We start from the raw sequence: 288,358 nt of genomic DNA on the forward strand, positions 1-288,358 counted from the left end.
CAAATTGGAGAACTATTTTGGTTCAAAAAAAAGCTTCCATACAATCCAAAGAATATTTCTATTTTGACAGCTAAAGTATTTTTTTCCCCTTGGAGTGATCCTTTCAATTTTTAGCGGTGCTATTTTTTGAAAATGTAACTTTTTCTAAGATAGTTATTAAAAACTTCAGGGGAAAACAAATTATTTTGGGTCAGAAAGCTTCCCACTACCCTTCAGAAATGCTTGTGATTTTTCATTCTGGCTACTGAACAAAAAATGCCAGCATTTGCAAATATATAGGAAGAAAAGACGGTAGCAAACTCATTAGCTCTGGGAATAGTTTAATGCATCTCTCCATCTTTCACCCCTGCCCACCAGCCCTCTCATCCTTATATCAACACCAAAACAAAGAAAAAACAAGCAAACTTTAATAACATGACCGTTATATGTGTTAACTTTAATAACAGTGAAAGAGGTTAATATTTCTTACTTAAAATTTGTGCCATGCTAAAGGTATGCGTCTGTTATATGTCTAAATTCAAATCTAGTGATTTTTTTTTTATTATTATTAACCATTTAGATTTGGGACTGAACCATCAGCTAGGCTGTGAATTGCAGGGTATTAAAATGTATTGGAGCCTTTTGGGAGTAAACAGATTATTTGAAAATTCCGTGAGGATGTATTAAAAGAACACAATGTTCAGCCATTTTAAAAGTTAGTCTGCACGCATAGGACTGGATTAGTAAACTTTGTTTAAGTGTCTGCAAACAAAGAGATAGCACAAAGCAGACATAAAATACCCAAGCACCTGATATCCTTTAGGAGTTAGCTTGATAGATGATTTTGAAACACTTAAGCAGCAACCTCTCTGAATCTCTCAAGGGCTAAATATCACTAAAAATCGGCCAGAAGTGCAGAGTTTGCTTTGAAATATAGACTTATTTTCTTTAGATATTTCTATCCCTTTCTATCGTTACTTAAAAGCAGGATGATTTTCAATAAGTATTGCCAATTAGGAAATATTTCACTGCTCTAAGCATTAAGAACTGTCTTGGACATATATCAAAGAACCCTCACAAGCATTGCTTTTTTCCTTTCACTTCACACTACTACAGTTGCAAGTCTCATATTAAGCTCATAAACCATAATCATATATTACTTCTCCATAGTTGCCAGTGTTCAAGGCCAAAAGAAGCAGGGAAGATACTTCTTTGTTTTTCTGTTTTATTTATGGGAGTTTTTGTTTTGTTTTGTTGTTTTTTTTTTTTTATCCTGTCTTTTCTGTTTGCTTTTTTCCCAGTCCAAATCTCTTGACTGGGTTGAATACATGATCCAAATAAGAGCTTATTTATCATGCTGTTTGGTGATGGATGCTTGGTGATTGCTTGCCATTCTTTTCCGACTGTAAAACTGAATTAGATTCTACACCGTGCAAATGTACACAATGCACATTGTAATGACAGCTGGTGGAGAGCTGCTGCAGCCAATTCTGGGTCTTCTTCCAGTCACAACTTCTGTTTCTTGTCTTCTGTCTGCATTCTCTGCCACCCCTCCTCCCAACCAGTGCCTTAAAGTAAATGTAAAAAGTACCAGGCAAGGGCACCAGCTGGTGCTATTTTCTGTCCACGGATATTCAGTCTCTGATTGGAGTCATGGCCCCCTAAGAGCCACGCTTACACAGGAGAAGGAAAAAAACTCACTGCACTTTTTCCACCACAAAATTTTAAACAGTTTAGAAAATAGGCTCAGGTAGCTCCTGTTCTAGAGGTGGTCCTTCTTAAAATAATTAAATGTCAGATTCTTCAAAACGTTAATGCATACATGTGCAAATACACTATAAGCTATGACTTCTGGAACTTTTCCACTTAATTGTCTTTTCTTGGAAGGAATGACCCGCTGTATGTTTGTAACAGGTTTAAACTTAGAAGTACTGTTATTATAGGCTTTAAAACACAAAGGTGTTCTTAATAGCTATGGGACTTTTTTGTACAATAAGAAAATAAAAGACTAGCAGTCCAATGAAATTTCTGCATGGAACATAAAGGAATACAAAAAACATAACTTCAATCCATGCTCTTTTTGTTTTGTTTTGTTTTTTTAGCTTTGTCTCTGCTTTCTTCATGGTGGGTTTTGTAAGGTTCATCATTACTTTTAGGGTTCCTTTTTCTCTAAGCAAAGGGACACCGGGTTTTAGTTTTAGACCTTGGATTGTTTCTCTAATTTGTATTAAGAGGAAGTGATCTGGGAGGATCCATGTAGGTTCTGGTTTTGGATTTCCCGGTGTAATAGCCCCCCACGTTGGTCAGTATATGGCAGTCCATGCCCTGAGGTGGCTCCATAAGTCATGGGCCAAAGGCATTTTCCAAACTGCTGCAAGGTGACTGACCACGACGGATTCACTGTTCCATGGCGTTAAATGGATTCTCTCTTTTTAGCTGCCAGTTTCTTAAAGTGATTGAGACAGCAGCTGAAGTGCTCTTCCCCATTCTCCTTGGTGAATTAGCACTTCATTTAAACTGCAAAAATGGTATGTGTTTCTGAAATTCTGTGACGTGTCTGCTTCACTGCAGGTCTAAGGAGAGATCTTACTTACTCCCCACATTCATCATTAGTGCAAAGAAGTGCTTCAAGAACACATTTTAGTGCCTCAGGTTTTTAACCCTAGGTTCATTTGTGTTTCCCTCTGTAGCAGCTTATTTTCTGCTTATGCACTTTCTCATATGCTATAGAATATTGAATTTTTACTTGTTCTATCTGTTTTATCTGTTCATTCTGACTAACATCTCTTGGTGGCCTTTTTAATTTTCAGAGATGCATATTTACAATTTGCAGCTGTGATTAACTATGTGTTTTTAATGTACAAAATATATATTTTTTCAATGACTTTGAACATTAAAAAAGTTTCATCTTAAAATAAATCCTTCAAAATAGGCAATAATATTCTTTATGGAGAGATAATTTTTGCCTTTATCATTGCCATTCAATAATAAGGAAAAGAAAGGAAGTATGGATTTGAATCTGTAACTCTTGGTTTTCTGAGGCCATCTCTTGTTGTACAGCCTTGGATCTTCCATGCCGTACCATGCCTCTCAGTGTTTTTTGGTTTTTTTCCTTTTGTGATTTCTTTTCATCCCTGAGATACAAGAGCTTCTGAGGTTCACCTTTACCAGCTCTGTGATCATTCCCCCACCCACTGGGAACTTTGCAGGGCTGCACTCCACTGCTTTGGCTCCATGTTACAGAAAATTGTGCGTGAAATGAATTTGCTAAACTTGAGAATCCAGCCCACATATCCTATTTTCTACAGTTCCCAATACCTCAATTTTCTGATAAAATAACCTTTTATTTTATTAGCCGTGTTTGTGACTTTCATAAGGAAAATAGACTGTTGGATTAACCATCACATTTCAGGAAAGAAAATGTTTAGTAAAAACTGGTCCAAGATGCAGAGGTAGGTTTAGATTCAAATGTAATGATCACACTGATTTTCTTGTGTTATCACAACAGCCCTGTTTTTCAGTGTCATACTGAACATGGTACCAATTGGAGTACCAAAGGTTTTAATTCCTGCCCCCTGTCACTCACTGGTTGTTTGTTGGTGGTCGCTTTTCATCACATTTATTGTTTGGTAACTTCACCCAGTACCAAGTTTCCTAATATTATATATCTTGGTTTCTGTGTAAGCTTTATAATGCCCAGACTTCTTTATTTTATGTGAAATAGATGGTGACTACACCAAGAACAAATCACACACTGAAAATTTACTGGTCTTATTTGTCTGGAACATTTCTCTCCCTGATCTCTTTATGATCTTCTCAAATATTTGCAAAGGTAAGGCATGAAATCCAATGAAAGGGTTGGAGAGGATATGAAAGGAGAAAATTTGTCAGTTTAAAGCCTCACATCCAACAATATGCTGTAAGCCGTCTGCACCATGTTTAAATTGAAAGCAAGGGAGCAAAACATTGAAAACACAGAGATGATAAAGAACAAAACAGGCTATAAACGGGAGACAGCTGGAGACAGCAATTCTGAAACTATAATCTTCCTTTAGTATATCTAAAACAGAGCAATCATTTCACTTCCTTGACATTAGCAAAGCAGAACTCTGATTCACTGAAAACTCAGACTTTGTTCTGATCCTCTGTACCTAGGTTTAAGTCCTTGGTGACACTGTAACTACTGAGTGCATTAAAAATCAAACAGAGAGTTATTCTGCATGCATTGTCACAGCGTACTGAAGATAAACATCTCTGACCTATAAAAACTGAAAGGAACAAGGAATGTTATCTGCATTATAACAGGAATAATTAGTTAGAAAGTAGAGCATCCTTGTCAAACATAGGGGGAAAAAATCCTCCCAACTTGGCATTGCCTCATGTATTCTGATCATCTTTGCAGGAATCTAAACTTCTCTGAGTTGAGCAGAGTCATCCTGGTGTATTCTGTCATAAATACATTTAAATGGATCTATGTGAACCCAAAAAATCCAGTGAGAAAAGAGTTGGAAAGAAGATACTGAAACCATTTCAGCCATTTTAGGGAGGATTGTGCCAGAATCTCCAGGCTGCAAAAAACAATCTTGATGGTTCAGCATCATTGCAAAAGACATGGTAATGCAGGCCTAAATCTAAGGCAGCAGAGGCAGCAGCAGGAGGCATATTTGCTGAATATGAACAACAGATTCCATTCCCATAGATATGAAAATAGAAAGGAAACGTGAAGGAGAAATCTGTGGGGTATGCAGGTGGCATAAGGCAATTTACTCACTAAAATGAGAGATTGATCTTTCAATATGTGTGAGAAATAATCTTATCAGGACATAATTTTACTGAGGTATAAAGCATTAGGCTTTCAATCTTCAGTTAAAAACAGCATTACAATTTTATTCTACCAGAAAACCTTATTTAATAAAATTCCAAAGGAGCGCACTTTTATTTTTCTTTACTGTATGCATTCTAAAGTATGGACATTTATGTCTCTGCCTTGCCTTGCTATAATTCCTCTATAAGCATAAAAACAAAAAGCACTTAAACCCAACAGTTCTATGCTCAATTGCTAAAAAATAAATAGACATTCTTGCTATAATTTTATAGCTACAAAAATGACAGGATACCCCCCAGTGCTTACGGGAATCTGGGGGAATCTTTAAACTTGGGGCTACATACAGCATTTCTCCAGCTGAAGAACAACCCACAGTTCCAATTACAAGGCCACTTGAGGATTCTGCAAGTGTGATTGCTTTGAAAGCTTCACTCCACTGACTGCTGGGGAGAGGAGTTGCATAAGCAAAAAAAGCTCACTGATTTGCTATGAGAACTCACCTTGTCTGCCTGAAAATTAAAGCCAAGCACCACCCAAGACTTGTGCGTGGAACTGACAGAAGAAATACAGGGAATAGCTGCAGCCAGGTCAGCCCCTTCTCCCAGGTAACCAGTGACAGGACAAAAGGATTGAGCCTTAAGCTGCACCAGGAAAGGCTCAGGCTGGACATGAGGAATTTCTGTATGGAAAGGGTTGCTGAGATCAGAATGGACTGCACAGGGAGATGGTGGGGTCACATCCCTGAAGGTGTTCAGGAAATGACTGGGCCATGGTCTAATTGACACAGTGATCACTCAAAGGTGGACCAAATGACACAATTTAAATGATTCTGTAATTGTGTAATTTAAATATATTTGTGTGACAGTGTTCACAGGGGTCTCGGGTTGAGGGAAGAGACGAGGATCTGACTCCATGTTTCAGAAGACTTGATTTATTATTTTATGATATATATTACATTAAAACTATACTAAAAGAATAGAAGAAAGGATTTCCTCAGAAGGCTGGCTAAGAATAGAATAGCAAAGAATGATAACAAAGGTTTGTGGCTCGGCTCTCTGTCCGAGCCAGCTGGGCTGTGATTGGCGATTAATTACAAACATCCAACATGGGCCAATCACAGATGCACCTGTTGCATTGCACAGCAGCAGATAATCAATGTTTGCATTCTGTTCCTGAGGCCTCTCAGCTTGTCAGGAGGAAAAATCCTAAGTAAAGTATTTTCTATAAAAGATGTCTGTGACATATTTGAAACCATTCTCCAATGGTTTTCACCAATGGAGCAAGTATAAGGTACATATAGGTCTGTGATATTGATTTTACTTCTAATACATTCATTTTTTTGCAAAATACTTCAAATGTTTAGCATCATTTGGAATACAGTCTCCTGGTCATAATATCCTTAATTACCTTCAATGTTTGAAGAAATTCCATTAATTTCTGGTGTTATTATATCTATATCTATATCTATATCTATATCTATATCTATATCTATATCTATATCTATATCTATATCTATATCTATATCTATATCTATATCTATATCTATATCTACATCTACATCTATATCTATATCTATATCATCTATATTATATATATATTCCATCAACTTATATCTATATATATCATATATATAGATAAAAATTGATGAAATATTATATCTGTATATTTCATATATATATTTCATAAAAATATTAATATTAATGTAAATTAAAAATAAGAGAACACCTACTTGTTTTAGGATCAGATTTACTTTAAATGTCTGAAAAACAACAAGAGACAAAGCCTGTTTGCAAACCAATAGAAATTTTAAAAATTGGGCAATATCCCAGATAGGTAGATATTTTTTTCTACTTTAGTATTAGAACATCATTGATTAAGTTTTTTAAAATTTGGCCCAAAGTACAATAAGCATAAGCAAATTATAAATTAAGTAATTAAAAAAAAAAAAACTAGATAGTGATGAAGTTCCAGACTTTGCTTCTTGAACTAATAGTTCTTTAGTTTTGCATATTTTGTCTTTTGAGGCATTTCAGGTACTTGAGGTTATGTCTGAGGCAAGGTTTTAGAGCTGACACATTGCAATCTGGGCCCTTTCACACCTCTGTGATGCAACCAGCATTATCAAGAAGTTTAATTTTCCTCTCCTTAGTTGCAGATGAGCAGGTAAAAATTCATTATTACTATTATGTTAGGTACTTTTATTTAATTGCTGTGTGGCATAGCTATTGTATTTTGAAGAAATTTTGGAATTAAGTGATGAGGAAATAAAATCAATTAAGACTAAGGCAACAAAACCCCCCCGAAAAATTAAAAATACCCCCAACATACAAACATTTTCTTAGCTCTTTAAATGCAGAAACAATGTAAGTTGTCTCTAAATAATTCACATGAAGTACCAGGCCAGCTTCTCAGAAGGCAACATTTCCATTTTCATTTACAAGTTTCCCCAAATGTTTCATTAAAATTCAAAGGCTGTGCTAGAAGATAAACTAAAGTACTTTCAGGTACAGGGGTTTTGTGGCTGGGTTTTTTTTTTTCCTGCGTTTTAGACAGGTTACCTTCTTCCTTTATCTTTTTCAGCAGCTGGCACTTATAAATGACACAAATTTTTTAAACTGCTGAATTTCCGAATTCAGATCACTGAATAAAGGCTGGTGAGATGTGACAGTGGCACATTCTGCTCTCCCATGGCCTTTCCTGCACTCTTTTGCCTGCTCTCCTGCTCAGTCTGTGGCCCTTCGTTGCAGAGCCTGATTTTCCTGGTGATGAAGAGATAATGGACCCTCTGAGAAATATGACACAAGGTAATAATGGTCCTCCCTACACAAGTAGTCCATTTTAATTTCATGGTTGTTGCATTATCCCACATGTTTTCTCACAAGGCATTACAGCAGGATCACAATAACTCCACCACTGCTGCGGACATAAAGCAAAATTAGGTTTAAAAGTGCCATTCTTTGAAGTACTTTCTTTCCCTAGGTTGTATAAAGCATGAATTTATAATGATTGGATCTCCCATTTTGCTCCCTTTTTCAGGTACAAAAGCACTTTTATTCTACAGATGCATGTATGATCAGAGCTAAATCTAAAGGCTTTTGTTTCAGCATAAGGGAGGGACCTGAGACCAAACACAGAGTATACAGAGGCTAATATTCAATGGCAAATTATTTTGAACCAGTAACATTGAAAAGAGAGGGATATTCATGAAAGAAAGAAAAAAGAAATATTTTTTTAGTAAGATTTTTCTTAAGATGTAATAAATGTATTTTATTTCTTTGGTTTTTTTCAGGAATCCTATCGCTAATGGTTGATAAGGCCTTTTGTTTAAGCAATGTAGCTGAAATTTTGATTATCCTTAACAAAAAATCTGAAACTTTTAAAATCATTCTTGCATCTTTTAAATTAGGTGCAAGAAATTATATCCCTCCTTAAAAACACACATATTCCTACTACTGATGTCGGCCTAGGAAACCCATTCATGACATTTTTTGAAGATAATTTTTGACATTTGCAGCATCTTGGTGGACGTTTTGTATTTCAACAGAGCTTTCTAATGAGAAGATCTTTTGACAGTGAATGTGATCCCCCCCCCCATGCATAAAATGCCTTTATCTGCACATTTTGCTGTGGTAGAAAAATTTTGAATGGGCTGGTGCATTTCACTTTAGCTACTGATGAGGTACTGACCTCATAGTATCATGGATTATTAAAGTTTCAGGAAAAGAAAAAAAAATAAAACAGTCAAAAATAAAGCACCACCACAACACCACCACAAATATTTAAAGTAACTCCTCAGAATTATAAATTACCTAAAGCTCAATTTGCACAAGCATTTGTTTGATCAGTGCCATGTCTGTGGCAGTGGTCAGCAGCAGATACTCATCAAAAATAGAACAATGTTCCCCGAAGATATGACCCATATTTCAAACGATTTAAAGACTGTAGACTTCCTAAATTTGAGTTGTAGACATTTCCTAACAATTATTGATAGACTTTCATGAATTTCTTCCTAAACACTTTAATCTAGGGGATTTGATTTTCAAAGCTTTGAGCACCTACATGGCTGCATTGCGTATTTGCTGTTCTAATCTACAACACCACCGGCAATATTTTTAGCAATACCACTTTTGAGGAAAATGTGCAACCACAGGTATGTGGCATGATCTCAAAGAGACATTCTGGGAGCAAAAGAAAAGGATAGAACAATAATTCCACACTTACAAGTCACTAGCATGAAGGCAAAAATTTCATAATCAGGGTTTACAAATAAATGGTGTAAGGACATTATTCCTGTTGGAGATTCCTTATGCAAGCCACTGGTTCAGCCTGGGTGACTTTTCCTAGTTAATGGCAAGGTGGAGAGACAAAAAAAAAAAAATGGCATGGAACCTACTGATTGTAAGCAATAAATTGTTGCTATTTTGAGTGATAAAGTCTTTTGGCCCGTTTTAAGATAGGAAGTTAATTGTTTTTGTCATGTGACTTTTTCATTTATTAATTGTAATAAAAACCTCTACATTTTTTCAAGTATTGATTCTTTTTATCCCACCATATCTATCTCCCACTCATTTTCAACAGTCTTCACTCTAGGGCATTTACAGATCATAAAATATGCTAATTATTATTTTTTCTTTTTAAATTTCTCCTACTGCTTTACGATTTAATATCTTCCAGAGGTTCAGCTAGTACAGGATGGACCCTCAACCTCTTTTTATTTCAATTTTCCAGGTCTGTTCAGTGTCAAAATTCTCAAAAGATTAAGGCAACGAGCCTTTTAAAGTAGGCTTCAGTTATGACCACAAATCCTTCAGTCAGCAAAGGAGAAAAGAGGGATAAACTTGGAGCTAAGTCAGAAACCTGCCTTGGATGGTTGGGTTTTTTCCTGGTTAATCTTTTGATGTAACAGTTGCATCAGAAGCAAAGGTGAAATTGTATTCCTTCCTGTACACATCCCATCCTCTCACTGTAGGAGTGTAAGAGGAGAAGATCAGCAAAGTTTCATCTTCTGTTCAAGGCAAGGAAAAGAAATTATTCAAAGTGCAAAAGACACACTTTCACCTGCCTTGTAATATGCATTTGAACAGATATGTTTCTTTACAGCTGGCCTTTCATAACACTCTTGAACTTCACATTTTTCTAAGGTTTTTTTAGGAACTTTACAGTAGTCTGCAACATGGAATCTCTACAAATTCTGCTAGAATGCGGGGAGCTTTGGTGTGTTGAGAGCCATTTATTTAAGTGACACTGAGACCGTTTTGTCCCCTTGTTAGGTACACAGCAATAGATTTACTGTTAGCATCCAGCAAAAACAGGGGAGTGGCTAAACACAAGCAAATAATGTCTGGTGAAAAATAACCCTGTGATCCACTTGATCTCCACTTCCAAAGTACTTTTTGTGGTGGCTTAGAAAAAAACAGACAAACCAGAAGTGAAAAAAGAAGATGAGAGTTGCTCAGTGAGAAAATAAACTCACATGTAAAGGGGTACAATGGGTACATTAGCCATTAAAAATAGAATGATAAATAAAAGCAGAAGTCTCTACCCAGGACGTTACTGGTATAATCTATAATCACCCAATCCATGCTATATTTGCCTACTGCAGGATCTAGCCAAAGTTTATTGATCCAATCCTCATTTAGACTCATTCCCTCTCCACACACACATACTTTTCTCCCTTTCTGTGTACACTAGGGAGAGATTTACAATAAACCAGACAACAATTCCTGGATCCATTTTTCTACATCCCATTCAGATGTAATAGGATTTCAAATTAATGCATACTGCCAAACATTCATAATCAAAAATTAAAAGCTTTTCTTAGATCTTACTTTGTTAATATCTTCTGAAATGCTTCAGTTTCTTTTCTTTTTTTATGAAACCTAAATGGTTCTATAGAATCTGTACATTTTACCTGTTCAGAGTATATCTGTACTCAGAGCTCCAGTTTTACAAGAGAACATCTTGAATTTGCACGTCAGATTTTCAACTCACTGAAATAGGTATAAAAAATTATGACACTTCAACAAGATACAAAGGTACACAAGAGCAGTTGCAATGTTATGTTTCTTTATGTAGACAGTAGCATAAATGTTTATCAGCAACATAATCTATAGTTTGAATTTTTTTTGTGATGGTATTTCAGTAAAATGATAAACCAACTCCAAAGTTACTGAGATTAAGTGAAATAAAAAGGTCTAGATGACAGAAAACTTACATGGTCTGATATGTCACTAGAAGGGCAATGCCCATTATTCTTTGTTTTGTATCACTCTTGAAAATGACAGGAGCTTGTTTCTTTGAAATATTTTTGGTTTTTATCATTTGCTAAATCATTCCAGAGCCTTGTATATAATTTTCTCTTCACCCTGCAGAACTCAAGCCCATACCTCCAAGGAATATCCATAATTGCATGTTTCTCCTGTTGTGGTTGTCTCACTTTGCTTAAAAGAAACAGTTAACTGGAGCATGAATGTCTGGGAAACTGAGAACAGCTCATGCATTCTCCTCTCTCCTCAGTGCAGGTTTTGTGTTTCTTCCAGCAGTTAATGTAAAAAACATTCAGCCAGAAGAGTCTGGTATTAAAAGGTCCTTACTTTCTCCCTCTTTCTTGGGTCTGGAGTGCTTTAAGCAGATAGTCAGGATCAAGCTAAGTTTGCTTGCCAGTCCAAGCAGTTAACTGTATGTTCCCAATAGAAAAGTTTTGACTACTCATCAATTTGCTCAGCATAAAATTAATTTGTGAGAATTTTCTTCCACGGAGGGACTATGAGCTTTAAATTTCTCCCCCAAAAACTGGATGTTTGATTTTAGTCTTCAGATGGGCACAATGTCTTCACCCTGAGATGCATTTTGAGAACTGATATTTGGAATTAACCATGCAAGCAGCACCTACATATACTACAAAGGATCATTTTCATACCAGAGACATGCAGGTAGGATTTGGTGTTGTCCAGTCTTTCTCTAAAATTACTGGTGGGACTGGTGCTTTCATGCTCCTTCTTTTTAACTGTAAGGGTTTTTTACTGTGATCTTAAACAGAAGATGAAACCAATGACATGAGCTTTATGTTCTGTTTTGAAAAGAGTGAAATGTGTAGCCACACTTGTCATACATTTAGAAGGGAATTCTCTAATCTGGGGGAAGCTGCTCAAAATATTATCTCCTAGTGCCTTGTGCTTTACCCATTAAGCTGGCAGCTTCATTGTTTCTGAAGAAAACTAACACAAAAGAAAGTTTTAACAAAATCAAAAGCAGTTGTTTAGGGCTGGGGCCATGCCCAGTCTTTCCATACAGAATATTATAAGCATATGTTCATCCTTGTTCACACTGTCTCCTCTTTCAGTCCTGCCCCCTCAGCCATAAGGAACATCAAATGAAACTTTGAATGGATGAGGACTATAAACAAAATCATTTATAAACTTTGTTTATTGATGATGCACAAAAGCTTGTATTAGTAGATTATTTTTATGACTAATGTTTGCCATAGAGTTTGTTCTTTCATTCATGAACAACCTCTGATTGTATCTGAGTTGCTTTCAGATCAGTTACAAAAGCTGAATACTTATCGTGCATAATTATCAAGCTATGGATTATTCCTGATAGTCACAATATGTCCTTTGTTCTACCAAATGCCAAAAGCATTATTCAATAAGAATGTGATGCATAGGCCAGTTCCTGTCTGAAACTTGGAAGTTTGGAATAAAATCCATCTCCATGAGAAAATATTCATGAGAACTTTGCAGCTGACAGAGTGTGTGTGAATTATGAATAACACAGCTTCAAGGCAATCAAATCTGAATCCAGGGCTGGTCAATTCTACAGTGTAAACATTGTAGTAAAGAATCAGTGTAATAAAATCAGAACCAGGTAATAAAATCTTAGAGATTCTGTGATGGGTCATTGCCTTAGCCAAAACCAAAAGGCTGTCTGTCCCTCACACAGTTCTTAGGCATCAGTAAGACCCATACCCATTACCTAATAAGCATCAGTAAGGTAAAGTGGGAGCCTTCCTGAGAGACCTGTTCACCTAAGCACAGCATAAAAGGTAAAGACAAGGCTTGCACCTGCTCAGGGACTCCAGGACCCCTCACCAGCCAACATATCCAGGAACTGACTCACTCAGACACAGCATCTGCCACCTTCTCCACTACATCCTGACATTATTGGCCTTCCAGCCATAGGAATTCTGTCAGCTGGAAGTGCCCAGGGTCTTGGACAGGTATTCCAGTGGGAGAGGGGAACAGAGACTGGTAAAGAGTGCAGTATTCAGCTGCAAGGCAGATGCTTGCCTGTGTCTGCTTTCCTGTCGTGGTCAAGGCTGAGTACTTTATACATTCAGGAAAGGAGGAACGGAAAACCTCCATTTTCCAAGAGGAGACTAGAAAAACTAGCACTTTCAGCACAGCTATGCAGAGAGAGCAATTAAAGCTCATTCTTGCAAGTAACCTTAAATGTCTAATTTTTGCAGAAATATAGCATGTTCAACTGCCAATACATGTCACAGGCCCTGTTTCCTTCAAAGGTCTGTGGTTATACATTTGTGAATGGAACAAATTGAACAGTGTATTCTTTTCATCAGGAATATATTCATACACACACACACACACACACACACACAAAAATATATTCACCCAAGATGCAGCACATATCAGACATCCAGAAGAACAGAACTCAGTACAGAAGTAAACTATTGCATCAAAAGGAACCTTCCAAACAGCTGTACCAAAACATTGTTCCAAATATGAGTGAACTAACTGTAGAGCCTGTGCATCTAATCCTTGATTAAGCAAGGTTCTTGATCACTTACCTGGTCTTAAGATTACTGAAAGCAAAGGAGCAAACTTAATTCCATAAATTTAAATTGATACTGTCTAACTTCTTGAACAGGATCTTGTGAGCAAACCTCCAAAAATAAAGACAATTTTTTCTGACATAATGGAAATTTTTAAAGCCACCTCTTTATTGACATCCACTTTAAAATATCAAGGAGAATGAGGAAGAAAATTCATTAATATTAGATTAATCTATGTAATTTTTCAAGTTTTTAATTTTGTAAAACCTATTTTGGAAAACCCAATTTGCTTATATCCAGTCTGACCTGTGCTTTTTTATATGAGGAGGGAATATAAACCTAGTGGAGTAAGCAAGAATATCAAGTTCAGCTAATACACAGCACATGCTGCACTGCATTTCCCTTAAACATTTTATTTGGTGTTCCATAAAGGAAGGACCCCACAGAAAACTAACCAAAGCATTGAAATATGAAGCTTCTCTCTCTCCGAGACATTTTTGGTTTGTTTCTAAAGCAATTATACAAAGTGCTCTAATTGTTACTTACTTTAGGAAGGGTTTACTACCACAAGATGCAGACTAGACCAAAGATATTTTGAGAGTTTTCAGAAAAATACACAGTGATGCCAGACTATTACACCTTTGGAGCATTTGGGTTTACATTAATTTTACCTCTTGCAGGAAGTGGGGAAGAAAAGAAGCCTGCAACTTTGGCAGTTTACTTTAGATGGTGCATTCCATTTCATAGAAATTCGTTACAGTAGTTAAGCAAAACAATGGTGCTTCTATTTTCAAGCCATGTTATTTTTTAACATGTACCAGAGCTGCCATGCAGGCAGCCTGCCTGCCTGCTCTGAGAGAAAGTTTCATATTCCAAAAGGCTTCCATCCCCCTACTCCCTAATGGTGAAAATAAATCAATTTCATCTGCTGGTAGTTTCATTTCTTCTTCCCCCTCCTCCTCCTTTTTTTTTTTTTTTTTTTTTTTTTTTCCATTTCCCTCTCCTTCCTTTGTGGGCTCCCTTCCACAATGCCATATGGCAGCTGAAGGAAGGGCAGAGCAAAGATCTGCATTTTCAGCTCTAACAAAAGATGCAATAGTGTCAAAGAGGCTCATGAATGCATGAGACATACAAGCACAGAGAAGTGCCTCCAGTCCTGTCAGGAAGGACTAAAGGGAAGCCTAATAAACCTGACGTGGCTTTAGTGCAGAGAAAGGCAGCAGTGCTTCTCTCTGTAGTTCATCTCGCTCCCATCCATCTCCCCCCAGCCCCCTCTCCCCTCCCACCCCTTTGGTTCCATGCCAAAATCCCATTAGCTCTATTAATGACATGTGGTTCAAAGTAAAAGCATGTGGCAGAACAAGAAAGGCACAAAATCAACCATCCTATCCATTCGTTTTTGATACATGTATCACGAGATAGAAGTATTTCAGTAAGGGGCCATGTCAGCTTGCCTATGTGAACAGCAAAGTGAAAAAATGCAGCATGAGGCTGTAATCAGTTTCTCAGCTGTCCTAATTCATCTCCCTAAAGCCTTAACATATGAATGGTAGAAACTTAATTTTAAAACGCTGACAAAGTTTTCAGCATTTGTATTCAAAGCGCAGCTTGGGCTTTGTCTGGCCCTCGCCCTCCCCGAGACTTTGAGCTGCCTAAAATGCACTCCTGAGTGGCTTTGTGTGGCACAATGAATCCACGCTGCACTGCTGCAACTGCCTCAGTTAAACAAAAAAAAGGCACGACTGAATTCTGCTGTAAGGGTCAGGGAGACACAGCACTTCCACACTGGACTATGGGTAAGGGCTGCCCATGATAAGGCTTGCTGTATTTATGAATTATTTAGAGCAAGCATGTTTGTAACTTGATTTGCCTTCTCTTAAAAGCAGGCTACATTTTTTTCTACAGGAAAAAATGGAATCTGTTTTCAAGCTGAAGTAAATCCTAATTTTGGCAAGTAAGCAAAGCAGTGTCTGTTATATTTATAAAGCAGCACTACATTTTATTACTCCAAAGTTGTAGAAAAGTACAGCATTATTGATTTACTAAATAATAAATATCCTGTTTTTTTCCTTGTGCCTCAGAAGTCAGCAAGATTTGCCAAAGTCCCATTTTAAATAGTAGTAATAGTAATAGTAATTAATAGTAATAGTAATAGTAATAGTAATAGTAATAGTAATAGTAATAGTAATAGTAATAGTAATAGTAATAGTAATAGTAATAGTAATAGTAATAATAATAATAATAATAATTTTTTTAAACACCTGAATCAGTTCCAGATATATAAATTCAATCTTTCAATATTTGCACATGCTTTTCTGATTATCCCCAAATAACTCAGAAAATAACTATTGACCTGCAGCTGTCTAGAGGGCAAAAGAGTAAAGGTGAGAGTTTCTGTTGGATTTAGCTGCACTTCAAGCCTGGCTGGATTTGCTGGTCATGGCAACACCCTTTAAACCCCTAACTGTCAGGCAGAGCAGAACTGCAACAAAATAAGTCAGCTATTCAACACTTCCTTGTCTCTTTAAGAACATCTGTTTACATAGCTCATGTCCACTCAGCAGGGTGTGGATATTTTATCAGCAGAACAGCAGTTGGGGCTGCTAAGGGATCCAGAAATCCCTCATCTGGTTTTTTGACTTTTTTTTTTTTTTTTTTAACACTTTAACATTTGTATTGCATTTAACTATGGGTCTTGCACAATTTCCGTTTTTTTTTTTTTTTTTTAATCATGTTATGGCAAATCTAAGCATCATTTCAAATCAAGATAAAGGAAATATCCTTGTCCAAAGCCAGAATCTTGGATATGAAGATATTTAATATTTTGATTGGAAGTACCATTAATGCCTGCACTTTTAAAGATGAAACTAGCTTCAGGCTCTAGATCCACCAGTGGTCTTGTACATATCAGCCACAGATTACTGAATTCCTCTTGAATTCCACCAAAAGTTAAGCATCTCTTTGAAAACTAGCCTCCATTTCCTTCTATATCTATCTATATCTATATCTATATCTATATCTATATCTATATCTATATCTATATCTATATCTAATCTATATCTATATCTATATCTATATCTATATCTATATCTATATCTATCTATATAATCTATCTATTTATATCTATATCTAAATCATCTATATTTATCATCTACATATATATTTACATCTATATCTATCTATTTTGGGAAAATGTCAATGTACATTTTTCAAGAGCACAAGGGATAACTGTTAGCTCCATTTTCTTTTACCAAATCTACATAATTGTGTTGCTTTTCGTGTTTAAGTATTATATGCAGAAAAATGTAATCTTTGGGGAGGGAAGGCTTAACACCAGTAGTTAAAACTGAAAATATTTAGCTGGAGAAAGAGACAATCTCTTGACCTACCAAAGGCATGCTAGATTACCTATCACCACCACAGCAACATGTCTTTTGGATTAGAAATATTGTTTTTACACCTTGAATGCCAGGGCTAGTTGTGCAAACCCAAGGACATTAATGACAAGAGAAAAGAGATTCAACATTTCCTTGATGTTCTGGATAGTGACAAACTCAACTGCTTCATTCATGTGACATTCAAGCACCCTCTTTTTTCTTTTTTAGCTTTTCTCAATGCCTCAGTTCTTCAGGTTTGGTCTGGATGGGTAAAATGCTTTCTGCCAAGCTGTAGCAGGGAAGTATGAAATCTCCTATCTCATTTCATGGATTAGCTAAGATACACTGAGGCTTGACCACAAAGTGACTTGAAAGAGAGGTTCATCCCCTGGTCTAACAGCCCCATGATGGGAACTATCAGCAAAAGCATAAGATGGGGAAAATCATGAGGAGATAAGCTTTGAATTAGAAGAATTTTCTTTCAATATATTTTCCCTCCTCTTAGTCATAATTTTACCTACCATGCTTGAAATTTTAAGTATGACACCACAGGTCTCCCTGGCTGTAGCAATTTTTTTCCTAGCTGTGAACAGATTCATTTCTAATAAGATTCTATTACTCCCAGCTATTTCTCTCAGGAGCTGTAAAAATTCTTCTGAAAACAGACCAGCAGCTTTGGCACAATCTGACTCCATGTAACTGGAACAAGGTGTGTTGCTAGTAAATCCTGCAACTAGATGCGACAAGAATAAAAAAAAAAACAACTTTTATTTTCATTTCCTCCCTGCCACCCAGACAGGTAGTAGTGAGCGACATTTTGAAGTTTTCTGATTCCAGATGCAGCGTTAATTGCCAGACATCAGTGAGAGAATGCAGCTGATGTTATAAACATTATTCCCCACAGCTTTGACATTAAGCAGAGACAGCACAGGAGGGGTCATTTCTCATGTGTGAGATTGACAAATAAAGGAAGTTAATGTGGAGTAAACATGTAGATTCCAACAGATTAATTAAAAAGGTATTTTCATTATCTTTGATGTTTATGAAACAGACCTTGTGTTTAGATAAATTAAAAACAGGGTATATACTATAAATTATACAGAGAGACTTGAAATGTTATGCACACAGAACTGAAAGAAAATTTTACATGGGCTCCATAATTTTGTCTCAAAAGCCCTAGTGCTGCATTTTTTTTATATTTAAGTGGATTCAGTCTTGCTCAATCTGGTTATGCATAAAATTAAAACCAAATGCTTCATTCTGTTTGTGGAATGTTTTAAAATATTTTTTAAGTTACTTGAATTTGGCGTAGCCTTTTATGTGTTTTTTTTTATCTTTGGACTGAAAACAAGCATTTGCTGTAAGCATCTGACATTCAAATGTTTAATATTTCAGCTCCCTTTTTTAAATGTGACTGTTCACGTTTCATATTTTTGTATTTCATATTGAAATGTGACTGTTCATAGCGGTTCATTTAGGCTATGTGAAATGTTGTTTTCCTTTGATTACAGGAGTAAGAATTAGAATAAGAAGAAAAAGTAATTTGGGGTCTCAACCTGTGTTGACAGGCAGCAGCTCCAGAGCAGTAATGCATCTTAAGGAACATGAAGAATTTAAATTCTGAGCTGTAAGGGACTTGTTATCTGGCAAAAATTCATGGGTACAAGTTCTGAACCTGTATTATGTGCAGAATTTTAATTTTCCCTGATGGCAAACAACTGCCTATGGATGCACTGTCCTGACTATAATGGGTATTTTCAGATCCTTGCCCAGATCATATTTTTCTTTTTCTTCTGCTCATGGTTCTGAGGAAGAGCTGTTGTAAAGAATATTGCATTTCATGTAACAATGTAGTGGGAACGTTTTATCTGATAAGCCTAGTATTCACTGAGCAGAATTGCCTTTAAGACCTTCTCTGGACATTCAAATGTTCAGATAGTGGACACAATGATGAAAAGAAGCAGAAGCAGGTCAAGAATAAATTAATCGTGAAATTATTGCAGTCAAAGCTGAAATCAGAGACTGTTTCTTTGAGCCATTATTGCAAATTCACATTCTTTTCTGGACATCTCAATTTAAAAAATGCCATCCATGCACACACCACCACCACTGACACATATCCTGAAGTCCTGAGAACTTCTCTTATTTTCATATTTTCTCAAGCCAGAGTTACAAAGTGATCTCTGCCATACTGGCCCAATTATTCACAAATAGTATGTATTTAGCTAGAAAGAAAGCACTTTTTCTGAAGTGTCATAGCTCTACCTCCTTTTTTCAGGAAATACCTCTGAAATAAAAAACTAATAGGTTCCAGAGAATGTAGCAGAGAAAAAGTATTAGAAGTAACATGAATTAACATTCTAATTTTATCCTGATGAATAAACAAATTTCGAACAGTTTGATTTGGAGCACATGATAGTTACTATATTGGTGTAAAGGTATGCACACCAAGGAAAAAAGCACATTATTGGCAAAATTTCATAGCTACATTGAAGAGTAGGTCATTAGGAGAGTTTTATAAAGATAAAAGATATTTTGCTGCTCTTTCAAAGCTATGTCATGGGAAAAGTACATACATTTTGGAGAAAAGCAGGAAATGTTTGGACTTGCATATTTAGCAGAATTGATAAAGAAAAATTATGTTCTGCATTTTTCCCCAATTTTCCTGAGCTATGAGGCTCCCTGCTGCAGCAGTGCTGATGCAGGTATCACTAATCACCCAGAAATATACACATGACATTTTCAAACGTGGTGCACTCATCATCTCTTTAGAAGGCAAGATGCCACTAGCACAGCAACAGGATTTAATTTCCTTCTCTTCTCATAGATCTGAATATTGCATGGGGAGGCTTGTTCTCTCCTGATATTTGGGCAGCAGATAATGGAATGGGTGGCAATTTTGTCCTAACAGAACTGAAAACAGGTTTTATCCGATGTATGATAGAATCTAAAGGATATCTCAAGTTAGTCTTTCTCATCTTACAGACAGTCCTGTGAAGGGACAATTAATGTCACCTCTTTATTAACAATCATTAAGGTTTCATTCATTATGTTTAATGAGCCCTCTGATCTGCTGTGGAAGATCAGACAGGCACAGAAGCTGAGCTGGGCAGTGCCACAGACCTCCTGGCCCTGGCACAGTGCAGTCCATGGCAGAGGTAAACTCACGGCAAGAGCAAAAGTGGGGACATCACGTCTGGTCACTCTGACCCTGCTGATGAGAGAAGACGTAACAAGGACATTGCTGGCAAAAAAGAATGGAACAGAGGCTTGATAACCAAAAAGATTGTGTTGCTAAGGGAACAGAGGCAAAGGGGTCCCAGTGGAAAATTCTGCAAGGACGTTAGAGAACTGTAAATACTGGTGATTAGTGTCATAAACTGGCTTTGCTTGCAGACCACGGTCGACGTCCCTCAATGGCTGCAATCTTCAGGAAACAATTCCTTCCAAAAGCAAGTGGGAACTCAAAGGTAACACAGAGGTAAGTGCAAAGCAGAACTCCAAATACCAGTGTATTTGGCTTTGGCAATTTGGATAAAATACCACACTCCAGTTGTTTTGTTTTTCATTATTCCCAAATGAGATTGTTATGAGAATGATTTTGGAAGAAACCAGAAAACCATTCAGGAGATGAAAATTCAGATCTGGGGCTATGTTATATCTCTAGACCTTACTGCCTTCTTGTTTTGACAGAGGACCAAACTGTGGTGAGAGATGATGGTCTGAAGAATTTAAATTAATTATAAGAGCAACAGCATTTTCTTTTCACTTGGAAGAGCCACAGATGATCTCTTTTTTCAGTTTGCCCCTGCAAATTTGGAGACTATCTTTAGCTAAGCTCACAGGAGGTCAACGTCGCTTATGTTTTTTATAGGGAGGTTAGTAGACTGACCACAGACTTTGATGTGCAATAAGCTATCTATCTATCTATCTATCTATCTATCTATCTATCTATCTATCTATCTATCTATCTATCTATCCATCTATCTATCAATCATCTATCTGTCCATCCATCCATCCATCCATCCATCCATCCATCCATCCATCCATCCATCCATCCATCCATCCATTAAAAAGGAGGGTATCAATATGCATAGGAGCAACTTATCTCCTTAAATATAGGTGTTTTGTGCTGTTTGAGATGTTCTAGCTTCTTCTAGACCTCAGCATAGAGGAAAACATGGCAGAGAACCAAGAACATTATATCTAGAACAACTTCTGGCAGCCAGGTGGAATACCCTGGAAATCTAAAATGGTGCTAGAAACCTGCATCTAAAAACTTCAATATTTATGACAGCAGTGTCAGGAGGTATTGCTCCTTCTGCATTGTTTTACACTCATTTTTTTTCAGGGGTCCTGTCAAAAATACCTCCTGCATAATACAATTAATTTAAAATGTAGAAATGACTATGGCTTTTTAAGCAATACCACAATAGTAGCAGAAACTGTTTCTCTATAACCCAGTGTTGCATAGATGTAGAGATATTATAAAAGAAAGGCCTTATCAGGCCCTGCTCTGCTAAATTACCTGCTGGCCTGTTACTTCTTCTAAATGCAGCTAGATAACTTCCCATGTGAGAAATCGTAAGAATGAAGGCAGTTAACACAACAAACTATTCTGGTAGGAGAACCATTTGCCCCTTCAATAAACAACAGATCTGTCACATGAGAATCCATGAAGAAAATATGTAAACTAATCAAATATAGAGAGATTTGACAGATGTACAACCTGGCCATTTACCCACCAATAAACTGAATGCCAGCGTATTGTTAGCCAATTAAGTCTAGCACAGTGCCTTCTAATATTTCCTATAAACATGAGCCTTGTGAAAAAGAATTGGCTTTTCTGCATGAAGAAACTGAGTCCTGTTAGTTGTCTATTAATGCAACAACCCAGGCCAATTCAGTCAATCTCTGAATGACCATTTAGTACCTGGAACAATGGAGGGAAAGGTGCCAGTAAACGTACAACTGAGGTGTTGCATCTTAAATAAGCTACACTCAAACCACAGTGACTATTTCGCGAATGCTTTGTATTAATTTATTTCAGAGAGGAAATGGCCTCAAGCTGTGCCAGGGGAGGTTCAGGTTTGACATCAGGAGTGATTCCATCACAAAGAAAGCGTGGTTAAACACTGGAATGCGCTGCCCAAGGGAAATGGTGCAGTCACCATCCCTGGAGGTGTCCAACAGAAGACTGGATATGGCACTGAGTGCCACTGTCTGGTGGACAAGGTGGTGACTTGAAATAGGTTGATCTCGCAATGATCACAGAGGTCTTTCCCAAATAAAAATGTTTGTCTGGTTCTGTCTTATTAAGAAACAAACAGAAAGCACCTTTAAAGGTCCAGAAGAAATATAGAGAAATAATTTTGGAAGTAATAAGAACAAGGTAGCAGAAATTAAGGATCCTAGCAAGCATCAATATTGACAGTATTTCCAAGGCTGCAAACCATGGATTTCATAAGTATCTGAAGCTAACAGCAGAATAGCAAATTAATGTTCTTTTTATAAGCTGAGGTAACCAAGAAAGATACCTGAACAGTTATTTTTATAAGCAAGGGAAGTAACCTGTACTAGAGAATACTGAAAGAAGCATCACTGAAAGGCCAGCAGTACAGAATTCAAACCATTGTAAACCACCTGTAAATGTGAAATCATATCAGGAGATGCATCCATTACACACTGTACATATAGGGCAAAGCCATTTTTCCTGGTCTCTAGCTTTTCTGATTTGAATGAAAATCTTAAGTGCTTTTATTTCAGATTTGAGTCTACCAAAAAGAAAATCAATATTTTTCATGCTTGATTTGAGATCAGTAGAAACATGCCACTATTTTGAATCACATGCATGGGGTTTTTTGTCAATTATTAATTGAATATCACTGCAGACATTGCAAGAACTTAGGCTGTTACACATGGAGACACAATATAAATTGGGGTGCTTCTATTGAGAATTGAACCTAACCTGTGTTTTAAATTTTGGATTTTTAAAAATATTTCACTTCATTTAGAAGCTTAATTCTGAATAGACTAAAGTAAAAGTAAAAAAAAAAAAGTAAATTCTTAAGCTAATTTTTGGGATCTTCTTTTTTAAAAAAGGGCCACAAAACAGGACAAACTTTAGCTTTTTGAAGTCACTGAGTAAGTTAAATTCTATAATTTGCCCTGTGAAATATTGGTAGCCAGATCTAATAAAACTGAAGGTGGCTCAGCAATTATTTCCCTAAATCCTGTGCAGCATAATTCAGTCTTACTTTGCCATTAAATTTGCCATTGACTTTTCACAAATGCAATTTGAGACTTTCTGAAAGATGTTTTGTTTGCTTTCAACAGAATAAGCATCTTCCACTAAAAACTTACAAATTATTACTTTGAATTACTAAATTCCATAAGAATTCCCTATAGTAGGAAAGAAAGTATTCAGTTTTTAACTTATGACTTTTTTTGATAATTTTATGTGATATATATTTATGTGTGCAGCTCCATACAATCCATAACTTTAAAAATCACCATTAACTGCCCTCCATTGAAAATTTTCCTGTAATTACAAATATTTTGTAACTATGGCTAATAACTACAAATTATTAGCAAGTCCTTAAAATTCAGGTAACTTTCTTTTCCACTAACATCCTTGTAGCCTGATTTGAATTCTTCCCAAGGAATTGCCAACATAGGATTGAATTATAGCAATAACAACTGAATTTCAACATCTTATCTGGGTAATCATGGTTAGATGTTCTTGTGTTGATGTCTGGATGATATGCTGTTTCATCATTTTTAATTTACAGTTGGGTCTATTTAATATGCATTTAAGCAAGAGCTAGTAAAACTGAAAGAGGGCACTGTATTTAAGTCAATTTTATGTTTATGCTAAAGACACAAGAAATATGCTTTTGCATCTTAGTCAAATAAAAATGTAGATTATCTGAACACATCTGATCACACTGTGGTCAATAAGTCCTGCTTTGAATTCAGTGAAAAGTGGGCCAATTAACATTGAGTAAAAATTAACTTTTCCACCACAATAAGTCCACATGTTCAAAATAACTTTTTGTCTTGTTCAAAAGAAAACAGTTGCTGGAACCATGTGTTTACCTTGAAAAAAAAAAAACAAACAAAAAAGTTGTTCCTAATAAAATTCTTCATATCGTGTAGCTCTAATTCATTATTTTAATTCCTCTAGAAATATCTCTGTTATGTGACATTTCCATATGAGTTTTTCTTTTGTCCTAAAAGGAATATAGGGCCTCACCAATAAAATTCTTTAGATTGCATTTTATATCTTGTTCCTAAGGCCAGTTAGTCTGAAATGATATCATTTTATGTCCGTTTTATAAGTCTTGAATTTCTTTCAATATTTACACAGAAATGGAGGGTCAATAGAGCAACAGTTTGAATATTAGTTTCAGGGCTCTGATAAATCTCATTTATAAGGATATTACTATAAGTCACTTATTTTCTATATGAATCTTTGCTGACAACATTATTACAATGGAAAGGAGAGAATTTGCGAACAGTTTGTGAGCTTCCTGTGCCATGAGCATCAGGCCTCCCAGACTGTGGTGTGATGTGCTACATGACGTTGATAGATTAATCACAGAATGTTTTAGGTCAGAGGGACTTTAAAGATCATCTGGTTCCAGCCCCCTGCCATGGGCAGGTGCTATGGTCCAGTTTTTAAAATTATTAGAAATGCCTCTGTTTGAATTAAGATGCAAATGAGACCATATGCCAAAGTCAATACTGTGGGGTTTATCTGATAGTAAATATGAAAGGGAGAAAGAGAGAAAAAATTTTCTCTCATTTTCTGCTACTTCTTTTAACAATCCTTGCCCACTGCCAAGCTTGCTGCAAGGGCTCTCAAATCACTTAAAAATACAGGTTTATACAATTAAAAAACTTCATGTAAAGCATAAGTTAGGACTCATAAGCAGTACAACTCACAGATTAATCATAAAATATTTTAGGTCAGAAGGACTTTAAAGATCATCTGGTTCCAACCCCCTGTCATGGGCAGGTGCTCTGGTCCAGGTTTTAAATTATTAGAAATGCCTCTGCCTGAATTAAGATTCAAATGAGACCATACAGCAAAGTCAAAGCAGTGGGGTTTATCTGATAGTAAATATGAGAGGGAGAGAGAGGGAAAAATAAAGAGAGAAAAAGGAAGAGAAAGAAACAGAAAAGAGGTGAGGGGCAGATAGTGACAGAGATGTATTGAAGAAAATATCACCATCTATGAATCCCAGTGATGTTCTGTTGATCCTTTCCAGCTGGTCCTTGAGGTGGTGAGAGTCTCCCCAAAAAACAAAGGATCTTAAGGATCAATATTTTTATACAGATAATTTTGCTATAATGGGCAAAACTCCTCCATAACAATGTTTAAGGCATGAAACATTTCAGTCTCTGACAGCAGGGACACCTTCCAGACCACTTTACCCATAGCCCCAGTCCAGCCTGGCCTTGAATACCTCCATAATCTATAGTTAATTCGAGGTAAGTATTAACTATATAATCTATAGTTAGCTCGAGATAAGTAAGTATTTGTTTTCCACTGAGCACTAGAGAAAGTTGAAAGGAATCTAAAATTATCTGCACCTTTTGTAAGCATTTGGAAGACTGGAAATAAAGAAAAAATTTTGTCCTAATTCTATCATGGGAATAATTGATCATTTTTACTGCTGGATAAGTACTTATTACTATTATTAATAGTAGTAGGAGTAGTATTACTACGAGTAGTAGTATTGTGGCATATTCAGTTAGACTATAGTTATGTATTTTCTTTAGAGAAAAAAATTGTCACTGACGAAATAATTTTCTTCCTTGTTACAACCAGTTCTCAGCTGGTTTTGGATTGTGATGTGGTCTATTATTCAGTTTGCCATTGACTTTTCTGGGCTTCCAGCTCATAGTTTACACCAAATGTGTCTTTCGTGCTGCACAACATCTTTAGTGTCTCTTCATTTTAGAGATAAAATGAAGAGACATTAAATTCAAGCTTCATCATTCAAATGACATTTTGTGAACTTGAACACAAGAACTACATGCCATGAAGCCATGATATCATTTAATCAACCTACTTCAATCTTTTATCAGCAAATTCCTTGGGTTCAAGTGAATTTTGATAATCTTTCAAGATTTTGATAATCTTTCAAGATTTTGATAATCTTGAAAGTCCTATATCAGTAAGTGGTGTCAAACCAGCCTAGTCCAGTAAAAGTCTTGTTCAGCCCCCTCATGACTCTCAGTTTCCCTGCTCTGTTTTTCTCACTTTATGGTACTGGGGGAACAGGAACCCACCCAGAGTCCCAGGCTGCAGAAGACACTGAGTAAGTACACATAAACACCCCTCCCCACCCCACTCTCAATTCCCTCGAGGCTTTTTGTAGACAGAGAATCACTGGAGCCTTCCTGAATGAGTGTTTTCATTGCAATACAATGCAAAAGGAATGTGAATTGGCTGCTTCCTTTGATACCACTGTGACATGTAAAAAATATCCTTATTTCAAAACAGTTTTTCTCCCTCACTCTCCCCAAGCTGCATCCTTCAATTCCTCCTCCTCCCTACCAGTCATCAGGAATTCATAATCTTGCACTGTGAATGAACAGGTTTTGGTTGCTTGGTAACTATAACCTCCTGGTGATTTATTATAAGCAAAGTGTTGAGAGAAAACAGGCGAATATTCTAATCTTCAATATATTTGGGACCATTCCTTTGCAGGTTTATGTTGTGTGCTCGTAGCACGCGCACCTTCTCTCATTTGCGCAGACACTGATGCTTCCTAATGCCACTGTGAGAGCTGTGCATCATTCCACACCCCCTGCATGAGCAAGCTCCTATCTGTGCTCACACAGGTACATTTTTCTGCAGCTCTCTAGAAGCCTCTGAAAATATATCCCATGAAGGAAATAAACGTATATAAGAGGAAGTAGAATGCGTGTCTTTCAAATGTTAATTTTTTATTTAAAATTTCTAAGACAAGAAAAAGATTATCAAAATTCTGCACCCCTACCTGTATTAAGTGATAGCTCTTGTTAGTAAAAAACTTATCAAGTAACAGATTTTCAGCTTGTAGGCCTTTTGAGGTAAATAACAACAACTGTATGGCATGTGTTGCAATGTATTTTGCTCTCTCATCTACATAACTTACAATAGCAGCCAGTGATTGCAACAGGACTGTATGAACTCAGCCACGACGAGGAGATTAAACAGAAGCAAGCAGCTAAACACAACACTAGGACTCCTGTCAAATTATTAAATAACTAATTCATTAAACCAGAGAGCCAAATTAGAAAACTGGCCATTTGTGCTTGTAGACACACTGTAGTTAGGGTAATTGGGACCAGCTGCTGCACTGTTCTGCTCCTGGAAGGGATCCAACATCATTTGAGAGCAACGTCAGAACATGGAGGCAGGCTGCAAACATACACACTCTTGTATATGTTACTGCATCAGGATTAAGGAAAACCTTTACCTAGATAATAAAGGAAAAAGTAAAAAGTGTGGCTTTCAACTAATTAGTGAAAACTAATAACTGAAATTACTCTCAGTAATTCATTATGGAGAGAGCTTTACCATCCCAAAACATACACACACTTGTATATGCTATTGCATCAGGATTAAGAAAAACCTTTACCTAGATAATAAAAGAAAAAAATAAAAAGTATGGGTTTTAATTACATTTTGTCCAAATTTCTAGTGCCACCTTTTTTTTTTTTTTTTTTTTTTTTTTTTTTTCCAGAGGGAAGAACAAACTATTGCAAAATCTCATTTTTAGCTTGGAAATTCCAATGTTATTACACAGCACAGTATAAGAACTTACATAAGTGAAAGCTATAAAGGTTGCAGCAATAGTGTCTGAAAAAGATACACATTAAGTAATCTTTTATTCCATGACACATATCTGGGTCAAAACAAAAAAAGGATTTAAGGAAAATATTTCAAATCCAGTATTATGTATATGTTTGTGAATTCAATACTCATTGCCAAACAAGCAAATCTAATTAGTAATGGTGAAAGTGTTATGTTGTTTACATGCTCTATATAAATTTACAATATACTCTTTTCTATCCTTTACAAAAATATTCTTATTTGAGATTAAAAAAATCCAATTTGATAGAATTAGATATCTGTGCCATTTTAACCCAGATACATGTAAGGAACTTCAAGTATCTTCATCCTACAATTTTTTGTTAATATGTTGCAGAGAGTGCAGTAAGTCCCTGGCTCTACTTTTTCATCTGCCTCAAGCAACAGATTATGATGCTTAAATTGTTGACATTTTTCTACTTTTTGTAGGACTGGAATGGAATGGAAGATTCCAGAAGAGAGGCATATCTTGGAAAGAAATGGAGGAGTAAATAAATACAAATGCACTGAGCCCTAAAAAATTTCAAATTAAAAAGCCCCCCAAAATTGGGGTTTAAAAAAAAAACCCCAAACCAAAATTATATTATTATTATATTACAATAAAAAATACTATTATAATAGTGGGGTTTTTTAAACCCAAAAAATGTATTTGTGCATTTAAATTATTTCTCCCCCCCCCCCCCCCCCCTTGATGGAAAAGGGTTGTTTTTTTATTTTTCAACTTATCATGAAACTTTTTAGGCTGCATCCCTGTCCTGTCGATTGCTTTTCATCTCAGGGATTAGTTTGCAGCAGATGATCAGAGAAGATGGACACACCAGCTCTAGGCCGTTGCACATGGTGTTATGTTCTAAAAAGACTGATGCTCTATCCCTCCAGCCAGAATCTGGGCACACTCACACCGAGATGTACAGTGCCCAAGCTGTTTATTGCTATTCGAAATTGGTAATTGCCACTTCAGGTTTTGCACAGCTTTGAGAAATCAGGCTCGTATCTTCTTGGCATAGCACTGTGTCCCCTGGATGTGCCAGCTCAGTTTAGTCCTAGCTGGGGGATCACTACTGACAAGGTGCTGTACAACTGTACACATTCATATATTTATGGAAAACTTATTGCCACAGAAAGAAGAAATCTGCTGCATAAATATTTTACAGCTTATCTAGGGAGGCATAAAATAATCTTGACTACAAATTACGACTCTGTTACTCCTTTTGTCTTCTAAAGTAAATTTCTAAGGACAGCTAAAACAGATTTTTCCTTCATTAGGGACTCCAAATCCTCCAGAACATAAGGCACTCTCCTCTGAGTGGATCAAAACTCACACAACAAAAAAAAGAGGCAGCATTATTACCTCTGTGGCTGTTGGCCACAGCCTGTTGCCAGTGTTGTGCTCAGTCATGTATGAGGGTCACTGGAATGAAAAACCTGAGGAATAAACACACTTTAAAAAAAAACGAATATAAAAAATTAAAATTTATTTTCAACCATATAACCAAATGCCCAGTCACTGCCTAATCTGTTTTTCCTCAGCAAAAGTAATCTCAGGATTATAATCTTAAACACACACCAAGGATCAACACTAAATACATTACTACAGGTGTGTAACTCGCTGATTCAGAGCAAACATCTCACTGACATTAAAATCAAACTTCCAACTTCCTTGGTTCTTTCATCATACAATATAAGCAGGAAAATAACACAACTGAATATGTAACACTCAAACGTTTCCCTTGTGGTAAATATAAATAAAACTCAAGAGCAATCAAACTTTAAAAGACAACATAAAAATGTCTTAGGCCATATAAATCACCAGACAATATAAGTAGATATATTTATCTCTTCATAACAAGCTGAGTTACACATGACAAGTCACAGAACTATTGTGCCAGTGTCACCTGCCCAATTTTAAAGAGAAGCATCACAATGCTCCAAAAGCAAGTCAAGAAACAAACTTTAAGTCTGTGATCACCAAAGAAACCCTGACACTTTCTCTCCAGCAAGAATAAAATTACCAATCCTTTATTAAGCTCCAAATACACTGTTTTCTGGAATGAATTGGCCACATCATACTTTTCCAAAAAAACAGCTCTGTGCTTCTCACCCTCTCTTACCCATCTTTCAGAGAAGAGCCACCCCTCACTTGCAGCCTGTTGTGAAATATCTCCCATCTGAGGCACGTGGCTGTGCAAGATTCTCATGGAAATTCTTGAAAACTTGAGCAATAACAAAAAAGTACTTAAACCCTTTAATGTAGTAATGTACTACAGTAATTTCATTGCTTCCAGTTGTTTTCAAATCATTAGACAATGTTTTAGTGAGCTCTTTTTCATGTGGGGAAAAACATTTTTGAGGAACGTTTGAGAAACCTTTTTGTAGTCCTGGCCCTGTTGGCTGAGCCTCGCTCTGCGCTGTAAGGCAAAATTACCTCTGCAGCAGTAACTGCAATCTGCTTCTTGAAACTCTTCAATGTTCTGCATTTTCAAAAGCTGGCTTTTAGAAATAAAACTTTAGAGGGTTTTGGAGGGTGGTTTTGGTGGTTTTTTTTTCAGTTTCAGTAAACACTATGCCACTACTACAGAGTTTAGATAAATTATAGACAGATGAGTTATGTACTTTGAGCGTGAAGATGGCTTTGTCCTGTTGAATTAATTTGTCTTCTGGGAAGCAGAAGAATGTAAGGAGGTCCTGTATTAATTTCTTCTGTACACTGACAGTGGAAGGCATGGAACTCCTCTTGAAAAAGCTCAAACATACATATCTGGGTTACAGAACAGGAGGTCTCTTACATGTAAACTAATATCCTGATCCCTCAAGTGAGAGCATCTGCTTCAAATTTTTATCTACTCTTTAAAGTAAAAAAAATCCTGACACAGCGTCTATCTTTACATCCAGATTTTGATTAACAAGGATCTCAAACTATTGTTGATTTTAGACCTAAACACTAGCTATTTTTTGCAAACTGAAGACAACCAGTTCTGATAAACAAATGACATTTGTTTCACTCTGGAAATGAGACAAACAATTTGAGCATATGTTGCAGAATAGTGAAGCCAGTGGTACTTTCCTTCCTCAGTCAGAAAAAAAAATAAAATAGCAGAGTCAAAACTGTTTTGCCTGTTTCTGGAGGAAGATTTCTGAAATATCTCTTTACAAGAATCTCTGTGTGGTTTTCAAGATTTAGAAACTGACAATTCAGAAAGATTACCATATTCAAACCTTAAAATATTGTATAAGTTTGTACTTCACTCCAATCTCCCACCACACCTTTTTTAATAAATCCATAAGTCAATTCTATTACCTGGGCCCATGTTTCTTAGCCTAATGTCTATTCAAGTAGATGGTGAGATGTCCAGCAAAGCAAGCAGATATTTTCCTTGGGTTTGTGAAAGATTTTTCTTTCCATAAGGATAGATTGGAGCTCCTGTAACTTTGGGAATCACATTGGCATGCAGCCCCTCAGCTGCTCTAGGTGCTGACACACCAGACACTCGTGCCTCACGATCTCTCCCTATGTTTTCCCTTGCATCCCATTCACAGCCCTTTTAAGGCAGCATCCCAAAGTGGTGTGGGAAAGCCTTTCCTTTGAGCCATGGGGATGGGCCTTGCCCCCAGGCTGTGGGCCAGCCACCCTCCTGGCACAGCCTCTGGAAGAGGCAGATCAAGGTGCTCATCCATCTGTGTCCTGGTTCAGAGCAAATTTTGGAGAGAATCCCCAAAGAGGCTCCTCTAGGAAAGCAGATTCAATCAGCACCTCCCCTCAGCCGGTCTGGGAGAAAATACTTCTTTGGAGAAAGGTGGAAAAAACCTGTTTATTAAACAATAAAACTAAAACAATATCAAACAATAAAACCCCTTGCTGCTCCAAAAGCTATGACAAACTGAGAAAGTCCCTCCCCGGGTTGCAGCTGAGCTCACTCAGTCTCTGGTCAGTCCCTCAGTGCTGGCAATGTCGCAGGCCAGGCCCGGCCCGGTGGGCCTCAGGTGCAGCTGCCGGTGCTCCCCTGGGTGTTCAGGCCAGAGCAGGTTAAACAGCCCCAAAGAAAAGGGAAAAAACCACAGTCCAGGGAACTTCTTTGCCTCAGCTAGCTAACACTAACTAAAAGCAAAGGAGAGCTCTGTCCCGCTGTCTATCCATCCGCAGACAGCACAGCCCAGGAGCAGGAATGTGGAGGAGTGAGTGCAGTGTCTGAAAACAAACTGCTGCTTCTTCTCTGCCCCCCTCACTCTCTAGAACAAGGCTTAAAGGTGCAAAACTTATTATTCAGCATAAACAGAACAAGATGATTGGGGATAAAAGCCCCATATAGTCAACCCAGGACAATCTGCTAAGAATAGGGGAGCTCCCCCCACCCACCTTTGTTCCTCTATTCTTTGCCTGCATGGATGAGAGCCTTCTGTCACATAACTTAATTATTTTGTGAAGAAGGGAAGAGTTTGTGAGAGAAATCCAATTACCAGGATATGATTAGGTTTTTCAGATAGATTCATTAGTGGACTGAACAACCATAAAGTTATTCCACATGAAAGTCAAATAATGTATCAGAACAGATTCTACTCAAGCTGAATCTAAACATACCAAAATAAAGTGAATTTCTACAATACTGCATACCCTCTGAGCCATGAAAGTAATCTCATTGCAAAGTATTTGTAATCATTTCTGGACACTGTTAAATTTTGTAGAAAGCAAATCAGTTACAGTTGTAGAAAAAAAATTTGAAATGTCAACAATGGAATCTTTTTGTTGATTGCAAAAGACATTTTCCATCTGGTCCCAAGCATGAAAATATCCTGAAGTGACCTGCTAGAGCTCAGCTGAACAAAATGGTAATGTAATCCTGCAAAAGTCTCCAAACAGGGGAAAGCCTTTCAATTTAGGACTAGTTCCTTCTTCCATTGAAGACAAAGCAGAACTTTGATTGACTCAGCAGGACAGGCCCCAAAAACATCCAGTAAAATTGCTTATGATATGCAGCCAGACACGCAGAGAAACTCTAGGCAGAAATTATACTTAGGGCAAACACTTGGCAGAGATAAAGGAATCTAGAATAGCATTCCATCCCATTGATATCTGGAGTTTACAGTCAGAATTCAGCCAAGTTTATATAGTGCACTGAAACAGTATGAGCTACAGTTAATAAAAAGGATTATTTCCCATTTGCAGGGACAAGGAGTAAGAGTTATAAAGTGGCTACAATCTTAATGATACATATTTTTCCTCTCTTTATAGCTTAAATTATGTGAAATCACAATACACTGCCCCCTACAACATGCAACAGTAAAACCCACTTTAGGTAAGTCTTACAAAAATGGTCAGAAGCACAACTATGGGTGTCCAAATGGATCTTTTAAAGGACACCAAAAATGGATATAACTATCTCCCTGTCAGCTGCTGCACAAGTGGACTGAGACAGGGGTTAAATTAGCCTTAATGATACAACAGATTATAATTTTAGATATTAAAGTGAGAAAATAAACTACCATAAATAGTAAGGCCACAAATCTCACCGTAATAGAGATTAAGTGAGCTTCAGTAATTTCTTTATTTTTTTTCATTTTAGGTCGCATTTTGAAAAAGATTTTACATTTTTCAGCTCCAGCTGAAAATCTTACTGATTTCTGTCCATGTACAATTTTTCCAGTATTTTCATTTTCCAAGAGTTTCATAGATCTGCATAGAGGACACAGCAGATGGTATAGAACACAGTGCTTCTAAGTGGGAAGAGACAGTAAATTTCTTCCCATCATCAGCAACGAATTATTATTTTTAAACTACAATAAAACACAGATGTGCTTTTGATAAAGATTTTTTTGAGGTATTTTCTTCAGAACTATTTTCTGCTGAATTTGAAGTACTGGGTTCCGTATTTCAAAACTTAGTTCTTTTCCAAAGTTGTATTAGAAAGTGTGCGTTCAGAAGCTGCAGCACCTGTGCCTTCATAGACTAACTCCACACTGCTGAAGGCTGTATCACACCAAAACTACATTAATTGTTTGCATATACTTAAGAAACAAGAGCCAATCAGACTTTCTGATCACTCAGATGAGAAACGAAGCTGAAAAATGTAAAATGAAGTGACTATGAAAATATTCATCTCAGCTATTATGATATTACTTAAATGAATTGCTGATTGCAGGGTAATAAACCATCCCTCCAGGCATAGCCTTTGGAAGAATATGGGATATGTGCACAGTGTCCTGGGGGAAAAAGAGACACAGCAGCCAAAAGCTTAATGAACCAGGCACATACCCCTGAGACCCCCATCATGCTTAGGAAGGAGCAGCAGGAGAAAATCAGAAATGTTTTTTGGGGTACTGCTCTTTGGAATCCACACACTTATTTCCATGTACATGGGCTGACACATGGAAAGGCAGAACAAACTCCACTTCTCCAGCATTTTGTTTTGAGAACAATCCAAGTATTTGACATTGCCAACACTCATGTCAAGTTCCAGTGCTAAAGGTCCTGGTAATTCTTCCATAGCTGTGTGAAGTGAGAGTTTTTCCTCCCTTTAGAGTCAGTCACAGTTAAGTTCTAAATTCATAACTGGAACATAATTCACACAGCAATTTACATGCACCAAGAGATTATGTGGCCTCACTCTGGAATGCTGCACCACAAAGGAAGTTTCTATAGTTATTTAAAGCAAGCAAGCCTTTCCCCAGCTATTAAAGAAATTTAATCTTCTTATCCTTATATAGAAGAAGTCTTTGTTTATATATATTAAAAAATTCCCTTGCAATGTCCTATCCCTTCACTATTAAGTTTTCTGCTCTTTTCTGCTTTGGCAAAGAAATTGTGAAAGAATGTGAAAAACTTTTATTAGGTGTTTATTATCAATTACCAGATAATGAAAACCAGCAAAGTTAATGGAAAAAAGTTATCCGTGGATTTTGGGCTAGATTTTCCTTTTCCCATGGGAAACCCTGTGAGAGAAGGACAAAGGGGAAGCAATCTGCAAGGTTTCTCAGATGGTTCCAGTGAGGCTGACAGCTGGACAGAGTTATTTTCAACTCCCTTCCCTCACTGAACAATTGGGGAATCTGATCCCTGTATCTTGTAAGCTGTCACAGAGAATCAGGTGAATTCTTCAGCAGAATTAGCTCAAGCTTACCAGGTTTCCTCCACTGGCTCTCAGAAGACCAAAGCACAAGGCAAGGCCACAGAAGAGCTTGCTGGTTGCTGTTAAATTCCCTCTTTGGCAAGTGGGCAAGGAGAGTGTTAGCAGGGGAAAAGACATGCATAAATTAATAACTCTGTCCCAAAAAATGCTTCCTTGTAATACTTTTTATCTTGATTTCTCAGTGAGTTTGAGAGATAGATTGCAAGTTATGAAATCTGAATCTCTCTTGGATGTTTTGCTAGGAGTTGTCCCAAATGCTGTGTTTGTGTACAGAAAGTGTCCTTAAACCAGCGTTCCCATTCCTATAAAGACAGACACAGCAAAAAGAATTTGTCATCTCTTCCACAAGAACTAATCATACCCTTCAAATACACCCCTTTTTCCATGTAGCTCATCCTGGAGATTCCTGGGATATTCCAGCACAATTCCAAGGAGAAATACACCTTCTGTGCAGAAGAAAATATATCCTATTTATAATAAAATTTCCAATTTTATTATATAATAAAATTTTCCAATAACAAAATACCCAAAAATAGTGCCACAATAATTAGAATCCAAAGTGCTTGGGAATGGCCATATGGCTATGGGTGCATAATCAAGATGTGTCCAATACTAAAGCTGATACAAAAAAATAATCTTTTTTATCAGAAAGATTCACTTTCAGTCCATTGGGTTTTTAACAATAAATATTTATAATTCAATGATCCTGCTTAAGAGATGAATGTGTTTTGGAGTTTTATATAAAGTGGAACAAGAAGCAGTACTTGAAAAAGATCAAGTTCAGTTTACATCAACACCTTTATAGACACAAAATGTTAAATCAGACACTAATTGTTAGGCATGCCAAGGGGGAAAATAGCAATGTGGAATTATTACTACATTGTGTGGATATTTTATTTCACATATCAAAAATTGAGCAAAGCTGAGATCCCTGATGTGAAAATATCTGGAAGGCATGTTTTACTTCTCAAATATTTTAATATAGCCAATAAAATTTTTATCTTTATATTTATCTTGGTATTTTTTTCTTATAAAGGCCAAGAGGTCCATATGCATTTCTTATCATATCCATATCCAATATTTTTTCCCTAGGGGCGAAGGGTCACAGACCATCACCAAAAATAAAATATCATCCCAAATATCTAGGATCTACAAGTCATTCAGAAGTGACCACCATGGGTTTCCCAGCTGTAAAAACATAAGCTATGTTGATGGGGTTTTATCTTTTATTCCAGTCTCTGCAGATCAGAAAATTTAATTCTCTGCTGTGCTTCATGGGCTGATCAACTATTTATCAACACCAGCAGAAATAAACTATTTCTAGGCTTTTTGCAAACTGACATGATGCCTGTTTGATATAGAAGACTGTTCTCGTTAGTCCAAGGTTTTCTTCAGCCAGCCCACTTAGGAAGGATATCCCTTTGCCAGTTTCTGTGAGCTGTGGCTGGCTACTGTTTCCCTGGACATTTGGACTGCAAGAAAGATAATTTAATTATCATCTAATAAGAGCTGAAGGATAATATGAAAGAACAGAAAACCGGTAAAGTAATTATCGGATTGCAGGTGGATGCTGCGCTGCCATGAAAGGCTTAAAGTATCGGGTTTGTGAGGAAGTGGGAACTACCCCAGCCCTGGTGGGTGGTGTAGGAAAGGAGGGAATACAGAGAAGCAGAGCTGGTGGGAGGCCAGCACATGGGTTGGTGGGATCAAAGGCACTTGGTTCCCACTGCCAGCATCCGACAGGAAGCAGCTGGGACTGGGAACGCCACTGGAGGAAGGCTGCTCACAGCAACGAGGAACAAAGGGCTTGGTCCATGGCTCTGGTTCTTGTCTAGGAAAGGAAGTGTAGTGGTTATGGTTACTCTCCACCAGCCCTGGTTGTTCATTGCTTCTACCAGTGGGTTTAATTTCACTTCTACAGGTATGGTTTTCTCCAGATATATATCCTTAATTTTCAAATTAATAAGGGTGCTTATTTTTGCATATCTTGGAGAACTTTCTTCAGGAAAGAAAATGGTTTGTTACCAAAAATACATCTGTTAAGATTTAGAGCTGTAATTGCAAACTCAATAAAGAATGTACAATTAAATTCAAACTGTGCATCCCGTAGCCCAAACTTATTGATGGATGTTGCTTAGGTATGTATGACTAACACTTTATCTCAGCTATACCTGGGAGACAATATCCTTAATAGATTTAATCCAGACTATTTCCAACCCAAGAGATCTTTCCAAAGAAAAAGAGTCCCTCCCAAAATCCCAACCTTCCTGGGGGAACATGGCTGTTGCTGCAGGCAAGCCACAGGCCTGTTTCTGGTGTTAGCCCACTAGATGTATTCAAAAGTCAAAGCTACAGTCACTATTTAAAACTCTTGGGATCTCTAACAGCAGGATGATGTCAGAGCAGTTCCAGCAATCCCATATCTGGGAAATAAAATTATCACACTTTCTGGTATAAATATAATGGGTCAAATGCACAATGCATAAAAATACATTGCAATAAATTTAATGAGGATGTTTCCCAGGGTTGTAGTGCCACATGTGTTTATGTTTTCTGGATGTCAGCCCACTTTAAAGCCTTACATTATTTATTCTTTCCATTCCTTCCATTTCCCCCAGTTAGAAACAAAGGCAAGTAATGTCATGCAATCAATTAGCTCCTTGAGAATCATGAGAGAACGTCCCACAGACGGTTTGCAGACCAGTCACTGTAGGTTGTTTCTTCCCCTCCACAGCTCAGAGCTGCAGCATTCCTCGGCACACACAGATCTCCCAGGGAGCCTCCAGGGGTGTTGTTTCAATGTGGCATGTTCACTGTGCCACAAACACAACAATGAACACAACGTGTTTGCCCTGACACTTGCAGCTCCATCCCTTCTTGGAATGCAAGAGATGGAAAATGCAGTGGATGCAGGGAGAGAACCCCCCTGCAACCAGAGCATAAACAGACATAACCCTCGTGTGAGCCCCCTGTACTTGTTCCCTGCACCCTTGTCATGTGCTTCCATTTTATTTCACTTATGGGGGCATCAATTGGCACAGAAGCTGACTTGGCACATTTCCTGTGAGGATACACTGCCAAGAATACCATGTCACGTTTTCATCTCCCAGCTGGCTTGCGCCCTTACACCATCAGCTACATTAAAGAATACAGAGTGATGTTGTTACTGATGCCTTGTGAAGGCTAGCCTAGAACAGAGACTAGATGGAGTTAAAGAATAAAGTATAGATTTATTAAAAGACCTCAATGGATCCACCCTGGGCAGCACAAGAGCCCAGCCAGGGCTGCACCTAAGATGAACCCACAATGGTCACAAAATGGACGACTAATCACAGGGTCTCTCACTTTTATAAGTTCTGGTCCATTAGCATATTGGAGTTAATTGTCCAGTTATAGCTTTAGGTTATAAAGTCCCATCCTTCTTGTTTTTCTCTCTTCATTCCACCATTGTTTGTGCTCATGGACCTGAGATTGGGATAATTTGTCCTTGGTCCCCAGCTGGAGAAGGAATTGTTTTGTCTCCCTGCTCTGTGCAGAGAGTTCACCATCCCCTGATATGAAGCCCAGACCCACACACTAAAGCAGCACAGAATCTGGAAAATATAAAAGCTAAAACCTGAGGTATCATTAGTGCTTGCCTTGATTTCAATTCAGTGTGACTTTGCGGTGGTTTGTAGTGGGGGTAAGGTTTCTGCAACAAATCAAACAAATATATGAAAAGTGAGAAAAATCTTGTGTCATTGAGTCAACTTACAGAACTGGAGCAAGATAAAGTAGTTTCTGGTCATTTTGGAAGACAAGAAACCTTCAAATTTGAGGGCAGAGTGCCTTGTACATCACTCTTCAGTAGAAGACGGATGGCTGAACAGGATCAAATATTTGCTCAGTTGTTGCTCAGCACTGCCAGAGGAGGACTGTCCTCTCTCTCTGTAGGTTCCGCTGTACCCAGAGAGAAAGCCTGTGTTTCAAAAACATCACATTTTCTCATTTATTCATTTCGGAATTTGTCTTTATAAAATCAAAATTGCAGTTTGTTTCTATACCTGATTTAGCTGTTGGTTTTCTTGGGTTTTTATTTAATAGTATTATCCCATCAATCCCTCTCACAAGTAAAAATAATCTGAAAAATATCTGCAGCCCTACTGCTTTTGTTTTAACTCTCAGACACCTCATCAGTATTCCTAAAAGTGCAGAGACATTGTGAAGAGATGTGTTATAAAATGAATCAAGCTTTCAAGGGAAAGACGTCAGGATCTGGCATGTACAAACATGGGAACTTTCAAAGTTGTGTGTTGGGGTTTTATCTTTTTTCTTTAAGCTGGCTTCTGTCACCAATTCATCCCACTTGCGGTTCTAGGGTAAGCCACCTTTTTGTTGTTCTCTTTTGTTCCTTGAAAAAAAAAAAAACCTGTACCTATCAATCTATGCACAGTATCTATTTAATCTATGGCAAGGATCCAACTTTTTTGTACACAGCTCTCAGTTATTCACAGCTTGCTGTCAAGACTAATGCATGCCTATCAGTTTCTATCAATGCACAGTGGATGAATATGACATTGCATTTTTCCCAAATGCCACCAGGTTCAGCAAGTAAAAAGAGCTTAGAAATTAGGATAAATTATAGAACCCTGGGCTCAGATTTGCATAAAGTTGCTTGGAGGGAGGATGTGGGAACTCTTTGATGGCACTGCCATAGCAGTCTGCTTGTGTTTTATTCCTTGGACAAACAGGAAAGTTTTGGTGTGTTGATTTGGGGCACAGAGAACGCAGGTAAATTGCCTTGGTGAAAAGGTGACAGCTCTGCTTTCTCTCTCCCTACACTGTCAAGGACAGACGGGCAAGTGCCACATGCTGGAGATGCTTTGTCCTTGTTTTGTCACAGGAATTTGGTTAAAACTGATGCCTTATTTTTCATCTAGATTACAGATATTTCCTACAGGTTAGTTCATATTTTACATCTCTCCTGTAATCTCATTCTGTTGACATGCAGTAAGTGATGACTTCCTGGTCAATTCCAGAGATCCTAGTTAAAATTAAATTCCTGTTTTGGGAATTCCTTCAGATCAGTCTTATTATATTGGGTCAGGATACTTGAGGATATTCACAGAGATGCAACTTCAAATGACAACCTATGAATACATCAACTTCCCTTCATTATTTGTTGCAATATTTCTGCATTCAGTAAAACAACATGGAGTCCAGAGATTACCCTGGTGACTACACCGATAATTTATTCACAAAAAGAAGTAAAATTCAATAAATTTTAATATTTTTAATGAATTAATTATTAAAAAATAATTTTAAAATTATTCCTATTTTTGACATGCATCAAGAAAAGGTTACATCTCAGACTAGTCTTATTTATTTATTTGTTCTTTTGCTTAGGTTCTTTATTCTTTAGTTTTGCTCTCCAGAAAGTCAGTAAAGTCATCACACTAACTGGGGAGAATAATTTGAAGAAATACTGCAGGGAATTCTGATAGAACATTTAATTGCACATAATTAAAATAAAGATAGTAAAACTCATTTGGTTGAAGCTCATGTAGTATTTAAGATGTGGGAAGCATAAACCATAAAGAGTAACCCTTCCTTTTACTGTACAAAGTCCTTGGCACTCAGGGTGAGAAACAAGGTAAAGCACTAAAGCCTATGACTACCTCAAATTTGGAAAGAGAATGCATGAATCACCTCTTGATGCAATACAGAAAGGCTGAATTTCAGCTGGACATGAAAAAATTCAGGCTGCTTTGGCTCTAATTATACAAGATGGGGGATGCCATTTAAAATAGCTTAAAGGATAATATGTAGGGAAAAGCTGATGGCAGATTTTCCTGCTTCCTGACATCCTTGTTTAGTCTGTAGTAAACTTCATGACTTGCTCGCACTGGCAGATGTATGTGAAGGTGTTCATAGCCAGGGCAGCTCTGGAGCGTACAATTCCTGAACAGTTACATCAAGGCACTATTCAGTGTCACTGTCATATTTTCTGAAAAATCCCTTTGCCAGAATTTCATCTCCTGGGAAGCTGAGAAGCCTCAGAGAAAAATGAAAACAGTAATTATCTCATTTTTGCTTCTCCTGTGTTTTGCTGCTTTGGAATGTGGTCTGGAGATTGTTTATCCAACAGGTGGTTGTTTGATTGGTTTCATGTGAATTGTTTTGACTTAAAGACCAATCACTGTCCAGCTGTGTTGGGACTCTGAAAGCAGCCATGAGTTTTTCATTATGATTCTTGTTAAGCCTTCTGTAAGCATCCTTTAGTATAGTTTTAGTATAGTATTTTTAATATAAGTACATAATAAATTAGCCTTCTAAGAACATGGAGTCAGATTCATCATTTCCTTCCTGCCACAGGGGACCCCAAAAATACCACAATTCAGTACAACAGAAAAATTAAAGCAGAAATTTATCCATTGCCAAGAATGTTGAGCCTTAATATAATTCTTATTGTGTTCATCATTCTCCTGTAATATTTGGCTTATCATTCTCTGTGCTCAGCACCATGGAAGAGCAGGTGGGGAACGTGGTGATGAAAGAAAAAATACTTTTTATATGTATCACGACATGGCATGGTTTCATTCAAGGTTTGACACAGAGCCCCTCAAAACTTAGTCTTCATGAGTATGGCCACTGTGAATGCACTGTGCTTTATAGTAGTGGAGTATAAATGTATGGTATAAATTGGAAAACTTATTTTGAACTTGAGTTTCCACAGTCTGAGGCAGGTTATTACAAAAGCTGTGATGGGAACATGAGCAAAAAGGGGGGAAATAGGGTCTCAACATACAATGTCTGCTCAGTCGATGATTACTCAAGATTCTGTTTTTAAAATGAATCTTTGCTAATTTGGGTTCATGAGGTTTTTCTTTAATTGTGCTTCTCTTACATAGAGAATTTCTTCCTTTGCATTTCCAGCTGGTTTTTCAATGCAGATATCTTCACAATATGAACTTCCCCACTCAAGGGTTCATGACTCATTTCTGTAACTCTACACCTGTTTTGCACACATCCCATAAAGGAGCTGTTCCCAAGGTACTTAAACTAGCTACAATATTCAAAACTTTCCTCAGGCTAAATCTGTTCTAACAAAAATTTCATGGAAAAACTACTAACATTTTCCAGAGGCTATGAAACTATCATGACTATTGGAGTTTCAAAATCAGAATAACAAACAAGCAGAAATTCTAATTTCCTCATCTCCAGACCAAAAAAAAAAAAAAAAAGGAAGACAGAGTCTAACAAAAAAAACCACCAAAGCACCAAAACAACCCAAAAAAGGAAAACCATGGGTAATTCATTATGTTTGTAGCTTTGAAAATTTAAAGTTAAAAAGACAGATGATAAACCATTTCATAACACATTTCATAACAAAATTTTCCTTTAGATAAGCAAACTATTTTTTTGTTTGCTGATGTGATACACCCTTGGGAAGAAGGAAAACAAAAGGTTTTAACCAACAGGGTGTTCAGATTTAGGGCAAATTTGGGAAGAAACTCAAATTTGGGGGCCCTCTAGAAACCATGACAAAGCATCATAAAGTCCCCCTAGAACACAGAGACATCAGCCTAGGCAATGTTTACCATATTGGTTTTACAAATGAAAATGAGTTTGCAAATTGTGAAACTGAGAAATTTTTTTTTCCGTGCTCTGTACAACAATTACAACTATGACACAATCAAGTATTCAAATCAAAATGCTGCTATATGCATTAGTAGCTGGGTAAATGTTCATGTGTGCTTTAAATGCCAAAAGTTGGAACACTGTCGATCCTCTCCTTTAATTCAAAGCCAAAATATTCTAATGAAATTCTGTACTATTTTCCAGTAACAGTCTTAATACAGTATCTTTTTTTAACATGAAAGCACAGTTGTTGTAATTAATTTTTCACTATATAATTATATTTTCCATGAAACTGTCTGTAAAATTAGTAGGCGTAGAATACTTTCTCCAGTGTCTGAGTGTCTTGGAAGAATATGTTTAATTTTCAGAAGAGACAGAAGAAACAGAAGTCAAATCATACTGACTTTCTGGAGGACAGTGACTTTTAAGTCACCTAGGAATTGCTGTCAACAGAAGCTGATTCAGCATACAAAACATCATGAAATGTCAAAATCTGTCTGTAGCACAGCCTTGTTCCTGTTTCTGAAGAAGTTACTTTATGCCATTTAGGATTAGATTAGGCTCATCCATGTGTTTAAACAACACATTTATAAGTGCTCTGACCACTCTTGTTGACACTTAATGTTTAGCATTAATAAATACACTTAATAAATAGCATATATTACTGCTAAAAATTACATTACAGGATATCTAAATGTTTACATAGTCATGAAAAGCTCAAGAGAAGATCTGAGATCAAACTGAATGTGGACATATGTAAGCAGTACCATGACGGTAAGGAGGGAGTTCCAGCAATGCAACTGAGGCCACTCAAAGGACAAATAGGTCAAGTCTATTCAGAGAAATATTGCCACAGTTGCCTCTTTCAGCCACTTCTGAGCTTATCATGACCCAAAACAATTTGGCTGTTAACATTCTGACATAGCTATTTTAGCAATAATTTTATTCTTGTATCCTACCAAGACAGAAAAAAATAAGAAGCTCATTGCTTCAGATCTTGAGGAAATATTGCTCTTACCTTCTTTGCCTGAAGTGATTTAAATTGGCTTAAACCTACTTTTCTTCAGATCAGACAGGTCTCAGTCCTGTTTTAAGTTTTCATGTCCTAGTTTTATGCACTGATGATTCTCTCTTGCTATTGGCCCAATAAACTCAGACTAATAGAAGAAGTAGAGATTTGGAATAGCTGTAAAAATGAAAAAAAGTCCCAAAAAGCAAAAGCAACAAAAAACAGGACTGTTTGAAAGGTTGAAAGACTTGTTAGCAAATGATTTGTGAATTGGTAATATCACTGCAGATGGACAACATCTTTGTATGCAGCAAAATTACTCATTTTGACATGAAGACTGAGTTACTTATTATAGGGGAGATTGTGATAATCTTGACATGACTTAAGGACTGTTTTTAAAGTTTAGGTAGCAACTAAATCTACTATGGCTTTAATTTTTCCTCTTTCTGGCATGTTGACATAGTCCCAGTTCAAATGACTGAGTTTCTAACATGTGATAATACAATTTCTATATTACATGTTCATAAAATGGATATTTATTTTGTGAAAAAAGAATTACTACATATTAATACAAATGATGGATTTATAACAGAGTTATACGTATTCACTCTAACCTAGACCATGCAAAGATATCTGATTTCATGTAGCTCTCTATGGAAACAGAGTGAGTTCAGCTGCTGATCCCAGAACTCTGAAAGGTTTACAGTTTCATGGATTAGTTATGAATCTAATAGTTTAATCTTTATAGTGACATATTTCCTAATTTCTTTACCATTAAAAATATATTTTTGGAAAAAAAATGTTTTGCACAGAAAGTGTTTGCTTTCCTTAGAAACTTGGAGTTTGCACTGAAAAATATGATACATGGGTACATGTGCACACACACACCCCCACAAGAGTATTTTTCTCATCACAAAGGATGTCAGGATGTCCATTACTTTTTTATATGCTTGACTTGAAGTATAGACAGTGCATCAATCAAATTTAATTTTCATGGTAGATGCAAGCATGTAGAATCAATGTAACTGTGATACAACCTTCCCTGTAGATATGAATTATTGGTGAAAATGCTGGCACATCATTAATGATAATATTGCCTCTCATCCCATTCCCAAGATCACAAAAATGTGCATCTCTCTTACTCCCATGTGGGCAACTCAACAAATTTCAAGAGACCCAAGCTGGAGAAATTCACTAAACAGATTCCAGGCTTGTTTTCTTCAAGCCCCATATCAAAGTTCCTGAATAGTTTGACTATGGTCTTGAATAATTCATACCCAAACCTTTGTTGTTTCATCAGATAGTAGATTTCCAAAGAAGTCTGTCTCTGTTCCTCAGCTGGCTAAAATTATCTCTTGTGCATTCCCATCCCAGAAATATGTTTCTGATTAGGCCACATAATAAGAGTTTCCTGAGCAGGGGAAGAGAAATAGTTTTTGAAAGCTGAAGTTTTATTCTCTTTAGGCCGGTTAAAATCAAGCCTCATTCTGTTTAAAATAATGAATACAGAGAGAGAAAAAAAAAACAACAACTGAACATATATTTGTTGTTCAAGATGATCTGTAGACTTAGCTGTGCCAAGGAACAAAATTCCCTTTCCTGAAATAAAACAGAAGGGCTTCCACCGGTGAAATTTATTTTCCATCACTAGTGGACAGAAAAAAAGACCAGAAACATCACTCAAAGTGGGCATATGAAACTCACCTGCTGGCTATGAAAACTCATATTGGAGGATTTAGTTTGGTATTCCATCCTTAGAGCAGCATTAAAGAGTGGAAACAGAGGGAGTCTGAGGGGTATGAATGCCCATCCTTGGGACTCTAATTCAGCTTTCTACCATCCTCTGGTTTTGCTACCTTCTGTCACCTACTCACCATTCCCATTTTTTACTTTCCTCATCCTTTGAAACACATCTCTTGAGCAATTCAGCAAATGCCAGCCCTACTAAATGGAAAAGGGAAAAAAGGAATTACATGGTCCCAATGCCTCAGGATTTTCTTGCAAAACATGCAGCACGAGCTCTTCTCTCTTTCTTTTGTTCATTTCCTCAGTAATGTTTGCTCACTAAACATGTTTAAGTCATGTCAGATTTGGTTTAGGATTTACTACAGACAGAAAACTCATTCAAATCTCTGGTTAATCTAACAATGTTTGGAACACAAAGTTAAAGAAGAATGTAAGTTGCTGAATTTGTTTTCTCAATCAAACAGAGAGATAATAAAACTTGCTCATCTGTTCATGAATAACTTATTCAGAACACTGTGTTACCAGAAAAATATCCTCTGGGCTGACACATATCCACAAGTCATTGTACAGACAGAAGTTGACAATGTCAAATAAAAATACTGCTCTTTAAAAAAAAAAAAAAAAAAAAAGAAATTAATACTTTATTTTCATAAGTATGTTATGATTCTAATAACACCAGCAAAAAAAGCACACAGAAAGTGAATTTTTTATTTTTTATCTCTGTTCCTTGAATCAAGTGCTATTATTTTTTTTCCAGGAAAAAATTATATTAAATAAGTATTTCAAAGTGTCCCAAAATTATTCAAGAAATTTGTGCAGGATAGCACAGGGCCCTGCCAAATTAATGTCACCTATCTCATATTCATGGTAAGGTCTAGATGTCTCTTATGGGCATCTTATCAAAGTGTTCTGACATCCAAGAATTTGTGCCAGTGAATTCTATGCCTTGCCACTCAATAATTTTGTTGTAAAACACTGATTATATTACCCGTTTGCAAGATGCAGCCAAGTATACACAAAAAGAAATTTAATGTTAGGCCTTAAAAATTTGGACAGAAGTTGCAATAAAGATTGTCATGAGAAATTCTTACAATGGGGAGAGTGAACTTCTTGTTGGTAAGTGCAACTTTAGTGTTATGGAGTACATATCTATTTTTGGCCAACTGAGAAACTTAGAGCAAAAGAGACGCTCTCAAACACATCAGATTTTTTCACATAAGAAGCAGTAGTAGTTGTTATTCAAAGCTAAGTACAAATGCTGAAAAATTGCTTGATTTTGACTTGATAACATTAAAGAGAGTGTCACTGAAAAGCATTCATCTCTCCAGAGAGTCTTAGATTTCTAAGTAAATGTTTGTTATAAGAAATGTTTTCTTTTGTAGCTTTTTTTTTAAATCTAATTATCTTTAAGGAATAGGGGAAAGTATCTCGAACATTTTTATCCTCTATTACATGGCCAGAATAAACATTCTTAAACAAGTTCTACCTTATAAAGTAACCCCCTGAGATACACTACAGTTTTCCATTGACTTCAACAATCCTGTTTTAAATTTAAGGTACAGAAATTCTGGTTTGTTTGGGGTATAATTGGCAAAATAACATTTGGACATGCAAAAAGAAGTTAATTGGTATTTCAGTCTTTTGCTATGTGATGCCAAAACTTCTGTTCTTACACTTGTAATATTACCATTTTTCTATGGTATCTGATGAGCTAACTTAAACATCTGTGATGGTGTTCACAGGGGTTTTTGGTTGAGGGAAGAGACGAGGATCTGACTCCATGTTTCAGAAGGCTTGATTTATTATTTTATTATATATATTACATTAAAACTATACTAAAAGAATAGAAGAAAGGCTTTCATCAGAAGGCTGGCTAAGAATAGAATAGCAAAGAATGATAACAAAGGTTTGTGGCTCGGCTCTCTGTCCAAGCCAGCTGGGCTGTGATTGGCCATTAATTACAAACATCCAACATGGGCCAATCACAGATGCACCTGTTGCATTCCACAGCAGCAGATAATCAATGTTTGCATTTTGTTCCTGAGGCCTCTCAGCCTCTCAGGAGGAAAAATCCTAAGGAAAGGATTTTCCATAAAAGATGTTTACGACAAACATTTACCTCTAATGTTACCCCAAACCAGCTGTGTACAGAAAAATATCAAACTGAGCTGTGGTTCTCCCAGGAAGCTGTACTGCTAGGTGTTCCCACAGACACCCTTCCCTCCTTAACACTAGAGTGCTGTCAGGTTATTTATGGTCCCTAACCCTTGAGAGGAACAGAGGGATGCCCAATATCCAAATACAGCTGCAGGAGAATGCTGTGATTGGATATAAGAGCAAACCAGCTGTCCATTAAACACTACATACAGCTGTCACATTCCTGCATAAGATCAACAGCACATCCCCTAGATCTGTATTCTATTTTGTATTTTGGGAGGGACAAGGAATTACTTCCCCTTTAATCCAACCTTCACAAGAGGCAGACAATTCCCTCCCATGTAATCAACAGTGTAATTAATTATAAGCACTCATTAAACATCACCTATCTAAAAGATGAACAAGCCTGATGTTGCTTATGAGTCTTGATTGGTCTTCAGCAAAATGTAAAATGACTGCAGGCAATGAGATAGAATAGGATAAATGAACTACCCTGAAGCATTGATAGGTGGCTTATTTATACATATTTAAAAGCGATTTATGCAGTAAGGAAGATAAAGCGTCAAAATATAAGTATTGCGAACATAAAGGCACTTGGTTTTCAAAACATCTTTTGACTTAAGTTGCATTTCTGTTCTTAGTAGAGGAAGATGAGCTATTTGTAGGCAGAGGGAACACACAGTACCTGTTTCCTTGATATATGCAGCTTACTGAGGATCTATGAATATAAAGTCAGATTTTGGTGGCAAGACTCTTAAGAGAGACTCAACAAAACCATCAAAGGAATTGATAAACCTGTACTGAATTCATTGGCATATCCTGAACCAACTGGGAAAACAAACACAATTTCTTTGTTGTCAATGTGTTGTTACAGCAAACATTAAGGAGACATTTTCATTTAAAATAAAATTCTAGGCAGAATCATCAGTGTTTAATTAGAGAGCAGGAAGTATTGATGTCCTGCTGTTCCCTTCAAGCTTTAAAACACCAGATCATGGTGTGACAGGTCATGTTGTTCTGAAACATTTTTATAATGTTCTTTTTCTGCTTTTGGCCTCAACTTTCTAAAAGCAAAAATATTAAATGTGAATCTCCTTATGTATATGCAGGGAAATAATTTCAAACTAACCAAAGCTAAACAGTTAACCCTTATAAATTCAAGCCTTGTTACAGTTACTTTAAATTTCACCAGTTCTTTTGCTTGCAGTTACAGGCTCCATCTGATCCTAGAGAATTTACGATTTTTGAGCAACCTGGTCTATGTAGGCTGCCCCTACCCACACCAAGGGGTTGGAAATAAATGATCTTTAAGGTCCCTTCCAGCTTAATGATTCTATGGTTCATCATTCTTTGATTCTGTAATTTTAATGTAAGGGCCCACTAGTCAGTAGAAGGAGACTTCCATACCCACAATTTGAATACATTTTTGTCTGTCTGTCCTAGGAAAGGTTTTGTCAAGTGGGAACTCACTGAGCCCAGCCAAGCATTGCCTGAGGTAACTGACTGGCAGCTATCAGAATCCCTAGAAAGAAAGTAGTCTGCTCTGACCATATATACGAACCTTTTTATAACACATCTCTGGGTTATTGTTGCACAGATTATGTGGTACAGTTGTGAAACATGAGAGTATTTCAAATAAGAAAAGAGAAAATTATCTTACCAGGCTGTTAAGCTTTCTGTTTATACTGAAGACAGTCCTCTCTAGGTTTTTTAGCTATTTCTTCCTTAAGAAAAAAAAAAAAATCTATTTCATTTAGACGAGGAGATACACCTCTAGTGCTGTATAACACTAGTCTCTTTTTCCCTTTGTTTCTAGACCACCCCATGCTTGATAAGCAATCATTTCTCTGGCATGTTGGACTCCCAGGGCTGGCTTTCTGAACATCCCTAAATACCTACATTAGGCCTGGATTCTATTCCCAGAAGATGTTGCTCCTCGTGAGTGCTTCATGAGAATCTCACTGACTCCCCTAGGTCTCACTGCAGAGCTGGAGTTGTGCACACTATCCCAGCATGAACAAACCAAGCCAATTGTTTTGAGGTAAAGCCTTGAGCAACACAACCCCAGGGTGGTACCCACAGTTTGGTGCTGCAGCACAATATTTGTATACAAAGTTTTTTATCCTGGCCCAGCTCAAGCAGCTGGAGAATGATCCCATCTCTGCGAGGTCAAGTTAATGTTTTTTTTACTGCAAGTTACTCTTGTCCTTCTACATATGAGGCTAGATTGCATATAGTAATAAATAAAACCATTCTGTAATAAGGCTAAAATTAAAATTTTACAATATGAATAATACATGATATGGAAAATACAGTGAAATTGTATAAAATATAATGAGTAGGCCCTCAGTTAACAAACAGGGATCACATCTGAACTAAACTACCCTTGGCAAAACCAATTACAAAAGTATCTGCAAGGAAATATGCACTCTATTAATTTTGCATTTTAATGAACATGTTTTATGCATTTATTAAAATATCTTTTTGGCTAAGTAACATTTTAAAGACAAAAAAGAGAAGTAAATTTTTTATTCAAACCAGTTGTGAACATCCAACATTTGCTATATGTGCAATGGGTGATTTAAAATTCATAAAGCTGCTCTGGTTTGTAGAAGAAAGCAATTTTGTTTCATAACAAGGAACTTACTCCAAAAAGTAAAACTAATAATTTTTCCAGAAAAATACCTTAAAACTGATCTATAATATCATAAAATCTGTATTTACATATCTGTAACAACAGGTAAGGGTTTCTTTTCTATTTTCTTTTGTATTTTTTTTTTCAATCACTGCTAAGTTGTGAATATTTGCCAGAATTTCATCAAGGACCGTTTCCTGTGCTTGCCTCAGTTTAAAGACATTTGGCTGCAAATCTTTTTCAGGGTTGCCAATCTCTCTGCTTGGAGATTTACCTCTGAAAATTTTCCTTCATTTTGTTTTACAGAGCTTACTAAGACCTACTTCTATTATTTACTGTATAGTTAATAACGATCATTACTATGTCTTTATAAAGAACACATTGTGAGAACCTTCATGGTATAACATGAGTAACGAAAGCAGTCTTTAAAAGATTCTGAAAGAAGGCTTGATAAAGCATAGCAAGGAAAAGCTACAGAACCATTGGTCCTGTACCTCCAAAATATTTCTTTCTGCTGACACACTAGAATTCAGATAAGTATTTTGCCTAGTTTTCCAACATCCCTCAGGAGGCAGTCAAGTAATTGAGGACCTGTTATGTTACACAGTGTTTAAATGTTGTGCAGTTAAACTACAGTCAGGTGCTGGTTGTTTCCTTCTAACTTTTAGGTACAGCAGGGAGCAATGTTCATGCCCTGGCTGGAGAAACTGTACACAAGATAAGGATTAAGTTGAGGCTGGATCCATTTGGGAAATGGTAATTAGGGCCAGGCAGAATAAAGATATCTAAATCCAAGGCTGACATTTTTAAAAGTTATTTTGGGTTATGAGTAGGGTGAAGGGAGTAGGTTATGAGAGGATATGTGCATCAACAAACACATGTAGAGGACAGTAACATTACCAAAAGGCCATCCATGCCTTCTCTTTAGAAGATATTTAAAGCTGCTCAGCTGTTGCACCTCTAATGCTGAAAATTCAAAAGTTAGACATAATTTTGGCTGTGGATAAAGTTGCTTTAAATAATCTCTCTACTTTCTTTACTGGGACTATGGAGTAAGAATTTCTGCCTGAGCTGTTTCCCAGTGTGTTTTCTCTGTCTCACAACATCCACTGCTCCATCTCAATTGCTCCCTCAAGACTCCATCAGGACATGTCATTATGTGTCAACACCAGTGCAGAGCAACACAGGGGTGGTGGACTCAGGCCTTAATTTGTATAATTAATCTTTATCTCCATTAGGAATACTTTAAGATACAATGTTATTTTTTCTGGTGCAGCTCTGAATTTGATATATATGATGAACAAAAGAGGAACTGGCATTCTCACAGGGATGGTATTGCAATATCTTAAACATCTCTGAATTTCTTAAGACAGATTTGTTCCTATGTGTATTGGAGTTTTACAGGCTTTGTGAGACATGTTTTCAGTCTAATCTTAATTGTATTACACAATAAAATGTATATGTATATACATTTATATGGTGTATGTATATATAGCTTATACACTCAATACAAGAGAGAAAATACATGGAAATGAAAGTTTAGGAGAAAAGCACTTAATTCTTATTTACAAAAATAAAATATGCTGAAGAGAGCAAAGAACGGTCAGTGTGAAGGGTTGTATGGATGAGGGAGACATGAAAAAATTCTTATATGATCTGTATAAATGAAAAAAACTCAGCATTTCACAATATGTGTGTCATTTCTTCAAACCTGCATTAGCTAGTCATAGCTGACTGAAATTTTTCCCTCCAGCAGGAACTAAAACCAATGTCAAGACTGATAAGCTTACATGCACTAGGCAAAAATCAGGACTGACCATTTTCATGCAAAATGTCTCCTCCATTGTACAAACAAAGCAAAATTAGTTTGGCTGTCACTATTTCTGACCTTTGCCTCTTTTTTTTTCTACCAACAAAAAAGCAGTATTTATGCCAGCAAAATTATTCAGGAATTTTATTTTTGTCATGAATTGTTTCAGATTTTCTCAAGGAGGTTTTGCTCTATTTAAAAGAATATCAGATGCAAGAGATTTTCTGTCCTTAAAATTAAGAATTACATTTATTGTTTGTAGGGTTGTAAAACACATGGTAGCCTAAACAGGGAAATAGTGTGGGGTGAGTAAGTGAAGACTGAGAAAGGCAGTGATAGGCAAAGAATAAACAGATGTTTTAGTGCCTTTCCTTCCCACTGCCACCAAATGAAGTTTCTTTAACATTTAAAGGTGAAATTGTTTTGATCCTAACGAAACATCAAATTGCACAGGTATCATGTTAGATTATGTGTTGACTCAATCAACATTTCAAAATAGAGTCTTGTTTCAGAACAAAGTTGGAATGTAAATCATGCTGTTTAAATTATAAATAATAATACACAGATATTTTTTCCTCCAAAAGTTTTCATTTCAGTGAAAAAGTGCATCTCAAATAAAAGAAATCACACTTTGGAAAATTTCTGTGCATTGATCCACATGGGATGATTTGCTCAGCCTTCTTTTATACCATGCTCTGTGTCTATAACAGCTTAGTGGTTTAAAATGGATCAATGATGGTGCATAAGTCAAATATACTCACAAGACAATTTTGTCTTAAGTATTTTAAAGGCTGAAGTTTGTTTTTTTGTTTGCTTTTATTTTGGGCAGGGGGGGCAGGGAGGGATTAATATACAGGTTACAAGCTAGCTTTTAAAAAAAACTCTGACCCAATTTAACCTTGCAGTGGTTTTAAGAAATACCTATTTTCACACTTACAGTGATAAAGCTTTTTAATTTTCTCACCCAATTGCCCCACAAGAGCTTGAAAGGCTCACTCCCACATGCTGCGCTGTTTTTCAGCCTGGGGAGTTCACTGTGCACAGCCCTGCCACTGCAGTCCCTGAAATGAAGGTTTAAGATCACAGAACAAAACTTGACTATAAAGATGGGGCTCCCACATGACCTAAAACTTCCACGTCAAATGTCAATCTTTTTAGTGATGGGAAAGCATGAAGTGGGAGTACCCGACACCATTCCTATCCATCTGGAATAGCTGCTCCCCAGAGCCCGCAGTGGGAGTGGGGCTGCCTCCTCAGAGCCACACAGTCCTGTGTTGGGGGGCCTCTCCAATTAGTCCTGTAATTTACTGTCACTGAATAAAACGGACCCAGCAGCGATGGAAAAATCCCAGCCTCCAGCTGGGATGGGTGTTCTCGGAGTTGGCCCAGCTCTCAAGCAGGTACAAAAGGCGCCCACAGCTGAAGCTGGGGAGACAGAAAGGAGACCTTCAGCCCCCGATGAATTACACACCAGTGCCAGGCCCCAGGAACAGCAGATCAGCTCACACTTTGAAGGATAAATCAAAGCTTTAATCGGGGCTGTCAGTAAAGCAGGTGTTTTGACTGCCTTTATGGTTCATTTTTATGCAAAAAGGGTTGTTGGCAATACAGAAATCATGGGGGATTGAAAATAAATGGCAGTGACAGCACTGATCCCACCAGGCGAGGGGGCCAAAATTGGTCTGTCTTTTCACATTATGAAATATACCTAACGGCAGACTCTTGAAACGCTGCAAGCACAATGCACCGTCTGTGTGCTGGACACTTGCCTTTCTCTGTCCTCCTTTCCTCCCCCACTTTTTTTTTTTTTTTTTTTTTTTTTTATTTGATATGCCAGGGGCCCTTTTCTATTCTTTGGTGATGAACTGCCCCAGCAGCCACAGCAGGTTCAGAATGTTAAAGAGCCGCCAGTCACCCGAGCCAACAAAGGGATCCCGCTTCAAAGGGCTGAAAGGACACTGCAGACACTACCCACAGCCCTGGCTTAGGGTAATGTCTTTTTCATCTTGGTTTTCATCATTCAAAGACATTAACAAATGAAACATCATAAAAACATGTCCATGAAAATCTTCTGTCACGGGAGGGGCCAAGGGGGGTTGCTGTCAGGAGGGAGGTCTAGGCAAGAATGCAACAGGGATGCACCACTCCAGCTCCTCTCTCCCGCCTTGCTTTGGGGGCTGGTGGGGCCACCCACCACCATCCAGTGTCACACTGTAAAACTGACATTCAACTTCACTTAATTCCTAAGTCTCAATTTTAATAGTGGGCATAATTTTAAAGTTATTTAAAGTAAATAAAATATTCCAGCTCATGGAAGTTGATGCATTGTGGCATCCCGTAACATTGAAACTGGGTGACGAATGTTCTAATACAGCACACTTTTCCAGAAAAGAAAAAATCAGGACCTTCTTCTTTGGTTCTGCTATAACTCAATACTTTTCACAGTGTATTCTGTAACATAATTTGAAATATTACTGCAGGGTAATGCCAGTAAATTTCATTTATCATTTACAAACCATAAAGCAGGCAAGAGAGAAAAAAAAAAAGGCAAATGCTTCCCTCCTGTAGTTCCACACAGTTATTCACACCTCACCACTCATAGATGACAGTATTTCAACAGTTTTACTAAAAAATTGATTCCTTTATCCTTCCATAGAAATTAAAAAATGTATTTATAAAAGTAACATCAATCTTGGGATGTACTTCCTTAGAACTGATAACTGAGAGCAACTTTTGAAAAACGTTATATTGATTACGTGTAAATTAAGAAATTCACTACGCTTGATCCATACTGCTGCTTCTAGCCAGAAAACTTTGCAACTTTGTTTAAATGAAAACATAATGGATGCATCTTATGGCTTAGTTGCATAGGAAATGAGATCACATTGCCATTTTAAAGGTATGCTGAAGCCCTCAGGCTCCATAAAACTTTATGCACCTTTGGGTTTTGACCCTCTAAACTACTCCATGAATTCCAGAGGAATTTTAACTATTGCATTAAAGTTAACCTACTTTCATCAAGAAATAGCATTTGTGGGCTTCTTGCAAGTAATTTAGACTTTGATTTTCCAAACATACATTATATTTATTCCAATAATAATTTCATCTAAAATAGTAAGATTTTTTTACTTATAAAATATATACTTTCTACTTAAATTGTAGGTATTGCACATTAGGACTGACATTCATGTTGCCTTCCTACCAAACTTAATTTCAGTATAATTTCTCATGCCAATTAAGTTATTCCATGCCAATAAAATTCCATCTATGCTTGCGGTATTGAGCCGTGAAATCCTAATTTTCTCAAATATTTCAGTGCCACAGTTAATGCAAGCTTTGAAAACAGCTTCCAATAGTTTGCTTGGAGAAGGATGATACCAGTCACTAATCATGGCAAATATTTAGGTTCTTGGTGATGTTGTCTGAAAATTCATTAACTTTTCTCTCTGGAAGGGTTGTTACATTCAATAATATTCTGGATGTTTAGATCATAAGGTGATTACAGCATTTTGATTAAGAGCCTCTTCAGAAAAGCTCAAGTAAATTTAATTAGAGTTAAAAGTCTAATTCAAATTTGCCAAGTCCCTGTTCATGATCACCTGTTGTGTGATCATTCTTGCGAGTCCACTGGCCGTTAGTCTAAGCATAATATAATAAAGAGTAATTAATAATTAATACAACAATATTTATTTTGATTCATCTTCCACAGCATTGCAGTGATTTTCCTAATGAGGTGCATTATCAGGATCCAGTTTGCAGAGAAACCTACAACGTCTGCATTGTCCTGAGTAGAGAAGATTCTTTTGGCATAAGAAAAAGTTTAAACCACTAAACATTTTGAAATGCACTGTTAGCAAATGCTTTAGCTCCGAACACCGCTTATAATAGTAGAATCAAACATTCTTCTTTTAAATTTCAGATCAATTTTTTTTCTTATTAGCCTGCCTCAGATTTCTGCTTTCTGTCAAAATTTCATCTTACTCACAGGTAATTCTGGTATTGATAGATTCTTATCTACCTTGTATCAAAATGGCAAATCTTTCCATCATTTATCTCCAATAAATTCAAGTATGACTTAGAATGCAGAGATAAAACCTGACTCATATAAGCTAAAATACTGAAAATATGGGCACTACTGGGGTGCAGTGAAGGTCAATATATTGCAAAATTGTAAATAAACTATGGAATACATCAGTATAAATCTGCATAACTCAGTCTTGAAGACTGTCATCGATATGCAAAGACAGGTTATAACCTTCCTCATCAGATAGAGCTGTCTTTTGCCCACACCACCCTTGCTCCAAAGATTTCCCGTTTCTACCTATTTCCCTCCCAGCAACATGATGTGGCAAGAGCTTGTTTTGATTATGTGTTTGTATTGCCTATTTCACACTGGGACATCTAGACACTGCTGAAACACAAAAAACTACTAACAATAGTGCTAAAGATTTAGTCCCCACATATTCTCAGAATTACTAAAAATTGAAAATAGGAGGAGAGAGCTCAAGAAACATTTGGACAATACTCTGGGGCACATGGTGTGACTCCTGGGGATGGTGCTGTGCACAGCATATTCTGTGATTCTGTGATAGTATGTGCTGGTTGTTTCAGATTTTTGAAAATCTATTTAAGCCTCACAGACCAATTCAAATGTTCATTGGTTTCTGAAAGGATTGTAAATGCTAGGTTTGATTTAAACATATTTAAGTGGACGGGCAACCTACTTTTAAGAGTCTCTGCCTCAGCTGATAATTAGCACATAATATAGTTGTCATGACCATGATCATCTCCCTGCTTTTAATGCAAACCAGTACCTGCATTAGTCTGATTTTTACTGCCTTGTGGAATCAGGAAGCCACATGCATAGGTATACAAGGCCAGAAGCTCTGGTCTTGATTTTCACTTTAATATTCACATGGAACTTGCTGCATCGAGCACAAATTTGTGAAGATCTAGAATGAAAACAGTGATGAGCAGCATCTCCCTCAGGTTTTCCAGAACTTTTGGGTTTTTGGATTTTTTCTTCCCCCATTGGGGCCCTCGTAGCTGTTGAATGTCTAGATATGTTGCAAGGCCAGCTTTTCCTTCCCTGTCTGAAAACAGAGGGAGGATTAGCAACAATAATTTTATAAATGGACTTTGTGAAGACAGATTAATTATAGTTCACATTCCTTTACCATCATTTCATGGGTTTACAGGCTGATGAATATGCAAGGGATAGCAGAGAGTTTGCAGATGTTCTTGGGTTGTGTTTAGGCTTTAGTTTGAACAGGATTAAGCTTGCAAGAGCATGTAAGACTTATGGACAATGTCAATAGCCCATTGACACCCTCAAATGGACAGAACTTTACCTCCTCCTCTCATCAGGTAGCAACAACAGTTTCCTTAAACAGAAGCTAAAAGCAATAATTTCCCATAATTCAATTAGTAGTGCATAATGATTTGTACATGAATTTTCTTTCATTTATATTCACACTTGGCAGAGAATGCTGACCTTCCAATTAAAATAAAAAACTTGAAAGAGATAATGCAAATCAAGCGGTTTGTTTTCCTTCAAATGCTATTATGCCTCTCGAAAAACTAATAAAATTATTTCTCTTAATACAGTTAAGCAGTTGGACTTACTGTCACAAACATGCGGCCATTATGTCAGAATGTACAGTGACTTTTCTAGAAATATTTGTCTAGCTTGGAAAAGAGCTCAAAGATCTTTGAGTTCAGCCATTAATGTGAAAAGTAAGAAGATATCAGACAGCCACCACAATAATTTTATTTTTAAAAATATTATATATTGAAGCCTCATTTAGATTATAATGGAAGAGGGTGTAATATAATGATTTTAATTATAAAAAATAAGGTATTTTTGGCTATATATTAGAAGGCATCAAATAAAAATCTTTGGCTATTCTGCTATTCTATTTTGTTTCAAAATATGAAAATAATATGCACATTTCCATTTTTTCTCAGAAAATATGTCAATAATACAATTTGTTACTTATAAAAATAATGAAAATATAATACAATTTCAACAGGTTTTGTAATTCAAAGTGGTTTGACATAGTGAATATTAGTTTTTTCACTGGAAAAATACTTCAGTATGTCACTGAATTTTATTACATACTTAGATGCTTTGGAACACAAACACTAAATGACAAAAAATGAATATGTGGACCACTTATCTCTCTCTCACATTCTATTTTCACTTCTATCAGGACACATTCTCACTAAGAGAAACTGGTATGTTGTGTAACTGCCTATGAAAATAAGCATAAAATTTTTTTACCATGTATATTATTCCCCAACTTGTTTGCCAGTTTCTGCTAACATTGCATTTACTTAAAATATTATCCAATTTGTATGATGGTGAGTATCAGTCTTTCTAGCAGTATAAGTCCAACACCATTCTTATTAGTCTGATTCATATCTATGCATTCTCTGCCATACAGTCCATCTCATTTTTATTTTGCTTGACCTTTATCTACCTCTTTGTAATAAACCAATTGGTAATCTTTTGGGAGAGAAATGAATAGCTATAAAAACCTGTCATAATCTGCTAGTAAATAACTAAATAAAATTTGGTGCCTTGGAGCTGAATATCTACAGAGAGCTTAACTAGATTGAAAGCACAATACTTACTTGGTTTCATTTCTAATTTAATAGTTAAATTAGAAATTTACTACTCATCTCCTGAGGTCAAGAAGGGAACTGTAGGAGCATCGAGGGGTAGGGCAGTCATGATGGATGGAGACGAGAGATCTCTGCAGCCAGGCCATGGAATTTGGGGTTAATTATTGCAAATGGCCTGGGTGCAGGGACCTTTTGGGATTTGGGGTTTATTATTGCAAAGGGCCTGGGTGCAGGGACTTTTTGGGATTTGGGGTTTATTATTGCAAAGGGCCTGGGTGCAGGGACCTTTTGGGATTTGGGGTTTATTATTGCAAAGGGCCTGGGTGTAGGGGCCTGCTGGGATTTGGGGTTTATTGCAAAGGGCTTGGGTGCAGAGCCCTGCTGGGATTTGGGGTTTATTATTGCAAAGGGCTTGGGTGCAGGGCCTGCTGGGATTTGGGGTTTATTGCAAAGGGTCTGGGTGCAGGGCCCTGCTGGGATTTGGGGGTTATTATTGCAAAGGGCCTGGGTGCAGGGCCCTGCTGGGATTTGGGGTTTATTGCAAAGGGTCTGGGTGCAGGGCCTGCTGGGATTTGGGGTTAATTATTGCAAAGGGTCTGGGTGCAGGGCCTGCTGGGATTTGGGGTTTATTGCAAAGGGCCTGGGTATAGAGGCCTGCTGGGATTTGGGGTTAATTATTGCAAAGGGCCTGGGTGCAGGGCCCTGCTGGGATTTGGGGTTTATTATTGCAAAGGGCCTGGGTGCAGGGACCTTTTGGGATTTGGGGTTTATTATTGCAAAGGGCCTGGGTGCAGGGACCTTTTGGGATTTGGGGTTTATTATTGCAAAGGGCCTGGGTGCAGGGTCTGCTGGGATTTGGGGTTTATTGCAAAGGGCCTGGGTGCAGGGCCCTGCTGGGATTTGGGGTTTATTGCAAAGGGTCTGGGTGCAGGGTCTGCTGGGATGGGAGGGTAAGAGAGTAAGAGAGGCATGAGAGCAAAAGCATAAAATACTAAAAGGGGTCGAGTATTGTAACGAGTGAGGTTCTCGTTACAATACAATAAATCTTCATCTGTGTTGAATATTCTGATTCTCACTAACCAATCTAGTACAAGATACAAATCCTATAGCATTTATATACAGCCTATAAGAATCACTAGATTACCATACTGTGTTATATTTTAAACCCTAAAAACTACTCTTTGGACCCTTTCTGCTGAGCTAGTAGGGTCTTCTCTGATCCTTGGGCCTTTCTGCAAGCAGAGAGAATTGTTTCATCAAAAGGGGATTGCCTTCAGCCAGCCATACCATTGTTTTCCAGTTGTTCAGTAACTGAGGGATCTCAAAGCTTGCTTTCATTTCAATCTCACTTATAGTTTCTATATTCTCAAAATCTTTTGCCAGGCAATCATATTTATGAGGCTTTACTGTTTCATCTTCCCCAACAGGGAACCAAGAATATCCCCATCAGACTGTGGGCAGCAAGCTGCTTCAGGCACCAGTACAAATCTCCTCTGAGACCACAGAATGGCTTGGCTTGGAAGGGACCTTAAAGATCCTCTCATTCCAGCTCGCCTCACGTTACACAGGAAAGCCCTGGTAGAGTATAGAACTCTGAGTAACACACTGAGCTGTCCTTTCATTCAAAAGTACCTGAGATCAAAGGCCAGCCTTCTCCAAAACACAGCAATAACTAGTTCATCAGTTTGGCAAGATATTGCAGCTGATATAAATCTGCTCAGGGATCATGACTTCAAAGGACCCAGGCATTTTGACACCACAAAGATCACACCCACACTTCCTCATAAACTGGCGACTCTCAGATCTCGCAGACATCATATGGTAACAATTAAAAAACATTTACTGACTGGAGTCTTGGAGAAGAAGAGTAGAACATTTTTGCCATTAAAAGAAGACTCCAGCACAGTTTGGCTTCCTTAACCCCCACTACTTCACATTTCAAGATGTCAGAGTATTTCTTAAAAAAAAAAACTTATCTAAAAATATTTCCTTAATCTTCTAAGCTGGTAATTAGTTCACTTCATACCTTTCACATCCTAGTATGAATAATTTACATTTTAAAATATTTTTTATGTCTGTTTCTTTGTCCTACTCAAATATGCATACCCCATGTCATTTTCAGTAACTGTTTGACTCTGGCTGCTTGGGACTGCATTTTAAATTGTCACATCAGGAACCACCTTCAGCAAACAGAGGGGGAGTGCAAGTATAACTGTGCTTGCAAAAAATTAAACAAATCTGGTGGTTTCAGAGTAATCTGCAAAAATACTTAAAAACATGCATTTTAAAGAAAAAATTAATTGAACAAAATTCAACAGGGAAACAAAACAAACAAAAAAAAAAAAAAAAAGAAAGAAAACACTTCTTTTCTGGAAGCCGTAGTTATGCCTGTAGTTGAGTGATTGAAAAAGGCTCCCAAAATTACTCAGTCTTGAATTGCTACACATGTGACCTGGCTTTGGTGGTAGTGGTTACTGGAATTGAACTTCAAAACCAGAATAATAAAAGAGCACAGAGCTGAACAGCAAATAAAGTGGGACAGAGAGAGGCAGACCTCATTTAGTTTAAAATTCTATTATTTTTAGCTGTCAGCTGCTTGAGGTGAGTCAAATGGACTTTTCCCCTCTTCAATGAAACTTTCATATCTCTTTCACAATGTTTTGACTACTAGGTCAGAAGAGCTCAAGTCTCATGATTTTTTGTCTGTTTGTTTGGTTTTTTTATGCTTTGTTGTTGTTGTTATGTTTTTTTTTGTTTTAATTTATTTGCAAAACTTCCAGATTGCTGACAAGTGTCCTGCTGGGCTATATTGTGGCCATCAGAAATTATCCAGGGCCTCGCAGGCACACCTCCAGCATGGGAGAAGCACAGCCCCAGGGAGGAAGGCAGAAGGGAAGGGTTTGGTGCATGAGCACAAAGAGAGAGCAGCTCTTGCAGCCAGCCAGATTATCATCACAGCATTTGGTCACTTCCTATGCCAATGGATTCAACAGAAGCACTCCAAGTGACAATGTAAAGGGGTTTGCCATCTGTGTGAGCATCCCCCCGATTTCCCCTCCCAGTTCCCAGCATTCAGGCACTGTTAAACTGCCCCTGGCCAGAAGTGCCTGGGTGCGGCACCCTCCAGAATTTATTCCTGCCGTTTCCGAATATAGCCAGAGGGGACATGAGAGTGACACGGGATGTACTTTCCACTTCTTTCCTTCTCTGCTAGCTCTGGAAAATGGCCTGCATAACGTAATAAGTATTTTCTGCCTATAATTTCCATCTTGTTATGCTTTGCAGAAACTGGATGAGCTGCTTATGCAGAGCTCCTTGCCAATTTCTGGACTAAAACCAGTGTTCTGCTCTTTCATTTCTGCTATTTTATTTTTTTTTTCTTATTTTTTAATGACTGCCATTTATTTTACTGCTTTTTTGCAGTCTTGCAATTCCTCCAACCTCCTAATTCTTACAGAACTTTCTTGCAAGTCCTGGAATCCTAATTTAAACCGAAGCCTTCATTTAAATTTAAACATGCATCTCTGTTACTCATCACTTCAGTTCCCAACTGCCTCCAGCTAAACAAACACATACAGAGAACACAAAATTGCCTTCACTCTGAGTAGTACAGGACATACCATGAGGATAGTACATTTTTCCTAATGTAGCCTCTGTCTCCTAACAAGTTCTCATAATCCATGGTTGCTAAGGCTCTTAGCTGTCCCATGAGGCTGTCCCATCATGCTGGTCCCCTGTTGTTCTCTGCTCTCTAGCTGATCAAAGTGGTCCTGAGGACCTCTCTTGGACAGCCAGCTGCTGACAGTCCAATATTCCCCTTAATCATGCTCCACATCAAGGAACATACTTGTTTAAAAACAAATTCAGATGTGGAAGCAAGATGAAGATGTGGATTTTCCATTTGTAGTATTTCGGAGATCAAGTTTCATGTTTGGTAAACCAGGTACCATTTTCCTTGTTAAAGTTGTTCTTGAATTTGACCAAGGACACATCCCCCTCATTGTCTCTCAACCTTTGCTTTTACTATTGTAAAGGGGAGACAAGACATTTGAGGGTTTTGGGTTAGGGAACCACAAAGCTTTTTATAAACTGCATTTCATTAGAGAAAAGAGAAAAGGAGGGAACTAAAACCCAGATAAGTGAAGAGTTATGTTAAGCATATGTTCATTGTTCAAAATTATTAAGCACTTTCAATATCCAACAGAAAAAAAAAATATTCTACCATCAAACCAGCCAAGACAGTCTTACAGCCCTAAACCCTCACAGATATCAATGTGTGGCTTTCTTTAAGCTATAGCAGACTCTGCCCTATTTCACAAAATACTTTTAAAAGGAGACATTTGTCCACCCCGGAGTTTAAAGTGCTGAGATATATTGCATTTGGCAAGCTTTTGCTGGTAAATTCCAGTCCAAAAATATCAAATGACTTCATTAATAACACAAGTCTGAGTGAAAATTGTGTTTTTCCCAAAAAGATGTAAGAAATAATACACTGCAGTTTCCACTACCAGTGACGCTGCTTAGCCTAAACTGTCTTAAATTTTGTTGTGTCTTTGCCATTAATATTGCATGGTTTGGAGTAGAAAGTAATCTGTTCATACATTAATGGTTTCCAGTTATTTGAACTTCCCTATGTACCAGCTCTTACCTGCAAAAACTGGATTACTTCTTAAAAATCTCTCTAGAAATATGGGAATTTTATTAGCTTTTCTGTTAAATTAATTATATTAAAAATATTCTAATTTTATGTCCAGTTGGGATGTTATTTTCTCACCTGCCACTTGAAGTGATTGAACGATACATATATATATTTATATTATACATGCATATATATATATACCCACATAATACCTATGTATATATATACACACACATAAATATATACCATTCTGAAAGGGTAAGAAAGAAATCTGCTTGTCTTCTGGTGTTAGCATCATCATAAACAATTAACCCATGCTATTTTCTGATGTAATTGGCTGTAGCTTTCTTTGCAAAGCAGTTTTTGTCAGGGACTGAGTTTGTTGTACTATTTTAAATCAGAGTAACTCATATGTTTAAATAACCAGTGTATTCCCTCACTGAATCTCTCAAAGTAAGCACATTTGAAAAAAAATCATTTTTGTAAAATTAAAAAAACATCCAGAGTAGCCCACAGTATTGATGTTCCCTTTATGAAAACCACTCTAAACATTTTTGTATTCAGACATAATTTGTTTGTCCTGCAGCCAATTCAATTTGCCTGGAACATAAGTTCTTCTGATTTTATTTTTGGTCGTTAACATACTCTGCATCAATCTTCTTAAAACACCACGAAAACAAACAAAACCCCCCAGTTCCCAATCAGAAAAGCAGATCAAAAATAATCTAGAGAGAATACTCTTCTTACCTAAACAGATTGAACATTTTCTTGAATTTCATGTTGTGTTATAAAATAAATTTGAGTTCTAGCTATATATATATATATATATATATATATTCTAGATTATTTGCCCAGTAGATTAAACAGCCATGAATATTGAGTGATTCAACTAGCAGCACTCCAGTGCTGGCTAGGAGTGACTTCCATGTCAACTGATCCTGGAGCTTTAGGACACCCCAGAAAATTGTGTGTAACTAAGCTTGCTAAAATAACCTAATAAATGCAATTTTTCTAGATACTTAAATTACTGAGACTTTTTCAAAGTGATTGAAACTCCTCATGGGTCACAGATGAATTTACTAAAGCTCTGGAGAGAAACACTGGGACGTGCACAGAGCCCTTCCAGAGAGCCATGACTAGACCACCATCCCCAAGAAGGTTGGAATAAGACTGGAGAAAAAAAATTATAACTGTATTGCAAATGGAATCTCTATCTCATCAATAATCTCTTCTGAAACAAGTATTTTAAAGCCTGAGGTAAAACAGAAAGGATAGCTATGCTGTCTCCAAACTCCCTCACATTTACAAATTCCTGGAGAGATATTTCTGTCTCCTCTCTATTTCTGCTTTTAGGTATCATTCTTTCAAATTATGCTTCATGAGAAGATATCACTGAACTGTGTAGTGCTATTAAATATATAATGTTACTTCTAAAAAAACAATAGCAGCAATCTATCATATCTTAGCTAATTTCACTCATCTTGTACAATGAGTCCCAGGCTCAATATTGAACTAAATTGCCCAAAAACATGTATATAAGTAACTCTTCTGTAAATTGTCTGGAAGCATACTGCAGAACAACTCTCAAGACAAGAACCAGAGCTGAAATATTTTCCCATGCACCCTCTTAGCCAGGTGACATTCCTCCCTCTTGTTCAGGGTTTACCCCCAGCACAACCAAACAGACACAATCCTTTGAACCCATGTTTGTTTGTGCTTCCCCTCCTGTTGATACTTATGAGAGCTGTTTCTGACACCCTTGTAGCATCATCCCAATTCTGGCAGCAGTTTCTGTGTGTTCAGGTTCCAAGAGGAATGGAACGAACATAAGCTGTCTCCAAATTGAAGGAATCAATTTTCATTTCTAAAGTCAGATGGGCTTTCATTTATTTCCTATTGACTCCATGGAGGGATAATAATAGTGTTGCTGCTTTCAGTGAAAAAGCCCATTACTGAGGACAATGCACTCAGTCAAAAAAGATGCCAGATCTCACCCTTCACTCCCCAGTTTACAAGCTGAGCTTTTTCCAGAATCTGTTATCTACCTGGCCAGCTCAGTAAGAGCCCCAGGGTGTAAGGAGGATGTGAACATTTTTGGACATCAAGCAGAGAGGAAATGAGAGACTGAGCACAAGCCTCCAGCGGCAGCTCCCCACAGGAGCCAGCCCAAAGCATCACCATATGTTTGGCTGCCACCCATGCAGCCAACAGCCTTGGCTGGAGGCACCAAATCCATTTGGATCCCTCCTGCTAGTGGTGATGGACACCCAGCCCTTTCAGGCCTCAGCCAAGCTGTAAACAGACTGAGCTGGCACCACTGGGCTCACTGAACCAGCTCTGCAGTGACAGAATCCACCCTTGTTCCCATCAGCCTCAGACAAATCGTACCCTGGAGACAACAGACCCCAGAAAAGATTCACCAGTCTCCATTCCCAACTCCAGCACAGCACCTGGTTTCAGGGAATTTAGCCAGAAAACCATGTTCCATATCCAAACAGGCTCAGTACCTTCAGTGAGGTATTTAAACTGCAGAGCACAGTTGGCCAGGTCTTTTCCCTGCTCTTCATTTTTCTTTGGAAATCTAGGATAACCAGCAGAATAGGAATTAAAGAAGACTATGTTTTGTATCACTCAGTTTTAAAATAAGCTGTTTGAAAACCAACAGTGCCTTTTGGGAGGTTCTTGTAGAGTTTCAGGGAAATGGTGTCTATTCTAATTCTTCTACCACATGCTAATTAAAGTAGGTACTGATGATACATGGTTTGCCATTCTACTTCAGCTTCGTTTTCAAAGATGCACTACCACTAAAACCTTATTCTTTGTTTTCAATGATGCACTACCACTAAAACCTTACTCTTTACACCAGTCTTTAAAAAGTTTTTAGTCATGGCAATGATGCCAAAGATGGGTCGTAAGTAGATGAAATAACCACACTCAAAAACCTACATTTTTTTTAGCATAATTTCTAACTTTTAGTCTTTTAATAAAGCAGGGACTTATGAGGAATGACTGAGGGAGCTGGGGTTGCTTAGCCTGGAGGAAAGGAAACTCAGGGGTGACCTTATCACTCTCTACAACTCCCTGAAACGTGGCTGTAGTCAGGTGGGGTTGGTCTCTTTCATCAGGCAGCAACTGACAGAACCAGAGGACACGGTCTCAAGCTGTCTCAAGGGAGATATAGATTGGATATTAGGGAAACGTTTTCATGGAAAGAGTCATACATTTCTGGAATGCTCTGCCCAGGGAGGTGGTGGAGTCACCATCCCTGGATGTGTTTAAAAAAGACTGGATGGGGCACTGGGTGCCATGGTTGAGTTGAGGTGTTAGGACTGTGTTGGGCTTGATGATCTTTAAGGTCTCTTCCAACTTAGTCATTCTGTGAATTCTGTGAATATTTTCTCTTTCAGTATCTATGCTTCAATCTAAAAAACCTACTATATTTACTTGCAAAACAGTAGTGTGTTCCACATACAGATTCTTATTTTACATTTGAATTTATATACTTCTCAGAAATTATGCCATTAAGAACTCTGTAGCATGCAGGCCTTCACAAGAACATGATTTTTTTTTCTGATTTTCAATTCAGTAAAATTTTTATGGATACCAGTGATTATGCTTCATATTTAAACACTTGAAGTTCCATTTTAGTGTAATTGTGAAATAATCCTGTTGGCTATTTGCTGACACATTATATACATGCTTCTTTGTGTCTAAAACTTGCATTTTAAGACTGCAGTTAATGACACGTGCACACCTTTTCCAGAAAGCAGTTTCACTGTGATATGAAGGAATGAGGTAACATGCAAAAGTGCAGAACTACATAATCTAGAAATTGTGTCTCTGCACAGTTAACTTGAATGGCTGCATACTCCCTGAGAGTGTTTTGTTGTAGACTTTCACAAACAGTGTTGGAAAAATCTGCATTGAGTAATACAGGGCATCAGAATGTGCTACTTCTGTCCACCCACGATGGAAGGAAGCCACTGAGTTATAGATGTTTTCAGTGATAAATCTCTGCTATTTCCCATATGAAGCTATGTACTCCAACATGTGCTGCTCTAAGTGCTACAGTAGCTGAGACAAGAACCATCAGACATACCTGAATTTTGGTTGCCCTTCAACAAACACTTCTATATTTGGGGTTTTGTTACACAGGTTTTCAGGATCATAAAGCATAGTTGTAATAGCATGACTTGGTTCCTTAAACCAGTGCAAAGCCCATTCACCTATTGCACCACTGGAACTTCAGATTCCTTTCCTTCCCAAATTATATCCTCTTCCTAACAGTATTTAAAAGTTTAAATTATAGGACTTTCCACAGTCAGATCAGACACAACCACAAAAAAAAATTCAAACATGAGGATTATAATATCAGTCTCTGATATTTTGAAAAGATTATAAATAAATCATTTCACCACAAACATTTTTCTAGCCTGGATACAAATCAGCATGTCCTTTCTAGTTAGGTGACCTAATATTGCAAGAATTTAGGAAAAACAGATGGGTCAAAACAAGCTCAAGTGGTCTCAAGCCTGCCAAATTACAAATTTTGCTTCCGTTATATTTGAATAGAAAAATGTCCCTAATTTTTTGCTGCTGTGGTTGCTTGTCACCATTTTTATACAAGCCACCCACATTACCTCCCAGTTTGCAAATATTATAGATAATGGGCATTACTTGAAGCAACACAGGCCTGATTAACAAGAAAATTCAATTTTTTTTAACCTATTCCTCTCTTTTTCTTCTTGCACAGTACTATATAATTTGATTATGGATTTTTTTCCACATATCTCTCACACACAGGCAGCACCTTCAGCTCTTACAATTAGCCTTTTTCCAGCGCAAAAGCTTCTCTTACTACCCCACCCAGGAATAACTGGAAAGAGTCCTTGCAGGTAAAATTATTACCAGCCTCATACATGCCTCCATTTCACCTGTGTTTTATGGCAATGCACCTTTAAACGTGTCACAAATGTGTTTTATGTGTAGACAGAGAAACTATTTTATTTCAAGATCAGCTGAAGACTGTGAAAATGAGACACAAACACAATTGTCTCTCATCTAAACTTTGCTTATTTTTCTTGTCTTAGCTTTTTAGCTGTACATAATAATAACTGGAAAGCCTGAATTCTCCTGAGATCTAAATATAATCACTACTGAAATTTTACCTTATAAAAGGTAAGACAAGTTATTATAACCCATGTACCATGTACGAGACCCTTTCATTTTCCATATACTGCAGAAAGAATACTTCCTTTTTAAGCATAATTGCCGATGCTAATCACTCTCCTGGAAAAACTGGCAGCCCATGGCCTGGACAGCAGCACTTTTTCTGGGTTCAGAACTGGCTGGATGGCCTGGCCAGAGAGTGTTGGTGAACTGTGATGGTGTTCACAGGGGTCTCAGGTTGAGGGAAGAGATGAGGATCTGACTCCATGTTTCAGAAAGCTTGATTTATTATTTCATGATATATATTACTTTAAAACTATACTAAAAGAATAGAAGAAAGGATTTCATCAGAAGGCTGGCTAAGAATAGAATAATAAGGAATGATAACAAAGGCTTGTGGCTCAGAATCTCTGTCTGAGCTAGCTGGGCTGCGATTGGCCATTAATTACAAACATCCAACATGGGCCAATCACAGATGCACCTGTTGCATTCCACAGCAGCAGATAATCAATGTTTACATGTTGTTTCTGAGGCCTCCCAGCTTTTCAGGAGGAAAAATCCTAAGGAAAGGATTTTCCATAAACGATGTCTGCGACAGTGAATGGTGCTGCATCCAGCTGGGGCCAGTCACCAGTGGTGTCCCTCAGGGCTCTGTGCTGGGACCTTGGGGAACAGTGCTGTTTAATATCTTCATTGATGGTATGGATGAGGGGATTGAGTCCACCATGAGTAGATTTGCTGACGGCACCAAGCTGGGAGTGAGTGTTGATCTGCTGGAGAGTAAGAGGGCTCTGCATAGGAGGGCTCTGGACTGGCTGGATGGATGAGCTCAATCAAACAACATGAAGTTTAACAAGTCCAAGTGCTGGGTCCTGCAGCTTAGCCACAACAAGCCCCTGCAGTGCTCCAGGCTGGGACAGAGTGGCTGAACAGTGCCCAGGCAGAAAGGGACCTGGGGGTGCTGGATGGCTGCTGGCTGAATGCAGCACATGGGGAAATAATTACTAGAGTGATTAAGGGTTACACTCCCCAGAAGGCCGTACAGAATGGCACAGCTGAAGGCTGCATGACTGGAAGTCATTTGAGACATGAGAGAGGCAGTTATGAGTGAGGAGAGAATCAGAAGTGAGATTGTGCTTGGCTGAAGGAATGCGTGGACAGCGTATGAGCAGGAAGCTGATTGGCTGAAGGAACATGTGTTATAAACGGCGTTCAATTTGCGTTGGCTTGGGGCTGGGTTGGGAGTTGTTGTTTTGGGGTGAGTTGTTGGGTGTTTGTGGTGGGTCCTGGGGAGGGCAGGTCCAGGGTTTGGTGGGGGCAATGGTTGAAGGGGGACAGGAGGTGATTGGACAGGGGACTTGACCAATCATTCGACGCCTCGAGAAAATGTTTGGTGCAGAATAAATATCAATAAGGGCCAATGAGAACGCCGGAAACCAACCAATCAATGTGCGGATCCAAAACACACCAATCCTGGACCTGAGGGGGTTATAAAATGAGGGTTTCAGGCGTATTGGGGTTTCTCTTCTTCTGAAGGGCCTACTTTTTGTGGGAGAATCCAGCGTGTTTGGGACGCATTGTTATCTTTGGGTTGTTGCGTGGGAGTTTGGGCTTATCTCAAACTCCCCGTCCTCTGTAGTTTGTTTTAATAAACGAGAGCCTCTTTCCTTCCCAAAATGTGGCCTCGTTTGAATTCATAACACATGGGTGTGTGCAAGGAGCTGATTGGATGGTAGGACGCGTGGACAGTAGCATGGCGGCTGAGCCAGCCAATGAGTGCCTTTTTTCTGTTAAATTCAGCTTCAATTATTACCCAGTTTCTCCAGAGTCTTCATTGAGTTTTAATTAAACAAAGTACTATTTACCAATTTCTCCTGTAAAATAGTTTTTACAGTATGGTTTAAACTGTTCCTGTGTGTCTCTTCAGAGAGGCTTTTTTCAGTAGCAGGTTACTTGATCCCAGAATATTACTTTTTACAAGTGCTCAGTCATTTATGATTTACAGCTCTGAGGATGCACAACACAGCACAGTTGTTAATTATTAATATTTTTACTGATTGAAGTACTTATAACTCTTTTTTATTATTATTATTATTTATTTATATTAACTCATTGTGGAAAATGTTGCAAGCCGAGTTTTGTGTTCAGGCAGAGTTTGACCCTGGGATACAGAAAGGAGAGAAATTGTGCCTAAAAATGTTAACAGCCTGAATTATTGAAAAATACCCACAGGTATACTGTAGTCTGCTAGGTTAGATGCTGTGTTAATCTAATGCTAAAAATGGAGGTTTCCAAGTCCTAATCCTGAGAAACTGAAATCCTCTACAGGTTGCAAAGAAAGAAATTAAACTTCTTGGCATTTTCTATGAATTCTAATATTGCATTTAAAAAAAGGTAAGGAAACTGTATGGGCTAAATGTTTTGTGGTAGCTTTTGTTTGATTTGCTGTTCTATTGCAGGGTAAACAATGCAGCCAAGACATTATTGGCAGCCACATTCTCTCAAGGTGTTTATCCTAATGGGCACTTAATAGGAAAGTGTGATGCAGCAGGGACACAAATGCTTAAACACAATTGAAATAAGTGGTCCAAAAACTCTGATCATTATTTCAGTACATTTTTTAACGTAACCATTTCAGAAGTGAATATAAAAAACTTACATGAGCATGGAGAAAAGTACTTGTTGAACATCTATTAACTTTGTATTTGCTCAAAAGTATCAGTAATTCCATATATAGAAGGAATGCCAGAATCACTACCCCATGGAATTGTTTGGGTTTGGCTTTAAAGATCATCTTGTTCCAAACCCTTGCCCTGTTCAAGGACACCTTCCACTAGACCACTCAACCCAAAGCCCCACCATACCAGGCCTTGAACACCTACATAGATAACCAGTATTTTGGTGATTACCATTTGCCAGTTTTCATAACCTCTTCTGTCATTATACCACCGAGAATGAAAAAACTAGTAAGCATTTAAAGAAGTGCTAGGAACTTGTGTTCTGGGCAGAGCAATCATTGTCATGTTTAGTGCTTAACCCACACCAGCAACCCCTAACTCTCTGTTAGTTGTCAAAATGCAGCAAATCCAGATTTATTACATATTTTGTTTAATCTGCACACTATCAGTTTTCCCTGTTCTTTACACAGAAAAGATTTGGTGCTAGGGTTTTTATATAACTGCACATACACCTATATGAATATTATATAATTTATCTCATTTATAAAGGAAAAAAGAGGAACTCTAAACCAAGCAGGAATAAGACAGATCTTTCTCTTATTTACTGCTATCCACTGATCTTTTAATAAGCTTCCTATCAGTAATAAATATGACTCAAACTCCAATGCATTTCAGATACAATCTAAGTAAACTTTCTTGCTCCTGGAGACTGCTCTCTTTATATGAGAAAATTCTTGCAGCAGTGCACATACCAAATACTATTACTGTGTGTTGGTACAGAAATCCCCTCTAGGAAAACCTTACGTGTTTTATGATATTTCGATTCCTAGTGCTACCAGAGAAATTCAGTGCAATCTACTTTTTTCTAGAAAGTCCTCTCTACAAACAATGGCTCTTTAAATCATTGAGATTATCCACGTGACATAGGCCAGTAGGCATAAACTGATTTAGGGGTTTTAAATTTAAAACAGTTTGGTAATCCCTAGTGGATGATATGACTGTGAAAATGAAGCTTATCAGGCTGTCCTGCAAGCTTGTAGACAGAAAGCAGTCTGAGCCTGAGTGTCTAATATTTCCTCTTCTGGAAATGAGGAGAAACAGCTATCTGCATTTATTTATGGAGGGGAGTTTCATATTCTGCTGCTGATTTTGTAGCAGACAGCAATGTTTTATCAAGTCAACAGAAAAATAATCTACAAGTTTAAGAACTGTTTTCAAACTACCACCTTGTACATTTTAACATAACCACCAGTCACCCTGTACACCTCACACACTCTGTATGCCCAGGGTGGAATCTAATAACCAGGCAGGCATGAGTTTTGTCTTCAGAATTGCTTTCCTGACCCTCCCACTTCTGCAAAAAGTCAGCAGTGGAGAGGCTCAGCCATGCAAGTCAGCCCTTTCCATGTTGTACAGGCACCCAAAAAAGGCATTGGGTGTGGTGGAATTCAGGAACTCAGAGGAGCTCACAATTACATTGTAATTAAAATTACACATCAAAAAGTTGTAGGGAGGGAGGATTTGAGAGATGTGCTAGCTAGGTCCAGCTAAAGAGATAGAAATTGGGAAATTGTCATGAGTAGGGTTATAGGGACACTGTAAATACATCTATGGACTGTGCAGGATTAGTTTCTGGGTCAGATTTTAAGGGAAACGGAGTGAGAGAGCCAGGAGGAGTTAACATGGGGTAAGGGTGAGGGAACTTGGAGAACAGGGCTAAAACTGGACACTGAAGAAGAGAGAAACTGCAAGGGGAGGGTTGAGATGAGACAGAAAACCTAGTTAGGGAGGAGGAGGTTATGCCTTTGTAAACTTTAGGACTGCTACAGCATCCTGGCTTCAGGCAGCCTGATTCTGCTGCTTTGAGGCATCAAGAAGAGCAGGACCCACACTGTGCAACCCCACAGAAACTGGATGCAGCAGCTTTAGGGAGGTGCTGGCAAAGGGATCCATTGTCAAGGTGACAAACCAGGATGAGGATCCAAGGACTCCTGACAGCAGCAGCTGGATATGGGCTGGAGACACAGCTATGAAGTCAGTCCTGAGTGGGCCCTGAGAGCCAAAGAGGACAAACACTCCTAGAACAACTGCCTGCTCCAGTCTGAGCCCCTGGAGTGAGGGGGAGTGGGAGAATGGGACCCAGGTGAGGCTTGTGGGGCCAATAATCCCTATTAGTAGGAATGAAGGGTAAAAACAGGGAGGAACTGTCAATTATTTAGTGAGGTGTTACAGCTTCTTCCTCTGAAAAAGAGATGGCAACTCGATGAGGCTCAAGTCCTGTTTGCATTCAGAGGTGCTGTAAGAAACTTCCCAATGTTAGGTCCTGGTGTTTCTAACCACTAAAGCATAGACTGAGCTCCTGGTGTGTAAACAAGGTGAGAACCTCTCCATTGTTCAGGTGTCAACAAATGTCTACGCATCTTCAAATGTCCCATCTACAGCACTGTGGAACCAATAATTAGATTAAAGTTTCCTTGCACACAAAGAAAGCAAATGAAGCTTATGCATACAACAAAATTTTTGCTTTTTGGGGATAACATTAAGCAGGAATTTTTGTATCTAGCACAAAATAAAATTATTTTATAAGATACTTTACCAGGACCATTCTCCAGAACAAATATATCAGTTTTGTGCCCAGGTTGACTTGGATTATTCCAACAGTTTTCCACAGTTCTGGCAAAATATAAATATATATATATCACATAAAATATCCATTTGCATAAATGCCAAAAAATACAGTTTTTTACGGCTGTCTCTTAACACTCCTGAAATGAGCACAGGGGGTTCAAAACCCATCCATGTTTCTCAACAGTAAAATCCATTTGTTTGCTACTAAAAAGATCTCCTTGTGTGTGATAGGCTAACAAAAACCAGTTTTGAAGCAGTAACTAAAAGGATGACATTGACTTTTACCTGAGCAATATTAGTTACATCACCCCCACTACAGCAATGGCACCATAATATAAATGACTTTTCACCAAGCTTCAGGACAGAGAAAAGCCCCACCATGGAAAGATGGGATGCAGCTAGAGCAAATGTACCTGCTGGCTTGCCCTTTGCTAGGAAGTTCAAACATTTTTCTACTGCTTTGCAAACAAAAGACAGGCACACTTACAACAGAGAATATAGCTAATATAAAATGTAGCTGCTGTGCAGAGGCAAAATATAGCTGTTTTTCTGGAAGATGCAACATTGCTTTTATTTTGGTGTCATTTACAAAGATAAAGCAGTTCATTGCAATTTTTGTATTTACATAAATTCAGAATTCAGCTTGAGGTCGGAAAAGCTGATTTTATTGCTGTCTTTCAAGTATACACTGCTGACTTCAACTGGCTTTGCAGTGTAACAACAGCACAACAAATTTACATTTTTTTTGCAGAGATCACAGTGGAAGACCCATCACAGAATTCCATTATTTGTTCACTGGGGAAAACACTTATGTGCCAAAGACAGGAAAACTTCAGCCTGCAATAATCCATGACTTAAATTAGAAAATTATTCTATAGACCAAAAGCATCAAAATAAAAAAGGACATTTTAGGTTTCATGGGAGTTACAATTATTTATTATAAGAATAAAACATTGCAAAAAAGGTGTTGGATCATTTACTGAAACTAACATTGCATAACTTTTTCAGTGTTTTGAATTTGTATTTGAAACCTTTGAAAGAACTGATAATGGAAAACAAATCCTTTTTCTTGTTTTTTCTTTCTTTTTTTTTAAAACATGCCTGTGTGGCAAGAATGCTCTAAGTTTGACAAGGGTGGTACCATCTATATACATTTAGGAAAACATGCTTGCTGTGGGTGTACAAAAATAAAATTTATTTGTTAAATTACACATAAATATAAGGTACAAATGTATTTTTAAAATACAGATAAAGATAATCACACTTGCATTGTGTACATATGAAAATACAGTATTTTAATATTCAACATACACAGACACATTTATGATAAATGCAACTAGTTGGCAATGCCAGTTCTCCTCAGTCTATTTTTTGTTCTTTTTTTTTCCCCCTTCCAGTTTTCCATAAATATGGAAAAATAGGCTTTTGAAACAACTAGTTCTGCCGGACATCTTGCAGCAGCTTGTTAATTTCTGCCACCAGCTCACTGGCATCCATGAGTTCATGTTTGCCATCGCTGAGGTGGTTGAGCACATTGTCAAAATCATCCTCTTCATAATTCTCCGGGATCTCCTCCATGGCTGGCAGCCATTTGGACGAAGGCTGCGCACCCGAGTGAGTCCCCAGAGCGGGCCCGTTGCTGGCAGGGTTTTGGAAATGCGTGCTGGCTGCCCAGGCTGCCACCCCCGGTGGATAATTCACATTCTTGGCTGGCACATGTCCCTTCCTGCGCTCCAGTGAGTTGGAGCGATCCGTCTCATTGCACTCCGTGTAGGCGTCCAGCGAGGGCGGCAGCAGGCGCTGGAAGACGCTGCTCATTTCCGAGAGGAGCGAGGAGGTGCAGGAGTCCCCTGATTCCTCCTCGCTCTGGCAGTCCTTCCCAAATGTTGAAAAGCTCTTCTTCTTCTCACTGGCGTCAGCTGCCTGGGCCTCCTCCTCGAGGCCCTGGTGGTGCTGCTGCTGCAGGTGCTGCTGCTGCTGGGGTGCCTGGAACTCTTCACCAGGGATGAACATGTTGCTTCTGTAGTCGGAAGAAGGAGAGGGCAGCGGTGGCATCCAGCACTGGTCCGAGTGGCCCAGGACCCTGCACTCCTCCGTGCACAGGCGCATGGCTGCAAGAGAGACACGGGAGAGTGAGCACCCCTCCTGCTGCACTCGGCACCTGCACTCACGGGGTGCCTGCCACCAGCACTGCAATCCCCCAAAGGTGTTTGACGCCGGCAGGAGGCTATTTACAAATCACAAACTGGCTGGGACTGCTGTGGAACTGCCTTGAGCTGTTTCATTTTCCAGCATCACTCTCATTCCATGGTTATGACAATGGGAAGATGCCAGCAGCTCACATCCCAGGCAGCAGACAAAGAACTTAATGTTACAACTCACTTTATAAATTTTTTGACCAATCACACAAAGCAAAAGCACATTGACAGTAGTTCCATCCAACCACTATAAGCACATGTACCTGTGGTTAAAACAATGCTTGCTTATTTCAAATACAATACCTGCTTGTAAGCCTTAAAAGACAATGCAAAGAGCTCCATTATTAAGCTTCAACTTCCCTAATATCTTGCTAGATAAATTTTTCTGTAGCTTAGAGAGTTATTCTAGACAAGCATTAATACACAATTCATTGTTCTATTTGCCCTTGCTTTTCTACTTGTTAAATAATTTTTCTGCTGACCTATCTCATGGCTGCTGCTTAGCTCTAATCACAGTTCTGCTGTCTCTAGGGCCTGCCTTTTGCAGCTTTCCCAAAACCCTCAAATTTTATGGATTCCCACAATTCCTCTTCTCTGTTCTGTGCAGGAACATGGCAAATACAAACAGTCTGGTACCTCCATTGCCAAGAACGAGAACAACCAGTGCGGTTCATGTAAGAGAGTAATGCAATCTCTTAGCTAAGATGAAGATAACATGTGAATTGCAGGTGGAAAAACAAGCACTTGTGGCTTGAAGCCACATGAACCCTTTGTACAGTTCTAGCTCATTAAAAAATATAAAATGAAAGGAAGAAATTTCCACCTCCAAGCACTCACTTGAGTTTTAGAGAAGTCTTCCACATGCAACAACTGAGGCATATCAGAGCAATCAAGTGGGAATAAATGGACAGGGAAAATGAAGAGCAAAGAATAATAACATGCAGAGGGATCTCCTTTTCCATTAAACAACTCCTTTGTTCTCACAATGTAGAACTCAAGGTGATCCACTGCCATATTACCTTTTAAACTAAATCAGTTAAATTTTAATCCACTATGAGAACTCGAGGGTCTAATTCCCAGCCTGTGTGACTCTGGTGTTCATACTGGATTTATACTCTCAGGAGCACTTGCAGCTCTGTAGCTCAGGTTACTGGCCCATCCTGGCTCAGGCCTTGGCGTAAGGATGGTTCCAACCCCCTGGATGGGAACCCAGTTCAGCCATGAGGGCTGAAGAGCAGAAGATGGAAGAGCCGCTCTCTCAAACTCTCTCCCTGTTTCTCTCAGGTGGAAACAATAACGTGGGGCAAACGACTGAACTCTGAGTGCTCCACTGCTCCAGACTGGCCCACAAAGGGGCACTGCGAGGGTCCTTTGAAAATATTCCAAGAGGCCTGGGAATGACTCCTGGAAGCAGAGACAGGCAAAGCCCAATCTGACAGACCTGCAGGGAGGGATGTGCCAGCAAAGATGCTTAATTTTCCAGCCCAAAGGGAGCTGATGGTAGGACACAAAGCCTCGCCTCAGGCCGTGTGTCTGTGTGCCTGCCAGATATGCTGGAGAAGATCTGGGTGCTGCTGGGGCACTAATGGGTCCGAGCCACCAACTTCAAGACAGCTTTCAGAAATGACAGACTCTTTGCATTGTGCATATTTCGACCATAAGAAACTCCTGCCCATATCACTTAATGGTTAGATTATCCCACACAGAATAGAGTTTCTTGTTCTTTCTCAGCATATACTGACTGCAAAAGAAATGTTTGCAGTCATGCCCTGGAAGTTTTCCTTGCTCCCTCAACACATTTCCCATCTGGCTCTGGATCCACTCCATTTATCAAAAAATCTTTTTGTAGTGGTGTAAGCAGAATGGAACAGATATTTCAGTTTTGGATGTACTAGTGATTTATAAAGCCCTACTCTCATACTGTCAGCACTATATTTTTGCACTATACACAGCCTATCATATTGTTTGCTTTTCTAATGGCCTTTCCATTCCTATGAGTATAAACTTTCTCCATGTCATGCCTGCAACAGTATGAATTTCTTCAAGATTACAAGCTCAGACTGCAGCCTGGATATTGCTCAATGTATTGCAAAATAACTGCTGATACTGGAAGTTTCAAACAAAAAAAGCAAACTAGAATATATCAGTGGCTGAAGTTTTGATACAAGTGACTGAAATGCCTGCAAGTATTTGTTCCCATATATGACATTTTCCTGAAAATGCCCAAGAGTTAGAACCGTCAAAAGACATATAAGTGATCCATGACCAGTTCTCAAGTCATCCCAGAAGGTGAGGATTATACTCCTAATTAAGAAGATTCCTTTAAGACTCCTTTAAATTCATTAGATACTTTCAGTGCTCTGGCATTTCATTAGTAGTGAAGTTTGTCTTAATGACAGTTTTGCAGCCATTGTTATCAGGAATGGTTTTAGTTTAAAATAATAAATTCTGACATTCCTGAACATAAGATCAAAAGATACTCTGAAGTAACTGAATGGTGACACAATCTGTCCTTAAATCAGCAATAAATTTAAAAATGGCCAGATCAACAACAGCTTTTTTTTTTCCTCTTTTTTTTTTTTTTTTTTTTTTTTCCAGAACTTAAACTTGCTGGTTAAGATTTAAAAAGAAAAAGAAACAAGTCTTTCACGGACAGCTATGGAACTTTCCAATCATGTAATTTGTGGAGTTTTGGGGGACTGGCTCCATTCCTTTCTTGTTCCACCTTAAATAGACAAACTGAAAGGACCTTCCAACAGCATTTTTGCCTGTGTCTAGACTGACAATGCAGAAACCTTTCAGAATGGAGAACAGGAAACCTTCAGGAAGTTTTCTTTTCCTTTTCATATATTGGGATTGTAGATCAATTCAGGTCTCATCTGAAGAGGTTCACAGACTTATCTGAAGGATTAAGGCCAAGCATAGCAATAAATGGACATCTGGGTAAGACTAAATACCAATCTTGATAGCCCAACCCAGTTCTGTCTGCACTGAGAGGAGTTTCCCTTACTTTGAATTTAATTAGCCTGGCATTTTTGGAAATCCTATCCTTAGGCTTACTGTTTAGAGAGAGAATTGTAAGAGCTGAAAATGGGTCATGGGCACTTCAGCCAGCTAAGAGGACAACCATTCCCATTTGCCCACTGTAAAGGGATCACTCTTCCTTGGCAGCAGCAGGGCAGGGTGCCAGTGCAAACACCATTGCACTTCAAGTTCCCCAGGCCCACTCAGAGCTCCAGGATATCCCTCCCTGCCTCCTTCCTAGAGCACAGGAGAGAATGAGACATGCCTCATGCTAGCTGGCAGAGGAATAAGTAGGAGTTAGGGAGGATGAGGATAAAAATATATTAGAAGTCCAGATTTAGGTAAAAGATTCTGAAAACATACTCTTCAAGGCCACTGGTTTTGAGTGCATTTGAGGAGGCAGGTGAATGGCTGGGTATGTGATACAAGACCTAGACTGGAGCAAAATATGCACAGAAAATTTTAAAGTTAAATTGTATGTGAAAAACAATCTGAACTTCTGGTGTTCTGTCTTGTCTAGCATAACAACCCTGGTTAATACATGGGGGTCACTTTAGGAAGGCCATGTGCTGCACCACCTCCCAAAGCAAAGGGCCTCCCCTTATAAAATTGCTTTACTAAACTTGTTCAATTTATAAACGTGGTTCAGTGAACCCTACTGAAATTATCTGGCCCTCTGGTTATATAGAGAAAACTAAATATGATCTGAAGTAAGAACAAGATCTAGGGTACAACCAGAGGCTGTATAATTATTAAAGTAATTACAAAATTCTTCTATCTGTACTAAGCATGAATTCCCATGACCTTTCATTCAACTTTTATTTGGGCATAAATTTAAAAGCAATACTTCATATGCATGAATATGTGTATGTGTGTTTATCCTACTGCCACTCACCCTTTTCTAATTTTTTTTCCTTTCTGCCCTCTGCCCTTGAATTGTACCTCTTCAGCTCTTGCTTCCAGAAATTAGCATTGCAAGATTTAAAATCTAGGAAATATTTAGAACTTTCCCTTTCCACTCAAGTTCATTTTTCAGTGGGAAAAACACTTTTCTTTCTTCTCCATCCATATTTCTAGTTCACTTTCATACTCAATTTCTAAATAGTAAAGGTTTTTGTCATATGGATCAAATCCACTGTGGAAAACCTCTCTCCCAAATTGTAGGTCACTGTATTTTTAACAAACCACAACCGCCTGGCTTTGCAAAAACATCCACCCAGTCATTAAAAGTCTAAGGGCTTGGAGCAGATCATACTTTTAGGAGGAATCTGGAGCCAGCTCATGATGTGAGTAACAAAAAATACAGTAGGCATTGCTCTGGGTAGATTTACAGTTGTATCTGAGGTTTCATTTTAGTAGATACATCAAGGCTTCAACTCAGTATTTACCATGAAGCAAAGTAAAAAAGGAAGGAAATATAGGACTTGAAAGCTAAAGAATTTTTGCTTTCTCAGTAGTAGGTTTATCAAAGTGACAGCCAGGCAGAACTGTAAATAAACTGCTCAGCTTCCATTCTGCTCTTACCTGCAGGAATTCTTCCATCTGTAAGGAAAAGGTCACTGAATCCTTCCCCAAGAAGTCTGTCAATTGGAGACTCTCTCCCCAAATCATAATCACTGTCTCCAGCTTCACTATCACCCCGGCCACTGTCTTTCAAGCTGAATTTATCCATATCTTGTAGGGCGTATCTGTAAAGAGAATTGTGGAGAACTACATTATCTCAAGTGCGTTATAATCCACTTTTTGTTTAAATATAGATGTCTCTACATTTCTCATCCTACACTCATATGTAGCAGAACAAACTGGATTCTTACCTGTAGCTTCTGGAATATTTGTTTCCTCGAAAACTTGGCCTTGGTTGATACTGGCCCTGATGAAGCATTGAGAGAAGCTGAGAAACCTGCTAAAGAAAAGGTGAAAAGACTGATTCCTTGAAATGAAAGCTCAAGCTCCTAGGTGTAAAACCACTAATTTGTTTCTCAGGTTTGTTTGAGGTTTCTTTTTTTTCTCCTTTAAGATTTAATTAAATCAAATTCCTGCACATATATAATGCAGTATAATAGACTATTTGATAGTGTAGTGTTTGACACAGAAAACATCTGAAGACTCTGTAAAATGAGGAAGTTCAATGCTGTTCATTAGCCTCTGAATTCCTAATAATTTATTCTTTAACAAGTAAAACAAGCAATTAAACAGAGGTGGAGTTTTGTTTTGGTTTAATATATTAGAATCAAGCCTTTAATATTCCAGGATCCTAATTCAAAATGAAACAGCCTTACTTTACATGTAAAGAATTACCAGGACACAGCTCTTATTTATTCAAGCTATGACCCAGCATTTGCAGTAAAAACTAAGACAGAGAGTCTCAAAGTTTGGGATACAGTGCAGCTGTATGTCACTGCAGCTGTACTCAAACTGTGTCAGAATGCTTCAGTTCTGCACCCCCATTAATCAAAGAGTTTCCTAGATTGTTTCTGAATATAAATATTCAGGCCCCCTTTCTCAGATGGAGCTGCACAGAGAGGAGGGAGAGGGAAGGCAAGGAAGAGTGAACAGTTAACCAGTGCAGAGCACTATGTTCCACTCCACTGTTTTGGCCTTACAGGGAAGAACCAAGGAATAATGCTATTGCCAATAGATTTAACCCTGTTCCTCAGGGCAGTGGAATCTGTTGATATTGGAGTAAAACTGAAAAGCTGTGACATCGAGGAGAAATCCATGACACATTCCCATGAGGCAGGGGGTGTGTAGGCATCCAAATGAGTGTCTGCATAAATGGATGTGCAAAACCAAGGTCTGGACCTTACCTCGACAGCTGGTGTGGCATGGGTGAGTTCCAGGGAGAAGTTTTCAGGCACATGGTTGGAGGAGATGGTCACCAGGCTGTTCAGGGACTGGTGGCTGTGGTGGCTCTGCCGGCTGCTCATCTGACCCCTCTCCAGGGCCGGGGAGGATGATGGTGAAGCTCTGTGGTGGGACCTGATGGGCAGAGTGCCATTAACCGTTGGCACCAGTGTGATGTCCCCTTTGTGGATCTGCCTGGAGGGACGTTTTGGGTGGTGCTGGTAGGTTGATTCAGCCACGCGACAGTTGTAAGACCTGGTGTCCTTTTTCTCGCGATTGCACCTCGTGGCAAAGATAACCATAATAACCAACAGCACGGCACATATAGATCCTAAGGATATAATCGTTATCATGGAGATGTCCAGGGAGGGCTGGCTTATCAAAGTTGCTTCAGTGCTTGAAAATGAATAAACATGCTCCAAAATGGTACATTTCAGAAGAGCTTTAGTACTAAGCTGAGGACTGCCTTTATCCTGGACTATCACCAAAAACTCCCATTGTTTTGCTGGAACTGATTCAACACTCACATTGATAGAGATGTCACAAGTCTGGGGATCCATCACAAAGATGTTGTTTTCCTTGTCAGCTGCTATGGAGCAGCTGAGCTCAGAGTTCATACCGGAGTCTCTGTCTGTAGCCCTTATCCTGGTGACAAGAAAGCCAATTTCAGCATTTTTAGGGATTGAGATTTCTGCTGTGCTGTTGCGTAGCGCCGGCCCCACGATGACGGGAGCGTTGTCATTCTCATCAATGATGGTGAGTACAACCGTGGCATTGCTAATGAGCTGCTGGCTCCCTCCGTCCCTAGCTTGGACCATGAAGGCAATTTGATTTACTTCTTCATGATCGAAGGTTCGCAGGGCATAGATCGCCCCGTTGGAGGGATCGATGGTCACATAGGTGGTTATAGAGCTTCCCAAAACAGAGTTCTCCAAAATAGTGTATGTCACCTGCCCATTGTCACCTAGATCTGGGTCTGTGGCTGTGACTGATGTGATGTATGCTCCAGGAGAGTTATTTTCCAAGATAACAACTTCATATCTGTTTGTCTGGAAGCGGGGTGGGTTGTCATTTTCATCACTGATTTGGACAGTAAAGTGTTTCACTGTGGAGAGACTTGGCGTTCCCTTGTCCTCTGCTATTACAGTCAAGATGTATTCAGATCTCTTTTCCCTATCTAGAGTGGCATTAGTTAAGATTAAATAGTTATTTTCATAAGTCTTTTGAAGTTTAAAGTGGCCATGCCCATGGAGCTTACAAGCGATCTCTCCATTCACACCAGAGTCCTTATCTTGCACTCTGACCAGGGCAACAAAGGTGTCCAGGGGTGACCCCTCAGAAATGCAAGCTACCTCTTCTCTCTCTGTGGACATCAGATTTAAGCTGATTTCTGGCTTGTTGTCATTCACATCCACAACTTTAATTATAATTTTGCAGTGAGCTGGAATAGAATTTGGCCCCATATCCTGAGCCTGAGCGTCAATTTCATAAGATTTGGTTACTTCATAGTCCACTTGCTTCAGCAGGGTCAGGTGACCTTTTTCTGGGTCTATCCTAAAAGTTTCTATAATTTTGGCAGACACATGACTGCTAAAGGAATACACGACCTTCCCATTGGCGCCCTCATCTGGATCAGTAGCATTGAGGTCTATGAGCAAAGTCCCAATAGGAGAGTTTTCCAAGAGCTGGATAATATATGACTGCTGCTCAAACACAGGGCTGTTGTCATTGGAATCAGAAATGCTGATTTTCAGGAGGGATGACCCAGATCTCTGAGGCACCCCTTTGTCAGAGGCAGTGAGTTGGAGTTCGTAAGTCGACTTCAGCTCACGATCCAGCTCTCTGACCACAATCAGCTCTGCATACTTAGCACCGTCAGTCCTGGTTCTCACATCAATGCTAAAGAAATCGTTTGCAGAAAGGGAATAAGTGTGAAGGGAGTTGTCTCCCACATCTGGATCAAAAGCACTGTCCAAAGGGATCCGAGTTCCTACAGCTGCACTCTCTGATATCTCAATAGGGATAAGAGCTCTGGAAAACTGCGGAGAGTTGTCATTAATATCCAGCACTTCAACTTCAACATGGAAAAGCTGCAGATGCTCAGTAGGCAGAGTGATCACATCAAACTCTATGGAGCAGTTTAAGTTTTTCTGGCACAGTTGTTCCCGATCAATTTTAGCTCCTATGCTGATTTCTCCATTATCCTCACGGACTACAAGCAAGGGAGAATTTCCCCTCTGCATGGCTCGAAACCGAACTGAGGAAGGGTTAGGCATTTTTAATAAAACATCAGCAACATCCTCCGATAGTCTTGCTATTACTGATCCAACCCTCTGCTCCTCATAAATCCTGTATTTCAAATTCTTGCCCAGCACAGCATTATTGCAAGATATTACGATCAGTGCAAAAAGGAATAAAAAGTGCATTTTACCGTTGATTCGATACATTTGTAAGTTTTTGCAATTAATTTCTCCCAATAAGTTAAAAAGCAATTATTTTGCCTTCCTTCGGTACCTTAAATCCAAAGCACATCTGGTCCTTTGCAGCTTGAAAACGCCTTTTCTAGCCAGCCAAGTATTAATAATTTACAGATCAGAAAACTTTTGGCTTTCTCTATACACACCGTTCCGGGACATCCAGATACAGTCTGTAAGCAATCCACGCTTTCTCATTTGACTCGGCGCTCCTCTTCCAGGCTGAGATGCTCCGGGGGGCAGCGTGCTCCTCTCCCACCCTCGGCATCCAGGGACCGCGGGCGGGATGGGGATGGATGCGCAGCCCGTCCTCCCGCCTGCTCCGCGCTCGCCGCCGCACTGAGCGCCCTCCCTCGCCGGCTCCAGCCTAAATTCCTCCGCAACTTCACTCCAAGTCCCCAGACAAAGCTTTTGCCCGGCCTGTGCTGAGCCCAGTGCAGCCAATCAGCCGGGGAGGGGAGGGGAGAGAAGGAGAGGGAAGGGAGGGGAAGCGATGGGGAGGGGGCCCCTCGGTCAGCGCCCGCCAAGGATGGGGGCTGGGGGGTGCGAATGACTAATGGGCAACTTTAAATCAACGTCTCTGCTCCCCACCCTCCGAATTTTCATGGCAATTTCAAGCGGGGTTTTGTGATTTTAATTCCTCCCCTTCCTGCCAGGAGAAATGCGATCGCACTCCTGATTTACATACTTTAGGTTACCCCTTGTTTAACTCGCTGCGAGCTTTTAAGTGGCTTTGCTTAAGTGGCTGACGTCTCGCTGTCCCTGCCGCAAGAGCGTCTTCGTGCTGCTTGTTTGCCTACAACCTGCGTGTCCTCAGTATTTGTGCTCCCGCTCGGAGCCCTGCGAGAGCTCCTCCGCTCCACGAAACCTGTCCTCCTCCTTCTCCCCAAGTCAGGAACATTTCGCATTCTCTGGTTGCCTCTCGCAGCGTCTCTGCCCTCAGCGCAGCTGCCTCTGCCTGAGCCCCGTTCCTCTGTGTGTCCATGTGTGCGATTGTCTCAGAGCTTTTTATTTGCTGTTCCAGTGCTACTTCAGATGATCTTTTTCATCCTGTTTGAGATAGCACTTCATGCTCCACCGTGACAGCCTGTGCTAAGCACACCTTCTACATGCCAAGTATTTTAAAGGAAAAGGAGCCACAAGACAGATTGTTTAGAAAACGACAAATTCCTCCCCTCTCTGATGTCGCAGAAAACTATTTACACTCCCACACATTTGCACACAAAAATATAATCTTGTGTCTGAGTCGAGCATGCATTCTGTGCAAACCAGAAATGTTACAGATCGATGTGTGAGCTTCAGGCTGCATTCAGGACATGGAAGCTGATGCATTCCTCTCACTTCAAATGTATCTATTTATGTGACTTCTACTTCCTTTTTACATAGGCTTTTACCATTTTATCCACAGGCTTGCTATGTTTCTCTTTGTTTTTCTGCTAACTTTGTCCATTTGATTTTTAGCGTTTCCCATAAGGATACCATCACTCTTTTATTGCTCTTCTCCCTCTCTTATGGTCCGCCCCACGGCATATCCCAAAAATGTAAAGAACAAATCTCTTATTTGCCCAATTTACTTGCTCTCAGCAGAGCTCAGCCAAAGTCACTAGGAAGGTTTTTGCTGAAAAAGAAAGCAGAGGAGGCTCAGTGTGAACTCTCCTTCTTTTTAAGCATTCAAAAGCATTTTATAAGCCATTGTCTCTTTTTTTTTCTTCCACAAACTAGCACCGTGTGGCAAATTGTGCAGAATAGAAATGCCCATAATGAATGTATTTAGTACTGGGTCACGCTGATGAACATTCTGCCCCCATGAATAATACTGTTTTACAAGTTTGCAGTCCTTTCAAATTGCTGATCCCCAAAACCCTATAGGCAAACTAGAAAAGCTAACACAAGCAACTGGGACTTTAGAAACCCATAGCCATCTGGCCTAAATCTCTAACAATCCAAGCCAATAATTATATCAATTCAGGCTTTAGTGAACCCCTTTGCAAACACCAAAAGAGCAAAGAAAGGAATTAGTGACCATTCTAAGTTCTGGTGGAGAGAATTCAAAGATAGTATAATTCCATTAGTTCATGGACAGCTTTTTTTGCAGCTTTGATAAATCTTCCTAAAACATTTTTCCCAAGTACAAATGTAAACTCTTTTCTGATGATAACTGGGGAAAGAGGTTCAATTAAATGCTGTTCTTAGTGTCAATAAAAAGTATTTTGTTGATAAAAGAAGTCACTACCCCTTTACATGATGAGTACAGGAGATGAATAATTCATAGTAAAAATAATTCCACTGCTTTAAAACTATTATGTGTATTTTTAAATGATTACATGTTCTTCCAAGGAGCTGTTTAGTAGACTTAGATATGCAGAGCTTGCTTTATGCAATTTTTATCACTTTCCAAGTAGTAATCCCACTGTCACATTGGTCTTTCTCGGAGACACACTGTGTATAATAATAGAGAGCAGGATACCTCCCAACAGGAATTACAGCACCTCTTTTCTTTTTCCCCCTTTTTGAATTTGGAAATTATTTTTTATTTGAAAACTTTATCATATTACATGCCATATTATCCCTTAAGTCCACACTGTCTTGCAACTGATCACTGGCACTTACGATAAAATGTCATTGTCACAATAGTCCTTACCTAAATTCTGAACCAAAGGAAAAATCTCATTTTTCTTTTCTTTTTTTTTTTTTTTTTTTTTCATTTGATAAGCTGCAAGTGGGAAAGATCATATCTTCAGATTGTTTGCTTAGATGAAGCAATATTGAAGCGTCTAGCCCTTCTGGAAGTGATGCTTCTCTAGGGTGCTCAGGAGCAATCAGAGCACTCCCAAGGTTGCCATCTCCAACATCCAGTGAAAGAGTTTTGTCTGAAAGTGTCTTAAACTCCAGTGCCCCTTTGACATGGCAGACTTCCCTGACAAAGAAAAGAGAGAGTCCCACGTGCAGGCAGCAGATGCTCTTAGTGAGCGTGGCATTGTGAGTGCTGCCAGGCACATGACCAGAGTGCTGCTGGCCTCCTGGAGACTGATCTCAGTTATCCCCGCCTAAAAGACCTATTCACCACAAGCTTCTTCCCAAAAGTTGCACTCCATTTCTTAACTGATGTACTCAGGAAAAACAAACTGACTCTAAATTGCACTTTCATTTGCCTGCAGTACTGCTTCAGAAACCACAGCTGCACAACAGATTAATTATTTTTCACTTAGCTGAAAGGAGGTTTATTTCTGGGGTCGATACACTTTAAAGTCTGTCTTGTTACTGTGAGGAGTTTTACTGAGCTCTTAAACTTATACTTTCTTCTAAAATTTTATAAGCTCCTAGATGCAAAATATATATGCAAAAATTAGGTGAAAAATAATTTTGCTTTGAAGAATTTTGATAAATAGTCCCTCAGCAAGGAGTGGAGAGAAAAAAATCCATTTTCCTAACAATGATAGAAGCACAGTAAAATTAGCACTGTGCCATTTGGTTCATTCCCATCCTCAAGACGCATACACAAAATGAGATTTTATTCACTTCTGTATGATTTATTACCTTATGTTGCATTATGTTACAAAATGTCACAAGAGCTATGCTCCAGTGCACAAGACATTGCAAGATAAAATTTGATTTGACACCTGTGCAATGAATGTGAAAGACAAGTCTTCCTAAGTCAGTAGTGTATTTTAAAAGACATTTCCATCACAATGAACAACACAACTGAGGAGCTTCATCTCTCCCTCTTGCTTCTCTCCCCTTGCTTCTCTCCCTTTGCGTCTTTCTTCCTTTCTCCCTCTCTCTTCCTCCATCCCTCTTCAACAAACCTGTTTCCCTAAGTAAAAGTATTACTTCCATCCATTGCAGGCTGAGTCCAGACTGAGTGAGGGGTATTCTTGTAGGCAAATGAGTGTTGCCATTTTACACTCACTCTTGGCCCCAAAAAGCTGATCAAAGATAGATGTGATGCTGTTCTTTGGACTGGGGGGAAGGAAGCTGACATTTCATTCCACTGATTTGCATAGACAACCATGTAACAGAACTCATCACAAAATAATGCTGTATTTGTCCAATTTACTATCTCATCAGTTACTCTTATACCTGATATTTTTTTCAGAACTGAGGAACATCAGAGGCTGACTTACTTTAAGAGATATTAAAGGTGGAAAAGACCATTGAACTATCAAAAATGTGGCCTCTGGATCACAGTCTTCTTAGTTAAAACCAAATATCTCAGGCAGAGCACATGTTTTTGATCTGTGGAATATTAAACAACGTGTCAGACATCAGTTACCTAGTTCCCATGAAAAGCCAGTCAAAAATTGGGTAAGGGATTCTGGCAGAAAAATCAGAAAAGCAAAAGTCCACGTAATGTTATCAATCCTGACCTCCACAAAATCTGTATCTTGACTATATAGATTATACCTAAGCCTTACAGTACTTCCTGCTGAAGATAATGTGTTTTAACAGCATCTGTTCCCACCAGAATGCTGCCCCTACTGTGCAGTGTCCTCCACAAGCTGTCTCAAAGGCCACTCTGTCACCTCACAGACATCCAGAAGATTTTAGGTAAAGGTAATAGCTGTACCAGGAAAAAGTATTTTCCTGACCCAACAAACAGCCAAAGCCCTGGAACAAAATCCAAGACTCAGAAGAAGCAGTAAACAGAGAAGTTTAGTTCAGAGCCCTGACCTATAATTTTCACTTTTTCAACTTGCTTAAAAAAAGATGTGATGGGTCATTAAAATACATCAAACCACCAAATTCTATACACCTGCTGATGGGAGAGAAAGTTTTTGAAATGTGAGTTTAAAATTAGGTTTTACATTATCATCAATCATCCTAGCAAAGGGCAGGGGATCATGTTTTCTGCTACATGAGTAAATTTCCAAGGCAATTTTGCACAGCAGCATTGTGTATATAAATCGTGGGTTAAACCCATTTGTGTTCCATGCATGGTAAGCACCTAGAGATTCAGTCTCTTTCTGCACCAATAAAATTTTTATCTCTCAAAGATTTGCCAAGTGAAAAGAGAGAAATATGCACAAATCTTACAGTTTACTAAATCTCTATTGTAAACAAATGCCTGCAATATACCAGCAGATGCTTTTGAATTTTTTTTTAGGATTAGTTCATATAGCAGAGTATACAATGGAAATTCCATTGTTTGATCATTTTAATGCATTTGTCATTTTGTTTAGTTATTGCCTTGTAAAGTATGAAGTAAAATGTCTCTAATTGATAGCTGTTTACCCAGAACTGCCTTTTAAGAGCAATACATGTGCTAGAGCCAAAAGAGGGTTTGAGCATTCTGTATGTTTGGGAGAAAAGGCACCAGTCAGGACTGTAACACATCTCTTTCCCACTCCACCCAAGCCAACAAAAGTGATGTTGTGTGGCCCTGTTCCACTTCCTTACCAAGCCACCCAAACCAAGCTGTAGCTCCTGTTGTGTATAACAGATAAAACTTCCCATTTCCTAAGGCATCGTTTTTGATTTCTTATTATCCCTGCAACTGAAATACATAAAAATGCAGAGAGCCAGATGCTTCAGAGAACAGTGGCCAAAACCTTTGGTTCATGCAAAGCAAGGAACAAAAGTGTTTTTTCACCACCTCCTGTGCCCCAGTGGTGCAGCCACCATGGGGCTGAGGTGGTCACCACTGCAGGCAGAGAGCCCAGATCTCTCTTTTCCCCATGGAAAAGCTTTTCCTCTTTTTTCCTCACAGGGAAAGCACCAGCAGCATGTGTGCTCTCAGCCTGAGGTATCGTAATCAGTTCTACAAGGTGGCGTCCTGGCATTGGATTTCCAACATCTGGTTTTATTCCAGATGTTAGCAAACTCATACACCACATGCTCTGGAATTTGAAATACTTTTTATGAATAAATTTGAAAGGCTTTCTGTGTCTTAAACTGCTGCTACTCTGCTCTGACAAATGTGCTGCTCTTGTTTCATACAACACACTATCTAGGATGTGATGATACTTTCAAGGCCACTCTTTATAAAGAGCAGAAAGAAGCAGCTGCATTTGAGATAATTTTCTTTGAAGGAGTGGGGTTTCTGTGAAATAAAAGATCTGAAGTTTGGTGTAGATGCGAATTTAGTCAGGGCTGCAATACCTAGTCTGTCAAATAACTGGCTCAATCCAAGTTTTCATGGAGCTGTAACATCCTCCATTACCCCTGGGAGTTTAAAAAAGGAGTGTAATTGGTGTTTCAAGTGTCTTTTTACCAGAAAAAGCATCTGTTCTGTCTTCCACTGACAGCCTAAGCCCAATGATCCCGATCCACTCATGTACCTACCTCCAGCAGCTGCTACTGACTAAAATGTTCCAAGGAGACATCAAGGTCTCTCAAGAAGGAAAGGAGTCAATCATGTTCAGCACAGCCAGAGTTTAGCCATGTTCAGCCATCCTGGAGCCAGAGGTAGCTCCAGAGTTTTTAAGATGCTTTTGTGCTGTTTGTAGTTATGGTGCTGGTGGATCTGCCAGCTTTAGGTTGATGGTTGGACTTGATGGTCTTAGAGGCCCTTTCCAACCTTAATGATTTTATGATTTTAATGCCAAGGATGACAGGGAACCAGCCCAATGCCCAGAAAGATTTTGAACAGCATCAGAGTCAGTTAAAAATGTCTTGAAGAGCGTGAACCCCACAGGACTGAAAAGCTGGACACAGTTTTGTGGCAAGAAAGGAGATTTCATCAGATTTCCCCAGAAACAGCTAGTATTGGGCAAATATTTCCTGGAAGGATCTAAACCTCTCTCTACTGCAGAATTTAGCAAGCTTGCATTAAAAACTATTGTCTTTAAGGAACCCATAATTGCCTTTCTCTCTTCAAAACCCCAGGCACAATCCACCACCCAGCCTGCTTTGTGAATAAGGAACAAATATGTTGTCTGTTTTATTTTACAATAAATATTTATACAGTACTCCACATGGGTATCTGCATTTTTTTCTTCTTGACTTTTCTGGGAAAAAAAGAGGAAAACATGCTCCCTGCTCCAGTGTAATGGGAAAATATGTGAAAATTTAAACCTGCTGGAGGAAGCAGACCCAGTGGGAGCTGTAATGGGAAAAAGGCAAGCACGGTTTTTCAGCAGAATATTTAACATATACTGAACATCTGGCTTCCCAAGTAAGTGATTAACAGTGCTCAGTGAAAATATTTCTATTAAAAATCAGATATTCCTTTTTTTTTATTTGTTCAGTTGCTGCAATGTGGTAAAACTAGTGCCGGAAAGTCATCGCAAGAGACAGCAAACAACTTTGTTGTCATAATGGGCACTTTTTTCCCTCCTCCTTTTTTTAAACAATGGCTCTAGCAGGTGGCATGTGGCTGAGACCGGGTCTATCACCATCTCCAGGGTGCCAAGACATCCCTCAAAGTTTCTGTGGGAGGAATTTGTTGGTGGGATTTGGATTGTAAAGGCACGTGAGCATCTGCTGCCTGCTTGGTCTCATTACCATTGACACAATTAGCTCCTGCAGCTCTTGGCCAGGCAGCCAGAGCAAGGACTCAATTTTCCTGCCTCTCTGACAATGCTCATTATCATTCATTTGAACCTATGGGCTCCTCTGCCTCTGAATCTGGGCAGGGGGCTGTGAAAACAAATCACACAGGGGAACACTCAGGCAAGGAAGAGCAAATTGAGATAATAGCTACATACAGCCTAAAATCAACAGCCTTGCAGACAGCACTGGTGATACACTTTCAATATTCGTAGTAGTTTCTCTTTTCCCTTCTGTTGCTTAATTCCTGAAAATCACATTCTATGGATCTGTGGTAATGTGTAAGTAGTCTGTAATCTTTTTCTGTGACTCAGTAGTATTGTGTGTAATAACATCACTATTGCCCTTCTATATTTCCAACCACTTGCTAAATTCTGAAAAATGATTTTTTCCCTTTTTTTCCTTAAAGATATGCAGAAAAAGTATGTTTCTCACCTTTGAGTTAATTTGGAAACAAGACTAAAAAGTAAAATTTTTTACCTCTTATGGAAAGTAGGACCTTCTGTTTATTCACATCTTCCTCTGGCAGCCACAGTCTAAACAAAATGTTAACTCACATCTGCAGATAAAGACTTCACATTCCTCCAAGAGTCCTCACCCCACATAAAACTGCAATTATTTTACATTTCCTTAAAATAGAAGCTGCACAATTCCTCCTTGCTGGCCTTAAATCCTTTTATTGCTACAAAAAACCCTTACCCCATAAACGGATGATTAGAAAAGTCACACATTTTTCAAATAAATCACATGTCTAAAAGCAGCACAGAGGGAGGAAAAGGGGGAGAACTTAAACCAGTCTATCTCCTGTATATACATCAAGGATTTCTGTCTATGAACAACGAAAACAGAAGAGCTTCAAGGCCTGAATCTGCAATAATTTTGTAGTTTTCAAATGTTGCATAGCTAGTGACTTGTGACCTTGCTAGAGAATATTAGATTAAAGCAGAAATACTTTTACCACAACACATCTTTCCTGAGACTCAGCCATTACTAGTCTTTGTAACACAGGAGAATGGAAAACATCACAGAGAGCTGGAGGGGAGGCAGGGGCATGACATTTGCTTTCAGATGTTTTTAAAACTCAAGGAAGTGTTATTGTTTCCATAAATCATGACTAGAGGTTTATTTTCCTCCCCCCTTGCTGTCTTGTTAGAGAAAACATAAGATGGCCATTGGCTTTGCTCAGGGCGAAAAAGAAATAAATGGGAGCATTTTTAAAAGTTTTCCAAAATGATGACTGTCACAGGTTTAATCCCAAGTTCCAGGCAATACAGACATTGTGCAAGCTTGGAGCACTGAGGAGAGGAGGGACAAGGCCATCTCCCCCACTGATGATGTCCAGAGCCTTTGCCTGTTTGCAGAAGTGCCCCAATTCCCCAGGCTTTGTCATGGAAATATGAACCCTGAAAGAAAAGGCTATTATGTCAAATTACAAATTATATTATAGGGTTTTAAGTAATTGTTTGCTGACTGTTGTCGTGCACATGTGGCTTGTTGGAAGATGATGTAATCGTTGTGGCAAATTTCCACCAAGAAGAATCAGCCAGGGTGAACTCTGAAATCAGCTGCTCGGGGGGTTCACATCATGCAGTTACTGGGTGAAAGACCAGCATGTACACCCTTCAAAGTTAATTTACACAGACCCATTTTAGAAGTAGAGCATTATGTATCAACTGTATGAAATGTACTGTGTACATACTAGCATTCACAAAATTCATTAGGAGCCTGTTAGTTCAAATGAAAGAGCTCAGCTCCTTTCACACTATAAAGTTTAACACCTTTATGGCCAGCAAAAAGATATAAAGTGTATAGAAAACATAGCAAAAATATGTGTTTTCCTGGAACCATTTGAATAAAGTTTTCCTCTATCAGAATGGTTTTTGTTTCAATTGAACATCAATTGAATAAATATGTAAGACTCTTCCAAAATAACCTTAACTTACTGGAATGCATTCTCTCACCAGGCTGCAAAAATATGGGTACACCCAAATTTTTCCCTCTATTCTATAGTCCAAAACATCAGATCTTGGAACACTTCAGTATGATGTAATGAGGCAGCTGGCATTTGTTTTCCATAAATTCACTACACCAATAAATAGTAATACTGTGGTGATTGGAACTAAGCATAAACTGAAATATTTGCTTTTCAAATATAGCTGTGTGGACTTTTCCTTGAAATAAATTGTGATTTTTATATATATAATAAACAAATCTTATATATATTTTTTTCTATGTATTTATGCATATATAATTTTTTTTAGAGAAATAAATGCAGTAAAAAATCTAGAAATGTATCTTGATAACCTGCCTTTACAGTTTTCAGGTATTTATAGTTGTTGTTCATGGGTGCTTTTCCTTAGGACATCCATGGTTTTTAGATTTTGGTCTCCTGTTTTGTTTAGACTTTTTGTAGACTTCTATCACAAAATGAAGCTACAAAGGAAATGCAGAATAAATTAAACACACCCAGTACGACATATGCAGAATTTCCATTAAAGGAGTTCAATAAATACATAAAAAAGGAAAATTGGTAAAATAAATTGTAGAGTCTAAGTGGATTTGCTGTATTACTATCAGAATTAGGTGCTTCACAAATTTAGCTCCACTACAAAGATTAGTATTGTTGCTAAGAGCAATCCAGCAACTTCCAGCAAAACTGTGTTGTTTTAGCACTGATTTTTTAAAATATATTTTTATATCTTGTATAACATAGTTCAAATATTATTTTTTTCTAGTTCCTTAATAAAGAAATGGTTCAAGACTTAACAATAAAAATCCCTCAAAATTTTTCACTTGAATTCTAAAAGCTGTGAAACCAAGTGATAATTGTAGAAGCATGTATAAGAAAACCTCAGTGTTTTTGACACATTTGAGGGGGTTTGTTGTTAACTTTGGTTTATGATCACTTTAGACAACACATTTGTACTGATTTTAAACCAGTTAAGTAATGTGCAACCTGCCATACATGCTATATAAGCCATCAGCATGTATTTCCTCAGACCTGTTTGAAAAGTAAACCTGGGCGCTTTCTTTTTCAGCTGTGCAAACCTTTATCTTAACCAGTTATTATTTTTCATTAGGGATCACCTTGGCTCATTTAGAAATGTCAAAGAACCTTTTCCTAAGATGGCTCTAACACCAGCTTGCATTTACAACTAATGAAGATAAACTCCAAAGTTTTTGTTGATCTGAGCACAAGAAGGGTGGAATCTGTTGACTCAGATATTTACAAGCACTGATGAATTATAATTTCAGCCAAAGTGCATGCACTGATATGCATTTCATCACCTGATGAAATTTAAAGGTGGCTCCTAGATCATATGGATGCCTCATACCTGCAGCCAATAACATCACTGCAGTTTATTAGTGCCTGATGGCTTGGGATGATTTGACTTCCTTGTGCCATTAGGGACCTCACTGGAGGTGAGTCCCATTCTTTGACTTTGGTCTGACTTTGGATGTAAAACTTCATCTCTTCAGTTACAGGGAATAAAATAAAATACCTGGAGGCTGCAGAAGGAGGTACTGTGTTTCTGGTTTCCCTGGATTGTATATATTAACAGAATATCTGAATACCTGAGTACCTGAATGTCTCTAAAGTCCACCTCCCCAAATATCTGCTACTGGGCCAAATTCTACCAGGGAGCAGGCAAGGTCTCTTCTTTTGACAGGATTAAAAGAAGGAGATAAAATGTTTTCCACTGTATAACTACTGATGTGGGCCAGATTCAATTTCTCTTTTGCCATATAAAAGTTTAACTGAGCAAGTATCCAATTTTTATAAATTAATTTCCTTGAAAGACAGAAGAAATATTGTCACTGTAGCAGCAATAACATGCCTGAAAGAATATATCTTTTTACAGAAATAAAAAAGAAAAGAAACCCTGAACCTATGTAAGAGCTACCGTGGAAAAGAGACCAAACAGTCTGACCTCTGTTATCAGCTGAGGGTGAGCCATAGTCTACTGATTCACATGTTGATGAACTGAGAAGGACAGTTCAGAGACATTTCCCTTCAAAAATTGCTAGCCCTGATCTCTGTCACTGAGTTTAATTTATGGTGCATCAAAAACACAACAGGGAAGGGGTACTTCTTTTTTAGTAGATATTCCACAATGGAAGAATTGTGAAATGAGTCTCATGGAGATGAGAGCCCTGGAGGTTGTTAGGTTTATCACTGTACAAATACACAAATAGTGAGAGAGAGAGAATGGAGAGGGAAGGAGCTCTTCTCTGACATCTCATCATTGGAATTTTGTAGGGCAACTAGCCTACTGTAAAATCAGTTTGCAAAATTGAATAATTTTATCATGAAAGCCTGGTGTACTTCCAATCAAATGCCCACACTGCACATTTAAAGCAAGAATCATGACTACCCCAAGAGGAAAAAAAATAAAAATCAGTCTTGAACTAAAGGCATTACATAAATATAAATTTACATGAGTCCAATAAAAGTCAGCCTGGCTTTGCTAACGGATAAGTCCTATTATGTTATCTTTGTCCTATTCTTCCCGACAAAAATTCCCCCAATCAGTTATTTTTTGTTGAAAACTGAAGAAACTACTGCTTTATAGCAGTTTTCAGTTCTCAGGCTCACAGTTGGTACGTCTACCTTACGATGTGGTTGACCGTGTGTTATTATGCAAAACTTATGCATAATATAAGTATTCTTGCCATTTATTACAATAGTAAGGAATTTATGAAAAAATTGAAGCCTGCAAACATGCAGCCCTAAAATCTTCCCTCAGTCCTAAGTCTGGTTCTGCATGGGGTCTTGCTTCTGAATGCTGTCTGCTATAAATGCAAGTGGGTATGATCTGAGATAGCTCCCAGAACTGATGGTTGAGTCAGTTCTTTCAGCTTCATCAGCTTGATACTGAGAAGCCTGATGGACTTAGTTACCATCAAACAATCACAGAAGAATATTCTTAAAATATCCTTTTCTGTTACTAATCAAGCTGATATAGAAATGGGATTAAATTTGTTTGTTTTAGTGTTTGTAGTTAAAAAGGCCCTGAGAAGAATATCTTTCACAATTAATTAGACTTTTCTTTCCATTCAGTGTGAATTTTCCCATATCCATTTAAGTACAAAAAATTCAGACCATTCCTTTACAGAATGTCTTTTGCTAAATTACATCAGTGAATGACAACCTATTTATGTGACTTTTAGGTTTGTTATGGTACACAAGTGCTGTGAGCAGTAACAGAAAGAATACCTACAAAGTTAAGTATCAACATCCACCTTGAATAGAAAATCCCTAGGAAAAATACATATATTTGATCTAGATGCCTTATGCTATTTTTTGTTTTATCAGAGAAATTGCTTTTGCTGTTTCTCTACTGCTCATTGTGACATGTTTTCTGAGCCAGAAATTTATATATGTGTGGATGTACATTTATTTGCACACACATATGTCTTTCTAAAATTAAGCACATTCTTGACTGTGCCAACGGAACTATATTCATTTAAAGTGTGCGCCACACTTGGAGCTTACTCCCTTTAAATTTTTTTTTAGTAGAAGGAGTAGATCCTTTGTAAAAATAGGTGATTTCCATGTAGGACTTTATCAAGTCTAAAACTCAGATTTTGGCACCATATTTCATGGGAAGTGAAGAGAGAATGGGCAACTGCAGTGCTGTTGTGTCTATATAGCTACACAGAGAATTTGGTGTTCTGAATTCAGTTCCTTTTTCAGGGCCAGTTTAAAGGCAGATATAGTCCACAGAACAAAACAAAACAAAACACACAAGACATAACAAAGACACTGAGAAAGGGATGTCAAATTTCATGGCCTTGTACACAGGAGCAGGGCAGTTCTGCTGATGCAAGGCCCATATGCTGGGAGCCAGGACAGGTGGGGCTCATTAATTCCCATCCAAGTTACAAAGGTTTTAAGCAGGAAAGACCAGGATTTGAGCAGTGAAATACTTAGGAAGAGCCCACAGGTCAAGAAAATATTTTGTTTGAAAGCTTTTCTTTCTGAGAAAAGCAAGGGAAAAGGAAAAGGAAATGGAAAGGGAAGGGGAAGGTGAAGGGGAAAGAAAGTTTATCCAGTCTAAATGTATTTTGAGAACTGTATGAAATTCTTCAAAATATTAAAGAATCCACATGACTTGGAGGTGTAATCTAATAGGACATGTGAACAATGTCATATTTCTTGTACAAGGGTCTGCTGGGGCATATAAATTATCTGTAGAATGCATCAAGATTCATCTTACATTTGATTGTCTGTATGTACATATATGTATACATATGTGTACACATGAATAAAATATGTCTTTCTAGTGGAAGACATTTCAGGTCCTTAGAAAGGATGCGTAAAGTCATAAGGTTTATATACTGACAGAAATACCATGGCTTAAATGTTTTGTAAGGAGTTAATTTTGTTCAGAAAATGCGAGAACAAACATATTGGCGTTAAAAAAAACAGCCTTGATAAGTCAGCTTTTTAAAAAAGTATATATCATTAAAATAGTCCTGAATCACTGGATTTAAGAGCAATGGAAAATCTAGACACAAGTTTTAATTAGAGCAAGTTAAGATCCAAATGGAAACAAACACCACAATGTGGAAATAACCTTAATGCCAAGACTACTCAAAATCTGACTGAATTAAAAATTATAAATGATCAGAAGAAATGAGGGACATTTGACACTTAGCATCAGAAGCCAGTTCCCATTTCTTTAGTCCACATAATGGTTAAAACTGACAATGTGCAGTTGTTTCATAAAGCTTATATTGCTTAGAGACAAAAAAAACTCAAACAGCCCGAAGCCTTTGTCTTTGGACTGACCCACTGGAGAAAACCCTGTTATTTAAATACCAGCTCAGTCTTTGTACCTCAATTATAATAATTGATTCCTTCTAAAATTTAAAAAGACGTTCCTGTCTTTCATTTATAAACCTTTAGTGTTGTAAAAATCTATCATTCAAACTCCAGGTCAGTTCCAAGAAACATGATCATTATTAATTCAAAACTAACCCCCACGACAGTTCATGCCTGCCCAGGGACTCACAGCCTCACAGTGGCACTTCCATGGCCTTTTACAAAGTCCACTTTTTGCCTACCTTTATTTTTGCAAAACCTAATAGAACATGACCCAATTTTTCTACATACAGGCATGTATTTAACCTCAAGGAATAAGTTGCCTGAAATAAAAACACCCTGCACATCTCCTTGACAAAATGTGACTTCACTTGCAAAGCTGCACCAAGAGCCCACTTGGGATGTGGTGGTGAAGAGGGATTCAAACATCTTTCTATTTCATACATATTTAAGGACTCATTTACACAGTAGTCACATACATATATTTTTTACTCTGATTTTCAAACTCACCTTTCCAATGACCCCTATCGATCCGAAAGAAAAGTGTCTAACCTGAAAATCCACTTTGCTCCTATGTGGATGAGATGAATGGCAGATTAAAAAGCAATCATTCCCTCTGAGAAAAATATACAGGGAGTGGAGAACTTCTGGATTTGAAGATCTTCTACACTCTAGGGGAAAAAAAGAGCATTTATAAGAAAGTTTTAAAAATATAATAGATATAAACAAAATGTAGGACTTAAAATGCATTGCTAGGACAGATTGCATTTGCAGTTGTTACACTGTTGCATTTTTTTCTCCAATAAATTAGTAAGTAGGATCTTACCTCTTTGTTTTGTGTTATGACACAACTTCTCAGTGAAATTTCATGTTGCATTATATTTATTATTGTGGAAAACAAACCTAAATGTCAACAATAATAATAGTAATAATAATGATAACAACCACAACACATAAATTGTTTCATTGTATAAAAACCATTATATCAAGGGGCCTGATATTTCTGATAATTTTAATTTTACTAATACAAACTCCTGATACAGATGCTTATATATTAGTTATTTCTGAACACTGCACACTCTTTGTCATCTAAACTGCACTAAGTTTTTGCTTCTGCAATTTAAAGATTGGCTAAAAAGAAGATAATCCTTCTTTACCCTTTTTGTAAATATGTAAATATGAGTACATGAATACACATGCACACATATATAATCAACATTATACTAAAATCAATTTGGTTAATAGTTATATTTGGAAGTTAAAATGAAGCCAATGAAGTTGCAATTGTTTTGAAAGCTATTTTTCATTTTTTAAAAGAAACTCAAATTTTGTCATTGGGAAACAGAAGAAGTCAACATCTTTGCTTTCAAATGCTTAATCCCAAATTTTCCCCAGAAAATCCATTACTGTTTTCTAGCAGTCCCCAGCAACAGCATCAGGTTCCAAAACAATTATGGAAGGATGTGAACTCAATGGCAGATCAGATTCAAGGGCTATTTTCCCTGATGTTTTTGTGCCTATATCTCTAGGTGCACAGGTTGAGTTTATTCATTCAGTCAGTCTAATGTCTGTGGTAAAATGTATCCGGAATGTTAAAAATTTTGTCCTTGTCAAAATTTCTGCATATGTAAGTCTATGTATATGTATGTACAACATTGCAAATGTGCTTTTTCTGCACACTGAGCTATATTCCATAAGGCCTTTGTGGAAGGAGCAGCCAGTTTACATTCAGTTTGGATTCAGCTTGTTACAGAAAGATGCATACTGGGATAACTTACAGAAAATTTTTCCTTGTTATTTCTGTTTAGCAAAACCAAAAAAAGTAAGGGCTACGACAGTGTACACTGGTCATGGGATTTGAAAGTTCATGAAAGAATGGAAGAAACTTCCTTTTGAATTCTGGACACAGAGCAAGAGCTAGGAAAAAATGTTTCAGTGGTAGGAATGTGTTCAATATCCAAAGCCTCAGAGAGTGTGCTTATTCTATATAGAAGCATCCATAGTTTCTAGCTAGGTGCAACTGTCTCTTTCCTACAACTGGGTAAGAAAGAGATAGTGTCCTAGATTTGCATATCAAATTGAATACACAGTTTAGTGTGCTAAAGTACCACCTCTGAAATATTAAATAAAATAATTAAAATTCATACATAAAATCTAGTTTTCAAGGGAGCTTCTCTTAGTCTGGAAAACTGGTGTAAGATTTATCAATGCAAGCGGCCATTTTGTTACGGAAACAGTTTAGGACACCTAAGTGTCAACAAAAATCACCCAATCTTCCCTAGAAATTTCAAAAGTAAAAGCAAGTTTGTGTCTAATTTCAAAGTCTTCACAGCCTTTTACAGCAGCTTTGGGGTGAAATTTGGATAAGGTCTTCAATTCCTAAGCTGCAAAGCAGTGAAAGCTGTCCGTGCCACCAAAGGGATGGGCTCAGTTCTATTCAGGAACTGGGATTTCAACTCACCAGCTGCTGTGTCCTTTTAAACCATGAATCAAGACCTTCACCCTTTCTCCTTCACCCTCTGATTGGCAGAGCAGTTCTCTGTTCACAATCAGAGGAGCAAAAGGACAAGTGGGAAAGGGAAGGAAGAGGAGAGAGTGCGCAGGAGAACCTTTCCAAGTACGCACATTTCTCCTGCAGCCTGTTTGACAGATCTCAGTGGAGAGTGCACTGTAGGAAGAAAAACATGTCACTGCTCTGAAACTGTCTTTTCTAATTCAGTGCATCCATGTATTGTTATAAATCAGTTTCCCTGCCTCTGAAAGATACAGAGACAAGAGAACAACTTTGACTGTTAGCCATCAACTCAGATAAGGAAAACTTTCTTTCAGCATTAAGCCGCCAGCGGATAAAAAAAAGACTGAACATATAAATTAATGCTGAATGTTTTGCTTAGGAAAGGGTTCCTTCTACTCATGTGCTTATGCTCATAGGAGTCAGACATTTACATTTATCCCTGTTCTGGGGTTTTAGAGAGATTTTTACAAGCATCTGGAATTCTTAATTACAAACTGCAGACACGTAATGCTTCCATATCCTTAAATCCAAATCACAGTGTTGCTGATTGGTAAAGCTGTTGTATAGTCAAGGATCCAAGTTTCATGCTTGAAGTTAACTTATCACCATTTTATTAGGGGATACCACAGAAGCATATTGATAACACTATATACCTTACACTTGGGAGTCATATTTCACAACTAAGTTCCTTGAAATCTATGTATACATACACACATTTCTGCAGGGACACTGTCAATTTTACTATAAACTTACGATCAATTGAAGTCTTGAATAAGAAAGATAATAATATTCTAATCCCCTTATTGGAATGATGTACTTGTCCCAAGGTCAAACATAAAAGCCAAGGATATTTCGAATGAATACAGTGAAGTTTATTGACTCTGAGAAATACTTCCTTCTTGTATATACCTCACCACTGGGAATGGGTAATGTGCCATTAACTCTTTTTTTTTTTTGGATAAAGAGTCAGGAACACTGAGAATATATATTATGCCCTAGCCTCAACTTGCCACAGTAAGCAAAAAGCTATTATCCGTAAGCATCTCAGGAAAACAATAGACCCCATCTTCATATTAGCATCTCTGCTTTGTTTGACAGTGAAGATGTGTTTTGCCACCTAAGTCTCAGGGCAGACATCTTATTTTTGTAACTTTGGTTCATTGGTTTGCTTCATAAAGAATGAAGCCTTTCTCTAAAGGATAATCTTTTGACCTCTAACAGGCTAGTGATTTACAGAGCAACAGAGACAACACACTGCATTTAAAAAGCTTTAAGACATCATTTAAAGCCTTTATAGTGAAACTTTGCTTCTAATAACACAGTTACTGCTCCAAGTTCAGACATTTTCTTAATGAAGAAACACCCTTTACACTGAATAATTTACTCATGTCATAAATATATTTTACTCCAACCTGTGAAAAACAGCTCAAGAAATATAGCTACAATTTCATGGTACCTGGTAGTAAAACAAAGAGCAGCGAGGGCAGAGCGGGAGGAGAGAGAGTCTGCATGAGAAATCCGTGGATGTCTGATGGAAGGTAAAATGACATCTTTGATGTAAAAGCACACTAACAATGTAAACTAGAAGGATGATGTACATAACCATTCTAGTGTAATGGACATGATTTTCACTTGGACAGATAAGATGTTATTTAGATTCTGTCATGAAATATAAGTCTTCATTTTCCTTATACATTCAAGTAACTAGATTTTCCACTCAGCAAAGCAGCACAGTTAAGTAAGTCAAGGGATGGCATCAGATGCTCAAAGTTTAAACAACTTCTCTCCTGTGGGGCTGTATTTTACTTACTCTACTTAGCTGAATGTAATAAATTCATTTCTAGGTATCTCAAATGCACAACTCCTTTTCCCCATTATTGTTTCTGGATAAAAAATAGCTTGTGCTCCTGTTCATTGCCCTTTTTGTTCGATTGGGGTGGAGGAAGCAGGACCTATTACAGACCAACCTCTTTGTGTTAACAGCCAGTGCCAGCACAAAGTGATATGTGTCTGTCTGTGTCTGTGTATCTGTGTGTCTGTGTAAAGGATGTTCCTTAAGACTGGAATAGCATAAAGGAGTCGGTATTTTTTTTCTGCAGATTTCAACCTATCCTTTCTATATGGTTAAGACCTACATTCAAAGATCTTTAAAGTCAGGATCTTCCCTGGCTTCAGATCAGCTTAACAGAAAGATTATCAGCATATATCATTACAAAATCACCACATAGTAAGGATCTCTTTCACTTCTCTGTTTTTCTTTCCAAGGCAAAATGTTTTTTAGGTTCTGTCAGGAAATGCAAGGTTTCACTTTTTTATATATTAAAGTAGCTAGATTTTCTACCCATTACATCACTTTATGAATAACAATCCTGGACATTTCCAGGACGTGTTTTCTCCTCTAGCTGTCAAAATATTTAATGTTCACAATTAGGCATTGCAATTGAAAGTGCTACATTTTGTTTCTGCAGCTTTGGGAAGAAATGATACCTTGGTCCCACTGGGTCATCTAAGAGCAAGTTTCTGCAAACTTCTGGGATAAGCTGTGCCTATATGCAGGGTACTCAAAGCCCTAAGTGCTGTGATTTTAAACACAGATTGAGGGGCACTGGCTATTAGTTTACCTTCCTTGGTTGGACATGTGGATTGAATTACCACTTTCAAACCTCAACGGTGTCTTTTGTGAATGGAATATGAAAAGATGAAGAGAGAGAAAGATTCCTTGCCAGCTGGAAAGAAATGGTGGGTGCCCTCCTGGGGATTTGCAGTTGCCAAGCTCAAAATAACAGAAGATGTGGAAAAGAATAGAGCCTTTCCTGATCTGTGGGGCACCTCCAGATATGCTCAGTGACAAAAAAGAATCCTGGGGTGAGGAGAGCAGGAGAAATACACAGCATATCCTGGACTGGGGCTGTCTGGATGCTTCAAGTGACAAGCAGAAAGGGGTCCCAGGGTCCACACTGAAGACCAAGAAACAGAGTGGAACAGAAGCTAGGAAAAATGCTGCAGGAGATCAATTAGTAGCCGGCAGTACAGGAAAGGGAGAAACTCCTAGAAGCAGCAGAACAGAGACAGTCACCTGGCAGAACTGGGGAAGAAAGGACTGATGAGAAGCTGCAGCTTCTTCCTTTGCTTTTCTGATGATTTGAGCTCATTTCTTGTGCAGATGCTGGAACAAAATAAAAGCATTCTGCAGTCAGCAGACTGCAAACCAGCCTAACAACATGGCATAATTTCTGTGTTCCTGCTGAAGCAGTCCGGGATGTTTTCAACTAATCATAGTTTTTAGCAAAATATGCTGCTTCACCTAAATTAAGATATTTACTAGAACCTGTTTCTCTCAACAAAACTTTAAATGAGAACTTGTCTAAAGACTAAGATCTTCCAGTATATTTTGACCACAGAAGTATCTGCTTCTGTTCTACTCCTTTTCTCAAAACATGTGAAAGATTTTCCTTTTAATTTCACTTGCTTACCAAAGGAAGTTAAATTGCAGCTCTCAAAAAGTTTTCAAAAATGGGAATTTATGAAGAAAACCAAACAAAACCCAGTTCCCAGGTCTGAAAGAGTAGCTTTCAAAATCCTGAAAAGTCTGATTTTCAGTTGCAGCCTGATCCCTCCATTGCAATGCCAGGAAAGGAGCATCTATGTAAATCAGCACTGTATAGATCTCAGTCAGTGTATGGGTAACAGCATCATAGAAAAAAGCAATGAAAATATCTGAAAGACCTAATAAACAGCAGTGGATGAACCTGAAGAGAACTTTAAAAGTAAGATGGATAGTATTTGTTACAAACTTCTGTAATCAATTTTCACATTGAATTATGGGTCCATAATATTCCTTTGTAGAAATTTCACAAACATCTTAGCAAACTCTGGAATTCCATCTTGCAAAGGCAAGAGTTTGGAAAGATGTTTCATGTCCAATAATCTGGATAATTGCTGCAGGAACCTTTGAAGGTACAGTACCATGGATGGTTAGTCACCTAAACACAACTGAAATACTAGTCCAGCTAAATATTTAGACACTTAATCCCTTAAAAAAAATACATCTAGTCCTGACAGCTCCTTTTTCATTCAGTAACTGAAAAACTCTAGGATTCTGCAATATTTCATGCAATTTTTTCGGTGTATTACAGCAAAAAACACAAATTATTCAGTTCAGGCCATAGGAATAACACATGAATAAAATCCATAAAATTTATATAAGATGAGGGCAGGCAAACCAGCTGTAGATAATATTATAGAGAAGTAGAGAAATGGAGATTTTGATTACTTGGATGACAGACACAATCCTGGAATTCACCTTTATTAACAAAGTGAATTCAAAACAGAGAAGTTCAGGTCTCCTCATCATCTCCTTCTGGAGATACCTTGTATTATTAATAAAAGCCTAGATTACATTCCTCTGAAGGAGGAGTGCTGTATCCCAAACAGATGTGCTTTAGAGCTGATACTTTCCCATATTACAGCAACTTTTCAAGCTTTTATTTCAAGATAATGTAAAAGTAGTATTAAAGGATGATTCTGGAGAGAGGATAAAGGGTAAAGTGGCATAAGGAAGAAGTTTTGAGTAGCTTATTTTTACACGGCATATTTTCTTCAAAAATACTTTTGTATAATTTTTCTGTATTTTTTTTATTTCATAATCACCTGGTCAGGTATTATCTTTTTGAAAAACTGAAGTGTAAACAAGGGATCAAGGAGAGTTTTAAAAATGTATTCATTTAGGGATTTTTTTTTAATACAGGATATAATATAGAAAGGAAATTATAATCTGAATGTATGGAGATAAGAAAACTATCAAGAAGGACCTTAATAGGACCATTACAGAACACAAGTAGGATGCTGATTATAGGAAAAAACTTGATATTGTTGGAGAGGCAGAATTAATTCTTGTCTTAGTACTTCCAGAGGAAGCTGAAGGTCACATCCTGAAGAATGCAAAGGTGAAGCGTTAAAAGTTTTATGATAATGATGAAGCAGACAGACCATTAAAAGTATGTGAAGTTTGCAAGGCTTTAGAAATTCAAGTAAATCGAGGAGAAAATAACCGAAAAATTTTTTTCTGCTTGCTTGAGAGTCTGAGTGATTACTGGTCAAAGAGGATGAGTAATTTAGAGATGATATTTATTCATAAAACTCTGAGTACTACAGACCTATACACTCAGCAACATTAACATCATTAAGAAATGAGATATTTACACATACTTTAGAGCTATGTGAAATTGCTAAAGGCAGTATGGCTTCAGGAAATAAATTTTAGCTTCACTAACATGCATTGTGGCCAGAGGGAAGAAGAACTGCCATAGTATATGGGTAAAAGCAAAAGAAAATCCTATGGAGGCTTTGAATTAGTTCTGATCTATGATAGAGCTTCTCCTCAATTTGAGGGTCACAAATTATTGCATGCTAGGTCAGGTTTGGGGTAATCTCTTGCTAAATGAATGAAATAATCAATGATTATGTGTTTTGAAGTCAGCCACACTATCACACCAGCAATTTAGCAAGCACTTTATCCTGACCAAAGACCTGTATTTTATATATATTACAGAGCCACTACAGTTATCTGAATTTGTACAAGCAAACATAAAGTTAGATGAGTTTTACTGGTGATGAGCTTGCAATAGTCACTGTGATACACTGTCCAGCTTTGAAGTAAATGCTGGAATTCTGCAATGAATTTCAGTACTTAAAGAACTTGCTGTGGTTTAGAAGAGTTCTACTACATCTGGTCTGCTTCAGGACATTTTATGACTCCAAATCCAGATAATATGGAAAAAACAAACACACATGCACACACACAGATGAAAAAAAGAAATATTATAGTAGAAACATTTGATCTTCAAGGGTACATTGTTGAGGAAGAAATGAAGGTAGGCTAGCTCAGGATATCCAGAAACTGTGTCTGGAACAACAAATCAAGTTCATTATCAAAGATCCTTCTTAATTGTTTTGTTTGTCAAGAACAGTGAGAAACTCAGGAGAAATAAGATAAACAGAGGCACATAAAATATATTGTTGCTTTGAACTAAGACAGTTGCACACAGGAAATCACTGCGCCTCAGCTCAAACCATCAGACAGCAGAATAACTTTCATCCCTTTTGCTAATTCAGCATTTTATTCTAAATGTTCTATTTTTACATCTTAACTCATCTAACACCTGTATTACCAGGCCCATGCTGGAGGTCCATGTCTCCACCATCACCCCTCCTCCTCAACTTGCAGACAAATGTAACATTGCATAGAATAGTTGTTAGAACAGCACTAACATGCTAAATTTAGAAGGGATTGCCAAATTGTAATCAGACAATTAATTTTTCTATGTGATAAAATTTCTAATTACAGTGTGTGTTTCCAGACAGTCTGATTATACTATGGACAAAATAAGTGAAAATAGTGTGCCAGGGAAAGTTTGTCAACACTGTAACACTGACAGAGAAGAGACAGTGAAATAAATTTATTAGATACAGAAAAAAAATTTATAGAACAGTCTTCACAAGGAATGCTCTTCTCATTGAGCTCTGAAAAAGAATGAACTAGTATATTACCCTTTCCAACCAAACCTGAGAAGCAGCCTTCTAAAGCAATTTCAACAGGTCTGGCTTACTTTTGGCAGGCTGTGAGATGAGGAGATCAAGGAGTTGTGTCACTGGTTCAGAGCCTGAGTCTGGACAGATTTACTGTTTGCCATAGGTGCTGGTATTACAAAGATGCAGATTTGACATATGTTGGAGGTTAAACTTTTTCGGGGTTTTTTTTCCTTCTCTTAGGGAATTTTCTGCCACATTCTTGCTGAGCAACAATAATGACCTGTATTTAAAAGGGATAAAAAGAAAAATAGAACAAAATGGGACAAAAAGAAGGAACCACAGAGGAGGGGGAGGAGTGCAGCTGGATTAGTGTGGTGGCTGAGGGTCATTCTCTTGGGCAGGGTAGAGATGGCAGGAGATGTGGGCTGGGGGAAGCAGCAGCACAGCTCCTCACTCTCTCGCTGTCCACTTGGAGGAGAATGGGCGAGCTGCTGCTTACCTGGGGGGAATTTGCTGCTGCTGCCAGAGCCCAGCCCTGTCCCGTTTCTCCTGCTGCGGCTGAGCCTTTGCTCATGAGAGCAGCCATCGAACTGGTGTGAGGAATGAAATCCTGGGGAGCTCTTTTTCAGAGTTGCTGTTGATGAAGTTGATAAGGTCTTAATTTGAAGTGTTGGTCTGTTGTTAAACATTGAATGTTAGAGTTCTAGGACTTGCCTTTAGTTGCCGTTGTTAAATGTTGCTATTTTACCCTGTATTTGTATCTCTCCCGGTCATACTCTGTGTTTGTACCCCTTTCCGTCTCACCCTGGATTTTTATCAATTCCCATCAGGAACCACTTCCCCTGCTCCCCTGCTCCGAGGAGGACTTGTGCCCTGACTGAATTCAAATGAGAGGCTGTGGGAACTATATGAACCCTCTCAAAACAACAAACCACCGCATAAATTTTGACTTTAACCCACCAGAACCACACTAAGTCACCCACTCTTGACCGGAGCTATATTCCATCCTGTCACCATAACTTGGATAGTACCCAGCTTAGAGGATACCTCTGGACTGTGAGCCAATATTGTCTTCCTAAGGACTCTTGTGAGGATGGAAGCCCCAGCTCTGCCAAAAGACAAAGGTGCACTCCTCCTCCTCAGCGTGGTCCTGTGGGAGCAGCGGTGGTGTGCGCGACCCCTCGGGCTCCCCACTCAGAGCTGTCTTTAATAAAGGCCTTTTTGAAGGAGCTGGTCTCCTGGCCCTATTGATAACACTGGGACCTTACGAACACCCTACCTCACTAAAAACAAAAGGACCTTCACCATCTGCTTGGGTGCCTCAGGGGAAACCCTGGGGCCCTGAGCCCCTTCCCACTCTGAGGGAGCCTCTCCTGTCAGAGACAGGCCCCTGCCTGCCCGTCTCCGCTACTGCTCTGAAGTGTTTTGCTAGACTGTAGCCACGCACCCTCAGTCTGCAGGGACCAACTCCTGTTACGGCTGGAGAGTTTCTGACACATCTCAGTGACCACTCCGGGATTTTGCTCCTCTGATAAGACCCAAATCCTCAGATTTGGTTTATCTCTGAGTGATGCAGGCCTATCTGGATAACTCAGTCCTTCTGGGAGACAGACCGCCCAAATACTCAGTCAGCTCGTAGCTGCTGGCCACCGTAAGCAAGCTTTAGTGAATTTCAGCTCTTTAGTGATTCTAAGCTCTCTTAGGATTTCAGCTTGCTTGCTAGGGCGCCTTTGACTAGGGCAGAAGCAGACAAGAGAGAGGAGAAGGAGCGTCTTGGCGGTTCTAAAGTGATGGTTTATTGAGGGGTCTGTGAAGGGTTCCAGCGACAGCTCTTCTCCCGAATGGGCTAAAACAGCCCCTTTTTATAGGGTATAGGGGGATCTAAACTTGTCTAATAGTAAGGGTTAGGGAAAAAGTGGCCTATGGGGTTACAGAGATTAGCTATGGGTCGAGGCAGAAGACAGGAACTTATTTGCTGTCTCATCATGACTCCGCAGTTCTTACTGTTAAGTCTCAGAATGCCACGAAGCCTTAGCAAGCTCCATGGAGTCGGCTACACTCCTCCATGCCATTCCAGCTTGCTGCTTATGAGGTTCCCGCTACAGCTCCCTTTGCCATCCAGAGGGGGCACTGGGATCAGCTGTGTGTGTGAGTTTGTAAAGGAAGCCCCTTTCCCATCCCTCTCTGCCGCCCGAGCCGCCATGGCGGTGTGGAGAGGCGGCCGAGCTGGCGCCACAGCGCCCCCTGCAGGCGCGGGGGAATCATCGCACCCGCCCTGCCCGGCCGGGAGCCACCAGCGCCCCTGCTGGCCGTGCCCGGCACTGCACCGGAGGGGCCGAGAGAGGCTGCAGGGCCTTTGTGCTGCTGCTGCTGCTGTTGCTGAGGGGACTGCGGGTTTGCCTTGTGATGCACACTGGTAAAGAACTGTTATTCCTTTCCCCTTATCTTTTCCTGAAGGCCCCTTAACTTCAAAGTTAAAATAATCTGGAGAGAAAGGGGGTCATATTCCAAGGGAGGTCCCCACCTTCCTTGGCAGATACACCTGTCTTTCAAACCAAGACAGCACACTGCAGTCCAAGCTCCAGCAGGACTTTAAAAATTGAGAGGTTACAGGATTCCCAACCTGGGTATTACCCTAGAACAGATGACACTGACCATGATTCTTATCTGGAAGAAGCAGGCAATCTTTGTTGCATAAGGCACACTAGCGTCAGAAAACAGCCTTCCCTGCTCAAATAAAAATAGTAATTCCTTTTTCCCATATAGAGTTAGGATTTCTTTCAACAATACACTCTATATTTCAGCCACAGAGCAGTTAACCTGCATGAAAAGACAAGGTGTATCTGGTGTACAGGCAGTATCTGTTCAGCTCAGCAGTGGCCCAATAATTCTCCTCATACTCCTGTCACAACTTCAGCTCACAGAGAGAAACCAAGACCTGCACTGTTGCCTTTTCTCAGAGTGCTGTGAGTGCAGCCTGCCCACTACTAATTCTTTCTGTCCCATTACTAGCACAATAGTCACCTGGATTTTCTTATTCGGATTTTTTTAAGATATACTAAAAGCAAATTCAACACGTTGGTGGTTTGAGTTGGCTTTGTTTTTTCTTTCAGGAACTAGGTCTTGAGCACTAGCTTAACAGAGTTGAATTGTTTGTTTTCTCAAAACACCTTGTCTCTTGAGAGCCAGAGATCTTGCTCGTTAAAAGCTTTTCCATGTCTTAAGTAGATGATGGACTTTATAGGAGCTGGAATTAATGGACTTCCCTCCAGACAGAGAGTTTATAGATGTCCCTGAAACAGCGTAATTTACAAGATGCATTGTATCTCCACAGATATTAGATTGGTTCTGCTTCTCCTAGAGATAGGTGTCATGTTTTTGTCTGTAGAATATGGAAATTTTCTGGAGCTGAAAATAATACCTGGGTGATGTATTCAAGAGAGTGACTGTACTTGTGTCTCAGCTAGTAATCATGTTTGTAAGGCTGTCATTAGTGCTCCTGGTTTCAGCTTTGTTAATATAAATGTATTCTTCAAAAGAGAAGCACGACACAACATTTTCAAGTCTTGCAAAGTGAACAATCATCTGATGCCTCAGTGCTAAGAGAGGAAAAGCAAACATGGTAAAGAGAGGGAGCTGTTTTTCATTAACAGTAGTAAGATGTCTGCAAGATTAAAGTGTCAGGGTATAGAAAGATGAAGAAGAAAATAATTAGCAAATAAATTTTGCTAATTAACTTTTAGGCATAAATTAATATAAAATGTAGATAAAGGGTTCTAGCTCCTTCTAAGGGTAAGAATAGGACAGTAGACATTACGTTGTGCTACAATCAACTCATCCACTCAATCCTGACCTATAAATGATACTAGTGGGAGCAAAATGTTACCACAGAGCCAACGCTGGGAACTTTCAGAGCCATTATTTCTGAAAATAAATGGATATTCAAAGGCTCTTCTGACACAAAAGGTTAAATCCTATAGGGTTTTTCAGGCCCATGTGAGTGCTGTCTGACTGGGCTCTAAAAGAACCAGGGTTCAGCCTGGGCTCTCTGTGGCCGTGGTTAGTGCAGGGCTGATCCCATGTTCAAACTGGAGAGGAAGGGAGCTTTACTTGGCATCTTACAAATGCAGCTGCACAGGGTGGGCAGAAATACAGCTCAGAAAGAAAGAAAATATCTGTGAGACATTTATATATACAGGGAAGTTGTTAGCCTGCAAATTATATCTCACCTAAGTCTTATAAACCACATCAGGTATTGCCAGCTGATTCTAGCTGCCACTGGCCAGCTCATACCACCAGTGTGCTATGATCTTGTCTGGAAAGCACTTCAGTGTTTGCAGCTGTACCTGTTAAGAAGAGAAAGAAAACACCATTTTGTCTAAAGGACAAGTAATTCCAGACAGAAACTGGAATTTAAATCCTGCTTTTTAGGAGGAAAGGGGGAAGAAAAGGAAAAAGCAAAAAGAAAAAAGAAAACAAAGAGTATAGAAGTTGCAGGGTACCACTTTCAAAGCAGTTCCAAAAAATTATTATAATCCTGGTGAGACTTAGCAAATTACAGACGGCATTTTTGACCAGTTTCTCCATATTTGATTCACAACTTTGTTTTTAAGTTTAGTGGCCTTCTATACCTAGGCACTTACTAGTTGAGGAAGAGGGGTGATGGTGGAGACATGGACCTCCAGCATGGGCCTGGTAATACAGGTGTTAGATGAGTTAAGATGGAAAAATAGAACAATTAGAATCAAATGTTCTTCCATACCCATGACTAAGCACTATAAGAAACCTTTGTATCTGGAACCTAGGACCACTTCTAACATCTTGCATTGATTTAAAATGTGAACCAATTTAGCTAATCTGACATGAACCCCTATATAATTACTTTGCATCAGATTTATATAGGTAGAAAATGATACATCTGTTCCTTTAGCAACAGTTTCAGTCCAGAAATTGCAGGCAGAGCACTGTGACCAGCCTTCAGCATTAATAATTTTATCATTTTGAGACTGAAGCTTGTAGAATCCATGCACTTCAGAGGGAACTGTAAATCACACTTTCAATACTAGTGAGACCAATTTAGTTTCCATATAATAGAAAAAGAGATATATCAGTACCTCAACTTCATACTTTCATTGAATTGATAAAAATGCCTTGTGTCTCATTCTACCACTGTACTTGCAGTCAACGTGTAGATCAGTCATTCAGTTGGCTACTGTTGGCTTATGGCTTATAACAGTGCTGGTGATTGCAAAAAGACAGAACAGTGGCTGTGTCCATAGCCCTTTGTTACCCACTTTCATAAAGGTGCTCTTTGTTATGCTTTCATCTTCTTATTTATTTGGTTTGGAAATGTCCTTATTTGTTCCACCATATTATGACAGCTTTGCTCTGTTTCCCATCTGCTGTCTTCAAGAGATTCAATTTTAGATCAATTCATCAGTTGAAATGTGTGGCTTTTCTGCCACAGTTTCTCTTAAATCCATTTTTCCAGTCCCAGGTAAACAGAAATGGGTCAATTTTCATCAGCCTTGGCATTAAACCTCTCTGCTCTCCTGTGAACCCTCTCCAACATCTTAAGAGGAGTCAGAGTGGGAAACAAATTATTTGACCCTAAATTCTACTTTTTTCATTTGGGCACCAGTACATCAAAACTAGATCTCTGTGGGCCAGAGCACTTTGTCATGTTCCCTGGAGTAACACTAGTTTGTGAATTATGCCTGCTCAGTTTAGTGTCTCAGTTTGGTCATATTAGTCTCTTTGAATCACTGGACCCTACCATCTCCTTTTTCATCTTGCAGAAAGAAGCTGGCAGGCTTTTTGTCTAGTGCCTGGCACACCAGACTGCCCCTACAGCAGCCAGAGGAACCCAGAGGTCTCACAAGCAGCATCAGGACCAGCCACCGAGGGTACCCAGTCCTCAGCCTCCTCTGTCTCATCCATTATTTAACAACCATGTAAATGGCATGTTAATCCCAGATGATGTAAGAGATCCCATTTCACATACCTTAGTGGATTAACAGCTCACTGTCTATCCCAAAATGCATAAACATAGGAAAACATTATGAATTAGCAGAAAAAAAAATATATAATTACTAGAGGATCTAGATTTATGCACACCATTGTTATCAGCCTTAAGGTGCTTACCTGTTCTTGTACTTAGAAAACAACAAGCTAAATGAAATGCATTCAGTCTGGGTACATAATCTTGATAAACCCATGATGCAGATATAATTTTGAAATTCCATTATTATGGATCTGTCTGTCTTCATTTGCCTTAGATCTTCAAATGATACATAAATTACAAAATATTATTCATAATTTCAGTAAATACCTTAGAAAAATCCATACAGAGATTTCAGAATTCATTTGGAAGTGGAACATGTCATCCTGCCAAAGAATTGATTTCAACTGTTGTCAGTAAAAACAGATATTTCAATGTGCTCCTTTTTAAACTACTAAGTGTTAAGATATGTTTTTTTTTTTCTTTTCAAAATGACAAGTTGTGTTTAAAATAGAGACATTTTCTATTAAACATGTGGAATTAAGAGAAGAAAAAAGATTTTCTCCTATGGAAAATTGTAAAAGATATGGATGGGAAATGAATATATCTTCTACTGCTACAAATGTCTGTAGTCACAAGCACCTAGATACTGTTGTATGGTGTCGACTCTCAAGATATTTTGGAGTAGAACAGTTCAGATGAAATGACCATCTCACTCATCTAGAAACTAACCCGCACACAATGCAAGAAATGTTAGGCTGCTTAGAGTATCTATTTATCCAGAGGCCTCTAAAATGGCATTTTATCAAATTTAAAAAAATAAAAAGTACCTTTTAATCTTTCTTTTGGAAAAGAACTGGAGTCATTGGGTTTTATTTTGCGCCATAAAGGAACAAGGGAATGGAGTTCCTTATGAGTTTCAGGGTAAAATGAGGTCTAGCTGTAACTAAAAGCAAAAAATAGCCTAGCACTTTCCTTTCCCTCCAGTCCTAATTTGTCAGTCCTTTCCATTATTTGTCTTTTACAGTTTCCTCTGATTTCTTAGCTTCCCTGATAAAAGCATTGGTTTTTTTTTAACTCAGAAAGTAAACAGATAGATAAACAAGATTCCCATGAGAAAGCAGCCCAAGTTCATTAATATATTCCTATCACTATGTATTCCTTTTAGCTTTTGAAAATTGCATAAGCTGATAAACCTAAGATTTTGAGAGAGAAACTTAGTATGGACTGAAAAGTGTAGTAAGGCAACAGTCTCCCAGAGACTTGTCACAATTTTGAGGAATGTATCAGGATTTGATTTTGCCTTATAAGGAAGTATTAAGTTGCTTTAAAAATAGAAATATATTTATAAGTTGTAGAGGGATGACATTCCAGATCACTGCACAATGAATCAGATGTACTCATAGCGCTGGTAGGGGTGCTTCACAAGTAAACCAGTAACATCTTTGGAAGAGAGACTAAAGGGGAGGGAAAGCTGTCCAAAGGACAGCAGCTGCACATAGAATAGTTTTTAAAAACTCACCTGTGATCTAGATTCAGACCAAATCAAGGGACTTCTGAATAATGCAATATAAACCACTACTCGCTGGTTTTGTCTGTTACAGAGGCTGATACATAGCTGAAAATAGAATAGAATAAATTGTGCAAGAACTAAACTGGGATTTCTAGTAAGCAGGTTTTAAAACAGAGTATGATTTGGTCTATTAGGATCTTTTTCAGTCAACAGTGAAATGGAGAAGTAGGAGAATGTAATAGATAGTGAAATACGAGCCCTAGTGTTTCCAAGGAAAATCTTATTTGTTTGAGCGTGGCAGAGAGCTGTTAAACATTATGAGCCAACTGAAATGATCAGTAAAATTTGGGTTTCCTCATATACTGGGCATGGATGTTCCATTGGGTATGCTAACAACTGTGTAAAATTCAGTCTATTTCTCCATAAAGATATGCCTGAAGCAGATATTAAAAAGAAACTGAATTATGGATTAGGATCTACTTCAGGGGACAGAACTGAGAAGAACTCAGATGTGAATAGAAACCAATATTTCATTGCCTAAAGATCAACTGTGTTTAAAACGGTGAGAAATTTAGAGCAAGATGTAACTTTGAAAGAACTGCCCTCAGGAAGGTGTGCACAACATCAGGACAGTAAACCTCCAATTGCCCCAAAAGAGCTCTTTCCAGGAGCTTAGTTACAGAAGTTTATTTCTTCAAGGCAAATTGTCAGTCAGCAAGTATTCTGTCCAAATACTTCTGAGTTTCTTGGTGATAGACACACCATAAGTTTAAAGACAGAAATGGCAGAGGTCAGTTCACAAGTGGAAGAATATTTTAGAATATCTCAAGATCTCCTGCTTTGCTTACCACAGTCATGGAAGTAAATACCTCTCTACATAAAAGAAACAACCACTGTGTTAGTGCCCTGCTATTTCAAAATCACAATGTTGACAGCATCCCCATGCCAACAGAAATGTGAATGAAATACTGAGGAATAACTGCATTTATAAAAGGATTCTATTTGTCACTGTTTGGCTCTGTCACTGATATGCTGGTGGAGAAAATATTGCTGTTGAGATTTGCTGACTGTGCCCAAAAGCTCTGTGGCTAGTGAGAGAACAAAAGTGGGAAAATTTTAGGAAACTGCATTAAAAGCTGATCTTTACTTTGGGAAATCACATCAGAGATCAGGTTCACTGGAAACAGTGAAGTGCTGCTCTATCTAAAGACCACTTCCTGAAGGGAAGATTTGATCCCAGAGTTCATGCAGCATGCAGCACACATATCTGCGATATTGCAAAACATCAGTCTCTTTATACCGGTGCCTGATGTTCCAGACAGAGCAAGTATCAACCTTCAAAGCAAACCTGACATGGACAAATCTAGGATTTCTTGTTTACCCAGCATACAAGGTGGTAAATTACTCTTATATGAAGATATAAGTCACACTGCAGGTGTTCTGCACTCTTTACACTCCTAACCTCAAGCATGGGCTCTGCCTGTGCCAAGTGGATTCTCCAGACTTGTGACTGAAGTGCAAAAGTTAAGTGGCCTTCTGGTTGGAAGGCTTTGGTCAATCAGAAATTAGGCTGACTTTAACGTGGCTTACCCTGAAGAGAAAAATAAAGAAGAATAAATTATTGTGCTGAGGCTCCACGTCCAGGACAGCATGTAACTCTCTGGCTTCCAAAACAGCAGCAGCTCTCTAGCCCACAGTAACCTCCAGGAGAATGATCCAGCTCCAGGACATACTGACAGGGAAATGAAAGTGATACTTGATCTCCAATTTAACAATTTAACAGCAGAGAACAAATCGTTCACAAAATTGAAGCAGGCGGCCACCATATTATTCGTTAGGGTAGGCTGGTATGGGCGGGAGTGGCTGGGAAGTAGATTCCCCATTAAGTGGAATTAATAAGTCAATTACCAGCTTCATTGTTGATCCTCAAATATTCTACCTAATCTCATGTTAGAGATTGAAATAGTGTTTTCTTTCTCTGTTTTCCCAGAAGACTCCTGGGAGTCCTGTTGAATCAAGACAAGGAGCTTGAAATTATATTAGCACTGAATTCATACCTCACAAAGGATTGCATGTGGGCAGACCAATTGTGTATAAAATCTGATTTTCTTTGTTTTCAAAGAAATTGTGTATATTATAGAAAGTTTATAAAGCACTATCTCTATTTTTTCCCTATAAAAAATCATAGTTCATTTTTTATATTCACTGATAAGTCTTTGCAAGAAGGAAATTAATGGTTCAGGGAGACACAGAAGTACATTTTAAGGATTGCTAGGGAGATAGAGCAGAAATATGTGTGAGCAAGGTCCCATGACAGTTCTTCTGGAGCAATAAAGTACATAATGAACATGGTTTAACCCTGATAAATGGCAGCCATCTGCACCCTCCATCCTGCAGCCTAAGAGGCGAAGGCTTCCTGGTGGTTCTTTTTCTGTTTATTACACTCTTACTAGACTTTCAAAGCAGAAGCACAGCTTGCATTGTAACACTCAGTACTGTAAAACACCTGTCAGTTAAAGGAGAATTTTCGAAATAATATCTGAACCATAGCAAATATTGACAGGATTAGATTATTTTAGTGGGATCTCAGAAAATGGAACTCTGATTTGTTGAGAAAAATCTCCTGGTAAAGGATTCAAAAGGCAGAATAAATAGAATAAATAATAAAACCATAACTTTCAACTGAAAGTCTTTCTGCTGTCTTTGAGAGAGACCAGCATAGAGATTTTCAAATAGAGGGGTTTTTTTGCATTTGACTTACAGCATGTTATGCAAACGGTTTATGTTAGGAATTATTACCACCCAAACCAGCGTCACCTGATATTTCAAAAGTAAGAACCCTTCTCACAGCAGGGATTATGGCAATATAAGATGAGAGTCCAAGCTCGCAGACCCACTAGGGCCAGGCTGATTTGCCCACTCCTGCTAGGCAGCCTGACTGTGACACAAAGGGTATGGCTGAGCTCTCTAATTGCCATTGTACCTTCACTGGGACCAGGGTGCATGAGAAGCTTGTGTTAACAGCACTGCACTGCAGTTTGTGCAGAGAGCACATAGTGAAAGTAGTATGTTGGAACAGTAATGACTTCCTGACTCAAGTACTGAGTCAAACATGTCAGAAGTAATAAATTTAGGCTGGAGAAAGACCCATAATGCTAATCATTACAGCAAGGATAGATCTGGAAATGTTGAAGGTGAATGTGGTTACTGCTGATTCTGGAGATAATGATTTGGAGAACTGCCTATTTCCTCTGGTAATCTCCATTATTATGGCTGATTAATATTTGCTCCATCATTCTGAACAATATAAATCAAGTCAGTTGACAATGTCAACCTGCCTTTTTACATCTTCAGAGCAACTGCTAACTTTGAAACAACAACTATGGTATCTGTTTGTTTAGCAGATGCTGTGGCAGAGGGTCCTAGAAGATTTCAAGCATATTTGTTAGTTTGATATAAAATGCGTGAAGGAAGCACGTAGAGTTACTGCTTTGTATCCTCCTCTCAAAATTGCAGCTGGGCCAGTAACACTTAATACAAAGTTAATTTAGGCAAGATACTTGAGAGCCACTTGGCTCTGTTTCTAAATTCCTCCCTTTGTCCTTTGCAGAGCTTTGAAGTGTTACTCTGTGAGGTGGATGTTGTAATGAGCCTGTTTCTAAGAGGATCAAAGTAGCAGAGCTGCCCAAAGCAGCATCAAAGATACACAACAGAGAGCCCTTTAATGAGCAAGGGGGACTTAACTCTTTTCCCCAAAAATAAAACCCTAAACCAGGATTTAGATTAAATATTTAAAATTTAAAATTATTTTATTTTGTCTGGAGCTTGCAAGCAGAAAGTTAAAACCTCAAAGAGGAAATTTCTCCAGCTGACTCGGCTAAAATTTAATGACTGTCATTTGCTGGATAGTTTCACCATCACTTAATGGAGTCCAAATACCTGTGGCCTAAGCTAAAAGTGGCAGTGACAACCAGCATGGGCACGAGCAGGATAGCAGCCTTGTGCTAGGGCAGATTCCTTTCCCATGGATATGAAAATAGAAAGCAAACATAGAGCAGGCAGGAAGTTGCAGCAAGCACTGCAGAGTGAGAAGACAGCTTGGAGGGGGAACAGGGGGGAAGGGTGGGAGAAAGAAAAGGAGTGGGAGGGAGGACTGGACATGTAAATTATGTGCCAGGAAATGAATTCCTTATAATGTCTCTTGCCAGAAGCTAAATCCTAGCACATGTAAGTCGCGTTTTTTCCCCTTTCTTTTGCTCTTTATACATGTCCTCTGAGGGTCAGAGAGGAAGGAGCAGGGACAGGAAGAGAGGAGATTCAGAGGAGTAAGTGTTTACTTACTTATGTGACCAAAGAACTATATGATCTAGCCTTAGCATCAGAAGGCATGTGACATCATAAAGGAGATGAACAGGATAATATCCTGCTTCTCATTAGATGGGACTTTTTTCATCTTACTTTAATTGGCCACAGGGATTCTTCAATGTGTTGTAGGGTTGAAATACCAGAAGAAATGTGTTTCTGTTCAGAGGGTGAATGTGCTTACTGCACTGTACTAGGTAATGAAATGGGGACTTGTTTTTACAGCTATATGTGAAATATGGCCTCTGCTTATGTTTGGTTTTGTTTAAGGAATTACCTAAAGCATCTTTCAGGGCTGTAGAAATGTATGCCAGACTGACCTGTGCTCAACTTGGGTGCAATATGACAAGACTCATGTTCAAGGTTGGGTGCTTTTTCCAGCATGTAGCAGAAAACATCTGGCAGAAAGTTTGTTTAAACCTTGATACCAAACCAAAGTACACTTCCAGCTTATCAGAAATCAATGAAATATGATGCAGTGAGCAGACAGAATAATGAAGCTGGACACAAAGTAATTATTTAATGCACTAACATTTATTGGGCATTAAGCATGAAAGGTAGTCTTTCCATGTTTTTTTCCTTTCCAGGCCACACAGTTCAGCATACCACATATCTCAGCATGTGCAATGCCATGGACAAAACCAGTATCATTTTCTTTGAAGATATTTTGTGTGTAAAAGCATTGGACACTTTCAGATGTAAGCACACACATACTGTCCTTTTTTTTTCTTTTAATTAACTGCTACACTACAATGCTTGTATCTAGCAAAATTTTTGTAACTTAAGTCAGTAAAGTCATTTAAGAGGCTGCTTTCAACAAAAGCTGCTGAGAACCCAGGAGTTTCCAGTGAAAGGAATTGGCTGGATCTATATAGTCTTAAAAAAAAAAAAAAAGAAAATTTATTTTTATGAATGACTGAATGTTAAACAATTTTCACCATGATTTCTTCTGCATGAGTACCAAGGATAATCTATATTACTCAGTTTTGGTAATGCCTTTAACTCAGGAATAAGAATTATTACATAAAAATGTTTTATTTCCCACATAGACTTAAAGAATCCCTAAGATTCTTTTAAGCATTCTGCTTGTATTCTGCTGATCTATTTATTGCTTTTTAAAATTATAATATTTAAAATTAAATTAAATTTAAATTTATATTTAAATTAAATTTATTTTAATTGGAGAGCAGGGTTCTACTCAGCCTTTACAGGCATAATTTCTTAACAGAAATTATGCTTGTAAAGGCTGAGTAGAAACAGAAATGCTAGCTAAGGCATAGTCTGCTATACCTGTAAGCTGGATTCATCTTGCTGTTGGTAATTTTGGGTAGAAAATCAAAAGAAAGTTTCCCTCAAAAGCATAGGATTAGCTAGTGTCAAGTTGTGAGATACTGTTCTCCCAGGAAACTGCTACATTAATTTAGCCATGCAGTATCTGAGCTATTTACTTCAGTCTTGCTGAATTGATGCTGCTAAATTGAGAATGACTTGTAGCAATAGGTGATACATTAAGTGTTCGAAAAAAAATCTTTCATTGAATGTAGAAAAGGACTTGCAACTTTGTTGTGTATGCATTTCCAAATGTAAGTTTTCAGTATTGTCATCCATAGCTTTTAAAGGTTTGTCTGATAAAACAGAAGCTGCCTAATCCTTTCTGAGCAGTTGTTTTCTCCGAGTATCATCAGTGAGAAACCTTTCTCCCAAAATCCTCTTATGCCAGGCAAGTCTCAAGAGCAATTCCAGTTCCAAAGTGTAGCAATGACCTACCTGGAGGCTGCAAGGCTCTCAAGATTAAATTAGTGCTCTGAGTTAACTTCTCTGAAATAATTCAAAACAATATGTACCACAGGCTCTAAGTATATCACATTATGTTTAAATATAAAATATGCATCTCTTTCTACAGATATCCCATCCTTCTTGCTGTCATTGCTGTTGTTGACAGGACATCGTTTTTGTAAAGTGAAGAGATGCCTAATTAGGGTACTTGAATAAATCTGATATAATAATGCCTTCATTGTCAAAACCATACATGAGTAACAGCAACTGAAATCAAATGTGGTTTGACACTTCTGTGCTACTCAGTATCCTGCACTAAGATGCCTGAGTAGAGCAATGCTTGTCTAATGTCCTGTCAAATGATTTTCTAAAACTCTGGATTCAGTGAAAATCAAGATAAATGTCATATCCTTATGGATAAATATTAGTCTGGATCACACAGCCTTAGGATTCTCTGTAGCTGTGGTACCTGAGGCAAGATATCTTAGATGCTTTAGCATCCTTCTTTTTAAAAACTGAGCAAAACTACCCCCATGCAATACCATTACTGTGGGTTTGCAATACAGTTTCACAAGCAAGGCACACTGGGAATATTATGAGGTTGCTGAAACATTTCATGGATTAACATGCTTTACCTACCCTTGAAGCACCAAGATTCTAGCTCCTTCTCTGTCTATAAGAATAAGGAAGTTTTACCAGGTAGCTCAAATATAATACATACAGACTAATTTTAGGAATAAAGACATCTGTCTAAAGGAATTGCAAGTTGTATTCATCCTTCTAATCTATACTTGAGACTGAGTCCTTATGAAAATCAAACTTCAATAATTTGCATGACTTTGTTAAGAACATTTCACTTCTTTCATGACCATATGATAGTGCATAAGCAGTTTACTTAGAATATGGCAAGATGTTAAGTACTGCAACTCTCTTCCATTAAACTTATGAACACCTCAGTTTTGGTTGGTTTTATTTTACTTGGCATTCTTGAGACAATTAAACTCATAGCTATATATGTTGTATCTTAAAACTTATTGTCTATTTGAATATCACAAATTATGCTAGTTGGTTTAAATCTTATGTGGAAACCAAGAGCTGTTTGGTCAAATCCTTTAATCCCATAAAACATATTAAATGGTGTGTTTTAATAAACAATTTCCTTTGCATTGTAAAACATTGATTTAAACATAATAGGAATGTACTCTTTCTCATTAGTTATTTATATTTTCAATTTCCTGTCTCTAGAGGTATTAGCAGGTTAAGTTATTAAATTCATGGTCAAAAGATTATCAAATAGATTAAAAAGAGGTGCATGCCTGCCTAGTCCTAAACCAAATTCTGGAAGTCCAGGGACTGAGGGGACTGAGGGGATTGAACTTCTGAAAGTACAAAGGCTCACGTGTCCTTCTCTATTGCACTCCTGGAAGCCAGGACACCCAGCAGAGCATTTCTTCATTTCTTATGTGAAAATATTAATCAAAACAATGACGATAATAGTGATAAAGAAAAAAAAATTACTCTCCGTTCTTTTGTATAAAATTATCTTTCTTTTCTTACTGTAAAATTAGCTAGAGAAGATGAATAGTGAATAAATATGTTTGTGACTAACACTGATTTACCATGCAGAGTTAGAATTTAGCTCAAATGCTGCTTTTCATTTTTCAAAAAGCAGCAGTATTTTTTAAGATGATTAGCAATGGCAGTGTCTTTTCACTTGACAGAAAAAACTGCAACAACAAGTAACACAATAATTCTTTTGTGATCACCACTTGCTCACAAAAACATTATTTTCCTTTCCTTCATTCATTTGCATATGTTTTGATTTGCAGAAGGAAAAGCACAATTATACAGATAATTTAAATTATGAAAGACATGGCACTTGGATGACTCATTTAGAAATTCTCAGAAATAATCTTGGTGAAGTGGTTTTATTCATCTCATTCTGCTTTTCTCAAGGGCTGATGTGTGCATAAAAGGAGAACGTGATCCCTTGCACATGTTCTCCATGAGGGCTGTGTGTAGAACCATCAGTAACTTAAAACAAGCTCTGCTGACTCTCACTCAAAGGAATTGCTGAATCCAAGCCAATGCAATTCAGACTGGTATTTCTCCACCTCCTCTGGCCAGGGAATGGTGTGAAAGGACAATCCTGTTTCTCTACACCAAGTATTCAGTGTTTCAGTGGACTTGCGTAATCTGTCCCAACAGTTCTGTTGCCATCTGCAATAGTCAGTAAATGAACTTCAGCAGCACAGTTTGGGAAATGGAAACACCAACCTTTGTATAAAATATTTACCTGTAACAAAATCTGTAATACATTTTTTTAATTAAAAACAAATTTTTCAGTTTTAAACATATTCTTATGGCAAATCCAAGTCAAGTAGTTAATTTTTTAGAAAAGTAGTGTTTTGTTTAGAGTAGCTTTCAGGAGCCACTTGAACTTCCCTTATTGACTCATGGAATATGGACTGGAGTATTACCCTTTGAGGGAGCTTTCCTTGTCTGATATACCTCCCAAATGCTTCAATATCTTCCCTCCAGTTAAATCTCAAAAGTGAACTGCAGAACTAAACCTATGAATGGCACCCAACTGGATAAACAGAGTAACAAGAGAGCCCAGCTTACTGGAATTGATAAATATTTTATAAGAACAACAGAAAAATTATACTGGGCCAGATAAAATGTTAATTTCATATACATTTGGGCATTTGCAGTGGTCAGTAGAAGAGGTAAAACAATACAAGAAAATGAGGAATTAATTGCCTCTTGTGACGTGTTGTCCCAGTTCCCCAAAATGCGCCATTTCTAGGACTTCCTGAGCTACACTTTGCATCTAAGGTACTGTAATATCAACTTTATTCTTCTTCAAATGAATCTGTTTAAACCCTTGACCTTCAGAATTTACAGTAGCAATGAACGCTTTAATTTAATCATGCATCGTGAGATGAAAGAATTTACTTGATTCATTTAAAAATTTTTATTTTAAATTGGTGTTGGGTGTCTTCCAGTCACTTACTTGAGCAATAGTGAATAATAGCTCCTAGCTACTGTGCCAAGCATGATTTTTTATACTTGTACCACATCCCTCTCATTGCCTCTTCTGTCCACGTATCCACCCTTCCTGTGGAAATGGTCTCAATCTTTGATGTCCTCTCACATGTCCCTTGAATTGTAATTTCCATAGCTCTCATGAAGCAGTTCAGGAGACACAAAGTTACCTTAAATGTATTTAGAACAAAATATTTCAAAATTTCCAATTAATGTAGTTGATTCCCTTCCTGTGCATTCTGCATAATTTAGTTCAGTCCCGCAGGAATATTAAAATAATTACGCAGATGTAATAATTCTTCTGGGAATAAAAACTGCAATTCCAATCAGTTTTATCAGAATTTTTCCTCAGTTTTGAGAACTGTGCCCTTATATGTATTTTTCTGATCTGTAATGACATTAAGATCAAAGTCCAATTTGCCACAATATTTAAGAAATCTCAATAAGAAATTATTTTGGTTAAGATACACACATATAATTTTTTTCTTTTTTAAGCTGATATATTTGGTTACCAAATCTGGAAATCAGAGTGGCCACAGGCAGGTGTGAAACAGACTTCCTTTTGAAGCTGAATGAAGTAAAAGACAGGAAAAATAGCACATAGTAAATTTGAGTCAGTTAATTACTCTTCTTTAATGGAGGAAGTCACCTTGGTAAAACAAGGTAATGACTTATAAGTCTGAAAAACTCAGTTGATTTTAGTGCATTTGCACTCACTGAACAGAGAGAAGAATTTATCATCTGATGTTTTCCTTCAAACAGTCCTTTTCCAAACACCATTGTGAAGAAAAATATTTTTGGAATATTCTAACATTGTCAGACTAAACTTTGACAGTTCCGCACACATGGCAGGGCAGAGAGATTTCACTCTCAGAGAAATGCAAAATCTGAGCCGGGCTGAGGCAGCTGAGATCCTGTGCTGAGGCACAGGAGGGGCTGCAAGACTTTCTCAGCTTTTCTCAGCCAGCATTACCAAGCTAACAAAAATGCGTATGCTTATTTTCAAGCTCTGTGCCTGGAGTACAAGCACAACATGGCTGTCATCCCAACAGCCTGCTCGCCTCCTCTGGAGACAGCTTTCTATTCCAAGGCACTCCCCCCTCCCCTCTCTCTCCACCAGCCATAGTAACTTGCCTCCTTCCCTATGAAAGTAAATCAATCTCATCTGCTGCTGTTCGATCGCTTTCTTCTCCCTGCCTCAGCTCCTGGGCCCTGCTCTCCCTTTGAAAGCCCCTTTCCAGTGCACCATATGGCAGCTGGGAGAAGGGCAGAGCTCTGATCTATCTCACAACAAAAGAGCTGTGGTGTCAAAAAGCCTCATGAATGCATGAGACACACTCATGTATAGAGAAACGCCTCTAGCTCTGTCAGGGAGGACTAAAGAGAAGGCTGATAGGCCTGACACCGCTTTTGGGTTGAGAAAGGCACCAGCACTCTCCGCAGCTCATCCCTTCCTCCCTCCCCTTCCTTGGTTTCATGCCAAAATCCTATTAGATCTATTAACGACGCGGGACACAAAGTCAGCGTGTGTGGCAGAACAAGAAATTAAATCAGGCCACCTTATTTACTCCTTATCACTATTTTTGAGACAAAATCATAGTACTGAAAGAAAAAATAGCCACAACAAACTAGACTTTAATAGCGTGCCAAAAAATAAACAAGCAAGTCCTATCCCCGCCAAAAAAGGGATTGAGCACGCTCCTGTACATTGCCCATGGTGGCAGATTTACAGCAGAACTGCAAATTGAGCGCTGGCAGGGTGACCCTGAAATACTGTTTAAAGAATGCTGTTGGGTTCATTTTACTCCCTCAAGCTGCTTCTAATACAAAAAAATTACTCTGGGGTCAGAAAATTAACTAGACCTATGACTATGTGTGCCCTTTGAGCTGTTACAGAGGAATTACACCTAATTTCTGACTATGAAAGAAATGCAAACTGGCACTTACAAAACATTCATTCCTTTACCCTCTTTCTTCTGTTTTACTTTCTCATTTTCTGTTCTGGTGATGTTTGGCATGCTTCATTTCACAGAAATGAATGAATGCCTATAAAATGCATTCATGACCTTCACGCACATAGCTGGCACAATGATAGAATTTACAAATCTGAAATACACGGATTACAAACTTTTATCACTACAAGGGGGGAGGAAAAACCACCACTCCTGTGCAGCAGAATGCAACAGTGTGTATTTAATGAATAACAAGTCACTGAACTTAAATATTTTGTGAATAACTTCAGTTTATAAGTTTCATTTATTTCATTAATAGCTTCAGTTTCTGAACAAAACTGGGGACAACTGTGCTGTTTTATCTCCATGAAACAAAGTCTAGTTAAACCCTTAAACTAGAATTAAGTTACCATTTCTGCCTCTTCCCTACAAAGGCCTCAGAAACCACACAACTCTCTGTCCCTGGGGTTACTTAAAGCAACCTGGGCAAGCTTCCAAATCCTCGTATATGTGACCTTTACAAGAATTCCTCAGTACCAGCTCCCAGTGAAATAAGTCCATGAACATGCACACAGAAACTCAGCAGTGGCATGGTGGTTAAAAGATGAACTTCTATCAACACTGTTGAATTGTGTCCCTACAATCAGCTCAGAAGTTTAGTTTAGAAGATTTTACTTTAATATATGCAAGTGCATAAAATATGTTTGTAGTACCTCCTGAGACTTCCTTGTTGGAATGTACTTAATGTAAAGCTATTGAACAGCATCAAATATAGATGTATATATTAAAGATACTGTTTATATGTTCATCACATGTCACAGACAACTTTCAAAACTAAACTACAATGAATTATGAAATGCAAAAGTCCCACTGGATAAACTTTGAAAGCATCTGTTTAAAATTAATTCTGCCACATTGTTGGGGAAAAAAACCCTCCTATAAACTGCTCAGGAATGCCTCTGGAATGACTCTGGGGAGGTGAGCGAGTGTGGTGTTTGACAGACTCAAAACTTCGGTGCACTCCTTGAGTTGTAACGGGCAGAGTTTAAGCTCTGGTCTTGGGAGCGGGACTTGTGCCGGGTCCCTGCTGGGAGGGAGGGAGGGAGGGAGCCCGGGAAGGCAGGGAACAATGCCCCCATTCAGGCTCCCCATTCAGCCCAGCCACATCTGTTTGCATGGCCTGTGCCCACCTCTGAAAAGAGGGTTCCTCCCACCTCCGTCCCAGCTCGCATGGCCCTGAGCAGCGAGCGCTCTGAGAGCTTTCCTGCTGCAAAGTTCCAGTTTCGAATTTACTTTATGAGGCTGGAGCTGACACAGGCTAACAATAACACATTTCTGGAGTCTGGTTTGCATTTTATTGTAATCTGAGAACAACTGCAAAATTGTCCAAAACTCCCCAGTTTCAAAATAAGTCTAGCACAGGCGATATTGGCAATGAACTTGGAGGGGCCAAACTTAACAGTCTTTCAGTTACATTTTTAAGAAGTTTTTCCTCTAAAACAAATTTTGAGCTTCAAATATTTTTAAACAATACTGACAGCACTCAGAGAAGGACTAAAAAGTGTATTTTACCAAAAAGCATTTATATCTTACATTTTATTGTCCATGATTAGAGTCCATAGCTGTACATTCTGCACATCAATAAACAGTTCACGTAGAAATACTGTGACTACAGTAAATTTCTGTTTAGGTACCAGTTCTGCAACTTTCAAACTGAGCATTACTTTATACAGAAGATACTTCACAGAAACCAACATACTAGGCTAAAATGATTGAGGACCAACAGATCAACCCCCCCTTTTTACATGAATTGAAACTTTAGCTGATATAGGATGATGCATGTATTTCAGAGTCAGAAGCCAATGATAACCAGGGGAAGCAGGAGATGCTGAAAGCTGACCACTCTCAGTGTACCAGTGTGTGATCAAGTTTTATGAAGCAATACATAAACACAAAACAAACTTTATGCATTCAATGTCAGCATGATTTGTCTCTGCTGATTAACTCATGAACTTCTAGAAGTTTTTCCCAAATAAGAAATGCAGGCTCATATGTCTGCCAAATACCTCACAGTAATTGCACTGTAAAACTGTTGAGTTTGCAAGTGTACTGAACTTCCTGCTGTAAGTGGTATGATGGTATCACAATACCCTACTGGATATATAATAGAGAAAAAAATCCAGCAAGTTCCAAGGAAGATTACAAAGCAAAGTTCTAAAAGAAAAAACAAGATAGTCTGCTACTTATAAAGTATCAAATAGCAGAAAAGGAGCTAAAGACAAAATGGGAAAAACCTGAAAAAGAGTCTCAAAAGAGTATTATTGAGATGTGAACCCCTATTCTCAGGTGAATTGCTGTGAACTTCTGTTGCACTTGATGATTTGCTGTGCAGACCTTGTTGAACATTCAGCTCAGTCTGACATTCCTGCTTCCAAAAGCCAAACTGTATTCAAGATTAGCTTACATTATGTTATTTATTTTCCTGGTGCTTTTCTTCTAGGTTCATTAGTTATCCTGATAATGGCAAGACCATATAAGTAAAGAGAATCTGAGCAAAAAAATTGTTTATTCAGTATTGAACTTGCTCAGTGATGGCTGTCACATTGTTTTGAACTCCTCTTCCATGAAGACTTTTAATCTAATGATTTCTTTATGCACAAAGCAATTATTTACTGAAAGGTCCTAGCATAGTCAGGGACTGTTGTTCAAGTGGAGCATCCTTGTCTTCTGTGGTTTTGTTTAATATAAATGGGAGAGCCTGAATATAAAGGAGCAAAGGAGAGAGAAGTCCTCTTCCTTGTTCCCCATGTTACTATATAGTACAAGAAAAAAGCAGGACCTTAACTCTAGAGAATATGTGTGGTGCTTAAGTAGGGAGGGGCTTTTAGAGGCTCCCACAGTTTTGGAGATTTGCCAGTCTGTGCCCATCCCAAACTAATGTCTGTCTGCCCCATAATCTGCAATCTCACCACTTACATCCTTGGTGGAAAGGAAGGAGGGCAGTGAATTGCCCTAAACCCCAAACTGAATTGGATTATAGTGTGACTTAAAAGAGTCAATAAGGATCTGCAGCTCAGACCTTGTCCTTTACCTGTACTGGTGTGCCCAAATAGCACAGCTGATGAATAGGTACTGGTGTCCGAGAGGTACCATTAGCATGTGCTAGGAAAAAAAACCATACAGAGGGAAATCCCAGGCAATATGGATCTAATCTGGATATAGGAGCTCCCTAGGAGTGCTGTAGCCTTACCAAAAGAGCATCCTTGAGAGCAACCTGCCCTCTCTTCAAGTCCAAAACAGCCTTGCCAGTGATGCCAGTGGGGCCAGTATATCATCTTGCAAGATCAAGATTTGCAAAATAAACTTTGATATAACGCAAAGAACCTGCCTGAACATTTAAGAAAATAAATGTTTTAGAATCTGAAGTATAAATCATACACTGTACTGCACCTAGCTGCAAAAATAGGCATCAGAAGTCAAGTAACTGAGCAAAAGGAGAAAGTAGAGGTTTGTAAAATTTGCAGCACAAAATCAGGTCATTAAATTCAACCAGTTTTTTTCTACTACTTCTGCATTTCTCTTGCAGAAGGTGAACTGTTACGTCTATTGAAGAAAAGAAAGTAATTTAGTTCTAGCAGAGTATGAACAGCATAAAACTCAAGTTAGACACATATAAAGGTGTGTCACACAAGAATAAATGGTACAAAATTCATGGCTAATTTGTACACAAACCTCAGTAGCTTTTTGCCTTACCTTTTTCTGCATCGTTAGTTGTTTGGTTTTTGTTTTGGTCTTGTTTTTCACTTCACTCAATACTGTTAACTTAAATGTAGAATATGCTCAATGATTTTGGTTATTGATTTTCATGCTGTTGAAACATAGCCTCTAGATCTCATTACAAGGATTAAAGTACTTTATTTCTCTACTCAGCAAACACTACAAACATAGAGGAAAAGGTAACTCTTCAACAGCTTTTAGTCCACAATTTCTCATCTGATATCATAAATAGGAATCTTGCTAAAGTAGTGTGTGGTTTACTAAGATTTTCTAAAGTATTTTCATTTACTAACAGTCATGATCATACTTCTGTGATATGTACATGTGTCACCCTAAGAAAACAATAGGACCAGAAGCAAAACTCATCTAAAGGTCTCTGACAGAAAACTGTATATTAAAAATTAAGAATCAGATATTCTGTGTCTTCACAGATTTTTAGCTCACATCTGATCTTTCCTAATTGAAGCAAACAATTCTGAGATTTGTAACAGGTTTTAAACTGCACTGCTTTTTTTCTGGATGGTGCTTCTTTTCAACATTTACAAAATGACCATAAACATAATCAAGTTTTTGAAAGAGCATGAAAATAAACAGAAATATTTCAAAGGGAAGATTTCAGTTTCACCCCAATGAAAGCAAAGAAACACTCACACATCCCCAGCATATAATTATTCTCACAGAGATAGCACTATTAGGCAGTGATCACTTTTACTAGACTGCCTGTTGTAGATAAAGATCATTTACATTGTGTCTGTCTGGATGCTTGTGCTGCTTACTTGAACATTTGAACCTGTTGCTTGCAGGGGAGGGGACAGGGGAAGGTGAAAAGACTATACAGCATTGCTAATCCCTTGAGCCATCTGGTGACTTGAGGCCATGCTTTAGGTTATGTGTATATTGAAAACCTATTCCTTTCATTCATCCCTTCCCTGTGCCAATTTGTCATTGGCTTTTTTATTGTCAAAGGATTCCTTGAAGTTAACCACAGTGAGAATCAATGTCTTTTTATGCGACAGTAAATATTCATGCTAGAAAGATTATTTTTTACTCATTTCTTCCCCTCCCCTCTACTACTTGCAGTGATTTGTAAAAACTGCTGATACATTTTCATAAAGCTGAGCTGAAAACCATGGTAACTGTCTTTAGTAAAAGGAAAACAACTAATTTCTTTGACATTTCTTGGTAATCTGGGTGATTTCTAACAGATGACCTACTCTGAAATGCTCCTGTTATGCAGGGCTTGAAAGAACTGCACCTATACCCCACCTTCTAACTGAGTTGAGGCAGCATTTGCATGTTTAATTATCCAGGAACCAATCTGCATGTACACTTGTACACCACAAGCCCCTCAAACCTTCCAAATTTGCATCCATACCAATGCAGCAGATTGCACATTAAGCCTGTCCAAAAGACTGATGGTGATATTCTAGAGCGCACGTGAATTTTTAATCTATGTACACACACAGTTCCATATGAAGCCAAATCAATTGTGACTCTGCCATGAAGCAGAAGACACTTCACAGCTGTTTGATATCAATAAGTTTCCTACAGACTGGACAGAATGACCCCTCACAATGCTGCAGTTAACTTTCAATGCCTTTTGCACTATTGCTTGATTTGTGCATCAGATTGTTTCTTATATTGTGTTCCCTGAAGTAGCTGCAAAGTAAATCTGTCATAAATGTGCTGGTTCGGTGCACTTTGAAGTGAAATCATGTTCTACTGCATGTTCTTCCAATATATTAATTAATTCTTCATCATTCTTTTCTGGCTAGACAGCAGATCTGGTTTGTGAACCTTTCTTTATCTGATATTAAGAAAAAACCAAAACCATCGTTTTCACTCTTAGATCTTTTTATGAATATCAAAATGGAAAGATAAAATTATAAAGCACAGCACAGGTAGAGAAAAGCAGATCTAAACATCTGAGAAATGGTCTGAAAGACCTCTGGAATTTGGGAATCTGAGCAGTTTTGGAAAGGTAGTCCAAGAGGTCAATATCTGTTTGGGAAGGATACTTGAGTTTTTAAGTATTTGTTGAGGAGTAACCCCAGTAGGAAGCAAAGCCCCACACAATCACTCGCTCCCCTGTGGTGGGATGGGGGAGAGGAATGGGAATAGGCAAAGGGGAAGAAAATCCTGGGTTCTGATAATGACAGTTCAGCAGGCAAAACAAAATCTATACATAAAATCAAAGCAAAATAAGGGATTAATTCATTACTTTCCAGCTGGAGCAAGGTGCTCAGCCAAGTTCATTACCCATAAAGGTTACTTGGGAAGACAGATTCCATAACTCCAGACACCCCCTTTCCTTCTTTCTCACAGCTTTTATTGTTAAGCCTGATGTCATAAGGCATGGAATACCCCTTTGGTTTGCTGGGCAGCACAGCTCTGACTCTACATCACCTGGGTGTAATACAGAGACTCAGCTCTTAAGTTCTTGTTCAGTCTTTCAGAGCTGAGACAATCAGTGCCTCAAATTGCATCTTACAAGATAAAAATGTTCACCATTCTGGCATGAAAGGGAAAACAAAGGATATGATTAAAAACTAAAAATAACAACATAAAATATACAAACCGTTGCTGATTGAGAACACCCCACTGCCTTGCCAACAACAACACATTAGTTAGAAATAGCAGCCTGAAATCAACCCAGCTTGTGCTTAATGCAAAACCCTGCAAACTAGAAATTGTTATTAAGCAGTTGGTGCAGCAACACCTCCAAGAGGTACTAATGAAGGTGGCACTTTGCTCTGGCAAAGGCTGTAGAAACATGCAGTTAGACACAAATGAGATCAACAAAGCCTTTGGGATCTGAGCTCCTAATTAGACTCAATAATTCTGAATTGTAAGTTAGGATTCAATATTATGCCTGACCTGCATCAAAGCAAAGCCCACTCAAACCGGAACTTCTTGTAAATTCAGCTTTAGTATCTATTAAGATTTTTTCCAGTTTCTGTTCTAAGGAGCACAAAACTAAATTCTCACTGAAGTAGGGTGAAACACAAAGTCCAAGCTGAAGTACAGGATGGTCACTGGAACAAATAATGAATTTATTTTATTTCTGGTAACTTATCTGCAATGGGTATTGCCTTTATATCCTAAAACATAGAATCCTGTAATTATTGTCAAATATAAAAGTGAAATAAATCCTTGAAAAAGGCAACACATGATAAGAAATGTATTTCTACCATCAGTATTTCTAGAATCCAAGGCCAAAATAACACTGAGCAATTTAAAGACTGAGATTATTGAGTAACAAAAAGTAGGAGAAATCAAAAATGCTCACTTTATAAGGCATAAATGAGGCACTAATTGACAGGAGCTAAAAACCCCCTTCTCTTGTTGTCTGGTTATTCGGCTGCGGATTGCGGTTCTGTCCTCGGGAGCATCTGGTAGTGGCCATTACCAGAGATCAAATAGAGGACCAGATGGTCTCTTGGTTTCACTTATTACAATGGTATGACCACTGAAATGTAAAAGCTCTTCACAGAACCAGAAGGAGAGCATTTACCTCTGAATGCCCGATCTTGTAAGGGAAAAAAAAAAAAAAAAAAAAAAAAAAAAAAAAAAAAAAAAGGAAAAGAAAAGGAAAAAAAAAGAAAGAAAAGGGGGAAAAAAAGGACTCATCACACCTCTGTGAATCCAAGAGAATAGTGACCCAATTTACTTCAGAGAAACTTTGGAGCAGAAGAAGTCAAATTACTTGTGAACTTTTCTCACTGGAGGATCTGGCCTTAGCATGCTTTTGTGGCTTCAAGTTTATATAATTGCAAAATACTGTCCTGAGAATGACTTGGAAAGTAAAAGCAGGAACTAGTGGTATGACCCTAGAGGACAATATCATAACAAGCCCTCTGCACTGTGCTGTGTTCCTGCCTCCCAAGTCAAGTTGTCTGTGATTTAAAAGCACCATGCATGATCCTGTGGGTTTGCTTCATACCAGAGAGCTGAAGGACTAGAATAGTTTAGATGGCTGAAAAATTCATATCCAAGAGGGGAAAAAATTGGCATCTTATAAAAAGGTGGTATGGGGAGCCTCAGATGTGCTGAAGACGTGGTAGTTTATTTTTTGCTGCCTTCCAGAGTCTTTCTGATGTTCTAGGTATGTGGGCTCATAATTTAAATTGTCCTTTCTAAAAGTGTAATCACAATAAAATATAGGGACTTGACAGAAGCAAGGGAATTGAAATAAAGTAAAGAAGCCTCATTTTTGGCCTTGCTTTGTGGTAATGAACTTCCAGAACACTTCCTTCTCTTTTGCAATGTCTCCAAAAGGGTGGCTCTCAAAGAGCCTGGTCTTGAATGCATGACCATGCACCCCAGCAATGGGACATAATGACTACTCTGGCTTCTGCATGTAGGAGTTTGTACATATTTGCTTTGGGTTTCATCCTTTTTTAACATCTAAATAAGAATTGTTTCTCTCTCAGTTACTGTTCTCTTAAATCCAGTCTGAAGAGTTTGAAATGTTTGAACGTGGCGACTGGTTGGGGTAAATTTCAAGTCATTATGTAGCCAGAAAATGTGTATCTGGAAAGATAATTATGGAAGAAAAACAAATGCAGGCTATTCTTCCTTGGATAGAGGAGCAGGATGTGTGTTCTCCTTATCATCACAGTAATTTATAGAGGAGAGCTGCTCTCCCAATGATATAAACCCTCAATATGCCAGACCTGGAGAACTGTCCTGCCTCTTAACACCTTCTCCAGAGAGAACACATTGTCTTCTCTTATTCCCCTCTTCCGATTTTCCTTACTAATCCTAAACCCTCAGAGACCATTTTGTTGGGGGGAAAAAAAGCCCAAAAGCATCTGCCTCAACTCAGGATGTAACTGGCTTTGTGAGCTCCACAGACAGCGACTTGTCTGTCTCGAGTCTTTTAGGAAGAGCTGCACACTAAAAATGGTGTTTAAAAACACTGATTCACAGTATAAAACAGCAAATTACAGAATTACACCCTGTTCACATATAAGCAATGGAAATACACCAGTGCATATGACATTAGCGCTGATGCTCAGCAAAACCAATACTGCGTGGAGAATACAAACTCTTCAGCACCTGTTTTCTTTTTGCTTTAAAAAAAAATCTCCATGCAAGGGATACTTCTGAGCAGCAAGGCTATTATTTAGAAAGGGAGGCAATGAGGACAGAGCTGTGAGCCTTATCAACCCTCTTGGAAACAGGGAGTGATCCCATGGCATGGCTGGAAACAATTGTACCAAGATACAGCTCATTTCCTTCAGGCAAGAAGGGATGTAGATATTCATACAAGGACACAAATCTCATTTTTCTGTAATAGGAATTTAGATGCCTTGTTATCCACATGACCCAAAAAAAAGGCCTTAATAGAAAACACATCAAGGTGGATTTGTTCCGTTTTCTATAGTTTCCCCTTCCCTTTTTTGTTTGTTTTCCAGATGGATCAGATTTCCAGTGTGTGATTTTCAGACACAACCAGAACTGACTTGTAGAGGAAAGTGATGGAGAACAGCAAAATACAAAATAACAGGTCTTAAAAATAGCCAGTACCCTGGATGATAATGTTATTAAACTACTTTGTACCAAATTCTTTCTCACCACTTCATGTTTATTTTTCAGAAGGGATGAAAAGAAGAGGAACTGAGTTTAAGAAAAGGTCACACAGGAAAAAACTTTCAGAAAAAATCCCTACTAAATTATATATTTGTTACTATGGCTTTTCCAATCTATTAAGGGTAGTATAATAACTTACATTTAGTGGGAAGGCAGAAGGCTATTTTGGAAACCTCTGGCCAGATATGTGTTTTCAAATACATGAAAAATAAATTTCAAGAACTGTAAGCTGGGCATGACAAGAAATTCAGATATATTGTCATATTCTTTAGTTGGAAAATTGAACCAGAAAAAAAAAAAAAAAGGAGGAAATGGATAAGATATGCTTTGTTCAGGTAGCATTAAACAGGAGATATGATTCTGCTTTGCTTGATCAGTTTTGCTTTTGGGGCTCCGTGCCAATTTGCTAGCAAGTAGCATGTGGTCTGAGTGACAATCTTTTTAGCTTATTTCAGTGATCCTGGCTTTTTCATTATATAAATAATGGGAAAACTGCATGAATTCCTGCACTTCACATCCCACTCCAGCTCCCAAGGCTCCTTCCTCAGTTACTTGAAGAGCCTAACAGAAAACAGATGAGGATATTCAGTTACTCAGAGACATTATTTTAAAAAAGAAAATGAGCTGTGAGGTATCTCCTTCACCTCCCCAAATTCAGGAAGTTTACTTTCACACCCACATAATAACAAAAGGGAAATTCTATACCAAAGTTACAATTTTGCTCTACAGCAAAAGCCACAGTGTTAAAACATCATCTGAGAATAGTATTCCCAACCATGAGAGTTCAAAGATCAAAAAGTGCTTACATTCTTAACAAGATTTGTTTATTTTGACTGAGAAAATAAATTCCTTTTTATGCATTATAACATGTGCCACATTCTGGTAATTATGAATTCTGGTGAATTCATAATTACTTCATCAGAGATGATCCAAACACAAAGGTTATTAACTCATATTCTTTATGTGCTCCTACCAGCCTGTGCTGCGTGAAGCTTTAACTGGATGCAGCTCTTATGTTTATGCAGGAAAAAAAAAAGGCACCTAAACTGTCCCCTGAAGCAACCACAGAAAGAATTTTCACTGCCAAATGTATGTGGTAGTGCTCACTGGATTAAATAACCAAATAAACAAATGAGAAATACCTGCCCCTAACCAATCCCTCTTGACACTTGGAGACATTTCACGTTATTTCATTCTTCTCTCTTTTCTCCCTGTTTTTTGTCCATGGTGGTAGGGCTTTGGGAGAGAGAGAATATCTGAATTCTTAGTGAGGTTTTTCTGGTATCCATTTCCTTAGAAATGTGGCCACATTTTATATTAGAAGGGAAAACTGCTATTTGAGTTCTCACAGGAAGATTCATAAATCAGGAGGAAAAATTTTATGACCTCCCTTAATTCAGGGGGTACAACAAGCATAGATGTATAAAATACTTGCAATTTCCAGATAACTTTCTTACATGGTGCATTTGAAAGTAGCAGCATTTGCTGTGCACCTTTTCAGAAAAAGGAGATTTATAAGGATTTACATAAGAAAAAACTGTTCCTAGCTACCTTATTTGATAACAATTTCCAAATAGAACTCCTACATTAGAAGCAATACAATGATATTGTTGCTTTCCCTGCCTGAAATAGTGTTTCATCATTCATCCATCTGCAGGGATTCTTCCAGATTTGGGCAAAAGCAAGCAGGCTGAGCTCATAAAGCTACTATTACACTGACATCACTTAGGAGCTGAAGGTCCCTTTTCAAAAGGGATGTGTGACATGCCCACACAACGGCATAAACTGGAATAATTGCCCCTGGGGCCCCAGCATCTGGGTTGGCTTAGCAGGAGACGTTTGCAGACACTTTCCAAAGCCATCCTCACGGTTCTGTGTTCTGCTGTTGCACTCTGCAGGGTATGTCACTGAATTTCTGAGAACATCTCCTGCATGTTGCAAAGCTCAGCTGCTCTCTGCTTACTCCTCAAGCTGTCCTTGTGGGTGCAGAGCAGAGAAGGGAGGATTTGTGGGAACTGACTGTAGGATCATTAATACTTGCTTTTTCAGTATTTCTCGGTATTTCAATGGGAGAAAGTACAAATAGGAGGAGAACCAAGGCAAGTTAGTCACACCTGAAAGTACTGTTATTTGTTGTTGACATGTACCTTGGTGTACTGGTGGGAATGTGGGAAGACAAAACAAAAGAGGAGTCTGGTAATAGTGTAGTGAGTGCATATCCCAAAGGATTTCTATCTTTTCAAAAGTCAAAGCACTTTGGCTGCCTAATCTTCTGAGACAATATCACCAATTATACTAAATCTCTGTGAATTAGAGGGTCTAGAATCACTTTTTAATTATTTGAGAAAATACAGCTGTCAGGGTTTCAGAATGCTAAAGATGAGGAGCAAGAGCTAATCACCTTGAGACTATTGGTTCAAATCAGAAGTGGAGACAGAAGTGTATTTCTTTCTTCACCCATCTCTTTTATCTATGTATAACTCATTGTAGTAATTTTGTAGTACCTCTCTCCTGACAATACAAAGCTATAAAAAGGACAGGGAACTGAGAGATATAAGGTTTCACATCTACTGACAGCTTGTTTCCTTCCTCCTCACTCTCTGTGTTACCACTATTCAGGGGATCATCAAGACAGAGATGCTCGCACAGAAGAATGCAACTTCTGTAATGTGTCAGTCATGAAATTATCTCAAAGGAAAATCACAATTAAAAAAACTAGAAATCCTTTAAAGACAGTGACATTAAACAGAGATGACACCCAAAAGAACACAGAGCAAATCTATTGCGATTATTCATATGGAAAAGAGTATCATCTCTTACGAATGATCCTGCAAAAGCTGCGGTTTATAAAAATAGTTGGGTTTCTCTTGAAAACAGACCCAGGTCTATGAGCATGTCAGCTTGAAAATGAACACAGCCACACAGCCACAGATACACAGAACCACAGATAGCGAAAGCAAACAGCTGACCATGAGCCTGCCTGTGCTTGAAGTTGTGTGCTTAAAGTCTGTAAATCATGCGCTACCAAAAGCAATCAATTAAATTAAAAATTAAAAAAAAGATGGAAGCTCAAAAAGGATGGAATTTTTGGTCATCTTGAACCTATTCAAAGGTATTTAGCTTATCTTGACACATGGGTCCTCTATGTGACAGGCCAGATACGTTTTGACAGCACAGTGTTTAGAGGAAAAATAAAATATGCAGTCACATACAAGTTACTTGCTAGACTGCACATTTCTGTATGCACAGCAAGGACAAGGAGAAGCCCCTTGGGTGACTGTATAATGGAAATTTGCAAGTCCATAGCTGGATTCATTACTTTGCTCAGTATTCAGAAAAAAACAAAATAGCCCCTGTCAGCATTGATGACAATGTGGTTTCATAACAAACTTACTTTAGAACAATGTGTTTGTTGTGAGGCTTTTGAGCTTCCTATGTCTGCTCTGCCCAGAATAATGTCTCCACAGCTGAGCATGGCACCAAGAAAATCTGGGCCTGAGGACTGGGACTGTTTTGGATGTGCTTATAGGAGAAATCTGGATATAGGCTACTTGTGGCAGTTCTTAATCATGGAGGGAAAGTATTATCTTCAGCAGCTAAGCAACTTTATTTCCCCAAGCTGAAAAAACATGGTACAGAAAATGTCCAGGTTCCCTGTGAGGCAATGCTGGATTTGGTACTGAGAGAAATTTTTGAAAGTTTTGTCTTTCAAACCCGTTAGACAAGATCCCATCTTCATGTTACTCCATGTGAAAGGAAAAATAAAAGCATTTTCTTGTGAATTAATCATTATTAAAAGATAGGGAACAGGTTAAATGCTCATTTTTCTAGAAGTGATGAAATAGTTTTTCTGTCACAAATCCTACATGGACCTGTTCTGAAACCCGGAGTGTTTAACAGAATCATAAACTGTCTGAAAATTCAGATAATGAGAAGCAAAAGCTTGAGGATAGTGCAAAGCTGCTCAAAGTAGTCAATTTAAAAGTGAGCTGTAAAAGAGACTCCCTGATTTTAAGCAACTAGATAATGAAAACAGACATCAAAGCAACACCCCTAAAACACATAAGAGCTCATAAACTTATCAACTATACAGTTAGCCCGGCGAGTTAATTCCTGGACAGGCATGCCAGAGAAGGGAGAACCACATCCCTGCTGTTTTATAGCTTCTGAAAGCACTCCATTTTTGTTAACAATTGGCTGATATAGCATGAATCAAGGGGAAAAACATCAAAAATCACATAGTTGGTGCATTAGGGAAAGTGGCAGGTTTCCTCAAAGGATTTTTTTCAGCCTTCCATAATGCACAGTTTACAGTGGAGTCTGGCTGTAGAAGAGCCTGTCAAAATCAAGGTCCTTATCTCTTTCAAATGGATGCAACATCACTTGGCAGTTTTCTTACTGTCACACTTGGTCCTTCACCAAGGTTTGAGTCATCTTGTGTTGTGGTACTCAGCTGTCATCACTCCTCTTGAATGTGCCTGTCCCTGAGTGCTGCAGCTCCAAATGATCTCTTACACTGCACAGCACTTTGAGGTTCTGCAGAGTATCCAGTGTGACACAGGAAAAAATTTCCTAAATGCATTTAAAATGAACCTACTTGTGCTCAAGATGATGACTGCAGATTCTGCTACTCAGCCCACTCTATTCAGCCATGCATGAAGTATTAACTGTTTAAAATTTTTCTGTATTGCTATGGTAACCCTCATTCTCCAGCAGTCTCTTAAAACAGCACACAGAATGGCATTCATTTTCCAGGAAAGCTGCTGCTCCTGAGAGCTCTAAATTGCCCACCTAACTCCCATTACATATAATTTGACTCAAGAGCACACACCAGTTTAATCTGCAAAATTCCTTTAGCTCATGACCTGGCCTATTGTGCAAGTCCAAGTCTCACAGACAGCTACACTCAAATCACTTGGGTTTACTGTGGTTACAGACTGAGAAATAACCCTGTTAAGCACTGTGTGGCTTTACATAGGTGTCTGAATGGCTCCCACGTCTGATTTTACTGAATATCATTGAAAATCATTTCCCCCTACATCACAACCCTGCAGCGCAGGGCAGGAAGGAGAAGGGAGAGGAGAAACATCATGTAAGGAGGATGGGATGAGGGAAGTGGAGAGAGTGCATCACCATGGCCCTTGTGTGGCCAAATGGATAGACAGCAGAACAATCTATGATCTTGAAATATCTGGATTTTTGCTAGGTGTTAATCCTATGTAGAAATAAAGTACTTTAGGGTCCCCGAAACCAGCCAATGTCTAAATACAATAAACTGCAAAGCAGTTCTCTGTAAGTTAGCATATGGTTTTCACAACTACCAGGTCTGCACCTCATCTGGGATCTGCAGCAGGTTGGGCTCTTGATGTTACAGCAAAAACCCAAATATTTTTGCAAAACCAAAAGTTGCTTCTTAAACTGATGCCATTGCAATGAATGCTATGTAATAAATAGACAAAGATAAAGCTCCTATCTACATCTCAGGGATTTATTTTCCTGGAAAGTATGGTTCTTCATCGTTTCAGATACATGGAAAAGACTTTTTGTAAAGACTTTTCTCCTAAGCAATTCTTACATTAATGAGGAAAAATCTTGACAAAATAATGAATCCAGTCTCTCTTGCAAAGGATAAAGAAGAATTATTTGTCAGTTACAAAGGATAATATGATTCCCTCACCATAACTCACCATAACCTTTTTCTTAGGGACCTCATATATGCAATAAATCAAAAAGCTGGCTCTCTCAGTGTCCTGTCTGAATTCTCTTCCCCACATTGTGGAGGTCCCTGAGTACTTTCCTTTTAATAAACATAACCTGAAAAATAATATTGTCAGTTCTTCCTCCTGCTGCTCAGAGGGGAATGGCACATTAAGCCCGTCATAGGTTAGCTAGAGCTAGAGCTTCATCTCTACCAGCTGGAAGCATTTCAGTCAGTTTAAAGCATTGAACTCAGTTTAAACTTTGAACAAGAAAGCAGAAGCCTAAAAGAACTGCAAAGGGGTACTGTGTCTCTGTGACATTGGGAAACCGTCATCAACAAGTCCAGACAGATGTGAGAACATTTTCATTGGTTCATTCGCACATATTGCCGAGTTAGTAAAAAATCCCTCAATTTATATGAAATAAGCTACTCAAAAACATATCAACATAGTTCTCAGATATTAATAAATTTAAATAGCTTTGCCCAGACCAGATTTTCATTCACATGGAAGACTATTGCATCCAGGGATTTGCCTTGCCTTGTGAACAGATGATCCTCTTCCCAAGCAAAGCTGGCTGTGTGGTTTCTTTCATTTTTCCATGTTTTGTTTTGTTCATAGTCATCTGAAAATGGTGTAGCTTTAATAAAGAGAAAGCACTGCAAGGAAAATGTGCTTCTCCTTTCAAATATTTTCATTATTAGCTATTATGGGACCTAAAAAATGCTCACAAGCACACTTTTGAAAGGATTAGAGATTGTAATAGCCACTTCAATAAAAGTTGCTTTACAAATGCCCCAGTCCTGCTGTTTCACTAAATGACAGACCTTCCCACCTTGCCAAAACCAGGCGTATCTGAAAATCTGATTTGTTCTTTCTTAATGCTTTAAAATTCCATCAGCTGCAGCTCAGTACCCACTGCCCACTGCCAGCCATGCTCTCTCAGCCATGCTGTTTTCAGCTACTCTCTCCTAGGATGAGGTTCTCTAGGCTTTGCCTGGGGCAAGGCTCTTGCTGGAGGTGGCAGTGCCACTGACTGAAGCTCAGCTGTGCCTCAGAGAGACTTTGTGGCTTTTCTTGGTGGCCCAAGACCACTGAGCAGACTGCAAGGCCACCTGCCCTCACCCATGGGCATTGTTTCCTAAGGAACCACACTAGGAAATGCCGATCCATAGGAACACAAAACACAGTAGGGAGGATGCACAAGGAAGGTTTAGTGTCCTCCTCAACACCTACTTTTCCAGGGACGTGGATTTTTCCTTATAGAGGTCAGATAGATAACACCTTTTCAACATATGGCTGTTATGTTATCACATCCTCACTTGCCTCTCATCTGCTCCAGTCATATTTTTTAGCACCTTGCCCACAGGCTGGTGGGCTTTGATCAAAGCCAGCCACTAGAAATTATTATGCAAATTCACTCATCAGTGAATGTGCATTGAATGACACTGAAAATTGCACCATCCATGGCAGCCAAAACACCTTGGAGCCTGGCTAATGATGTGTAACACTCCCATTCACATTTCTCAAGGAAATCCACCCGTTTTGAGTTTGAAAAGCTGAAAGGGGGCAAGAAGCTGGCAGTGGGCTTGAAAGGGGAGGATGCAAATTGCACCAGTCCCAGGAAGCACTGAACTGAAATGCCTGTCACAGACATCTTTTATGGAAAATCCTTTCCTTAGGATTTTTCCTCCTGAGAAGCTGGGAGGCCTCAGGAACAAAATGCAAACATTGATTATATGCTGCTGTGGAATGCAACAGGTGCATCTGTGATTGGCCCATGTTGGATGTTTGTAATTAATGGCCAATCACAGTCAGCTGGCTCGGAGAGAGAGCCGAGCCACAAACCTTTGTTATCATTGTTTGCTATTCTATTCTTAGCTAGCCTTCTGCTGAAATCCTTTCTTCTATTCTTTTAGTATAGTTTTAATGTAATATATATCATAAAATAATAAATCAGCCTTCTGAAACATGGAGTCAGATCCTCATCTCTTCCCTCATCCTCAGACCCCTGTGAACACCATCACAAAATGCCTGTGTCCTAGGCTCTCAGTGCCTCCCACCTGGAGCCAGGAAACTGATTCCCATTGCCAACAAGATGCATTTACTTCTTTTTGAACTGCAAAGGTCCTGCTCAAGTTACCTCATCCCCCTGCAAGGCCAATCTGAGGAGTTTATTACAGCACCAGGGTTTTGCTGCTCAGATTTATTGGGCATGCAAGAGCAGACAGGCAGACTCGAGATAGGAAATAGCATGCATCACCCACTCTCGAGTTTCCTCTCTGCAGCTCCACTAAGTGTGGTTTTTGGCATGCACACTGGAAAAAAATATTTTCCATTAATAGTCTGGACCAGTGGATTAGACAAATACACTGCCTTCCAAGAGCAGTGAGATCCAAAACATGTTTAATTTAGTCTAAATAGCACCCCAATGATCTGCAGGACTTCCTGGATATTTGTATATGCATGTCATTTTATAGAGAAAGGTACAGACATATGGTTTGCATTTTCCCTTAGCCAATTATTTTTTCAGAAATTTAGCATTAGAACTGATCAAAAAAAAACATCAGCAGAACCATGTTCCGTAGGGAATTACAAACGTCTTCAAATGGAAAAAAAAGGTATTAAATTCATCATCAGAAAATTTTTTTCCAAACCTTCACTCTGCTCCAGCAAAGGAGCAGACATGCTCTGTGACCTGCACCTCCAAAGGAAACAGTGTGCACAGCAAACCCTCATGACTGCTGAAATGCTTGTGAACAAGCACAGCGCTGCAAATTATTCACAGAATTTATTCAGCAAGCATGAAGGAAGACATTGCCCAGCCCCACAGTGTGATTGCAAGCCACTTGTGAGCCAAGAGAGAGGCAAAAATCCTTACTAATTGTTATTTCAACCCATGCCCCTCGATTAAAGGAATGCCTTGAGATTTGTATGCATCTCTCTCCCTGCCTTTTTGTTCGCTGAATATTGCCATAAGATGGATTTTCATCTTTAGAGCTTTAGCTAGGTCTTCCAGCATGTTTTTAGACTGCATATGAAACACAGCATAAAAAGTCTGTCACCTTTCCTTAAGAAGCCATTATTGTGACTCTTCTTTGCCAGATTTTAATCCATTCTGCCACTTTTGGCAAACTCAAATGTTAATATCCCTTTGATGCTCAGCTATGTTTTTGCCAAGCTGTATAAAATAACTTATGCTGGAAGCCTTGGTAGCAACGGTCTGTTGAATATTAGGATGCCCACATGGGACAGGAATAAAATCCTGCAGGTGAGGATATTTCAGATCATCTAATTTCTAAATGGGGAAAAAAACATGCATAAAATTAAGTATTGTACAGCTATGTAACTTATCTGATAAAACTGCACAGCAGTTCTTTCAACAGATGGAAAGGAAAAAATTGTTAGGATGCAACCACTAAAATAAAGCAGAGAAATTGAGAAAAGTGACAGCACATTTTACAACCAAAAAGTAGAGTGGAAGAGGGAGGTCAAGGCAGTTCCTTATGACAATATGAATGTTCTTATTGGGCAGATAAAGTTGTCTTGAACAAGAAAGCCATTCCTGGAGAAAAGACACAGAATGATCCTTCTAGTATCTGTATACCAAAGTAAAGTATACTGAAATTTTTCCTCATAATGTAGCTGGGTTTTTCTTGTAGCTGTTGTGATGATGTTGTAATATTAAAAATAATGCAGATTAGAATAATTTAAATTCTGGTTGTTTATTTTTTTCCCTGTTCTAACCAGATTCAAATTTGTCTTTATGGAGGGAAAAACTCTAACAATGTACCTCTACTGATATGTTTCATATGAAAAGAAAATAAAAATTTTTCTTCTCTTAAAAAGCAAGTCTGGTTCCTGGCAAGCCCACCAACAAGTTATATTGTATTTATAATTACAAAGAAAGTACATAATACCAAAAGTGTAGTATAAAAAATCTTTTCTAGTGGTCCAGTTTCTGTATGGGTAGAAGATGCCAAATACAGGATCCCAAAACTGACATTCAGAAAATTTGTCTTTAATGTACATGCACCAGTTTTAAAATTTCTACTAGATTTTTTAACTATCTCCTTTTTTTTCTGTCTCAATTGAAATATCTTTAAATAAAAATGCATTATCTTTACTTCTTGGTGGTATTGAAAATTACGTGGAGATTTGCAGCTCAGGCTAGATGGTGGAATTTAAAGCATAGTAGCTTTAAGTATCAAGCAAAATTAGTTCTGAATTTATTAATCTTCAGAGCAATGACAACACACAGACCACACTCATTTCTCTGTTCCCAGATGAGCTTCAGACACTGGTCCTGAAGGATGAAATCCCAAATACTGCAAAATGGTGGCAGAAGGTCTTGCAGTATTTGGTTCATCACCTATTGTTTGGATAAACTGGGCTGTAGAAAGGTGTGGAAATGGCTTGGAAATCTGCAGAAGGTTTGCTCTTGGGTCTCATAACAGTCCCACATGTGACATTTGTACATGATCAAAAGGCATCAACTGAGAGCAAGAGAAAACGTTCAGAAATTTATTTAGATCTTTGACTAAACAGAACTTTATCACACTTAGCATTCCCTTTTTATTTGGCCCATCAAGGCCTTTCCTAATAAACAACCCTGTCATAAACAAGTTATGTTCCAGATCTGGCTACATGGACAACTCTAAATATCCTTTATATCCAGCTTGGCTCTGAATGTGCAGCTAGGTTCTAAAAATGTGTTTATAAACAACTATTTTTATATATTGCCTAAACATTTAGAACTAAAGTCTTTCTGAGCAGGAAATGCTGGAAGGTCAGTCCCTCAGCTTTCAAGATACTAATAAGGAACACATGGAAATGATATCAAATAATTCCTACATTGTTTGAAACAAAAGATTAAATACTGATATGTGCCAGCATGGAAGCTACATGTAGGGATAACTCCCAAATCAAGGGGGAAAATAATAAGCAAAAACATAGACTAACAATTTGATTCACACAAGGCTCCACAATTCTAATGCTTTTAAAAAGATTATCTATTACAGCGACCTGAAAAGGTCTCCACGGTGAGAGAAGGATGAGAATCTTGTTTGATGATCAGAAGGCTGGATTTACTGATATATGATATATAGTACATTATAGCTATACTAATAAGAATAAGGAGAGAAGTTGCAGATGCTGCTAACCTAAGAATAGAATAGAAAAGAATGAATAACAAAGTTCTGTATCCAGGGAATCTGTCCCCGAGCTGGTCCTGTGATTGGCCCCCAATTGTAAACATGGAACATGAACCAATCACAGGTGAATCCTATTGCATTTCACAGCAGCTGATAACAATTGTTTACCTTCTTCTTCTGGGGCCTTTGCTTCCCAGAAGATGCACAAATCCCAAAGAAAGGATTTCTGTGAAAAAATGTCTGCAACAATTAGACAAATTTGTCTGAACTTCCTGGAGCCTTTCTTTTTTCCTCTGCCTGTCTCTACTCATATTCAACTTTATCCATTCATTTTTAGGGGCTCAGATAACCCACCACTGACCAAACTTCCATAAGAATTTTAACAGGCTTCCAAATACTATTGCCCCATTCTCCACAGTGAAGACACATAATTTAGTCATCTTATTTCATACTTAATTTGCAGATTAAAATTTCATCAACAGATAAAGATGACATTTTTCTCCACTAATTCCTGATATGCTTTGTGTCCTGAAATTTTAACATAGTAGCATCTGTTCATTTTTCAGGTTTTAATCTGTCCCAGAAAACCTGTCATAATTCTCAACTTATTGCTGAATTATTGCACTGTTAAATCGAGATCATGGCATGACAATTTGGAGTAAAAATGTGCCGCTTCATCTTTTTCCCTTCTCTGTGAATAGCTGCTTTTGTCCTCTCTGGATAGACGGCATAGCTACGTTATACTATTCCATAAGGTTTTAATTATTCTTCCACAGAATTCTGCCATTCCCCCAGGTTCCTCATAAAACTGCTCCATCCAATGTCAGGAGTGTTGGGAGTTTTGCATCATGACTTCAAATGAAATGGAACAATGAGCTGGAGAAAATGTGCACTGGAAAAGACAGAACAGAGACATTTAACATACAGATTCTTCCCAACATGCTTGAACATTTCTTCTCAGCATAAGTGTGTCAATATATGTAAAGGAGTAGGAGCATGAAAGGGGTAAAGTGTGTGTGAAATAGCAAAGTTTATCTAAACAAGCTCATTTCTCTTACATTCTCCTCAAACTAAGCATGGTGCTTCTCAATGGAGTCCAACATAAACTGAACCAACCTGAAGCAATGTTGGCTTTGTGGTCAGTCCTGCAAGAACAGGAATGCCTGCTTGGAAATCTGAGCACTCAATAGCAGAAAGCATTAATCATCCTACAGGACCAGTGTAATGTAAATTTACCTATTTTCTACTTCTAATTAAAAAAATATCAAACTGAGACAATCTTAAAATATTAATATCAGCACCTTTTAGCTCTCTGCTACTATTGCCATATTACTTTAAGCACTGAAAATAGAAGATATATAGTTAAAACACTTTGGAACTATAGAAGTTTTACAAATAAACTTATAACATTCATATAATTGGCCATTTTTCCAATGGGATACATTGAGATTCACTAATTGTTTATGTGTTATTGCATTACATAGTGCACTGTGCCTTGCAACAGCACTGACCAAATTCAATTCTAGACACTTTGCCCAGGAACAAACTATGCCGTCTTAGATTGTTTAAAGAACAGTTAAAAGTAAAGAAAACGTTAAAAAAAGAAATAAAAACCCCAAAACTTCTTTCTATAAGCCCTTGGTAGGTGTTCAGAGATTTTGCAGTTGCTGTCTGCTATTGCTGTGGAAAGAATATTTAAGCCCCTTTTTCACTTCAGCTTTACAAAAGCAGCAATTAAGAAGTGACAAGAAAAAGAAAGAAAGAAATCAGAATTGCAGCTGAAGTTGAGAAGCAAAGAGGGGGGGAAAAAGGAGAGATGCATAAGAGAAAGAAAAAGAAATAAAAGTGTAAAACTAAATGGAAAGTCTTTCAAGTTTAAGAAAGTCAAAGCCTCTGAGAGCACAAAAGAAGTTTAAAAGTTTCTAACAAGAAAACTACAAAACCTAATTCCTCCACCTTAAATATATTCATGAAAATATGCTTGAAAGTGGGTAAGGTTCATTATATGATGTGTCCAGCCATGGAGAAGTGTTGTCCTGTCTGTAAAAGCAGTTCCTTTCTGAAATTTCTTTCCTTTTCTTTGTGCTTTCTTTTCCCTGATTATCAGCAGCAAATAATATATGTATGATTGGAAAGTATTGCATTAAGGAAGACCTAAATCCATCCTGACAATTCCTGTCCTGAATTCTTTTCCATGCTGAGCCATTCTTGAGTTTGTGCACTCCTTAGACATTCATATACAAGTGAGCAAGGGTCTTCAGACCCATATAGCAAATGTCAAATTCTTCCATGCTAAAGAAATGGAAATACAGCATTCTGCTTCTGAAGGAATAGGGCTGAGGGCTAAGTACCATATTTTATTTCAGATACTGACATTTTCCCAGCATGTCAGATGTCTCAAAGAGTCATCAGTTCTGACTGGTTACTGAAGAGACAGTTGTGAAGATATTCAGAGCCTTTCAAAAAAAAGGAATTCCTTCTCTGTCATCAAGTAAGCTTTAGAAGCAATTTGGTCTAGATAGATACTTCTGTCCATTGACCTCCTGGGATAAGACAGACCCTATTTCCTCTCAGAAATATGTTTGAAATGTGAATTCCTCACTGAAGAGAAGCATATACAGACTTACAATTGAAACAGTTCTTGAGAGTCTGAAAGGCCTTTTCAGAGACTTGAAACATTGTAAAGGGAAATGCATTCTTAGTTATGTCTATTAACAAGGCTTCCTCAAAGAAACCTGATGCAAAAATTTCCTGAGAAAGGAGTCTCAGAAGAACTGCAAACAAAATAGATTATTTCTGCTCCAGGGATAAGAAAAGGCCTGATCTGTAAAGTATTTCAAGTGATGAAGGTCCTGATATTTATATCTGTTATTAGTTAAATTATTAATTAAACAGATAATTTAGAATCAAACCAACTTACCATCCCCTGGCACATAAGCTGGTCTGCTGACAATGGACCAATTTCAAAGAACAGTATTTCTGTGGATGCCAGATGCCTGCTAAAACTGCTTATGGAAATGTATTGACCTAGGACAAAGACAAAATATGTATTTTTCTGTGAGTCTATCACAGCCAGGCAAGGTTTCCTACACATCAGTATGGTGACTCATTTCTAGCCTAAGGAGCAAGATCTGTGACACAGGTAGAAAAGCTGGAGTCATGACACCAGGGGCAAGAAAGCCATCTTACTGTGTTGACATACCTGCTTTTCTCAGCTTGCTCATTAACAGCACACCAATTTCATTCTGCTCCCTGATTCTGGAGCTCACTTCCTTAGAATTAATCGGCACTCCTGTGTAAACTTGTGCAGCTTATGTTCAAATGTCAGATTTTTTTCTGGAAGTTGAAGTAAACCCTGCACCATTTCACTTAGGGATACAGACAGTAGGGCACTTCGAGTCCCTACTTGTGGTTTTGCTCTTACACACTTTGCTTTTTCTCAAAAAAAGAGATTTCTTGATTTTCTGTCTGTCTTGCAGCTTTCACCCTCTCATATTATAGCCTCAAGCCACTCCAGAGGAGAATCAGTGCAACTTCTACCTTACTGTCAAGGGACACTTAGTCACAGAACAAACCAAGTTCTGGGAGTGGTGTGAAAATGAAGTCTGAAGGTACTCTGAAGTGGGAAGTGTTGAGCAGCTTGTGAGCAGCATGCAGGTGGTGAGAGATGTTTCTCAGCACAACCTGATGTGAGCATTGCCAGCCCATAAGAATTAATGCAAGGAAAACTGAAATTATAACAATAGTCACTTTTCCTCCCTCCATGACTTGAACACTTAAATTGTGAAGCATGATCTTTCACAAACTCTCAGAGCTGCACTCCCCACAGCAGGACTGTGCTTGTCCAGGCTGGGCACAGGGAAACTGGAGAAAAGCTGAACTGAGCTGAACTGGAGAAAAACTGAACATGAACTGGACATATTGCTTGAGAAGTGTCCTGGTTTGTGCTTGTGTTTCCACTGAGCTAGTTGACAGAGTTGTGCTACAGTTCTGCCAAAGGAAAAACAGATGAGTTTTCAACTTGCAATCTATATGGTCATCACTTTCTCATGCCCTTAATTAGAAAGCTTCCTGCCAGAAAATTTTAAAAACTCTAAAAAACTTTCCTCTGCTGCAAATGTATAATGCCTAAACCACATACACTAACAAGGCTTGATGCCAGCTGCAGCAGAGGCCCTGTAAGCAATTAACTGTGAGACAGAGAGGAAGACCCTTATATGCATTAATTTACTCATAGTCCTGTTAGCCCATTGACACTTTACTGAAAGCTGTGAATTTACTTCCTTGAACCATACAGTAGGCTCTGTGGCCCAAATGTAAAATATATATATATAACACTTGATTTGTTCAAATTGTGTTGAGTCCTCAAGGCAACCAGAACTGAAATTGCACATCAAGTTGAAGCCTTACCTGCTGCACTCTTTCTCACTTCAACATATTTCTGTCTCTCTTTGGGGGATGGTTTAGAAATGCAGGAATCACTCCAGGAATTTAAATTGTGTATCAAAAAGCCCAATAGTCCTCTTGCTTCTTTAACAAAATTAAACATTTGGTAAATCTGTGTAAAAGAATATATTATATTTGAGTGCTTCCTATAATGCCAGATAGTAGTATATGGCTGCAGTTAATTTGCCAGATTTGAATTGCATAAGGCACATATGAAATGAAAACTCCTGTTGAAATCAGTGGTACTTTTATTTCAGAAAGACTTGCTGGGACTCAAAATCCCTTAAGAGATTGAATCCAAAGGACTTGGTTTCAAAACCATCTTCACTCTTCACATCAAGTTCCACTTTTTCTGAGTAAGGTTGAGACAGATATTATTCAACACTTAGCACTTGTGTGCCAAAAGATAGCTAATACCATGGAGAAAATAAGTAGCTAGAGCAAAAGGAGTTATAGGCTAAGTAAAAAAATAAGTACTGACATTCTAACAGCAGGATTCTGAATAAAGTGCTCTCAGCAGAGTATTGAAACAAAAACAACAAAAGAAAAAAAATCAAAAACAAAGCAAAAAAATCAAGCTAAGAAAGTTCTGTCCTGGGAAGGGCTGTGGGTTGGGTTTTTTCCCAAATGATTGACAAATATTAGACACTTTCTCATTTTTTCCTCATCCATCACTCACTACTCCTGCAAACCAGAAAAAATTATTTCTAATCCCCTGGTCCAGCACTCAGAAACACAAAGCTATGATGTTTGCTAGGCACAGCTTCAGGTAGGCCTCCAATCATGGGTTTTCTTTTCTACTTTTAGTTTTCTCAGAGGGGATGAATGACCTTTCCAGGCTTTCAGTGACAGCATATCCCATACCAAGCCAAGAGCAGAGCAGCCCTTGGATCTGCTAACCCATACATCTAACTTTGGTCTTTTTCAAGTCCACCCCTACTTTGGTGACTCATTAAATACTATATTATTGTCTGATCTTGTGAAATATCAGGCATGGCAATATTTTAAAAGTACCAACAAAACAACAGGAACTAACCAAAAATACTGAACTCAGATTTGGATTTGGGATTTGGAAATCAACGTGCACTGGTGTAAGAGCTTAGATATTGGCCAGATAGAGATAAAGGCATTGTAACAAAAATCAGGACTGTCTGTGTCATGTAAGAAATACTGCTGTTTCCCTGACTGCAGTGCTTTATGTTTCTTGTAACAAATAATGGAATCACAGAGAGGTTTGGGTTGGAAGGGACCTCAGTGACCATCTAATTCCAACCCCTATGCAGAGGAGCACCTTCCAACCTGCCTTTGACCACTTCCAGGGATGGAGCATCTTGAAGAGGTCATTGAGACAAGAGATTTTTGTCCAGAAGATGTCTTACCATCTAACAAAGATCACAGCTTTAGCACAGTGTGGGTGGTGAATCTACTAATGAATGCTAAATAAAAAATCTTTTTTTTTTTTATTCATGGGTACTACACTAAGCAATGACTATTTGTCCTCAGGAAATTCCCTCTGAAGATAACATCACAGAGAGAGATATGTGTTATATATACTTGTTATATGGCATTCTATTAGTACTGGAACAAAATTGCTATTTACTGGGCACTAATGCCAGTAACATTAGGAACAAACAATATATTACATCAGAGCAGAACAGTGTGACCCTCTGTTTGGATAGCATCATCCCTATATCAACATGGAAGACAATTCTTAGGACAAATCAGCTTGCAACTACAGAAACAAAGAATTATTTCTTCAGATGAATTTCTAATTAAATTTTACAGTCCATAGTGCTACACTAGACAGAGTTTTTACTTACAGGCACCTACTACTGCCTATTTCCCCCTGATTTACTATTTATTGATTCTAATTTAAGGCTATAAAACAAAATAAATATTTATATTTCTACATTTTATTAGTAGAATCATCCAAATAAATCACAAAGCAATGTTTATCAAGCAATTTTGATTCTGAAGAGCAATGTTTTGACACCCTTGAATGCAATTATTGCTAAGCTGTGAAGCAACAACTAGATAGTACTAGACATACAGTAAAAAAAAAAAGAGGTCTTTTTGGTCTCAGTTTATTAGTGTGCCTAACAAAAATAATATTTATGAAGCTTATATCTCCACAGGGTGATAGGAGTCCTGCTTTTTAAGAAACCAAACAAAATTTTCTGCATTGCCTGTAATCTTAAGAGATATATTTTCACATGCACCTGTAGCTCAGAAAACTTAATTAGTTGAATTGACACTTCTAAGATACAGTTTTGTGGTTCTTGGCATTCTAGACAATTTAAATCTGATGCAAACACATTAAATCTGATTTATCTATTGTTTGAATTTTTAATTACTTTCTTGCACGCATTGAAATGAGTGGCTCTTTAGGGACTATTTAAAATGGGATGCTCCATTTGAAATGTGTGGCAGAATAATACATTTTTAAACTCATAAGTATTCCAGGTCTAGTCATAAATGGACTGTACATTTAAATAACCAGGGCATTTTTATAAAAATCAATGTCTGTCACACAGCCCAATATTAAAAGTGGGCAGTTAATAATGATTTTTTTTAATGTCAGATTTTTTTAGTGCATTTTTCCAGTTCAGATAATGTCTGGAAAAACTAACAGGACTATTACTGCTGTGCCTTATACCAACAGTAGGTAACACATTCAGAAACAGACATTTGATTAGTCATTAATGAGAACCAGCTCATAACAGTCTTCATCTTTGAAGTCTAAAGATTCTGTGAAGTTTAAAAAAGGAGAGAGACTTCCCAAAATCATTAGGTGCGAATGAATGTTCTAACCTTGCAAGAGCCAAGCACTTAAGGCCATGTTAGGTGTTACTATGTGAGTGCCATTAACAAGTTTAGAAGAAGCTATTGATGTGTGCAATTAATGCTTTAAAATAACTAATCTGAGCCCAGATGTAGATTCCACCTATGTGCTGTTCCCTTGACAAATTATACTGTTAACATTTCAAGAAGATTCTTTTAAATGGTTTTCAACAGGAATAAAAAAGCCAACACTATTTTTGATGAAGTCTTAATTTCTTTATCTACTGTATTCCACTGGATTGCATACATGAGTGAAAGTTTTCTACACATTACAGAACAGTAAAAATCTCATATGATATGCACTTTCACCAGTCTTTTTTGCTGTAAACTATCACTTTTCCCTATATATTAAACTGCAGCTAAAAATATTTTTTCTTTTTTTATATACCTACACCTGTAGGTATTTTAGCAACAGGAATTGTTGTAAATTACAAAATCTGACATTTTATCCTTCTTTCTAAATATTTTCCAAAAATTTTAATACTCCTTTCTAAATATTTTTAATAGATGAAGAGAAATAAATTAAATCGCAATGAAATAAATGACCTTTAAAATAGAAATCATATCAGGAGTCCTTTAGAACAGAATCATATATTATCTGAAGATACTTTTCCATGTTATTGACACTGCTATTCAATTTCTTCCTCCATCCATATTTAATTGTCTCAGAGTTTGAATATGTATCTGAAGAAAAATGAAGGCTCAAATAATTTTTGGGGCACCTCAGTCTTTCAAAACTTTTTTTAAATGTGGCACTTTAAGAAAATTTGTGGGAACTAAGAATTTACTGACCTCTGCCAAAATGAGTACTAAAGAATAGGAAAAAAAGGGGAGGTCACGGAGACTCAGCCAAAAGTAATATCATTAAAGAATTCTTTAAAGACCTGACTGCCAATCCATCCTGTTGTGGAGACTATAGCCTTGTTCCACTCTGGCAGAGCCTCCTACCTAACCACACATTGTTCTTTGGTCATTACCCAAACCCTGCTGATGGATTTGGGATCCTCTCCAGGGGGCTGAGTGCACTTTGGATTGCAGCATAAAAACACCAGTCAGGCAATGTGAAAGTCTTGCTGAATAGGGCATTACCTTCAGAAATTAATTTGTGACTGAAGTTCCAGATGCAAATGAACCATTCTGTTATACTTCAAGACAGCAAGAATGTGGCTTGTCCCATCTTGTGTTGAACATTTGAAGTATTTTGTCATTTAATTTTATTTATGTGAAGAACTGAGGCTCAGAATAAAACCATTTCTGAAAAATTGGAATTGTTGGATCCAAAATGTATTCAGCAAATAGATTGCATTCTTTAAAGAGGGAGAAGAGAGGGAAAGGAAATGTGGATTCATTAAATACCCAAATATTTTTAGGGGAAAAGTATTATTTTTTGAATGGGAAAAAGAGAATAAGAGACAATTTTAAAGGTATTGTTGATACTTATGGAAATAAAACCACTCAAACTTGCATTCGTGTGAAAAAACAGTCACTAAATTAGCTCATAGTAAAAGTAGGACACAGAAAATGAATATATAATTTAAGTCACACTAGACTGTAATGGAGGATAGGTGGAATTTCCAACAGCATTTAGCACTACTTGCTTATGCTCACTTACCAATAAAAAAAATTTACTGTCTGGTAAAAATCAAGCTGTTCATCACTTAAATATTCCAAAAAACTCATCCTTAGATGCCAGAAATACAACTAATTCTGACAGTTTGCCTTAAAATGCAGACAACACATCTGGAAAAAAATTATCTTTCTTATCATTATTTAATTTAATTTTTTTGTGAATATGCTTCTTCATGACAGCGAAGAGTTATCTTTTGTATCATATCTGCACGCAGTAAACTGAAAATATATCTCTACATCAGTGATCTATTTGCAAAGGAGGAAGGATAGAGTGAAATCTGATCATGATATTTGTAATCCTGTAATTGTAGCCGCATCATTGAAATATGGAACAGACAACCCAGGAGATTGGGTTGAATATTTGTATTTGAGACATTCCTGTGAACTTTAGACAACTAGCCAGAACTAGTGCAAGCAAATGGTAAAATCTTAGGCAATTTTTAATTCCTTTAAAAACATTTGCAACCACATAGTTGAAGGAGAATCAGTGTTCTTTCTCTTGGGTTATTGCAGAAGAACTTTCATCTGTAGAAGCACCCTGACACAGTGCTGCCCCGGGAGATACACAAAGGTCTTTTTCATAACCTTTTCTCTTTCTCTCTTTTCTCTTTTTTTTTTTTTTTTTTTTTTTGAGTGAGCTACTTGTCATATAGTAACTTCCTTTGATATCATGCAAAACCCTGCCCTGGCTCTGTTTTATGTAACAAAAACCCTTTCACATTCACCAAGCCCAACACGTGTTTTTGCAGTGGTTCGCCTACCCCAGGCCTTAGGGTTAGACAATCTCCCCAAACAAGATTCCCACCCCAGAAACTTTCCAGGCTCACAGCTTTCCTCAGGCAGGTTGTCTTTAATGGAGAGGGAAAGGAAGAGGTCACATCCTGTTCCTAGAGGGAAAAGGAAGCTTGTATAGTATGCTATTTTTCATAGCAAAAAGCCTCCCATCATCTGGCTTGTGCAGTCTGCTTAGATGGTTAAATGAGTCCAGGCCTCTTAGTTGATATAACCAAACTAGATGTAGACATATCAGTAGCTCCTCCAAAAGAAGCAGCAAGATATTCTGAAAGCATAAATATTGTTTAAATAGTACTCCATTTACTTGCCTTTATATTTGTCTTGTCTCAGCATACCAGACAATGCCACTGTAGGCTCTTGTAAACTTTATTTCTTTCACTTTATGGTACAGTCATGAGCTTTATCAGATATGTGACTTTATTGTATATGCCATTATTTCAAAGGTAGGTCAATGCAAACTAAATTTATAGTGTACTAATAGTACACTAATAGTACACTCGTGATTGTACTATTAGGTATACTTGTCTTACCTAGCAACAGAATGGATGGAAGTGACTGACTTGCACCTTGCACTGCAATCCTACCTCCTTTACTTTTTTTTTTTCTTTTTTAGGTAGGAATTCTATTTATTCCCTAGAATTAATCTACATACTGTTGTCTTAGGTTGTAATGTGAGATGCAACCAAAAGTATGTATCGTATCACTGTCTGTTAAAACCAGGTGGGGCAGTTTGCTTTCTCTCTTCCACAGCCAATCCTACCTCCAAGGAGATATCTGCTGTTAATGGGCCATTGAGTGTCACTGCATGGCTGATAAAATTCCATCATCCATGGTGAGATGCTCTACCCAGGGGGAGGAGCCAAACATTCCTACCTGGATATAATCTGGGATTTGGAACACCACAGGCAGCCTTTTCCCACTGGATTCCCAGAGGAGCAGCTTTCTTCTCCACTGGATTGCCAGAGGAAAACCAGGCCCATCTAGACCACCACTGGATCTTCAGAGGAAAACTCCACCCTTCTACAGGATCCCTGCTCCAGCAGAACCACCCCTGTCACTGCAGGAGGGCTGCAGCCACCATTTAATGGGACTGCTGCCAACACCCTGACCCACAGCGTGTCAGGCTGTACTCTGACTCAGTCAGTGTTGTTTTGTACTACTGCATTTATATTAACTATCCTATTAAATTGTAGTTCTGACTTGGAGTCTCTCACTGGTTTCTTTTCAAGCTAGTACAAGTGATCTTTCAGGACAGTATTTTTAAATGCAGCTTGCACTAGTCCAATGCTAACCTGACTAGAGCTAAAACCAGCCAGTAGCACAATTAAATCAGAATTGAATTTAGACTAGTGACAACCAACTTTGATAATTCTGGCTTCAGCATGAAATATTTTATAACTGAATTGTCATGTAAGTACTAATTTTAATTTTTGAGTTCAGCAGAAATCAAGAACCATAGAAAGAGAGAGATTGCAAACAAAATGGAAAATTATGTGAATCATGATTAAGAGAATAAGTGATTTCTCAAAGCAAGTTCCTAACAACACTGAAAATTCATTCTGATTTTTTTGAAATACCTTGCTGTGCTCCTTTCAGGAACAGTTTACTCCATCTAGAGATTTATTTGTGGGTATTCCACAATTATGTTATATATTTTAACTGAGGACTCACTTCACATATCAGAACAAGACAACTGCAAAGTACATTCCTAAAGCCCAGTGGAAAGTGAGCACAAATTCAGGCTTGGACTAAATGAAGTGCATAAAACAGACACCCTGACATTTTGCAAATCCAGATTAAGTATGCTAATTTGACCAAAATAATTGCCACGTTAAACTTATATCCCCAATCAAGCCTGAACAGAATCTCTGCTGAGGACAAAGTTAGTCAGGTAATCAGTGGGAAAAGAGGGAAAGGGAGGAAAGGATGGCTGACTGGAGAAGCCATCAGGAAAAACTTATCTTCCTTTGGCATAAATACAACTGTTACCAGGAATTTGCCCAGCCAGAGTAAAGCAAAGCTTTTCCCCACACTGGCTGCAAAATGCTGCAGGAAGTTCACAAGGAAGAACGAGGCGAGAACTTGTCCTTTGCTGCTCTTTCTGCAGTTCCAGTTTTCCTGCCCTATCGTTCATCTGAAGCTGGATGTTTTATCTGGTACAGGAAACCATGGCCTCAGGTTTTTCTCAGGTGCTTCTCAGGGTCCTGTTTTGGTCCAAGGACCGATTCATCAGAGAGCTACCCCAAAATCTTTTCTCAGCTTTTCATAACTACTACGCTGAAAATCTCCAGCTGCTAACACTCATGTTAGCAAGGTTCCATCTCCACTGTTCGCTCCATGAAACACCCAGATCTTGGAAGTTTCTGAGGTTATGAGCTCTTCATGTTTAGCACAGAATCATGGAATTGTTTGGGTTCCAACCTGCTGCCAGGAGCAGGGGCACCTTTCACTAGATAAGATTGCTCAGATCAGAGCCCCATCCAACCTGGCCTTGAGCACATCCAGGGATGGGACAACCACCATTTCTGTGGACAAGCTGTTTCAGTACTTCAATACCCCCACAAAGAAGAATTTCTTCCTGATATTTAATATAATATTAATATAAACCTGCCTTCTTTCAGCTTAAATAATGCAGTACTTTGGGATTCAAGCCCATGGTCAAGTACCATGGACCCTGCTGTACACATCACTGTTAGCCTGAGATGAGGAGTATGTCCAGGAAGGGCAGTGGAAGGGTCTTGAGCACAAGTCTGGGGATGAGTGGCTGAGGGACCTGGGAGTGTTTAGCCTGGACAAAATGAAGCACAGAGGGACCTCACTGCTCTCTACAGCTACCCAAAAGGTGAGGGCCAACCCTTTCTCCCAGGTAAAAAGTGACAGTCCAAGGAAACTAATGGTTATAGTCAAATGGTGCCAGTCATGACCTGTTACAGTCTAGCTTGCCAGCTATTCAGGATATCATCTTTTCTAACTCAGAACATTCTGAGATTCTGTGGCTACCTGCCCTTGTGAAAAGTGCCTGTCCAGCTGCCTTGTAGTCCCCCCTCAGGCACTGAGCTGCCCTGTCCAGAGCCACTGAAAGTACTAAAAAATATGCATTACTTCTACTTAAAGTACCAAAAATTCTTTAGAAAAATATTATTTTAAAAATGATGCTACAAATATGTTCATTGACCCCTGACACCCAGCTATTGATAAACAGTGGCTGGAAAATTGAGCACAGTCTGTTCCTCAGGTGCAAAAAGCCTGTAGTTAAGTTCCTAAGAAACCAGTGAGGGCAACTGATGGAGGAGGCCACACCTCCAAGAGGAATTATACCTGCATAGGAGGAGAATCATATATGAGAGAAAACTGGCCTCTTGTGAAAAATATTTCTAGACAACAGCACCAAAAAAAGAATGGCTGTATATTAATGCCATAATGCCATGCTACTTCTTGTAGTTCATGAGAGCCTGACTTTCTCCTGAAGCTTTCTTCTTTGTTCTCACCTGACTTCTAAAAGAGCAAGGTGAGTCCTGAACAGGGGCAGACAACCAGCCTGACTTTATTCTTTAATGCACAAAGCAGGTGCTCCAGGGTGCTGCCTGTTCCAAATTCAGCATCTCATTTGTTATAAACTAACAAAAAACTCCCCTGGGCATGCTGGACCCAAATAATTCCTTAAAACACTAAATGAATCAAGACAGCTTAGTAGATAAAATAGTGTTTTTACTTAAAGTAAAGAGATGAAAATGGTTTGACATTTAGTCTCACGTGACCTTTATCAAGGACAGTACAGAGCATACAGGTTTTGCCTTGATAACTCACTGTAGCTCGAAGCATTTGACTTTGATAAAGGTCACTCAGGTCCAAAATGTTGCATCATTTTTTGTTACCCTTATGTGAAAGAAAAAAGGCATTCTCCTCAGTACAGTTGTCCTCATTTTTAGTATTGTTTTTTTTTTTTTTAATTAAAAGAAATAAAATATTTTTTAAGTAATTTAGTTCCAGGAAGAATATTTTATTCCTTTATCCAGAACAGTGTTCTATTGTACCTTTTATTTCTGCAAAGCTCTCTTCTCTGATCAAATATTACTGGCTTCTGACTGGGGTGGATCTTGTGAATTGAGCTCCACGGATGAGAATAAACAGGAAATGGTGAAGCAGTCATGGTTCTTTTTGTTTGTTTGTTTTTTAAATAACTCATCTAACTAAATGGAGATGGACAAAGTTTATGAGTATAGTAACCCTGTAATTAAGATAATTGGGCTCACGTGTAACATTCTTCTTTTCTTCTGGAAGAACATAACATTGCATGAAGCTAGCATGGCAGGACAGACATAAGGAAGATGCTGAAGCATGTACTTGAAACCTCAATAATTTTCAGCGTTGTTCTTCAAAGAGTTTCTCATCATTCTGCCTGTTAAACCTGTATTTTCAAGCTTATGTTCAGATTTGCATTTTCAATATGTAAACTACACACACTAAAAACTACTGCTAATTGCTTCCCCCTCCAGTGTTTGCCCAGACAGGCCACCGTGAATCAATTACATGGGCAAAGAAAGAGTTTATTGTCTACAGAAGAAAATCCTGTCTGAAAATAATATCTTTCCAGAACTGCCTAAAATTGCACATTCTTCCCTTCAAAACTCATCTCAATAGCAACTTACAAGGAGTTTTGCTTGCACAAGTTGCTGTGCCATAGGAGAAATATTGATTGGGAGTCAGGACTGCATCCAGTGTCTGTTGTGACTGATGAAAGGTAACTAAATGAATTTAAACTTCCTCTTCTATCTCAATCCTGCCCTTAGAACAAACTGTGGCAAAAATGGAGAGATAACAATATAAAGTGGTCAGTTTTCCCTTGTAATAGTGGCTAAAGGAAAAAGGAAGAGAGGCAAGTGGGCTGTGACTATAGATGGGATGTCATGGATGGGACAGCACTGCCAACTTAGAGCAAAATCCTCCTTGGTAGAGGAGGAAGAAAATAGGAAACGGGATACAGCCTGTGTCTCACTTCAACCTATTCCTAGCTTGTTGTGTCATTGGCAGTGTTCACAGATGAGTTCTTGATGTAGCCCACAATGACTTATTTTAGAAGCTCTGCAGAAGTTTTGTATATGGTAATATATCCATAATCATATCCTGCCACTTATGAAACAATATACATATAAAAACAAATCTTTACTTATGTCTACTTCTATGGATGTTTTCTTCACTGACCTCCTTCGATACCATCCTCTCAAATAAAAATATTCCTACTACTACCTGTGATCTGTATTTGGCTGTGGGGGGTTCAGTGAGCCACTACTGGAGACACAGAATCAGTCTGAAGGTAGCTCCACAGGTGTACCAGCACCAACAAAAGAAAGTAATTTGGCCTTCAAATTTTTTAGGCTGAAGCACATCCTTAGACAAAAGCCAGAAAAATCTGCAGGAGACTTCCTACCAAAGGCATCTGGATGTAAGTTCAAGTTACATAAAAAATCATAGATCTCTTTTTGTCGAGAGATTCTGGACAATTCTGGGTCAAACCCAACTTGCCCCACCCCATCCTACATCCCACACCTCCCTTTCCCCAGTTATAGTGGAAGGGTAATCTGGTATGTGCTCATTTTTAGGAATCTCATATCCATGAAATGGTTACTTTAGATAAAACAGCTTTGAGACCAATTTGTTAGGAGCTGCTTGCAAGCCAGTTTCAACTCTACTAAGGTAATTGCTGTAATTACCAGGAGAAAAACATGATCTTTGTAAAGAGAAGAATCTATGGGAGGGGTATTTTGTGGACAAGATTCAGTTAAATCTAAAGTTATGGTGCCTTCAGCCATCTTGTATCCTACTCATGGAAGCTCATTCTGTTTTTATGAAGCATAAACTTTCAAACTTCCACATGTAAAATTGTGGTCAGCTCCAGATACAGCATGTTTAAGAAGAATGCTTTTAACTCAGGTTGTTTTGCTTCCTAGAAAGAGCCTCATATGACTGTACTTACATTAATTATATGAAGGTTGTATTTTTGACCAAAAAATATGTATTGCATTATATATGTTTAGAAGAAATACATTAAATGGAATTATTATGCCAAAAATATTTGGACTAATTCACCTTTGTAGGCACTTCTCTCTACATCTTCCAATGAGACTTTTGACATTCTGACATATTCTCTTTGACATATCTTTTATATTGTCAGAGACTGAAATAGTTTGTGCATCAAATATCGATATGAAGTTTTGCTCACCATAACAGAAACTGTATAAAGAAGCTACAACCAAAGAAGCCTCCCTGAAGGTACCTGATATTGGGACTTTGGACTGAAAGTCAAACTGCTGAGGATAGATAAAGGGAAAATCCATTATTCAGTCACCTGAAACAAAAGAGTCCACAAGGAAATGAACGTGAGCAAACGCAGCCACCGTGCCAAGAACCATCTCTGGCCTGCCTCGGGGTGGGGAGGCCATAGCCCACAGACCCCATTGCTGGGAGCAGGTTTGTCCAGATTTGACCCCAACCAAGGTGGGGAGAGGAAGTTTGGGAGTGTTGGAACCTCTGCTGAGGGGCAGGGAACCCATCCCCACTTACACAGCCTGGCTGTGGAACCCCCAGTGGGACATTCCTGAGAGAGCTGAGAGGGTGCCTGAATCCATCAGTGCCCCCATGGTGCCCCTGGAGTCATTCCTGAGGCCTGGCACCATGGGACTGGAGGGGAGAGGAGCTGAGGGGGTGCCTGAATCCATCAGTGCCCCCATGGTGCCCCTGGAGTCATTCCTGAGGCCTGGCACCACGGGACTGCAGGGGAGAGGAGCTGAGGGGGTGCCTGAATCCATCAGTGCCCCCATGGTGTCCCTGGAGTCATTCCTGAGGCCTGGCACCATGGGACATTCCTGAGAGAGCAGCTCAGGGGGTGCCTGAATCCATCAGTGCCCGAAGTGCCCCTGGAGCCATTCCTGAGGCACCACGGGACTGCAGGGATGCCACAAACCCAGAGTCTCTGTAAGGGACAAGGACAAACTCCCCCCAGGGAGGTACCTGGGTTTTCCTGCCTGGCCTGAGCAGATATTAATCCATCTGATTCTGTGCTAATTTGGGGGGACCTTCACCACAAAGATGACAGGCTGGAGAGGATCAAGGGAGCGTCGTTGGGATCCATGGAGTGGTGACATTTTCCTTATTGTGTCCCTGTTACTCTCTTTCTGTCTCCCCTGCCCCCCCCCCCCCACCTATTTTCTATTTCTTTCTCTCTCTCCCCCAAAATTACTATCAAATAAAACCCATGCTGTTGTCACTGGAAAATGGTCTTGTCCGCACTTTAATTTGGGCAGAGGCATTTCTAAGAATCTTAGTAATCAGATCTTGACATATATCTAGAGTTAAATTTGAGTTCTACATAGTCTTGTCATTCCCAACCCTACTGACTCTTACACCCATCAAATGGCTTCATTTTGCTTCTCTGGAATTGTTCAGGGAAAGAGAAATTCGCTTCAGAAAACTTCTTAGAAGATTTTAACAGAACTATATGCTTTATAAAATCCTATCAGTAGCTGGAGTGGCATTAGAGTGGAAAAAAATGCCACTCCAAAAACTGAGAAAGGAACAAAATGGATGCTCACTATGGAACACACAGCTCAGTTCTACTCCCACAACAGCAAGGGTAAAAGTCCTTGCCATTTGCTCTGTATAATTATTATTACTATTACTATTATTACTATCCCAGGGGAGCAGCAAAAATAGCATCCCATTTTGCATCTGGCTTCCAGCTTTATATTAGCAGAAATGTAGGACACGCAGGAAGCAAAACAGGCCACACAAAAGGGGAACTACTCAATCTGATTTTATGGCTTTGATGCACAGATTCTCAGTTTTCCTCAGCCTTAAGGAATGGTAACTCTCAGAAAAAAGCTGCAGCTATGTGAGCCCATGTTACCCAGCATGAGTGGTTAACAGAGTTACAGGGATACTGGGCACCTCATCACTGACTTACTAGTTAGGGCATCAAATGCATGACATGCATGAAATGCTGGTTGGTGACTGTCCCTTTAGAGTAACCATCAAATGATCTCTCAACTTCCCTCAGAGCAATAACTGTATTTAAATGAGCCTTCACCAGTACAAGTCCTGCATAAGATAATAAGCTCTAAGTCACTGACGTGCTGACAAAGTGAGCAGAGCAAATCTAGCCCACACATAAAGCATGTTTCAAGTTGAAGTACACATTCTGAATTCTTCTGGTAAAAAAAACACCAAGCTCTATGCCCAGCTCTTTCCACAGATCCTATTCAGAACTCAGAGAAGTCCCTCAGCTGGAACAGACTAATTAAGAAGAAAGGGAAAGATTATATTTATGTGTAAATGATACTCCAAAAAAGAAACACTATCAATAATGTAGTAGTAAAATACTTGAAAGGAAATGGATTTTTGATGAAGTCAGTTTTTCAACATCTTTATTCAGATAAAAGAATAATACTTTTAAATTGCTATTCACGCTGACCTCCACCACTTTTTAACATTTTGCCCCGGGGAGGAAACACAGCTTAGCAGTACAAGGGCTCTATAATAAGCATCTTTATCTCCTTGGGATTCTTGTTATGTTTTCCTCAGTACTGTAAACCCCATACCACTTGGGCTGACTCACACAGACCCTGGGAGGAGAACACAGAAGAGAGAGCTGTTTTCTCATGAGAAGTTCGACATGGTGAAATTCCTCTTCCATTTCAGCAGCTCTAAAGCTGATTTGCACCCAGCTTGACCTGGCAGATGTAACTCTTCTTCTTTCACTCCTAATTTGCCTGCAGTTGGCTCAAGTTCATAGCTGTTTGGAGTGCTTTAATGGCTTTCCTGGTTGGAGCTATAAAAAAGTCTGAGCCTACTCAAATATCAGCACAAGGGCAATATCATAGGCACTCCTTGAAAGTGGCAGAAATAATGGGGCAGATGACCTGCAGACAGCATTCCTGTCCTGCCAGCTTGGAGGATGTAGCCCACAACCTGTCACCATATGTTTGGCTCCAAACTAGGGGCCAGAGAGGCCAGAATGGTGCAGAGAATTCAGGTGATTTTGTTACCACTCAACAAAGACAGGGAGCTTTGAAGCTTGCAGCATCACCTGCGTTCTCTGTCATTGCTTTCCAAAGGTTTACTTCCGAGAACTAGCAGCAGGAGTCTTCCTCTTAGACACTCTTAAAGATTTGGTTTCCAAAAGGGCCTTTGTTCTAAAGTGGCTTTGGATGTATTGCTACTCTGAATTTGCTCCTGTTTGTTTTAATACAATGAAGGCCTTAAGCCTGCTCCGTTAAAGAAAATTAAAGGGAAGGCACTTCCAAACTGTATATATATCATATGGACCTAGAGCACGTAATGGAGTACACTTCAGAGACCCTTCATTTTGGCACTGGAACAGTGCTGAAAGAAATTGTGGATGTCCTATTCACAGAAGTGTTCAAGGCCAGTCTCAATGGGGCTTTGAGAAAAATGGTCTAAGTGGAAGGTTTCCCTGCCCATCCCTGCGGGATGTTGGAACTAGACAATCATTAAGGTTCTTTCCACTGGAAATAGTTCTGTAACTCTCTGACTCTATGATCTAGTTTAGCCCCAGCAAACCTCTGCAGTTCAAAAATGTGAACAGTGTCTAATAAAGTAGAATCAGAAAGCTCAGAAACAACTGCAAGGACTGGGCTAAACATTTGCACTCAGACTCAACTGGTTTGAGTACTCAGCAGTGATGAAGGCACACCTCAAGTGCTGTGTCCAGTTCTGAGAGCCTCCACTCAGGAAAGACATTGAGATGCTGAAGAATGACAACGATGCTCATGAAGGGTTTGGAGGGCTAGTCCTATGAGGAATGGCTGAGGGAGTTGGGGCTGTTTAGCCTGGAGAAGAGGAGGCTCAGAGAAATTATTAGTTTGCCCTCCTTATTGCTCTGTAGAACTCCCTGAAGGGAAACTGTAGCCAGGCATGGGTCCCAGACAAAAAGCAACAGGGCAAGAGGAAATGGCCTCAAGTGGTGCCAGGGAAGGTTCAGGTTGCACATCAAGAGGAATTTCTTCACAGAAAGGATGATGACACATTGAAATGAGCTGCCCAGGGAGGAGTCACCACCCCTGGAGGTGTTAAAGAAAAGACTGGACATGGCACTTAGTGCAGTGGTCTAGATGATGTGGTTGTGTTTGGTCAAAGGTTGGAATCAATGGCCTTGGGATTCTTTTTCAACCAATTGACCTTTTGAGTTTGTGATTCTGGGTCAAGGGGGATGTCTTCACACCTCGACTTCACCCCACTTCAGGTGTTGGAGACAGTCAAGGGAGTCTCCAACAATAAAGAAACTTAAACCACATAAATTTCAGATCTCGTTAGGTTGCCAATTTTATGCCTGCACCACAAGAGCCATTCTATTATATAAAGCAAAATATAAATTGAACTGCTACTGCTACAAATGCTAGTTAAGACTTTTTTGATTTGGTTCTACATTATTTTGCATGCCACCTCTTCTTCCACACTGTGTGGACACAGGCCTAAATGTCCAGGAAAAAAAAATCTTACATGTGCAGAGATGAACTGAGGAAGCATAAGAAAAGGGAACATCAATTACAGGTTACAAGGCTCCATCTTGTGCTGTGAATGCAGGTGGGATTTGTAGACAGCATGAGCTTGGGCTGCCTTGGAACAACATCAATGCACTCAAATGAGCTCTGACACACTGAACACCAGTGCTCAGAGCAAGGTCAAGTCATGATCCCAGAGAGGAATGCTAACCTCAATTAGAGGGGCACAAGAGATGTTAACTCTAAGCCAATATTCACCTCTTGCTCTTTTTCTGAGGCTGTAGTTCCATGTGCCACCACTCCACAAGGTGGCACAGGCTGCCACCACTCCAATTTGCTGATAAGCAGTGCTTTCCTAAAGCACTGCCACAGCACTGCTGGTTGCTACAAATATGTATGTATTTCTGTTGCTAACATCTGACCTTAGAGAATTTATTAATGAAAAGCATTGCAGCTTGCAGAGGAAAACTGCTTTAGCCTCAAGCAAACTGTCACTGAGGTCAGTGAGCAAAGCAACATGAAGGTAGCTAAAGGTGACCTAGAAAGGAGGAGAAAAAAAACATGTGATTTTTTTCTTTATGGCTTTGTTTTCACAAACAAGAACTTTGTGAAAGGCTTTTTTCTATTTTTTAATGGGTGTTTTCCTTGTGCAATTGCTCAAAGTAGACATCTAGGTATAGATGGGGGTGGCCAGAATATTTTCTACATAAACATGTCCGCCTGTGCTGTTTTAAGCAATTTTACATAATTTGTCTAACAGGTGTCTGGACCTCAGAGCTGAAAACTTGCTGTTCTATTTTTGTTTTGTGATGACTGAGCGTAAGTTCCAGTTCTAAAGTTGTAGTAACATGCAGACTACACAGAATGATTAAGGTTATACAAAGTCACTGGTTTAGTAAATGTTGGTGGCAAGAGAATACAGTCTTTTCACAAAAAAAGGAAAAAAAGGAATATGATTGTTTGAAGAAGGGTTGAGAGTAAATGAAAAATACTCAATTTTGGGTTGTTTGTGTGTCTGTAATTTTGCTCTGAGCACTTTTTCTTGAATAGGAGTCAGCCTTTCTGCCCAACATCACCTTCAGTGGAGCTGAGGGATGATACCAGGCTGTAACAAAATCCTGTCCATCAGGAAGTCATTAGGGCCCCAAAAGGTTGCTACCTTAAACCATTATCTATTTCTCCTTCAGTAAAAAGAGAAAATTCCACAGGCTGAAAACCAGCAAGGAACAGACTTAATCACATGAAAGAATGAGAAGGGAGATGAACAAATCTGTTTATAAGTTGGCTTTATTACTGTCCACACTTGTGCCTCCAAGCAGAAAATAAACCCCAAATCTAAGCTTTTGAAAGCAACACAAAAATTGTAATCCCTTTTCTCTTGCTAATACTGAAAGGAAGACCAAGAGTCAAAATATTCCCAAAGTAAAAATCAACTATTCCAGAACCATGTGAATAAATAAAAGAAAAAAAAAAAAAAAAGGAAGCTGCAAAAGTCATCTTAAAAGTAGGACAAAGACCTCTGACAAACTAAAATATGTAAAAAATAAATAAATTTTGAGTGTGCCACATTCTGTGATCTAGAAGACTAAAATAACGTTTGGAGAGCCATGAATCAATATGAAGCATTTCAAAACAGTTGGCTCCCTCCCAGATACATCCCTAAAGACATACTGTGGGAACATTCTTTGCACAAAGTATTGTAGCTGCAATATAGTTCATAGCTTCCCATGAATTTATAGTTCCAGGATTACTGTAAATAAAATATGTTAAACAAATTTAAAAGAAAAAAAGGTATTTCAATATCAAAAAGACTGTGTACTGCAAGAATACTCAAAACCATCTGCCCCTGCTTTTTTTACTTTTGAGAGACCAAATGTTCAGAAATGCACAAGGACAACTCCAACTTGGATGTACCACTGCCAGTATCACGTGCATCAACTTACGCCTAAAAATGTAATTTACTGGGTTGGGGGGACAGGGGGTGTTAAGTACCATTTAAGAGAAGGACTCCATGATCAGCAAAATGGTTTAACACAAGATGCTATATTTTATGAGACATGAAACATATTCCTTGGTTTAGAAAGCTTCTCTCCTCCCTTTTTCTTCCAGCACATAGCTCCCATCTCCCAACGTACCCCTACTTTTAAGCCTGGTTTTAGTTATTTCTGTCTAATCTTCCCCACACCCACCCAAGCAGCACCCAAATCCACTACAGTGAACACTTGTGAGAAATTTGCTGGTGCTGAGTCTTTAAAAACAGCCAAAATGGGAAAGTATGGAGGCAGAGGTCAGAAAAAAAGCAAAACCAAAAAATCAACTGTGTGAGTAAGCTCCATTCACAAAAAAAGAGTCTAGAGTGATGCAGAATATGTTCTCAGTCTGCCAAGGCAAAACACATGTTTCTTCTTCTCCTGTCCATCATTCCATGAGCACGGCTGCCACTGTGGCTTACACTCAGCAACACCTTGCTCCCCAGGCAGTCCTATTGAGAACTGCAAGCCAAGGCAGGGAATAGCATTCTCAGCATTAACAGCTGCCCCTTTGTCAATCATCTATAATCTGTGCTTTTATTAAAAATAGCTGATATCTCTGCTGACAGTTTCCAGCCCTGGCGCAGCAACCTGCTCGGTTTGTAAAGGGATTTAGGGCTACAAATGCTGCAATAAATCTTGTAACTGCTCAATTATCACTTGATGGCCACACCCCTTTGACATCCTAGGGGCCATGTCACTGGAGATAAGGTGTTTACGTTAACTTGGGATGTATAGCCTACCTCTGAAGCTGGATGAGTGCCCTTTTGCAGGATGTTCTGTACATTAAAGTCATGCAGCCAAGAGCCCTGAAGGTGTTGAAAGAGAAGAAAAGGCTTTTCATAGAGCTTAATCTAATTAAGGCACATTAATGAAGGTTAGGATCATCTGTCACCTTATCCAGACACATCCTTTCGTGCATCATCATCTAATTACAAAGTCATATTTTCTTTTAAAGCTTTTCATCTTGATCAAGAAAATGTGATGGGAAATTCAACATTTAAAATACAGGCGGCTTAGATAAGATTTCTTCATCTTTCCTTTCTTTTTCCCCTCTTCTCCCCACCCTCCCCCTTAAAAAAAAAAGAAATATGATGCCTTTTTTTTTAAATAGTGGCTTGTTTCACCAGGTAATACAAACTGGCATATATCCAGTACAGCCTGGGGAACAACCCCAAATAACATCTCCAAAGCTTTTGTTTGAGGGATTGTAAGACCTTATTTCAGAAGAGTAGAGGAAGAAAAAATGCAGGGAGATTGAGACACCACATACTGCAAATGAATAAAGGATTTCAGGTGCTGTGGCTGCTGGAATGGTATCAGGCTAGATTTTTCTAACAGCTTTGAGAGCACCTTCCCACCATCATCACATTAAACACAGTTGTCAGAGACAGCTCTACCATCCTTGACCAAAAGAGCGGGAAAGGCAAATTCTTATTTTTGTACAACCCTCTTTATGAAATTTCAGCAGGGCAGGGGAAAGGGGAGGAGAGTTTATGCAGGCAGGTGAGCATCCCTCTGTGAAACTGCAAATTCCTCCTGAATCTTCTTGGGAGCAGCTGGAGAGCACAAATCTTCCCACTTAAAAAGGCTAGCACTGGAACCAAGAGCAGTTTAATTTCTAAAACTTGAGCAGTAGATAAATCCGTTAAAGATGGATGTGATGAGAATCCTACTGGAGAAGAATTTATTGGAGAAATTCAGTAATGCCTTGAAAATACCTTGAAAATACCTTGACCTCATAATTATTCTGTGACACAAGCATGACAACTTCTAATCATATCAGCCCCCAAGTTGGTTACTGCTGCCTTCCCACAGAAGGCTGCTGGTTTGGTGCCACAACTGTTGAGTTCACCACCGCACTCCTTATCCATGTCAGTGCAAATGCCAGTTGCCCATGTCCCCTGGCAATGAAGGTTCCTTGGGTTAACTCTGCTCAGGAGACCTACAAGAACACCCAAGCTGTCACCCTCAGGAATAGTCCCACTTGGTCACACCCATTCCTCAGCCAGCTACAGAAAGAAAATAGATTATTGTAGATATCGCACTGCTGACCCTCAATGTTCAGCTTCTGTGTCTTCCTGAAGCTGGTGCTGCAGGGAGACTGAGGCAGGAAACATACATGTATTTTTGCTTTCCCTTCCAGCCAACATGAAGAAATATTTCAGCTTCACAACAAATCCCAAAAGGCTGCACAACACATAGATCCCACCAGTGGCTTGGTCCAGCTGCTGATGTTGGGCTCTGAGCACATACGCTGAACTTTGTGCAATCTGTTCTCTGATATTTGCAGTGCTGGGTCTGAAAGAAAGAGGCAAGAGCTAGACTTGCTTGGACTGTTCAACAGGATTAGTGAGAAGCTGGAAGGATTAATGGAATATGTAGGGAAGGAACAGCTTCTTAGCATACAAGGAGCATCCAGAGCTTACGAGGAATGCTTGGGTTTTAACAGATACCTTCTTTGGGGTTTATTAAGTTTGTTGTTTACTTCAAGCAAAGAAAACAATGCAGGAGGCATGACCAGCGTGCCTAATTTCTCACTTTCATTTAAAGTGTTAATGAGGAGTAGGCCCTGCTGAGGACTACAAACATTGCTGAAAATTCAGCTTAGACTTGGACACAGGTCTCATAGTCCACTACCTCATAGACTGAAATGAATCTTAGTGCAAATCCAAGCCAAACCAACTTCTCCCAACCTTCCTCTGTGAAAAGGAGGGGGATCAACACCCAATCTCGAAACTTAAAACATGTGTGAGCACTTATAACTGAAGGTATCTACAGGACTGGTGGATACAAAACCAAAATGCAATAAAAAGGCATAAATTATACTGTGTTATTAATATCCTCTTCATATTTCTCAAGAGTCAAGCAAATGTGAGTACTACTGATGCAACCATTCCCCATGTATTGGTGCTCAGGACTCTGCAGACATTATTTTGATTAAACTCCTATCCATTACCCTACTGGGGACAGACATTTCCTGGTAAGCAGGCACAACTACCAAAGGTCACTCAGCGTCAGGGTCACCATTTGCACCTTCACCCCTTTCCCTGAGACTCTCTGCCTCGTTCTGCAACCTTTAGCCAATGTAAGAGATCAAAACCACTGCAGACTTGCCCCCAAAGCTTTGGGGATGGATGCTTCACTGCCTTAGGTCAGTCTAATCTAATTCTAACTTACAACACAGAGCACATTTAACAGACACCTGAGAAGCTAAGACAATCTGCTGTATACTTCCTCCCATCTGCCTACCTGCTGACAATTGAGATCAGTGGCAAGAACAGAGGAAAATCCCCCAAATTCACTTCATTATTAAGTTACCTATTCTGCAGCAATATGTGTGTACTTTCCTAATGCCTTCAGTTAATTTCCTGGTGCATAAAGTTTCTTTAGCATTCATGTAACAAATACAGATTTGGCACAAATGTTACTCTCTGAACATGTAGAGTCAGATAGCCTCAAACTCTGGAAAAGCTGGCACCCCATTATAGCCCCTTTTTGGTTTTATCCTGTTTCTGCTTATCACTGGTCACATTTATCACCACATGAATGTAATTGTCAAATTGTCATTTTATGAAAGAAAAAGGTTGTCCTTGTGACAGGCTTACTTTTCTGTGTGCCATGGTTTATATGAGTAGTAGCAGCCCTAACAAAGAGCATGTGACCTGATTTCCCAGATGTCTGTAAATGTACTTGGCATTGAATTTTAAATTTGACGGAATTCAAAGCTCTTCATATAAAACACAACTCAAGTTAACTTTTATCTCTATTTTTTCCCTTTCTGTCTCTCAGCAGCTGTTCTTCTTTTATTATTTCATGTGCTATATTCAATATGCAAAGTTTCCTTGTTTGTTAGAGTGCATTACACTTTCTAATGCATCTGTCATGCTGAAAAACAGGAAAGTAGCATAAAGCCTCTCTTGTGAGTTTTTTTCCCCCAGTTAAAGGAAGGCTTAGGTAGAAGGAAAAAAAGAAATAAATGAAAGAAAAGAAATTTGCCTGTGAGCATCTAGAGAGATTAAGAAAAAGGTTCTTCAGCTGTATGAAAGTTTAAAAATTAAAATACCTGTGAATTTAATGCTTAGAAATGACAATGACTGGTCCTGGGAATTTTCCTTAAAAGGGTGATTTGGGAGCTAAGACACAGATAGGAGACCTGGATTCTGTTCTACATCTCAACATCTTACTGGTTAACCTCTCAGATTATGCCAGCCCTGGAGGTAATTAGAAAAATAATTCACATTCTCATTTGAACCAATGCAGGGACCTATGGGAGTGAGGGTTTTAGATACAATATCTAGACTTGCTTTTACCCTTCCTTATGTTAATTCTGCCAAAACTGAGCCAAAGACAGTTCAGTGCTGCCTTAGAAGTGTTTCCTCACTAAAGCTTCCTGGATTATAAGACATTTGGAGTTTTGTTGTTAAGTTTCTTTGGAGCAGAAAGATCACAAGGGCTGGATCTGGGTATTTCTTCACAGCAGTCAGGATTATGAGGCAGTAGGAGAAACCCAGCCTGGGCTGTGCAAAATTAACTCAGGTTAATTCCCCCTCCCAAAGTCCCAGCAGCTGAAGATCACTCCTGCAGAATTCCAGATGGGCATTGCACCATTCCTCCTTATGGAATCCACCTGAATCCCCACAGCGTGCCACACAGCACTGAACAGCTTTCAAAACTGTGCACACTGCAGGGCATTCTTAGCAATGAATAAATTACTATTTCTCAGTAACGAATAAAAATCAAAGAACAGAATTAATGGGCATTTAAGTAAACATTAGGAATATCACTAGTTACTGGGGCATATAGGAACTATATCCCTATAAGTGTGTTTATACAAACAGGTGCATATAAGGGGACAGTGCACTTAATATTTTTATGCAGTTTTTTAAAAGGCAGGCTCAATCTAACCATCAGAGCTAAATGTATTAATCTTGGCTGTATAAATGTATGAAAATGGCTGTAGCTCATTTCCAAAAGCATGTGGTCACAAAAAAAGTTCACATCCCTGACTAATTTTCTGGCAGGTTTTGCTGGTGGTTTCTAATTTCAACAGAGTTTCATAGGGGCAAAATTCCTTACATCTCTCTGCCTGGCACCTGAGTCAGAGGCTGGAGGGTGTCTCCAGCAGCTGGCCAGGCAGGATGCTTCAAAGTGCAGCCCATATTCTTTCAGGATGTATTTTCAAAGGTGTGCGCTTCAGTTTGAAGCAGAGCAATGTGAGCACTGCTCTCTGTCCATGAAACTGAATAATCTTATTCTACCTGCCACTTCTTCAAGTCCGAATATCCCCCATATTCCATATTAAGCAGGATTTTTGGTCATCAACAAATGAAATGGAGACATCAGGCAAGGTTACATCACAGATGTTGTCTGACTTCATTCAAAGTTCAGTGTTGAACTACATATATATATATATATATGTATGCACACATAGATATACATACATATATAATACATATATATATATAATATATGTATGCACACATATATATACATACATATATAATACATATATATATATATATGTATATATAGCTACTGTAAGTAAGCTGTGCAGCTCCCTTGTTTTAAAAACTCAGAGGATTCTTGTCTCTAGACCCAGCCGCAGCAAATTGCCAGCAGGATCTGCTGGAAATGGTCAGTTCATGAGCCAAAAGCCCAACACAAAGTTTAAATATATTGCAACGTTTTGGGAAAAAAAAATATGGAACTTGGTACTCATTGTGTAGCAAATATGTGTTTTGTTGCCAGGCTATTTGGTCTTTCTGAATGCCATCTTAATGTTTTGCAAATACTGTTTCTCTCCCAATCTATCTGCATGCTGACATTTTCAAGCAATCTGAAACCACAGTCTGAAATGGTATTTAAGTTCCTAAAATCGTTTAAAACTTCTAATTGCCCTTTAAATATAGGTCTGTTTGACTCAGAACTAGATCTACAATCAGAAATTATGAGCTAAACATGTTTCTCATTTTAACTCTACAGCCACATAGCCAACGTTACATTTATGTAGTGCTCAGAGATTGCAGTTAAGACAGAGTTTCAGAGAGGAAACTAAGCTAGAAAATACCCATTTAAAAATACCTTCCAAATTATGATGGAAATATTAAAAAAAAGAGGCTGAAAAAGAATTAATTAAACTTCACTGCTCAAAAGCAAAAAGGATCTTGATGTGCACTGCAGAGAAAGTGCATATTAGGTTGGTAGGCTGAAAAGCTGCTGTCAAACATTCAGTTTGCAGCTGAATTCCAGCAGCTCAGAGATCATAATGGAATCACTAAAAAGATCATAATGGAATAACTAAAAACAATACATCAGAGTAAAAAAAGTGATGCCTGATCCACAGTTTCACAGGTTCTTCCATATCTATTAGTTCTTTTGTGGCAAGTAGTTTATCTCTGTTAATGTCCCAGACATATAATCTCTATGCCTGAGGAGACTAGTGAGCACTAAATAAAATGCAAGGCTAAAACAATAGAAAGAGTAGAAATAAGTCATATATTTCTGTATGCCTGTGGGAGTACAGGAATTTCTATATGCCTGTAGGAGTACAGAAATTCAGAGTTTGGTGTGAGGAATGGGAAGATAGGCTGAAGGAGGAGAGAAGCAGGAGAACACTTTTAGAGGTAGGAAGGGCTAAAATCTTATTTCAAGGCATCTGTCTAGGAAGTGATCAGCAGATGAAAAGCTTACAACATCTGGCATTTAAAGAGAAAGTCAATATTTAACAGGATTTCCTCTGTCTTTCAAAATATTGATTTTTGAAAATGAACAGCTTTTAAAAAGCATATGTCTACATACAAAACAAAAAAAAAAAAAAAAAAAAAATAAAACAACCCAAAAAAAACCAAACCAACTCAAAAGCAAGCTAGCCATAGTACATCAAGCAGCTGTCTCTAATGTGGCTACCATCTGCCCCAAGGGAGGATTTAAACCTGACAGACTAGAAATTAAGGAACAATTGTCCTCAGTTGATCAGGTCATATTCGTAATTCAAGCTAACCTTAAAGTCCATCTGCAATTCTCAGGGGCCACAGTCAAAATATGTGTTATGTAGAGCTGAAAGGTATACTGGCCACAAACACATCCTGCCTCCTGCCCCAACACAAGGAACAGGGCAGGAATGGGGCTCACACTGCTCCTTCTCCTCAGCACTCTGGTGCCTGTGTTTCCCTGTGAGACAGCAGCAGAACAGGACTGCAAAGAGCTGTTTTGCAGGAAAAGGTGTGTGTGGTGTGGTTCACAGCTGATCATGCTCACAAGGCTCTTCTAGGCTGGGCTGTTTGTTCTCCTGAAAGTATTATGCATTTAGATACATAAAATAAGTGTTATCAGATCAAGAGCTAGGAAAAAAGGATAGGTTTATCAATTCTCACAGGAATTTATATATTTCTATATGTATGTATTTCTTGGAAGCCAATGATTTTATAATGTAGAGAAGTATTTCTGAGAAAGTGTCCCTCTCCTAATTGAAAATAACCTGAGCTCTCTAGATTCCAAATGAGCCAAACTCTCCATACACTCAAGCCAGTTAAATCAGTTGTGACTCTGACCAGAACTGCCATTGCATTCTCAAAAACAAGAATGTAATGATCTATGCTGCTATCTTGGAAATGAATTATAAATACCTTTTAAAACAGGGTTTAGTTTTCCATAGCAACTTTTAAATCAAGTGTTGCCTGCACATGTCAAGTCTGTGGCCAAAAACACCATGTATGAATTATCTCTAAAAGGCCCTGTTTCAGAAAGGAAATTTCTTTTTCTGCTCCATTTCTGAATCTGAAGTACACCCTTCTTCCAAATTGAAAAAACATGTGCATGGAAAAAATGTAACAGGAAACTTGGATGAAGGAGCTGCAACAGGAGGTCATCATTACAAAATTCTAAGTTTAAAGCTGAAGAAGGCCAGGAAATGTCATTCACTCCTCATAAACCCTGGTAACAAACCTAGACTTGGGTTGGAAAAATCTCCGTCATAAACAAACTTCAATACGTGCCCAGAAGGAAAGTTAAATAAAACCCAGGCCAGGTAGACTGGGTTTAATTTAACCCCAAACTGTAAATGAAATCCTAAACAATGATGCCCCAAAAGAGTCAACAACTTTGATTGAGATAAAAGCTGGCTTAATTTGTTAAGTCTGAGTACTGTTCAGTTGTCCTAAATTCCATCTCAGCCCCTGAGCCTAGTGTTTTCTTTTGCTAAATGTTTTTGAAAGCCTGAAGCAGCCAAAACACCAAGTACAAAGACTCATGTGCAATTTTGGCCATGATAATAAGTACTAGATGATAAAGGGCTTTTCCTTCCAAATTTTTTTTTCCTCTGAGTTAAACCTACTTTACCCGAAGCCCCTACCAACAAGTTCAATTTCTTTGCATGAAAAGGCATTAATAAGAAGGAAGAGGATGGACACTGGACCTCAGATCTCAGGCTTTCCTTGCAAAACAAAGGAGACAAATCCTTGCAGAGTACAGCGTACAAACGCCAGCAATGTACATTTCACTGGAGCAGGGGGGTACTGTGAATTCACAAGTTACAAGTCTGTATTCCCTGAAGAGCTGCATGATGAGGAGGACATGGACATGAGCCAGCTGAACTGTTTCTTTTCATGCAGGAACTTATCTTCTATGTAATGTCTTTCACTTCAAAATTGTTCTTTGAAAAATGATGTGGACCTAGTGCAGCAGCTACAGAACACTGCTGCTGCATACCTGGTTTGCTGCACAAGCCACTCTGGAAAGCAACTGAGGAGGACTGAATAGCCTGTCTCCTCTTGTGCAATTGTCAGGTGTTGGGAAGGACGAAAGTTTGACAAGAAAGTATCACAGATATCTATGCTTAGCAGAAAGATTTTTGAATGTGGAGTCTGATGAAGGAATAGAAGTGGAAGCAAGTTTTGATATAGAAGAAAAGAATTGCTGAGTCAGTCTTACTGGATATCCAAAAAGGCAAGGGGTGTGTTAGTTAGAAGGGGTTTTTATGGCTTAGAGCAAAGGATAAACCCACCTCAAACAAGAAGATGTTTTTACCAAGCAAGAAGAGAGCACAGGCAAACAAGCCTGCCAATGTGGCAAGTAGAGAAAAGGCCTCAGAATTTTCCACTGCCAGAAAACTGAAAAACAACTTCTAGCTTGAACTGTAATGTACTAACTTTTGGTGATTGGAGAATAGTAACATGAATATGGTAATTACAGGAGTTATGATAAGCTATGGATAAAAGTTAAGGTATAGATTGGTTCTACTGTATTAAGATGCTCAGCAAAGAAAAGTATAGAATGCACTGTAACCAAAACCAAAGAGTCTCAGGGCTCCCTGCAGCTGGAGCTGACAGCTGTGGGCACAGCTCTGTCACCCACAACCCTGGGCTGCTGTAACCTCTTGGATGGAATAAACTGCATTTTGGAGAGCCCCTGAAGTTCCACATCCCTCATTCAGGCTCTTACAGTCAGGATCTGCCCATGCAACTGGTTGATCACTATGAGTGGGCCAGTATTAAGAATGGCTTTTGAAGATGACTCCATAAGCTCCAAAATCCCACTGCTGCAGCTAAACAAGCAATTTGTAAAACCCTGGACAAAGAATTTCTTTTGGATTTCTTTCACATTTCCTCAGCAATTGGACATACAAAGAGTATGCTTACACTGAAAATGCATTATTTCCTTCTATGCATTATATAACTTGGTTCTCTAGTTCAGATGCTAGACAATTTATTTTAATTTCTTATCCATTTTTACAGGATCAAACCTAACTACATAATCCTCAGGTTTATTAACGTGACCACATGTTCTGCTCTGTCCCTTCTCTCCTAATGACCTGGAGCTGTGAATAGGCTGTTGTTCTGACGCTACAGGGTGTGAATGGCATGTTAGCATTCCAAGTTAGTGCAGGACCTAGTTGTTTGGCATCCCTGAATTTATGCCCATCTGTCAAAGTGGTTTTGTTCCCACTCAAACAGTCATATCTCGGTGGCAAGAGACAGGACAGGCACCAGGTGTAAGTTCAGAGTAGATGTGGCTAGAATGTTAAAAGGGAGAAAAAAGAAGAGGAAAGAAAAAGCAAAAAGTACTGCTTTGCAAGTAGCTACTTCTGATAGCAAGTAATCAAAACATATGGAGATTACAGACTCAGATTTCTTGACATTTTGAGGCATTATGCCACAAACAAATGCTTTTATCCTTAAAATGTTTCATTGCTGTGAATTTACATTTGAAAAGCCTAATTAAGGGACAATATTGTCCCCCACAGAAAATAAGCAACCTCCATAGATTCAGTGGATACCCTTTGAAGTATTCTGAAAGACTTACCCTTACGTAAGACTTCATTTTATTAGTGGAGGGCTGATGTTTCTTTTTCCTTCAAATAAGCTACAGGCACTCAAACAGGCATAAGCCTGGTAAGGTTGTCCCATGAAGAAAAGAAAAAGCAAGATTTGCATTTTGGAAACACCATTTTCTTTATTCTGATCACAGCAAAAAAAAAAAAACCAAAAAGGTTTCACTACTTCAACAGTAAGCAAATTGAGATTGGTCTAATACTGTGAGCCACATTTAGAGCTTAAGGACATGGACATGTGCTAGATATTCAGTAGCTTGTGCAAGGATGTTTAGGAGATCTGCTCTAACAGAAAGCACCCAAATCTCTGACAGGAGACTGTGGCAGTGTTCACAGGGGTCTCAGGTTGAGGGAAGAGATGAGGATCTGACTCCATGTTTCAGAAGGCTTGATTTATTATTTTATGATATATATTACATTAAAACTATATTAAAAGAACAGAAGAAAGGATTTCCTCAGAAGGCTAGCTAAGAATAGAATAGCAAAGAATGATAACAAAGGTTTGTGGCTCGGCTCTCTGAGCCAGCTGGGCTGTGATTGGCCATTAATTACAAACATCCAACATGGGCCAATCACAGACCCACCTGTTGCATTCCACAGCAGCAGATAATCAATGTTTACATTTTGTTCCAGAGGCCTCTCAGCTTGCCAGGACAAAAAATCCTAAGGGAAGGATTTTTCATAAAAGATGTCTGTGACAGGAGACTCCAATTTTTCTTCCTCTGTAGCTGAGTAAGAAAATCTTCCTACCACATGCCTCTTTCAGGAGGACAGACCCCTTAAACATGCTGAGAGAAGGTCAAGAAGAATCAGAAAGACAATGGGACTTAGCCAAATGGGATGGGCGAACAAAAATTGGGAAACATGAAAATAACACATTCTCATCACACCTTGGGTACACTGAAAAGAGAAGGTGCTTTTTGGTGCCAAAAGGACACAGGAATTTAAAATGTTATCAGGTATTGTGGCTCCCACAGCTTGACCACTCATGATGGATAAAGCCCTGAGAGTCGTATCCCTTTCATTTCTTCATGTAAAACTGACGTGCAGCCCACACATCCCTCAAGAGGTCTGGGGGCACCCTCAGGGCTCACAGCCCTGGCAGAGGCTGTCTTCACTGAGACATCCCTCAAGGATAATCTGCCCCAGCTGGCACATGTTACTGGTACTTTGGAGGACATATATCAAAATCCTGTGTCCTGCAATAAACTGACCTAGCACTCTTTGACAGTAAATTTGCAGGAAAAAGAGCATGGGAGGAGTGTCCTCTTTGATGGAGGAGTGGTGACTGAGTGTGAAAGCATAATTTAGGTATCAGATCATGCTTTCAGTTTGGCAGATCTAGACAGAAAATATCAGATTTGCAAGACATCTTTGTGTAAGAGTAGGTACTAGGAAAAAAAAAGAGAGGACTCAGTAAAACCTCATGCTGGAGCTGTAGTAAAATAAAAAACAAGGAAACATCTTTCTCCCCACATCAAGGTAGGTTGTAAGTTAACGAGCCAGAAACAGATGTTTGGTATCTCACTTTCAGCATCAGCAGCTCCCCAAAATGATTCCTGAGTTTTGTCTTTTGTGTTCTGCTCAAAGCCAACAATTAAGAGACAGAAAGAGCTCTGACAGCTCTCTGTTGGCTGGTGTTTCCAGCTATGCTTTCTTGCCTGCAATTAAAACATTATGCTTTATACCCTTGGGATAAAAAACAGACAATATGTTTTTTTCTTAGCATCCAAATAGTTAATATATTCAGACTTTATGAGAGTTTAGGATATTACTACAGAAAATGAGAAAATAAGAGAAATGTAAAAAAAAAAATTTAGAGGTGATGGAATAATCCCATAGTGCCCCCCTTTTATTCCCATGATGCTCAGGTGCTGAGGTTTGTTACACCCTTTCAGTTATGTTAACATAAATTAAAATCATATTAAGGTGCAATTCCCAACTGTAGCTAACACATTAAGTTAAGAAAAATGCGGGCAGACTACTCTGATGTTTATTGGAAATGGAAAGAGAAAGACACAGAGAGAGGGGGAGAGCAGAGAATGTAATTGCTTCACAGTAAGTGGAAGCGTTTCTGGATGAAATAGTACTAGCAGTACTTATTAAATTTCATAACAGGATGTTCTCAGCTCAAATACCCTCTTTAGTCCTTGACTTTATAACTGAGACTGACAGAGCAAAACCACTACGAAACCAGACAAATATAAAAGTCTTGCTTATTTTAAATTGCTTTTTCCCCTGTAGCATTGCTGCACCAGACTCTCTGGATCCCTGAGGTTGGAGTGCACTCCTACGTAACTCACTTCATGCACCAGGAGATTTACCCTTGCAGATTCCTGCATTACCAGTTCTTAAACCAGCTCTGCAATCAGAGTGTGGTTATCTTCTGCGTCTCTGTCCACTCATCCCTGGTCCCAGTCCCTGTCCTAAAAACACCTAAAAACACCTTTCTGTCCTCTGAGTTTTCAGAGCAGATAAAACAGTCACCTCTCCATACTTGGCAGATGAAATAACTCTAATAAACTGGCATACAATTCTCAGCTTTATCATAAAACCTTCACAGAGAGAAGTTGAGAGTTTGACAGACCCTTTGTCTTTTATTGACCTTATTCCCCTTCAAGAATCAGGTGTAAAGACCAGTTCTTCCCACTTTCTCTCCAGGAGAAGTTAGGAAGAGCTGAAGCCTTCCTTTCTTCAAGCAACCCAGCACTATCCCTTGCTTTGGATATGCCAATATTTTCTGTGCTTCCTCCAAACTGTCTCCTTGCCCAGACAGGTTGGTAATGACTGTTCTGAGCACTGCCTAAGTCTTTAAAAGGCTGGTAACTCATTACAGGGTAACAATGTCCCTTTTGCAAAGGAATGCCTCCAACATAAAAGTTCTGCCTTACCATCAATTAATACTTGTATTTCACACAGCATATTTGTACATAACCACACTTTATGCATGCCTACATGGCTAATAAATATGGCTAACTATTGATTAAGATCAGATAAAGAGCAAATTTCAGGGTGAGAAGAGGTTTGGAATGACACCTCCCTACACAGCAAACTGGAACACATAATCAGCCTGCTACGACTTACAAAAAGCATTGTTGTGACCATCTGCAGTGCGCCGTTCAATTTTTTGGGCGGGATTGCATTCCTTTTTCCTACATTGCCAATCTTCCCCCTGGTTTGCTTTCATTTAGATTATTTCTTGTGCAACCCCTTCTCATGCTGATTGAATTTACAAAAATAAAATGAAAATTTTAAAAATGCACACCAGAAAACACATTGATATTGAGCCAGAAGATTCATAACACATTTTGACATACAGCAACAAACAATAAAAAATCATAACCAAGCAAGGATTATTTTCTGTGTACCCTATGTGCATCTTAGATATATATATATAAAATAGATAGATAGATAGATAGATAGATAGATAGATAGATAGATAGATAGATAGATGGATAGATAGATAGATAGATGTTCACATGCTACACCTGTTGTGTAGCGAGGTGAGGTAAAGACTCTCTTTTCCTATACCAAATAAGTACAACCTTCACATCCATTTCTTAGGCATTCAGAGTAATGGCTATAACAGTCTGCCCCAGTGCTCCTCTCTGACCCCACCTGCAGTGCTGCATCCAGCTCTGGGACCCTAAGCAGAGGAGAGATACAGGTCCAGAGGAAGGCCAGAACAAATTATCAGAGTATTGGAGCACCTCTCCCTTGGGAAAAGGCTGAGAAATTAGGGAGTGTTAAACCTAGGGAAGAGAAGGCACCAGGGAGATGATATTGTGACCTTTCAATGGTTAAGGGGGGGCTTATAAGAAAAATGGGGCCTGTAGTGATTAGACAAGGGCTAATGGGTTTAAACTGCAAGATGGTAGGTTCAGACTAGACATAAAGAAGAGATTTTTTTATGATGAAGGCAGTGAAACACTGGAACAGGATGCCCAGAGAGGTACTAGATGCTCTGTCCCTGGAAGTGTTCCAGATCACTTTGGACAGGGCTGAGAGCAACCTGATCTAATCAGAGGTGTTCCTGCTCATTGCAGGAGGGTTGGAATGGCTTACCTGTAAAGGTCTCTTCCAACCCAAACTATTCTGTGATTCTGATTCCAAGCCCTACTGGCTCTGGGAGTTGAGCTTCCAACTCTCAGAGACATCTGGCTGCCAAGAGCCAGAGTGAAGGAGGAGCTGGAAGGAGTCTCAGTGCAGGATCTCCTGCCTTTCCCTTCAGAGAAGCTTGCAAGCTAAACGTCTTGCCCTTCATCCCTGCCACTGTCAAGTCTCGTACCTCCTTATCCTGACCCTTGCACACTGACTTGACTTTCTGGATCATGCCCCAGGACCATGAACTTGCTGGGCAATTGCTGAATCCTGGCTGATCCAAGTCACTGTCAGAGTGTTATCATGGTGCTGATTCAATTCCAGGCCCCTGGTTAAGTTCATAACGGCCAGAGGTCACACTCAGCACACAGCTCACTTGCCCTTTTGGAGCTGCCAGCTGTCATTGATACCCCACACTGTACCACAGGTTTCTGACCAAAAAAAAAATGTTTAAGTAGGAGCTGGTCCTCAGGTCTGTCCAGGATCCTGATCACAGAGAGTTCTGCATCAAAACATTGCCAGCCCCAATGGCATTTTAGCCAATCCCAAAATTAGCTGCCAAACAAGAATGTCTTTTTGAGAACCTCTCACTTGCTTTGTGTTCACTCCACTCATTGTTTGTCCTTGGGAAGAACTAAGATTATCATTTGTTTTGGAGCATACCCAGAACCTCAGTTTTATTCCTGGCTCTTTTCTATAAAAGTTTAAAAGAGAGGTTAATACATATGTTATCAGCAGAAGCTCCTTCGGTGTGAAAATAGAGATCACAGGTGTTTGGCAGTGAGTGCTCGTTCTCTTGTGTCCACTCAAGAAGACATAACAACAACACACATCAAGGCTATTGATGGCAAATGCCAGCTCTGGGACTCCCATGGAAAAGTGTGTCAGCTCCCAGCAGGTCAGAAGGAACATTATACAGCTGAAAGTCAACCATGAGTCAAGTGATTCATAGACAAGTAAAATGGGATTCTTTGATATGTTTTTCCTCCCTTGAAACAAAATCGTGTTTCATGGATTGACAGGTAAAGAGGAGCATCTACAGAATTCCTTGTGAATGCTTCCCACAGAATTCTAATGTATGCTAACTTGAACCATTAATATTCATAGATCAGTGTTACTGCCAAAAGAAATAATTTTTACAACAAATTTAGCTTACTGCATTCTAAGCTGTCAAATCTTTTCAGGATTTTGATGCTCAGATATTCCTTTTAAGCTCTAGCAGAATCCAGAAAACAAAACTATCTTGTAATTTTAATGAACTTCAATTGTTCTATCTTTCTTGCTCCTTTTCCAGAAAAACAAATACTATGGATTCAGCTTCTCAATTTCTCCAAATCACTATGAGTTTGAAGAGATCAGCGACTACTGAAGCCATCAGAGAATATCCTTAGATGGTCCTTTAATATTTCAAAAGGTTTTAAACAGATTTTTGTCAGACAGACAACACAATTACTTTTAGAATACACTTTTCTGTTCACTGCACTTAATTTTTCAGATTTTTTTTTACTAGTAGAAATGTCTTGAATTAGGTAATCATTTCAGTAAAAAGAATTAAAACAGCTTTAACCTAAGCCAGAATATATTTATTTTTACTTTTATCTATTGAATTGTCTTTTGAGGCTACTTTGTTCTGTCTAGATATTACTGTGATTTATTAAGCTGTTGTTCATACCTTGGTAGAGGACACCATAAAATATCATTACAAAAGTCACATGGTGGATTTCCTATACCCCAAACACCCAATTCCATTCAATAATATAAGAGCAATCCTCATCTGGAGAAGCCATATTTCACTTTTCTCTAATGGGAAAGAAAACCCAGTCAGTAAAACCACATGTTGTTTGTCATACTGAAGGAAGAGGAAAAACAGAAAAGTAATAGTTACCTAGTACCGTTGATGTCTCAAATCAAGCTGGATAAATTCTTTTTCCTCTCACTGTACATTTATACCTTAAAAATTAAAATTTTCCTTAGATGGAAGCATAGTTTCAGAGCTCTGGCAAATTGCACATCATGGTTATGAAAGTCAGTGAAAATGTGCCTAAATTCAGTCCTTGCATGTGGCTTTCTTTAGAAATACATAGTGGGAGAGCTCTTTTCCAAAAATATGCATATATGTAAAGGAAAATCATAGGTGCTAGTTCTTACACAAAAACAATCTCAAAATAACCTGATGTCCACAAACTTTGATGGCTGAGACAGAATTTGAAGATGAAAAACCTTTGAGCACATCACCTCCTGGAAGCTAGGGATCTTTTCTTTGTGTTCATCATTCGTGTCAGATTTTCTGGAGTGGGAGGATAAGAATGTGGCCTTGAGTCAAAGCAGCCTCACTGACGTAGCACATTTCCGTAATTGATCTGGCTGTGAAACTAAACTGGAATGCCACTGATCTATTTTCTTTGTGGCCTTACAAACCAGGAGGATCAGATTCCATGCAAGTTCATTGCCTGATTTGATTTTCAACTGAATTGCCACTTGTAACAAAGGATTGTGGAGAACATCACAGGCATGTTTGTGCCATATTCATACTGCTGCAAACTCACATGTTGCAAGTTGCAAACAACAAACATAAAACGAGAATTGGTATGTTGTGCTGGGAATACTTTAAAAATAAATTGTGAATAGTCATCATAAAGCTTTGAATATGTAAATGTGCATTTGATCACTTTTTTTATACCGTAATTTCCAGCAGCGGACCAGCTCTGAGAAAGCTGATATGACTCCTTGTCACTAAAACAGCTGGTTTTCCTAGTATGTTTCTCATGCTATTTAGGTGTGCTAGGAATAAGTTTCAACATCATGCCAAGATTTACAGAGGGAAAGTTGCATGAGCTGAAGATGCACTGCAGATTTTTGTGCTTTAATTGCCTCTGTCTGGTTGTCTTTAACAAGTAAACCACTCTGCCTCCAGAGTGCAACATTGCACCGTGTGGCATTTGCCACAGGATTCTTCAGCAACCCTGTGATGCGCACTATGGTGTAGGATACTGCAGGTCATTAAATTGGGCTGCAATATATGCATTGCATACAAGGTCAGGTAGTCCTGCATCAGCAGAGGAGTCATGATCTCAAGCAGTCCCATCCAGACCTGGAGGTATTATCCCAGGCGCTGGAGTCATGACAGGGCTGGAATGTGTGTTCTCTTTCAGGTATGACTGGTAGGACCTCTCCTAGTTTCATGTCACAATGCCTTGCCAACAGCATTATTTCAAAGTGAGATATGTACAGCACACTAGTTAATTTATTATGCCATTCCACCCTGTTCTTTCAATAAAAAAGTTTGGGAAGAACCACATCTAGAAAACCCCCTAGGGCGAGTGTCTCAGTTTGGACACAAGTCTAGGAGAAAACACTCTGGACTGAGTGTTTCCTTTGAAAGGGTTCCAACCATCCCTTTTCACCAACAGGAAATGAATTCTAGTGGATGAAAGTGAAAAAACCCCAACGGTTTATGGACAAACAGAACACCCACAGAGCATGGGAAAAAAGGCAAATAAATGCTAGATATTGAACAGTAAGACCTTACTAGAATACATAGAAATAAAACAAGACCAGTAGCCCCATCAGCAGCCGCAGGGCAGGAGGGGCGCAGCAGCACAAATGCACCCGCAGCCTCTCTCTGTTGCGGTGCGATGTAATAGCCTGTTTCAGTCATCCTGGTTCTCTCCCCAGGTGTGCCAATAACCTCTCCCTTCCCCTCCCTTGCCCCTGCTGAGTGCTGTCCACCAATCTTGGCATTCCAGCAAGGGCGTCGAATGATTGATGAAGTTCAAAAGATGCCTCTCAGCCCTGGGGACATTGCGCCATCCAGATGTCATTTGTCCCCTGAGGTTTCCCCCCCTTACCTGGTTGGTGGGATCCCTACCCCTTCCCTCCCCCTCTCCCTGGGGTTAAAAGATGCAGCAACCACGCAGTTCAGTTGTTCTGTTGGAGCTGTTGCTGGATTCAGAGGCCTGTGTGCCAGGAATAAAACTCTGGATCAAAACCCTCCCGCAGCACCTGACTCCTTTTCCTTCACCTTGCCTTGAAGCTTCTCCACCAGAGGTAAACCTGAGCTCCTGCATGCCTAGACTTGTCCCAAGCGCCCAGCTGCAGCATCCAGCTACCCAAAAGTGTCTCTGAGGTGAAACCACCACAGCTGCCGCCCTTGGTCAAGCAGCAAGGGCCAGACGAGCTGTCGAGGTCTGCCCGAGTGAACGGGTGACACATGACTTTTTGGTGCAAAAATAACCAGCAAGGCACAGGGGGTTTGCAGTAACAAATCAACAAAATGCAATTTTATTGAAATAACCACAGCTGATATGCATTGGTGAGGGAATCTGGGGGAAAAAAGGATAAGATAAGGGAAGAGAGAGGAAAGGAAGGTCAGGTAGGGGCTATAGCTACCGAAACGTGTCGTTGTCCTTCGGGGATCCAGCCGTCGAAGCTCACTGGTGCATGTCCCGGGGAGATCTCAAAGCACAGTCAGATTGCACCCCAAAAATATACCATTTTTCGTTGGGGGAAGGGTGGCCGAAATGGGGTTTCCAAGGAGAGAAAAGAATAGGAACAGAAGGAGGGGTGTTTATTCCATTGTTTTCATGGCTGAATGCTCGCAGGTACGTTTATTCTGGGCAGTTTTTTCCCCCCCTCCCTGAGCTGGGGGGGAGATTCAGTCCCAGTCTCTGGAAGGGGGTGCCAGGGGGGTGCCAAGGGGGTTTCTTGTCTTGTCTTGGTTCTTTGATGAGGAATGCATCTCTGTTTGTCTGTCACGGTGGTTGAAGGCAGGCAAGAGGGGTCTTCTCTTGGAGGGGGGAACCACCCCAGAGCTCAGACCAGCCAGGTCAGGAGGTAGGGAGAAAGTCCAGATCCATTGTTTAGAAAGGGCAGCATGCCCCTTTCGAGTTCAGCATGGCACGTTCTGCAAACACCACCTGTGAACACACTGAATAAGCATGAGACTTTCTTTCCCAACTGGCTCAACAGTTTTTAACCTTTCAGTGGTCTTTTTTCTTCATGACAATTGTGAGGCAAAAATGAAAGATTTTCGGATAGACTTTCACACGAGCCCAGGCACATTCCATCTGGCAATATTGGGATTTAATTCCAATATCTCTGGGCCCTTGGGCCCTTCCCCCTCCGGTGCAGTGCCGGGCACGGCCAGCAGGGGCGCTGGTGGCTCCCGGCCGGGCAGGGCGGGTGCGATGATTCCCCCGCACCTGCAGGGGGCGCTGTGGCGCCAGCTCGGCCGCCTCTCCACACCACCATGGCGGCTCTGGCGGCAGAAAGGGAAAGAGAGGAGGCGGCTCCTCCTCTGAGTTTGCAAAGCTCACAGGGAGCAGCGGGTCTCAGTGCCACTCCAGGTGGCGAGCTGGACTGTAGCAGCAGCTTTGGAGCAGCGGGCTGGAAGACCAGAGGCGAGCAGACCCCAGGGGCAGCAAATGGAAGTGTAGCACTAAACCCAAAGCGGTGGCAGAAGCAGCGGAGGGTCTTGGCAGATGCAGGATGCTGAGCTAAAGTGTAGCAAAACCCCGAAGCAGTGGCAGAAAACAGAGTGGGGCTGTGTGGAGGATCCCTCCTTTGCACAGGGAGCCACAGCTGGTCCCAAGGCCGGGCTGCCGCACAGAGGGAACGGCCTGGCAAGGAGCGCTCCTGGCTCCGGGCCTTGGCACAGCACGCACTGGCTCTGGGCTCCCCAGGGGCAGAGAAACAAACTGGCAGGTCCTGGTCAGAGTGCTTAAAGGAGATAAAAAAATAAGAGGGGAAAAAATAGGACAAAAACCACCGGGCAACAGGACCCCAAGTCAGACCCACCGTGCCGTGTGGCAGCTGTGTCGATCACCCCACCAGAAGGAAAATCAGCCCCTGGGTTCCAACACCCTCAGGATCCTGGGCTGCCCTTCACCCATCACGGTATCCCCAAACTGGAGGGTGGGGACAGTGGCACTTTTGGACACAAAACATGGTTATGGAATATGAACCATTCCCAAGACAGTGAGGCGGAAGAGAGGAGGAAACATAAGTAAACAAGGCAAAAATGTCTTCAACTAACAGCTGCAGTGTGAGATGTGGGCTATAGTACAAGTGCCCACAAGTAGGAGAGTGGCTACGTTTCATGCTGTATATATATCTAATTATCAACTTTGTTGCCATGAGCTACAACCCAATATGATAGAATCATAGAAAGTCTTGGGTTGGAAGGGACCTTGAAGATTATCCAGTTCCAACACAGTGCCATGGACAGGGACCCTCCTTTAGAGCAGGTTGTTCAGAGTCCCATCCCACCTATATGTCCATCTATCTATAACATGCTTGCCAGAAATTAAATATTCTGTACTCAAATGGTGCCGCCTATAAAAGCCAAGATCTGTACAAACATAGCAGTTTAACGTTAAAAATAATTTACCCTGTGACCTGTACTCTCTTTCTGATTACACTGTTAATTTTAATGTAAATGCATATTTGTATTCGGAAAAAGATATTTCAGTATCTGTTGTTTATTGCTGGAGTAGGGAAACACTTTATGGAAAGCAATTTGTTCAAATTAATTCTTCAGTTGCCCATGGATGTGCCATACTCATCATTAAATTTATTTCATATTAAAAATTATTGCTGAAAAAATGTTAGTATATAATTCTTAGTTTAAAATACATTTCTAAGCACTTCATTGCACAGAAGTCACATTCTACAGTCTAAAATTATGTACAGATCACATGCCATAAATTCTGCCTCTATTTTACATAAGCAATTCAGCAATTATCCAAGCATTTTTCTGGGCAAATGTATCAGAACACATACATAAAGTGAATGTAAGAGTACTCATATACTGTCACCCTTAATAAGAGTGGAAAGACTCCACCCATATTTTTAGATAAAGGAATGCAATTCCACAAATTGAGTGGTCCAGAATCATTCTTTGGGATAAGACAGAGGGGAAAGAGATTTTACAGGAGTCACTTGGTGTCTAATCTTCCCTCTGCCCTCAAGGAATAATGATTTCTAAAAACACATGTACTGGAAAAAATTATGCCCTTAACAAGGGCCAAACTCCTACAAACATACAAGCTCTGTAAATGTATAGCTGAAAAATATTTCTATAGGAAACTACTGGAGAGAACTGCGTGGAATTCATAGAATGTTTTTCCCAATTAACGGGGGCCACGTGGGAGGATTTGACAGAACAAAATAGACAACTATATTGCAAGATTCTATGTGTGAGATGCTTTCACTAGAATCTCACCATAGTCCATGCAGATGAGTGGCATTGATGGCTAAAGATTTTGTTAGCTTTTTTATATATTTTTCATATGTTTGTAGCCTTTTAGATTTTTTAATATATAGTTGTATGGTTTCTAGGACTTTTCCTGCCCTTTCTCACAATAAGCTAACCCTTACTTAGGTATTCTTGAAATTCTGTTTAGTCTTATACTTAAGAAGAGACCTGCTGAAAAGGACATCTTGTTTTCCACCAGAACTTAAGAGACACAAGAAGAAATGGGTCAAAGAAACCCCTGGACCAACCCCAAGGGTGGGTTACCGGGACATCTGATCTCCTATTGGATATACCTGCTAGATTTAGTAATTAATTAACCTTCTAACAATTGTAGAAATCCTTTATCACATGTGCACAGAGTCATATTTGTGCATCTGAAAGCTTTCATTAAAGAGTTGCTTTTTACCACTTAAACACTGTTAAAAGTTTTGTTTTTTGATTTTAGGCAGCAACATTATGATGGCCTACACATCTCACCCTAAAGTGAGCACAGATGATTTATGTCCATTAGATGTAAACACATAAATTGCAGATCTTGTAGATAAGATGAATCCTATCCCATATTAATAGAGAAAGTTGTGACTGTGAAAGCCCCACAACTAAGTACCCTTCAGCAAGTAGAAACACATTTCTTGGATCATTTTATGGGTTCTGCTTGCCCACAAATAGAAACTTGCATGCCAGAGAAAAACACATTTTTGTAACATGTTCAACAGGAAGAAGGCTTCAGATTTTTCCTAGAGATAAATAAACTTAATTAGAATTCAAAGGAACGCTTTTTGACTTCTTTCTTATTAAGGGATAGAAACTTCTCCATTTATGGAAAAAAGAGTACATCTACTAATGTAGAAAAATGTGGAAACAAGATGTTTTGGCATGCATTTCTTAACTCTGTTTCATCAAGCTTCTATTCTTTGTGTAAGTACTCAAGTTGCTACATGAGCAAATCTTACACAATGACTGTCATTAAACTCCTCATTTAAACAGTTGATTCAAGTGGAATATCATGGTTCTCTAGTCTGCCAGATAAGCACTGGAAAGCATTGCTTTGCTATTTGATATGTTTCCCTTCTTTTAAATTCTAAAGAATCCCGTGACTTGCATAATAAGCAGCTTTACATTTTAAACTCAACGAGCAGAGATACTGAAGCAAAGGAGAAATCTATCATTAAAAGAATAAACATCTCTGTTGACGCTTCATTGTTGAAAGGCTTTCTTGAATACAACAAAAACATTTTCTTGCTTTGAGACACAAGTGGATTTCCAAATCCCGCAGTGGTCAGACCAAAAAATGAGTTCGAGTCCACGAAGCATGCAGTACTTCTGTAAAAGCAAACCCTGCCAACAAAGGATATTCTGTTTCAAGCACTATTGCGATGGAAATTAAAGACTGGCATTTTTACCCACGTGAATTCACATCTCAGTCCACAAGTACCTTCATTGCATACCTAAATAAAAGGATACAAGGAGTTTATTAGCAAATAGTAGATTACACTGTTGATTAAATAAGGTGCTACAGTTTGGGATGGTTGCTTTCAGCACTTACTTCAACAATAGCAGCACAAAGTGGTTTGGGTTGGAAGAGACCTCAAAGTTGATCTTGTTCCAAACCCCTGCCATGGACAGGGACACATTCTACTTAGACCAGGTTGCTCAGAGCCCCATCCAGCCTGGCTTTGAACATTTCCAGGGATGAGACATCCACAGCTGCTCTGGACAACCTGTTCCAGTGTCTCACCACCCTCACAGGGAAGAATTTCCTCCTACTAGCCAATCTAAACCTGCCTTCTTGAATTTGAAGACATTCCCCTTTGTCCTATCACTATATGCCTTGTAAAAAGTCCCTCTTCTGATTTCTTGAAGCTCCTTTAGGTATTGGAAGGTGTTATCAGGTATCCCCAGACCCCCTTTTCATAGGGGAGGTTCCAGTCCTCTGATCAGCAAAAGAAAACAATAGAAAAACTGAGAGTAGGCCTAAAGAGCATTTGTACAGCAACTCTAGAGGGCGAAAAAATACTCCAAATGAGTAAATTTTAACAGCAATCTCACATTTCAGTTACTTTCCTGCAGGATCACTGTAACTATAATTGTTTGCATACATTTATATGACTGAGCAAGAGCTAAAGATTCCAATTTCAGCCATTTCTTAGCAAGGAATGAACTTACAGTCATTTTTATCATACTGTCATTGATTTCCACCTGTAAATCAACACATGAATTGCCCAAAAACCCAACAAACCAACACATACAAACTCACCCAGAAAAACAAACCTGCTGTGGTAACAATAGCTCACAAACAAATCTTGGAGACAGATGTTTCTTTTGTAGCTGAAGGGGGCATTCATAACTATGAAGAAAAAAGTGTTTCTCAGTTCTCCACAGTCTCCATTGCATCACTTACTGAACATTTTTTGTAAAAATAATCCTCTCTTTCTCAAATTTGGTGCAGACTTTGTTTGCAAAATATCAATTTTTTAGACAAAATGTTATGATTGGAAAACATTAGTTCTAAGCTAAAAAGCTGCCTGGCTGCCTCTTTTTCCCAGTTCTCCTTTACAGCCCTCTGGCTATGTAAGTGAACCAAAGGCAGTGACATAAAGGTAACAATCTCAGGATACTTATTTAGGCTTTAACTGCATTTTAAACTAAAGACTAAAAGTACAATGTCTGGCAAAGAAATACATGGCAAAGATTCCAAAGGCTTTGACTTGTTATTCTAGAATTAAAATCTTCACCCTGTATCCATCTTTGCCCAGAAGGAGGGGTATGGAGGACAATAGGTATTGTCAATGTGCATGTAACAAACTCATTAAAGCTGTATTGAAGTTTCAGTGCAGTGCTAAATATCTGTACTTTGTACTTGAAGAAGAAAGGTTATTGAATATCTAGGAGATCACTGAAACATTGTTCAGCTTGAAAAACTGGAGGGAGAGTAGGAAGGACTTAATATATCCTTTATAAATATCTTTCATATGCAAAGTAGGTCCTTTGAGAGTATTCCAAGGAGCACCATGTGCTCAGCATTTGGATGCAGAAGTGGTGCAAGGTAACCATCATTCACCACCCAAGTAAATCACTTGGAGAACTTGCTTTAATCCAGTACTGGTGTCATTTAAGCATCAAAGAAAAGATTCATTATTCTTTCCTTGGGTTTCAATCATATAAATTTTAGAGGTCTTTTGCTATGTATAACCAATTCTTGAAATTCATGTCCTGCATAGGTAAGCAAACCCATTCTCCAAAGCAGGAAAATGTCCCAAGTTTCTCTGAATTTCAAAGATGCTGCTTTTCAAGACATTTACCTAAACACAGGTACCACAATTCCTTCTTCCTCAGCAGGTAATTTCTCAGCAGAATTTGGCTGACTTAATTGGTCTCACCCTTGATTCTGGAGAAGCTCAGCTCCAGAGTGCTTATACAGCAGTTAAACCACAGAGATCATTATCCAGTCTCTGCATTACTACATGATATAACTCAAATTCTAAGAGGCTTCAACTGTTTTCCTTCTTAAAGAAGAACCCAAATGTTGTGGTAAAACTTTAGGAAAATATCTTAATTAAATCTTGGGGAGTATGGAATACCCAGGAGACCACAAATGCATGATAAGATCAAAATTGAGTTCACACAAAAGAGGAATTGCTGAAAATTGCTGAAAACTGCATTTCAAAAGATGAAATAGTTGGAAAAGAGAAAGAATTTGAATTCATGCTTTCTGTGGAAACATTTGTTTTTATGAATCTGCTCATACAGAACTGTATAAAGTCAAATATTTCAACAAAGTTAAAACATCGTTTTATCGTTGTGCATACGCAAGACCAAAAAAATTCACAGATCCTTCAATGTTTTGTTCGACTATGTAAACTACACAGGTTTAGGGAATACATGTAGTAAAAACTCTTCTTCTCCTACTACATGGAGGTTTCAGAAAATTTGGGAAAAAATTAATCAAATAAGGTGCACATTTCTCTTTACTAGAAAAACCCTATCTGTGAAATTGCAGCATTTTAAAAATAAGTAAGAAATCTCTTATAACCACTGAATAAATGCACAGGTTTAATATTGAGTATAAATGTATAAATCCTTTTCTTTGTGAATGACCTAAAGACAGTACAATTCAAGGCACAAATTTATTACAGCTAAACAGTAAAATAAATCTTTTTAATGAGAATTTGCTTGAATCCTATTCTGAGCCATATATTGAGGTATAAGTGCTTCCCTAAAAGATTACCTTGCAGTAAGTATTCATCCTCCTGAAACATAAATTCTGTAAATTATTTTCAGATGGGCAAAAATGTAGCTCAATCAGCAAAGAATAAGCAGTTCGAATAATGTAAAGGAGGAATGATTAAAAAAAAGAAAAGTGGGGCTTGCAAATTTGCAAATTATATCATCACAGAGAATCTGCCTGGTACTGCCTGTTCATAGTCTTAGCAAGATTATATCCTTGGAACGACACTTGTGAGCTTGAAGAGAGAAGGTGGCATCTCCACAGCAGCTACTAAGACAAAACTTTTACGTATAAGAGAATAAGGAGGTTTTACTACGTAAGTACATCCTGTCTAGGGTAGAAAGGCACAGCAATCACAAAGAAAGAGTCAGCTTGGAACATGGCAGACAAAGAAGGAACCTGCAATACCACTGGAGTTTTTACGAGTTGCCTAAACTGCAATTTACTCCAAAGAAATCACCTGCAAATGGTGAGCAAGGCACTGGTTTAAGCACACAGTCAAACTGGGTAGGCAGCTCCCCAGAGTGAGCCATCTTTACTGGGTTTTGCTGGGATGGAGCTGAATTTCTTCATAGCAGCTTTACCGTGCTCTGTGTTGGATTTGTGACCAAAACAGAACTGAAAACACGGGAATTTTTTAGCTGTTGCTGAGCAGTACTTGCGGACTCTCAAGAGTGCCTTTTCTGCTTCTTTTCTCCCTTTTGCCCTTCCCATCTTCTCCAATATCCTGCTGTGTGAAAAGAGAGTGAGTGCTTGTGTGGGACTTAGCTTCCTACCAGGTTTAAATTACAGAATTAGACAGATCATAATATTTTTTAAAGAAAAGGCTAGTACAAATAGAATACTTTCAGTGCATCACCTCTAGAGTGATTCAAAAAAAGTTAACCTCTTCTAACAAATATTATCAATTTGTACCATTATTGTACCCAACCCAGAGCAGTATGAACAGCAAGACACACCTGAGAAGAGTTTAAAACACAAGACAAATTGCAAAAGTAAAAAGGAGGGGAAGATAATTTAAAATGGTAGAATCATATATGACCCCAGAAGTAGCATGTACTGTACCAGGATCTGTACAAACTTTTCAGAAGAATTTTCCCACACTGTTTAAAATTATCAAAAAAATGAAGGGAACAAAGAGGCAGAGGAAAAAACAAGTAAATACTGCAATTACACAGAGGCACTAGAAATTTTTGTAGGCTAGTCATGAAAGCCAGGTAGGCAGATCAGCATGGTAATTTCTAACTTCTGAACAGGAAAATAATTGAGCGTCTCTTCAGAGTATGAACACTGGCAATGAAATGACTATTCAGTGGTTGTAAAGCAACAGTGTTTCAGTACCACGCTTTTACTACATCATATTTAAAATTTTCTACTAAAAATGAATTACAGATATACATTCCCAATTCCCAGACACAGTTCTCACTGGGTCTCTTCTGCACCACTTGCAGATGCAAAGGATCCACAAAGGAGGAAAAAATTCCTTTTCAGACAGAAAACACTGTCCTTAACATTTAAGAGACAGATAAACATGCCAAGAAAATAACATTAGAATGTGAATCCAAGCAACTTCTTTGTAAAGCCTTTAGCTACCAACAAACCTCCTATGAAACCTTCCAGATTTCTGCAGCCTTTGACAGCCAGAGGATAAGCCACACAAATAAATGGCTCTGTTACCCACACCTACAGATTTTTCTAACTGTTCAACCTCTATTTAGTATTTCAACCAATTTTGAATGACCCTCCAGATGTTCATTTATCTCCTTTGTCAGGTCCCATTCCTCTAACAAGAACTTTGGCTTCCAGAACTAAGGGTTTGCTCCCAAGAGTTCCTACAGAAAAAGTCCTTACCACAAGTTAATCATTAAACCACACCAGGAGTATAGTAGCTGTCCTGATCCAAAATAATGACAAAGACCTAGAAACCAGGGACAATTGAGGCTTTGTACCCAAATATTTTCCCGGACATGTTCACTTCACTAAACATACCGTGTTTCAGTACTGTCTGACTTGTCCAAGGAAGATACAGGACGCTGTTTAACAAATAAACAGGAAATTCTGCAAGAGGAAAGCAACTGAATTATAATCATCAGAGTTTGTAAGAAATGGGGAAATTCTTTTGAAGGAGGAAACAAACACAAAGAATTCTTGCAGCACATTCAGCCAAGCTAAATGAGGTGAGCCTATGTTTTCCATACTCTTTCCTCAAAGCACGCAGAGATCCTGCCAGCAAAGTTCTGAAATGACATTTTGTTTAACTACTACTCTACCATGTGTCACGGTTTGATGCTGGCATAATGCCAGTGCCCCATGAAAATACATTCTCCCTGGGCTTATGCCCTGGAGGGTGCTTCAAGGGGATCAAATGTATCGCATCAAAACTTCATATTCACAGGAATAAAGTCAGGCCTTACTCACTGATGTAAATCCAGAAAAAGCATCACCAGAACCTATAGATACTGTTTGTTCATGCTAATCACAAACATTCTTAATACTCTCTTGTTTGCCTAACTAAGGAATTTAAGTCCATACAAAGAAGGGGCAATTAAAAGCTCAAAAGGAAAAAAAATATATCACATATGTAAAATAAATTATATAGGAGATATTATTATACAGAATCAAGCTAGAATTAGGATTTAAATGGTCATTGAAATATATATACGAGACTTTTTTTTTCTGTCCTTTGCTTACTATAAAATATTTGAGAATAGTATGGCATTTGGGATTGCAGTTTTGTTCTTAAAACTATTAAAATATATAAGCAAAATTACTTGTGTAGCTGTTAAGGACATTTTTCAGGGAAGTTATTTGAATTTCCACATAGTCTGGTAACACATTTGCAATTATTTTGTTCAATTTAGAACTCGTGTTTCATAAAATGGAATTACAATTAAAAAGTTGATTCACATTTAAATTTGACCATTTGTAATTTTTGTTTAAAACTGAATATTGAAGTTAAAATAATACAAAATAGGATTATTTCAATGTATTGACTATGGTACTATGATTACAACTGATTTTTGTGTCTGTAGCAGTTTTCATTCCAAAATTGCAATACGTTAATTATAGCTTCTGTTCAAAAGAGTCTTTGTCCCAGGAAGCCTGTTTAGCACATGTTTAGTGAGATAAATGCATAAGCTTAAATTTAAGTTCATTTTAATGTGGTTTCCTGAACAGTGGTGTGGTTTTAGCACATAAGTAAGAGAGGTTTTTTGCTTTACAATTAACTAAACTTCACAGTGTCCCTGAGGTCTTCTTGACTCACATCTCTTTAATGGATTTTGCTCTACTGTAATTCAGAGAAATGAAACACAGATCAAGATACATATTTTTCCTTCATTTGGGGCAGATTTCAGACCTGGGACTTTTTCAGACCTAGGATTTCTCTGAAAAAAAATTACTTTACTGTGCAAAAGTGGGAACATAAACCCAAATCTGAGGTTACTCAGATTTCCCGGTTCTTTCAGATTTTCCTCTAAAATTGCAGAAAATTAACTTGCTGTAGGAACATTAACTCTCTGGTCAAAATGCCAATGAGAGTCATTGCAGCTTTACAAAGCCAACAAACACATAACAAGAATGCAAAACACTTGAAGAACATAAAGAGATGTACAAGGATGCTCTGTTCCATCATTGTTACCTGTGCTTCAGGAGCTTCCCTGTGCAGTGATTCAACCAAGAAATGGGTCTAAACCAGACAATTCCAGTCCAGTACCAAGACACCAGTAGACATAAACCTGATCTCCTCTAGAAGTGGACAAACATGTTAATCAAAGAATCATAGAACAGTTTGTATCAAAAGTACTTTTAAAGGCTATCTAGTCCAACCTCCCAACCACGAGCAGGAACATCTACACCAGGTTTTTTGTTCAACAGTGAATCTGAGTCAATCTCCTAAATCTCATCAAATTGCACTTCTTTTTCTTTTTCCAGATGCAATTTGAAGACGATTGCAGTAGATTATAAGAAGGGCTGGATAGTGAGCAAAGGGAATGAAAAATCCACTCTCCACTTGATCTGCTGTTTGGTGATTGCCAGTGCTCTAATTTTTTAAGGTCTCTCTGCAGAGCCTCTCTGCCCTTGATGAAGTTGACAGCTCCTTGCAATTTAGTGTCATCAGCAAATTTACCTTCAAGTCCTGCATCCGGGTTGTTATAAGTTGTTGAAGAGCACAGTTGAAGCCTCTTAGATGGAGGATAGAACCCTGTAACTCCACTAGTGACTGAACTCCAACCTGATTCCCAACCAACTCCATTCCCTCTATGAATATGGAATGTTTCTCATATGGAAATCAACTCTGTTGGGGAAATCCTGCTGATGATAAGCAGGAAAAATGTTATGTAACAGTAATAGACCCATTGTCATGAATGAGGGCATAGACTCTTTCTTCTTCTAAAGGCAATCAAATTTATTGCCATCAATCAAGGTCTTATATACTATAAAACTAGGTAATACTGTACTAAAAATACTCTGATTAAACTTATTCTTGATAACATTCTTGCGATCTAAAACAAACAAACATTGGCAGCATTCCACCTCCTGTGTTGCCGTCCACACGTCCTCTTGACCAGCCAGCACTCTGATCATGCAGTGTCCATGCACACATTAAAAGTAACTTGTTTTTAGTCTTCATGTCCACTGTACATTTCCCAAGTGCTTTTTGTGAGCAGAAGTAAACAGAAGTGAACAAAGGCCCTTTATTCTGTAGGACTTTTCTTATTTCCTACAATCCACAGCACTTAAGCTCTTTGAATCTAGTATGTTTGTACATCCACTTTTCAAAAACACTGGAAAAGTGGTGATAATTCCTATTTTCTTGAGGATTAACAGACGCCATGAGGTAGGAACCAAGCAGAAGAGAGGATAGAGATTTCTGACAAAACTACCAACAGTTCCTTACCAATCTAACTGATCTGAATACAGGCTCATTACCCAGTGCTAAGCATCAATACACACCAATGTATTTCTACTTCTTACTCTAGTTTGCACAGAGGAGGGAGGCAGTTGGTAACTCACAAAACTTTACCCTAACTCATCAAAACTTTACACTATTTATACATCTCAACAAACAGAAGCATCAGCATTCATTGGTTACAGATTACATAACTATTTCATTAATTAAAGTTCAAACCCCTATTTGCTTATTGTATCTCTTGCTTCTAATGTTAATTAGTCCTCACATGCAATTCTTTCCTCTGCTTGAGTCAAGGGCCCATTTTTGGTAGGTGGTCAACCAGTCGGTTGCTGCAATCTCCCACTGTCATAATTATCTTTTCCCCAGTTACTGCTCAGTTCTGCTCCCTTCATTCCTGGTGGCTCTCATCCAGACAGCCCATTCATCTTGGGATTCAATTCCCTATTTCATAAAATAAAGAATTAGCCAAGCAATTGCTTAATGAACTATGCTTAGCTATAACTACTGATCAACAACTGAAAAAAAAATTGATTGCAAATTTTGATTCAAGTCTTGAGGGCTCAAACCTTGCGGGGCTTGATATCAGGACCACAGAGCACTCACTCAGTGCAACACCTAATGCATAAAAATTGTTAAAAAACACTAGGGGTTTTGTCATTTCAAACTGCAACTCCTGGCTGTCCCAGGAGCACAAAAGGCTGGTGGGAAGCAGGGAGCAAGCAGCACAGAGCAATGTTTATTAAGCCAACATCTGGGTTCTGTCCCGACTTCAATTTCTAATTTCAGAATTTAGCCTCAAGCCATATGTCATTACTTTTCTCATATTGGAGTAAGAATAACATAGATAATCACAATAACACCATTTCTGCAGAAAATCTCATTTCCCAAAGTAGAATGCAAGTCACCTTGCCCAGCCCCTGCTAACATTCACACAGTTTGAAACTCCATCTGCTCTAGATAAAATAAAACTTTGAAAACATGGGCTTTCTGTGAAGCTGGAAACAGTCAAAAAGGTAATATGATCTTGAACAGACAGTTATTTTTCTAAATATGGTATCCAAAAAGGGTACTTGAGAGGTACTTTCCATTTGGGATATACTTCTGGTGCATCTGGCAGTGAAAGGTGAACTAGAGCATTAACTCTGTTTGTCACCGGTATTTCAGAATGTGACAGATTTAATGCTTTCCCATGACCTGAGCACACAAGGCTACATGTTCTCAGAGATGGCAGTCTGCCTTATGAAGGTCTCAAAACAGCTTTAGATCTGAAGGGAAAAGATTATATAGACCATTCTTGTCTCTTTCAATCTTTCAGTACTTTTTTAATACTTTGAAAAAGAGACAAATTAAGACCAGAATGCCAGCTGGAGAGACCTGTACATTGATGAAGTTACTGAACCTGGGGTTTATGGATTTTTGGTTATTTTCCAGGTGTCCAGCGCCCTGGTTGAGTTACGGAAGAACAGTCCAAATGCCCTGACACCCCAAACTTAGATGCTGCCATGAAAATCCTATTGTATTACAGATACTTTACCTGTCAACAGAAAGTCAGAGGCTGCTCTGATTTGTGACAACAGCAAAACATTATTTTGCAATAAACTTAATAAAGGATTAATAAAACAATTATTAAATAATAAATATAATTAAATAACCAGCTTATTAGTATTGAAAGCCTGGCACTGCATGTTATTTCTTATGCTATTATCAATAGTAATAAATATTTAGCTTGATAAAGCTGAACACTGGCAGAAGATTCTTTCTTAAATATTTGTTTTGCTTGACATCAAAAGCAGGAAGTCTAAATTGTTTCCCACCAAGAACATCCTGGAAACCCTCTCTGGGAATTGCAGCCCCCTCAGAAATACCATGCTCCATCACTGAACACTTATTTAAAACACTTGGAAGAACATGAGGCTGACACAATGTATGAGAACATTCCTGCAGTCTGCCCAGCTTGCTCTTTCTTTGGTCATTTGCCATCTTGCCAAGACATTCATTCCACCTTTCGCACTATTATTCATAATGAGAAGATTTATTATTTTTGTTTGAACACTGTGATCAGCACAGTTTTGCAGAGTGCACATTGATCTTTTCAGATTTCTGTTCACAGAGGTGTCTTGACTAATGTGAGCTGGCAGATGATGCCCTCAGTGACCAGGAGACTGTCCCAAACATTGCAATCAAATAGCAGGTCCGATGACAATGTGGCATGTATATTTTTTTTCTAAATTGAATTGGGTCCAGGTTGGCCAGAGCTCTGAGCAACCTGGTCCAGGGAAAGGTGTCCCTGACTGCTGGAGTCCTAGATGCTGAGAATTTTAGACACAGGGGTTGGAATGAGAAAATCTTGAAGGTCACTTCCAATCCAAACCATTCTATGATTCTATGAAAATAATGTCAATTTACCAAACCAGTCCCAAAGACAGGAAGGCCCCTCAGCAGCAGGAAACTTCTCCATGGAATTCAAGTAGACTGGAAAAAATGGGTTCAATTAAATTCATCCATTAAATGAAAAGAAAGGACAAAGGAATTAAACAATAGTTCTTTCTTGCTATGAACTGAAAAAAGATGAGGGGAAGCAGTATTGTGGCCATATACTGCACTGTCCTAGGAGCTAATGCCATCCTGCAGTCCTAAAAGCTGGAGGAGCCTGTTATGGAGATACCAGTTTTGGAGTATGACAGGTGAGATACGCTGGGGGAAATCTTGCTGCAAATTCAGCTTGGCTGTGTCATTCCTCTGCCTACATCAGCGGCTTTGTAGGCATTTCATCTTTCAAATCTGGCTTCTGGATTACCTATAGTTTTTGAAAAGCTACTTTCTACTGTTATTTCTTCTGTTATTTTTAAGAGAGGCTACTTCTATACAGCAAGTTTTTGAACTCACACTTACTATAAGTTTACCTTCTGGAATATCTGCACAGATGTCTGAGGAAAGACCTCCCTGGAAGCTGTAAGGCATATTCACTCTCCATGGATATTTCATCTGTTTCAGAAAATAACAGGTAGCTCTGGGATGAAAACCAGGTGAATCTAGTTCTGAAAAACTGCATCTCATTCCCCAGGCAGCAGGGTCTCTCAATCCCTGCAGAAGGGAAAGGCAAGACCTCAAACTGCAGCACTTACACCCACCCAAGCTTTCAGTCAGAGCCCTCTTTCAGGAAGCCTCACTCTTAGATCCTAGAAAAGGTGATGTATATAAAGGGATATGAAACAAAATTGTTGTTGCTGCCTAATATTCAAGGCTATAAGCAGAAGGTTGCTCATGGACCTTGAAGAAAATGTCAAGGTACAGAGGATTTTTCTCCTAAAACCTTTTTGCCCAGCTGAAAGTTTACTGCTCTCAGCCTGGAGTGAAAGCAAAAATAATGCACATACTATAACAACCCCAAGGCACAACACAAAAAAAAAAAAAATAATTCACATCAAGGTTAGAGAAACATAACACAAAAACTACAGTAATGTAACTAACAGGTGTAAGAAAGAAAAATTGATGGATTAGATAGGACTGGATCAACATGTGACACCAGTGTGGCCTGACCCTTAGAGCAGAGGTGCATAAACAGCAAATTACTGCCAAAAGCAGCTTGTGATTGACTGCCAGGAAGAATTAATTTGCCAAAGTGGAAGAGGAGGTGTGAGGCAAGATTCATGTGTGGGAGAAGACAATGCGAGCATACTTCTGGGAGGTACAGTGCCAGCCAGCAGAGCTAGTAGGCAACTTCAGGGTGCATTCCTCAACGTGATTCAGAGATGTTTCAATGGCACAGTTGATTTCTGAGGCATGTCGGAGAAGGAAAATAAAACCAAAAGTTTCTGCACACAGATATAAAGACAACAGCCTGCACTTGGAGTGGGCTGAGGGTAATGACTGTGAAATGATCACACACTACATGAGGTAACTGGTTTTTGGATGCACAGTGTGTGTGGACAAATTCCCATGGAAACAAGAAAATGCTGCGTGTGTCCCACCATTACTGTTTGCTATATTCAGTATCAGGTAAAAGACTAAAGAGCCTGATATTATACCTGAGAACAGGTAACTACCTATGACATTTTGGGTCGGACGGGGGATGCACTGTAAAAGTACTTGTCCCATTGTCTTAGGCAGCAAGATGTGGCTGGGGGTGTGTGTTCTCTTGCCATCTGATAGAGGTGGGGAAGTTACCTTCTGTTAATTGGGCCACCTGTTAAAACCAGGTGGGGCAGTTTGCTTTATCTCTTCCACGACCAATCCTACCTCCAGCAAATATCTTCTGTTCATGGGCCATTGAGTGTCACTGCATGGCTGATAAAATTCCATCATCCATTGTGAGATGCTCCACCCAGGGGGAGGAGCCAAACATTCCTACCTGGATATAATCTGAAATTTGGAACACCAGTCAGCCTTTTCCCACTGGATTCCCAGAGGAGCAGCTTTCTTCTCCACTGGATTCCCAGAGGAAGACCAGGCCCATCTAGACCACCACTGGATCTTCAGAGGAAAACTCCACCCTTCTACAGGATCCCCGCTCCAACAGAACCACCCCTGTCACTGCAGGAGGGCTGCAGCCACCATTTAACGGGACTGCTGCCAACACCCTGACCCACAGCGTGTCAGGCTGTACTCTGACTCTGTCCGTGTTGTTTTGTACTACTGCATTTTTATTTTATTTTTATTTTTTCCTAATAAAGAACTGTTATTCCTACTCTCATATCTTTGCCTAAGAGCCCCTTAATTTCAAAATTATAATGATTTGGAGGGAGGGGGGGTTTACATTCTCTATTTCAAGGGAGGCTCCTGCCTTCCTTAGCAGATACTTGTCTTTTCAAACCAAAACACTGAATTTTCCTCGTCATTTTTTTTTTACAGAACTTGAACACAATCCTATAAGAAGATAACAAATGCCACTTATTATCTAAAGTGGCTAGCAGGAGAATGTCCCCCTTCCAGCATGAAAGCACATTATACTGATATGCTAGAGAGAGCCATAGCCAAACTAACATTTTCTCACATGCCCTATGGAGTCTAACAACGATAATATTTTGATTTCAAAACTGAAATTCAGGCTATGTTGGCCAAAGGGCTTTCCAGAGCTCAAGCTGACCCCTCTACTTTAGGAGAGTCTAAGGTACCTTTGCCTTATTCAGATTAAGAAATGTTCTGCCTTCTCACTCCTTCCAGTCTAAAATTCTTACCTGAGCATACAGTAACTGAGAACTAAGGTCAGGTGTTTATAAATTTTCATGACAAAATGACAGTAAATTTGAAGACTATTGCAGCTGGGTTTGCCAACATAAATGTGCCATTAACCAGTACAACCAGTGAAAACTTCACTGTTCCTTCTTATTCCAGTTTTGTCATCTAATGCCATGAAAGAACATGGATTATTTTTTCCATTGAGGAGATTCATAGTGTTGCACATGATTCCATTAGCAACTGAATGACTATTCTTTCCAAAAAAATGTGAAAGAGACTTCAGACATTAAAAGAAGGATTAGTAAAGGACCTGGTGACTTTTTAAGATGATGCAAATGTCTTTTCCAACTGCTTTTGAGTTGAACTTCCCATGTGCCAGTTTAATTCTCTTTTCTAAGCCAACGAACAGCTCTCCTAGCATTGTGATGACACATGCATATAGATAGGAATCTGTCCTGAGCTCCCAAAATGCTTCAACGCCCAGAAGACTGCATTTAAAGTAATTACCAGAGCACTTGCCTTCAATGTATATACCACCTTGCAAATTGTCAGTACTACAGAATGCTCATGTCAACTCATATGGGATCAAAATTACTAAACCTGACAGCAGCCACACTTGACATCACATATGTTCCAAAATAACCCTTGGTCAAAGCCTCAAAACTACAAGAGCATACATTTTCCTGTAACAAATCCATCATTTATTTTGTTTGTTGCCCAGAACTAAGACTGGCAAACCAAGCCTAGGTTTCCCTCTAATGCAATTATTTGCTGATATTGTGCCAAGTTCAGACTAATGGTTTTCATGCATCAGTAAATGTATTTGAAGTGACGATTCTACAGCAGATTTCATACTAACTTGAACAGATTTTTATTACTAAGTTTTTCATAAATGGCCTACTTCTCAGCTTGTATTTCTGCTCTCATAAATATTTAAAATACATAGTTTTTCCTTCAACTTCCTAGGATTTGCCATATTAGCTATTGAGGTTTTTTCAAGATGAAATTGATAAAACAAGGGCTTAGTAATGGCCCTTCAAATGAGATGAAGGTCTCATTTTCTGTCATTAGTTTCAGCTGACTAATTTCTCCACACTGGGTACTTGTGTGTGTGTGTGTATGTGTACATATACATATATATGTGTGTGTGTGTGTATATATATATATAAATGGAGAGAGAGGGAGAGGGAGGAAGAGAGAGAGATACTATGAATTCATGTGGCTTTATCACATGAAGGAAAATAACAGACCATTACAATTCTGTATGAGCTGTCATTAAGCACTAAGGTACTCCAGCCTTGCCCAGCCTTTCCCCATCTCATAATTTTCTCCTGCAAAAAATGAAGCAACTCTATGAAAACTGAGGAGTTAGGGAGGGGTGTTTGTGTAAAATCCCCATTTTAGGTATTGAGCTAAATAGGAGTGGAGACATAAGAATGTACTCCAAGAGATAGAAAGAAGTCTGAATGTGAATACAAGTCTATGGCATACGTCTTTCTTATGCTGACAAAATAAAGGCCTGTATTCTGAATGTCTTCCTTGAAACTGTAAATCCAGATTCCCCACCCACAGCAGTCTACAAGCAGTTTAAACCTAGAGTGGGCTAGAGAGCTGAAAGGAAGGGAGGTTTCTGCTCCAATCTTCCTCCTGTTTGAGGTTTTGAGGTTAGGGGTTTAGAGAACCTGGGATTGAGGGCATGGGCTGTCTAATCTTTCACTTACAAAGTCTATTTACAAATATATTTTTGATCTACATCAAAAATAGCTTTCTTCTAGGTATGTAGGAGATAAGAAACTTAGCATTTATGCTCTCATCACAGCTATTTTTTATTTGTTAATAAGCATGTCTGGGGATGGGGGGAAGAGTATTTTTTAATTCTTCTAAAATATAAACCACTAAGTAACTGCATCCACACATGGGAGTGTTAAAGAAAGTAAACTTTTTTTTTTTTTTTTCAATCTATGTCAGGAGAACCAAAAAGTTCTGAACCTCATGCAGAGAAGCCATGAAGGCAGAGATACCTTGTAATAGGCTGTTTTCCATGGTTGTATTCTGCCTGGAACAAGTTTCCTTTTAATCTGAAATAGCCCAAGTGTATTGACTGCCAGGGGACGCTGCAAGGAGCCTGAATTTGTGCAGAATGTGGTAGGAGATAGGTATTAACCTCTGTGTGTGGGAGCAGTGCTTTGATTTCTGGCAGAGGGCTGATTTCTGCTTGCTGCCGGGGTAAGCTGCTATTTAATTTCACGGTGAATTGTGTCGCAGCTCTGTTTTTCTTTGCACTCTAAATCTTAGTAAATTGCCAAACACAATATATGTTTGCTTTAAACAACCTGTTCTCATTGTCCATTGATGGGCAAAATTCTAGCCTACTAAAGTGAGCATAATCCAGTAAAATCATTTTACCCTGTGCAGGCAGCAGTGCATCAACAGCTTATATAAAGTATCAGCCTCTCTCTTTCATACTTAAATGGCCTGAGACTCACATGAACTGACTATCTCTATTTTTAATACACATATCCCCACAGAGCTCTGTCTGGTAGACAATGGATACAGTGACACCCATTTTAAAGATTAAAAATTCTGACACAAACAAGCTGTGGGCCAAATAAACGGTGCCTAATAAGATTCAAGAAGTCGTGCATGTCTCTTCAGAGGCTTCAAACAGTGATAATCTGGCTTCTCTCCACTAAGTCACTCTTCTTGCTTTTTCCTGCATGCATTTCCCTACCACGGGTGGAGAAGTTGGAAGCAAAGCCTTAAACAGTTTCCAGAATGCAGGGATATTTTGTATTTTAGAAAGAAGATAAGAAACGTATGGGGTAGGAAGCATCATCATACCAAGAACAAAGTATGGCGAGCATCTAAATCATGTATAATATATTGGCCTGTAAGTCATATATAATATATTGGCAGTTGTTCAATGTTATTAACACAGAGCTATTCACCCACGGAGAGACAGCAGCTGGCATTAGTGCAGTTATACAGATTACAAGAAGCCCAGATTGTCAAAGCTGTAAGAAAACCCCATTCTCACTCATTTTACCTCAGTGGTTGTTGAATCTGCTGAGGCTGAGAAGAGACTGATTATTTTATCATAGTTTCTTCTTATTATGACTTACACAAGCTGATTTTCACAACAGCATTTTTCCTATCAGCTCTGAAATTTCTCTTATAAAATCTCTACTGATCATTTTCTGCTTTGCTTCTTGTCTGATTTTTTCAAATTTCTGACTGACAGTTAAGTTATTTCACTGACTGGCATATGGACAATTATTTACATGCTAAAACATTTATGTAAGTGTTTAAAATGTGCCACATGGTCATAAAACTGGACTGGTGTTTCTCATACTCTATCTCTTGCACATTTCTTTTCTTAGTCAAATTTTAGAAGTCATTTTAAAATGGGGTAATTAGAACTACAGGCATACCATATCTTTAAACAGTCACATAATAATATTCTGCTTTGCTCTCACTTCCATGTGATTCTTGAGACTGAGCTTGATCTTTTGATCATCAAGAAACAATATTCTTAACTTCCTTTTTGTCCTGTGAAATGCTCAACTAAGTGCATAAAATATTTTTCATAGAGGGCTTCCTTGCATGAGGTTTTTTTTCAGATCGATCAGGGCCTTCGGTCCTCTCTTTAATAGCCAGGCAAGCACAGAAAATTGAGGTTTGGAGGTGCAAATATATCCCCACAGATATAATGGATGCTTTCAGATCATGTTTTGTTCGCATTAAAATATTTGAGCCCTCAACTGACATTATTTTTCATGACACAAAATAATCCAATGTAAGGACTTAATTAATTTGGGTTCTGATTAAATGGAAAATATGTGACCTGTTAAAAAATGATAATTTCTTTCTAAAGGAAAATATCTCTTCATCCATTAGATTATACAATGTTCACAGCCATAGGTACATCTTACATTAATTACTGATGGTCCAAACAACATATGGCTTAGTTTGAATATTTCATAAAGTTCTGCCATGGGATTTAACTTTAAGTGAGTCTTAATTCCACCTGAAAGGCCCCAAGACTACTTCCCTAAAAACAAACCCAAATCAAAGAAAGGCTTGGACGGAATCCAGGCAACCTATTATAATTCAGAATTCAAAAGGCATTATCAGAGGGGATGGTCTAAAGTCACAGGAGAGGACAGAAATAACACAAGAAAGCTTTTTCTCACACATTCTCTAACGTTATTTCATTTGTGTGAGAAATTGTAATGGAAACAGTACACCACATATTTTCTGTGGATTAAAACAACACATGCTGTTCAGGAAGAGCAGTCTCTAGCAGGCTGTGTATTTAAAAACATGAAACACAATCTATCATTAGTATTCTCAGCAGAAGATATAAAAATGGACTTACCTGTTGTCAAGTATTCCCTTAAGGTAGTCTGGGACTAATAGAAATAGGATATGGAAGCTCATCTACCCATTAAGTTTTTATTCAGGCTGTGCTAGCAAAGTACCTTTTGAAAATACCATATAAATGATCCTCAAATATGAAATATTTCATCTACATTTCAGCTCCTGAGGGGAACTTTTGCTGCATATATATATATAAATTCTCTGAAAGGCTGTCCAGGTTCCCCTCTGAAATGGTTAACAGGAACATTAATATTGTAGATTTTACATTTTATTTGGAAAAGTGTCATTCTGAAGATGCACATGAAAGAATCCCACACTGTTGAACTACCTGATTATCACCTAGGTTGACTGATCTTTCTATGTGTCTTTATCTATCTAACCTCGCTTTGTCTTCCTAAGTGAAAATCTTTGGCACTGGCCAAAGCATCCTAAATCCCAAAGTCACAGTCAAGTTTCTTCAAGATCTGTCTTGTAAATATGTTATTAAGGTCTTCTTAATGTAGATTTTTGTTGCTGCCACTTGTTAGTGGCCTATATTTGTCTATTTTCTTACCACATTGCCTAGAGGGGCAAAAATCTGTAGGTGCCTAATATTTAACTCCAGATTCAAATCATCTGGGCTTCCTTTTTAGCTCTGTGAACAGAGGGCCTCAGAGCATTCCAGTTTTGTCATTTATTTTGTATTTGTAAATCCTACTCGGAGTGTAAGGAGATTATGAGAACTGCTGGGGACAAGGGAATAATAATCCTTACCAATATTTCCTTTGAAAAGCAGACCTTGAGTTCCCCAACAGTAAATCTTTCCAGTGGATTAGTCACAGAGGCTCACTGCAAGAACATCATATCTCTGCTGATGTTAAAATTCTCTTCTAAACATATTTAAACCATTTATTTCATTTATGAAACAGCTAATTTTCAATTGGTGTTGTTCTGCTTATTGATTATTGAGAAAAGTCATTAAGTTTTCATTCACAGGCATTCAAGGTTATAAAAGATTTTCTTTCATTCATTGTCTGCAGGAAAATGGCCTTTTCTACACACTAGTCAAAATATGGAACTGTTTCCCTGCTTAAATTGCATTAAAAGAGAACTCACAAAAGGCCTGGTTTTGCCCAAATCATAAAAATATATGAGTCAAAGAAAGTCAAAGAGAATTTCTCAGGAGGCAATATGCATCAGATAACTTCATCAAACACTTGATTTAGGTACAGCATTAATAGGCCAAAGAAAAGTGTCACAAGCACTGTTTTAATTAAGCCAGTCCATACAGACAGTCTTTCTTTTAAAACCAAACTATCAGTAGTTCGTTTTGCCACTAGTGAGTGGTTTAGGTTCAATGCTAATGTGAAATTAAATGTTCATCTATGAAAAAGAGTGTCCAATTTTCATAGGATTTTTTCTTTTCTTTTTTTTTTTTTTTTTTTTGTAGTATTGAATTGAATCACATGAAAGAAATTTGCAAGAAACCCACTACACCTAAAAGGCAACTTCAGACTTATAGACGCCATCTAGGTTTGCACACCAGCTATTTAAATCAAGGCTTTCCAAACTTAAAACAGGGCTTTAAAGAGGACTGAAAAAAACCTTTAAATGGACAGAGATCCCATTGTTGGAAATTATACAAAGTTTAAAAGTTTTTATATAACTTTAGTCAGTTTTGTTTACCTTTTTCCCGAGGGAAGGGAATTGAAGTTTCTTTTCGGGGAACTTTCCACCAGGTGGCGTCTGATGAGTTTAACATCTGGACAGACTCGGAGTTGTGCAAAAGATACACAAAAGACAGCAACCATTAATGACCATCAACTCCAAACATCACGCCTGGCATGGTTGGAGACACCTGGTCTGGGAAAAGAGAGAGAAGAATGAGAACCTGAGCAGTACCGGAAGCGAAGAAATCCGTATCCAATAGGAAATCAAAAAATAAGAACTGCACAACTTGGGACCAATGAACATTGATGGGGTTTGGCTGTATAAAACATGTGACAAATCTAGTAAAATTCATATGTGATGGAGTGATTTTCTCTGCACAACCTGCGCAATGTGTGCATGAAATTACTGCTGTTGCACATCCTGGCCAAAACAATATCCTGGCCAGAATAAAGTAATGCCTTGATTCTCTAACACTAAAAATGTTTTTGGAGAGTTTTTTTGGTTTTCCCGCAGTTTTGGTTACACCATGGCAACTACTTAGGACAGCATGAAAAAGAGGAGCTATACCATCGCTTGTCAAATCAAATATGGCTGGAAAAGGAAAGGAATTTGTTTCCAAATACAGAAAAATAAAATACATCAATTGCAGTATTACAAGACAAAAGAGATAGTTAATCCCAATAACATTCATTTTGTTTTCATCAGCCTTTTTAGCAAACTATGAGGCATAATGTTCATTGTTACGTGACCACATGTAATCAAACCAACCTAAATCTTAAAAGCACTTTAATAAGACTATTTCACTGTAGAAACAGACCAGGGAACACGTGTCAGAGACTGAAATGTTTTAATTTATGACTTAGACATCTTCATGAAAGATTTTTGCCTATAATAGCAAAACTGTATAAAAGCTGCAGAGAAGACTACTCCTTCCTTCCTTCCTTCCTTCCTTCCTTCCTTCCTTCCTTCCTTCCTTCCTTCCTTCCTTCCTTCCTTCCTTCCTTCCTTCCTTCCTTCCTTCCTTCCTTCCTTCCTTCCTTCCTTCCTTCCTTCCTTCCTTCCTTCCTTCCTTCCTTCCTTCCTTCCTTCCTTCCTTCCTTCCTTCCTTCCTTCCTTCCTTCCTTCCTTCCTTCCTTCCTTCCTTCCTTCCTTCCTTCCTTCCTTCCTTCCTTCCTTCCTTCCTTCCTTCCTTCCTTCCTTCTTCCTTCTCTCTCTCTTGGCTTCTCTATTCTCTCTTTCTCTCTTTTTGCCTCTTTTACTATTAAATAAAAAGTATCAAGTTTTTTGGCAACAACATCTAACCTCATTCGGTTTCAATCAAGTTTTGGGGTATTTTTCAAACCTCTCTGGATTCAATCCATATCATTCACAGGGACTTAATTTTCTTTGCTCCTCTGTGTTTAAACAGCTTTATAACAACATGCAATAAGGAAAGCTGACTTATTCTTCTTCTACTACTACTACTACTACTACTTACTATTATTATTATTATTAATAATAATAATAATAATAATAATAATAATAATAATAATAATAATAATAATAATAATAATAATAATAATAATAATAGTAATAACTGTCCTGTTATTGCTCCTAGATATTTGTTTTGTGTTCATTATTTTAGTTTTATCAAAGCATCACCATGCTCTTCCTTAATCTCACCTTTGTTTCCATACACCACCAGCAGGCATCTCACTAATTAGATTTCTAATTTTTATAGGATATGTCTGTCTCTTTCTTCCTCACCCTATCTCATTATTTTCAAATGAAATGGCATTAACACTATTCGTAATAAAAATATTATTCTCAGATGCAGTCTTAAACAATACCTTCATAAGATTTATCATTGAAGAAAGATATCATGATGTCAATTTAGGACTCAGAACAGCAACTGTGCTCAAATTCTTTCCAATCCAAGTACAGTTGGCTGAGAATTGATTTTTCCATTGTAATGTGGTGTTGGCATGTGTACATTGTATAGAGTGGGCTGCCTGCCAGCCTTACCACTGCCAGGCAGGACTAATATAATATTATATAGACTTAAAAGTTTAGTTTTTTGCAAGCTAACACAAAAAGAACTGGAACTTTTTCTTAAATAGGACCAAGATTGTTATTTGATGGACATTCCTTCCAAGAGAAGTTAAATCATTACGAATTTCTGACTGAAATAGAACTGTAATTGACTCCATGTTGAACAGTCTCTACTAGAGACACTTTTTTGCAGTCTGGTCTAGGTTCTCCACAATGATTTCCAGGGCAGGGATGATGCATTTGCTATCTGGTAATAAATCCCCATCTGACATGTCTTGGTTTTTATTTGAAGACCGAGGCTGAAATTCTGTGCTTGACACTAATGGCCATGTTCCCTAACATCATCCTCTCATGGTTTCTCCACTGGGTCCTTGCTGATCCAAAGAAACAGTTTCAGAAGTACTTTAAGCAGGAAAATGTAGGAATTTCACTTAAAGGAAAAGATTTATATCCTTGTTACAAGGCACTCACCTACAACTAAAGTTCTCCCTTTGTGGTATTAAAAGTGTTGAATGTACAGTGAATAGGATCAGAATATCCCCTGGGGCTAAAAGCATGAGCTCCCCACATTCATTTCAGATCCAAACTGCTTCCCAGGATGATTGTGCCAACACAAAAAAGGGAGTGGGAAGAAACAGAGAAAAAAAGATGGATTAGTTCTTTTGATGATGCGCCAGCATAAAGCATTCATAAAGTTGCTACCTAAGTGTCGTTTTGAAGTTTGTGCTACCCACAGAGGCTGTGGCTCAACAGAAGTTTTTCATTTCATAATAATTCTCACTGCACCATCACCTCTTATAACCCCTTTGGTACAGATAAAATTATTGGGGCATGTACATGAAGGAGCCTTTCTGGGGGTAAGAAAGTGAATATGTAACACATTTCATGACTTCTGGAGTACAGTTGAACTTGAGAGGCATAATTCAGATCCCAGTCTGTATAGAAACAAGTTGGATTTTCTGATTATTTTATTTCTTGATTCTAAGCTTTCTTTTCAATGCAATACTGAAGAGCAGATCCAGAAAATCAAAAATCAAAAGAGAGGGAGGAGAGCATGAGAGAGCAGAAAACTCCACCAATTTTGAGTATCAAAGTCCAAAACTGTAATTCTGAGAACTCCTGTTCAGTCCCCATCTAATCTTGGGCATGGTGTGGAGGAGTCCTGTATCTCTTCTCAACTTTTGAATTCATAGAATCTTAGAATGGTTTGGATTGAAAGGACCTTAAAGAGAATCTAGTTCCATGAGCAGGAACACATCTCCATAGGCCAAGGTGCTCAATCCAGCCTGGCTTTGAGCACTGCCAGGACTCAGCCACCCACAGCTTCTCTGGGCAACGCATGCTAGGGCCTTACCATCCTCACAGTGATTTTTTTCCTTAACATCTAAGCTAAATCTAGTCTTTCTGTTTGAACCTCAGTTTGAACTCCTTATCCTATCACTACGGTTCCTGATGAAGAATCCCTCTCCAGCTTCCCTGCAGCCCCTTCACATACTGTAAGGTTGCCATGAGGTTTCCACACAACCTTCTCCTCTCCAGGCTGGACAGCCCCAGCTTTCTCAGCCTGTCCTCACAGGGAGGGTGCTGCAGTCCTCTTATCAACCTCCTGACCTGCTTTAGGCTTGTTCCCACAGTTCCATGTCCTCATGCTGGGGGGCCAGAGCTGGATGCAGCACTGCAGGCTGGCTCTCACCAGAGCAGAGCAGAGCAGAGCAGAGCAGAGCAGAGCAGAGCAGAGCAGAGGGGCAGGATCCCCTCCCTCCCCTGCTGCCCACGCTGCTCTGGATGCAGCCCAGGATACATCTGGATTTCTTGGCTGCAAGGTCACGTTGATGGCTCATGTTGAGTTTTGCATCTATAAAATCAACTTTTCCCGGCTACCTAGTGTTGTATCCTTGCTCAGCCCAGAACTGCCAATCTGATAATGTTGACAAATCTAAAAACGCAAGAGAAAATCCTCTACCTAAATTGCTCAAGGATTTGCAGACTTTCTCAGGACATAACATTACTCTCAATTAAAAAAAAAAAAATGCACTTTGGTATCACTCGCAAGACTCCATTCCACTTTGCATGAGTGGGACTGGGAAGTGATTCTATGAATGGTACCAGGTACAATATCAAGCAGAAAAAATAAAGCCCACTTCCCCATTCCTCTTCCCCACTGAGCTCCCTGATCATTTAAATGCCCTAGCCACTTGCCAATGATACAGTCACAGCTTTTCTGGTCCTCTCTTTTGATCCCATGTTTTCTTGAGAATGATCAAAGACTATCTATACATTATTCTTTCTCAGAGTTACAGAACTATCTCAGGAGGAAGAAACAGAATTCATGTCCTGACCTCCTATGTAAGCGCTCTAAAAAAAAATTAACTGCATAATGAGAGAGAACCTTGAGGATTGGTTTTAAAAGAGGAAATTAGGTCTTTCACAGATCTTAAAAGAGAGAAACTGATCTTCACTAGCTCAAAAGAAATAAAAATAATTGAAGACATATATATGGTCAGAAATATTTTAGTACATCTGGGGCAGTACCATGTACCTTCAGTGTAATTTGAACCATTTTAAGTGATACTTTGCACAGGGTTCATGCTATCCTGGATTTCATTTTGATGAGACAAACTTTCTCCATAACCATTTGCAGTCGCAGGGGGAAAGAAATTTAGGGTTCACTATGATGTTGAGGGGTAATACTTGTACTGCCTAGCACAGCACCTAAACTGGACCTTATGTGCCCATAATGACGTGTGAGTTGTAGCAAATCTGAGATGTCAGAACTTCACTCTTTGTTGCAGCTTCCTGCATACGCTTTCCAAGTCACCAAAGGCACAAATTTCAAGCTGCAGGGAGTAGTACTCTCTCTTAGCTTTGGGTTATACCAGCTAAGCTGAATAAAGCCTAAAGACTTAGAAATATACACAAATGTACTTAATATTTTTTGTGGGCATCTAGAAATGGACACGGAACTAAGTTTAAAATGAGCTATCTGTAGAAATCATAACCCCTCAGTATGGGTTTACAAAATTAATTACAATTCTCCTAATTTCAATAGTTATAGTTTACAGAACCACAGAATCATTTAGAGGTTGGAAAAGGCCTCTGAGAGCATCGAGTCCAACCTTTGACCGATCACTACCATGTCAACTAGACCATGGCATCAAGTGACATGTCCAGGGATGGTGATTCCACCTCCTCCCTGGGCAGCCCATTCCAATGCTTAGCAACCCTTTCTGTGAAGAACTTTTTCCTCATGTTCAACAGGAGCCTGCCCTGAGGCAGCTGGAGGCCCTGTCCTCTTGTCCTGTCACCTCCTACCTGGGAGAAGTGGCCAACTCTCACCTGGCTACATCCTCCTTTCAGGGCCTTGTAGAGAGTGATAAGGTCACACCTGAGCCTCCTTTTCTCCAGGCTAAACATCCCCAGCTTAACTACCTTAAGTTGTCATTTATTTTCAAAGATACTTCAAAATTTCCCATCAAAAATCTATTGAAAACAGGATCAAGGTAATAAGAACTTTTTTTTCCAGTGGTTTGCACACAAATAATATATTGTGTCCTCTTTTGACTTCAACAGCACACTGCTGAGTAACATCCTCAGAGCTGTCCTAGCATCATTTGAAGATAGTGCTGCAGGAAGATATTAAAGTGCTATTTAAATAGTTGTTAAATAAAAGCAGTCTTGCCTGGATTCTGTTACATTTAAGAGACAGGAGAACAAATCAATGTGGCTGAATGGAAATGGATGAGATCAATAGGGGGACAAAGTACATTTTCAAGGCACTAAAAATCTGAAAATTTAAAAGTTTCAAAATTGAAAAATTACCTGTCTGCATCCTTTTAAATCAAAGTTCATGGAATTTATAGAATGCTAGATGTCAGATAATACCATGCATCTGAGAGCTTAGCATTGCAGTTTTCTGATAATGTACCTCTGAAGACCTAGACTTCAAAAACAGCTTTGGAATCATCAGCCATGATTTATGGAAGCAGCAATTGCACTTCTCCCTATATTTCAAGTCATTAAAAAGAAAGATTGGTCTGTCAGTTGAAATTCTCTTTCTTCAGGTAGAGCTAAAAAGAACAGTAAAAACTATAAATGAACCACACTTCAGACAAGTGATTTTCCAAATATTAGCTACATGGATACTAAACAAAAGCCTGAGTTATCTTGAGTGTTATTCAGAGCTCCTTTTCTTAGTTTTATACGCAAGCTTTCACAAGGTATATCCAGCAATGCCACTGGAGCTGGGAGGAAGAAAGTTTTAAGCCTCTGGAAAGGCTTAAAAACCAGAGTTTGGTTATTGGCATATAGCCCTCGTTTGTCTCTTGGTATAGATAAGGACCCCAAATAAAATGAGTCATAGAATACCAGGTTGAAAGGAACAGCAAAGATCATCTGGTCTAACCTTTCTTGGCAAAAGAATGGAACTGGTTGGCCACAGAAACAGCTTCTCTTCCTTGTAAAGAGAAACATAAATCACAGTTTCAGGGTCTGATTTCAAGTCTATTTTGGGTGCATACACATATAATTTTGTTTTCCTCTCAGTAAAGAATAGTCACTAAAAGAAATTGCAAAGCTTAGGAGAGCTTGAGAGAAAATGGATGTGGTAACATTCACAGCAGAAATTCACTCCCTGGTTTGCTAACACCAGACAGTCCTTTTCCAAGCATCCCATAAGTGTGTGGAAAGTACCTTTCTATAACTGATAAAATTTAGGATGCCAGTGAATTCCTGCTCTCTTATCATGCCCCTCTCCTGACTGCTCCAAAAATTAACCCTGTCCTGGCCACAAACAGAACAATCTCTTATATAAGTGATGCCATTTTATGTCCCATGTATATCATTATATACTGGCTTTGAGGATTATTTTTCTACTTTCTAATGCACAGCTATGCTTAATTTCTCTCCTAAGTTTGCCCTCTGAGTTCAGGTCAGCAAACTATAGGTATCATTCTTTTTCAAACCTCTTGGTTATCTAAGTGATCATTAGGTTGGTCAGACAGATGTTTCACTGGTGCTATTAGCCTTAGCCAATGATTTTTCATTTACTTTTGATCCTTTATTAATTCTATGCCTTTATTGCTGTTTTTCTTAGTCATAAAAAAAAGCAAAACCTTTAACAACTGCCAATTAATTTCCAAATCAGAACAGGTTTCTTGCTAAAGCATGTTTTAGATTTGTGAATGGAGGTAGGTATAATATTCTTGAACCTGTGGACAAGAACTACACCAACAGCGTGTGAAACCCACAATCATCCATTTGTTCATATACTGCTGTGTCTGCAAAGTCATTCAAATTTTGCAGGACATTTATTCAAAACTTTCCAATATAAAGGGAAGAAATACAAAAGGCAGACTGCTGGGAATCCACTGAGGGGCTGTTCTCCTTAGGTTTTGACAGTAGAGAGCTGCCACTTTAGAAATGTGGGAGAGAGACACCTGATATTGCCGACATCATTGAGCAATACACAATTCAGTGACTCAGCAAAGGTCCTTGAAGTTCTCAGAATTCACAGAATCACTGGGTTGGAAGACACCTTCAAGATCATCAAGTCCAACCCAGCCCCAACACCTCAACTAAACCAGGGCACTGAGTGCCACATCCAGGCTTTGTTAAGCACATCCCGGGATGGTGACTGCACCACCTCCCCAGGCAGACACTTCTTCACCAACCACAGTCTGAAGGAGCACTTCATTCTTCCCTCTTAACTACTTAATCTCTGTGTCACCCAGAGCGTTTTTTACATAGAAAACTATTCCTAGTTTCCATGAAACTCTTTTGATTGAGTCAGCAGAGAAGGGAGACCTTGTTACAGTTTGGTCCCATTGCAAACCCTGTCACCAAGAGGTAAATGGACATTACCTGCTTGAAAACACTTGCTGAAGAGCTCATACAACTCTGAATGACCAGACAGAGAGGTACAACACTTGTTTAAATGGTGGAGCTGTGCATTCAAATTTGCAACCATTTAGATCAACAGTGGGATTACCACCAGAAGGTAATCACACAACTTCTGCCAAGTGAGACTTTAGAAGCAGCACTTTGGAGCATGTAAGAGAGGATAGTTGTTTGTTTGGTTTTTTTTTATTTTAAAGTGTTTCAAATTGTATTAATGTGGTTTTACACATTATTTAGTGACTGCTTAAAGAGTAATACAGTCTCAAGCCTCCAGCCCCACCAATTTTGGGTTTTTTTCATTAATTGGTAGCAGAAAGCATGCTAAATCTCAGGTTCTCTACCTGGTCAGAGTAACCCCGAGATATTTTTAAAAGTCTCTTTTCCCAGCCCAGCACTAGAATAAGGAGTCAGGGCTCTTCAGTTCTCAGTCTCAAAGTTGTTTTTTGTTGCTTATCTATAAAATTCTTTCTCCTGTCCAGCTGAGGTCTGCTCAGCTAGACAGTCAGAAGCACTCTGCCTGCCCTGGGGCAGTGTTATATCTTTATACTAAAAACTACGTGTACAATATTTACAATCACTTTCCAATACCTATCACCTATGTTAGACAGTGAGCTTCTACTCTAAACCAATCCAAAAGTGCCACCATCACAGCAGAAGATGGAGGCCAAGAAGAAGAAGGAGAAAGGTTGGACATGCCCAGGTTCCTTCATCTTGCCCCCTGAACCCCCATTTTAAAACCCCAAAAATCTATTTTTTCACCCCATGATAAATTCACTATCATTCTACTTAAACTGTCATGGCTTGCAGATCTTCATATAAGGTTGGTAATTTTCTCCATGGATCATAATAAAACCACAGGGGCATCTTGGGCTTTGTGCCAGGGTCTCTGAGCCCCCTGGCAGGGGTCTTGGCCATCCAGGACAGCCAGAGGGATGTCCTGAATTCCGACAGCTAAATACCTTCAAACCACATGGTTAAAAATATTGTTTCAAAATCTAATTAATAAATCTTTGTTTTTATTCATTCACCAGTCCAGTGCACAACCCACCTTTCCACCAAGTCTGGACTAGCTACCACAAGAATCAATGGGAAACAAGAAGGGAACAACTCAGTTTGACTTTCAGAAATCTCAGAGCCAGCCAGCAGACATGTTCTTAAAAACTTCCCTGTACAAATGATGTGGAAGAAACTTGCTCTTTGCCTTTCCTATTTAAGTTTCCTACGCCTGTACTCCTGTTCCCCATCACATTCGTTCTCCATCATCACCTATCATATGAAAGGAATACTGCACAGCACGCTTCCTGCAATCACATGGGAGCTTTCAACATGCAGCCACTAGTTAATGTGCCAGAAAATCCTCCACCAGGATTTAACAGCACACAGGGTGCAAAGACCTGACAGAAACAAAGTCTTGCATATTTCCTTCTGCAAGGAAAAGCACTCAGCGCTGATTTCAGAGACAGCGGTGCCTAACTCCTAATTACCACTGTTTCCCACTGAGCAGGAGCCAGTTTCTTCTTCTCATAAACTTTGCATAGATCCAGCTTTTCACAGGTCTTGGATCATGCTTAACTCAGAGAACATCACTTTTCCTTCCTTGCAATTAGAGTAGTACATACCAGGGAAAATAGAGCCAGCAGCTGTTTGCCTGCTGATGACAATGAAGGGAATGCTATAGGGGTGGAGGAAAGGTACTATAGAAGCCATCCCAAAATGGATATTCTAGATGGGAGGTCACTGTTTCTGCACCAGATACTGTCCTTCACATCTCTGAGATGAAAAATCACTAATTTCAGTGAAAAGCACAGATTCTGTTTTCTGAGACAAATGATTTGGACGAGAGACTATGTTACAGCTTTTGTAGAACTCTGTCATTTTTATAACACCTTTGCATCTTAGGAATCTTACAGTACATCATGTTGTTTCGAAAATGTTAAATGTACATAAATAGATGCGTGTTTTCTTGCTCAGAGACTAAGTCTGACTCCTATAGAAATCAGGCTTTCAATCTTCACATTATTAATAGCAGCCAGGACTGACTGGCTCAAGTTTCTAAACTAAAAAAAAAAATGCAACAATAGTTTAAGACAATAACTACAAGGGAAGTATTCCATGAAATCAAAGATATGTATCCTGGTAATTCTATTTACTATTGGCTTCAATAGCTAAGATATTTTATTGACCTTTCTAACATTTGATGCAGTGCAGAAACCAGAGAGAGATAATAAAACCTATAGATTGGAAAGGCCTTAAGGAAACAGAAAACAAAAATGAAGGGAAGCCTTGTGTCCTTTATTCAATCTGTCAACTTCAACCTGTAAATCTGAGTTCATTTTACAGGCAAAATGAACTCTTTACACTGAGTAAAGAGAGTCCCCTTACTATGCATAATGTCATAAAATTAATGGAATCCTGTACTGAAAGATAGGCACATATAATATTTCCTGTGATTCTCTTGCCTTAATACACTGTGTCTCAAGAATATGGGCAGAAAATATTTTATCCTTAATCATAACTAAAATTGGCTATTCCAAACCAGAGAAGTTAAATTTCAGAAAATATCTATGCCCAAAAAAACCTTCAGAATATCATCAGCTAAAAATTTGTGAGAACTACTATTTACTTAGCTATAGAAAGCCAAGACAGACGAAAATCAAAGTAGCACTTCTAAGATCCTTTTGAAATGTTTCTACTGAAGACTGTTATAAATATTTTATTGGAAGAATAGAATTTCCAACTGTCCCTTGAAAAGCTGTTGTGCTGAATTTAGAGATTCAATTCAACCATTAAAGTATCAAATGGAGATTTTAGTCCTGCTTTTATTGGAAATCAAAATGCAAGTTTGTCCTGTGGACCCCCTAATGATGCTTCTATAATAGAAGCATTTTGGAACTAGACTCAAATGGTTTATGCCACTCATCAAACTGATACAAAAAAAGAAGAGATTTAGTCTTGAAATAAAATAGTAATTTTTCCAGACAAAAAGATTGCTGGGAAGATTCCATTTTATTAAAGATACAGAAGAGGGCAGCTGTTGTCTTTGATTATATTTACAAAGTATGAATCAGTTTTAATTTACTAAGATAGCAAACCAGAATAAATTAATGATCACAATGTGGGGACATATGCAGATGATAAGGATGATTACAGCCCCTCATTTCAATTATAATTTCAGCATGTTGCTGCTGGAAATATGTATCAGGCTTAAGGAAACAACTGCAGACTATAATTAAAAAGTTTACCGAGAATGGGAGAAACTAATCCAAGATGAAAATAAAAGGTTTTGTAAAGAAGTAAATTGAAAGAAAAATCAAGGGCTCCTTACCTGAATTCACTCTGTTTGCCAAATGACAGTCTGACAGTTAAATTGCCACGTAGGTAAGCTTTGAATATGTGCAAAACAAAGAGATTTTTATCCTTTATAGTGACAAATAAATATGTTGGTACTTAGGTCATAGCACCCAGACAGAGCATCCCAAGCCATGTGTATTAGTCAAGTGATCATTTTGCAGATGCAGAAACAAGGACATGAAACTGACAAAATATATTTGGTTTAAGGCCATAGAGAATAAATTTCTTTAAATTTACTGCAAATATGGAAAAAAACTACTCCTCTCCAGCATTAAGAGATACATACAGATTGTTACAATATTCTAAGGATTTCTTGTTCAATTTTGTTTATGCAGTTATTTCAAATTTTTAGCATTTGCTATCCCATAACAAAATGTACAAGTAACAAAACAAATTTATTTATAAATCATCTATGAATTTGAAACAGGGATTAATCTAGAGCAAGAGGAAATTAGGGAGCGTTTTATATTGAACAGAAAGTAAACAGTTCAGATTTGCAGGAATAAGAAAAGACAGGTAAACACAAATAAGTCTGACTTTCTGAATTAATTCTGCAGGGTATGGACTTACATAATAGGAGAAAATTATTTCTGCCTTTCTTTTCACTGTCTACTTGAATATTGATACTCTAGAGACTATCACAAGAAACTCTATAAAAGTCTATGAATTTCATTACATATTTGCAATACTCTGGTGAAGCCAAATACTGTGAAGAAGAAAGCAGCAATCTCTGAACAGAACTGTAACATACTGCATGAAAATCACTTATCTGCGGAGTAGTAAATTGATCCATCTGGCTGCAAACTGATTTGCAAGAAACATACGTATCTAGTCCTGTCTGTCCATAAGAAAGAACAATCATTTTGGGTTTTTTATTTTGGTGAAAATATCTGGAAGGAAAAGGTTGACTTTGCAACTATGTCTGAGTAGCTCTATTCCCCTTTGCAGTAAATTCTATAGTGAGACTGTATGCATTCCACATGCATGCAGCATGCATTTCCAATATATATATAATGCTTTCATTTGCCTGATAGAATCAGTTACCACTAAGTATTGTATTGAGACTAGTATATCGTCATCACAGTCAGGATTACTTTTGCAGTGATAGAATTACAAGAGATGTCACACAGATCATGGAAGTTTTATGTCTGTGTCTATTTTTACTGACCAGTTTTTAAAAAATGCATGTCTGGTAATATCAGTAAATTGCTTGCTCCCTCTGGTCTGCAATCTAATCCAAAGAAGCCAGATTAAAGCCAAAATAATCAGCTGTAACACAACCTGTTGTAACACTGTAACAGGCTCAGCCAGCTGGACAGTCCTTTGTCTCCCTCCCTGGATGCAAGAGGTATGCACACAAATCCTGTCAGACACACACATCATGCACAACACCCAAGGGTTCACCAGGTTTGGGTTATTTTGGATCAATTTATTATCCCTGTCAGACCCTGAAACTCATCATCTCTGCTCCTGACATCTTCTCTGGGGAGCACAGCCAGAGGCTGCCATTCAGAAACAGCAATTTCCTCCTTCCTCTCTGCGTGGATTTACTCAGGCAGCTCTCTGTAAGCTCTATATACCGGGCAGGATAACCTAATCATTCCAGAAGAAGATCTCATTCCACCAACGACTTCTGTTGCAATCTACTCAGGTGTCATTTGTATAGATATTTTCTTTTTATTTTATTTAATTTTTTTATATTACCAAATATTGGTATGTGCGGGGCATACCAATATTTCAAGTTTAGATTTCTGCTGCAGTCCCTCTCTTGGGAAAATGATAAAAGGTGCTCCTACCAGTGCTGTATTAAGATTATGTCTATGTAACATAATTGTTTCTGAGGTAGCTAATTTCTTTCTGCTCCTGCACAGGTCAGTTAAGAAGAGACAATCTCATAGAAAACTCATTTAATCACAAATTTATATTAAAGCAGAGTCTGTATGGCTTTCACACGTGGTTAAAATTAGACTAATTAACAACACTCCATGATAGCTCATTAACTAGAAGCATATGTAAGCTCAGTACCATCATTAAGTGCCAAAGGCCAGCTAAGGCAATATTCATGTGAAAAATCAGGAACATCAAGGGGTGTAGCTCTAGTACTATTGATGGCAAAAAAGGATCTTGAAGTATCTGGTTCAGAGTCACCACTGTGTAGCTGCAAGATTTTTCAGACATTCTTGAGTGTGAGGTTGTTCATGGGCCAATTAAACTACAGCCTTAGGGGATAAATATGAGAAAGCAGTGAAAAAAATTTATTTTTTTCTGATGCTCTTCTCATAACAAGGAGAGGTATGACATAGTGCTGTACAGGGACTGAACATTTTTACCAGCATAGCAATATACTGGATAAACCAATTATGAGGTTTAGAAAATAAGGAGTGTCAAACTATATCAGCTTTACTCTTTCAGAAGAATACCTTAGAAAATATTCTATTTATATATTTGAATATTCTTATTTTAAGTCAGGAGGCTATAAAATGACACATTTCATTTTATATTTGATTAGCTTGCTGAAGCAAAGTATTGTGTACCCTACATTGATAGTTTAAGGATTACTTAGGGGCACAGTTCAAAGCACTTAAATTATTCTATCAGTAAGCAAAATATATCCATTTGTCTTAAATAATTTCTACTCATTCTTCTACATTTTATGTAACTGTATTCACCATAAATAACTGTATTTATTTTCTGATGCAGCCAGGACATTAAGAAACATAGCTACAGATTTATTCCTTAAATGAATTTAGGCTATTACTCTTATCCATTTCAGCTAATCAAAAAGATGATTTTAGCCTCTCCCTTTAATGAAGAAATGTATATTGCAGAAACTTGACCAGTGGTGCACAGCCAGGGAAAACACAGACAAACCAGTAGTAGCTTTTAGAAACATTACACAAAATTTCATTCCAGCAATGCCACAGCCTATCAAGCTAGCAAGAAATATCTGTTGAATCCAATTTTTTTCTTTAATTCAAGGCTATGTAATCAAAACAACTGCCAAAATGGAAAGGGCTTAAAAGTGCAACTACCATGTAAAGTAGAAGATTCTCATCAACTTCAGGGAAGAGTTGTAATCAAGATTTCTAACATTCTAATTGATATAATGCACTGACTTATTATGTATAATAGTTCATGCACAGCATACAACAAGTGAAATAGCATAGCAAAAGGCAAGTTCTCAGATATTTGCGTTGCAGTCAAACCTTATATTAGCTGTTTCAGTTATCCTGTACTAAACATGCCCTGAATCTACCTTGTACAATTCAGCATGGCTGAGTTGACCAAAGAAATTTCACAGGGTATTCTTCATATGTTTACTAGGTATGTAGATTTTATACAAATTAAAAAAACCCAAACCAAACCAAAACAAAACAAAAAAAAAAAGAAAACCCAAAACCAAAAAACCACCACACACACAACCCACACCAAAATCAACCAAATCCAACAGTTTTTTGTTTGCAATAATGACTAGAAAACAATAACACAATTCTCCTACTAAATAAGAAATAAATTCCATGGAAACTAGGAGTGATGCAGAAGAATGAGATAGAAAGTATAACCCATGGTGGCTAAGCTATTTTGCTGGGTCCTAAGAACCCTACACTACCATTAGCAAACATGTAGATGATACTGAGCTTGGAGCAAGTGGCGATCTGCTGGAGGGTAGGAGGGCTCTGCAGAGGGACCTGGACAGGCTGGATAGATGAGACAAACCCAACAACATGAAGTTTAACGAGTCCAAGTGCCAAGTTCTGCACTTTGGCCACAACAAGCCCCTGCAGTGCTCCAGGCTGGGGATGGTGTGGCTGGACAGTGCCCAGACAGAAAGGGACCTGGGGGTGCTGGTCAACAGCCAGCTGGACATGAGTCAGCATTGAGGCCACGTGGCCATGAAGGCCAAGGGAATCCTGGCCTGGATCAGGAACGGTGTGGCCAGCAGCAGCAGGGAGGTCGTTTGGCACTTGTGAGGCCACACCTGGAGTGCTGTGTCCAGTTCGGGCCCCTCAGTTTGGGAAGGAATTTGAGATGCTGGAGCACATCCAGAGGAGGGCAATGGGGCTGGTGAAAAGTCTGAAACACAAACCCTGTCAGGAACAGCTGGGGAGCTGGGGGAGTTTAGCCTTGAGAAAAGGAGGCTCAGGAGAGACCTCATCACTCTCCACAGCTCCCTGAAAGGAGGGTGCAGCCAGGTGGGGGTCGGTGTCTTCTTCCAGGAACCACTGACAGAACAGGAGGACACAGTCTTAAACTGCACCAAGGAAAGTTTAGCTTCAACATTAGGAATAAATTCTTCCCAGAAAGGATTATTGGGTATTGGAACAAGCTGCCCAGGGAGGTGGTGGAGTCACGGTCCCTGGAGGTGTTGAAGGAAAGACTGGATGTGGCATTTAGTGCCATGGTTTATTTGACAAGGTGGTGTTCAATCATAGTTTGGATGATCTCCAAGGTCTTTTCCAGTCTGGTTGATTCTGTATTCCTTTCATTTAAACTAAGAAGAAAAGAAAAATGCTTTGTTTTACCATTTTGTATGTTTGCAATGAAGAATATTTTTTTAAATTAGAAATGGAATCTAAATCTCCATATTTGTCACACTCAAAGTTCTGTCCTGTTTCTTTGGCTTTGCGGGGTTTATTTTGATTTTTTTTCACAATGAATAAAAGGATCTATGAAAGGTTCTATATCAAATTCATAGCAAGCTTCCATTCCATGAAAGGTATGAAAGGTTCCATATCAAAATACATCTCTCCTACTAAAGATAATTTTCTAAAGTTTACTCAGATTTGAAACTTGTATCTACTTAGCCAAAACAATGTATTTCAACAAGAACTACATGCTTTTGCTGTCAGAAAAAATCCCAAACTAATGACATTTCACTAACATGGAAGCAATTAGGCACTACGATGGTTGGATTCCTGGGACTCTTACAAACTACCAGGAAGAATAGCTATTGATCTAGAAATTAATTTATCAAGGGAGAAATGTGCAAGAATTCAAGAATAATAGACTTGAAATGTAATAACTGTTAAGTTCAAAGAGAAATGCTAACATCATACTCAGCCATATCATCTTTCCCCGTAAAAACTCAGAGGATCATTGACATTACTGTTCTTCACAATATCTGAAATTAAAGCTACTCCTGCAGACTGTTATCTGTAATGCTCTTATAGTACCACAAAATTTCTAACACTGTCTTCCATGTTCTCTGCTATGGAAGTGTCTGGGAAAGTTTGTGATTTTGAATGTCTGCCTTAGCAAGTATGGTTACCTCCCAGTGCAAGCATTATAAATTTAACGTCACTGTGGTGTCCTTGGCTTTCACTACAGATGTATTTCTTAGCTCTGATTTCTATCCTAAGAGCAGTCTAAGAAATAATGTACTCCCAAGCCTGTGACAAAGGCTTTCTAAATGTGATTCTGTGTCCTCCTGTGTTAGTTGTGATTTGAAATGGCATCTCCCTTTTGTTCCATCAAATCTTCACTCTTGCATTAGTCTTGGCTTGGTTCATTTGCAGCTCGTAAGTACCCCAGCTTACACACTTACTCTATAGCATTTAAACAGAAGATAACAAGTACTTTAAATATTAGTGTATCTAGTCAGAAATGCAATAATGGCTCGGTATTTAACAGCAACACCAAAGATTTTATGGGATTTCCTCACTTTTCTTCTGTATTCTTTGTCCTTTTAACCACTATTTCATTCTTCTTCATTCTACTGGTAATTATCACATAGAGTTGCAAACATTCAGACCTGGGAGTGGTTGATTTTTACACAGTTCTTGAAAATATCTTCCCCTACTGTCCCAATCAAATAGCACAAAATGATTGGGACAGTAGGGGAAAACTTCAAAGAGCTCTAACTCCCTTAGGGTTTACATACTTTAAAATAGCAGTATATCTGTATTGCCAGGGTGGGGGAACAACAGACCTTCAAATTAATATTACATTGGCAGCAGGTTTTTACGGGCTATTTTCAGGACTGTGTGCTGACTCCCTAGCTTAATGAACAGTTTGATTTAAAGCTTAAAATTATTAAGTGTTCCTACCAGAGTCATAAATAATGCAGTTTATAATATTCCTATCGAGCACATAAAACTACATTTGTCTTCCATTAACAACACGCTTTTTAAGTAGCTTGACCTCTTCAGATATATAAGAACATGCAATTAGTGCAATTTGTCACAGGTCCTTTACATTTTAATAAGACGTAATTAGTTGTCTGTTTAGTCTAATTAACTTTGAAACCCTGACAGTTCTTGCTCTCTGGTATAACGCACAGCTCCTTATTTGAATTGCTAATGCTGGGCAGAATGCCTCCATACAACAAGAAATTTAAATCTTTGTAAATCTGTGTACCTTTCCAGACTAGGCAGCACTGAAATAACCTGCCAATATTTCCATTGACTTTTCCAAAGCCTTTTTTGTCAATCTGTGGCAATATATGGGAGTCAATAACATGGAGGAGTCAGTGTGGGAGCATTTAGGCAACAGATAGAATTATTGTACAGTACTATTAGACTTCTATTAATGATCACACAAACTGAATAATTCTGGTTTAGTTATACTTCTCTTATTTCAGACATGATTTAACAAATGCATTACAGACTCAGCCCAATAAGGGTGTACATCCTTTGTGTTCTTTGAAGTTAACCTGTACCTCATGAAAAGTCAGGTGAAGTATCAAACTGATGGCCTTGAAAACCTGACATTTGAGTGATCACAGAAAGATACTGGCTGCATAGAAGTAACATTGAACATTGAGGTAAAATTTCCAGAATAGGTAAAACATGTTAAAAGCTCTGATACTCAGATTTCAAATTTTTTTTCAGCTATACGATATGGCAGGATATATTGATTTGAATGCAGATTATTACTTTAAAATATGACAGATTTATTTTATATTCTCCTCAAGCATATTTTAATTACTTAGAGTACTGAATCTGCAGATAAATTGCACAATTCAACTGAATAGAAAGTACAGATTTGTCATTGTGTCCTCTACTGAATATAATATTCTCTGCAAATATATTGCAAAACTTAATGATCTTCAGAACTGTAGAAACATGAGAATGTGAGAATCTCTACAGAAACAAAAGAGCATGCAGAGAACAGAAACTATTCAATGAAGTGTTGATTTATGTTCATATAGAGCATATATAATACATTCTATAGAAGGTTTTGTGAATTGAAATAATATATATTTTTTTAATCCTGACAAGAGGAATAATTTCACAGTCTCAGGTTCTGTGCATGGCTCTCCCAAAATGCCAAGTAAGGGGATGTGTAAATCTCACCTACTATAGCATACAAACACTGACAGGGACAGAATGAGCACCAAAGCAAATATGAAGTAGAAATTATTTTTTATTACTTTAGGTACTTCTTGCTGTCAGATAAAAATGAAAGCATTACTAAAAATTTTGCAGAATGACAGCTATGCCTTATGGATAACTACTACAGTTTGATATATGAGGCAGAAAATGTGAAAAATATTGTGAAGCACCACCTTGACACAATGATGGAATGCCACAGGAAGCATGCTAACTCCAGAAGAATGTAGTAGACCAGTGTTAAATAAAGGAAGGAGACTTCAGGTCCAGCCAAAAAAACCAAAAAGGAAACAACTAAACACTCTGTCTTTTGAAGAACAAAAGTTGCAAAACTTTTTTAGACAGCTGCCCAAGTTCTGATGGTCTAGTTTGAACAGGATTACCCCTTGGAGTTTCATAGGTATAGAGGGATTTGCAAACATTTGTATTATACCCCTTACAAAACATCAGAGGGCACAGAAATTCCAGCATCATAGATTTTGTGACGACTGACAATGTATTTTTTTAAAGCACTCAGAGAAAGCATGTGAAGGCTCAGTAGGCAGTAGCTACGTGGGTAAAGCAATTTAAACTTTTATAGTTTTATTTGTCAAGTCTGCTCCAAGCCTGACTATAAACAGCGAAAAGCTGAAAACGAATAAGTGCCAAATTCATTGAACATTCAATAATGTGCATACTTAACATCATAGACACAGACCATAAACTAGATGGTTCTGTATGTTTCATAGTTTAGTATTGCCCTGTGCTCCCCCTTAAATCCAGGGCCCCATGAGAACCCCAGTTTGTGCTTAAAAGAAATTTAGAGAATATCAAAGGGAATAAGGACAACAAAATCTGGCCAAAGCAGAAAGAAATCATCTTACTAAGTTCAGAAAAATGTAAGGCCAAATCACATGAAAACAGATTTAGAAATATGTCAAATTTGTTATTAACTAATTGTAAGTAATAGATCTCTACTGGGAGTAATGGGATTAAATATTGCATATGAGAGAAGTGAGAAGCAATCTTTCATTTAGACACAAGGAAAACTTATTTTTTTAATCAAAGCATTGCAGACGTGCTTAGAATCATCAAATCACCTAGACTGGAAAAGACTTCTATGACCTAAGACCTCTAAGATCTGTGAGAGATGCTTTGCATATATTTGTTTCAGAGCTCATAAGCACTTAAGTTCATCTTTAGAAGACTCTTCTAGCTCAAGAACCTTTCAAAGCGTTCTAATCATAGAAAGAAAAGTAATTCCTAATAAGCAGCAACATTTGAATGCAGGCAATAGCATTGGATCAATAGCAACTTAGGAGATATTATTCAGTGTCATAGCACATATTTTAAGTGAAATAATTTTTGTGTGCCCATAAGGAAAAATTGCAGCAAGAGTTCTTACATTAATCTATTCTAAATTAACTTGTGCCAGATGAGAAAGTCCAGTGAAGAGTTTTGGCACTGCTGACAGTAGCTGACATGCAGGTATGATTGATGTCTGCCTTCCCTCCAAGGATAACTGGAAAGCTGGCAAAAGCCACATATACATAATGTCTCGAATTATAAGCCAAATTGGTTTTCAGACATCCTATTTGACATTTCCCCTTCATACTTTAACTTATTTCCTTGTGCATGTTTCATGTTTATAGAATATGTTTTGCTGTATAGTCTGGTTTTATCACATCTCCTCTAGGCTTTCTCCAGGCAACTGCAGTTATAAATTGGCTAAAAAGCACTGTTTGTAGCAGAGATGAAATAGATATTACTCCTGACAAAAAAAAAAAAAAAAAAAAAAAAAAAAAAAAAAAAGTTAAAATGAAACAGCCAAGAAAAAGAAAGGCCTTTGTATTGAGTCATTAGCAGTACACTGAATTTTTATTCCACTCACTCCAAACTGCCACCCAGGCTACTGCTTCTAACAGGTAGTAAAATAATAAAGGAGAACTTTGGTCTTTCTGATATGTGGTAGGAAGCTAAAATAACAAAAAGCATGGAAAGCATTTCAAAGGTCTCATTAGCATAGGGATGGTCCTGCTGGAGCAGTCTAATAAGGCTCAGGGAAGATATGAGTTGTGTGACCTCAGGAACACAGATCTCAGGACATGAAAGATGCCAGTGGAGGTTTTACCCAGTGTCTCCTGTGATTCTGCCACTCTGCTGTCTCTGGTTTGTCATGTTCTGTGCCTGTTACTGAATAAAATGAAATGACCTATGCTTCAGGGCATCCTTCTATTCCTGCCTCTTTTTCATCAAATAGGAAAAAAAATAGCAGTTTATAAGCTTGTGGGTTATCTATTTACTCCTGGGAGACATACAAAAAGCCTAGAGCAATGAATGTGTGCATGATATTTTCTGTTACAGTCAGAACTCTGAGTGCTATTTCTGTGTCTGCGTTACAAGAACTTGGTGAGCCAAGGTCTGGCTATGAGTGGAAAATGAGGAGCTGCAGAAGTACCTGGCAATCAGCAAACAGACACTTGTTTGTTTAAACACTATGAAGCACAGCAAACTGATTTGCACTCTGTCATACTCACATGTAAGTAAAATGGATAAAATCCTGAGTGAACAGGGTGGAACTCCAGATATTGATCCCCAGACTCATATTGACAAGTTCAGGTTAAAACATAAATATAACCAGCCTGAGTTTCCCCTCAAGTTAAATCCCTGGCATGCTGACAATGTTTGAAAAGTGACAATTTGCCTACAGGCAAAACATTTTTTTGGAACTGTAGCACTTCAATTAGAGATAAGATGTGTGAGTAGCTGTAGAGATCTCAGCAGGCGTTGACCCTGTCTTTCTGTCCTGGTTTAGGACAAATTAGGGGAAATCTCCAAAAGGGAGCCCCCCAAAACAAAACAAACCTCCAACCACCCCTCCCCCAACACCGGGTTCGGGAAGGAATTTCTCGGAGGAGCAAAGTGGAAAACAAAACCTATTTATTTACAAGTAACAAAAGAACACTCCCCAACACAAGAAAAGGAAAGAAAACAGACTGTGTATGGTGAGGGCTTCAAGCTTCTCTTGCAAGCTCCAGGTGTCCTGGACGTCTCAGGTCAGGTCCGGAACCGGTCCAGTATCTTCAGGGGAGGGTAAGAAAGAGGGAACAAAAGAAAAGGAAAAAAAACAGCGCAAAAAGCAGAAAGCAAGCAAGCAAAGCGGCTAGCCAAGCCAAGCAGCAAAAAGCCAAAAGCCAAAAAGGCCTGGTCAAACACTCCCCCCCTCTCTTCCCCGCCCCGCCACAGCAAGACGGCCGGGGGGGAGGAAGAGAGAAAAGGCACAGCTGCCAGACACAACACACGATATTGGGATAAAGGCTGTCAACCCACGACACTCCACCCCTTATCCCATTTCGTGAATATACAATAAAACTTTCATTTCACTTACTCACACCTTTGACACTTACGCATTCCTCTCATCTTACTTGCTCAGACCTTTGACACTTACAGTTTCCTTCTGTCTCACATTCAACAAACAATGACATTCATATATGAGTCTCATCCCACAATCAGGTCTCCCTGAGGTACACACCGTGTTGTTCCATCTTTCTGCATTATCCACCATGTATAACCTGGTCCTTGAGCAAAGACAATCCCACGGATGGGTTTGTCTGTACTCGAGGCAGGGTTGATCCATACTGTCTTTCCCAACAAACCTCTGACATGGGCCACTGGGGCTTTATCCCCATCTACTGTATTAAGGAGCTCAGACTGAGCAGGACCTGCTCGGTTGGTGGAACCTCGAGTGTTAACTAACCAGGTAGCCTTTGCTAAATGCTGCTCCCAGTTTTTAAAAGACCCCCCACCCAATGCTTTTAAGGTGGTTTTTAACAATCCATTATACCTTTCCACCTTCCCTGCAGCTGGTGCATGATAGGGGATATGGTATATCCACTCGATGCCATGTTCCCTAGCCCAAGTATTAATAAGATTGTTTTTAAAATGAGTCCCATTATCCGACTCAATTCTCTCGGGAGTACCGTGCCTCCAAAGGACCTGCTTTTCAAGGCCCAAGATAGTGTTACGGGCTGTGGCATGAGACACAGGGTAGGTTTCCAACCATCCCGTGGTGGCTTCTACCATGGTCAGTACATAGCGCTTGCCCTGGCGGGTTTGAGGCAGTGTGATGTAATCAATCTGCCAGGCCTCCCCGTATTTGTACTTAGACCACCGCCCCCCATACCAGAGGGGCTTCACCCGCTTGGCCTGCTTAATGGCAGCACACGTCTCACAGTCACGAATAACCTGAGAGATACTGTCCATGGTTAGATCCACCCCTTGGTCTCGTGCCCACTTATAGGTGGCATCTCTACCCTGGTGGCCTGAGGCATCATGGGCCCATCGTGCTAAGAATAACTCTCCCTTATGCTCCCAGTCGAGATCTATCTTCAACTCCCCTATCTTTGCAGCCTGATGTACTTGCTGGTTGTTTTGCTGCTCTTCATTAGCTCTACTTCTGGGGACATGGGCATCTACATGGCGAACCTTCACAGGTAACTTCTCTAACCGAGTAGCGATAACTTTCCACTCTTCCGCAGCCCAAATTGGTTTTCCTCTGCGCTGCCAGTTCGCCTCTTTCCATCTCTTCAGCCATCCCCATAGAGCGTTGGCTACCATCCAAGAATCGGTATACAAATAGAGCCTTGGCCACTTCTCTCTCTCTGCAATACCTAGGGCCAGTTGAATAGCTTTGATTTCAGCAAATTGACTGGATTCGCCTTCTCCTTCAGTAGCCTCTGCAACCCGTCGAGTGGGACTCCATACAGCTGCTTTCCACCTCCGTTTCATCCCTATGACGCGACAAGAACCATCGGTGAATAGAGCGTAACGCGTTTCTTCTGCTGGTAACTGATTGTATGGCGGAGCTTCCTCAACCCGGGTCACTGGCTCTTGTTCCTCATCCGCGACACTAAAGCTTTCACCTTCGGGCCAATTTGTAATTATTTCCAGGATCCCAGGGCGATTTAACTTCCCAATTCGAGCGCGCTGCGTAATGAGGGCAATCCACTTACTCCAAGTAGCACTGGTGGCATGGTGGGTAGAGGGAACCTTTCCTCTGAACATCCATCCCAGCACCGGTAGTCGGGGTGCCAGAAGGAGTTGTGCCTCTGTACCAATCACCTCTGAGGCGGCTTGGACTCCTTCATAGGCGGCCAAGATTTCCTTTTCTGTTGGAGTATAGTTATCTTCAGACCCCCTGTAGCTCCGACTCCAAAATCCCAATGGTCGGCCTCGGGTCTCGCCAGGCACCTTCTGCCAAAGGCTCCAGGACAGACCATGGCTCCCGGCTGCAGAGTAGAGCACGTTCTTCACATCTGGTCCCGTCCTGACTGGACCAAGGGCTACAGCATGAGCGATCTCCTGCTTGATCTGGATGAAAGCTTGCTGCTGCTACTCAGGGCCCCAATGGAAGTTGTTCTTCTTGCGGGTAACCAGATAAAGGGGTCTCACAATCTGACTATACTCAGGGATGTGCATCCTCCAGAAACCTATAGCACCTAAGAAAGCTTGTGTTTCCTTCTTATCAGTTGGTGGGGACATAGCAGTGATTTTGTTAATAACATCTGCAGGAATCTGACGCCGTCCATCTTGCCACTTCACTCCCAAAAACTGAATTTCTCGGGCAGGTCCCTTGACTTTGCTCTTCTTAATGGCAAATCCGGCTTCCAAGAGAATATGAATTATCTTCTCTCCTTTCTCGAACACTTCTATTGCCGTGTTCCCCCAAACAATGATATCATCAATATATTGTAAATGTTCTGGAGCCTCACCCTCTTCTAGTGCAGCCTGGATCAGTCCATGACAGATGGTAGGACTGTGTTTCCACCCCTGGGGCAGTCGGTTCCAGGTATACTGCACTCCCCTCCATGTAAAAGCAAACTGGGGCCTGCATTCTGCTGCCAGAGGGATGGAGAAAAACGCGTTAGCAATATCGATGGTCGCATACCACTTTGCTGCCTTGGACTCCAGCTCGTACTGCAGTTCCAGTATGTCCGGTACAGCCGCACTCAGTGGTGGAGTCACTTCATTCAAGGCACGATAGTCCACAGTCAATCTCCATTCTCCGTCAGATTTTCGCACGGGCCAGATAGGGCTGTTAAAGGGTGAGTGGGTTTTACTGACCACCCCTTGGCTCTCCAGCTCTCGGATCATTTTGTGGATGGGGATCACGGCATCTCGATTCGTCCGGTACTGCCTGCGGTGCACTGTTGAGGTGGCAATTGGCACTCGTTGTTCCTCTACCTTCAAGAGTCCTACTGCAGATGGGTTCTCTGATAGTCCAGACAAGGTATTCAATTGTTTAATACCCTCTATCTCCACTGCAGCTATTCCAAAAGCCCACCTGAATCCCTTAGGATCTTTGTAATAGCCATTCCGGAGGAAGTCTATGCCCAAAATACACGGAGCCTCTGGACCAGTCACAATCGGATGTTCCTGCCACTCCTTCCCAGTCAAGCTCACCTCAGCTTCCAACAAAGTCAACTGTTGTGATCCCCCCGTCACTCCAGCAATGGAAACAGGTTCTGTCCCCACGTGTTCCGATGGCATTAAGGTACACTGTGATCCAGTGTCAACCAATGCTTCATAGTCTTGTGGCTCTGATGTGCCAGGCCATCTGATCCACACCTTCCAGAAAACCCGGTTCTCCCGTGCCTCTTCCTGGCTGGAGGCAGGGCCCCTCTAAGCCAGATTGTCCTTCTTTCCTTGGGCATATGCCTTAGAAGTTCCTTCAAGGGGATCGGACATGTCATCGTCATCAGCATACTTAACATCTCGGCTATGAGCGACCGGAGCTGCTATCCTTTTTGTGATACTTTCTCTTTTCTTCAAATCATGCACCCGTTGTGCCAAAGCAGCGGTGGGTTTTCTGTCCCATCTCCTCATGTCTTCTCCAGACTCATGCAGAAAAGCCCATAACTCAGCCCGTGGGATGTACCTTCTCTCCCCATCAAAGGAGCGCCAGCGTTGGACACCAGGGCCTCTAATTTGTACAGCTGAGATTTGAATAAGGTCCTCCTTAATCTCTTCCCGGAGTTTCTTATGATTCTCCTCTATTTTGTCCTCTAGTTTCTGCAGTCAGGTTTCCACTGCTGCAATTCTGGCATGAGTTGGGCCATGCACAGCATCTGCATACGCTCGAAGCTTCTTTGCCATATCGAGCACAGTCTCATATGTATCATCCCGCTTCATTATTGCTAGGGCAGAAGCGTATTCAGGTGGCCCAAGTCGCACAAGTTTCCTCCACATTATAGGTGTGCATGGTACCAGGTCTGGATTCCTAGTTGTTGTATCATCTGAGAAAATGAGCTCTGCCACCGCCATCTCTCTCAGGCGTTGGATCGCCTGTTCTATGGTCTTCCACCGTGTCTGCTGCATATAGAGATCATCCGTACACAGGTATCGTTCTGCTACGCTTCTTAGGACCCGTTCCCAGAGGCTGTGAGGGTTAGCCCCCCTCATCATACCTTGATCAATGACAGGATCATGTGACAGGGATCCCAAATGCCTCGCTTCAGTACCATGCAAAATTGTAACCTCCCCTGCAGCATCCCAAAGGCGGACTAACCAACTAATTATAGATTCGTCAGGTTGTCGTCTGTAATCCTTTCTTAGGCCTCTGAGGTCCTTCAGAGAAAAGGAGTCAATATTAGCTCCAGATTCTGTGCCCCTTGATGTGGCCTCTGATTTTGGTGAGGGTCCTTCTCCTGCATCATCATCATCATCATCCTCCACCTTTCGATCAGTCTTGCCTTTACACTTTCCACCTCTTGTATTAGCTGCAACAGCCATGGGTTGGGGCCCATTGTCTGATTCAGCTGCTAGCCTGGAGCCTGGGATGTTAGCTGCAGCCTGGGTCACTGGGATAGTAACTAACTTATCTCCCTGTTCCCTTTCTGCTATCTGCTGCTCCACAGTATCTAGCAGAGTACGGTAAACAAACGCCAAGGCCCAGCTCACTGCAGTAACCCTTTCCTCCTTAGTATTACCATGGCACTTCTCCCTCAAATACTTTGCCACCTCGACTGGATCCTGAATTTGATCAGATGGAAAGTCCCAGTCTATAGGATCGGAAAATTCCTTTAAAGTCTGGCCCATGTCCTCCCATTTCCCACTCCAATCAAGATTTTTCCTGCTTTGTTTTACTCCTAAGTCAGGAGTGTCTCTAACCCCTCTAGAAATCTCAGTCTTCATTTTATACACACTCCAGACAGTATAGAAAAGGCTTAATAAATTAAATGCCAGAAAGATGGTTTCTTTCAAACTCAGGGGAAATTCAGTATTTTCTAATAGAGATGTCAACAATTTGGACGACAAGAAGGAGGACAAAGGCTGAAAAGCCCCTTCCCCTTCTTCTCCCCAAACAAACTGAGTAAACAACCATAACAGCAACCCATACATTCCTGAAATAAAGTCCAGCATTTTTATCCGACACATCATCACACATAAGACCAGCACAATGACTATTCTGGTTAGTGCCCCCCGCTTACAAAAGCTACTTATTAGGGACAACATCAGAGCTATTTTTGGGTAAGGAAATAACCCCAGGGACCACAAAAGTATTAAAACTTCAAAAACCCCTAGGGACCAGAAATACCGGCAAGCTTCCACTCCAAATGACATTATGAATCACCAATATGCCCACCAAAATAGCCAAAACCAAAATATTATTGTTATATGTTGTGGTGTGTTGTTCAGTTTCCCCAGTTATTCCCCTATTTTATGTACTCTCCCCCTAGTTTCTGCAAAATGGTTCCTCCCTCCCCTGGTTTTCCCGCCACTGCCTCCCCTCACAGTTGATTTCCATGGTAACCCCCTTCCCCCTCAACTGCCAATCTCCCTTTGTTATATAATTTCCCCTCCCCTGTACGCCTTATATGTAAGTTTTTCCTCCTCCCTGGGCCCAGTCAATCACCCCCCACTCCTCCTAGCTTTCTGGAATCTTCTCCTTTCTGGGGGTTGTGGTTGGCTGTGGTCCCGGGGCTCCTCCTTTATGTTGTATTGATTGGTTGGTTACTTATGTCAGTTATGTCTGTATCCTCCCCTGATTGGCTAGTTGGGCTCCCCTCCTCTCTCCACCCCCTCGTTTTAAAACTGCACCTCTCCCTCCACTCCCTGCCACAAGCTGGTTGGCGTCCTCCCCTCCTGTTCCTACCATCGGACGATCAATAAACCGGAGTTAGCCCCCAGCCTGTGGTCACCTCGTCTTTCGTTCCTCTGCGCTTCCGTCCGCTCCGCGCATCCAGCCCAGCCTGAGGCCTGAGACGCCAAAGGGGGCTGGCGTTGCATGCGCCGGGGGTGTCGGCCACCTCCATTCGCAGCTTCAGCTAGCCGGACACTTGGGCCGAATACGCCCTCGCGCAGGTTGGCGCCCAACGTGGGGCCTGAGAGTGGACCTCTGGACATCGGACCACTGACCGGACCCCGCGGAGTGGAACTTACAGTTTCTTTTGGCCGTCAACCTACCTCGGGTGGTAGCAGACCCCGTTTTAGGGGTAGCGCTCCCCGAGGATTGGAGTCCCAACCCTCCGCACCGCCTGAGGAGGACTCCAGGAACGAAAGCCCCCTCGCCCGATTTTTGGTTGCCGCTGCGACGAGATTGGTAAGTCCGGGCCCCTCCTCTCTGGGGACTCTCCGGGCTTCCCCTCCGCCTTTTTAAACTTTCCCCTAGGGGTACGGGCCCTGCTCTGGGGACCTGCCCCCCACCCTTTTCCCTAAAACCCTGATTTTATTGTTTTAATATTCCTGTGGGAGCCGGACTCTCCCCGGACGCGGGGGCCGGACCCACCACCCTACTTCCTTGCCCCTCACACCTTTTCCCGGACTTCGGGGCGGTGGGAGGGCGGAGGCTCGTCGTTAGCGGTTTGGTGTTTTCGTTTGCGTTTTTCCCCGGGCGAGAGGGGAGTGTCATCGGTTTCCTTTCCCCCTTTCTAGTAGTGAAATCTTTTGCTGCTAGAAAGGTGCCATGGGTGCGGGCTTGGGAAAGGAACAAAAAGAGGTTTATTATTATGTTAGAGGGTTGTTGTTCACTGGTGGGCACAAGCCGCCCAAACCAGAGTTAAAGTTATTGGTTAAGTGGGTCTTTTCGAAGTTCCCCAACGTCTCCCCAGAAGTTGTAAAGCAGCCACGTTTTTGGACAGCCGTTGTGGCCAAATTAAATGAGGTAGTGAAGTCTGGGGAGACGAATCTGGCTAACGTGGCGTACTGGGCGGGTGTTGTGCTTGCCACTCTCCGCCCAGTAGGGGAGCCGAAGAAAGGGCCCGCAAGTTCTGGTTTGTCCCCGCGTTCTCCTCGTTCGCTTGCCCTTGTCCCTCTTTCCGCCCCCCCATCCCACAGGCAGGAGCCCTCGAGGGGGATTTTAAAGGCCGACAAGAAGCAGGGGGTTCCACCTGCCCCTGCTCCCCCTCGACCTGCTCGGCCTCCCCCTTCGAGGAGCCCTGGCCAGGCTTCTCTCCGTCCCGACCCCTCTGTCCCTGTCCCCAAGTCCCCAGTTGTTAGACCTAAAGTTCGGTTCATTGAAGAGTTGGAAGATGGCTCCCAGGGTGCCCAAAATGGCGCCGGCCACATGGCCGTTCCCGCCAGGGCCCCTTCTCTTCCCCAGAATCCCTTTCTCCCGAATCCCAACCCCTTTCTCCCTCCTGACCCAACCCCTTCATCGGTTACCCCTCCCTCGTACCCCTCCTTGGTCCCGCCTACCGCTCCTCCTTCAATCCTGCCCGTAGCTCCACCCTCGGTCCAGCCTCCCATTGACCCCGCCTCTGCTCCTCCCTCGTACTCAGCTCCTCCCTCGACTCCGCCCGTTTCTCCGCCTCCTGTACCGCCTCCGGTACAGCCCTCCACTGACCCAGCCCATGTTCCTCCCCCTCAGTCGGCACTCCCTCCGGCTCCTCCCCCAGTTCAGCCCCCCGTGGATCCCTCTCCTGTTACTTCGGCTCCTCCTTCGGCTCCTCCCCCGGTTCAGCCCCCCGTGGATCCCTCTCCTGTTACTCCTTCCTATTCGGCTCCGCCCCCAAGCTCCACCCAGGGGGCGGAGAGGGGTGGTGTGTCGTGCCCACCCCCTCGCCCTGCCTCGCTACCAGGCCCCGCCTCGACCTCTTCCACTTCCGGTTCCCACGCCTCCCCTTCCGGTTCCCACGCTTTGTGTTCCGGGGGGGGGGGAGTGGATGACCGGAGGCCGGGGCCGGTGCCCTTGTTGGAAGCCGCCCCGGTTTCTTACACCCTGACTGGAGAGGGGAGTTCTCTGGCGCAGTGGGTGCCTTTAGCACCGGCCCGGATCAAGGAACTGTGCAAGGCGCAGAAGGACTACTCCCGGGAGTCTGAATACTTCCGGGGGTTGCTCCGTAATGCCCTTGCGCAGGGAGATCTGGTGCCCGCTGACCTGAGGGCTCTTTTCTCCAGTCTAACCGGCCCTATGGAGTTTTGCATTTGGGTGAAGGAGTGGAAGAGGGAGATTGTGGAGGCTCTCCCAGATCTTTGGGGGAGTCCTGCCACTTCTCACGATGCGGACGGCCTGTTGGTGCAGGAGGAACAGCTGTTGGGCGAGGGACAGTGGGCAAATGGGGCAGCCCAGGCTCGGGCTCTCTTTTCTCAACACCTGACGGTATCGGCTCAGGCTGCGGAGAGAGCCTTTTTCAAACTGGCAACCGTCACCTCCCAATGGGAGGAGGACGAGGTGCGGCAGGGCGCGCAAGAGCCCTACTTAGCCTTCATCGAACGCCTCTACCGTTTCGTAGAGGCACAGGTGTCTGGGGACCGGGAGAGAGAGTCCATGTTAAGAAAGATGGCATATTATAATGCCAATGCCGAATGCCGGAAGGCTATTCGGACTCTCCCCCGAACTCCCCGGCCCACGGTGGAGGCAATGATGGAGGCGGTAGTGGCTCATGTTCCACTCCCTGTGCGCCCGCGCCGTAACTCCGTAGCCTTTGCCGACGTCCCCGAGCCCGAGCCATTCGATCTTGAGGCTGCCCCCGCTGCTGGGCCACCGACACCAGGGCCCAGCAGAAGAACATCAGACACCCACCCCTGCCACTTATGTGGTGAGATTGGGCACTGGATGCCCCAGTGTCCAATGAGACTGGACTATTTAAACTATAGGAAGCAGAGGGAGAGGGAGAAAAAGTTGGCAAAAAACTAGGCCAAGAGCGCAGTCCCTCCCTGCGCCAAGACAAAAATGCGGCGGGCAAAAGATCACAACGCGGGGAGGAAGGAGATGAGGGAATGCCGCCGCCAAATTTCACTTTGCCGGACTTGACACACTTCACGGACTTGACTAATACCTGTGGTGCAGTTCCTGCGCTTAACACCTTGTCCTCTGCTTCCCCTTACAGGCTGCAGCTAACTAGGGATTTTTATATCCCTAGCAGTAACATCCAGCTGGTGTCTGTCGACCTCCAACATCCGGGTCGCTGGAGGAAACTAGGACGTTGCAGGTGGACTGTCATCGGTGACACTAAGCACACGCCGCGAGACGTGCATATCATCCCCGGTCTGGTCACTACCGACCGGGACCGTTTCGCGGTAGGGCTGTACTGTGTCCGACCCCCACTTCTCCTTCCCAAGGGACAGGTTATCGCCCAGGCCATTCCCGTGCCCGATCAAGACCACTGGAGCAGCGGAGCGGAGAAGACCTCGCCTCCGTCGGTGGCCTGGGCGCAGCTCGTGGGGAGGGAGAAGCCCCGCCTGACATGCCAGCTTTCGTTGGGCGGGGATCGAAAGGTCATCAGGGGTCTTTTGGACACGGGTGCAGATGTGACGATCATTCCCTCTCGGGAGTGGCCGTCGCATTGGGACTTGCAAAGCGCAGCGGGCACGATTTCTGGTGTCGGGGGTTTACAATTGGCCAAACAATCGAAGAGCGTTGTCCAAATTAAGGGGCCCGACGGGCAATTGGCTTCAGTGCGCCCGTTCGTTTTAGATTACAGCGAGCCTCTCTGGGGGAGAGATCTGCTAGCCCAGTGGGGAGCCAGAATTGACCTGCCAAAGGCTCCCCAGGTTTTTCGGGCAGTGGCCACTGATGAGCGCCGGACTTGGAAGCTGGATTGGCTTTCTGATAGACCAGTACAAGTCCAACAGTGGCCACTTAACAAACAGAAATTGAAGGCGCTCAACGAGCTCGTGCAGGAGCAGCTACTTAAGGGCAACATCGAGGAGTCCATGTCTCCATGGAACTCCCCTGTTTTTGTCATCAAGAAGCCCAATAAAGATAAGTGGCGGCTCCTGACCGACCTCCGCCAAATTAACGATTTAATTGTCGACATGGGATCTCTCCAACCAGGGATGCCCTCCCCAGCAATGCTCCCCCAAAATTGGAATTTGGCAGTAATTGACATAAAAGACTGTTTCTTCCAAATTCCCCTTCACCCGGACGATGCTCCGCGCTTTGCTTTCACGGTTCCGTCTATCAACCGTGAGTCCCCGGCCAAGCGCTATCATTGGCGGGTATTACCGCAGGGCATGAAGAACAGCCCTGTGATCTGTCAATGGTATGTCGCTTCGCTGCTGTCACCTTTACGTACAGCCCTCGGGGATGCCGTCATCATTTATCACTATATGGACGACATCCTCGTGTGTGCGGCCGACCACAGTCTACTTGCCCATGCGCTTGACCTGACAACCAATGCGTTGGTTGCTGCAGGGTTTGAGCTCCAGCAGGATAAGATTCAGCGGATGCCACCTTGGAAGTACCTGGGCCTCCAAATCACAAAGCGGACCATTGTTCCGCAAAAATTGGCTATTCGGACAAAAGTCCAGACCCTAGCAGATGTCCATCAACTGTGTGGGTCTTTGAATTGGGTGAGACCCTGGCTGGGCATTCCTACCGAAGACCTAGCCCCCCTTTTCAATTTGTTGAAAGGGGGAGAGGGGCTTAGTTCCCCTAGGACTCTCACCCCAGAGGCAGAGGTGGCTCTGGAGAAGGTGCAAAAAATTATTTCGGCCAGGCAGGCCCATCGATACCATCCGGGCCTGCCATTCAAATTTATTATACTGGGAAAACTGCCACACCTCCATGGCATGATCCATCAGTGGGACCAAGACCTGAAGGACCAGGGTCTGGGTGACCCCCTCTTGATCATAGAGTGGGTGTTCCTCAGCCACCATAGGTCCAAAAGGATGACACGGCCACAAGAGCTGGTAGCCGAACTGATCCTCAAGGCAAGATCGAGGATCAGGGAGCTGGCAGGATGTGACTTTGCATGCATTCACATTCCAATTAAATTGGAAGCGGGCCAGTTAAAATTAAAGACCTTTGAAGAACTGTTGCAGACCAATGAATATCTACAGTTTGCGTTAGACAGCTACACTGGGCGAGTCGCAGTTGATCGGCCGGCCCACAAATTATTTAATTCGGAATTCAAATTATCTCTAACTAAGGTCCAAAGTAGGGAACCACTGGATGCCGTGACTGTATTTACTGACGCGTCTGGAGCATCCCACAAGTCGGTTATGACTTGGAGGGATCCTCAGACTCAGCAGTGGGAGACCGATGTTGTTACTGTGGAGGGTTCTCCACAGGTTGCTGAGTTAGATGCTGTCGTCAGGGCCTTCCAGAGATTTCCTGGACCTTTCAATCTGGTGACAGATTCTGCGTACGTCGCCGGTGTAGTGTCTCGAGCGGAGCAGGCAGTTCTTCAAGAGGTCACCAACAAAAGGTTGTTCGAATTATTAAACAGGCTCGTCGAGTTGGTCTCCCACCGCGAGCACCCATTTTATGTGATGCATGTGAGGTCACACACTGACCTGCCCGGGTTCATCGCGGAGGGCAACCGCCGTGCCGACTCTTTGGCCGCGGCTGCCGTTACGCAGGGCCCGCTCCCAGATGTGTTCGGCCAGGCTAAGATCAGCCACCAGCTCTTTCACCAAAATGCGCCCGGCCTGGTTCGGCAGTTCAATCTGACACAGGACCAGGCCAAGGCGATTGTGGCCACATGTCCCCAATGCCAGCAACATCAGATGCCCACCGTGGTCTCGGGAGCTAATCCCCGAGGCCTGGCGAGCTGCGAGGTGTGGCAGACGGACGTAACACATGTTCCATCTTTTGGCCGGCTGTGTTACGTCCACGTCTCGGTAGACACCTTCTCCGGTGCCATCTACGCTTCTGCCCACACAGGGGAAAAGGCAGCGGATGTTCAGAAGCATCTGCTTCAGGCATTCGCTGTCTTGGGCGTCCCTAGGGCCCTAAAAACTGATAATGGCCCTGCGTATGTTTCCAAGGAGCTGCGGAGCTTCCTGCAGCAATGGGGAATAGTCCATAAGACCGGCATCCCCTATTCCCCGACAGGCCAAGCCATGGTGGAGAGGGCCCACCAGAGCCTTAAGAAGACCCTGTCCCGCCAACAACCGGCGATGAAGGTGGAGACCCCCCACGTCCGGCTGTCGAGAGCTTTGTATACCCTCAACTTCCTAAATTGCTCTTTCGACAGCCAAAATCCTCCAGTGGTCCGGCACTTCGGCAGCCACCAGCAGCTGCAGCCTAAAGTCAGGCCTCCGGTTCTGGTTAAGGATCCGGAGACCTGGCGGACGGAGGGCCCCTTCGACTTGGTGACCTGGGGGAGGGGATACGCTTGCGTGTCTACCCCCTCAGGTCCCAAGTGGGTTCCATCTAAGTGGGTAAGGCCCTTCGTCCCGAAGCAGGGGACAAAAGCAGGGACTGTGCCACAAGTCCGGCAGGCGTGTTGGCGGCGGCGGAGGAGGCAAGACCATCCACTACCATCTGCTCCTCCAGACCTTCCCTCCGTGGAGGAAGAGCCTTCCCCTCCAGCCTCTCCTCCACCAATGGACCTCCTCCTTCATGTTTCCTCTTGTTCTCCCCCACTCCCGGATATGTCACCCTGCATGTTTTATTTAAGTTGGCTTTTCGGGGAGGAACCATTCCTATGAGTTCGATGTACTTTTACTGTTTTGTATCATTTCAGTTACATCTCCCCAATGGCCCCCGCTGCAACACCGCTGGCCCCAAACCCCGGAGCGCTGTAAGGGTTGGGGCCTGAGCGGGTGGGCCACTTCCATTATTGAAAGTGTTATTAAAATCGTTTTGAGTTTGATTGTCCTTTCAGTTTTCGTTATGGTGATCCGCGGTCTGGTCCAGAGACTGATATCCAGGGCCACTTCTCCCAGCGTTAATCATGCGACAGTGCCCAAAGAAGAGCACATCGAGCTGGGGGACCTCTCCTCGGAGGCCGAAGAAGCCGCAGATGAGGAGGGGTCGACCGTGCCGCCCGTCGAACATCTATGGGCGGACGAGCCCCAGCTCGAAGAAGACGAAGACTGGCCGGACCAGCCGCGGGTCCCTGAAGTTTAAGTTTATATGGACTTTTGCGTTCTTTCATTTTATTTGTTAAGAAACGGGGAGATGTTGTGGTGTGTTGTTCAGTTTCCCCAGTTATTCCCCTATTTTATGTACTCTCCCCCTAGTTTCTGCAAAATGGTTCCTCCCTCCCCTGGTTTTCCCGCCACTGCCTCCCCTCACAGTTGATTTCCATGGTAACCCCCTTCCCCCTCAACTGCCAATCTCCCTTTGTTATATAATTTCCCCTCCCCTGTACGCCTTATATGTAAGTTTTTCCTCCTCCCTGGGCCCAGTCAATCACCCCCCACTCCTCCTAGCTTTCTGGAATCTTCTCCTTTTTGGGGGTTGTGGTTGGCTGTGGTCCCGGGGCTCCTCCTTTATGTTGTATTGATTGGTTGGTTACTTATGTCAGTTATGTCTGTATCCTCCCCTGATTGGCTAGTTGGGCTCCCCTCCTCTCTCCACCCCCTCGTTTTAAAACTGCACCTCTCCCTCCACTCCCTGCCACAAGCTGGTTGGTGTCCTCCCCTCCTGTTCCTACCATCGGACGATCAATAAACCGGAGTTAGCCCCCAGCCTGTGGTCACCTCGTCTTTCGTTCCTCTGCGCTTCCGTCCGCTCCGCGCATCCAGCCCAGCCTGAGGCCTGAGACGCCAAAGGGGGCTGGCGTTGCATGCGCCGGGGGTGTCGGCCACCTCCATTCGCAGCTTCAGCTAGCCGGACACTTGGGCCGAATACGCCCTCGCGCAGTTATAGGTTTTTTTTCCACTTTTTTTTTTTTTGGCCTCCGTTTCCCGGCCAACGCACCAAAAGTATATTGTCCTGGTTTAGGACAAATTAGGGGAAATCTCCAAAAGGGAGCCCCCCAAAACAAAACAAACCTCCAACCACCCCTCCCCCAACACCGGGTTCGGGAAGGAATTTCTCGGAGGAGCAAAGTGGAAAACAAAACCTATTTATTTACAAGTAACAAAAGAACACTCCCCAACACAAGAAAAGGAAAGAAAACAGACTGTGTATGGTGAGGGCTTCAAGCTTCTCTTGCAAGCTCCAGGTGTCCTGGACGTCTCAGGTCAGGTCCGGAACCGGTCCAGTATCTTCAGGGGAGGGTAAGAAAGAGGGAACAAAAGAAAAGGAAAAAAAAACAGCGCAAAAAAGCAGAAAGCAAGCAAGCAAAGCGGCTAGCCAAGCCAAGCAGCCAAAAGCCAAAAGCAAAAAGGACCTGGTCAAACACTCCCCCCCTCTCTTCCCCGCCCCGCCACAGCAAGACGGCCGGGGGGGAGGAAGAGAGAAAAGGCACAGCTGCCAGACACAACACACGATATTGGGATAAAGGCTGTCAACCCACGACACTTTCCATTTCTCCATCAATTAAAAATAAAAGGAATAAAACCCACAATAAATAAACAAAACCTAACAAACTCCCAAAGCTAGCTATCTGGTATCCTACAGACATCCTTCTTTTCAAAACATTTAAATATTAGGCTAACATTTGCATTTTCTTCATGCCGGAAGAGTAAAACTCCAGATCAGTCTTGGAATGGATATGGGTTCTTCTCTCAACATTTGGAGACTGAAGAACCAGTGCTTCACAAGTTTTCCATTTTAAGATCAAACTAACTTGCATCAACTTTTTTTTACAGCAATCAACTTTAATATTATAGGCAAATGTTCATATAAAACTCTGATTCCAGGATCTACTCTAAAATATTTCATTTAACCTTTCCTCCCTTAAGATTTTTTAAATCCTATTCAATGCATTGGTCGTGATGCGAACTGTCCAACTTTGTCCTGGAGTTATGCCTTTGAAATACAAACATAATACAAAATACACACATAATAGAAAAGGAGGTATGATGAATGAAGACATTCTTTCCCAGCTCTGGCAAGTATTGGAATATTCAAAAATTGATTGCTGCATTGAACGCCCATTTATTTTAGATCAAATTTTTTGCTGAAGCCCTGATAGGATTCCTCCCTATGCTAGATTCTCCATGCTAACTATTAAATCCAGAAGAAAAAGCATCAAGGAGCACTTGGGGAGATTGAAATTGCATCACAACAGATAATGTGAAACAACCTTGCTGATAACGAGCTGAAATAAAACTGCTTTAAGCTGTTCTAGTCTATCATTAGAGCCAGATCTAAGTTGACATTGAATGCTACTTACTTTCATATCCATGTTTTCCAAGAAACACCTTGATGTGAAAATGACAAACAGTTTTAACTATAATCACCATCACCTTATTTCTCAAAAGTAGATGAAAGCCTCAAATGTTGAACCTCTCATTAGATACTTTCTATGTCTCATTACCATACTTAGCTTTCCAAAGGTACCAAAACAGAACCTTGTTTAACATCAGAACTCAACTGGTAATTAGCACAAACTAGAAATCACAGATTAGCCTATCTGTAGGTAGTATAATAAAAGCAACAAATATCTAAATTCCATTGCACATCCATTATGTGCAACCACATAAATCTTAATTCTGAGTGACTGTATTGGCACAACTGCAAGGAGGTCTTGGCAACCTTCTTTCGATCACTGGCTTACAATTAATCTCTCCCATTTAGTCTAGAACTCCTGCTAACTAAAAGTACTAATCAATCTATCTATCAGAGGTCCTGGAAGCATTAGAGAAAAGCAGAACATACTTTTATTCTCATAATTTCTCTGCCACCACACTCCTGGCACATTCACTATGGGACTCTGCAGAAGAGAAAGAAAATACACATTTTTTTCAAAACATTCAAATTCAAAGCACCAATAACATGTTAAGTGGCAAGAGGCAAACTGCTGCTAACTGGAAACACAGGATATAAAGCAATCATTCCCATGTTATAAAATTAAACTGGGTCAAACCAACATTGTCCTAAATTCACTTCACAACCCAGTTCAAAACTTCTTGACATTGACAGATGGGTCGGTGTCTGAGACCAGTACTAATGCATGCTTCAGATTGCACCTGCCAAAATGATACTCATTTAGACAATACACTCTCAGGTGACACTTTGCTTTCCATTTTAACCCCTTCTCAAAAAAAGCAAAACAATATTTTCCTTTAGGTAAGTTAAATGATAATATAATAGTTCATACATGTATGAGAGCTTGATCACCTTTTTCTCCCTCTTAAAGCATAACCATTATAGAAAAAAATATTATTAAAAATATTTACCTGTATTTCTCATGAAAGCTGCAATGGATCAGAGATGGATATCTTTGAACTTATTTTGAATGCTACACAATGAATTTTTTATATATGGAAATCTTAATATTTGCTCTCTCTAGAAAAGTTTGGCTGATCAGCAATCCAACAGTCATTTCCTTGCCCTGAAACTTAAGGCATTTAATTAGTGATTATTTGTTCTTTACTGAGGCATACTTGCTGACTTAAGGGGGAGTTTAGTAGAGCAAGAACTGGAAATAAAATTGGGTGAAGATATTAACACCTATTCACCTGGAAAGAGTATTTGTTTTTTCTTGGCTTACTTTATATAGTTGCTGCTGAAGAAAACAGAACCTAGTTATTAACAGAATATTGCAAAATGAATAGCTTATAAAATCCTCTAGAGAGATGAAGAACAGGGGAGATACCTCATTTTTTTCAGAACTGTACATTGAAGTTCTGTTGTCAGACAGTAAGTCTTGCAGGATTTCAGCTGTGTCAAAGGGGACTACACAAATATTTTGATATACTCAAAAACCTCTTGGATACACTGCATAGAGAAATTCAGGTAAGTAGAAGTTATAAAATGAACTTTATTATACATTTCTGAGTTTTCTACTCAAACCACATCACTGCAGTAACTCATAAGCATCCCTTGTTTTGTGTGGACTGAGTACGCAGTTTCTGCTCTCATTCTTCATTTCTTCCTGTAATGCTAAAACTTAGGGGCTTTGGCTCTTTGTTTCATCTAGCACAGATTTCACTTTGGGCTTATGTTCTCAGGGGAGCACTTCAGACTTGTATTTTGCAGGTACACATGGTACAGATGTACCATGGGTCCTTCTAGACTAGAAGTGTGTATGTGTGTATATATATATATATATATATATATATATATATATATATGTATGTTTCTCAGTTATCTGTCATGTTAAATAAGCAGACTTAAGAATTTCTCGTCCTTATTAATCTTAGCTCCTTAGTAAAAAAGCTTTAGCTTCAAATGGTCCTCACTTCTGGTTTCTACTATGCACATTCCAGGTTCTTTCTTCTCAGGTTGTTTCAGGGAAAGAGCAATACAAGCAAAGCATTAATATATCACAAATGTCCTTAATAATATAGTTCTCTAAAAACAATCAAAACAAAACTTCTTTAATTCAAACCTTTTTTTTTCCTTCATGATCATGAAGATATCTCAGTATCAGTTCCCTGAGATCTCCAAATGATTTGCTCATGCTGTTGACTGACAGAAGCACCAACTCTGCCCCTGCAAGTACACACAACAAACTGGCAGGTTTCTGAATATGTGTGCTACTGTCAGATTTTGAAGCAGAATTTCAGCACAAACCAGGGATATTGTACCTTGAACTTTACTACCTTGAAGGCAGTAAAAGACAATAGGAAGGTCTGAGTTATTTCTGTATCTGCCTGTATTTCTTTAATTGACCAGCTATTTTTATTATATTAAAAGCACCAGACACCTGTGTAACAGATCAATGACCTCTTTTGCAACACAAAACTTCTGTTTTTCTTTTCTCCCCGCTCACAGATTGCTTTCTTGTACATGAATGTATCTTTGCCATATGAAGACATCATAATGGAAAGCTTACAGGCTAATTTCAGCCATTTTATTTGTAAATGCTCCTTCTACTGATTATGCTCCTTCTACTGATTCTGTCCTGCAAGCCACAGATGGCCAGTTACTCATTTTCTCAACCATTCAGTCTAGATCAGGCCTTAAATCTCTTTGAGAAACCACCAAGACCTTGAAATTTCAAAGTTTGGCATCCTGATCTTCCCATCTCAAAAGGTAGTAAGCACTCTTTTGTGTCTTCACAGATTTTACAGCACCGCTGCTGTGTATTCTTAACATGAAATCACTTTTTGTCTAAGGCTGGAATGCAAACATACCTTCCAAACAGATGCAGAGCCTAATACTCATCTAAGTTACATCTCATCAGGGTTATGTTATGTTTGTACGTCTCTGGAAATTAGCTGGTAGATAAGGAAAAAAGAACAGTTCACTTGGACTATTTTGTCTGGCCAGATAATTGGCCAATAAATGGCAATAAAAACTAACAAAGCATTCCAACTGCTCATTGCTTAGGCTCCTAAGATGCTACAGTCTTGAATGATCATCACCCAACACACTCCCATGACTATGAGCAGTCCAAACAAAAGGTGGATCAAGGAGAATATTTATGCCTTTCAAACTTGTATGGATGAACTATAATTGATATAAGATTCTAGTGAATTTGAATTAAACTAAAAGGGAGGGTATTTGTGGATATAGGGAGAGAATATGGTACAAATGTAAACATGTTTGATTTGCAGAAATTCCTGCAGATATGCTGAGTTATTTCTTCAAACTTCAGATTAATTATTTGTCAGTGTGAGCAAATATTTTGACTGTGTCAGCAGGCAGATTCAGGACTTAGTCAGAAGGTGTAGCAGTGCCTGGAACAGACAGCACTGAAGTGGTGTCTTACAGTTGTTCTTTACTACACAAGCTTGCTGTAGTTTGTGATCTTTCTTTTACCAATATCAAGGCTTTTTAAAAGAAATTATAGCTTTCATTTCCATCACCCACTTCAACCAACAGAGCAGAGTTGCTCCTGATTGTATATAGTCACTCTACACAAATAAAAAGCAGCTGCCACAGACAATTTTTAGAAAAATGTCTGAAAAGGAACACAAAGGCCCTGTCAGCCACCTCTGTCTCTTAATAGAATGCATTAACATTGATGTAAGTTCTCATTTATTTAATCCATATTGGTGGTTGTTGTTACTTAACTGGATCTTTTCAGCTAATTATATCCCTAAGTGATACTGAGTGCTAGCAGATACTTTAGGGATTCACATAAATCACCTTCCTTTCCAGTCCAAGTGAAATCCTGCCACTTCAACACTACAGCAGGGTACTCTTAATCCCTTTCTATAAACTTTAGGAACATAATCTATCCAAGCTAGGCAATACTCATACTAAAAGCTGACAAGGGTGCTACAGTGCTGAAGTAATGCAAGAGTACTCTGCAAGTGACAATCTCCTATCCACAAAAGCCATCAACAGATGCCTCTGTGACACTGTAGAGAGGAGACCAGCCTCTGTTTCACACTAGGCTTATGAGAGTGTAGGTCACAGTGGCCTTATTTAAACCACTCCCCAGCTCCTTGGACATCATTCAGTGGTTGATTTCACACTTAGGGATTTATCAGAAAGGAAGCTGTTATTGGAAAATACATCTCAAGTTTTTATCACTTGACTTATCTTTAGGAAGTGATGGAAAAACGGGGACTGGTTTCTACACGATCCAGATCTTTCATTTCCTTCAAGAGGAATTGACTTGCAATTAGAAGCTGAAGGCTGAATTTAAACTCTCCTCTCTTCAATGCTCAATGCCTTTAAACAAATGTCTTTACTTTCAAAGTTATGAACACCCCATTGTGTATTCAGAGGGTCACTACTATTTCACCCCAGGCACCGAATTCCAAGGTGAAACCAAGATTCTTTTGCTCTGGGTAGATGCAAAGGAGAAAATACCAACGAGATATTCTCAAGAGGTAAAAAAACCACAAACTTCAGTGGCAAAGTTCAGAAAATTAAGGAACACTAAAAATAAGAGTGCACACTACATAACATCATTTATCAGAGCATAGACTTAGCCCACTGGATGTAGAAAATCTTCAAATTCATTTGATGTTTCATTCTGTGGGAAGAGACAAGAAAAAAGAAGAAGAAGAAGAAGAAGAAGAAGAAGAAGAAGAAGAAAAAGAAGAAGAAGAAGAAGAAGAAGAAGAAAAAGAAGAAGAAGAAGAAGACGAAGAAGATGTAAGGGAGAGAAAAGACTTCTGGAAAGGAAAGATATAGCAGAACAGACATAGTTACCAACTCCTGGGTTCCAGTGCTGTAAAACTCCAAGATGAAGGCAGGGTTAAAGGACAACGTGCTTACCTCATGGTGACCCTTCTTAAACCTTTTTGGCCCATCCTGGGCCTTCCTCCTTGGTGGGATGATCACCTGGCCACTCAAGGACTGGGTTAGGCCACACTGGGGCTGCTTCTAGTGTGTTCTGATTCACAGACACTGCAGGACTGGGGGATGTTGGCACAACCACACCCAAGCAAGGCCTGACCCATCCCTGGTAACACATTGCAAGCCCCCAGGATGTCTCAGAACAGATCACCTTTTCCAGTCTCTGACTACTCCCCCAAGCCAAACTGGAACAGGGAGCTGAACTCAGAATATAGGAAGAAAGTACCTGGTATTAATAACTTTGTGGGCTCCCTAGCATTTCACTCATGTGAAGTATGCCTTGGAATTCAAGGGTTTGAAAGAGAATTTATTATTTATCATAATGACCCTTGAGAAGCTCTACTTCCCAGCAATTCATCAAGGTGCTGCAGTGTGAGCTGCCTAGATTTCAAGATTATTCTAACCAGGATTTAAATATTTATGCAATCTTTTAATACAAGATTTCTAAGGTATTTACCAAATTAACATAATATAAAATAACTGCTGTTGTTTTGTTGTTGTTGTTGTTGTTATTGCTAAAAACATAATACATTTATTGGTTTGATTTTTGCCAGGAAAGCAATTGTGATACATTATCATTCCTAGAACTGTAGCAGGAATTCCAAATGGAAAACATGCCATCCAGAGTTATATGCTTTCTGCAATAGGCAGAGACACATTTTCAGTGTCAAATGACTTTTGACATGTAATGTGAAAACCAAGCTGCCTTATAGTTAACTATCTTGGGGTAACAATGATAGAGCACCAAAACATTTTATTTCTAGCAATGGATTTTTGGGTTGCCTTAAGTAAATGAAAATATATCTTATGATCAATACCTCATTTTCATTGGAAAATGTCTTTTTTAATCAGTGTTTGGTCTGTTCAAGGGCTGAATCCTCTACACATTCTTTTTGGGATTGGGGTTTCTTACAGGAGAGCTAGCTAAAATAATGAGATGTTTAAATACATGTTCCAGTTATTTTCCCATTTTTTTAGCAGTGGAACAAGACTTCCAAACAAAATGTTTGGCAATGTTTCATGCTAAAATAATTAATGAACTTGTGCATAATATGATTTGTTTTGGTGAAAACTCCAACCATACTCAAGTTATACCTTATGCCCCTCATTGTCCTGGGAGTACATAGTCTGAAGTTTGTGAGTCTGTTTTTAAAAGCTACTAGACGTCAAGTACCTGAAGTTATTGATTTCCTGTAAATTCAAATGTCTTATATGCATTTGTATTCTATCCTGGTCTGAACCCTACAGTATTTGTTGTACCTTGTTGTACCTCATAGAAAAAAGTGTTATACTTTGAGATTCATTAGTATTGAGATCAGTTAGGTGCACAAGGAAATTTCTTTGTCTAGGAGAGGTCAAATTAAGCAGTTGGGCACTTAGAACGAAAGGGATATAAAAATTAGCTATATAATATTTGCACACAATGTTCTTTATTTGTGAAAGCACCAATTTTAATTTAAAAAAATTTAAAAACCATCCTCTTTTGATTGTTTCTTCCATCAGGGTTTACTGCGGCTAGGAAACAGATTCATTTCATCTTCAGCAGCATAAGCCCAGTCAATTACCAGATGACATCCATGTGCTGTATCTCACAGATGAGCAGTTCCCATCAACAATTTTAATTTATGCCTATTTCACACGAAATTTGTTACTCATACAAATTACCCAGCTAAAAAGTCCACTGGGCCTGTGCAAGAACATCAATACTACATCAACTTGCATAGGATTGCAAACAGAAACTAGAGTTCTCATGTGAGTATCTCATGTGAGCAATAATTCTTTTCTGACCCAGTCTGTGTTGTGAACAATAAACAATACACTCTTGACCCAGTTCGTGCTGCTTTCTCAGTCAGTAGTTATGGTTTTAATTAGCCATTGCTTTTACAGAGTTTTAGTTTGTTTTTTAGTTTGCTCTTTATAAATCAGAGATGGCATACAGTCTAACTAACCAAGCCACTGAAGCTCAGGCAAAAGGAAGCCACTGTATCTGTTTATGTTAATCTCTTCAGAGACCAGGATTATTTGGATTAAAAGGAACAGCCATTCAGTCTTTTTCTCATCCAGGGACAACTAATAATCTGACCAAAATTACTAGACCATTAAAAAGAGAATCAACTCTCTACTAACAAAGAATGTGTTTCAACTGCAGAAAATCCTTTCCCCTGTGGAAAAAAATAATTTCGCCAGTTTAGAACAAGATTTAAAGTGTGAATAACACATTGACACATGGTAAACTGGGTCAAATTTTAAATATACTTCAAAAATCAATAAAAATTCTCATAAAAATGAAATTCCAAGTGTCATGGTTTGACAAACGCCAAACACCAAATGCCATCTAATTGTATCCTCACAGAACTCATTCACTTACCCTCTTTAATTACAGTTGGGCAGAGGAGAGGGAAGAAATGAATAAAGGGTTCGTGAGTTGAGATAAAGACTGGGAGAAAAAAACATTCTAAGGGCAAAACAGGTTAAATTTTAAAGATACAAAGGAAATTTATTATTAACAGAGTCAGAGGAGGATAATAAGAAGTAAAACAAGTCTTTAAAACACCTTTTTTCCCCTCAGCCCTTCCCTCCTTCTTAACCAGTAGCACAAGGAGACAGGGCATGGGGGTTTTGGTCAGTTCATCATTTTCCATTCATTCAGGGAGAGGATCTGTTCCCTGCTATGCCATGGGGTCCATCCTGTTATGTTTGCCCAATTATCCCATCATAAAAAAACCAAACAATATTAAAAGTAGTAGCAATTTTAATCGAATAGCTAAAATAAAAATATATAAAATTGGATACAACATAATTTGATTAAAATAAGGGATAATTTGGTTCCAATAATAGCGCATAAGCAAAAGATAACCGCGGGGTACGGCGTGCAGCGTTCTGGGACCTTTGTCACCTCACGTACGAGCTTGCCAAGTGAAAATCACCCCTTATATGCCGTGTGTCAATACCATCCCTCCTATTTTTGGTTCGTCATATCTCTATCTCCACCTTCATTACCACATTTATCACGCATGCGCTTGGTTTGGCAGTCGCACAAATCTTTGGGGGTCATCACTGATGAAGGCTCTGTAGTCTTCTTCGTTGTCCTTGAATTCACCTTCGGGTTACACATGCACACCAAGCCAGTACAATGTAAGCCAAGACTAACGTATCACTGAATCTACATATCAAGGCAATAAATCCCTTATAATTAGCATTTTCTGGGACCCAACTAGGTTTTGCTTCCTTTCTGCTCATTTTTAGCAACTGTATCTTCAGCTTCTTTCCTCCTGTCCTTGTGAACATCTCCCGGGAGTGGGGGGTGTTTCCACTTTCCTCCTCTCCCTCTCTTCTTTGGCATTACAACTTTTTGACTATTTTATTATTCCCAAATATCAATTACTGTATCAATATTGAGTACTGTTTCAGTTTTTATCAGCATGAATCATACCTATTTATCACAGTCCAATGGGCAAACAGTCATGCCAAAACTGTTGTGGTGTGTGTCACTCATCCACAGGGTGCAGTCCTCCAAGATCAGGCTGCTCTAGTTTGGAAGCAGGGCTCTCTCTCTCTGTCTCTGGAAGCAGGGCCCTCTCTCTGTCTATGGAAGCAGGGCCCTCTCTCTGTCTATGGAAGCAGGGCCCTCTCTCTCTGCCTATGGAAGCAGGGCCCTCTCTCTCTGCCTATGGAAGCAGGGCCCTCTGTCTATGGAAGCAGGGCCCTCTCTGTCTATCTCTGGAAGCAGGGCCCTCTCTCTCTATCTATGGAAGCAGGGCCCTCTCTCACTGTCTATGGAAGCAGGTCCCTCTTCACTGTCTATGGAAGCAGGGCCCTCTCTATCTCTGGAAGCAGGGCCCTCTCTCTCTGTCTATGGAAGCAGGGCTCTCTCTCTGTCTCTGGAAGCAGGGCCCTCTCTCTGTCTGTCTCTGGAAGCAGGGCCCTCTCTCTCTGTCTATGGAAGCAGGGCCCTCTCTCTGTCTATGGAAGCAGGGCCCTCTCTCTGTCTCTGGAAGCAGGGCCCTCTCTGTCTCTGGAAGCAGGGCCCTCTCTCTGTCTATGGAAGCAGGACCCTCTCTCTGCATTCGGGTCTCCCCTGGATTATATCTTCCTCTGGCATCCACCCGCTCTGGTGTGAGCACTTTACCCATGGGCTGTGAGTGGATATCTGCATGCCCCACAGACTTCATGCATTACAAGGGGACAGTTTGTTTCACCATGGTCCTCACTATGGCAAGGGAAAAATTTCTGCTCCAACACTTGGAGCACCTCCTCCCCTTCTTTCTTTCCCAGTGATCTTGGTGTCATCGTCTTGTTTTCCCTCTCATGTCCTCACTTCCTTCTCTTCTCTGACTAGAAGAAAAACTGCAGCTTGTAGGTACCATTGCCAACAAGTTCCACCAATTCAAAGACTCTTGCAAGATCCTACAGTGCCAATGTTATACATGAGTAATGAGATGAGTGGCTCTCTCAATTAAGAGATTAATATTGTGTGTAAGTTAAGAGAAGATTTATTGATGTATAGTTATGCTATGTAGCTTTTTGTATAGGTGTCCTGTGTTCTCCCCATAGTTCCCTTTCACCCCTCTGTACTGTTGCCACCGGACAGCCTGGGTTGTCTAGGACAGGTAAAGAGAAGGCACTGGTTTGATTTTCTTCTTTTAATATGTCATCACAGAGGTGTTACCAACCTCCCTAATTGGGCCAGCAGCAAGTCCATCTTCAGAGCCATCAGAGATTGGCTCTGTCCCCAGCATGGCTGAAGCTTTTAGCAGCTTCTCACAGAAGCTACCTGTGTCTCTCCCCCACTACCAAAAAAATCATGCTGTGCCAAATCAACACACCAAGAAAAATGGAAGATGATGAAGATATGTCAGCTAGAATGTTGTGTCAAAACTGCAGTAAAATAATTTAAAATCTGTCTGTAAAAATGATGGATCTGTATGCCTAAGTACTCATGATTTAAAATCATAGCTATTAAACAAAAGTGCTTTTCTTCTTTTTAATGAGTACCTAACTCATTAATAAGTTAGCTACTTAGGTTAAAAATTCTTCAGTCTAACAGAAACTAAAACAGTATAAACTCCTAAATGTGCTCCTAAATGGGCACATTACAATTATATTTCCCCTTCAAGGACTACTAACTTGACAATAAAAAGAGAGGGCTGGCTTTATAAAATAATTCATCTCCATATCAAAGTCTAATTCAGCTAACGTGTTTCTTTTTTTTTACAAGGGGGTAAGGTGCCCTAGTGACTTCCAGAAACTGCAGCATTTGACTGTCCCATTTCCTCCCATTCACTCTTAGGCAGAGTCTGTACTTCTCACTGAAAGAATTTTTATCTAAACAAATATCTAGAACGGTATTTGCCTTTGAAAATATGCTCTGATGAACATTTATTATTATTACTATCATTTTTATCCTGAGCATGTATACCAAAGTCGAAGCAAGCTCTTAGTTTATTCCATGCCCTAGCCACCTACACACTTCCTAACTACAACTTTCAGGGCCTAATTCCAAAATTCTGGGCCAGAAATGAAGCATAAAATAAAATCAGAAAATTTGACTCAAGCCAAGATTTTACTTATTGTGATGGATTCTTTATTGTAACCTCTGAATTAACAAAGAGAAAATGGAAAATCATAGATTTCCCTTCCTGATTTGGAAGGAACCCATGACGAATAAAATAAAACAATCAAATCCTAATCAAAACTTGAGCAATTTCATTGCTATGTCCTTCCAAGGTTGAGTAAAATACAAGTTGCACACACAACTGGCCAAAATACTGTTTTATTCAAGCACACTCCATCTTGCTGCATTTAAGAGCTCTAAATTCAAAATGTTGAGGTTTCTAGGCTATAGTATGGTGTTTCCTGTGGGGCAAGTATATTTATATATATATATGTGTATGTATTTACATATTAAGAGCAGAAGATAAGTATTCAGTAGCTTCCTTTCATATCAATTTGGCTTCTAATTGCATTGTCAAAACTATGATCAAGACATTTACCTGTAGCAAAACGCAGTTTAAAATAAAAATTGAGAATACTTTTAGGGACAAATTTGAAGTAGAATACAATCATTCACTTAATAGAGAATTTCACGTTATGTACAGAACAACCCTGACAAAGCAGTTTTGTGTCTGACTCGATTCAACATTTTTTACTACAATATCCCAGCATCTCCTTCACTGGAAAGGAATTATTTCAAATTAAAAATGACAATTTCAAAATTAAACTTAACATCACTATGAAAATTGTGACACTTGTTTTCAGAATAAAATTATCCATTTCCATAGCTTTTTTAATTTCCAATTATTCTAGATGCAATACCACATTTTTTGTATTAAAATCACTAAAATGCTGAGAAGCATAAGCTTGCTTCCTATCCAATACATTTTATAACTGGTTCAAAACTGCTTAGCCATAGAAATAATTTTAACTAGGGTTGAGAAGTAAATTGAATGACTGCTTGTTGAGGGCAGGGAATGATATGAACTGCCTCTATACATGTTATGAAGGCTATACAGAGCTTGAAAGTAGGTAAGTACAATTCCACTGATGAAGTAAAGGTAGTTTAAGGGCTGCTATTTATTGTAGATATAAATCAAAGCAGTGAAAAATGCCTACAGTGCTATCAGAAGCCATCAGAATTATGAATGTAGATGATGAAATAAATACACACACACAAAACTCAGAGGATTTCTTTCACTTCCCCAAGCATTCAAAATCATGACCAGGAACTAACCTGAGGTATTTCTATCAATAACAATTGATAGAAGTTCAAACAGTTCACATTTGTCTTGCATATGTGCAGTGAAACAACAAGAGGCAAGATGCAAAACAGAAAACACCCTTCAGGTAAGAGAAAAAACCGTCTTCACTGGAGTAGTCTGTGATGAACACCCTTTAATAGGAAAAAAGCCCATAAGATTCAAAAATATTCATTGGTTGAAATTAATTACAACATTCAGAGGGTTCTCAATCAATCAGAGAGTTTTATTAATAAATTATGTGCTTGACATAGAAATTGGTATGTTAGTCCCTGACCTACTATATAAGCACACAGGAGTGGGTTTGGGATAAAACAGACAGGTCAAGGGAAAAGAAAAATTTATCGCGTGACAGGAGGGGTTGGATAAAGGTGTAGGGTGGAAGGGAAAAGAGAAATTAAACAGGTTATTTAAAAAGGGGGAGATTAATTTAAGAAAGGGAAATAAAAAAGGGAAAAAGTGAGAAAAAAGGGAGGCAAAAAGGGATCACCAGCCCCTGTCAATCCATCTGATGACATGCCAGTCCTGGTCTCAGCATCAGTCCGGGCAGTAAGTGGCAATCCAGCTGCATCAGTCTGGCTGATGAGATGTCCAGGGACTGGAGGGCACAACTCAGGCATGGAGTAGGGTGGGGGTACCTCTTCATGGACAGATTTCACTGTCCCAAAGACAGGTTTCTCACTTTCTATGCTAATTAGTTATCATGCATAGTCTGTTTTTTCATATCTTTTGGACGTGGGTTAGAGTGCTTCAGGGGTCTTGGGTCATCCCAGTCCTGCCTTACAGTCCATGTCCACTTGCTGCCAATCATTCCTACACTTCAGCTCTACTGTTGTGGGTCTTTCCTGAGAACAAGTGCTGCCCTATTTCCACCTGGCATCCCTTCTCCTACCAAAAATTAGTCTTTCTCACAGGATTTTATTAACAATAGTCCTTGGTTATTACCAACCATCCTTGTCTGTTATTACCAAGAGTTCCTTGGCTCCACAGCCACCCAGTTATCAGTGCTTGACACACACATTTGCCAGTTATCTTTTGGGAGTTGAGAACTCGAACAGATCTTACTTTGGACCTGTTTACTGGTCTCAACAGGGTTGGCCTTAGTCACAGTAATTTTCCATCCTGGACAAAATTCAAGTTGGTAACTTTCATTAATGGTTTGGCAACAGAATTATTATTCTATTTGGGTTATTATTCAGACAATAAAAAAAGTTTGTATGGTTTCTTGTAAAAAACCAGGTGCTCATTAGACAGCACTAGTTCCTGAGAACAGACAGTGTTTCTGATAAGCTGGAGAGGGGCTTTGTCCAAGTGCAGTTCATCGAGGCTGAGGCCTAATGAGAATTTCTCAGATAACAGTGCAGCCTGAGGGAAGATGTTGTGACTAAGGGCAGCTTCTCTAGGTCTATACATAGTCTAACACTAGAAGAGCTTTCCCAGGGCAGGTAAGGAAATCCCAAATTTTGAAATTTTAAACCTCAACGGACAAAGCTCTGAGCATTCTGACCTAATTTCCAAATTGTCCTGTCCTAAGCAAGAAGTTGGACCACAAAGTTCTCTCTAACAACCACTTTTCTCTAATTCCAAGATTGGTATTAACTTGAAAAAAAATGCAAATACCAGCATACAGCACATTCCAGCAGGTTGTTGCCAAGCAGCTCTGAAAAAAGAAGGCAACAACTTGACAGAAATAGGAGGAAAAAAAATCAGATCTTTTTCTCTCCAGCTGATTTGTCTTAATTTGCCCAGGAGAATTTAACTATCTGTTATGAGAGGCCCATCATTTGCTTGACATTATTTAATTGGAACTGCAACAGCAGAGCAACATCTCTCACCTTTTTCCTTCTCAAGACCTGCCTTCTTTACACATTTTCTGGGGAAGAGAGAATTGTTGGGGAAGAGAGAATTGTTTAGGAAGAGAGGAACATGTATCAGATTTAGAAACACTCCACAGCACGTTGAACATGAGGCCACTGACAAAGTGTTTGGCATTTGCTCTCAGAGCACCAGTGGCACTCAGGCACCACTGCAACATCTGACTGTCAAGTGATGTGATTCTCTAATTAATTGTCTCCATTATTTGCTACCTCACAGACCTTTAATTAAAGTGACAATTTCACCAGTAAGGATTTTACATCAATGTCTGGATCAATCATAAAAATATAAAGTGGCCCTGTCCCCCAGGTGACCATGGCAATGAAGACATTTCTTATTGATCTCTCCCCATTAGGAACTTCATTTTGACACCTTGTCTCATCCCGCTGTCAAAGGGGGAGTTGGGGAGGACTCACATTTTTGATAAGCATCTTGGATGAAAATAAAGCACGAACACAATATTATATCTGAGAACCATTTATTGATAAAGAAGGATGTGTGTTCCTAGCGAAGGGGGATAGAAAAGAGAGCAGAGAGAGAAAAAAAGAAGACAAGGACAGATCATTACTGCTGTACCTCTGGACATGAATAGGACAAGAAACAAATGACATGCACAAGCTGGAACGTCCAAAGGTAAAAAGAGGGTAGTTTATTTCCCAACTCCATTATTTATAGACTTTCAAAAGTGACCATGGATTGGAGGATGAAATTGCCACCTCTCCAGCCACACTGGTCAAACCAACAGTCCATCAATTTTCTCCTCCTCCATAAAGGAATGCAAAACAATCATTATTTACATGAAAATACATAACACATAATCATTATTTACATGAAAAGTGTGTGAGAAACTTCATTACAAAAATGTAAACATTCGAAGGTTTAGAAGAACTTAGAAGAACAGGGCGACAGTGGGGGGTTTCTTGCAGCCCAACTGTGGAAGCTTTCTCTGCCCTGATTGACACTTCAGGAGAAGTCTCCAAGGGGACAGGGCTGCCAGCATGTGTACAGCCTCTATAGGAATCCTTCACCCAATGTATAACGTACGTTGAGGCATAAATAAAAATCAGGTTGGTCTGCCTCACCACCCTGTGACTCAACATTTTTCATAACGATAGCAGTAGAAGAAAAGAGAACGACACAGAAAGAGACTGAGAGAGAGAGGAAGGCTAGGAGTATCTAGCAACTTGGAATTTTTAACATATTTAATATCATGTAGCAACAGAACTATACAACTCACATAGAAGTTCAATATTCTGCATAGTCATTTTGGAAGCCTGCTGGACTTGGGTACTAAGTTCTCTATTTTGACTTCACACTCAAGTCCAACATGCTGTTCCACCTCCAAAACATAACAATAGCAACAAAAATAATAAAGGTTATTAACATTGTATACAGTTGTTCTGTACTACAAACACGCTGGTTCTTGGTCCTTTTGGAGCCGGGAACATAACCATGACATAAGAATGAGGTAATAATTCCCCTGGAATTATTTCTAACCCCATTAACACATACTTTTTCCTTTCTGATCTCCTAAAGTATTCAATATAATCAATTTGTCAAGTATCCCATTATCCTTGTCCTTCTCTCAGATGCAGTGCAGTCTCCTCTAAAGGATGCTCTCAAGCTGGACTCAACATTCCTCACAGGCTGGAATGCATGTGTTAAAATTCTCTCTCATAAAATGCCAGCCTCAGGCACGAAGCTGTAAGTACCTTTTGCCCAGAGTGGCTTCATTTCACATGCAACCACTCCAGGGGATGTTCCCAGATGTCAGCTGCTGCCTCCTAGTTTAATGGAGGTTTTATCTGGTCAGCTCATCTAGTCTGTCATTCCACTTGGCCACTGGATCATCCCCTGCTTGGTGAGTGGCTATCCATACTGCAAAGTCACCTTCCTTAGCAAATGCTAAGAGGTTTTGCCACTTCTATTCCTGCCAAACCAGGAATCCCATTTACCTCTCACTTATTTGTTCCCAGAACTGAAGTTATTCGGTACAGCCCTTAAAGACAACAAAGGACTTAGTATAGATGACAATAGGAGAGAAAAACAGATATTCATGTTTGAAAACACTTCATACAGCCCCCAATTCTCCAACCTGGGCACTATCTTTGCCTCCAGTGACAAGCTGTTGCTCAGTATTGGTCTGTAAGGTGACTGCTCAGTATTTCCTCACCTTGTCTTCTCATTTAGCTGAGGCATCTATCACGAGTGAACTATACATTTTGCAAGTGTGGGGAGAGGAGTCATGTAATTTATATACTGGAGGGAAAGTTGTGCCACTCTCCTGATCTGAGGTGCTCCATTTCTGAATAGTTATCAATTTAGTGGTCCCTTCTGTCACTTTGAAGATGTCACAGTAATGTTTCATTTGGGTGTACCACCTCCTAACTAAAGCTCTTTGGGCCACCCTGTCACGGGAATGGTGTTCCTATTAAAACTGGACTTTAAATGATTCCATCAGCACGTGAGTGCAAATCCAACTTCTTCCGCCAAAAGAAATAAAACATATTTGGAAACAGTAAGTACACCAACACTGTTGCAACAAACACACTGTAACAAAAACACTGCGCCACCAGAGGGATACCCTGTTTTAATTAATACAGTTCCCCTGTCCCCCCCAAGATTTTTCACTGAATCCTGCTTCATACACAGAGGAATTTGAGGGAGGTAAATGGTTATTCCCTCTCTCCCCTGCAGTTCCTCCAGCAAGAGTATTTCCCTGTGTCGCTGCAGCCAGCAAAGCCCTAAGGTGGTACTTTTTCTGCCTAAACTGGGTGAGGTCTTTATTTAGTTTCCTTGTATGCAATTTATCTGGTATACTCTCATCCCAGCTCAGATCTATTAAGGGAGGTGCATCTGGCCTTATGTTATACTTCTCTGCCCATGATTTCTTGGACATCCAGTCTGGCTGTTCTAGTTTTTTGGAGAGACTGTCCAGTAATCTTTTTGGGATTTATTTCTGCCAACCTTGTGACTAAACTGCCTATTTCATGAGGGGATGTTTCCGCCCACCTGGTTGGAATAGGAGGAAATCCTGGGTGAAATTCTTTGACTAAAATGAGCATGTCTCACTCTAAAAGTTTCTGTCCTCGCTGTGAAATGGGGCACCCGAGCAATTACAGGCTATGGGTGATGGTAAACTATTTAGGTAGTTGAAAATACTACCTTGCTTATTTTGGTTGTGTGTGTGCATGTTGTTTTATTAGATGTACTGTTTTACTCTTTATAGTAAGAGAAGTGCCTGTTATGTTACACACTCTCTGTAATTTCATAGGTTGAAACATGTTCATGTTACAGTTGTTAAACCAAAAATGAGGGAGTGCAGGGATGGGATATACCCCCACAAAAGCCTTATCTATTCTTAATTTTTTTAATTGCATTCAGAATGACCTAAGCCCCTTACAACGACATTCTTGTGGACTCCAGGCTTACTTAAGACTTATTAAGAATCTTGAAAATAGAAAATGGGAAGGACCCTTTCTGTTGATAACCTGGGGGAGAGGATATGCTTGTGTTTCCACAGATTCCAATCCACGATGAGTACCTGCAAGAGTAGTCCAACTAGTCTTGGTTACTCCGACTTCATCATCAGCTCCTGGAGAAGCTGAGGGAACCAGATGAATAGAGCTTGTTTGGTCCAGGCAGTGGGCCAAACATGTTCCAGTGCTGAGGGTGGTTTTTTTCATTATTCTTATTTGTATGAAACAAAAAAGAGGAAATTGTGGGCAGAGATGAGATAGAATTGAGTTACAGGCTGTGGGAGTTGCCTGCAGGTCTCTGCCTGACCTTGTGGGGAGGAGATGCCACACAGCACACCCCTAGGGAGAGGAGGCTGCTGGCAGCGCACAAACTCCTGAACAGCACATGGTCACCCCACATGGGGACACGGAGAAGGCACATTGCTGATGTGATCACCCCACATGGGGACACGGACAAGGCACATTGCTGATGTGATCACCCCACATGGGGACACAGAGAAGGCACATTGCTGATGTGATCACCCCACATGGGGACATGGACACAGCACATTGCTGATGTGATCACCCCACATGGGGACACAGAGAAGGCACATTGCTGATGTGATCACCCCACATGGGGATATGGACACAGCACATTGCTGATGTGATCACCCCACATGGGGACACAGAGAAGGCACATTGCTGATGTGATCACCCCACATGGGGACATGGACACAGCACATTGCTGATGTGATCACCCCACACGGGGACACAGAGAAGGCACATTGCTGATGTGGCAATGTCTGATTGGTCGCTTAGTGAGAATGATCATAAAAGGAAATAATGTGTCTTGAAGAAGTGTACAAGACCAGCTTGTTTCTTTGAATAAAGAATTCAGGTTCCCTGCTGGTCTGACTCAATGCCTTAGTCGTATGCAGGTCTCTCAGGAGTTTTGGGGTTATTCTTTTTGTTCATTTAGTTCCGAAGGGATTAAGGTGCTCATTCCAACTTTTCTGAAAGAAGAATATCAGAATTTTAAAGCCCTTTACACATGAAAATTACTATTCTCCTGACACTTAGAATCATTTGCAGCTTATTTCTCAGTTGCCTGTGAAAGTTTTAAAAATATTAAAGCCCTGCTTCCAGCCTGTAAGTTATTTTGAAATTCAAATCCTGTGACTTTTGAAGTAGAATTGTTTCACAGCTGTCAGGAAATATAGAGGCAGAGTTGTTTCTCCCAAGTCACACAACAGCTTAATATCTTACCAAGAATAAATATTTCTTTATGGGTCAGATCATGAACAATTTATTTTTTCATACACTTACAGACATATAAGCAGTCATGTTTTATAGAAAGAATGTTTACCCTGAAGAAGGACAACAGAAAAATGGGGTGCTTCAAAATCTGATCAACAATAAAAAGTGTTCATATAATGTAGCTTCATAGAGACCAGCACAGTATTCATGTTTAAAGCTGCTATTAGAGTAAAAATATCCTGATGCTTTCTTTGGATCCTTTATGAATTTAAGATGAAGAAAAAGAGAAACTCAAGAAGAGGAAGAGAGAATTCAGATGTTTATGCAAAAGGATGGATTAGATTTCAGCTTTCACTTTGCCTTAGGTACACTTCAGGGAAATTCATGACATAAATATGCATGTGTTTGTGCAAATAGGGATAAATCCCACGCAGCATTTTAACTGCCATTTTCATTTTGAAATGTGGGGAGAAAAGACAAATATCTCTTCACTGTTCTCTTTTTCTATACCACCATATACGGTATTTACTTTTAAAAGTTTTTTGGCTCCCAAGAAACTTCAATATCCTAATTTAACTCTGCTATTAGGAGCCATCAAAAAACTCATTTTGACAGCCAGCTTGGTAGCTTTACACCCTACCTCTGAGTGGCAAGAATTCAGGTATTCACTAACTGTGATAACTCTCATACACCTGCAACTAAGCCCATCACGGCAAGAAACAAGGTCTGACGTGAAAGCTCTCTCCCAATACAGAAAAAATGATCTTCTGAAGTTTGTAATGAAACTGCTGCCTGCAGCAGTGGAACCACACTGAGTAGGACAGGACAGGACAGAGTCATTGTACAAACTGTAGTCAGTCAGCCAAAGGAAATTTCCATCAGAGGAAGATACAAGTAGCATGTGCCAGCATATCATGGCGTGTGCCCGCCGCTGGAAGTTATGAAGTGTGGGAGCTTGTCCTGGAGGGAACAGGCTGCAAACGCCACGCATCCACAGGCTGCAAACGCCACGCATCCACACCGCAAACAACCAACCAACGTCACGCCTCAAGAAATAAGAAGCCACCACTAATGACATCCAGACAGGTTATGGTGAGGAGCAAAGGACTCTGCAAAGGACTCTGGGATCATTTGGGAGTGGCCATGCAGATCAACAGCCCATGATTGGCCAGAAGGTTCCTAAAACATTCTGCGAGAGACTTTATTTATTTATTTATTTGTCGGCCCCTTCTTTAGGGTCTTCTGAAGCAGCCTCTTTATGCTTTGTTTTGGGCCCTCGTTGGTGCCCTTTCATTTATTTAATTAACATCTTCAGTTTTGGCCCTTCAGTCGTGCCTGTCCCTTCCTCGTTGCCGTGCCACATGCCCACACCTCAGTGGAGCTCCCCAAGCCAGAGGGTTTCCCCGTGTGCCCCGCAGATGCCTCAGGCCGTCCATGCCAGCCTGTCTCCGGCTGTTCCACTGCTGGCTGGCTCAGAGATCACCAGCGACTGGACACAAACCACAACAGTGAAGCAAACTGGGTTCTGAAACCAGCCTTGGCCACCTCACCACCCCGTTGCTGCCTATGAAGTGGGAACATAAACACTGTGGACGTTCTTGTCTCGTGCCTGAAAATGTTCAAGGCCAAGTTGGACGGGCTTTGAGCAACCCGATCTGCTGAAAAATGTCCCTGCCCATGGCAGAGAGTTGGAACAAAATGATCTGTAAGGTCCCTTTCAGCCCAAACCTTTCTGTGATTCTGTGATCTGCTAGGGCACCTATGTATGCCAAGTAGAACGTTTGGGGGCAGTGGAAGACTTCGGTCTAAACCTCACCTGCTCAAGTGAGTCAATGAGACAACTCATCTGTTAGAGAACTGGATTACAAATAATTAAATCTTCTTTCTTGTATATGAAATATGTTTGTACATACATGTTTCTGATTTGGAAAAACTAGTTCAGTGTCTGCTATATATGGGTTCGGGCTTAAAAATTACTGTATCATGCTGAATGGAAATTTTTAAATTTTTTTAACCTTGCAAATAACATAATATTTCAACTGTTCTACTTTTTACTGGTCTCCATACCAGTTCTGAGTCCAAGGCCAGACTTTTGCTATTCTAAATGCCTGTATTCTCTCAATTCTTCCTCTTTCTGTGAGTGTTGATTCAGGACTCAGTCTTTGAACTAATTCTTCCTCCTGAGAGTTTAATTGGAAATAACTGGAAGCTCTTGGGGGAATAGTGACTGCAGTTTTATCTAAAGGTTCTGCTGAACACCTCCCCCAGCAGTATCTTACATCAACTGCCAGGTAATTTCTATTATAGGCACTATAGTAGAAACTATAAACTGATTTTCTCTACTTTTCATCAAAATAATTCTTATTCTTTGCCATGGGTATAACATCACCTTGATGTTCAAAACATACATGGATTTGCAACACAATCCCCACATCTTTTTCTCACCACTGTTTGAGATCAAATTATGAAATGTACAGAAAGAATATAAAGCAAATAAATAGTAAAAATAAATATTTCTCTTCTAATATTCATTTTCTGGCATTTGTTCAGTATCATCCCAGTTTCTTCGATTTTTCAATTAAAGAATTTAAAAATACCTTTACTGTTAGTTCTAGATTGAGGAATTGTTATATATAATAGTAATTTCTGAAAATCTTAGAGATTACTACATCTGCAGTTGAAATGCTAGCCCCTAAACCTTTGAAAGCCAGTCTAAAATCTACTAACCTTGAAATGAGCACTATCAGCCCTTTTAAATAATCTTCCATTATTTTCAGATCACATTTGCTAAAAGAAAGGAAATAACATTTCAGGAAAGTTTGATCCTTTATGTTTTATCTGGTGTGTGCACAAAGCCTTAGAAAAGCCAGCTAGCCAGTTTTTGAAAACTATTCTGAACAATTCTGAAGACAGAATTTTAATTTGTGAGCTATTCAGAACTTCCACCAACATTTTCACTGAAAGTAAAATCCAGCTTTACCGATAGAAACATAAAAGTGAAAAACAAACCCCCAAATCTTTCAACCAGCTTTTACCTCTGTAAATGTCAGGGGTTTGGCACAGTTGTAGTTGCATTCTGAGGCTAATTAGAACTCCTCAGTTTTTCCTGGAGGTAGCATTTAATAGAGCACTGCTCTGCAGTATCTCTTAGCTTCTGAAATAAACAGCAACTAGAAAAACAGTTCCAGTAGGGATAGAAAGAGTCACCAGAAATAAAGCAGTACATTCTGAGAGCGAATGTGGGTCAGACAAGAAAGTTCATCCCAGTATTATGGCAGTTACTTTTTGGAGCTATGCCATTAATAAATTGAATTTTTTTGAACCTGTAAAGCAGAGACTAACTTTTTACTTTGAAAACAAATGAAGTTTCCTACTTTCTTTTTATACACTGGCTTTCAATTACATTTTAAAATATGATATTTCTTCATTAGAGACAGAATAGAATTTCAAATATCATAGTTATATGCACTCTAATCTTCCCTTATTAGGTTATAAAGCTCTGACTCCTTAATATCCCATCACACATCAGTGCACAGTTTTTAACAAGCCTTTCCCAACTAATGAGTCCATTCCCCTAGCACAACTGTGTAGCTCAAAAATCACAAAATCCACCAGCTCTGCAACTGTTCTAATTTATAAAGTAGTTCATATCTCTCCCAGATTCCATATCTGGATCCAGATATTCACTTAGATCTGAATCAGCAGAGCAGCATAGGGAGAATGTTTTGGCTGTAAATCAAAGACAGATGGAATACAGTGAGAATATAATGATTTTCTACTATCTGCTGATGGGTTTAACATTCAGCTCTAAGGTTTCCTTAGCATCTGTATGTTTTCTGCACTCTTCAAGGTAGGAAAAAGCAAGAGAACATGGAATATGTTCTTATGGATTGCAAGGAATATGGGGTACTCTGATTTTGGAGAGAGGATTGGAAGGGTAAAAGGGAGAGAACTTGTGTGTTGAAGTAAAGAAAGTTTATCAGGGAAAGCAAAAGCCACACACACAAGAAAAGCAAAGCAAAACAAGGAATTAATTCACTGCTTCCCGTGGCCAGACACCAGATGGTGTTCAGCCATCTCCAGGGCAGCAGAGAGAGGCTGGGGAAGATACCACCATCAGTCTAAGTGTCCTCTCCTTCTTCCTTCTTCCCTTCACTTTATATACTGAGCATGATGCCATACTGTCTGGAATATCCCACTGGTCCCTTGGGGTCAGTTATCCAGGCTGCATCCCCACCTGCCTCCTCAAGCACCCCCATCTTCCTCACCAGCAGGGCTGGTACAGCGGGCAGAAAAGGCTTTGGCTCTGTGTGAGCCCTGCTCAGCCATAACAAAAACATCTCTGTGTTATCAGCTCTGTGTTCAGCACAAATCCAAAATGCAGGCACTGGGAAGAGCCCAGCATTGTTCCAAGACACTGCTCCTAGAAATTGGTTAGAAAATAGAAGTGTACAGTCTTAAAACTTTTGTGAAATAGTAAAATTGTGCCACTGCGTCTTTCTCCCCTGGCCTTATTTCAATTCCACATCATATTATTTCTCATTTTAGCTGATTAAGATATTTTTACTTTTCTTCAAGTCTCATTTGGAAAAGTGAGTCTGGTTTTATTATGATTTATAAAGCTTTAAAAATATTACAACTTAAGTCAATAAAACTGATTTGACATTGTTGAACAAAGCCTAAAGTAATGTGATCATGCAGAATTATGAGACAGGAAGGTCAATAAACTCTCTACAGTTTCTCCAGTAACTTAATTAATTATAAGAATTTTGGATAGCATGCTTTCTAAACTTCGGCTCTCTTCCAAAAGCTCTAGAATTCAGTTTTTCACATATTGAAGTTTCCTTTCTTCTTCAAATTAAATTTTCTGTAATATATTATTCTAATAATTTAAAAGAAAATATTGCATTTAGTGTTCACCTTTGGTTCAATTAATCTACCAAAAAAAGAGACATTTCCAAATCATACTAAATCAGGACTAAATTTTGTGTAGAGAACTCACTCTGAGATATTTTCTACTGTCCATGGAGTCACGGAATCCACTCTTATTCACACACTGTCATGTCTATATTGCTTTTGAAAATTTTTCTCAGAAGAATCCTTAACTATGTATACTAAAATAAAGTTTGTCAAATAGAATAGATATGAGCAGCAATACAGGTTTCCTCAAGCTGTCAGAACCACTGTAAAGAGACCAGGCATTCATGCATGATGGTGAGAAAGTTTATTTTTGAAATTTGGGGGGACTTAAAAAGACCCAAAAAAATCACATTACTGTTTTGTTTCTTTGTCTGAAGAAAGCTGATTTTTTCTGAGGTCTCTTTACATCAGTTCTACTGAAGATGTCCTGCAGTCCTTCCACACTTCTACATGGAGTCAAATTTATTTTTCTTAAAAGATATTTAATTTCTGTATTGCTAGAGTCATACGGCAGCATTCCTCTTTGTCTTAGGTTGCAATGCAAGATGTAACCAAAAGTATGTATTCTATCACCAGCCATTAAAACCAGGTGGGGCAGTGTTTTTTATCTCTTCAATGACCCATCCCTCATAACTCCCTCCAGGGGGATATCTTCTGTTAATCGGCCATCAGAATCTCACTGCATGACTGATTAAATTAGATCAGCCTATTGTGAGAGGCTCCACCCAGGGGGAGGAGCCAAGCATTCCTACCTGGAGATAATCAGATATTTGCAACATCACAACTGGCTTTATCCAGTGAATTCCCAGAGGACAAGAGCTACATAAACACCACTGGACATTCAGAGGAAGACCAGACCTTTCTACAGAATCCCTGCTCCAACAGAATACATCTGTCATTGCAGGAGGGCTGCAGCCACCATTTAATGGGACTGCTGCCAACACCCTGACCCACAGCGTGTCAGGTTGAACTCCGACTCTGTCAGTGTTTCTGTGTTACTGCATTTATTTTAATTTTCCTATTCAGTTGTATTTCTGACTTGGTATCTCGCACTGGTTTGCTTTCAAATGAGTACACTCTTTCTCATGCCAGAGAAAATGAGGCTGCCTCAAGACCCAGGCGTACATCCTGTTCTTCACATCTTAGCTTTTGTGGGAAGAATTCTGGCTGTGCAGACTGAATAAAAACTGCTGGTCACTCCAGCAGAATGACAGCAGGGGGATATAGTGACACACAAACTTTTCATTCCTTTAACACAAAAATATATTCAAATAACAAGAACAGAGCACAGGGCTTTCATGACATTTACAGAAGTATTTCAGAGAGAGGATAGCACTGATGCAGAATTTGCCAACTCCTATGAGATGTCAGTAGATAAGATCCATCAATGGAGATCCATGTCCATTGGAGTTTTACAAGGTCTAGGTACAATCACATTATAATTGCTAAAATTATTTGCCACAGTAAAATTCCTCTTGGATGTTTGAGCCTTGAGTCTTGCAGATTCCTTCTTACTCTGGTTAATCCCAATTTTATAACTTGGCTTGTTCTGAGGCCCTTAGCTAACTATCTACTGACTTTCATTACTGATGTTTTTAAACACAGTTAACACTAAACCAAAGATTTCCTCAATTTATCACAAACCCAAACACAAAACTATGATAGTCCGAAACAAGACTTGGGTTTTGTTTAAATTGCAAAGCAAAACCTTTATGGTCCTGCATACTGGGTTTTTTCCTTCACCAACCACATTTTTTGCCTGTCAACATCTATTGACTCTTTCTTCATACTGATAATTTGGCTTAATTTTTGGAAACCAGCAGGTTCTGGAAAACTATAGATGCTGAAGAGTTCAGGAGATGTCCCTATCTCCTGTGATTACTCCTCTTTGCAGGGTTTTCCAGGGCTTGACATCCTCTTGGTCCCGGGAGCTACATTTTACCTTGTGGCACATAGGTATTTATCAACATTTCTCAGCTGAATATTTTATCTTCTTTTCACAGAGCAGTGAAGGTGGATGAAGGCACTTTGGACCTGATAGTAATTTATCTGATAAGGAGCTGGGTGTTATTGCATCTTACAAGCCACTGGAGCATCCTGTTGCTATGGATGCACAGTTCAACTCTGCCCTTTGCTGCCATTATATCATGCAGTACATTTTAAAGGCATATTTTAAAAAACACACTGGAACTCAGGCACAGATTGTGCAATCACAGGGTTTGTCTTCAAAGACCACAGCCTTATGCATGGTAATATTAGTAGGCATTTTCATGTTTACTTTAGTCAGGTTTGTATTCAGAGGGAGATGTTGAAGTATTTACTACACTTTTAATCAGTGTTTCCAAGCAGTGTACCCTTCTTCTGTGGAATTTTCACAAGGAAATTAGAAGGGGAAATAAAAGGACTTCCAGCAGAACAAGGTGATTCCAACCTTTTAGGATCATCTATATTCTGCCGATAACATTGTATAATATCTTCATTATTTCCATAAAAGTTTCTGATCTACAAATCCTATAGACACCATCTGAAACAGCTCCGGGCTTTTCCCATCCATGTAGAAATTAGGGTGGAAAACAGAACATTTCCAGTTATGTTAATGAAATCTATCTTTCACCTATAAGTTTTGTGTTGGCAAAAGGAGGAAGAAACTAACTTTTGAGGGGTTGGGTTTGGGGTTTTTTTTCCCCTAAGTTTGAGCTTTTATTTCAGTGGGACACATCATTTTCCAGGGTTTTTTTCCTACATTTTTCAAACAATGGAGCGTTCAAGCTATTCTGCAGCTCAGTAGGCAAAGAACAGACTTTGTTGGAGTCACACAATTAAAAAGTTTTGATCAGCTCTCTGCCAGGATATAAAAGATAAGCAGCTCAGTCAGGCAGCCACAGGATCAGCACAGAGACAGGAGTGCATCTGCACCTCTATAATAGTATTTGTGACTGAGAGTCCAAAAAGTCCAGTCCACTCCTGTGTCATGTCCAGAAGTTTCTTTCTTCCATCCCAGCTCTGATGGGATAATTAGGGCTTAGTTGGCTATTCCCATGGGCTACCTCCAGCTGTTTTCTTACAGCAGATAGCTACAGGTTGGATCAATACAACAGTACAGAAATTCTTCTAAAGTGAGAATTACATAAAATTGAAGAAATATTATATCTGTGACTATTTAATTCCAATCTGAGCATAGCCTTGCACTAACCACTTACTACTCTTGCACAGTAAACAGTTTTATGCTACACATTTTCCTATTAAATTTCACATCCACTTAAAAGTAAACTCAGTCTAAATCTGGTAGTGCATGGAGTATTTGAATCACAACAATTATGCTTTTACAAGTAGGACACATGTTCTACGTGATCTTTTACTTACCAGATTTCCTGATCTGCACAAGGATTTCAGAAATGAAGATGCATCCATACATTGTTTTTACAGACTTTCCCAAACTCCGGCTTAGTGGGCCCTAATTAAGAATAAACCAAGACATTTTCTGGTAAGGCTAAAGCAATCTTTTTCCTCCAGCCCCCAACTCACACTTATGGTTATCTGCCCTTACAAAGCAGATATCACCTGAAATACACAAATAATATATATGTGATCCAGTGTAAAAATATCATGTGTGAAATAGTAAGTTGCCAAAAATTCCATGAGGAACTGAGTACAGAATATGTATATTTTTTTAAACATGAAATGCCTTTTATTGCCTTGCATCAAGAGAAAGAAAAGTCCACCTAGGAAGGAGGGGGCTTGCTATAGACAAGAGAAAATAGGTATGTGTTATCTTAGGTTACAATGCAAGATGTAATCAAAAGTATATAATCCATCACCATCTCCATAATCTGTTAAAAACAGGTGGGGCAGTGTTCTTTAACTCCTCCATGTGTCAGTCATGATAACTCCCTCCAGGGGGATATCTTCTGTTAATCGGCCATCAGAATCTCACTGCATGACTGATTAAATTAGATCAGCCTATTGTGAGAGGCTCCACCCAGGGGGAGGAGCCAAGCATTCCTACCTGGAGATAATCAGATATTTGCAACATCACAACTGGCTTTATCCAGTGAATTCCCAGAGGACAAGAGCTGCATAAACACCACTGGACATTCAGAGGAAGACCAGACCTTTCTACAGAATCCCTGCTCCAACAGAACCACATCTGTCACTGCAGGAGGGCTGCAGCCACCATTTAATGGGACTGCTGCCAACACCCTGACCCACGGGGTGTCAGGTTGAATTCTGACTCTGTCAGTGTTTCTGTATTATTACTGCATTTATTTTAATTTGCCTATTCAATTGTATTTCTGATTTGGAATCTCACACTGGCTTGCTTTCAAATGAGTACAGTGTTTTACATGACTAATTGCTTTCATTTAGTTTTGAAATCTCATTTTTATTGAACAAGTGCAAATAATCCTTGTACACAAATAAAAAAACCTATATAGTTTAGTAAAACAACATCTCTATATACAGGCATTTTTTAAAGACTACAATGCACAGAAATTCAAATATTCCTCCTCACTATCTGGGCTACGTGCCTCTGTAGCAATGCAAATTCCTAAAGCAACTTATTGAAGGATTTTCCAAAAGGTAAGATGCCCAGGACTTACACAGAATGGCGTATTTCAGAGTTGCCTGTTTACTGAGGGCAGGGTTATTAAATACCAAACTGAAATGCTCTTGTAAAGTTACACTGGACCAAACTCACACTATAATTGTCATATAAGACAGCAACAATCTCCTGAAAATTGTGCTATTCTTTGTCCTACCCCCAATGTCACTTATTTTTCACCAGAAAGCCTCTATGAATGTGTACATAAACTCAGCTGGAAGCTGCTGTTGGACTTCTGTAGGGCAAGATGCTTGCCACCAGTTTGTCCCATGAGGAACTCTGCAGACTGGCTTTGAATGTGCCAGGTTCAACATATCAAACATACTTGAAGATTATTTTTCCCTGCTATGAATGAATAATAGATATTAAAGTAGATCACAAAAACCTGTGAAAATTAAAACCACATATGCCTGTTGTAAACACAGTGTTTAAATTGCTGTGTAGATTGGGTATTCTCAAGTGACAGCTGCAGCTTTTTTGCCCACTGAAAGCTTTGAAATAGAAACTAAGTCTTTTAAACTGGTAACGATTTTCAAATGCCCAACAAATTGCTTTTGTGATTAATGATTAATTTGAATACTCAGGGGTAAACTCCCCAAGCACTTTGGATTAAAAAAAGATCTTATTCTCAATACACTTGTTCTGTAATGATGTAGTTTAGAAACTTAGCCCTTTGCATTCAGGGATATTCATAATTTGGCTCAAAACTGATGTGCAAACACTAATGACTTTGCTAGCAATATAATTCCCTAGGAAAACTAGAAGAGTTTGATTGTTTCAAGAAAAAAACCCACAACACATTGAGTACCAAATTACTAAGGTTTACTTTATCATGGGCTTCCAATAAGTACATACTGAACAGATTTATTGATTCTCAAGACATTTATTTATCACTCTATGCTTTAGCCAAAAAAGAACAAAATACATTAAAGGATTGGTTAATAGTGTTAGTACAGGAATACTTCTGGGGAATCTTCTTGTCTTTTCAGGATATACATTAACATTTGCTTGGATTATAGTAATAAAGGGAATCAGCCAAGGAAAACTTCCAGTGTCAAAGATTTTTGCCTGGAATGTTCATCATGGATGTGCTCTGCTGGGCCCTTGGACTGCTGTTTTGGTCTCATATAGTGTTTTAATTAACATATTTTTCTGCTTCAAGCTATTGCCCCAGTTCCAAGTTTCCAAGAGTGCTCCTATGATGCAGGTTCTCCTCCCATCTTCCTTTTAGAACTGAGAGACACTTAACTCATGGCCTTTGTTGGCTGGCCTCATGCCAGCTCTACAGATTCACCACTGGCAAAAAAAAACCCAAAACAAAGCAAAACCCAAACAAACAAAAAAAAAAAAAAGAGAAAACAGCTTTCTCAGAGTTCAAACATCATCTACCATCTTTACAGTTTACTTGAAGGGTTCCCAGCATTATTGGACAAATTACTGACAGACCACAAAACACCATCATCACATGCCCTCAAACTTTTAATTGGAAATCTAACTGAAAGCTTTTTACCATTTATTCTGTCTTATTTGAAAATGAAACGCTTGAAGAGCATCATCCCATCATCCTGCTCATGGGTCCTACAGGTGAAGCAGTCTTTTCCAACTCTTAGCCAGGCTCACACGTTACTAGTACAAAACAAAGGCTTTTCACAGGTATTCCCTGTCAGGAGACAGTGACAGTAAGAATGTGCAGCTGCCTTCTCAGCAGCACTAAACATCAGCAAACTACAACCATTAAAAACAAGGAGAGAACATAAGGAATGTTCTGGTTCTCAGCCTGGATTATCCCACTTGCTGCTCCTTACTGCTATCACTAAGCTTGGGCCAGAGACAGTCTATAGCACGTAAAAGAAAAAAAATGAGAAAAGGTAATACTGCTGTGAGATTTGAAGATCTTGAATATATTGAATGTCAGTGACCTGTGAATGTACTTGAAGACAAGTCTAGATTTTTCCATTATAATCTGAAATAAAAGGACCCATTTTTATACTAATTTCTGCCAAATAAAAAAAATCTAATTTATTTGAGAAAATAACTTACTATCAAAAAAAACCCTACTTACTCATTACCCAGGAAAGAATGGTTTTGGCTAAGACCTCTCAGCATATCAAGTGTTGCATGAAAATTCTGGTTATCTTAACTATATACTGCTCATTATTTAAAATCCAGGTTTAAGCCCACAATGATTCAGTGCTATCTGATTGCTGTTTTTGCTACACTACTCTGCCATCTGTGTGGCTAAGCAAATAAGATGCATTGCTGCCTCTATGAAATGGGTTCTAGGGATTGGTTGCAATGCATTAACTATGAAAACATTAAATACCATAAATTTTAGACACCAGAGGTCCCAAATCACAAGCTCCTTAGTTAAGAAGTAAGGAATAATCAATTTTGTGTTCTCAAGGATTTTGGAATGAGCCATAAACTTTTAAAACAAAGAACAGTAAACACCATACCTCTGAAAATGAACACAGTATGATATTTATAACATTTGACTCAAATTACTCAGCTTGGTTTTAGCCCTATTGGACAGATGAGGAGGGAGCCAAGGTTGAGAGAGGAAATAGCTGAGGTGGTTATTCATGAAGATTTCTTTGCAAAAAGAAATTGAAGAAAGGGCCAGGGGTATCTTTCTTGAGCACTTACATAATCTTCTTGGACCTAGAAGTCTAAGAAAGCTTAAGAGGTTTCTGCAAGCATGCAGAAAGTTCAGCAAGCATGTCTCATTGTTTGTCTTGTTATGATCTCTGCCTAATGATGGGACTCCTACATGTACAAGCTGGTAAACATACTGGTGGTGAAGGATAACCCTGGCAAGCTCACCCTAAGCTTTCTTGATGGGGAGTAGTTAGCAGGATAAAATTAAAATTTGATGGAAGTAAGACAAAAACTGCGACAACAAATTTGTCTTCTAGGAATGCACAAGCTAGCAACAGCTATCTCATGAACTGATGCCCTACACACAGTTATGTTTCTACATCAAAAAGTATAAAAGTAACTCAGTGCCTACCTAAAAGGAGCAAGCACAACACCTCCCTGAGAGATGGGATCCTGGCTGGGAACACCTGACAAAATCCAGTTCCAGGGGTGCAGATCATCTTTAAGTAAAACTTTTCCATTATTGGTTAGCCCCACTCCTGGAAGCAGTTTGGTCACAAGTCACATATTTTTAGGTGCATATAAGTAATTACATCCTTCAGAATTAGAATTTTGCAATAACTTATACATATATTTACTTTACTCATGCCATAAGTATACTTGCTTTCCTAGTGGTAATTTTGTGATGACTCAAGCAGTTTGTGCATATGTAATTGGGTTTTATATATATAAAAAGTCACTATATAGCTTCATGATCTTCACATATGGCTTGCTTAAGCCTCATAAGGCACAACTAATCCCTTCCTGCTACTTCCTATTTGATCTTAAATCGCATTCAGCTATTAAAACTTTGCTAACTATCACATACAAACAACAGACATCAAATGAAGCTGAGATTTAAAACCACAACCAAAATCTGCTTGGAGCTCTGCATCTTCAGTGCTCAGTCCTACAGACTTCAAATTCAAATGACCTTTGGTGGGCTTCCCCATGAGCAAGGGAAGGAGGGAAGCTCTGGCCTTTATTTGATCTACTTGTGGCTTCTTTTAATTAGCCTTTAGATAGGTCAGAGTAATCCCTTCCTTTCTGCAGTAGCAGCATGAAGTGTAGCAGTATTGAATGTAGCAGTCAGAAAAGCAACCTGCTCTATCAGACAAATGTCACCACTACCTTTCTAGAGGAACAGAATGGATCCTGGATCTCTAATTCAGAATTATCGATTTGATTCATGGATCATGGAAGTTACCCATGGTAACCCAAGTTATCTTTGGTGTGCTATCCCCAACAAATGGGGTCGTGTGCTGTAACACATGATGACAGTGCATCCCACCTCACAGGTACTTTCACCTAATAGTCTTTCCTTTACAACGATTTTCCAAGCGTCTTCAGATGAATATTTGTTGGGGAAAAATTATAGTGAGAATTAATAAGGCAAAAACTGAGGAAATATTTCAAGATTTTTTTTTTTCTCTTCAGTAAATGTTAGTCAAAAAGACTTTCATTGGTTAGGGGAGATGACTCAACCCCTCACCTTTGCTGGGACTGCACCTAGAGCACTGTGTCCAGCTCATTGAAAAAGGCTGGCCAGAGAGTTGGTAGATGCCCCATCTCTGGAAACATTCACAGCCACATTGGACAGGCTTCTGCACAACTTGTTCTAGAGGAAAATGTCCCTGCTCACTGCAGGGACATTGACCTTTAAAGGTCCCTTCCAACCCAAAATCTTCTATGATTCAAATGTGAATCAGCTTTTCAGTTTGCATAGTTCAATTTATTACTCTTCTGACGTCATGCCAAATGTTTCATCTGATGCTAGCTTGGTTCAGTGGAAAACTTCAGGTCAGCAAGCAATGGCTTCAGCAGAAGAGCCCACTCTGCTTCAGATTAGGTGTGACATAAAGAGCTCACAGGATCAAAGCCAAAACAGTCACACAGGTAAGGTCCTCAAGTATGGAATAATTACCTTGTCCTCCTGGCCCAGGGCACATTTACCAGCTTACTTTATAAAGTATGATCTAATTAATCTAGAATTTAGCACATGTTTGTTATGAAATTACCTTTTTTTTTTTTTCTTTTGAAAGAATGTAGGGCTCCAATAACATATAACAGACTTGCAGAATGGGTAGAGGAGAAATCCTACTTACACAGACCTCCTATAGCCAGCTCTGACTTCAAGGGACACAGAGTTTCATGTGGATCCTTGGATATGGAATTGCTTTTGCAGGCTTGGAGTAATTGACTCTGCTACTTCTACTTTTCTGTGTTCATCTTAAAGACATTTCCTTTTATGCTCATTCACTAACAGCATCTTGGAAATACTTTTTACATGCACTTTTCTCTCATGTATGTTTTTTGGTTTTTATTGGTTTCGCTCCACATCCTGTGCTTCCATAACTTTGGATTCATTGTTTATGTGATAAAGTTCCCAAAATAGCCACGGAGAGCTTAAAAGCAGCTTCCTCACCTCCCATTATGTTCCCTTCCTCCAACATCTGGTACTTCACAATTCAACATGCCTATTTCATCAAGCCCCAGAGGCAAAAATAATGCTTTCACAGGAAGGGATCTGAAATCCAGGCACAAAATGATGCATATCCATAGAAGCTTGAAGGCAGGACTTGTCTCACCTAAGTGGAAAACCAGCACCAAGTTCTGGCATTCTTATTCCAAATTAACCCTTTATCCACATTCCTGTCTCTTCTTTTAGTTTTCTGTTTTACATATTGCCTGTTTGTATTTAAAAGCCAGTAACAAGAAAAGTAAACAATGGCATGTTTTCCTTTTGGCCCTCTGGATATTGGCACTGGCATTGCATATACACACACCTTAAAATAGAAAAGATTTCAAGGAAATATAAGAGACCTTACTGAACCTTCTGAACTTACGCTGGCAGAATCTCTCTAGTTGCTAAAAAGATATATAATCTAGAAAGATTTATTCCAGTACGTTGGCAACCCTGCATAATACACAAGTATGGATGACATGCAGAAAACTTCCTTTCAGGAGACAGGGGAAAAAGTGATGATACTGTTTTTAGTGGTACTGGAATACATGACACACAACATGGGGAGGGTGGGTGCCACTGGCTTTTTCACAGAATTTTAGGATGTTAAGGGGTTGGGATGGGTCTTAAAGGCCATCCAGTCCCAACCTCAGTGCTATAGGCGGGGACACTTCCTACTACACCAGGTTGCTCAGATCCTCAACCAAACTGGCCTTGAACACTCCCAGGGATGGGGCATCCCCAGCTTCTCTGGGCAACTATGCCAGTGCCTTGCCATCCTCACAGTAAAGAATTTCTTCCTAATATTTAGCGTACATTTCCCCTCTTTCAGTTTGTGCCCATTACTCCTTGTCCTATCACTACAGTTCCTGATGAAGGATTCCTCTCCAGCTTTCCTGTAACCCCTTCAGATACTGGAAAGTTGCTTCCAGCTCGCCATGAAACCTTCTCCAAGCTGAACAGCCCCAACTTTCACAGCCTGTCCTTACAGGGGGTGCTCCAGTCCTCTTAGCATCTTGGAGGCCTCCTTCTCTAACAGTTCCATGTGCTTATCTTGGGGACACCAGGACTTGCACTTGTGTCACCAGTGAGGTGACACAAGTGCACAGCAGAGGGGAAGAATGACCTGCTTTAACCTGCACGCCATTTAATTTTATTTTCTTTCATTTATGTCCATCTGACAGATTGAAATAACTCCAAAGACAGGATCTGAAAACTGGGAATGTCCCACTTGGAGCCTAGGAATGTCCCACTTAGAGCCTAGAGTTGAGCAATATGAATAGTAAAGTGGGGAAAAAGATGTAAAATAAAAGACCTGGATTACACTTCTCTCTGAGAGAAATAACACAGTATCCATTGAATATTAAAGAGACTAAGTGTACACCTACATACTGGATTTCTGCACACCCACCCCCACTTCAGCTTTCTCACTGGAAGCTGCTAAACATTCCTGCCTGAGTATCAGACTGGAGAACTGTGAGTACAAATACATAGACTGGTAATATTTCAATCTGTCTACTTGGCTCAGAAGAAATTATTATTTTTTTTTTTTTTTAAAAAAAAAAGGTAAGCAGCTTTAGTGTAAATAGATAGTGATATTCAGGCTAAATCATGTTTTTCCTGGGGAAGGAGAAAGGGAAGAGAGGAAGAGGAGAGAAGAGGAAGAGGAAGAGGAAGAGAAGAGGAAGAGGAGAGGAAGAGAGAGGAGAGGAGAGGAGAGGAGAGGAGAGGAGAGGAGAGGAGAGGAGAGGAGAGGAGAGGAGAGGAGAGGAGAGGAGAGGAGAGGAGAGGAGAGGAGAGGAGAGGAGAGGAGAGGAGAGGAGAGGAGAGGAGAGGAGAGGAGAGGAGAGGAGAGGAGAGGAGAGGAGAGGAGAGGAGAGGAGAGGAGAGGAGAGGAGAGGAGAGGAGAGGAGAGGAGAGGAGAGGAGAGGAGAGGAGAGGAGAGGAGTCTGAAATTAGGAATGTGGAGTTGTTTCTTACTGTGATGCTGCACTGGAAAAGTTGTTGCATTGTGTATGCCCACTGCCATCTACAGACAAAGAGCAGTGCTCAGAGACTCAGCCCAGGGAGAAGAACTGGTGAACCCAGGATGTCCCCGTTCCCAAGCAGCAGCCACTCAGCAGTGTTTAAGCAGCTCAGCTTTCAGAAACCTACACACATTCTAAAATTGTCTGTGACAAAAGCAGCAAGGAAAACCTAAAAACAGCAGTAGTAATGCACTTGATGTGTCTGCTGGCAGCAGCAATACAGAAGAAAATCATATCCTCCTAAAATATATTCTAGATTGAAAAACAAAGGCAGTTACTATAAATACATGTACCATAATTGTGTTTACTTTTGGTGAAAATTGACAGGAGCATTTCCAGCTTCACCGGGGGAAAAAGAGACCAGGATTTTAGCTGGAGGCAGCTGAAAAGATAAGTGAATCACCTGTGTGAACAGTAACATGTGATACATTTCCTGTAATCATGATCTTTCCTTTCTACAGCAACATTTGCTGTATCTGCATGTAACACAGCCAGGACACATGTAGAATATTCCCATCATCATCTCTTCTAAACAACACCTTCAATAACATTGTCACATTCCATGAAGAACCTGCTTTGTAACGGTTTACGATTGAATTAAGAAAGTCCTAATTTTAAAATAAAACTAAAAGAAAACACTTGTAGAAGAGTATGATTTAGAATTCTGCCTCCAGATGAATATAAAGGCTTTGAAAAGTAAACAGAAAGCACAATTTCAAAACAAAGTTTTCCCAGTTAGAATAAAACTGTGCTGAAGTTTCAGACAAACTTTCCTAACATTTTTTAATAAGCATTTCAAACACTCTTTGCAGAACGTGCCCTTTTCTTTACTAGTATGTATAAATTTCTGTTTTTTCCTTCCCCCAAAAAGTGACAAGCAGTGTTTAAATTTTCATTTCATTAGGTTAAAATATGTCACTTTAATGAGATTTTGCTGAGATCAGAGAAATAAAGGCAAAAACACTGAATAGAAACTGTGTAGAGCTTTTAAAATAGCACAGTTATTGTCAAGATCTTAAAGGAAAAAAACCAAAAACATTTTAATGAAGCAGATATCAGGAATATTGCACATACTGAAATAAATACATTTACACATACTTTTTTAAGACTGGTGAAACATTTATCTCAATTTTTTTTGAAAAAAAAGATCAAACTTTTTTAACTCTGTGGGATTGTTAAAAAGTAGTTAAAGATCTCCTTGGAACATCGAATTTAATAAACACATCACACATCTGGCTGTCATTTTCATTCATTGTCAACTTCATTCCATTGAAAACATGGGTCACTGCATCATCTGCAGGACTGGAATGCCACAGGTATGCAGTAAATCCTGGCTTCTTGAAAGCACTCGACCTTCTCCACAGCAGGTAAAGAGTGCTGTGTTTGTGCAGTAATAGCATAAGAAAAGTTATGTCCAAATCTGAGACTGCCACAGTTCTCCTTCCTAAACCATTGTAAGGTGCAACCTTCCAGCCACAAATTAGTCTAGCAAGGCTGCATGTTGATGAACACTTTCAAATTAAAATAATGCTTGCTATATTACTCACTTATACCACATTTCTCCAAATAGGTTAATAAAGTAATTTTTACACCATTTTCAAAATAATAATTTTTGATAATTCACTTCCCATGCTCTTGGCTCCTGAATATCAAAAGGAGGCCCTCCAAAAAGCCTTAGCACAGGCAGAGAATGAATGCATATGTAAAATTGAATTTGCTTGCACAATGTGCCTGAAGCCAAAGAAAACTTCAGAAAGCAAGCAGCATCGTGGTCACAGCTTGCATAGCATCCAGTTCAACAGACTAAAAAAGAGAAGTTTAATTGTTCTGGGTAGACAGAGCTGTATTTTATGGAAGAAGTCTGGAAGCACATCCATCTTCTCTCATATGTTTCTAGTTACTCTCTTTACTGTGTAACAAAACTGTTGAGTTCTTTTGGCTATTGAGAACTCTCTACTTTTCCTGTCAAGCAGTAAAACCTAAAAATATTTCAAAATATACTCTATTTATCTCTGTTCCTCCTTGAACTGTACAGGAGTATGAAGAAATACTTACGAATCACCTTTAATGAGATGCAGAGCATTGTAAGTGAATGCATGCACATCAACTGCATCCGCCTCATTAAGATTTAAAAACATTTATTTCAATTGAAGAAAATTAAAATTATGAGGTTACGTGATGAAAGACTTAAAACTGAAGCATGATAATTAACGTGGAGGTGGCTCCTTGCTAAACTTTTTGTGCTGTTCCTGGAATCTAAAACACTGACTCTCAATCATGGACGCAGCACATATTCAGTGTGTATTAATGCAAGGCAACATTGCAAAGGTGTTTAATTTCTTCATCCCCTGCTTCTGCTTGTCCAGATAACCTGGAGGACCTTTTATTTTTCTCCTTTTTTTTTTCTTTTTTTTTTTCATATTTATTTTTATTAAAGCCCCACACTGTCATTTTGCGAAAGAACTATACACTGCCAGCCAACCTTACCACTCGGTTAATGTCATTTTTTGGCATCAAACTTGTTGGTTATTCTGCAGTTCTTCACAAAGGAACTGTCAAATCCAATTTCTTTTGTCACACAAAATACTTTTCTTAGTCTTTCCTTGTCCAGAATAATCAAAGAAAAGATCATGTAGTATATTCTATTTTGAGGCTTAGGTTGGCTTTCTTTTGTCTTTTCAAAGTCAAATAAGGACTGTGTGCTGAAATAAAGTTCATGACTCAGCAAATATGATGTGCACTAATTTTTAAATGGAAAGACAACTCTGGCACAACTCCTCTGGTTATCAAGGGATTTTGTAGTAGATCACATTCGTTAAGTACCTCACATATAAAGATATTAATCAAAAATTCAGACATTTTTTGCTTGTTCTTGCTGTATAACCATTTCATCAAGAATTCCCTCAGCTCTTCATTCATGTTTCTTCATAAGGCATTAAATAGGAAACACCCTGCTAAAAACCCATTCCTCTGAGGTGCCAGATAGAAAGTACCAAACTCTCCGCTGCTAATCCAAGTTCGCATTGCTTAGCCAGAAACTGAGATTAACAAAAATAAACCGTGAAAATACTTTATTTTTTAAAAATTAATATGTAATAGATGATTAAGTTATCACAGTATGATTTACTCATGGCCTAAACAAGCCATTTTAATTGAACTCTCTAATAGAAGCCAGTTCAGAACTGCAAGTTCACATAAGGGTTGGAGGAATTCTGGCTAAATAAAAGAAACAACATTATAATTTCTATGCAAGAACAATCCCAAGCAAAGAATTCAGGGTAAAAAACATGCTACACAGTAGAGGCAAAGAAAAATGGCATTTCAAGTGCTTTCTGTAACTAAAGATTTGGCTAGAAAAATTCAAAAATTTTTTGTTCAGATTGTGAAGGGTTTTAATTTCAAAAGCCGCTTCTGCATAACAACAATTTATTTTATATATAGGGGTTGATGAACAGTTTTTTATCCTAGATTTATGAATTCATTTAGAAGAGAGACAAAATAGTCTTGAAAATACACTTTATTCTACAAAAAGATAAGTTAATGTTTCACCACAGGCAAAGAGAAGGCTTTCTGCCTTCTGGAATGCAATTTCCCAAATTGTTTCATCCAACGTGGTCACAAATTTCTAGCTGCTTCTAGATGAACTGTGAAAGCCTCCAGACCACAGCAGTCCTCACTGATGTCATAAAGTGCTTCTAATGGAATATCAGAAGCACTTTATTATTCTGTGGAATATTAGTGCTTCTAATGGAGCTTGAATTAGGCAGAGGCACTCTGGTCCTGGCCTGCAGCATCCCCAAAGAATGCTGCTCTGTATGGTTGTCACTTCCCTGGTGCCTTTTCCCCAGCTACTTGGCTCCTGTGCAGGAAGAAGTTATTCTCCCAGGCTAATCTGCTGTGGGATGTAATGAAAACCCATGCCATTTTGATCCTTGGGGAACAGGAGAACTTTTCAACATAGGATTTTAGAAGGCATTAAAGGGAGTGGGCAGCTTGCTTTAGTTTTTGGGGTTTTTTTAATCACTTGTTTTAGAAACTTCAGTTTTCTTACAGCAGAAAAAGAAAAGTTATGCTGACTCTACTTTGCTCCTTTTTAGTTGTACATTTCCATGCTGCCAGATTTCTTATTTTCCAGCCCTTTTTTCCTGTCTCCTTGACTTTACCTTCTTCCTAATCTGGTTACAGTGACTCATGCCAACAGCAGAAGAAAGCACATCATATTAAGATAAAAGTTCATGGTGTTGCCAAGGAATTTGGTTGGAAATTTGGATTCCTATGACTTCTCTTGATACCAGAGAAGACTGTCTGTAGTAGGAATAAATGTTGAACTCTAGCCTTTGGTGGTAAAGGGCAGAATACAGGAGACAGGAGGGACATGCTGAAAGACAGAGATGGAAAGACAATAGTGAACTGTAGCCTCTTCCTTTCCATAGTTGCTATCTTGAAACCATTTCAAGTTCCTGATGTCTAGAACACATTCAGAACAAATTTAGAACACATTCATGGGTAGCATTCCAGACATGGGTTCTGGTATTAAAACATTATTGTTTACTACTTTACTACAGAAAATTACAGAACGTGAAATTACTGTTGCCTAAATTGGTGTTGGTAGTATCATTCCAAAGGATTCTGGCTGCCAGCTGGAATGAAGATGAGACAGCATTTCTCTATTAACTGCTACAGCACATTAGCAGTGTTTCATTAGTATGTATCAACAATCCACATTTCAGGACATCAGACAGGCATCACACAAATTGACCTGAGTACCTTCCCTTCTGCACACAATCAGTCCTTAACAACAGAGAGGCAGTTCTAATGGTGCCTAGCAAATTCCTGATGCAGGGACTACAGACTGGAGAAAAATAACAGTGACTTAAAGGCTGTTGCTGCACTTCTGTATAAAGAATGCTTATTATACAAAAGGTTTTTAAAATGTGAAATTCGCTTTTAAACAGAAACTGCTAGATAAATATTCTCTTGGCTTTAAGAGTTTGTTACTTTATTCAATGTAGAGAAAAGACTGAAAACACATAAATTTTCAAAGTTATCCATGGTTAGCTTAGTTTTTACCAAATACCAGGAAGATAAAAGCTATACTGCAGCAATAAGGTGATCTAACATATGTTACACAGATAAAGCACCTGTGCAAATTTCACTGATGGTTCAGCTGTTGGTATTTTTCCTACCTATCCAAATATATAACCTTAACATTAACAAATAACCTCTAGCTAAGCCCAGGACCTCAAAGGAATGAGGGTGCAGGGAAATGGTTTTCCTTACTCAGTACAATGGGAAGACCAGCAAAATCTGATAGTAACATGTTTGTATAGTTAGGAATCACAAGCCACATGCACAAGCCCTTCTTTCTTTTTACTTTCCCCCAGAAACTGTGCCCTGTTGATTCCAATGCTGCATGAAAGAAAAGAAGCTCAAGTTTTAGAGGGTCAGGAACAGTAAAAAAGTACAATCTGATTATAAAAATAAAGTGCTAAAGCCCAATACATAAAATCTGTGAGAATAGCTCAAGAAACACTC

General features: G+C 39.4%; 2 protein-coding genes and 1 long non-coding RNA gene across 4 annotated transcripts; 1 reads left to right on the forward strand and 2 right to left on the reverse strand.

Moving 5' to 3' along the window:
* Nucleotides 1-74,324: 74,324 nt before the first annotated feature.
* PCDH18 (protocadherin 18) lies at nucleotides 74,325-84,569 on the reverse strand. 2 transcript variants are annotated; one of them, XM_063157119.1, is made up of 4 exons: nucleotides 81,711-84,569; nucleotides 80,718-80,803; nucleotides 80,428-80,591; nucleotides 74,325-75,792 (listed from the first exon to the last, which is right to left on the reverse strand). In XM_063157119.1, the coding sequence occupies exons 1-4, from the start codon at nucleotides 84,192-84,194 to the stop codon at nucleotides 75,116-75,118; spliced, it is 3,411 nt and encodes a 1,136-aa protein (XP_063013189.1). In that variant the 5' UTR covers nucleotides 84,195-84,569; the 3' UTR covers nucleotides 74,325-75,115. The 2 variants fall into 2 exon arrangements, with proteins under 2 accessions (XP_063013189.1, XP_063013188.1); XM_063157118.1 differs by having other exon boundaries at nucleotides 80,718-80,806.
* A 1,118-nt stretch (nucleotides 84,570-85,687) lies between these two features.
* LOC134419042 (uncharacterized) lies at nucleotides 85,688-210,917 on the reverse strand. The gene is made up of 3 exons (XR_010027949.1): nucleotides 210,771-210,917; nucleotides 99,049-99,209; nucleotides 85,688-85,839 (listed from the first exon to the last, which is right to left on the reverse strand). It is a non-coding gene; the product is annotated as an uncharacterized LOC134419042 (long non-coding RNA).
* A 27,711-nt stretch (nucleotides 210,918-238,628) lies between these two features.
* On the forward strand, nucleotides 238,629-245,308 carry LOC134419129 (uncharacterized). The gene is made up of 4 exons (XM_063158092.1): nucleotides 238,629-238,943; nucleotides 239,433-239,579; nucleotides 239,826-241,462; nucleotides 241,774-245,308. Exons 1-4 carry the CDS (start codon nucleotides 238,629-238,631, stop codon nucleotides 245,219-245,221), a joined length of 5,547 nt encoding a protein of 1,848 aa, XP_063014162.1. The 3' UTR covers nucleotides 245,222-245,308.
* The last annotated feature ends 43,050 nt before the right edge of the window (nucleotides 245,309-288,358 follow it).

Source organism: Melospiza melodia, chromosome 5 (genome assembly GCF_035770615.1).
Source record: "Melospiza melodia melodia isolate bMelMel2 chromosome 5, bMelMel2.pri, whole genome shotgun sequence".
NCBI classification, from domain to species: Eukaryota; Metazoa; Chordata; class Aves; order Passeriformes; family Passerellidae; genus Melospiza; species Melospiza melodia.

Excerpts from the sequence above, each read along its gene's own strand:
- PCDH18 (XM_063157118.1), bottom strand. The coding sequence starts at position 84,194 with ATGTATCGAATCAACGGTAAAATGCACTTTTTATTCCTTTTTGCACTG. Across the intron at positions 80,592-80,717 it reads AAATATTCCAGAAGCTACAG|ATACGCCCTACAAGATATGG; the intron begins GTAAGAATCCAG and ends TTCTCTTTACAG. Across the intron at positions 75,793-80,427 it reads AGATGGAAGAATTCCTGCAG|CCATGCGCCTGTGCACGGAG; the intron begins GTAAGAGCAGAA and ends TCTCTCTTGCAG.
- LOC134419129 (XM_063158092.1), top strand. The coding sequence starts at position 238,629 with ATGCGCCGGGGGTGTCGGCCACCTCCATTCGCAGCTTCAGCTAGCCGG. Across the intron at positions 239,580-239,825 it reads TGCTTGCCACTCTCCGCCCA|TCCCCAGTTGTTAGACCTAA; the intron begins GTAGGGGAGCCG and ends CCTGTCCCCAAG. Across the intron at positions 241,463-241,773 it reads CAGAGGGAGAGGGAGAAAAA|GTGGACTGTCATCGGTGACA; the intron begins GTTGGCAAAAAA and ends AGGACGTTGCAG.